Source organism: Chiloscyllium plagiosum, unplaced genomic scaffold, assembly GCF_037043375.1.
Source record: "Chiloscyllium plagiosum isolate Xiang-an unplaced genomic scaffold, Cpla_swu_hap1 HiC_scaffold_17, whole genome shotgun sequence".
NCBI classification, from domain to species: Eukaryota; Metazoa; Chordata; class Chondrichthyes; order Orectolobiformes; family Hemiscylliidae; genus Chiloscyllium; species Chiloscyllium plagiosum.
In genome coordinates, this window is record NW_028270155.1 from 25,641,171 (window position 1) to 25,929,528 (window position 288,358).

General features: G+C 40.0%; 2 protein-coding genes and 1 pseudogene across 3 annotated transcripts in view; all 3 read right to left on the reverse strand.

The window, feature by feature from the left end:
* Window positions 1-7,643: 7,643 nt before the first annotated feature.
* cmip (c-Maf inducing protein) lies at window positions 7,644-223,286 on the reverse strand. 2 transcript variants are annotated; one of them, XM_043706666.2, is made up of 21 exons: window positions 222,658-223,286; window positions 110,288-110,413; window positions 100,281-100,331; window positions 77,899-78,060; window positions 76,749-76,790; window positions 74,183-74,245; window positions 73,415-73,495; window positions 54,556-54,659; window positions 54,165-54,269; window positions 52,690-53,094; window positions 43,780-43,845; window positions 41,667-41,693; window positions 40,028-40,076; window positions 35,627-35,752; window positions 30,850-30,966; window positions 25,530-25,670; window positions 23,729-23,776; window positions 16,148-16,294; window positions 13,029-13,134; window positions 11,105-11,175; window positions 7,644-9,201 (listed from the first exon to the last, which is right to left on the reverse strand). In XM_043706666.2, the coding sequence occupies exons 1-21, from the start codon at window positions 222,958-222,960 to the stop codon at window positions 9,148-9,150; spliced, it is 2,394 nt and encodes a 797-aa protein (XP_043562601.1). In that variant the 5' UTR covers window positions 222,961-223,286; the 3' UTR covers window positions 7,644-9,147. The 2 variants fall into 2 exon arrangements, with proteins under 2 accessions (XP_043562601.1, XP_043562602.1); XM_043706667.2 differs by having other exon boundaries at window positions 35,645-35,752; window positions 222,658-223,285.
* A 4,751-nt stretch (window positions 223,287-228,037) lies between these two features.
* Window positions 228,038-229,342, reverse strand: LOC148147293 (uncharacterized; annotated as a pseudogene).
* A 47,912-nt stretch (window positions 229,343-277,254) lies between these two features.
* Window positions 277,255-288,358, reverse strand: part of gan (gigaxonin) — a 128,370-nt gene continuing 117,266 nt past the window's right edge. The window contains exon 11 of the mRNA XM_043706668.2: window positions 277,255-288,358. This exon is cut by the window's right edge and continues 4,081 nt beyond it. The gene's annotated coding sequence lies outside the window, so the exon portion shown is untranslated.

Consider the following 288,358-nt stretch of genomic DNA (forward strand, 5'->3'; position numbering starts at 1 on the left):
AGAAACATGGGAGAAGTAGACTTTACTGGTGTTTTCAGGTCTGAGCATCCTGTGATCTGACACCATCATAATACAGTTCTTTAGGTACATCCTCAGTAGTTGTTAGTAAAGTACTGCGTCCAGTTAACCTTTCATGCCACAGAGTGTGTACCGGAGGTGGATGGAAGTGTCCTACTGATCAATGGGAGGACTCCTGCAGAAAGAAGTTGAGTGAAGGTGACTAAAGAAATGCTTAATAGTAATCAGAGTCACTTATTGCATGCAGATTATGCAGCATCACTGAGGGATAAGTCAGAGGCATGACCTTCCCAGAAGAAGGAATGGGGTCAGAGGGAAGGAGATAAAGGATCTAGAGGGCATTGGTACCCAAAAATTATCTGCTGGTGGTCAAAGTAGGAGTCACTCTTTAGAGATAATCCAAGATGTTTTCTTTGTGAATATGTTTCGAGGGAAGCAGTGCAAAGTGATTTAATGCTGTGAAAAAGCAAAATGTAAATAACTGACAGAGAATGAAGCAGTTAGGAAATTATGGTGACATAGGCTATGCACATTACTAGGAATGGATGACGATCATGATTTCAATAAAAGGCTGCTGAACGCAAAGACAGATTTTCATGAATAGATAGGAGGTCTGGCTCAAATTAACTCAGTAGAAAGTTAGAAAATAGCACAGCAGTGGAAAATTTCCAATATTTGATGCACTAAGCACAAAATAAACATATTCATACATGTCAAAAAAGGAGATACATTAAAGCATAACATTTTTGGATAACAGGAAAAATTAAAACTATTAAAAAACTTGATAAGCAGCTTTTGATAAACCAGGAGTTAACAATAATGAAGGAAGTCAGGATTACTGAAAGTACAGTGGGGAAGTCGAGAGAAAGATTAAACAAGGTAACCAATAATACAAAGAAAACTAACAAAAAATATGAAAGGAAATAATGAGATTTAATAAACCAATTAAAAGGAGAGTTGAACTATAGTGATGATGGAGAAAATCAAATTGTGAAGACTGAAAATGTTCCACAGTTGTTAAGGAAAAATATATATCAGATTTTACAAATAATGTTGGAAATGAGAACAATGTCGAAAAAAATGACAGCTTTTGTACTGGTATTTAATTCACTGCCCCTTCACCTCTCAGAAGACCCCCTTGACAAAGCTCTGTTCTACTCTCCAACAGGATTTCCCTTCGTCTTTTCTGCCTTATTCATCTTCAATTTTTGCCTTGTAATTCTTTGGTGTATCTAACAAAACCTGCAGCCACATCCCCTTCCTTAAGACCTCCCAAACATTTTACATGAATTCCAATTGAAATTTCACCCATTGTATTTTGGTTTCACCCACCAAAATACTGATGAAGAGTCTTCATCAACCTGAAATACTGAGCTGGGGGTTTAATGTTCTCCTGCCACTGGATTTTAATGCAGAGAAGAATGTCAAATCCTGCAAGTGTTGTGCTGATTGTCTACCACACACATCCTTTACAACTTTACCAGTACAGCCACCCACCTGCCAATGTGCCAATTGATATCCTCCACTGGGCATTAAAGACCTCAGCCTCACGCTGCTGTGCAAAGACTAGAGCTCCCTCTGACCACAACAATGACCATATCAAGAAGCCAGCCAAACAGGTTTCCCTGACCAGGTTGATGCCAGGCAAGATTGGGTGCTCTTTCTCAAGGGCCTCCCCCAAGGTGTAACCTCCCCAGCTTCCCCTTCTACCATCACCTGTGACACTCTGCCCTAACGTCTCACAGACCCTTCCCTTCCCCTAGCCACTTAAGATTCCAATGTAATGCAAATGTAGCACCCATTGTGGCCACTGTTCACTGTGGTGCTACCAGACACTGATTGACCAGCATTTCTTGGAGGTGAGACGTTTTGACCTTGAGAATTATAGAATCTGTACTGGGTGGAAGCACACCATTCAGCTCTTTGAAGAGTATCCCATCCAGACCCACCCCAACCCTGTAAAACTGCATTTCCTTTGGCTAATCTACCTAGCCTGCACATCCTTGGACACCACAGATAGTTTAGCACTGCCAACCCACCTAAATTGCATATCTTTGGACTGTGGGAGGAAACCCATGCAGACATAAGAGAATGTGCAAACTCCCACACAGTCACTCTTGGGTGGAACTGAACCTGGGTCCCTGGCACTGTGAGATAGGAGTGCTAACCACTGAGCCATTGTGCCTCCCATTTCTGACCCATATCTAAGTTCACTGGGATATGGGAAATCAGATGTGTCACAAGTGTGATGGTTCATCTTAGATGTGAAGGCCAATCCCAAATGCAGTCCAGTTGCCCTCACAATAAAGTACACTTTATTCCATCTACTGTACCTGAATGTGATGCATGTTTCTGAGGAGCTCTTTGGGAGTTTTAATGTAAATTAAAAATAGACTGGAATTAGAAAATAAATACTGAAAGAAAGCAAATTGTAAATGAGAACTAACCACAATTTGTCAATAAATCCTAATACCAATGAAACACATAGAGCGAAAGGGGAAAGATGTTCATTTGATGTTTTATTAAAATCAAATTTTTCTCGATACACTGAGCCAAGAAATATTTAAGTAATATAAATCACCAATATTAAACCTTATTGTAACTCTGCACAAATATCATGTTTATGATCTACAAGGATGGGGACAGTCCTGCAGCAATAATTGCCTGTACAATTTTAGTACAATTTGGTCATAAATATCATGATCTTTTATATTACAACATTCTCTTGCTGCTATAAACAAGTCAAATAGAGTTCAACTTCTTTAATTATTGGGAAAATAAAAGAAAAAGCATTATTTGTTATGGCAAGAGGATACCACAAGTATAAAAGCAAATTACTGCGGATGCTGGGATCTGAAACCAAAAGAGAAAATGCTGGAAAATCTCAGCAGTTCTGGCAGCATCTGTAAGGAGAGAAAAGAGCTGACGTTTCGAATCTAACTGCAGGACTGTCCCCATCCTTTGACAAAGGGTCAGTTAGACTCAAAACGTCAGCTCTTTTCTCTCCTTACAGATGCTGCCAGAACTGCTGAGATTTTCCAGCATTTTCTCTTTTGGTACCACAAGTATTATCCTGGACTATTTCATCAACTTAAATAAACCAAATAGGAAACCCATAATTGTTTTACTTGATGTCACATCAGCAACGTACACACAATAAACAAGAAATTTAATCTCACAAAAGAATCAACTAATACACGAACTGTTCTGACAGCTGTATTAATTCTTGATCTAATGCAAATTATAGTGCATAGAAATTCAGTCACATGTGGAAAATACAGGTTTGTACAGGTTGTTTGCATTCATGAATATTAAACTAATTTTGGACAATGAGGAGTATGCATTGCAACTATGTTAGAACCATCTCAGACGCTATTAATTTTACTGTAATTTTCCTGTTGATTACAAATTGATGGTGCTGTGAAATCCAGGATACCCATGTGATATTGCTGGGAGACAAACGAATGGTGTGCTAACCATCCAGTAGGAAACCTCTGTCGATTCAGGCTTAACGAATGTAGCCTAGATCCACTCCTTATGTGCACCTTCATGTCCAAGTTTATTTCTTCAATGATTGCCTATTGGCTCAACTACTTACAGAAATGTGAAAGGTAGCGTAGTAGCTGCATGGAAATAAACCAATACTCCTTCTTATTATAGCATTAATATTTAATTCTTCCTTTTTTGTTTATGGAAATGGAATCTGGGTCAGAGACTAGTGACCACCAGAAAAGTATCTCTGGAGCAGAACCTCACACTTTACCTTGGGGGAAACTCTTCTCAACCATCAACAAATACCGGAAACAAGAAACAAGTGAGACAGGAGAAAATACAGATTAATACCCTTCTCTAACAATTCAGGAGAATGTGAACATTCATATTCTTCCTTTTATTGTTGGTGGACTGACTGCAGAAATCACCCAAGGGTAACTTTGGATTACTTTGAAGGAAACTTTGAATAACACTGGTGCACAGGCACAAGTACTCACACAAAAAAGATAGTCACAGTGAAGGAGAATTTTAGCACAAAACTAGGTGCATTGGGCTTGGGGGTCAGACTTTAAACTTTTTTCTGTCTGAACTCTGATTCCAACTCACCAACTTGTAGGTTTTAAAGAGGTGGGACAGAGGGTTTCAATTCTCTCTTTGGAGTTGGCTTGAAAATTTAAATTCTGTATATGCTTACATAAAAGTCAAATTCATAAAACTAAATATTTGGTAAAAATGTAAGAGGTCAACTTTTACATGAGTAACATTTTGGCAAGGTTACATCCACACTTCCTTGCTTTTGCAGAGTTGCCAGATAGGCGATTGTGTCGATTAATCTCGTCTGTAATAAAAGTGTAAAACATGCAAAAGACACAAGCACAAACATGAGGAGCTGAAAAGCCACCTTCAATGGTGTGCTTCTGTCAAGTAACTTTGACATCAGCTTAAAGTGGTTGGTAAGTCTAAAAAGTTTAGATATTTTGGTTAAAATTCCAGGAATGTTGACACAATGTGTTTAAAAGTTTTATTTTTGACTAATCATTGGGGTCAGCTTTTACACAAGCTGACCATTATGAATACACACGGTACTGAAATGAAGGCAGCCTCTGATTTAACCTGCATCTCAAGTCTGGGTATTCAGAATTGTCAGGCCTTGTGAAAGAAAGCAGCTTAAGTGAGCTGAGGCAGCTTCAGGAAGGGGACAAGTGCCTTTACAGCACTGTATGTGTGCCAGGAGGAGCAGGGTTACTTACCCATGCAAAGACCCCAGAGGGAATCAGGTATCACATTGCACTCTGTGATTAGAACACCCTTTCCACATCAGAATTAGGAGTCAGGATTGTGAATCAGATATGGTGATGTTTTTCAGAGTGCTCTTGTACAGCTTAAAGTCAAGTCCCTCACTTATGCTGACTATCATGTAGGGAAACTGTGACAAACAAGAGATGCAGGTAGCAGGGTTAAAGACGCATAGGATACAGGGTAATCCAACTCTCATGTGATATCTCATTCCACTTCTGTTTACACAACCAACCTTCAGTTACTGTCCACGCGAGTAATTCAGAAGGAAACTGGACGTCTTGTTCTTCTCCGAGACACTTAAGGAGATATACTTACATACATGTATAAAACTATGTTCCATCAAAAAGACCAACAAATGCCCTAAAATGCCAAAATACAGAACAGAAACATTTCCAAAATCCTGTACATTGATGCATTTTGCATCAAAAAAAGTCACCTTTCATTGCTTGTACTTATTCATTTTGGCTTTTGCTTGTGGAAAATTCTCCTTAAACTATTTTTGTGTTCTTCATACACGTTTTGATGGAAATAGTTATATCCCCAATAATGCAAGCTGAAATAGAACTCTCTCAACATTTTGTCCTCTCCAGTCAGAGGATCTTAAAATGTCTTGACAACACAGTTGTTAGCAGTAGCCATAGCAACAAGCTGTGCTAAAATGCCAAGAACATCAGGTGAAATGTCTCTGGGGGATCATTGCAATTGGGCACCAGCAAATGGGCACTGCTTTATCATCAAATCCGAAATTCTTATTGATTGCAGAGGAAAATAAATGATGTGTACCATAGGCTGCTAAATCATTGTAGTCTGGCTGTTGCTTAGGATCATTTTCACCCCTACTCTGAACATGGTCACATCAACATTGATTGCTCTCAGCTTTACCACGTTATCTGTGAACACCATTAAATTATTTAACACAATTTTGTTTAAATATTTTGAAAAAAAATCAATAAATCAAAAGAGAATGAAAACGTTTGGTTCTATAGAAAATAGCTTTTGTATTAATTCTAGTCAGTTAATATTGTTAGACATCTCATGATAAAGTAGACCAACAGACCATAACAGCACATCTGCTTGCTTTCAGATCTGATCCCTGGTAAGTTTAATTAAATATCAAAATGAAAAGACAAAGTGAAGTGGTGTTATTATTTAACCTATTAGGAAAAGAAAATATTTCTATAGCAAGTCAAATCCAAATATTTCAATTCAAAATCCTTTTAGATTTACCATTTTGAGTAAAAAGTCACATTAACTTTAAACGTTAAATTTATTTCTCCCTCCACATATGCTGCTGAGAATTTCCAATATTTCACGTTCTTAGTTTCTCACCAGTTGATAAATGGTGGCATTTTGTTTTGTTTCAAAGTTCAGAAGTGCATGCCTTTGCTGCAGTTATTAATCATTATTTTGGAATCCAATAGCAGCTTACATACATTTGTCCTGTAATAGCTGTCTATTAAGTGACACAACCAGTGGAAAAGCAACAGGGTCATTTATGATTTGAATGGCTCAACATTGAACTAACTTACCACCAACAACCTTTGGCAAGGCGGTATACACAGATCAAACTGATGAGACCCCATGCAAACCTAGTTGCACTGCACTATGCAATTGCCAAGCATATCTCATTTACCAAAAGCTAATCCTGGAGATTTCACTTTTTTGAGTTCAATTTTCAAAATAAGATGTTTAAAACCCACAAGAAAATGATTATAAGAGATTCTGGAATGTGGATGTAAGTAATAAAATATTCATCCATTTCTAATCACCATTTCAATGCTGGGACATTATCATGAGGTATTGCACCAATCTGTTGTTAGTAACATAGGTAATGTCATCATTTACACAATAACTAATCTGCTGTTCCTTGCAACTATTTTTTGCGAGTAAACACAAAGACCTCACCCGCCTTGTGTTGTGGTTAATTTCTGTCAATTCAAACTTGTGTTTTAGAGTCAAACAGCACAGAAACAGACCCTCCGATTTGAGTTATCCATGCCAAGTTTCCCAAACTAAATTAGTCCCATTTGCCTGCATTTGGCCCACATCCCTCTAAACCTTTCCTATTGATGTACTTGTACAAATGTCTTTTAAATATTGTAACTCTACCTGATCTACCACATCCTCTGGCAGTTCATTCCACATTTGAACCTGTGGTGAAAAAGTTCCCCTTAGGGTCTTTTTAAATCTTTCTCACCTTAAAATTATGTCCTTTAGTTTTAAACTCGCTAAAATTGGGAAAGAACTTTTGCTGATAATTTTATCTCTGCCCCTCATGATTATTTATAATTCTCTGCAGCCATTTCCATAAAACTGAAGAGATTTTTCATACACTACTTCAATTTGAAATTCCAAGCATGCTCATGTCCAAAGACATCCATTAAAATAAATATTTGAAATGAACTCAATAGGGTAAAAACTGAGACTTTATGTCATTGCTAACCTGTGTTGATTTTTGTATTGATGGAGTAGTGGATAACAATGCAAAATTTTTGGATGAGATGTTAAACCAAGTTTCAGTCTGCTGACTTGGATGGGCTTAAAGATTCCACTATACTACCCATTGGAGAGATGTCCTCTGGTATTGTTAGCCGACACTTACCTGTCAATCAATGCCACAAAACAAAATATAATTTTTGTTCATCTAGGTCATTGCTGTTCGTGAAAACTTGCTATGTTCTTATTGGCTCTATGCTTACCTCAAACAAAAATTAACGATGGAACAATGAAGCCATGCAGCGGTAAGTACTGTATATGGGAAGTCTATTGTCTTCATTTACCATTCACTTGGCCTGGATTCATGAGTACCAATTAAACGAAACCAACTACACAAGTGAAAGATATTCACTTACTGTTTATTTGCCTGAAATTATTTCACATCTCTTTGTACAACAGCTACAGAACAGTAGTAAACCATCTGATAAAAGCAACAGTGCTGATGATAAACAACGGCTGCATTTTTTTTCAATTTTATTTTCCACGTCTGCATCATCATGCAGTTTGAGACTCGATGCAGAACTCTGGCACACTAATCTGATTAAGACTTAACCAGTTCAAAACAAAAGGGAAAGTGAAAAAAAACCTACAAGGTATAAAACAAAGAAGCCTGGCCTCCATTCCTGGATAAGTTGCATACAAAACAAAATGAAAAGTACATGTTACAATTTTTTTTTTGTTTTTTTTCTGAGATGCTGTAAATTTTGCAATGCAGCAACCATGCTAAAAATGACAAAGATAACTTTGCTCTATACAACAAAGGCTCATATGAAATAAAGGCAACAGAACAGAAAATAATCAAGGTGTTCCATTACCTTATGGAACACTCATAGTGGTTGCTATCACAAAGTAAGTCAAGCTACAGGGTTTGACAAGAGGATTGCTACTAGGACCATGCAAATCACACATGCATGTTGGAACTATGCACAAATTCGGTAAAGAGGGAGGAAAGCAAATTTAAATTAGGCAAAACATTTAAGAAAAAAACAAAGATATAAAGTGATGTTTCTTTTAAAACGTTTGGACTCAGTTAACTTTGGTGGAACCTCACCACGACTTCAGAAAAAGATTGGCAATTTGGTCTTTGTAAATAAAAGTTCGCCTCTTAATTTCTTTCAAAGTTTCAGTCTCTTGGTCAGAGGTGAAGCAGAAAACCCAGCTGTTTTGTTGTTTTCTGTATCTTGTAAAAGTCGCAGTGATCCAACAGGACAGACAAAAGAAGTTCATAAAGGCAACATAAAATCACTTAAAGGAGAGCTTCCAGGCTACTAGACAGCTAAAATAACTAGTTTATACAGTACTATATGCAAAAACAGGTAAAAGAATTACAATCCATAAATAAGAATCAGGTCCCAGACCTGCTATGTGAACAATTTTTAAATATGTGTGTGATGTAAAACTTATGTACAAAAAACAAAATCACTTTGCATGTCACTGCAAGGATTTGGGATGGCAAAGGTAATGTATCCATCGAATAATTGATATCTTCAGCCAGAGAACTTCCAAATCAGTTTGACATTGGTCCGTTCAAGTAGATGAAGTGAACAAGAGAAAAAGATATCTTTTTACACACAGCATGAACACAAAGGCAATTAATGAGCAGGGAGTTTCCTTTTGTAGCTGGATTGTTGCTACACATTTTTTTTTCATCTTCAGAAATCAAAAAGCATTAAGAATGAAGCAGGGTCCATAATGAGCCCAGCAGTGTACAGGCCTCTGGTGAAAGAACCCGAGCTGGCGATCTCCGCAATCCCTGGCCCAAGGTAAAAATGCTGGAAAAAAGTTTCTTTTTCTGATTCTTCTACAAAAGAATGATTTATCACTGACCATCAAACAAGGAATTCACCAGGCTTCCGTGTAACGGACATCCACTTCTTTGAGGTTTGGCAGCTTTGCCTATTTGATTTTGAAATAAAAATACAGTTCGTGTTTGATTTCATGTTATGGAATACATCTCTCCAACTAGAAACAGGTTTCTATATATATAATAGGGACTTGGTCATCACCAACTTGTGTTACTATGGTATATTTCACAGAAACATATGTCCCAAAGTGGCATGGATAACTTAGCAGTAGATATTGGAATTGAAATACTAAATGAGAGGAACTGAAACTGAATGGACTAAACACAGATACTGCGACTGGAAAAACAGGTCAGAAGCTGGGAACCTTGCAGTGAGTAACTCACTTTCTGACTCCCCAAAGCCTGTCCACCATCTACAAAGCACAAGTCAGAAGTGTGATGGAATAGCTAGATGGCACAGCTCCAACAACACCCAAGAAGCTTGATACCATCCAGGACAAAGCAGTTCATTTACTTGGCACTACCTGCACAGACATTCACCCCTTCCACTACTGATGCTCAGGAGCAGCAGCCAAGATGCACTGAAGAAATTCACCAAGGTCTTTTTGGAACAATCCAATGATCAATACACCAATCTGACTTGGAAATATATTGTTGTTCCTTCAGTGATGCTGGGTCAAAATCCTGGTACTCCCTCCTTAATGATATTGTCAATCTATCTACTTTAAATGGACTGCAGGAAATCAAGAAGGCAGATCACCACCACCCCCTTAAAGATAGTCAAAAAAAACTGGCCATTTTTTGTTTAAATTGTTGTTTTTACACATCTTAATGCAAATATTCTGTTTGGTACTCTGGCCTGGTGTTATGGAACACAGGGACAGGAGGTGGCCATTCAGCCATTTGAACCATTCATGATTGATCTGTATCTAAACACTGTCTACTACCTTGATTCATTAACTCTCAACACCCTTGCCTAACAAAAATCCATCAGTTTCAGTTGAGATTTATGAGTGTGTCCAAACAGGAGTTCAATGCGATAAGGTGAAAGACAATATCATCCATTTCTTAAAAAAAAATCTATAATTTGGAGACCACATGACTCAGTTGAATAATTTGGCCATTCAAGATCATATACTCCATCCTGATCACTGTGATGAGGTTTGTGATACTTTAAATGACTTATAGAGTCACAGAGTCACGGCACAGAAACAGATCCTTTTGTTCAACTCGTCTATTAAAACCAGACATCCTAAACTGATCTAGTCCCATTTGCTCGCATTTGGTCCACATCTCTCTAACCCTTCCTATTCATGTACCCAACTAGATGCCTTTTAAATGTTATAACTATAGCCTCCTCCACCAATTCCTCTGGCAGCTCATTCCATATACACATTACGCTCTGTGTGAAAACATTGCCCCTTAGGTGCCTTTTAAATCTTTCCCTTATCACCTTAAACCTATGCCCTCTTCCCCAGGAAAAAGACCTTGACTATTCACTCTATCCATCCCTGTCATGACTTTATAAACTTCTAGAAGGTCACCCCTCAGCCTCTGGCGCTCTGGGGAAAATAGCCCCAGCCTATTCAGTCTCTCCCGAGATCTAAACCCTCCAATCCTGGCAACATTCTCATAAATCTTTTCTGAACTCTTAAGTTTAACAGCATCTTTCCTAAAGCAGGCCAACCAGAATTGAACACAGTATTCTAAAAGTGGCCTACCACAGAATAAATTAAAGAGCCTGAATGTGCAAAGGTAAGTCTAATTAGCAGCATGATTCTTTAACATGGCCTTTAACAGCAAATTATGGCCCATTGATTTCACATTTCCCATCTTTGGACAATAAACTCAATTCCCTCCCTGACACTCATTGAGAATTATCTACCAGTGCGGGGAAAGGTGCCAATTATAATCCTATATATTCTGTTTCCCAGTTGCTAAGTTCGTAATAATCATAAAACAAATTGAAGGTGCTGTTTTGAACAGGACATTTACCTTCAGATCTTCATATGTATCAGCTGACAGTTTGGTGCTGTTCATATTCAAGCTGCACAGACTTCTCATGGCTAAAAGATAAAATATACATATTTTCATCAGAATTCTCAACAACAAATCACAAATTTTAAGCTGCAGGCCCGTAGATTGAATTATTGACGTCAATGTGTTTTCAAGAAGCTTTCCGATCGTGAAACCTCTTCCCAAACAAACAATGCTAGAGTTTTTGAAGCCTTTTCCACCGTCACCAATTTAGTTTTACACCAAGGATCATCTTTCCTCTTTCTCTCAGGCATTATTACATCAGAGCAAAGGAGCTCCAATTTGCTTTGTCTTCACCAAGTTACACCTCCACAGAGGAGCAAGATTGGTCTCTGACCCTTAGTCAAAGCTGCTTTGAAAACAGACTCCGAGGAGTCTGAGAGAGTACCTATGAGTAAGTCAATCTCGTGTGGGGAATGCATGGATGGGGTGGGGTAGGGAAGGCAATGCCAGCTCAGAATGGCTTCTCCACAGGTCTTCCACCAGGAACTCTCCCACGGGCAAATGAGGTGGCTCTGTCTGCTCCACGGAAGTGAGGAACTACTGGAGATAGGAGCTGAAAATGTGTTGCTGGAAAAGCGCAGCAGGTCAGGCAGCATCCAAGGAGCACGAGAATCGACATTTTGGGCATGAGCCCTTCTTCAGGAAACTCCAACTACTGGAGATAGTTAAGGTTTTGATCAGGAGAGGTTTGAGGGGAAAGGTGTGTGGGGGGAGGGGTGCTGCCAAAATGATCCATTAGCAGGGTTTTCTGTCTGTTCCGAAGGACCTAATGGCTTTGTCATGTTGAATAGAAAGACATGCCTTCGGGACTCTGTGTACACAGAGCTTTCCAAAACTGCCTGGTCACTGACTGGACTATCGGCATCTCGCCTGAGGATACTAAATAGGTGACTGCCTCCAGGAAAGCTGTGTCAGAGGGACACAGCGACAGCAAATATAGGCTCGAGATCCAGCATTTGACCCTGAATCTGACCTTCTCAAGTCTGCAGAGGCCATAGTAAAATCCGCCTGTATGCTTCGGTAATTGAGAGATCAGGCAGTAAAAACCAAGCTTTCCAACAGTGTGGTGCTGGATATGATCCAAAGCAGTGTGAATGAAGAAAGCCAAAAACCAACTATGGCATATTGTCTACAATTATAACAGAGAGAAAGTCCTTGCTCCTGTCAAACCTTTTTCTTTGAAAGTAAAACATAAATAGGTTTGCCTGTGCAAAATGGATGAAAATAGGGTTAACTTGTCAAAATGAAAGAACAGGGATTGTTAGAGAAAAGGACTGAAATCAATTTTGTTCAGCTTTTAGCATCCTGGTGTTTGATGCAACGATAATGGTATTGTCAATGGATCATGGCATCAATTGCTAACAATTTATAAGTGAGACAGATATGACATAAGGAAAATCCCAATGATGGGAGAACTTTTAAGAGTTACAGATTGGAAGTCAACCTGGTTCTCCCAATCATGCTACCCTTGTTTCATATGGTAAATATTTAATAAGCACAATGTAATCAAGGAGCCTGCAGCTACCAAGCAAAGTGATATTGTGATGTTCTGCAATGGTTTTGTTATAGGTAATCAGACCCCACAGTATTGAACTGTCTGTTCAAATAGACCGTTGGGATGTTTTCTGCACCACTTGCAAGTGATCACTGCTCAATTTCTTAATAAACATAATTTGCTAATTCTTTTCTACTAGTGCAAGATTAACTAGTGTTCCCAGTGTCATGGAATGATGCAACCGCACTTTTTGTACCTTTGCATGTTCATGTTGCCTGGGTGCATGAGCTTTTGCTCTTGGTTCAGTTTGAAACCTGTCAATGGAGCGGTTTAACAAACATTGGTTATCCAATCCCATAGGATTGAGAATTGTCTTCCACTTACAGCTAAGTGCCAGGAGGCCTGCATCTGTGACTGGTGTCTCACAAAGGTTCAGAACTTGCAGCGACGTGAGGTGTTCTGAAAGAACCCGCAACCCTGCATCACCAAACTGTAAAGAAGACACAAATTCAGTTAATAAAACCAGATTGTAACAGCCTGACCACATCAAACTGCTGATTCACTTAACTTCTTCAGAATTTCCATTAACATAGATTTCTTCCTCTTCACAGTTATTTGAGTCTACAGCCATTTTAAAATTTACTTTGTTGCAGTGATATTAAACTTTTTCTCCAACACACTTCAAAAATGGGTCTGAGTTGTGACATGTCTCTGCCAGGCAGAACATATTATGTGTGTGAAACACAATATGTCTAACAATTTACATCGTATAACTTTTCCCCCATAAAAATATTTGTCTCCGACTGATTGAGAGGCAGATTGTTATGTTTTCACAGTGAGTAAGAGAATGTGGCTTGCTATAGATCTTGCATTTTGGATGTTTCACCTTAATAACGCATGGGTTTAGTATTCCTTGGAGTCCTGGTTAGTGATTGGTATGCTTATGTTCAATTTAAAAACTTAGTGGCAGCTGGCACCTGAACACTGTCTAGTACTGGACAATTTAATTGTGTTGGAGCTTTGGCGAGCACAATTTTAAAAATTATGGAGTGAGAATTGTCACAGGCTGTGAGCACATATTGCAAAACTGTTCATCCCTTTCCCATAATCTTCCACCCAGTGATTTTTAATGAACAGAAAACTACAGAATGCAAAGTTCTGCAATAAGCGTTCCCAGCATATGCCAAAAGTGCAGATGCGCAGTATTTAATGTTAAATGAACAAAAGTTAATGCCCTTCTGCTTTAAAGTTAAACGCTTTGTTTGCCTGTCTGATCATTTCCACAGGCCGGAGCATGAAGGTCATCATTGCTATTTTTGAACAAGATTATTGCATTTTGTTTGGATCTTTTGTTCGTAAAAAATCTTTTAAGTGTTGGAAACCAGGGCTGTTTCTTTCACTTCAGCATTTTCATAGGATGCTTCTTTTACCTCTCCTCATCAACTGTTTATAGCATTCACTTCATCCTTATATACATGGTTGTATGGGATAAGGGTATCCATTACAAATTCATATTATGATGTAAGGCAGTGTAAACACAATTTCTTCATTCTTCACTCCAGTGGTAGACACTGAGACTTGTACATTGCAGCCCAAAGTGTTGGAAGGTCACCTAAATGAGTTTTTTGCTTCAGTGTTCACTCGAGAGAGGGACTTTGTTGACAGTGAGAACACCATAGCCTTGAACAGATTGATATTAAGAAAGTGGATGGACTGGAAATTCTGGGAAGCATCAAGATAGATAAGTCCCCAGGACCAGACCAGATATATCCAAGGTTACTCCAGGGAGGGAGGAATGAAATTGCTGTGCCTCTGGCAATGATCTTTGCATCCTCACTCTCCACGGGAGTAGTATCAGATGATTGGAGGGAGTGAATGTTGTTCCTCTGTTCAAGAAAGGGAATAGGGAGATTCCTGGGAATTACAGAACAGCCTGTGGTAAGCAAGCTACTGAAAAGGATTCTGAGAGATAGGATTTATGACTATTTTAAAAAATTTAGTTTGATTAAAGATAGTCAGCATGGCTTTGTGAGGGGCAGGTCATGCCTCACAAGCCTCATTGAGTTTGTTGAGAATATGATGAGACAAGTTGACAGAGTTGAGCAGTGGATATGGTGTATATGGATTTCAGCAAAGCATTTGATAAGGTTGCCCACAGTAGGCTCATTCAGAAAGTTAGAAGGTATGGGATACAGGGAAATTTGGTTATCTGGATACAAAATTGGCTGGTCAACAGAAGACAGCGAGTGGTAGTGGGTGGAAAGTATTCTGACTGGAGATCAGTGATTAGTGGTGTCCTGTACTCTGGGGTGGAACAGGTTGACGAAACAAGTGGTAACATGGTCATGGGTATTATGAAAAAAGGCATATCAGTACAAACCCAGGAAGTTATTCAAAATTGACATAAAACAGTAGTTCAGCCCCAGCTAGAACAGTAAATGCAATTTCAGATGCAGAATGTGTTTCCCTCTCCCCCAGCTACACAACTATCAGCTTAAATGACTCTGCTGGCTTTTTTGTCTGATGGAAGAGGGTAGAAGGGAATATAACCGGGTTCGGAGGGATCTTTGGTTGTGATCTTATCAGGGCTTCCTGCCCACTCCCCATAACCTATTACTAATCAAATATCTGTCTCTCTCTTCTTAAATTCATTCATTGTCGCAGCATCGACTGCTGCCTCACAGCGCCGGGGGCCTGGGGTCGATCCCAGCCTTGGAGGACTGTTTGTGGGAATTTGCACATTCTCCCTGTGTCTGTGTGGGTTTCCTTTGGGTGCTCTGGTTTCCTCCCACAGTCCAAAATGTGCAGGTCAGGTAAATTGGCCATGCTAAATTGCCCATAGTATTAGGTGCATTTGTCAGAGGGAAATGGATCTGGGTGGGTTATTCTTCAGAGGGTCGGTGTGAGCTTGTTGGGTCAAAGGGCCTGTTTCCACACTGTAGGGAATCTAATCTAATGCATAACCTTTCTAGCTGGGACACAACTGTGAAGTAGTTGCTCCTCAACTGGGCATTCTGCGGCTGCCTCAAAGTCTGCCTCCAGCTTTAATTAATGCTGAACATCAAAAGCAGAGATGGGTGGCACAGTGGTTAGCATTGCTGCCTCACAGCGCCAGAGACCCGGGTTCAGTTCCCGCCTCAGGTGACTGACTGTGTGGAATTTGCACATTCTCCCAGTGTCTGTGTGGGTTTCCTCCGGGTGCTCCGGTTTCCTCCCACAGTCCAAAAATGTGCAGATTAGGTGAATTGGCCATGCTAAATTGCCCGTAGTGTTAGGGGTAGGGGAATGGGTCTGGGTGGGTTGCGGGTCGGTGTGGACTTGTTGGGCCTGTTTCCACACTGTAAGTAATTAAAAAAGAAATTAAAAAAAGATGAAAAGCAAGCAATACACTTGTTATATTACCGGGTGCATCCTACGGTGAGGAACAATTAATGAATCATTTGATTCTCCGTAACATGGCTATAACGGCAGATAAATAAATATGAGAAATACAAGCTCCTCACCTGGGTAGACCACAGGTTTAACTGTTTAAGAGATGGCAGTTTGATTAGTTGTTCTGCACAGGCACTCGTTACATTGGTGAAGGCCAGACTTAGATTTTCCAGATTTCCAAAAGATCCTGAGCTGAGAAGTCTGGCGAGGTCTGCATCCTGGAAATAACAAATTCGCAGAGAAGAATTGAAATGTATGGCCATTGCAGTAAGTAATAGAAGTTAACCTCCGCATATATTTTGAGTCATGCCTAACTAGATTTTAAAAGTTACTCTCAGTGTAAGTAATCTCGGTTTTTGCTTGGGTCTTGAGTTGAAATAAGTTACTCAGTGACTGGCTCCTGCAGATTTTCACAAAACACAGAGATAAGAGCCTTGTAAAGCAGGGCTAACCTGTGCAGCAGTTTATTCTGTGATTAAAGTCACAGACTAATGACTCTTAGTGAGTGTTTTCAGCACCTCTATTGGTATTCAGGACAAGGAATGGCACCAAATCATAGCTGGATGAATGGTTGTGAATGAGAAATAATGTTTCAAATTATTGTCCAAGTTCATCTTTTTCTCGAAGAGTTTTCATGCAAGATTTACACAAGTGCTCTGGAAATGTGTATAAGAGAGAATGGAAGAGACTTGTACCTATCTACCATCTTTCACCACATCGGGACACCCCAATTACAGCCAATCAAATATATTTTCTTTTCAAGTGCAGTCACCTCTGAAAGTATATGTAGCAGCCCATGTGGAAACGACAAGGTCCCACAAACAGCCACGAGACAAACATCCAGATTATTTGCTTTAGTGGTGTTGTTTAAGAGGTAACTATTGGTCAGGACACGAGGAAAATTTTCTTACTGTTTTAGGAATAGTGCTACAGGGTTTTGTGCCCACCTGCAACAGCAAGGGAACCTTGACTTTGTGTATCACTTGAAAGATCTCTGATTCCTTCGGTACGCACAATTTAGATTATGGCTCTAATCTTTGCACTGGGGCTCATTCCTAAAACCTGACATTAGAGATAAGAGCTCTACCAAAACTGACACCTCGGAATACCTCCTTTGAGGTACCTGTGCTTATAGTCAGACAGTGTTTGCAGAATCAATTCCAGCCTAATAGTGCCTGATTTATACTTAAATCAAACTCTCAGGTAGGAAGCAAGCTTTGCATTTTCTATCATCTGATTTTAATACCTGGACTGTTGTACTTTAAAAAGAAACAGGGGTAGCCCTGCAATGGCAGCAGAAATTAGCTGACCACTGATTGAGGCACATCCAGTACACCAATGTTGAACAAATGGAATCATCTGAACTAAAATAATTTATGTAAGGCAATGAAATCAACTATTGGAGTTACACTTTAAGTAACACGTATCTCCTGCTTTAATTTGTACTTGTCTGAGAAAGTGTACACATCAGACATGAAAGGGTTATTTATCTGCAACAATCCTGCTTGGAGAGACAATTGAGCTAGATTCAGAAATACATCAATAAATGATATTTTGTTAGCTGCTTGGCAAAGCAGCAGATGGAAGGAAAAAAAGTGGATAAGTAATAGCAGGGGCTGGAAAACTTTAGTCCTTCCTGTTTCTTTCTTATCATCTCAAAAGCCAGCATCAGTGATACAACAGAGCAGAGAAACATCCATGCACCAAGAACAAAAAGGGTCCCATAAATTTCATTACTGCTGAGGATACAAGACAGCTAAGGTCTCAGGTTCCACCAGAACAACTCAATAAATCCAAGAACTGCTTAAACTGCATATCCTTTTATCTTCCTATTGTACCAGCCACTTTTTCCCTTTTTAAACTTTATTTTAGTGCTTATGTGTGTGTTTGACATTATATTTTATTTTTGTTCAATGTTAATAGTTAATAGAATTCCTGTCTTTCACTCAATTGGCTTGTCTTGCAATTGGCTCCTTAAATTCAATAAGTGCTAGTTTTGAATGAAGTGTGATAATAGCTATGTGGTAAAAAGAATTAAAAACTTTGGTTATGGCTGACCAAGGATGTTGAAAAGAGGGGAGCCAATTCAACATTGTTTAACTGGTCATTCCAATATTCATAATTTTCCAAATGTACACAACTGCACTCTTTTCTGAGAAACATTAACAATCTTATGAGCAAAATAAGTGTTCAAGTGCTCATTTTCTGCTAAACACTGGTCTAAATGTCTCATAGGAACATACATTTTAAATAATACAATATTTCTTCCTTTTACAAAATGAGTTGAACTTTTCATTAGTACTGTCCATAGCATTATCTGACTCAGGTTTTGCTTCATGTAAGTGACTAGAAACTCCCCCGTGCCTTTATTAACTTTAAACTTGACCACATCAACATAATCCTTACCACTTTTCCAAGTTCATTCCATCCAAACTTAACATAATGCTATCCATGTCTGAACGCACATCAAGTCCTGTTTGCTCACCTATATTGTTTTCTGGTTAAGCATTGTAATCTCCACTTTAAAATCCTACATTTTGTTTTCAAATCAACCATGAGTTGACCGCTCCCTATCTCGATAATATCTTTCAAGCCCTCAATGCTTTGAGATAGTTCATTCTCTCTTCCTGAGCATCCCTGATTTTAATTAATCCACAATTGGTGGTGTTATCTTCAGCAGTGAAGGCTCTAATACTTTGGAACTTTATACCAAAATCTCTCAGCCTCTCTTCCCTCCTTTAAAAGACTCCTGAATATCTGTCCTGCTACCTCTCTATTTGGGTTGGTGTGAACTTTTGTCCCAATGTTTCTATGAAGTGTCTCAGGTCATTTCTCTATGCCAAAGGTGTTTCAATAAATACAAGTTGCTGTTATTGTAAAACTTCCTCGAAATTCTCAAATTAAGGTAGAAAGTGCTGAAAAGCTCATCAGGTGTGGTAGCAGAAAGAGACATAAAATTAATGTTTTGAGTCCAATATAATTATTCTTTGGAAACAAACGTGGAAATTATGAAATTATTTGTAAGTTCATCCATTGCTTTGCCCCTCCCGATCTCAATCATCTCTTCTAACCCTAAAACCTTTTTGAAATGTTGGTGTACCTTAAAATTATGAAAAATTGAACATATTCTCTCCAGATATTGTAAAATTGAAATGACAGGTATTTTGAGACAATCTACAAACACTTATTATTTGATATCTCTTTTGAGAAATTAGTGTGGAACAAGTTGAAAAATGATAGCTTCAATCTGGGGAATATTTGGCCCCATTGAAGTAAATGCAAACAACATCTCAGTGATACACACTGAACTCTATTGGACATGTAAATGCTCATCTGTTTAGCTGCAGCAAAATTTTAAAACTCCTTGCTAGATTTTGGGAGATGATAGATATTAAATCCTCAAACTGTAGCTCAGCTTGGATTTTGCTTTAGACAGAAGCTCTAGATTGAATGTGCTAGAGCTCTAATAGAGGATCAAAGGATGATCCTACCACATAGTCTAAAGAAGGATTTATTGCCATCCGATGACATTGTATGCTGTTTCAGTGGTTGCTATCCACATCAAAAGCTTCCAGAACTTGATCCAAAAGCATAAACTATAAATTAGTTTTACTCAGAATTCACCATATGCATGTTATTCTGACACAACTGCTCTGTCCATGCCCATAAACACATTTGCTAAGTTTTGACCCAACCAAACATAATCATTAAAAATTGTAGTAAGTAAATAAAATTACAGGGATCATCCTTCTCTCGGGATCTCTCCTATTGAATTATTAACTTCTTTAAAAATGGTTCAGTGTGGCACTGAATATTTTAACCGAGAAGATCCTAGATTTAATGTGTGGATTAAGTTTGTACTGACTTAAATCAGAGATGTGGAGGTGCCAATGTTGGACTTCGGTGGACAAACTTAAATATCACACAACATCAGGTTATAGTCCAACAGGTTTATTTGGAAGCACTAGCTTTCGGAGTGCTGCTCCTTCATCAAGTAGTTGTGAAGCAGGATTCACAGCTCCCTAGCTACCTGATGAAGGAGCAGCACTCCGAAAGCTAGTGCTTCCAAATAAACCTGTTGGACTATAACCTGATGTTGTGTGATGTTTTAACTTAAATCAGAAACGCAGTGAAAGTAGGGATTCTGTGACTGGATATTAAGTACGATCAAAGCGACCGCCACCCCCAACTGCTCTCTGATCTCTCAGCAGCTAATTTATACACAACCATTGCTGGGAGGGAATAAGTAGTCAGATGTTTGGCTTCTGATTGCTCCCCACTTTTAACAAGCAAACATCAAGTGAGCAAGATAGCCAGGCTCAGCTGCAATCATCACTGCAGCGAAACAATGTGTTAATAGCCACTGCTGACACTCACCCACGAAAGTTGACCATTTGAGGTAAATTACTAAAATGAGTAATCCAACACATATTCTACCTTCAGGAGAGGAGTGGGGACAAACACTTTCCTGATCTTTCATTCCTCAACCTCTTCAGTGGGCCTAACACTGTCAGCTGATAACTCAGCTGTTTTTTTTTAAACAACTTCCTGGAATGATAATGGCTGCAAGCACATTGGTTGTACAGTTAATTGTTGTGTGCATGTGTTCAAATCTCCATGACTGAAATGCATTTGGTACATCAATCAAAGCCATTTTTGGCATTGAAAAAATGTGCAGACGTATGAAAAATGCACCATTTACAGGGAGCCTATAATTCTCATATCTGTGGTGCAGATTACATTTAATGTCATTTTACATATGTATTTTATTTCCCAATTTGCCCCTCTTTGCTTACCCAATTGATTGCTCTCATTTATTGTGTGACTAATGGCACAAACACACAAATGACTTTTACATGGCAGTCATTGTAGGAACCAGTCATGCCTTGGGCATTTTTCGAATGAATGACCTTTAGAAGGTCAGGAGGATTTAGATCTTCTTGCACATCTCTCCTCAATGTCAGCGTGATCTGTCTGACAGCATAGTGCTTGTTTGCTACTGTCAACTCTGCTGTGATAAAATAAAGTCATCCATGGCTACAGCTTTTTAATGTATATTGCAGTCACTTCAAAATGTGAAAAACATGCAGCATCAAAACAAAAGGGAAACTGTTGTGGTTATCTCTCGTTTCTGAGTATCTACAAAGTACAGCTGATTCAAATTAAATCAAAAGTTAAGCAATCTTTTCAAGTATCCTATTGGGAACATTTCTATTTTTACTTATTTTAGCAGAAAAGCAAGCATTAGTAAAATTCATTCCTTGTGTGCAAATGTTTACTGTTGCTCTGTACTTCAAACTCTTTCAAAATTCAAATACTGTGGAAAAACAGGGGTAAATAAAGCCAACTGTTGATTACATTCATTAACTCCAGGTTAGACCTGGGATTAGAGAGCATAATCAATTTGTATTTCCATAAAACCATCTTTTCCTTATTACTTTAAACAAAAAAGGTTTTCTGCGGTTGTACACTTTAAAAATCCTTTTTTCCTTCTCAAACCCTTTGCAGTTTTGAACTTTTTTCTGGAAATAGCCTCAGTTCAATTGAGTAACTTCCTCTCATCAGCTTAAAGATTTCCTACTACGTCATATCCATGAATTTAAATGTAACAACTCAAAGCCAGGAAGTGACTGAATACATTTACAAAGTTTTATTTTCAGAGACAAGATTTACCAAAATCAATCCAGCAACCAGAGTTTTGGTTTGAACATGGATAATGTTTCTACTTAGTTTTGAACCAGAGACCTTACTCATTTGAAAAGAATCAGTACAGTACCTCAGATAATGCCCACCACCTGAATATAATTAAAAACCGACGATGTGCAATTAACAGTAACAGGCCTTTAAGTTTGTATTGCACACCAGCATTCATAAAACACTCCCTTTAATCAATTTGTCTTCCACATTAGAGTTCTTTTGTATGTTTGGAATATGTTTTGCATCACTGGCTTAAAGTTCATGTTCCGAAAGGAATAATGAAATTAGGGCTGTTTAATTAAAAACTGAGAAGAGTCTCAACAAAAGAAATTAGAAGCTGATGCAAGTTACTGAAATATACATCTCTGTATAGAAATGTTATGGAAAAGTTTTTCTAAGGAACTAAAATTGCTATGTTAGGAATTAAGTTTGAAATATACAAGGCATACAAAATTACGTATCTCCCAATAGAGTTATAATGACCTATGCAAACATCTTTATATTTTAATACACCGTGATTGACTTATTTCTGCAGGAAGCCTTTGGCTTTTCTGAGAAGCTTGTATAACCTGCCTCAGAAATCTGTGACTGTCAGCTGATATGAAGTTAGCAACACTTGTGCCTGCAATTTCTAACGCGTCACAGTCTGAGTCTGTGCAATGTTGAGTATGTCTCAGCATGCATCAGTCTGACTCAATGTGCAACTGTGCGAAAGGTCTCTCTGTCTCTCTCTCTCTCTCTTCCCTTAGGCCATCCCAATCATTGTACATCGGTTTTCCTGTCAGATTGGGAAATATACTTGAGCACAAGGTTTCACTTTCTTCTGAGAGCAGTTCTTTCTCGCAGAAAGACAATTTCAAAACGGTTGGCTTTGTTCAAAAGACCGGCTGAGAGAGAAGAACAAAACAAAAGATAGGCATTGGAGGAGGACTGCAGCAGTCATCTCAATGGAAATGAAATACGTCAGGGCCCTGATGAATCAACGTGCAATTATGTTGCAATGCTGAGTCACAGAGACCAAGAAGGTCCTAGACTGATCTCTGAATGATGTTGAATTAGCCAACCTCAGTAAGCAAACAGGGTTCTACTGCATGCCTCATTGTCTCCAAACTGGTTAGGAACATGAGGCAGGGGGTTCCCAAACTATTGCAGAGTAGAATGAAATCATTGGATGTTAGAACAGCAAAACTGGCTGGTATTTATTTTTACACGAGCAATTCATGGTATTGCCAGTCTGCTCCACATATTTAAATTTCCTTTGAAAGAGTTTCTGTTTTCTGCTTAAGCAGCATTTTCCGAGAACTTCACAAAGAAATGACTGTCTGCTGTATCCCCTCCTGGAGCACACTGACAGAATCGGATCATCCAACTCGTTTAAGGAAAATCATGAGATAAAGTGAATAGCAAAGGTCCTTTCCCTAGGGTTAGAAAGTTCAAAGGTAGAGGGCATTATTTTAAGGTGAAAAAGATTTAAAAGGGACCTGAAGTGGCAACTTTGTCACACACACAATGGTTCATGAGCTGCCAGAAGAAGTGGTAGATCCAGGTACAGTTACAAAATTGAAAAGTTATTTGGATGGGTACATGAATAGGAAAGGTTTAGAGGGATATGCTCCAAAAGGAGGCAAACAAAATTAATTTAGTTTGCAAAACTTGGTTGGCATGGATGAGTTAAACCAAAGGGTCTGTTTCCATGCTGTCTGACTCTATGATCTGTTTTATTCCCTGCCTAATTTTCCATGCTGCCAGGGCTGATCCTGCTAATTTCCAGGTTATGCCACAAAACTTCCAAGTGACTGGCTCCTCATGATTACAGAATTGAGAGCTCAAATTGAAGTCAACACAAACCTAGAAATGACTAAAGCAGAAAAGGGAAGGCTTATTCATGGTCGTATGATGGCACTCGGGTAAAAAATAGTTATTACTGGAAAATACCAGTTTAAATTACAACTTACTGTGGATTTGGATGGCAGTGTTAGGCGTGTGGGTCCACCCTTCCTTTGCTGCAATGAAGAAAAATAATCTCACATGAATAAAGAGATATTTCGTTCAGACATGACTGAAACACTTTGAACAGAGGTCACAAAGGCGGCGATGAGGGGCAAAAAAAACCCCAAAGAACTGCAGATGCTGGAAATCAGAAACAAAACACAAATTGGTGGAAAAACTCAACAGGTCTGGCAACATCTGTGGAGAGTAAGTGGAGTCAATGTTTTGGATCCAGTGATCCTTCTTTAGAACTAGCCAGCTCCATGAGGCTAAGAGCCTTCGGGTGGCAACCTCAAGTTGGGCAGGACTTTAGTGGGAAGGACCCTGGTCAGAGGAGAAGCTCATTAGTTAGCACCTATGTACCTACTTGATCTGGAGACCTCTTACTGGTGGAAGCAGGGAGTTAGTCACCCCTGAAGTCACTTGACTCAACATTTAGTGCACAGAGCACTAAAACCAAACTAAAAAGTATTTTATACACTCTGTTCTTTAGGGAGTGCCTCATTATTTGCTCAATATAACTTGAGTGGCATGACTTGAGTGAATGAAAGTGTACTTAAAGCTGGCTTTAATTAGGGTAATGTTAAATAGTTGCTGAGGAGGTCTTGTGGCACAATGGATATGTTATCTGTTGTATGAAGTCTAACTAGCTTTAGTCTCCCAAGTCCTACTTCTGAAGTACAAACTATTTTCCTTCAAACTCTATTTACAGCATAATAGGTACAAATATTCTCTAAGACTTTGGTAAAACCTCTGACTCCTTTCAGGTCTCAACATGATTGGGCCAAAGGCTTTGCTTCCACGTTGTATTACTCTATGGTCACGTGACACTGACACCACTTATTATACATTATGATGTCTCATTACCCTACGTTGGGTATTCTCTCTATCTCGGAGTCAGAACCTCGAGGTTTGGAGTTCCATGCTAGGGCTTACTGGCCAAGGAAGGTGTGATCATAATATCAGACAGGTTGAGCATCAATTTGTAAGTTTTTTCACATAGACCAATAGCAGGAGATCAGCCATGTGTTGTGCAGTTGGAACCTTTACCATCGTTATCCATAACTTCAGACTACAAGATGCTTGTAAAAATGCATGTTGACACAACAACTCAGATTATCAATGACTATTTGGCAAAACAAAAGCTCTTATCTGTGACATTGGTCATATCAATAAAGAATGACATTTTAACGCTGGAGATTCAACATCAGTTATTATTAATGTCAGAAATACAATAACACTTATTTTGCCCTGCCCCAAAATCTCTGAAGATTAAATCCAAAGTAACATTTCCATTTGCTTCATCAGTCAGATTTCTAGACCTTTCAGTCATCATTAAATATTGAATTATGGCAGACAGAACTCCTCAGAAAGGTTATTGGAGGGAACTACATATTTCCAAAGGAGAGGACAACAAGTTAAGAAAATTTTAAATAAAAACTGAAAGAATTGCGGACGCTGTAAACCAGGGGAAAAAAATTGCTGGAAAGGCTCAGCAGGTCTGGCAGCATCTGTGGAGAGAAATCATAGAGTTCATGTTTCAGGTTCTGAAGAGTCACTTGACCTTAAATGTTAATTCTGATTTCTCTCCACAGGTTCTGCCAGACTTGCAGAGCTTTTCCAAGAAAATTTTAAAGACTTCCCAGCTTCAAGTATTACTAGTCAAATCATCGGCTAGATAACTCAGGTTGAGGTTTGATCACAAGGACATGAGAAACAAACAGAGAAAACTGAGTCATGGTGAAATAAACTTGAAATGAAACCTACCAGCTCCTTTAGCTCCCTTTGTCGATCACAGAGCTGTTCATACATTTTCTTTCCAACATCTGTGCTCTCCAACGTGGAGATAATTTGAAGTTGTGTGTCATTGTTGTCTATAATGTTGTACTCGAGCATCAAACACAGGATCTAGAGTTTACAGAAATTGAAGAGTTTTTTTATTGAAATGTTACACCAATAAGTGACACCCCTCCCCAAATCTATCCCCCACTCCTTTTCCACACCTCCCTCCTCGCCAAAACCAAATGTGTCAGTGGCTTCACAATTCGTTTGCTCCTGCTCCTTTCCAAAAAAGCTAACCTTTCATTGTTTTGGGGCCTTTTTACAGCAGCACCTTTAAGGTTCCCTGCCAAGGCTGCTTAAGATCCAGCATAAACTGACAAATCTGCTGTAGTGAGAGTGAGGACTGCAGACGCTGGAGATCTAAGTTGGAAATGTGGTGTTGGTAAAGCACAGCAGGTCAAGCAGTATCCGAGGAGCAGGAGAACCGACATTGCGGGCATATGAAGGGCTTATGCCCAAAATGTCAACTCTCCTGCTCTTCAGATGCTGCCTGACCTGCTGTGCTTTTCCAGCACTACAAATCTGGTGTGGTTCCTCTCTGGTTAAACAATCAGCTCAACAGTTGGTTCAGATGGGTGACATTGGTAACTAAAAGTTGCCTGATTTAATATGGTGGCTGATGAATGACACTATTTCTTCTGTGGTCAAAACTGTGTGTTTCTAAAACCATTGAAATGTTACCTAACTTCACCCCTGCCTCAGCTCATCCGATGCTGGCATAATATGAGGAAACAAATTGTTCCAATTGGGTGACGACTTGGGGAAGTCGTCACCCAATTGGAACAATTTGTTTCCTCATATTATGCCAGTAATTTACTCACTCACCCATATTCACACCATTATATGCAGGGGAATATGAATACTTCATCCCATTAGGTCGTCAGTAGCATACTTTTTTGCTAAAATAGTAATTGATTCTTGCTGCCGCTCAGGGAATGTCACATGACAGGAGTTATGGAATGTGACAGAGAATGTATTGTTTGAAGGTACAGCTGTGTTCTACATCCACAAAGATTAGTTGATGTGAAGTGGTTCAGAGGTCAGAGTGCAGTGTACAATCATTGAAATATTCACTTTACACCAACAAGTTACATTTATATAGCAAGACTTCCCAAGTTGCTTCAGAGGAGTGCTATCAAACAAAATTCAATGCTGCCACATAAAGAAACATGAGATATTATAAGCATGGTCAAACCAGGAATATATAAGGAACATCTTAAAAGAGATGAATGAGGTCGAGAAGATAATAGGTTTAGGGAGTGGATTCCATAGATTAAGTCCTAGACAGCTGAAAGCACAGCCATCTATGGAGAAGCCTGGAATTTCCTGGAATCCCCTCCTTAATGGCACCTCTCCCACAGCAGGTGGAGTGTGGCAGTTCAAGCAGGCAGCTCACCAACACCTTCTCAAGGGCAACTAGGGATGGGCAATAAATGCTGGCCAGCCAGCGACACACACATCCCACAAATAAGTTAAAAAAAGCCATTAAATTCTGATCAGAAAATATCAGAATTGGAGGAGCATAGAGATGTTATTGGATTATAGGCCTACAGGGGTAACAGCATGAAGGGGTTTGAAAACAATGAGGAAGATATTAAAATTAACCTCGAGTGGAACCCAATGAAAACTATTGAACGCGGGATGATGGGTTAAGGAAATTAGTGACAGGTAGGATAATACAGAGCAGAATTTTGGATAGAAGAAGAAGAAGAAGAATTCGATTGGAAGAATCCCTATAGTGTGGAAACAGGCCCTTCTGCCCAACAAGTCCACACTGACACTCCGAAGAGAACCTGCCCAGACCTATTCCCTGACCCAAAAATACACCTGGCTAATGCACTAACACTATGGGCAATTCACCTGACCAGCACACCTTTGCATTGCAGGAGGAAACCCACACAGACGCGGGAGAATGTGCAAACTCCAGACTGACAGTCATTCAGAAGTGCTAACCACAGAGCCACTGTTGGGAACTGAAGTTGAGGTCATTGGAAGAGAGACATTAGGCTGCCCAGTCCAGCAATGGAATATGAAATCAAGGGGTGACAAAGGTATGGGTGAGGGTTTCAGCATCGGATGAGCTGAGGCAGGGGTGAAGTTAGGTAACATTTCAACGGTTTCAGAAACACGCAGTTTTGACCACAGAAGAAAAATGTGGTGACAACCTCTTTGTGGGGTCAAATATAACAGCAAGATTGCAAATTGCCTTGTTGAGTTTCAAAATGTTGCTAGGGAGGGGGATGAAGTCAATAGCTAAGAAATGAACTTTGCACGGGGGCCTGAAGACAATGGTTTCAGTCTTCCCAAAATTTAGCTGGAGGACATTTCTGGCAGAAAATCAAAACTCAGAATGAAACTGTTGGAATTCTCTCTCACTTGTTGTCTTTAAAGTATAGTTGCCCAGGATTACTTTTTAAAGCAGACATTCTGACTGCTGTGTTAATCTCTGGACTTGTTCCTCTTAATCTACAAATATTGCTTCTTTTCTCTTTTCAAAAGAAAATGTCAAGGTTATGAACTACATTTCACATGAGCCAATAACTTGCAAAATATTAGCCTAGAATAAACTTGTCTACAATTAAATAAAATGAAAATGTCACAATAAAATTAGAAATGCATGTTCATGTATCATTTTAATAGTAAGATTGATGAACAGACTGACAGATAGAGACATATTGGTGCGCCACAGCCTAGATTTTAAATATAGTGTTAATAAAAATGAACTACTTAATATAACTTTGGTACGACTGCCATTGTAACTTTTATCATCCTTCCATCTACTCCAATCAGATGCAGCCAATTCTTCATTCAAGTTTATTAATGGGTCTCCGCAGAGACTTTTTAAAATAGGATTTGACAGCAAGTAATTACAATGAGAGCAACTGCTAATGTCAGTTGTATGATCAACTTTCTCTTCAAATTGAAATTTTTCAATGACACACTCTTGAAATACCAACTCATGAAGAGACCAATGTTCATGGTACATTATATCATTACCCTTGCATGACCAGTAGGCAAATAATATTTTCAAAGAGGCTTTTGCAGTATTTTGGACGATACATATTACTCACAAAAAACAAACTCTTGGCAGTGAACTCATTGCTGTGATTCAGTCTCTGGGGCAAACTCTGCTTCACATGAATATCATCAGAAATCCTCAACTGAATTACAGAATTTGATTCACTGCCAGCTACCGATTACAATATATTTAATGACAGTCATTGGGGTACAAGACTGTAGCAGCTCAGATTTCAACAGAGTGACTTTTCTGCTGTTAGTACTCTTTTATCCCTCGAGTCTTAACAATAACACTCGATGCAATCTGCAAATATTTTCTATTATTTGCCTCTGATTATATGTTGCTTCCATGTTTGGATCCAGTAATCTGTGCATTGTCAAACTGTCTAAACAGCATACAAAGTAAATGTAAGATTTAACTGACACTCAGATCCTTGCAAACAACACTGTTGTTAGGGGTGATATTTCACTAGAGAATAGCTCTCAAGTCTAGAAAGTTTTACGTTGTAAACAGTCATTGAATCCCTTTCCCACTCCTATAAAACTAAATTAGAAAGTAAAAGAATGTTTGTGCTAGTCATGACAGGTGTATGTTGTCTGAACATTTTGGCCCTATTTAAAAACTGACGCTTTTCAAGTCAGTCATCAATATAACTTCACATTTGCACAGATTTACAACTCAGCAAAGAGCCTCTCTGTTCTTGTGAACATCCTGAAGAATCAGAAGAACTCTAAGTCAAGGAAGTCCGATTTAATGAAGTTCCTTTGGATAGCCGGGGAGACCTTTGGTGAAGTGTGTGGATGACCCCTCAGTGGGAGGGATAGATGTCTCAGAGAGGTTGGGGCAAGAGGTGTGGGATTGGGGCAGTGGTGTAGGTTGCAGGGTGGGATCGAGAGGAAAAAAATGAGGTTATGAAACCTACACAGGAATGAAACTATAAATGGACTGTCAAAATTATCAAGTAGTTGTCAAAGAATTTGAATACCAATTATGTTTTCATAAGAGATTACTTGCAGAAATTTGATCTTTTTTAACAACTGGAGTATTTTTTAAAATTATATAACCAATTGATACATCTATTAATTTCATGTCAAAAGAGTTTCTGGGGTTGCCTATTGTGGATATCAGATGAGTTGGCATAGGGCTAGATGGTGACATGCTTTGGTACTGTTAACAAAGGCTTGGTGATGAGACACGGGAGATGAGAGGGGCCAAGTGCCTACCAAGAGAGTCATTTGGTGGGAATAGAGAGATTGAAGAGTGACGGGGGCATAGGGAGAATGGAGGTATGAGATAGCATCAGGTTGGCCTGGGATGGAGGATGAGGTGTGTATGTTTGGGTGAGAGGATGGGGAGACAAGAGAGAGAAGAGAGGGAGAGAGAGAGAGAAGGGATGGGGAGGCGAGAGAGAGAGAGAGAGAGAGAGGATGGGGAGACGAGAGAGGGAGGACATTAGCAAGAAAAAGGTTTTTGGTTTTATTCTATTTTTAAAATCAAATTGTAGTATAGCGCCAGTGCATTGAGGCAGCCGTTGCACCCAACCCAAATTTGCAGCCAATAGTTTCTACTCTAGTTCGGGGGTCACCAAGCCTCACACCCATGCAGCCCTGCAGCCCTGAAATATAAAACCTTCCACGGCACTTGGCTGACATCTGGCTTGTGAAATTGAGAAATGTCCCACCTCTGCTTTCTGAGGGAAAACTGGGGCCTTGTGTCTCTTCCAGAGAACTCAACTCCTAAACTCAAGATTCAGATTTGGATGTCAACATCTGGGAGTGGGTTTCCCCTTCCACCAACTGGTCTGGAAGCAGATGGCATGAACTATCTCTTTCTGAAAGTTCAAAGCTACTCCCACTAGGCCGGAGCTGGATCCATGGATGATATCTTAAAAACTGAATCTCTGGCTCTCTCAAATAACAAAAGACAATAAAGACCATGTTGGGGAGGAAAAATAAAGTGAAGTATCAGTCTATAACACAAATCCAGTTTGCATGTGACTGCCTGATCAAAATAATCTATACTGGCTTGAAAGCAGAGATTTTATTTACTGGAAATGTACGGTTTATCTTCCTTTCTAACCATGTTATGAAACAAAGACTTACATATAAAATGCAATGTTGCTCATGACAACTGAAACAAAATATATTGATGCAATATGCAGTTAGGATACATGCAGGGTATGCTATTCATGAGGTTATATAATCCATTGCAATGTGGGAGTCTTACCTCTACCATTGTTTGATTTCCTCTCAAAGCCAGCAGCATACAAGGTCCCAGTTTGTTTTCAGCCAGCGACAGCAGGAACTTCTTTGTCTTATAGCAGGAACCCATTAAAATGTGCACCTGAGGAGAAATAAAAAAATGACTGTACTTGCATGACAAGCAAGGTATCACGATGCATACACAGACATTTGCAATTTTCCCATTTTTATCAGGACACCATTTGTGCAATGTGATATTGGTGATGTCCATCTCATCTATTGCTAGGAGAACCAGTACTGCCCACTTTTCAGAAAGTCATGAACTAAGTGCCAATTAGATGTTTTTCTACTCCCAAGAGTGGCTGGCCAATCAGTCAACTTCAGTGTATTACTGCTCAGTACTGCCACCAGGCAGAGCCTGGCAGCTGTCTGTATTGCACCCACCCAGGCCCAGAATACAAAGTGAGTCAGGCTGCATGTAGGTGATGGCAGAAGGACGGTTGCAGAGGAAGGCAAGAAAGGGAATCAGCTACAAGGGCAAGGCCATGCTCTCAGCAGTTCCCACTTCCTAATCCCTTGGTCAGGCTCTGAGAGAAACAGAATTTGCTTCTCAGATTTCCCTCCAGGTTACTCCCCCACCCAACATTAATTACCCAATGAAAAGGCCTCAGTGGTAGTAGGGGTTGGGATGGCTGGTCACTACAGGGCACTGCAAACGTAGAAAGACAGCATGGTCCCAACCGTGACCCTCTCACCCTGTACATTCTTCCAATGTCACCACTTCAGTGGGTGGGCCGGGTCATTCAATTCTGACCATATAATTCAGAGATAATTAAGTTGCACATGTGCCATGCACCAATAGTTACACATTTGCATTCCTTGCCCCCGCATGGTATGTTTTAAATCTCAAAAGGGCCCCTAAAGAGGGAGAGCAAAAGCACACAAAGATCTCTGCTACTCCCCCATGCCTGCCCTCCTGTGGACCCAACCTCCATTCCCCCAGCCTTGTCACTGGAGTGACAGAGAAAAGAAACTGTAAGGAGCAGCAAACTGGAATCCTTCACTGGCCGCATTTACTTTAATACTGGCAACAACCCAAGTATCGAATGCTGCGAGATTTCATAAACCTAAATGGGCAGGAAAATGCCTCACTGTGAAAGTGCATTTCAATGGTAATTTTCTTGCTAAATAAAGCCTTTACTATTTTGTTAATTCGAAGCATTTGCATCCTGTGCCATATTTGCCAGTAAACAAAAAAAATGTGAGGATGAAACAGGTCAATGTGGCTTGTTCTTGGCTTAAAGAAATGTTATTTTACTCTTTCTACCAGAGAGAACAGAAAGAGGATCATGCGGCAGTGTCCTCCCCTATCTCCTTCACCTGGTCAAATCAGGATTACAGGAATTCCAGCAAGAAAGCCTGAGCAGGCTCATTGGCTCTGCCAGAGATTGACTGTGGACTCCAAATGGTTCAACTAAAGTTCAGACAGAATGACGTTATGTGAAAGCAACCCTGGAACTTGCCTATGACAACAAACACAATGGCCCCATTTGTCCACTGTGTTTCAGTCCCTCAAGCTTTTCATATCGTAGCTGCAAATTTTAATTTGTGGTGAATTTTCAACTAGAGGACAAAGAGCAAGTCAGAATGTAAAGTTACTTACTCAAATTATCGGTCTAGTAATACTTCTCACTTTTAGTTATTTCCGTAAATCATGGCCATAAAGGCAGATATTTGTAACAGGCTGGTATAATACATCAGTCATCCAAGAAATTTAATACCTCCGAGCACAGAAACTAACTTGGAGCAGTGTCTAGGTAAAGCCTGGGGAATAATTAAATTATTTTATGCATTTGGAGTTAAACTCAGTGGAAGCTCCTGTGTTATTGAATCTGCTGCAATGGAACTAACAATAGCTCAATCTTTGCAGAGAGCTCAGTGAGAGGCATGGGATGGTAAGCATCACAGAGGATCAGGCAAGGGTGTGGTGTAAAATTCCAAGCAGTGGAATGTGGTAAAAATTATGTCCCAATACATGTGTGAATCTAACCGGAATGGAGGTGTTGCTTAGTCCCGTGTGAATCTTATTACACACCTCCCCGTGTGAATCTTCTTATCTGTATGTAACCAGAATGGAATGTGTTTTTTAGCCTTGCTCTGCTGTTCACATGAATGTTTATATCTGGAAAAGAGTATATCAGCTGGAAAAGTCTCCAGTTCGGTGAGTCTGCTCCGGGGTTACGTTTAACCGCCGAGCGTGGGTTGTTGGCAACCGCTCTACGAGAACTGACGGCTCCCAGTTCCGGTAACATGTAGAGTGAGTATAAGCCAGACCCGTTGTGGCGACGCTGCGGGGAATAAAATGCCCATATTCTAGCAGACTCGCCTCTTGGTCGTTTGTTCTGTGTCAGACTACTCTCCTACGAACCTGACCTTGAGAATTTTTTTAAAACATTTGGCGTAGTCGAGCAGGGTCAATCGCAATTGAGGAGAGATTTTGATACAGAACAATGTTTTGGAAAAAGACTAAGAAACCAGAAGAACAAACTGTGGAGGTCCCGACCGTCCCGGGATGGCATGGATGTGGGCATGTACGTGGCAGTTTGTTTGAGAGAGGATCCCAGTCCTGCCGAAGAACCCCTTGCCTGGGGTACAGCGGAGGATGTGGGCATGTAAGCGGAGTTAACAGAATTGAATGGGATTGAACTGAACTGAACTGAGTGGAACTGAAGTGAATCAAATTGAACGGAACAAAATGGAACTGAGCTAAATTGAATTGAAATGGACGGAACTGAATTGAACACAATTGAATTGAACTGAACAGACCTGAACTGAGCTGAATTGAACTACACTGAATTGACTGAACTGAAATTAACTGAAACGAATTGAACTGAATTAAGCATAATGTAACACATGTATTGGGCCAAGCAGTGGAATGTGGTTTAAAATTCCAAGCAGTGGAATGTGGTAAAAATTATGTCCCAATACATGTGTGAATCTAACCGGAATGGAGGTGTTGCTTAGTCCCGTGTGAATCTTATTACACACCTCCCCGTGTGAATCTTCTTATCTGTATGTAACCAGAATGGAATGTGTTTTTTAGCCTTGCTCTGCTGTTCACATGAATGTTTATATCTGGAAAAGAGTATATCAGCTGGAAAAGTCTCCAGTTCGGTGAGTCTGCTCCGGGGTTACGTTTAACCGCCGAGCGTGGGTTGTTGGCAACCTCTCTACGAGAACTGACGGCTCCCAGTTCCGGTAACATGTAGAGTGAGTATAAGCCAGACCCGTTGTGGCGACGCTGCGGGGAATAAAATGCCCATATTCTAGCAGACTCGCCTCTTGGTCGTTTGTTCTGTGTCAGACTACTCTCCTACGAACCTGACCTTGAGAATTTTTTTAAAACAAAGGGAACCGTGGTATAAGAAGAAGATAGAGCATAAGGCTGCTGCCAGGTAACTTCAACATAATTGTAACCTATACTCAAATGGGATTTGCAATGAGCTCTTGATAACTAAATAAATGCAAACCCTTTCCGTTCTCAGCCAGATTCCACTCAAAATTAGATTTTAATTGGTTTAAAAGGGGACTTAGCAGCACAAAAGTGGCTTACCATTTGTTGCAAATGTGGTTGGCACCACCTTTTAAGCATCCAATGTTTGGGTTACTAAACAGCCCAAATTGATTGAGATATATAATAACAATAATACACAAACTGGGTTCTTCTAGTGGGTACTAGTGGGTACTATCAATTTAGGATACCAATGTGCTAGAAAATTCATTTCTTTGGGGTTGGGGCCAGGATGAGCATTTGTGTTTCAAATAAAGTTGGGTTTCTGTCTCATCAGGGACCCCCAACCTGTTGATAGGTCAGGCTCTGGAATACCCAACAGTTGTTTCTCAGCCACCCCAGGGTTTTCCAATGAATGTGGTCTGGCCCTTAAAGTGGACTGGAGACTCCTTGACACCATCAGGTGAGAGGCACCCTGTGACCATTCTAACAGCCAAACTCCTTAGCTAGAGGGGTCAGCTGGGGTACTGGCTAAACTGATCCCAAAAATATGGCTGCAATAAGGATGTGGGAGAGAAGCAAATAGAGGGTTAAGATTATAAACATAGCTGAGAGAAGATAGAATCATAGAATCCTTACAGTGTAGAAGTAGGCCATTCAGCCCATCAAGTCCACAAAGAGCATCCCACGTAGACTCACCACCTTACCCTCTCCCTCTAAGCCTGCATTTCACATGGCCCATCCTCCTAACCTGCACATCTTTGGACTGTGAGAGGAAAAGCACTCAGAGGAAATCCATGCAGACATGGTGAGAACCTACAAACTCCACATCCACCGAGGGTGGAATCAAATCCAGGTCCTTGGTGCTATGAGGCAGCAATGCTAACCACTGAGTCACCATGCTGCCCCAATGGGATTCAAGTTGAACATAAACACTGGCACACTGGCATGGATTAGTTAGGTACACTGACCTGTTTCTATGCTGCCTACCCTATACAATCCGTATGTACAAGTACAGCTTGAAAAGTGCTTCACCTCCAGCTGAAATGACGCATAACAGTCAGTGTGCTGACAATAGATGACAATTTATCTGCTCACAATGGGATTGTTAGAAGGAAACATACTGGACAGAAAACTATCATTCATTTCCAATAGCTGAAACAGAATTCCAGCAGTAGAGAGCAAAGTTTTTGATTATTTACTAGATAGAATATTGCAATTTTAACTCAATTTAAGCAACAAATTGTTATCTTAGGTTTATTTGTAACATAAACAGAAGGTATTAACTCACATTATTGCAAACACGTACCATACTGGCAAAAAGCTCCCCATCATCATCACAAGCGACTCCTCCTGGACTGTAGAGTTGGAACCAACCATCTTTGCCAGCTCGAACACTCAACAAGCAGGAATGGACCTGCCAGAATACAATTAATCAGCTTGAGTGCCATGCCTTGTATTTAAAGTATGCTCAGTGACCCATATTACATCGGTACAGGATGACTTTGACTTATCCAGAGATCTATGTTTAAATCCAGGTCATTTTAAAATTTTCACAACCAGTGAATCAATCATTCTATGTACTGTGTCTCATTTAAAGCAAGGAGTTGTGGGCAAATGAATGACTTTACTTGAATGCAATTTTAATTTTAAAAAAGACATGAAATGAATAATTGCTTCGTGAAAACAAACAAACACATATAGATATATAGATACACACACATTATTGGCACATCATTTCGCTGAGGAGTTTTCTGAGTAAATTGCTAGCCTCAGTGCACAAAGGGACACTTGTGAAATCAGGTATTAATCTAACCATCTGAATTAACCAAAAAACATGGGAGCATTAAAAGGTCAAAAACTACAACAATAATCTACATGCTGAGAGTTAACAGCTTGATTTGTTATTGTGTTTTTATTTTGATGTTTTCATTATGGTCTACTTCTTGAATAATCAATCATCCCCATGTTGAAACCAACCCTCAAAGCAAAAGTTAATTTTCTATATTTATATCAAAGATAGCTATTCCATAATTCACCAAGGCTCCTCAGACAGCACCTCCAAAACCCACTACCATCTAGAAGGAAACATTACTGCCTGCAAGTTCACCTCGAAGCCACACACAATTCTGACCTGGAAATATAATGCTTTCATTGCTACTGGGTCAAAATTCTGGAACTCCTTCCCTCACAGCATTGTGGGTCTACCTGCATGAATTAGACTGCAATGGTTCAAGATTGCAGATCACCACCTACTCAAGGGTAGTTAGGGATGGGCAACAAATGATAGCTCAGCCAGTGATGTCCAGGTCCCATGAATGAACACAGAGACAAAACAAAATAAAAGTTAGTCCTTATGGTCAGTGTGACAAAAATGTGAGGTCAACTGCTCGCCACAATTTTCAGTTGTTGTGTAAATGTTGTAATGGGTTTGGTTGATTATCAAAGTCTGGCCCCACTTAATAGGTGAGCAATGGATAGTCTGCTTAATTTGTCCCCCTCCCTATCCCAGCAATATGAAAATAAATTGCAGCCTACCTGATGCCAATTAGCTAACTTAATCAAAGACTGAGATTGGATTTGGATGCATTCAAAAGATACTGAGCCAACATTTACTGCAAAGATAATATAAAGGTGAACAACACTTTGCTATTTCTGTGCAAATTGAAATAATATGGAGGTGAGCGGTCGATGCAAGGTTAAATCCTGGCCTGTAAGCTGGACGTGATCAGCGAGACATTCCTGAACTGATGTCATATATGCAGACTAAATTCAACTCAAATACATAAGGGAGTAACTATTTCCGTCTAAGCAAAACAACCCCTTTGTCAATGAAAACCAACTTTTACGAGATTGGAATCTGATTTCAGTTGTTGAAATGATTTGTATTTTTTTTTCCTTTTTTTGCTTATGTCTTCTCACTCTTCATTTAATATTTTCCTCTCTTCACGTCTTTCTGTGCCTGATTTGATGTTAAGCTCAGTTGTAAATGTCAGTTCTTTGTTTTGAGCCTGTGCTGTTCATGAATAATATTTCAAGCTGGTTGGATAAGGAGGGGCACAGTACTTTTTCCTGATCACACAAGTCCCAAATTTGCTCAGAGCACACTGAAAACTCGCCGTGCCTGTTTCTAGAGTTGGTAGAAATAGGAGAATGTGAAGTAGATCATAGGAGAGATATGGTGCAGGAGGAAGGACCTCATGATTTAACATTGTGAGGCCTGTTCCAAAGGCAAGTTTCTTCTTCATCAGACCTAGAAGCAGTATCATTCTGGAAAGGTAAACTAATGCGATGGAAGAGGGTATAAACTAATTTGTTAGGTGATTGGGTAAAGAGGTGTAGTATTTAAATATGGAAACTAGACACACTGATGGACACAGAATAAATGAACAAACTGAAAATACTAAGGGCTAAGTTAGGTTTGGAGTACATTTAGGTAAATACATGATATAGTTAATGCACCCAGGCAAGTCATGAAGATGACATATAAGAAATTCATTATGCTTTGTATACTTGGGTTAAAATATCATTCCTGTTAACAAAGTACTCAATGGTGCATTCCCTCTTTGAGGTCTCTTGTGGCACAGTGATAGTTGTCCTTACTTTGGGCCAGACGATCCGAATTTCAAATCCCACCTGCCAGCAAGTGTGCATAACATCCCTGAATAGGTTGATGTTAAAAAAATTGGATGACATCTTCCTGCTGCAAGCTTATCTCCATGATGGTGAGCAGCAGTGAAAACACCATCACTTTCTGCATGTATCATCGAGTCTTAAGAGTCATACAGCATGGAAGCAAACCTTTTGATCCAACCAGTCCATGCCAAACATAATCCCAAACTAAACTAGTCCTACCTACCTGCGCATCCCTCCAATCCTTTCCTATTTATGTACTGATCCAAAATGTCTTTTAATTGTACCCACATCCATCACTTCCTCAGGAAGCTCATTCCACACATGATTCACCTTCTGTATAAAAGCTTTGGCCTTCAGGTCTTTTTAAACTTTTCTCTTCTCACCCTAAAAATGTGCCCCCTCATCTTGAAATCCCCCATCCTCGGGAAAAGACAACTTCTATTAACTATCTATACTCCTCATTATTTTATAAACTTCTATAAAAGTCATTTCTCAATTTTCTATGTTCCAATGAACAAAGTGCCAACCTATCCAGCCTTTCTTTATAACTCAACCCTCCCATATCCAGCAATGTCCTAGTAAATCTCTTTTGAACCCTGTCGAGCTTAATAATATCCTTCTTATAACTGGGTACCAGAACTGGACACAGTACTCGCTTTATTTCAAGCGAGTTACTGCACTGTTAAAGAGGACAGTGTATTGTGACTTCAAGACATTGCTGAATCTAATTTGGGAAAAATCTGAAAGATGGGAAAGAGCAGTTGCGCAAGGTTTTCTAATATTGCCACAGCCTTTAGTGCAGAAACAGCAAAGACAAAAAGAAGTCCTGCATGCATAGGGGCCAGGAAGTCCTGTAAATACATGACAAAAGGGCAGGGGATGAAGTTGCTTTGAAGGTATAGCTAAGATCTAGAAAATCGAGAGTTGCAATGAATTTTTTTTAAGGTTGGGTGGCAATCGTCTCAGGACATTGGCAAATTGGGGCATATAGCTGATGAAGTTCAACCCAGAAGATTGAGGGGTGAAACACTGGTAGAAAAATTTAGAACAGATTATAAACATTAAGGTTTTGATGGATGTGTATATCCTTGAAGGTGGCAGATCCGTTTAACAAAATAACTAATAATATATAGGATACAATGTGTACAAATAAAGACTTAAGCTACAAAAACCAGGAATTCATCCTCATCTTAAATAAAACTCTAGCTTGGCCAAAGCTGGAATGTCCTACCCTAATCTGGGCATGAAGTCTTTGAATCTTTGAAAAGAATTTAAGAAGAAATTCACTGGGAATGCAGGAGCTGCAAGTTCCATGGACGTTCTGCAGGACCTGGCATTATTTCCCCTTGGAGAAGAGATGGCTGGGAGCAGATTAGATGGAAATGTTTAAAATTAGAATGAATTTAGCCAATTTAATAAACCATTTCCTATCTTTGAGGCATTGATTACAAATAAAAATGGAGTTAAGGCATTTGGTCGAAGAATTACAGGTATCATGAGGACAATCATTTTTTTAATGCCATGAGTGATTATGATTTAGGATATACTGCCTAATAAGGTAGTAGGTACAGAACCAACAGTAGTCTCAGAAACGGTATAAATGCTTGAAGCATATTGCAGGGATGTGGTGAAAGTAGTGGGTGGTGCAGAATGCACTAAATGCATTGCTCTTTGGAAAAGAAAACAGCATAAACTAAATGGATGAATGGACTCCTTTCATGTTGTACCATTCTGTGATTCTATGATGTACTAAATGCAAAGCGTGCTTAAATGTGGTTTAGAAAGATATGCCTAGATGTTATTATTGTTGGCTCACACAGACAAATACTTTATGTGTTTGTGCCTATCTGCTATGCTGAGGAGGCGCTATGCATTCTTGTGTTTCACTCCTGCTTTATATTCTATGGCAGATCTAAATCTTTACAGAGTACAAGAAAATGATTAACTCCTGCATTATAACAAAGAATGTAATGCATATTTGTCTGCTAATTTGATTACCTGTAACTTCTAGTTTATACCGAGATTTTTACCAAGGTATTTTGTGGATTTTACTCACTTCTTGCCTTGGATCTTCTGCAAATCTCTGTATGACGTATTTTAGTTCCCTGAAAAGAAGTACAAATAGGTAACTCGAAACCATCCAACTCCTACTGTCTTTACAAACAAAGTATACTAGGACGTTTGGTTAAAAAAAAGAATAGTTTCTATCCTAGCTCATTTTGCTGCTGTCAGTCAGTGAAATTGGAATGAGGAATCACAGCAGACTAAAAGACATTACACCATGGTTGGATATTTTTTCCTCTTGATAAAAGCTTGAAGAGATCCCAGTTATTGGAACTGCACCTGCCTGTTCTCTTGCCAAACTAAGGGCAAGACACAAGATATCTGAAGAGCTAAAATTCATCAAAATAGATTTATTCGGTACACAGATGTAAAAGGCTAGTTTTGAAACCTTTATCTGCTTTTGAGTGGGAAATTTCTACAAGTGCTGCTTGTGACTGATTAATGTAAAGTGGCACTTTGAACTCAGTCAATTCACTGCTATGTTCTCAGCAGATACTGACTGAAAGCCAGGTTAACATCACTAAAGCACTGCTTTTGTGAAGACTGTACTTAATTAAAACTTTTTAAGGTGATGGAGTGACTGAAGCAACATGAGCTCTGTTATTTTCATCACATCCAAGTGAGAAGATGACGTATTTCAACACATTTTTAAGCACTGTATTATTTGAAAACAAGATTTATCATCTGTTAAGTTGTGCATTTTAGAATAGAATTCTACATCATAGCTGACAAATTTGATTAATGTATTGCACTTACATTTAGGTATATTTTCCTCTGGTCATTAAGAGTGGAATGATTACTGGTGTGCATTACCTCATATTAATAACTGAGGAAAATATTACTGAAAATGTCCAGAAGGCAGTTTGGAAATGTGGACCTATAATCATTACTGCAGTTAAAAAATGTTGTACTAACCCACAAACCAATCACACAATTGCATTGAAGTTACTCAAGCATTAAGAACTAAATTGTTTAAAAAATACCTCAGGGTTGTAGATATGCATGGACTACATACACAGGCACTAAAGTATATATCCACAGCACACTAGTAGCCAACAGAGAAGGTATGATTTATACTGCTGACATAAATCTTAGGAGTTAGACCTTCTACACCAATCAATAACCAAATTTCTGAAGTATTCCATTTCAGTAGAATTCAATATGCACATAACATTGTTTATCATTTCATATTGTCCAGCTAAGGGAAAGGATTAATTTAATGTATTCAAAGATACATCCATTGTCAGAAACAGATTTTGTAAAATGAACATCAATGATTAAGGATTTTCCAAAAAAACAGGTCAATGGTTTAGGAATAAACAAGTTGAAAGAGGCAATTGGGTCAGATTTAACTGTGCACCTTATCTCTTGGTTAAGAAGTACATTTGTATTCCATATATTTTACAATGGTTTCTCATATTAATCAATGAAGAAGGTTTGCTTGCTGGAGTTGGGGATTGAGGGAACATCCAGTAAATGCTGTTTATGCTGTCTTTTCTTGGAAGACAGAACATAAAGAAATGTCTCACAGTTCGGTATGTTTTTGTCCATGTACTTCACTGTATTCAATATTACAAATAAAATTGGGCTGTACTCTTATCTTGGTAAAATATATAAAATGTGTTACTTACTTTGTGAACTTCACATGTGCAAGTGCCCTGTTGATAAAATGGACAAACATTTCATCCATTCATCCTTAATACATTTATCGTTAAATGTAGGTGGTTTCATAAATTTTAAAATATTTTCACAAATGTTCTTAAATTCCAATCTACACATTAGATTGTAATCTAAAATAACTGTTCACAATTTTTTATTATTTCCATTTTCAGTGCTAAAGAGAATAAATGGAAATTTACTTCAGCATACATGATTAGAATACAGTAGAAAATTATTAAAGATCATTCTTTTGGTTACATCAAATTAGCAGCTTATTTTGTTAACTCTAGGATCCGATCACTGGGTTGGTAGAAAAACAATATAAATTAGCAATATGTTAGTCATTGTTTTCTTTGCCTTGTTGATGAGCTTCAGTCAATGTTTGCTGTGCTAATTGAATGATGTGCATGTCAGGTCGGGGTGTTGGTGCTAACATGATCTTGAAAGCTTGATTAAAGCTAATTCTGACCCTTTGGGCTGTACTTTTGAAACTACTGTTCATGGAATGCCCTGCCAGTAGCAGTGGTGGACTCTCCCTCTTTATGGGCATTTAAGCGGGCATTGGATAGGTATATGGAGGATAGTGGGTTAGTATAGGTTAGGTGGGCTTGGATCGGCGCAACATCGAGGGCCAAAGGGCCTGTACTGCGCTGTATTCTTCTATGTTCTATGTACTGTACTGTTTACTCAAAGAAAAGTCCCAAAGAATACTACTGTACAGTAGAGGCTACATTTCATTTGATCCCCTAGCTAGGCAATGCAGTCTACATCAAGAAGGTTAACATAATGTTCTGCTTACAGGAAGAGAACATTTGAGAAGTTATTTATTTTAAGATACAGAACTAACTTTCAATTTTGGATAACTGACCACTGATGTCCCACTCAAAATCTTTTAAAAATTCTTTCATGGGACATCAGCGTCTCTAACTAGACCAGCATTTATCGTCCATCCATAATTGTTCTTGAGAAGATGGTGATGAGCTGCACTCCACGTGGTGAAGGTACAATGCAATGCTGTTGGGGAGGGAGTTTGACCCAGCAACAGGGAAGGAATGATAATATAGTTCCAAACTATAATGATGTGCATTTCAAACCATTTTTGATTTAAAGCCTTCCCCTGATCTGGTAGTATTTAGCCGATGTCAATAAATGTTTTGGCTTCCTTTGTGTTGTCATTCAGATCTATAGAATTCCTGGCATTAGGGATATGGTAGCAAAGTGATCATGTTAGTTGTCCAGTAAACCAGGTGTGAGAGTTCACATCTCAGCACAGCAACTGGGGAACTTAAATTCAGTAAATTAAATAAATCTGGAAGAAAAGCTTGAATCAGTAATAATAACATGAAACTACTGAATCGTTTGCTAATGTCCTTTAGAGATGCAAGTCTATCATTATCGCTTGTTTATGCTTATATTTGATTCCAGACCCTCAGCCACCTGATTAATTCTTAATTGGGTCCTTTTAAATGGCCTAGCAAGGTACACAAGAACAATTAGTAATAAAGAACTTCACCAGTTAACAAAGTAAAATACAATTTTAATTAAGTTCTATTTCACAAAGAAATTGCACTGTTTCTCATGTTTACATTTTTATATCTCAAGTTAATCTATTCTTCTGTATAGTCATGTATGTTTGTTCAGCTTTGTGACGATTGAGCAAAATGTCAGTTCTAATTGTTCTTCCACTGCTTCCCTCTCAAGGGCGGAGATCTGAATTCTCCATTTTAATCCTTAAACTTCCAACATTCAAAACATCTATTTCCATCTCTTTGTAGAGAGATGTGTTAAATTATTTTGTCATTATACTCCCCTGAATAGCACTCTCTTTCTGCTTTAGTTTCAAGATCTTGCACTTTTGAGTCTAGAACCGAAACGAATCAAACTTTATCTATATAATCTTAATTATTTCCTATGCCATTGATTTGTGTGAACCATAATTTCTGCAAAGGTTTCCATCTCAATTTATATTTTACCAACCATATTACATCCTTTATGTGGGCAACCAGGAGACAAAGCTATGATTTTCACATGAAAAGGAATACATTTTAGAAGCAATATTTGTGTTCTCCATCTTAACATACTTACTCTTTGGGAAAGGGAATAGGTTGAAGGAGACTAGCAAGTGCAGGTCTCCAGTCATCGTAATCTGACCTGCAGGAGAGACAGACAAATATCAATTCCTGCACCAGTTACACGTATGTTTAGAATTAACAAGCACATTTCCTAAAAATCAAAACAAATATCCAAAAGTCCAATACTTACTTCACTCTACCTAACAACTCAAAAATTTCTCCCAAAAAAGTAATTATACAATGAACTATTCAATTTTACGTGTGCTCAACCAATAAGGTTCCAAAAACTGTAGAAGAACATAAGAAATAGCTGGTCACATGCTCTGAGCTGGCTCAGTCATTTAATAAAACCGAGAGTGATCTTCCAATTAATTTCCACCTTCCTACCCTATCTCTATATCCATTATTCCCATAAGCATTTCTGATGGTTAGGGAGGTTCTGCAATTTTTCTGTGTAAAACAATTTATTTCTTGAGTAAATATTTCACATGCTAAAGCAAAAAATAAAATCGTTGACACATTGATGTGAATAACCTAGACATAACTCACAACTGCACACAGTGTTCTAGAATGGATTTAAAAGACACAATAAGATTCAAGGGGTCAGCGCCCTTACTAAATTATGCCGCCTAATGATAAATTATCAGTGGAAGAAAATTCTGGATGCTTTCCACTTATGTAACAGACCATAATAAAAAAAAAGTGACCTCACTCTCTTGCATGTAAATTACAGTCATTTTACACTTTCAAAACATCAGCAAATTTGTCAAATATGCCACATAGTCTACACTAATCAACAATAAGTCTGACCAGAACAGGTTTTATCTAATTTCATGTTTGGTCTACCTATGGACTTCCCTGCAGCGTGAAATTCAAATAATGATCAAAAGTCCTTTCAGAATTGTCTGGCTTAAGCTGTACTGATCCTGTGCGTCAAATGTGTAATTCAGCTGTTTAAGAAATGTTTTTTTGGTATGACCCTAACCTCAAAACAAGATGTCTTATTTAAATTCTTCCAGACAGCTTCACTAACTGATCCATTGTCTTTTCTGGAAAAGCTTTCAGTACTGTGTATGAAGAATTACAAAGTGAAGGATAATGAGTTTACAAGACACTGTAGAACAGTTATGCAATCATTGCCTTTGGCAGTGCTGGTTTGCCAAGTCCCCATTAGTTATTATTAAGCCCATAAGTTTAGAAACATAAAAGTTATGACATACTTGCAACTTTGTATTTATTTTCTATGGTACTATTTTTAAAGATGGAACAGCTTACTATGTTGATTTCTGATACTCTATTTGAAATGACGTAGACAGAGTTCTGGCTCTTCTAGGTGAGTTGTACAACTGATTACAATGGAAAAAAAGTGATGCAACATCAAAATCTCAGCAGAAAATCACAAGATTATCACCTTGCTTTATATAAAATTCTGAAATGTTGCTTTATTGATATCAATTTGACAAAACATTGTTAAAATATTACATTTTCCAGTCATACAAGTAATTAGGAAATTGATAGGATACCACTTTCTATTTTAACTGAGCCATTGATGTTTTAGACTGGATGGTAGGACTGTCATTAGTAAACCTGTCCTTTGTGATGGATTCTTCGAGTAGGATTCTGCTACTACATTAAATCCTTAAATAAGCCCATCCTGTTCCTTATCAGTTTAAATCAACCTAGTTATTCAATTCACCACCATATTGAGTTGCAACTTGCTCTACTGGAGTCTGTTCATTCAATGAAGTCTTCATAAGAGATTGTTAGCTCAAATTGCAGCTCATGGAACTGAAGGCAAGTGATTGACCTGCTTAGTAAATGGTTGAGCAGCATAAGAAAGAGAAATGGACTATAATTGGCAAGCTTTGACTACTCATGTCATACAAGGATCTGTGTCGTCGCCTCAAATATTTAATGACTCTGATTATAAGAGGAAGAGCTTCATATCCAAGTATGCCAATGACACAAAAAAATTGGCACAAAGTTAAGCAACAGAGATGAAAGCAATAAATTACAAACAAATATTGATTTAACAAAAGGGCAAAGATATGCCAAATGAAATAAAGAAAAAAAGCAAAATTATCAACGTTAGACCTGGAAAGGATCGAACATAATATGCTTTAAGTGTTGAAAACCTCAAAACAGCAGAGTTCCAATAGACTTAGGAGTTCATTAACAGAGATCGTTAAACTGTCATGGCCTGGTCGAAAATATATATTCAAAGGGTTAATGAAATGTTGGCCTTTGTACTAACAGGAGTGAAAAACAAGATGCTGGAAGTCATGTTACAGCTAAGCAAAGCTCTGATTTGACCACACCTGGAGTACTATATCCAGTGTTTATAGTGCACACATAATTTTTAAAATGAGGGCAGGTTGGGGGGGGGGGGCAGTAAACTACATGCTTCCAATATAATGGCTCATTAAGCTCAAAGAGTTAGTGAATAGCCTGGAGAGAACCAGAAAGAGATCTTCAAGGGATGAAGAGGAAGAATGGCCATTAGTGCACACCTGCCTGGAGTACAGCACAGGGCTGGACCTAATACAACCTCAGCAGTACATGTCTGCTCTTGTATTCTATCCCTCTTGAAATGAATGATAACATTGCATTTGCCTTCCCAACCACCAACTGAATCTACATGTTAACCTGAATAGAATTCTGAACTAGCACTCTTAATCCCTTTGTCCTTCAGATTTCCATAGCCTTTCCTATTTAGAAAAAAAATCAATGCCTCTTCTTCTAACCAAAATGCATAACCTTACACTTCCCCACATTGTATTCCATCTGCCAGTTCTTTGCCACTCTCCTAGCCTCAAGTCCTTGTGCAATCGCCCAATACTACATATCTCTTCACCTATCTTTGTGCCACCAGCTCTCCTTTGTCTAACATGCTCATTACCTTCTCAAAGAATTCTAACAGATTTGTCCAGCAATGACATCCCCTTTATGACTCAGCCCTATTTTACCATGTACTTCCAAGTAGTCTGCAATCTCTTCCTTCATAATGGTCCCAAAATCTTACCAACTACTACAGTCAGACCATCCAGCCCATAGTTTCCCATCTTCTGCTCCTTCCCATCTCAAGCAGGGGTGTTACATTAACCATTTCCAATCCGCTGGGACCCTCCCTGATTCCAGTGATTCTTGAAAAAAAAATCAATGTCTCTGCAATCTCCTTGTCTGTCTCCTTCAGAAGTTTGGGTTGTATTTCTTTTGGTCCAGGTGATTTATCCACCTTTAGACCTTTCAGCTTCCCCAGCACCTTCTCCTAAGTCATGGCCACTACACTCACCTCTGGCTCCAACTTTCTTGAGGTTCTGGTAAGTTGCTGGTGTCTCCTACTGTGAAATGTGATACAATCAATTTCTCCCACACCAATCTTTGAACCACACATTTTAATATCTAATCTTGTTGATCTTGTGCCAATTTCCTTGTTGGACAAGTAGTAATCCACAGATCGTTATCTTTTTGGTACTGCTTTTTAATTTAGCTGCCAGCTGTTCATACTCCCTCAGCAGAACCTCTTTCTACCTGTACCATTGGTACCCACGTGAACCATGATAACTGGATCTTGCCCCTCCCACTCCAAGATCCTTTGCATCCCAGATGAGATATCAGGACACTCAATCTTGACCACAGAGAATAGTGTCTATTCCCCTGATTATACGATCCACATTTACAACTGCATTTCTCTTTTCTCCCACTTCTTGAACGGCTTCCTGTACCACGATGGTAAGGTCAGTTTGTTTTGCCACCCTACAGCCCCCACTCTCATCCAGACAGGAATGATAAGCTCAAGATGAGGCTCCTTCAGCACTACCTCCCGGATCCCTTGACTTGACTCATTGTTAACATCCTCCTGTTCCTGTCCCCTGACTGAATTAGAGGTTATTAACCTAAGGCATATGACCTGCCTGCTGAAACACAGCATCCAGATAACTATCCCTGCTCCCTGATATGTCACAGTGTTCAAAGCTCAGACTCAGCTCAACTCTGAGCCGGAGTTCCTCAACCAACCAACACTATGAACCATAATACGTTCCAATAGCCCCACAATGTGCGGGTACAACACATCAGCTGGCTCACCATCTCAGTTTCACTTACACAGTTCATTTGATTTTTAGAAGTTTCGTGCTGGTCTTTTACTTGTTATATATAAATATGTCTGCTGTTTACTTTCAATGTGCAAGTAACCTATACTACAGTCAAATTTTAGTATTTCCAACCAATGAATTTAAGGTTCACCTGTGATGTCACTACAGGGGTTATCTTTACATTGCTGAATGATCCATAATTAAAGACAGCTTTGGCAGATGAGAATAGACTTAACAATGTTTTAGCGAGTTTTGGCAGATCTGGCAGTGAACAGCTAAAACCAAATATCTGCCAATTTGCTTCATGTTTCTGCCTCTTAGACTTAAGGGGTAGAGATGAGTGCAATGTGAGAGAGAACCAGTAAAAATTAGAAACAGCAAAATGGGTTTTAATAATAACTAGGACATTGTAGGTGGAAGTATTGATATTTGCTTACAACAAGGCTCCCACCAAATACCAACAGACAGCACGTGTTCTTCCTGTAGACTGTCACTGGTGAATAAGAATCTCAAAGGTTCTTAGAAATAAATGCAGAGCTCACATATTTCAGAATGTGATCAAACATAATAACCATCAATTCAAAATAACACCAACAGTTTCTTTATCAGTTATGATATTTTTAAGAAAATACAAAAGGTGAAGTTTGTGGTGTTTGTGGATTTGGGGGGGGAAGACGTGTGTCAAAAACATCATTTGCTCGCGAACATGGGTCGTGTCTGCATTTCATAAAAGGAAGCTGTGCAGTGGAAGTTGAACGTTTTAGAACCAATCACCAATGGTCAGTCAACAGGAGACAGACATGTGCAGATGATGCACTTGGAATCTTAGCGGAATACGTAGAAGGGAGTAGCAAATCCTATATCCATCCTCTAATCACACACTGAGGTGGCAGCAAGAACAGCTAGCCACAGTTTGACAACAGCAGTTTGGATTTGGGTGCAAAGCAGCGGAGAGTTAATGACCTCACACAAGTGGCCAAGATTACAGAATGCATTTTCAAGTGATATATCCCACCAACTGCAGCACTAGCATCATATTCAATGCACCACATACTCATCACTCACTGATCAGCAAACGCAATCAATTATGACTCATATGTGATCAGCTTGACCTCTCCATCACACTTAGCCATGCGAAAACATCAAACACATCACAGCTTATACACACTCCTAGCTATTCAACAATGACAACCATATCATCCAAACAGATTGCACATCATTCAGGGACACATATCTCTCTCTCTTTTTCTCTCTCTCTCCCTGCTTAAAAAGGGACAGCAGGAACTAATTGGAGAGGGACAGGCACGCCAGCATGACCAAATGTCAGGTGACACTGGCCACTATTGAAAGAGCCAAGAGTGTGTTGCTGGAAAAGCACAGCAGGTCAGGCAGTATCCAAGCATCCATTATTGAAACAGCCAATGATAAGGTGCAGCCAGGAGTGAAGCTGAAACCAACAGGTGTTGGTATTCTTCTCAGGTGCCACTTCCTATCATTCGATAATCTCTTCTCACTGAGAAGCTGCAAATAGTATTAGTGTGCCCAAACTCCTTTTATCCACGCTTTCCTCAACATAAACTGACCCTGTGCCTTTTTCTTTCGGGTATCCAAGAGGTGCAACCTGACCAAACAGTGGGTGCACATCAAAGATGAGAGTGATGATGAAGACACAGCACAGTCACTTGATGTTGCAATCGCAGTCATTGGTACAGGTAGCTCCAAACATCATGGGTGAATAGATCTGCATGCAGTCAGATTGAAATTCAACTGTGTGGCAACCAGGACAGTGGACAAGAGTAGTGCAGGTTCACTTGAAAGCAAGGTCGCAAAAGGAGTTCTGTTGCATAGCTTTTAAATTGATCTTCAAATGTTGCAAGCTAAGCTGGAAGGCTTATGAACATGCACAATAAAATATTTTGTGCTCAAGGAAGCCTTCCTGATTTACTTGGCAAAGACTGTGGAATGATCTAATGGAAACTGGGCATAGTTGATCAGACCTTGGAGCTTACATGGTGGCCATATCTGTCTTTGCATTCATGGATCCAATCACGATGCAGCACCTGATGCCCAAGTCCCAGCTTCCACTAGAACCCAAGTGCTGCTGCCATCATGGCTGTGAATACCAGTGTTCACAGCTATCCAGCAATCTGTCCTCCAAGCCATCCCTAGAGATGCTGAGGTGGCATCAGCAGTGTGGAACTGGCTATCCTCTCTTAAGAAGTCAGACTGCACCAATACCACTCGACCAGTGCCCTGTTTGGTGCCCATCGATGCCCATGCCGAGATAGAGCAGCTGCAACTAGACCTTCCTGGCATCAGAGCTGCTCAAGCACATCGCCCAAGGCCAAAGACTTCCTTCCACCATCCATGCTGCAGTCACCCAGGCAGGAAGACTACAGCACTAGGACCTCAAGGATTCCAAAATGGCAACCATGGTATACAAGTACAAGTCTGAAGACAGCAGGGTAAAGGAGTCCACGTTCACTTAACTTCCTCTGAATAACGTGAAGCACGCAGGTCATGGCATTGATCAGCATGCAACACTGATTTGAAACCAGCAGCTCTATTTTGGTGGCTCACATTTCAGGCTACACCTTTATTTTTTAAACCTGGTATAGCTGAACATACGTTAGGTAGCATGGAGGAAGCCACACCAGCGCTGTTTAAAGTGATCATCAACAACTTACAGATTAGTTGCTGGTTGATTACTTCTGGCTGTTGCTGCAATTCTGTATGTTTTTGATGCTTCCTACACTTGCTTCAAGTTTCATAAGTGATTGGTAAATGCTGATGTTACACCTTCTGCACAAACCAGTTGTTTTAAAAAATTCTCAAGGTCAGGTTCGTAGGAGAGTAGTCTGACACAGAACAAACGACCAAGAGGCGAGTCTGCTAGAATATGGGCATTTTATTCCCCGCAGCGTCGCCACAACCAACGGGTCTGGCTTATACTCACTCTACATGTTACCGGAACTGGGAGCCGTCCGTTCTCGTAGAGCGGTTGCCAACAACCCACGCTCGGCGGTTAAACGTAACCCCGGAGCAGACTCACCGAACTGGAGACTTTTCCAGCTGATATACTCTTTTCCAGATATAAACATTCATGTGAACAGCAGAGCAAGGCTAAAAAACACATTCCATTCTGGTTACATACAGATAAGAAGATTCACACGGGGAGGTGTGTAATAAGATTCACACGGGACTAAGCAACACCTCCATTCCGGTTAGATTCACACATGTATTGGGACATAATTTTTAACCGTTTCACCACATTCCACTGCTTGGCCCAATACATGTGTTACATTATGATTCACACATGTATTGGGACATAATTTTACACCACACCAGTTGCTGCCAGTAACGGATAGCAATCCTCTGAAAATCAAGCAGGATTGGGTGAGCAGAAGCCATGGAGACTACTAAAAGAGGGAAGAGGAACATCAGGAAGTGGCAGTGGCAAAAGAGGATGCCATTTTGGAACTCTACTGCTACTGTGCCCAATTTCATACCCACATTAAAAGATACTAATTATTAGAAAATATTACACAGAAACCTTGGGTAAACTGAGGGGATAAACATTAAACAATTCCCAAAATCACAGTATTTAAGTTGTAGCAATTTGTAGAATTATGCCAGAGTTTAAACATTTGCAACTGAATCAATTATTCCAGAGATGGTGAAGGGCACTTTTGTGATTTTTACCTCACTGGTACACAGCCATTATTTTACACTCTTCACTAAAACACTGGTGTACCATAAGCACATACTTGATTGTTAATGCCTCAGTCGCAAAAATATGTGCCAAATGAGTATGTGTCTAATCTTTGCAGACTTTCCACTAATAAACTATGCATCAACAGGTAAAACTTGTTCAGCAAAACCAAAGTAACATGTTCAGTTTTCTGTCAAACTGAGATGCTTGGAGAATTATTGCTGTCAGCATCTTGAGTGATATAGATTACAACAAGGAAAACAAGAATTCCATTGAAACAAGCAGCATACAATTAAACATCTTCTCATACACATTTCATTACACTGATAATTTTTATGCATCATGACCTTTCTGTTGTTGAAATTCTTCAGAACAAAAAGATGATGTTGGAAGAACCATATTTGTTGTTTCTTACAAACACGTTAAATAGAAAGCATTATAGAAATATGTACATGCAAAGACAACGCTGATCCTTAAAAATAAAGCAGACTTTCCTCTCTGGGATTCTCCTGTGCCTGACAGACATGGCATCCACAACAGGAAACAGCTGAATGTTTTGTGCTCCTGGTCATTGATCTGTCTTGGGTGTCAGATCAATTAGCAGTAAAGGTCGTTGCAGGACCTCATAGTCCTGCTTACTCCTGGTAAGAGAGATCAGGAAACTCTGGTGACAGTATCCACCAGAGGCTTCCAGAATGTGGAAACTTTCCTCAGAAGGAACTGGCTAAACAAGATTTCCACATTTATGGTCTGCCCAAAGGATGCTACGTGTAGGGAAAACCATCACTTCAAAGGTCATCAAGTGCTCATACTGATGGATCACTTAATGAGAATATCTGGGAAAGAAATGACCTGAGGGAAGCAATTTCATGTCAGCATATTGACAGTGCAGGGTGAATTCCCAAATGTAACTTGATAAAGCATCAGGAAATCCCAGGGCAGCACAACCTGAGCAGTGATTGTGTTTTTAAGCTACTTTTCACTCTCTTTGCAGCAGGAGCATCTCCCTTATCATGCTCCTCAAATCCTCTCAGCTAATGCCAATCCTTGACTTAGTGTGATTCAGAACAGGCAGCTTAGCATAATCCAGACATGCTTTTAGAATGGATCTACTTACAGCATTTTGAGAATTTCCACATAGCAGCTGAGGACCCGTTCAGCCTGCGAGCTCAGTTCAATGACCATGGTGCTACAGGTGGGGCTGACCAGCAAGCAGTCAATCAGGCTGGGTTCACTGTCACTGTTGCTGCTGCTACTACTGCTACTGCTGCTGCTGCTGCTGCTGTTGCTACTACTGCTGGTGCTTCCTTTCAGTTTTTGATTAACCATGTTGCTCCGTTCCAATTCCACGTGGATCTCGGTTGAGTTCACAATGATAGATTTCATCCTGGCGTCAGTAGTGACCTCCTGTGACACAAGGTCAGGGTTGCTATGCAGCAGCCGGAGGGGTAGATTCGGCTTTCGATCACACTGTTGCTGACAACCATTGCGTATTTCCTTCAGGCTGGGCGAGTTGTCACGACTACAGAAGAACACAAAGAAGTGTTTGGGCTATTAAATATATCATTATCTATTTGTTTATATCTTCAGCACAAATTACTGAACAGGTACCAGAGGCAGAAATGTGTGCAGATGTATTAATTTAAAGCATCACAAGATCATATTTTCAATCCAATCTTAGTTCTCTTCTGAGTTTCTCTAAAATTATTGGCAACAGTCCTTTCTGATCTACTGGACTTTGCTCAAAATCCACTTCACTTTCTGTACACTTCACAAACTTACAGAACAAAGACTTCAAACCATTTGGTTAGGAATCTTCTGACTTCAGAACAGATCTGCAGCCATAGCTTTTGCATTGTTGATGGAGCCCTACAAAACACCTGTCCTGGTATCTTCCTTGTGTCATAGCTTTCATCACGTTTTATGTACTCTTCAATACAAGCCTGCTTGGACCTTGCACTGATTCTCTGGCTTTTGGAATGTATGATCGGGTTGCAGATTCCTACTTAACTATAGAGAGGATTATATTTCTTTATGGATCAGTCACCCTGACCAGCAGACACACGCTTTAGATTTTCAATCTCTGATGCAAGCGCACATTCTGTCCTTCAGCTTTGAGGATTAAAGGGCATATGCTATACTTCAAAGCAGCACAGACTTCATCAAAAGACATCTGGCAAATAGTTTCTTGTTTGTGGAAGTCAAGTCATAGATTAATTTCATCATGAAGATGTAATTAAAAGCAAGGAAGATTTTTGAGATCATCTCGATCTCACTGCATTGCATGTTTGGTAACACCAAATAATTTTTATGAAGCCATTCACTTTTGCAATACATGAGATTGTTTGTATTGTGAATACCTAAGTGCTCGAAAAACTCAGCAGATCTGACAGTATCATCGGGAGAAAAATAGAGCGAACATTTTGTGTCCAATAACCTGTTCTTGCTTCAATTAGATAGGTATTCAATAGGTACTACTTGGAAGACTGGGGAGGCCAGAGATCCTAAACAGCCTAATGAGACAGTACTTCATTATTAAATCAATCCAATTCGGAGTTAAAACGTAAACAAATATCAGACATTTGTACAAACCTGTTTATAAATTCTTCATAACAAGAATATATGGCAGCTAAGCAAACAGCTACAAGGTTTGGTAGGACTCTTGGATGGGGACACTGGCCAGTTGGACCATGCATACTATAACATAAAAAGAAGGGAAACCATACTTAGCTCAAATCAGTTTATATACAGTATAAATTAAATATGTAACTAAAATAATTACATTTTTCTAGAAATATTCACTCTGAAATTTCATCAAAACAATAAATAAACAAACAAACAAACGTGATACCTGGTCAATTATTTAGATAGTTTAAGTTAAAATAAAACGGTCCTATGTTATTGTATTAGCTTATTCAACTAAGTTTAAGAATTTTTAAGTCATTTCAACAGTTAGTGAGGAAGAATGTAAAATTGTGGATACCTGTGAATGAATTTCTTCACGACTTCCATTCCGGCATTCAGTTCGTTTAAAGCAAGAATATACTCCTGAGTGAAAAGTCTCAAACGGGGACACTTGCCAAAATCCTGAGGAAAGGAGAATGTAATGTTGTTTGGTTCAATGTCTAGTATCATTTAAACAACGGTGCAGCTCCACTAAATACCTCATCAGAGTGCTGCAAACAAAAACCTAACAAAATGCAAAGTGCCAAGTCTGGAAAACATAAATGCTTTCATGTAGAAAAACAACAAATGCTGGAAATACTGAACAGGCCTTCCAAAATCTTTGGAGATCGAAAGAGTGTTTACATTCCAGGTTAATGACTCTTGTTCGTTTTTCAGCATTTTCTGCTTCTCTCAGTTTTCAGCATCACGGTATTTTGCTCTCTCACTTTACTTAATATTAAATCCCTGCTTGAATAACCTTTCTTGGACCTAATCTAAAAAACCAAACTTGACAAGTCTTTTTGAAATTTGGCTTTCTCGACCTGATCTCTTTGTAAAAGGGTCAAGACCACCAATTAGAATCAGAAAACAAAGCAGGTAAATATTCACTTAAGGTGATATTTTTCTAAAGTCTTGTTTTGTAGAGAATTATGAAAAATTGATGTTATAAATGAAAAGCATTAATGCCAGCCGTGTTTTCTGTTTAAAATTTGATACTATTCTTCTGCATCCTTGTTGATGATAATACATTGACTTGTGTTGCACTGAACTAGACAGACTGTGTTCCAAATCCTAGTCCCAACGAATATCTCACTCAGCTCAGAAGTGAGGATGCTGTAGTTGAGTTCAATGCCACTCAGAGAATGGAGGAAATTCTGCTTCTGATTTCGTGACCTAGTACTTACATGTTTTACATTAAATGGGAACAGGTTTTAGCTTGGTTGTGACATCTCCACAATTAGTCTGCTGCAAAGCATGTGCAGACTTGCACATGAAGGACAGCCACTTGTGAAATGCACCAGAGGATGCCAGGTGAGTAGGGAACCATACCTCAACACTTCAGTCCCTTCGGCAGAAGAGAGGTGGAACTGGAAGAACTATTCTTAGGTCACACAGTTGCTGCTGTTACACCAGGACAAAGAAAGGGTCAGAGCCAATTGTTAAGAGGTGAAAGTGGGGACTGCAGATGCAGTCAAGACTGGTGCTGGAAAAGCACAGCAGGTCAGGCAGCATCCGAGGAGCAGGAAAATCAATGTTTTGGACAGGAGCCCTTCATCAGGGATGAGGCTGGGAGCCTCCACCCCAGAGGCTCCCAGCATCATTCCTGATGAAGGGCTCCTGCCTGAAACGTTGATTTTCCTGCTCCTCGGATGCTGCCTGACCTGCTGTGCTATTCCAGCACCACTCTGATCTTGGCCAAATGTTAAGAACCCACCAAACACATTGTAAAGCAAGTCTAGCCTAAGAGTACAGACTGAAATCTCTTGGCTGGTGTAGCACCATTATCATTAACATCTTTTCAAAAGACATTCAGGGTTTGCCTGAATGCCATTCAAAAGTTACTGTTCTCAAATACTTTAAATAAACGTCTGCCCCAAAGGAATTCAAAATATATTAACCAGCGTTTGCTTTGGTTAACATAGAATCCTGTGCCACATAAGTCATGGGATATCAGTTGCTTTATTATTAAAAACATTGCAATAAAATTCAGCCAAAACCATCCTTAGTTTATTAATATTTAATAACTGTTTCTAATGGCTGTGAAATTCTAACATTACAGTCACTGGCCATTAATCAAATCAGTGTGCCACACAGTGGAATAACAAGTTAACCATTAAGTATCAGATCAACACATTAAAAATAAACCAATTTGCTTTTGCCTAGTCTTCCTGGAATTTGATCATTGAATTAACAATTTCTGTACTAATGATTTTCTAATCACTGGAGTTCCTTCTGGTGTTAAAATTACAGAAAATTCACAGAAGAGATTGAGACAAAAGTATGCACCAACTTTCAGCCCATATTGAAGTAAACTGCTCTTTGCATATTTTTTCCAAGCTGGAAAAAAAACTGCATTGAACAGTTAAATGAAACAATTTGTCCAATATCAATTTTAAAATGCCAATTACTGTTATTATGCAGGAACTCTTTTAACTCTTGAAACGTGTAATCATGTGTGACCATAACTTTCAGAATATAATTTACATGCCTTCTAGTACCACAGAAAAATATATTTTTAGCAAAATTGGAATATCAGTGAAATGATAACTGAAACTAAAATTGAACTGGCCAGCATCTTTTCGTCATATCAAAAAATAGGCAATAGTACAACCAGCACTACCATGTCCAGTGTTCACAGACAGACTGTGGCTGCAATCAATGGTGGAAAGGTACAAATTAAAATTCCACCTTCATTTAACATTAAAACTAACATAATCTGGTAAACTCTATTGTGGTTAAATACATGGAGTCTGACGGCCCTCAAGAGACAAAATAAAACTTATCGCCCATTGAAAACCAAAAGGAAAGTAAATAAGAATTAACCCAATCTTACTTTAGAGAAATGCACCTCCTAGGTTTTGCCAATCATAGAAGGTGATAAAGGAGAACTCAGAAATTTCCTCCAATCTTCCCTTTTAACTACAGGAAGAAGCCAGAGCGGGTACTGGGTACTTCAAGGTGAATTTGATTTTTTTCAGACTTGTATAGATTATTAGGGTTTAAATCAAAAGGATTTATCCACTAGGACCTTAAGCAAGTGTTTATCTCATCATGTCATTTTAAAATTGATTTAGTCCCATGTAATACAGAAGAGGCCCTTTAGCCCACTGAGTCTGCACAGACAAAAACTACCCTAAATCTACACTCGGCCCACTTTCCAGCAAATGCTATGACATTGTAAATGCTAATCCAAATACATTGCAAAGTGTTTTTTGAATGTTCTACCTCAACTATTTTTCCAAGCAATGCATTCCAAACTCCTCACCATCCTCTGGATGAAAACCGTTTTCCTCAAATCCGTTCTAAACCTACCTTTCACCTTAAAATTATGTCCCCCTCATCTCTGTCCCTTCAACTGGGAGGATCGGATGCTTTCCCTTCACCCTGTCCATGCCCCATATAATCATATACAGCCTGATCAGGTTACCTCGCAGCCTTCTCTGATCTGAAGCAAACAACCAGACTCTCTTCATAGCTAAATTGCTCCATCCCGGTGAATGTCCTAACAAATCTCCTCTGCACCCCCCAGCCCGTGCAAACACATCCAACTTATAGTGTGGTGACCCACACTGCACACTGTACTCCAGCTGTAGCCTGACCAAAGCTTTGTACAGATTTAACGTAACCTTCCTACTCTGATAATCTATGCCACTACTGATAAAGCTGTGTGTCCCGTATGCCTTAACTACGCTATTATTCTGTCTTGCTGCTTTCAGGGATCTGTGCTCAAGCATCCAAGTTTCAACTGTAAATGTCTGCTGTATTCAGTCCAAGAAATACGCCTCTCTAAACCCTTTACTCCAGAACTATCCCAATTAATGTTCGCGACGTTAAAATCTCCATATATAACTACACTATTATTGTTTTTATGCACTTCAATGAATTGACTGCATAACTGCTCTTCTATTGAACATCAATGGTTTAGGAATCTATAATTCTTCCTTCAGTGTGACAGCCATCTTTAATTTTAAGCTCCACCCACAGAACCTCGCCTGAATACACAAGATACTGTCCTTCCTTCATGCAGTAACTGACTGCTTAATTATGTGGCAGCACTGCTTCTTTTACACTCTCCCTCACTTGCCTGAAGATCCTATACCCTGGAATATCAAGTTCCCAGCTCTGCGCAAACCCCTCCTCCACCCACCCTGAAAAAGAACACCTATGTGTTACCACCAGCATCACAATTTCACCTGTCAATCCACACCCTCAACTTATTGGTCTTGCCTACAATACTCCTAGCATTAGAGGCTCATCCAGTCTCACCTTACTCCTTTGAAGTTCAACATTGCTGAACTCCCTCTTCCTTGGTTCCTTTGCTAAAGTCCCTATTGTACAAAAACATTGTGTCCCCTTTCCCCCTGCCAAATAGGTTAATCCTCCCCACAGCACTAGCAAACCCGCAAGGACGACAACACAATTCTAGCTCAGGTGCACTTTCCCAGAATTGATGCCAGTAATCTAAAACTCTTCCTCTGCCACCAACTCTCAAACCACACATTCATTTGCCCTTTTCTCTTGCTTCTGTACTCACTAGCATGTGGCACTGGGAATAATCCAGGGATTACAACTTTGAGGTCCCGCTCTTTGGTTTACTACCTACCTTAAATTCTTGAGGCAAGACCTCATCCATCATTCCATCTACATCATTTGAACCAATGTACATCAGGACCTCTGTCTCATTACCCTCTCCCTTCATGATGCCCTGCATACCTGGAGGCAACACACCATCCAGCAGTCATGTCTGCGACTGCAGAAGCACCTGTGTTATGGACCAGGCCAGACCCCCTTAAAACATTTCAAGAAGGTAGCCCAGACCCTACCTTTTCTAGTTGCTTTAAGCAGGTGTGAAGTGGATATTCCAGGAGTGATGCAGCTGGCCCAACCACTCAGTTTTGAACAAACCAGAATTTATTTATACACAAACACAGAAAACCAAATTGAGAATAAAGTAACTATTTGAAAACTTAAGTTGCATCTATCGCAACTTAATGATGCTGTTCCAAACAATTGCAACATCCCCATAACCATTCCCTTGGCAAAAGAAAAATAGAATCAAACATAGGGTCTTACAGGAGAGATGTCAGAGAGAGAGAGAGAGAGAGAGAGAGAGAGAGAGAGGATCAGCGTGGAGCTGTTTCTTTGGGTCCAGCAGCTTCTCTGATTTCCAAGCTGCTGCAAACAAACAGCTTGCTAAAACCAAACCAAACCAAACCCTGAACTGGGAGAACTGGCCGTCCCCTTTCATTGCACAAGTATTTTAAAAACACCTAAAACGTTTCTTCAAATACATAAACCCAGACATAGCAGAACCTCTGATTTTACAACCCCTCTGAAAAAAACCAAGGACAACATAATCTTGTTAAATGAGAAGCATCATCATCACACCTGTCTGCTCCTTTAACTAACGACTCTCCTATCACTACTAATAAATATATTTAGTACAAATTAACAGATAGGAGAATGAGAGCTCCATACTAAATCAATGCTCACTGCTGTATAAAATACATTTGTTCGAAGAGCTGCCATTTATTTTGATAACATTTTGTTTGCATATCACACTCATGCTTATAGCAATTTAGCAAAGTCACTTCTACTTCTCACAAGATAATAATACTTCTCACTGCAAAATAAAGTTGGCTTTGCTAGGGAAATCTAAGCTCGATTATGCTTGAATTAAGCAACAGAAAACTGAAATTCTTATGAAACTATGATCAAGACTGCAACGTTAAGTGATGTCAATCATACCTAGAATCAGCTTGAATTGACGTCATGTCTAATTTAAGTGGAATTCTTTGCAATAAGAAGCTACTCAAATAATCCTGATGAAGGGCTTATGCCCAAAACATCAACTCTCCTGCTCCTCATATGCTGCCTGACCTGCTGTGCTTTTCAGTGCCACACCTTCAGATTCTGATTCTCCAGCATCTGCAGTCCTCACTGTCTTCTACTCAAATAGCCTGTTGTAATAAGAAATTAGAGCTTTGAACTACCAATTAATCTGCCTATAATCTGATATAAACTGATTTAAGTGTCTTTTAATATATATTGTAAATTTGGATTTTGAATTATTGTTCAGTATCATGTGGCTTTTCTGAGTGAATGAAGTTAATAATTAACTTGCAAGTATTTCTCTACTCATGGTCAGTTACTTCCAAATATGGGCTACTTTAGCAGCTTAATCTTTTGATTTACTTCAGGATTTTAGAATGGAGCAAGAGAGACAATTGTATTTCAAGTTTTCAGTGGTATTTTTGGGACTGGGAGTATTTTTTAAGTTCAAGGGAAACACAGCTCAGGTGAAAAAGTAAATTCTTCGTTGTTTTAGTCTGAGTAGGCAATTCTGTCAATTCCTTGCATTGAGATGCTTGTATTGACCATTGCTCCGAAGAATGGGAGAACACAGTAAAACTATGTTACCTTAGAATAAGGACTTAGTGATAGCTCTGATGGCATACTGTATAAGGGGTTTGTTTTCCTTATAGCACTACATTTGTGTTAGTCAATTCTGTTACCACAATGTCAAAAAGGCATCATTGACCCATCAGTACATTAGCATCCAATTAATGGCTAACAATAATGGAAGTAAGTAACAGTTTAGCTAATGAGGTTGCAGTAGTTTATGCCATGTCAATGTCGCATTGTTGAAGGTCATGCTTTTTGTATGAGACGTTCAGCTAAGACTTTGTCATTTCAAGTGTTTGTGAAAGATCCCATTATGTTATTCCAAGATGGACAAGAGAGCTTTTTTGTTGTCTTGACTGCGGTTTATTTTAAATCAATACCGTCTTGTTGTGCTGCAGACAAGATGCTGCCTGTGTGTTTTTTTTTCACTGGTTTAGGGCATTTCTATGCTGGGGGTAGAAGGATGGGCTTGAGGGAAGTCCATCAATGGAAACACCAGCTCCTTTGTAGCCATTTAACAGCCATTAAGACAGCTGGGGGGATTTCTGCCTTTTTCAATTAGGAAGTCCCATTACAGACCGGCAGCTCTCTGGCACTTTGGGACAGAGGCACTAGATCAATATTTCAGTCAGTGTTTGTAGATCCCAACTGGTCCACTCTAGCAGGCCCAGAGGTGGTGAGATGGGGTGATGGGTGAGGGGTTGGGATCTGAGAGACTGCAGGGATCAATGGACGATTTTGTCAGTTTCAAGATGTGCTTTGTGTTTACACATCAAAAAAAAAACAAAGAGGAAACTTGGTTGGGCACTGTATTAAGTTAACAATTATGTTAACGTTAAAATAGATGTCACCCTCAAAGTTATTGGCATTCTATAGATTTATCCCAGGAGAAAAATGATAGTGCTCACCAATGCTTAGTTTTTGTCTATTTAGGCTTTTTGCTGATTCCAGAAGCGACGGGCACTTGTTTAATAATTATATTAAAATCCCGAGCTCCAGTTACATTAGCCAGACATTCATATAACTTCCCAGCATTTATATTGGCCCAGTACTCAGACATCAAGCTGCCTAGATAGAACAGGCATCCAGACTGGAAGGATGTGTGTTTACAAGGGATTTTTAATTTTCTTTCATAATAAAATACATAGCTACATCTTGAGGCAATTTCAGAAATGTTTTTCCTTGTTTTCATTGTGCTGCTCAGAAGGTTCTGAGCCAAGCTCACTGACATTTTCTAAAGGATATGTATCAATCTACTGGACCACAAGTTTCTAAACGAAAAGTCTCCTTTATAATGACTGGAGAAAGCAGGAGGAAGAACAATGGAGAGGTGGCAGGCAAGTGAAACTTCACCCAACACTGACTGAAACTTGCAAATTTACAAGCAGAGGAGCATTTATAGAGCTGTTTCTTCATTGTGCAGAGTTGTTACAGCATGGAAGGCTTTACCTCAGAAAATGGGCGAGATCTCAATCTTCCTTACAACAGGATTAATTTTGGACTACTGTAGTAAAGAGCCTACACAGCCCGATGAACACAAGACAATGCTTAAGGTTCCTATAGTTCCTGAAGGCTGCATGGGACTGTCACAGAGGTTCTGGTTCAGAAGCCAGAGCTCCGTCAGCTTCTCCAATATGGTTTGAGGCTAATACACACTGTAGGATTGGAATGGCAATGGCAGTAAAGTTCAATCACGTCCTCTTTCTCCACTCCCATTACACATGCTGAATGTTGTACCAAAAACAAGACTGGCAAACAAAACTATTCTCCTGGTTAATATCTCCACTTTACCAGTCATTAAACTGGACTATTGTGCCACCAAACTGGTAATTTAATGTTTAGAAGGGAAAACCTGCTGTTCTTTTCTGAATGGGTCCATATACACACAACACTGTAACACCAATGCTCTTGATGCTTAGCTTACTTCCGAAATAGCCTAGCAAGCCACTGATTATCAATCTAGTTACACAGGTTCAACAAGGTCTGCTGCCATCGCCACCTTTTTAGGTCAACTAATAAGATCAATAAAAGTTTGCCTTGTAAATGACACCCACATCCAGAAAATGGTCTTGGTTTCCTGCCTCGACAGATACTGCAGCGGCTATTTGGTTCTACCAGCAATTTTAGTCATCCAGCCAACATCTTGCTAGGTCTATATACATATGTTTAAAAAATTCTGGCAATCCTTGTAAAGCCTACCATTAATTGTGTACATAGCCAATCACCATTAATTGAACCTTGAAAAGTGCCTCTTGCCTTGTAAACAGCGCTGAAATATACTTCCATCAAGTATACCCCCTCCTCACTACCTCAAGTGGTGAACTTCTAATGTCAGGCTCCAAGTGGGCTCACAAGACAATTAAGGGATATGATATTGTATTGAAGATGTTTGGCTAGTACTAATGTTATATTATCTGATTAATAGCCCACTAGAAAATTTACATTTTCATTTGCATTTTAAAAAAAAATTTTGAATCGCTCAAGGCCATATTGGGTGGATCTGGAAGCTTGATAGTTTTCTGAAACTTTTGCCAAATCACCGCTATACTATCAGAGATCGGGTGTGAACCTGTCTGAACTCAAAGTGGCAACTGTTAAGGCCAGAGTCAAGTATTTGTCAATAATCCATGCCTCAAGGTAATTGAAATTGCAAATACAGCTTCACTGCTCATGCTTGATTGCAGTGACAGATGAAAGTCTGCTCATGCACAGCAAATCTTTGTAATACGTGAAGTAATTGCTTACTGGGGCTAGACTTTATAGTCACAGCCATGTATTTAGAGTTGTCAATTTATTAAGACATTGCAAAACAAATCTATTCATAAGTTACCCTTCCTGTATTATGTATTAAAAGGATCCAATAGATTACAATGCATTTTTTTAGTGGAAGTGAGGTGACCAAATGTACTATTTCTTATACCAATGGTTTTACATGATGACCCAACTATAATGTTACAAGCATTCACACTTTCTCCACATCTACTAATCTGCTTGGGTTGTTCTTTATTTCACTGAAATCCATAGGCTTTGCAGCATTGCTTTCTGTTGTCACATCAACCTGGAGTCAAAGTATTTTGATTGCTTTGGTATTGCAATTTGTAACATATTCAATTATGTAAGCTCATCAATTTTAATAAATAAAAATTATGGAGACCACACCTCTCTGTGTAGCCAACAGACAAGAGTCTATTTTGGTCATACCAATTCTTGAATTTATTCATCTATGCATAGTCCTATAATTTTCAAAGGCTGTGATGATCAAAAAGAACCAGAAATAGAACTAGTTACAGGCTGCAACTTCATCTATGGACCCACTTAAGGGAGATTCAGTTCTATGATGGATTTACGTTCCGAACAGGTTACACCTCTGTGTAGGCAGAATATTCCCAACACAGAAGATCATGGAAGGTTGGGAACATTTCCAGCTCCTAGCTCTGCCAGTGTCTACAATCCACATAATATTGCAATCTTACTGGAACTGGTCATATAAATGCTTCTGCAATTGCTAATTGTGGCCGGACGTTGGCACAGTGGTTCGCACTGCTGCCTCACAGCGCCAGAGACCCGGGTTCAATTCCCGCCTCAGGCGACTGACTGTATGGAGTTTGCACATTCTCCCCCTGTCTGCTCCAGTTTCCTCCCACAATCCAAAAATGTGCAGGTCAGGTGAATTGGCTATGCTAAATTGCCCGTAGTGTTAGGTGCAGGGGTAAACATAGGGGAATGGGTCTGGGTGGGTGTGCTTCAGCAGGTCGGTGTGGACTTGTTGGGCCGAAAGGCCTGTTTCTACACTAAGTAATCTAATCTAATCAATTAAGGATGGTTTAGTGCGACTGTGATGCAATAGGGGCCTGCAACACTGAACACCCCAACTACCCATCCCCCACCTCCACACACACATGACTCTGAAGAGGGGTTGACAATGTTAAAGGGGTAATCCAGCTTGAGGGCACTTCAAAATGGAGATGCTCTTCGATGGTCATGGCGAAAGGCCCAGAGATGTCGGGACCAGAACTGCTCCACAGAAGTGATTGTGGCTACAAATGCAGCTGTTGTGGCCTTATGAATGTGTTACTCAGAGTTTGGAAAGACCATATGGCAGCTATCCAACCTGCTGACTGTAGGCTACCCCAAAATAGTTGCTGGGCTCTGGTCTCAGAGAGGAACCTATCCATCATCAGGGAAGTTCTGACAGCTTGGGTTAATAGTCCTCAATTGTGGCAATATGTGGAGCCACTGGCTACCATCTCCATGGCATGGAGGAAGCGGCCAACTCACGTGGCAGATCATCTTCAGACATTTACCCAGAAGGAGGAGACCATCAGGGAAGCATCCTGACTGGGTATTGTGCTATTTTCCTCACATCCTTTGACTCCAAGGTACCAGGAAGATTCCATCCCATGACTATTCCACGGATCAAAGCAATGCTTGTTGGAACAAGTCAAAAAGAAATATCTCTTCCAAGAAGAGAAAGAATAATGAATCAGAAAAACAGTACCTTATTTCTGAATGTAGTATGCTAAGAGCAAAGGAACTGAAATATTTTCTAAAGTTAATGAGGAACAAGAGTATAGAAGGGATAAAATAAAATAACTGAATTTGTAGAGACAAAAGGTTAAAGTATGGGAAAAACAAGCACCATTTAACTATCAATTGTGCACTGTTTAATGGATCACACAGTTTGTAGTGACTGATTAACCAACCTAATCAATTTTTGGAGCAATATGCAATTTCCTGTTTGGAGTATTGTAAACCTCCTATTACTCCATTGCTGCTTTGGAAGAAAAAGGAATGGCCTTAAGCAAGCTGGCCTGGTGCGTTTGAATTCTTCTGTCCTCCCATTCCCACCCAGAAAAATTAAGAAGGCAAATCATGTCTTCCAAGCCAAACCACAACTTCAACTGACTTAAATCTGCTTCAGAAGTAAACACTGCTGCTCTCAGAAAAGCCAGCACTGACATGTATGAATTCTTCAGTGGTTAATCATCTAATATTTTACTAAACATTGAGTAAATTTGTAGAGTGAATTTAAAGCTGAAACTGATAGATCTTTGGGATCAAGGGATAAGGGAATCCAGCAGGAAAGTGGAGTCAAGTTAGAAGACAGGCTATGATCTTAGGAATAACAATGCAGGTTTGAGGGGCTAAATATACTCTATTCCTGCTCGTAATTCTTATGTCTTTCTTCCCACATCTTATGGTCCTATGGTAACTGGTCAACATCAGTACACAAAGTATGAGCATACAATGATGATATACTTATTTTCAGCTGTAGTAATAAAACTGTACTGGGTCACTGTTCTTAAATACATTAGGGATAACATTCTCAGTGAAAGGAGTGAGAGGGGGTAAAAAAAAAAACAGGCTTATGCCTTATCATTTTTTTTGGTGAAGCGTGAGTTGCATCGTATTTTTTGGAGAGATTCTTCCCATGAGGTTGGACAAGACTCCTCATTGTATTTTGCCAACTCATTAACTATATTCCCCGCCCCTCTGAATTCTCTTACGTCCAATTTTAGCCCCATCTCATCATGCACCATTCCCAGGACCACTGGCCACTCGTTGCATTCCCACTAAGAAGAGCAGCAACCCTGGTACCCACACCATATTTAAAAGACTGTTGTGTACGCAGACAAGCACTAGCATCCCTGCTCAGTCAAAGACAGAAACTAATGTTTGAGAAGGGGTAGGTGGTGGCATTATTCTTCATTAGGGACTTGGAGATGCTGGAGGAGAGCTTGGTGCAAAGGAGGGGCATCGTCTTCCCCAAGCAAAGGACAAGCCATTAAACCCTGGCAGCCTGGTCGGAGGTCACCCCATGGGTCAGTTCTGCCTGCGCAGTATGGAGGAATGGACAGCTGTGTCATAATGAGGTCACTGAGTGATGTACTCTTTTCCCTGCGACCTCACTCTCTCTGCTGTTGTACCCACCACCTACTAGTCTGTCATCCTCGCTATTGCCTGCAACACCTTCCCTCACTCAGTCGCGATTCCCCACTTCACTAACTCAGCATGGCCTCTGCATTGGGGAATCAGTTGCCCAGAGCATCTCATCATTTGATGACAACCTTCGCCAGCCGCAACAGCGGTGCCAACAACTTTCACCTCACTCAATCCCTCCCTATTTCTGTTTACAGAAGACAACAGGCCACAGGTGGGCAAAAGGTCGGGTTGCACTGTTAATAAAGGCATTTAACAAGTTATGCCGCCTCAACTGGCAAATCACTGCTGCCTGGTAAGAAATCCACTTCGCAGCTTGTCAAAAGATAAAGTGAGATGTTCAAGACAGGCCTCACTGGATGTCTCAATCAATTCTGCCACAAATCCTGGCATAGCCTGGGCACTTCAGACCCCTATAAGATTGCATTCATTGATGATGTATCAGTTTGTGATTTTCTGAATTTATTTCATTGAAACTTCTCATTCAATGCAAAATCAAATGTATTTTGGGTGCAATTTACTCTGCAACCATATGCTTTACTTCAGATGGGCCTGAAGTATTTGTATTTTTTAATTCATTCTTGCAATGTGCACATCACTGGTAATGCTAACACTTATTGACCATCACCTGATTGAGTGGCCATATAGCTAAACACACTGGTGAGCCATATTAGCATTTTTATTGATAATCTGGTAGTTTCAAGGCCATCATTACCAGTGGTAGCTTTTCATATCAGATTACTTAATCATTTAATTTAGTTTAAGACTCCTGGGTGCTTTTTTTGAGATCTGAACTCATCTTGATCATAATTTCAATCCTCTACATTACATGTCCAGCAGCATTATAACCATTTTAGCAATTCAGCCTGTCACTAACAATGGCATCAAATAGAGTTTGAGGTCCTATGCATTGGTACCCATATACCATGGCTTCTAGCACCAATCTTTAGCATTTCCTTTGCTATGAAATGCCTAATCAGTCATTGAAAGATATAGTTACAAATCAGGATGGTGTGTGGCTTTGAGGGAACTGTAGGTGATGGTGCTCCAATGCTCTTGTCCTTCTGGGTGCCAGAGGTCATGGATTTAACAGGTGCTGTCAGAGGAATGTTGGTGAGGTAATATAGTGCATCTCACAGATAGTCCACTCTGGAACAACCGTGCATTGATCGGGAAGGGAATGAATGTAAAGGTGGTGGATAGGGTGCCAAACAAGTGAGCTGCTTTGTCCGAGATGGTGTCAAGCTTCTTCAGTGTTGTTGAAGCTGCAATCATTGAGGTAAGTGGAGTGTAATCTACTACACTTCTGACTTCATTTTTTTTTTTAAAGTTTTACCATCAATATTACTTCATCAAACATGGCAAAGGCTAAATAAATAACAAAGAAAACCCCGGACTATGCAATGTTACATCTTACATCAATTCTCTGACGAGCAGTCATTCTTTAGATACTCTCCCCTGTGACTGCCAACATTGGGCCAAATTCTGATTTCCAAGATTTAGAAATTGTTAAATATCACTTGGGTTTTATATGGTCTTTTGAAACAGTGTTGTAGTACACTTTAATGAAACTTGTGCAAAGAAACTTAAAATAGCTTCCATGTAACATTCAAAATATAATCCATTTTTGAGCTGTTCTTCACACAGTTAACATTAGGTTTCTCTAATTCTGGAATTTAATACACTGTGGTCAAACTATATTCAATTATACAGGAAAGGGCAAATGAAACTCTTCCATTTTAATAAATATTCCTTCTTTTCAATGCCAAAGAAAATTCAACAGCAATTCCACCAGGACATATTTTACTTTGGTTGCCGGCAAACTATGAACCAACTGCACTACTACACTGCCAATAACAACAGAACCAAAAAAAATTGGAAAATATAATCCTTGGCCTCTGCAGCATTACTGTATTCTGTCTTGTCCACCTACGTATATTCCATTAAATCAACACGTTGACTTCACCTCTAGCATCGTTACCCTTGTTAAAGATTTAAGTACCCAGTTCACCATTATTTGATATTTGGTTATAGTATAAACTATTTAATTTATAACTATAAAACCTCAGAGAAAAACAAGAACCCCATCTATGGCTGTGTTTCTTCTTATGATTATTGTTGAACATATTGCTCTTTTGTGCGAACATATAAGCAGCTGTTGACAGCCCCCAAAAAACACGTTTTAAGTGCATCTGGTCTTCTTTTCACTATCCTAATGGGTAAATTATACAAATAATACTGGAGCTATCGATCAGTCATGGCAATCAATCTCTATCTATTAGAATTCGACAGTCCTGCTCACGTGGCAAGGAAAACCCAATGGTAGAAAACTTTGCAATCAAACATCTAAAATGACTCTGTTTTCTTAAGCATGCTACACACATCTTGTCTCAAACCACGAATTTATTGCATCCCAAATTCAGGTCTCCATGATTATATTTATGATTTGATATGATGGAAAAGTAATGAGCAATTCGAACACATTGCAAACACTGAACTGTGGCAGAAGGAATCATGACCAGGTTGTATCTGCACGATCCCCCTTTCCTTAAGGGCATTATTCTGTGTATGAATTAAGGCCTATAAAACAGAATATCTTCCGTTGGCATGAAACAAGAACAGAGGGTTCTGCTATGGTTTCCAATTTTCCCAATGTCCCTAGTTTCAACCATTGTTGCAGACATGATGCCTCTCTATTGTTAAAGTTCGCATATTGTTGCAATTTCTGACTGTTGTATGGGAACTGGCTCTTTTATTTTCCTTTGGGAGTGTCCCAAATCATTGCATTTTTGTTTTGCACATATGTATGACTCAGTGTATCTAATCTAGGCTCAGGGAGGCATGCTCAAACTTCCGAATATGACAGTGTCCCAGTTCAGCCAGAGCATTGAATTATAGTTTAAAAATAAAATTCTGAACCCTGCAATGTAACTACAAATTACATGACAAACAATTTAGATAGCAATTTCTTTTTCGAGAATTAGAAATTTTATAGGTTTGCATAATAGGTAACACTCAAGCAAGGTTTAAAGTGAACAAGTAAATTGCCCATGTCACTTCAGTTTTCCCCCCTGTTATGGATCAGGTCAGACCCGCGTCAAATTATGTTATTAGGGTAGTCCAGAACTTAACTCTTCTTATTTTAAGAGGCAGATGTGCAGTGGATATTCCAGGACTGATGCAGTTGGTCAAACCACTCAGCTTTAAGCAAAACAGAATTTATTTAAATGCAATATTTGAAACATGCACAAAAGAAAACAGAACTTAGAATAACAACTATTTGAAAACTCGACCGACTCAATAGAACAACTTAACTAAGGAGTTGTTCCAATTCCCATAACATCCCATAGACACACCCCTTGGCAAAAGGTAAATGCAAACACAGGTTCTTACAGGCAGAAGAGATTTCAGGCAAGAATCAGCATGGAACCTTTCTCTGAAGTACAACAGCTTCTCACTATTACAACTAAAACAAACTGGGAGAACTGACCACTCCTCTGCCATTGGTAAACTAGGCTCTTTCCCAGTCTTTTCAACACCTTTGCCGTTATGACCTCTCTTGGAAAAAAACAAGGACAAAATAACCTTATTAAAATGATCAGAGCAGGATTTGTACACTTAATGGTAAAGTCCTGGGGATTGCTGCTGAACAAAGATACCCCCTGGAGTGCAGATTCACAGTTCCTTGAAAGCAGAGTCGCAGGTAGATAGGATAGCGAAGGCAGCGTTTGGTATGCTTTTCTTTATTGATCAGAGTATTGGGTACAGGAGTTGGGAGGTCATGTTGTGGTTGTACAGGACATTGGTTAGGCCAGTTTTGGAATATTGCATGCAGTTCTGATCTCCTTCCTATTAGATAGGAACATGAATATGATAAATCAACAAGGTCTTTTCCCTGGGGTGGGGGAGTCCAGAACTAGAATGCAAAGGTTTAGGGTGAGAGGGGAAAGATATAAAAGGGACCTAAGGGGCAATGTTTTCACACAGAGGGTAGAATGAGCTACAAGAGGAAGTGGTGGAGGCTGGTCCAATCATAACATTTAAAAGGCTTCCGGATGGTTAGATGAATAGGAAGGGTTGAAGGGGATTTGGGCCAAATGCTGGCAAATAGAACAGGATTAATTTAGGATATCTGGTCAGCATATACAAGATGGACCAAAAGAGTTTGTTACTATGCTGCACATCTCTATTATTCTAAAATTACAGTGGCTCAGTGGTTAGCACCATTGCTTCACAGCGTTAGGGACCAGGTTCAATTCCAGCCTTGGGCAACTGCTTGTACGGAGTTTGCACATTCTCCCTGTGTCTGTGTGGGTTGCCTCAGGCTGTCCATAGTGTTCAGGGATGTGTAGGCTAGGAGCATTAGTCATGGGAAATGTTGAGTAATTGGGTAGAGGAATGGTTCTGGGTGGATTATTCTTCAGCGAGTCTGTGTGGACTTGTTGGACCAAATGGCTTGCTTCCACACTTTAGGGATTCTACGACTCCATGATAATAGGAAGGATTTAGAGGGATATGGACCAAGTAGAACACAGAACATTACAGCACAGTACAGGCTCTTCAGCCCTCGATATTGTGCCAACCTGTGAAACCAATCTGAAGCCCATCTATCCTACATTATTCCATTTTCATTCATATGTTTATCCAATGACCATTTAAATGCCCTTAAATTTTCTCTCAGCTCATCTACAATACCAAGAATCTACCAACCAACTGATGAAGGAGCAGCGCTCTGAAAGCTACTGCTTCCAAATAAACCTGTTGGACCATAAACTGGTGTTGTGTGATTTTTAACCAAGATTCTTGTTACTCCTTCCAAAGTGAATCACCTCACACTTTTCCACATTAAACTCCATTTGCCACCTCTCAGCCCAGCTCTACAACTCATCTATGTCCTTCTGTAACCTGCAACATCCTTCAGCACTATCCATCCACAACTCCACTGATCTTGGTATCATTCACAAATTTACTAACCCATTCTTCTGTACCCTCAGCTAGGTCATTTATAAAAATGACAAACAGCAGTGGCCCCAAAACAAATCCTTGGGGTACATCACTAGTAAGTAAACTCCAAGATGAACATTTCCCATCAACCACCACCCTCTGCCTTCTTTCAGCTAGCCAACTTCTGATCCAAACTGCTAAATCAGCCTCAATCCCATGCCTCCGTGTTTTGTGCAATAGCCTACCGGGGAAACCTATCAAACGCCTTTCTGAAATCCATATACACCACATCAACTGCTTTACCCTCATCCACCTGTTTGGTCACCTTCTCAAAGAACTCAATAAGATTTGTGAGGCATGACCCACCCTTCAAAAAAACCATACTGACTATCCCTAATCAACTTATTCAAATGGGACTGTGCTGACAAATGGGACTAGATTGGGTTAGGATATCTGGTCGGCATGGACTAGTTGGACCGAAGGGTCTGTATCCATGCTATGACTCTCTGACAGCATTGTCACACTCCAAGTTGTAGACAAAATAAATTCACTCAACAGAGCCACCTAAGGGTGAAAGCTTGCCATAAGTGACTGTGAAACTATGAATCCAGATTAAAAACCCAAACATGCCATCATATTTCATGGAAAAAAAACAGTCATCTTTATCCAATCTGATCCAGTAAGATTGCTGACCCAGATCAACACACTTGATTCTTGGGCCAGAATTTTCTTCGCCTGCAACGTAGAGTTGGAGGCAACGCTGCTGGGAGGCATAGAATCAAAGTGTTGCAGAGATGTCTGTTGGGTGAGCTCCCCAACAGACTTTTCTCAGATACAGATATTGAGGTGCGAGCACCAATCTGCACAGCTAAACACTTGTGTTGGTGATTAGATGGATTTTACTGCAGCGTTCCTGTTTGCCCAGTGCCAATTGGGGCTGCCCACAACATGACTGCTCAAAGGAGGCAAAAGGTACATGGCTGAACCCAATGGCTTGAGGATTACATTAGATCTGCAATTACTGTCACACAAGACAGATATTTGCCTTCACTCAAATATGTGCAGAGGTCTGGCTTTGGATCGCAATCTTGTGGAGCCTGCCACCAGTAAGCGTGCTGTGCCCCTTCCTCCTCAGGTCCCTCTGATTGTGCTGGTCAAATGACAACGAAATCAGCCATGATCTTATTGAGTTGTGGGGCAGGCTCAAAGGGCCAAATGTCCTGCTCCTAAGTCTTATGATCCTATGATGTCAAAAAGCCGCCTCAGAGCGCCAGGGTCCTAGGTTCAATTCCAGCCTTGGGCAACTCTCTGTGTGGAGTTTGCACATTCTCCCAGTGTCTGTGTTGGTTTCCTCCGGGTGCTCCGGTTTCCTCCTACAGTCCAAAGATGTGCAGGTCAGGTGAATTGGCCATGCTAAATTGCCTGTAGTGTTAGGTGCATTAGTCAGAGGGTGGGTTACTTTTCGGAGGGTCGGTGTGGACTGGTTGGGCCAAAGGGTCGGTTTCCACACTGTAGGGAGTCTAATCTAATCATAACTCTGAATTTAGTGAGCATGAGAACATCACTGGGATTCCTAAATGACACGGTGAGATCGAAGTGCTGACAAAGTCTAAGTCTCTCCATTAACACTATAATTTTATCTGTTGAAGCTTGAAGACACTATCTTTTCAAGCTACAAAATCTAACCAATCTGTTTCAGCCACAATTGAGCGATTAGTTCTGCGGTGTATTCTAAGGTGTATTTGCTCATTCGGGGGAATTGAGAAGTTTCATTTGCATTAACAGGTCAGACTAAGAAAGAATCCTTATAGTTCTCAACCAGGAGAGATACTTTTCAACCATGGAGGCTCTGAATATGTGTGATATGGATTGAGTACAAAACATACCATATTATGCTTGAGGATTCTCTGAACCACAGGTGTGAACACTTCTATGACAACCATCGATCGAGGCCGTTCCCTGCAATGCTGCAAAAGAAGAACACCTTTGAAACTCAATCTACGTGGAGCATACAATCATAGAACCATAAAGCAGAGGTGCAGGCTATTGGCTCTTTGTTCTTCACCGACCCTTTGTAAAACTATCCAATTTGTCCTATTCTGCTATCAAGATTTCGTTTGCAAGTATGCATCCAATTTATTATTCAAAGTTATTACTGAATCTGCTTCCATTGCCCTCACAGAGAGTATACTACTGACCATCAGACCTGGCTGTCTAAAATACTGTTTACTCATCTTACCTCTGTCTCTTTTACCAAATATTTTAAATCTATAAGCTCCAGTTACTGGCCCTTTGCCATCAAAGCTCTTCATTTTGAACATCTCCCCTTAATCTTCTTTACTCTAAGGTGAGCGATCCGAGAGTCCCTGCTTTATCCACTTCTGTACAACCAGACACCCCAAGGGAATCCTTTAGAGTGTACTTGTTTAATAATGTAGTGATGGTTACGGAGATTAAAATTTTGCATTTGCAAAATGATGTATATTTCCATGTAATTTGCTTCAATTAACAGTTAAGTCTAGTACAAAAAAAATTATGCCGCTTGCCTCAGTGATTGGCAGCAAATGCAAATTTGAATCAAATTGTATAGCAAAAGACCTGTTCTGGCCTCTATCCGAACAAGTATCGACAAACAAAGATGTATAAATAAGTACCTTGCAGAAAAACTCGCAGAGATCAGGAGGAGGATGGTTGTTTTCCAGCAAAGGTGCTATTGCCTAAGGGACAGAAATAAGGCATTCGAATTATTCTACAATCTTGCTTTGGGCAAATCAAACATTTAAGTCGGTTTGCTTTTGGTTTAAAAAGGCAATCACGTAGCAAAGTATTTTCAGTCTAATGCCATTTGCTCACCGGCTCACCTCGAAAATGACATCACAACAAAATATGTGAGTATAAATATCTTCAATGTGCTTCGTTCCATAACACAGGCTACAGCAGTAGTCCTCAAACATTTTATTTTGCCTTCCAGTGTGACCCCACAGCAAGGCAAATGTTAATTCTGAGTGACACACCTTCCCCAGCAGTATCCACTGCTGGACCAGGCAGGAGGTCCAAGTTCAAGTCCCACTCCAGAACCCAGTAAGCCATGGAAGAAATGTCCACAAAGTGGTTCAAACAGGTTGATACTCAGCCTGCTACTTCCACATCTTTCCCCAAATGAAAAGCACTAAGTGTGAAGATATAAAACATACAAGTGAACAAGCAATATGGATGTAATTGGCTTCAAGCGACTCAATGTAGACTGACTCCCCTCAATGTCACCTAATCATGATAGGCATCACCCTATCTCCACCTCCATGTCAGCTGATCTGCTGGTGAAACCTGTTATGGACTAGGCCAGACACCCCCTCCCGCCAAAACATTTTAAGAAGGCAGCCCAGACCCTAATTTTGCTAGTTGCTTTAAGCAGGTGTACAGTGGATATTCCAGGAGAGAATCAGCTGGTCACACCACTTAGATTTAAACAAAACAGAATCTATTTATAGGATCACCAAATGAAACACAAACAAAAGAGAACAGAATACAGTATATGTTGGCACAAAAGGTAAAATCAAACACAGGTTCTTATAGGAGAAAAGTCAGAGAGAGAGAGAGAGAGAGAGAGAGAGAGTACCAGCCTGGACCTACTTCTTTGGGTTCAGTAGCTTTTTCCACACTACTGTTAAAAAAACAAAGCTGAGCTGGGAGAACTGGTCACTCCACTTTCATTGTTTAAGTGTGTTTTTTTTAATCTTGAAAGCCTTCTGCCTGAGGCAGTATCTGTTAGCTATTATCAAATTGGTCCTAAAACCCCTCAACCTCCAGACTTGGAGTCTGTGTCATTTATGATCTCTCTGTAAAAAAACAAGAACATCATAACCTTGTTAAAGGAGCAGGTTTGTCACAAACCCTCAACAAATCCCTTGACACTTCCAGTCTTGACTGTTCTAATATTCTCCTTGATGGCATCACATGTCTCCTCATCACAAATATGAGCTCATTAAAAACTCTGCTTTGTCCTAATCTGTTCCAAATCCTGCTCACTCATTACCCCCATTGTCAATGAATGACACTGGACCACCGCCCACCAATTAAGTTTAAGGTCCTCCATGGCCTGGACTCTCCCCAATATAATAGTCTATGACATGCCACTTCTACAGCTCAACCTTTATGTTCCTCTAACTCGAACAAATTACCACCCACTCCACCATACTAATCAATCTCTCTGGCCTACCACTAGTGGCCATGAAAGTCCCATGGTCCTCTGTAAAAACCCTCTTTCCCCTGCATTCAGGGCCCTCTTCAAATGTTGTGCTTAGTTCCTTTCCCCTAATACTTCCTTTCTCCACTTAGAGTTAATTTTTGTTGGACTACACTCCTGCAAATCATATTACCCTGTTTTCCTGTGTTACAAAAATGTAAACGATGATAATGCACAGTTGGATGAATAAGGTGCCCTCCTTTGACACAAAACCATTCCAACAGGAATTGCATAATTTGGTGCTTTTAAAAGCATTTTCAACTTTCACTTGTGTACTTCTCACTATAAAATATTAGAAAAGTATTATTCAAATCAACACTGCCAGTATAGGAATCTCAGGCCAATGTCTAATTTTGTCAAAGCATAAGAAAATTGATAAAACCTCTAAATGTGGAGGAACAATTAAGATTACCTGCACATTTAATGACAACTGAGCAGCATGATGTATATGATGATAAGCAAATACCCAGGAGCAGCTTTGACACATTGGATCTTACAAAATGGTCAAACACATCATCAAGACTCCCACTTTCTCCCACTGCTCTGAAAGAGATGGTCCAATGCACTGCAAGTAGGTTACACTCATTGGTTTGGAGATAATTACTATGATTGGATGTCTGTAAACTTTGTTTTTATCTGACTTGTATTAGTTAAAAGGTAGAAAGGCTCAGGTAAAGGAGTCCAGCATGAAACATCATGAGAAGTAAGAAATTTGATTTAAAAAAACCTTGAGGTTCAGCGTATTGAACCAATAATCCCTAATGGCTTTCCCTTAATTGAAATAGAAACTAGAGAATTGAGAATTAGGTGCACTGAAGACCATGCCTAGACATCTAATCAGTTATTTAAGCAAGCAAGGAACCTTGCTACGAAGTGTTAACCTCTAAAGTTTGCACCAAACTTGTAGAAATATTCAAGGTTCTGCAGGTTCTATACTTACAAAATTCTCCGAACATCACTCTTACGTAAAGACTTACCACAATGATATTTTCATGCTCCTGGGTTGTTAGCTTGAGGTTCTGGAAGGATACACAAAAGGAAAATGAAACTTAAAACTAGCTGCTTATATTTTAAAAGTTACACTGGCTATAGTTAACAAAGGTGTTTAATTTAACTCAGCCAGCTTTCGATTCTGGACAACATAAGAATGCAGTAAAGGTATTGCAGGCTATTGTAAATGACATTCTGCACAACAATTATTTTAATAGAGATGTCAATATATTTTAGTTATTTGAGGGAAAGCTGTATATACTTTGATATGTTGGCAGGGCTGCAATGGCCACAGTAATCCAACAGAAGGGTTGTTCCTCTGGTCCCAGCTGTCGACCAGCTTCACCCCACTGAATGTATTATATCTCTGTACACCTTCTCTCACATTGACCACCTGTCCCAGCAGTGTCCATCTCTCTCTCAGTGGGCCCATCAAGTTTCTAGAGCGTGAGGAACCTAGAGACTGCAAGCTGATTCTGGGAAACTGCAGTGTTGGACTTGCTGACGCAGACTCATTTGGTCCCCACTTTGGGATTCTGAAACTTTCACAGAAATCATGCCCTTGTTTAATTGAACATCGGTACCCGGTGAGATGTGTATCAGGCAAGTAAGCTGGGAGACCAGGAACAGCCCTTGAAGGCCTGCCTTTTGTACAGGTTCAGGCCCAGTTCTAACTACATCCAAGGAAGCTGCATGGCCAACCTGAAATAACTCTTCAGAGGCCAATCGCCAAATTCTCCTTTAGTTAGATGTGAAAAGTCCTGGACACTCATCCAGCTCCCTCAGAACCAGCTGTCAGAATCAGCAGAATCGCTGACACTCCTGAGAAGATCCGTCAACCAGGTTCCCTGATTGGACTAGATTAGTATTTCTATGAGGTCCATCTGGCTGACCTTGTTATAATCATAACCAAAAAGGGACAGAGACCAAAAATAGGAATTTCCAATAGCGTTGTTTATCAAAATCTGTTCTTGAATGTTAGTAAGAGTTAACAAGATACAAGTTAATAAGTTAACCAGTGCTCTGTACCTTTTGTTCAAAACTACTGAGAATTGGTAGGTACTAAAAAAAGAGGCGCAGAAATGACGTTAATTTGATTAAAATAGTATTTGCCAAAATGGAACAGTTGGTCCATACCTCTGAGAGAAGCTTAGAGACTATCTCCAGTGGTGCCTGGTGAATGGAATCATCCTGAAGAGGTGAAAAAAGTGCCATATCCACCAGAGTCCGAATCTCCTTCAACACAACCTCCCAGCGACTTGGGTTACTCAGTACCTTTTTGTACTTGTAGATCTTTTTCTGAAAGGAGCGGAGGGGACATAATTAATAAATAAATTAGAAGACTTTGAAACTTGAGGTGACAGTCAAAAGTGAAATGTAGAGAATTCTACTTAATTTGACCCAATACAGATTTTCACATGAAAAGTATTAGACATGCTCATTGTTTTGACAAAAGGGTGAGGCAGGAAAAGCTAATATTTTTGTTACAACACAGTACTGCATTTTTAAGAAAGGAAAAAGTTGGTTGGCATGTCATTCTTTTCTCCAGTGTATTCACATTAGCAATTCAAATTTTCAACAATCTGAATGGGTGATGCCTACAATAAATAATCAAAGTGGTATTAGTCAGCAAGGTTCATAGAAATCATAGAGTCCCTATGGTGTGAAAGCAGGTCATTCGACCCATCTTCCACAATGACCCTCCAAAGAACATCCCATCCAAAACCCCCTGCCCCCGACTTCCCTATCTCTGTAACCCTGCATTTTCCATGGTTAATCCACCTAATCGGCACATCATTAGACTGTGGGAAGAAACCCCCACAGGCATGGGGAGAATGTGCACAGACAGAGACTGTAATAGAACCCGGATCCCTGATGCTGAGTAAAGATTACATGAGTAAAGTACTGACTTTGAGGATGCACTGTGTTGTTCAGTGCAGCATGAGGAACAGCTTAAACATGTTTAATGTATATGCTCAAGTTCTATTTGGAGTAATTGGCTATAATAGCTCACTACAGCTCTGCAATGACCAGGCTAATTTTAGTTAATTTTTGTTAAAGGGCAATCGCACTCCTTTTAAAAACACAATATTACGAGTAGTTTAGCAATGTACAGTGCTGCAGGATTGGGAAGAGGTTCAGTTACTAAAACTGCATTTGTTCACCAATTACCACTTTATCTCCTTCCAAGTGTGAACTCCGGGCAGAAAGACACTGCTCAGTTTACAACCTGTGCATAATTTTGCCCTTGGCTGTAATCTAGTATTTTACTTTCATATTGGATTATTTAGCAAAGTCATAAAGGAGGAGTTTAACTGAGTCTGCTTGGGAGTGAGAGTGACAGTGAGCGTGAGTGTGTGAGTGAGACAGTGAGCATGACAGCAACAGTGTGACCATGTTGGGGAGGATGGTGTTGATGAATTACTAAATGACAATATTCATTGTACACCTATTGTGGATGCTGTTGCAATACAATTAAAAATCTTCAGAATACTTCCAGCCTGTGAGAGAAATTAAACTTGGAAGGTGTTTATTAATACACGACTAGCTGGTTAATCCATCTTGCTCCGTCCACATTTCACACGCAGATATACCATACTAACTATTACAGATGGGAACTTTCCAAGCACCCGAATCAATATGTTACAAATGAATCAATTCTGCTACAAGTCCATTTTTTCACATTTTGATGCATAACAGTAAGATATCAATGGTAGGTTTATATCAAGTCATAGAGTCATATAGCACGGAAACAGATTTATCTGCACTGACCAGACATCACAATCTGATCTCGTTCCATTTGTCAGCATTTGGCCCATATCCCTTTAAACCCCTCCTAATCATATACCCAATAGCTGTCTTTTAAATGTTATAATTGTACCCACCTCCATGGAAGTGTACATGGTATAAATGCAAACATGTGTTGATACTACATTTTCAATGTGTTCTGAAATGCTTGGCAACATGTCTTCTCCAGTATATTTTTGCGCAGGATATGAAGAACATATTTATTCCTTTGAAGCTAAACCCAGTTTCTTGATTTGGTTACTGACCTTGTAAAAGTTGCTCTGTCGTAATAGTGCTATATCTGGAGTCAGGCTGTGCTACGTTACAGCTGTGCTGACAGTAACAAGCCAAACAACTAATGCCAATCAACGGCAGGATGTGGTCAAGGCTGGTGCTCCAACAATTCTTTTGTGATCGCTGCAGTTAGATCTGTTACCTAAACTGTCATAAACTGATCTAATCAGTTCATCCTTAATATTGTTTAACCAGAGCAAAAGTGCCCTGTGTTCACCAGGAGATCTTGAACTGCTGCTCTACAAAAAGAGGACAATTATGAAAATTTTCTAATCCAGTTTGAAAAAGACAAATGGTTAATTCCATGGGACCCATGGGTTGGAAAGAATGTTCGTAGTGGATGTCAAGTTATTCATTTGCAACGTCAGTGGGCAAAGTTGCTCACCATTAGTACAGACTTGCAAAATTATCCATATATATTCACTTGACCAAATCTTTCAAATGAACACGTTCTTGTCAGCTAAAGCAAAAAAAAAATTCCAGATGCTGGAGATTTGAAATACAAACAGGAAGTGCCGCAGAAGCTCAGCAGGTCTGGCAAGGTCTGGCAGCCTCTGTGGAGAGGGAAACAGAGTTAACTTTCAAATCCAATGCATCTTCTCATGGACTTGAGACGTCAAATCTATTTCTCTCTTTACAGATACTGCCAGACCTGCTGAGTTCTCCAGCACATTCTTTTCTTGATAGCTGTCTAGGTGATGCAATTAGGAGAGTCATATGGACCAGGAATGCACTAACACAGTAACGTGAATTGAATGAATAAAGCATGCCAGGTTTATCAATCTCAACAGAAATAATGATGGAATGCTCTAAACAACTTAGGGAAATTAAATATTTCAATGAAAGTCCAACCGCAAGAAGCAGCCCTGTTGCTAGTCATGGTTATGGGGGTGTTGCTGTGCTTTTCACATGTTGTTTAAATTTTATCAAATTTCCAAAGAATTTGCAAACCAATGCTGACAGTTAAGCAATATTTGTCAATCATTGCGAATAATATTAAGTGTATTTTGAGTGGCAAAGTACAAAGCATATGATTGAATCTCAATGTTCTAATTTAAGGATGTTTACTGCAATTTTGTATCTGTGCAATTGATACAAGAGAGATGATGACAAACAGCAACTAATAGTAGCATCATTATAAGTAGGCTTTTTGCCTACCACTCATTACTGCCCTCACCACTGACATCACCCTCCTCCACACCACCATTCCCCACCAAGGTTAACAACAGGAGGATAAAAGTTGTTTTGAAGTTCATTTCTCGATTATTGTAAAAATGACTAATTTTTGCTTTAATTCCTCTGCAGTACAGCTCTCTGGCCCTTGCTTTTCCACAACACCAATTTCAGCTCAATATTAAAGTGCCTCCACAGCTGCAAACTCTGCATTGGACATGCTGGTGACTTGGCTTCCTTTGACTCCTTTAATGCTGCTTTTATCTTACCTCCATGTTAATCTGGATACAAGAAGGCAAGTGAACAGGTTTCCAGGCTTATGTTGCCAAATTCAGCTACTTGATCTCTGCAGCAGTGGTGTGGAATTATAAAATATGGGCTTCAGGTCTGAGGCAGCCACAAGGAAGTTGGCAGAGTGAACGCCAGGAATCAGCTCACAGACACTGATCTTCTGGAAATGGTTCAAAGCAGTGCCAACATAAGTTAATGCAACACAAAGTGAGCTATTTTGACGGGCAGAGGAAGAGCGACTGAAATGTGATACTGTTTCTCTGCATCACTAACTGCAATCAGCAGTGCATATCGCCACAGAGTGTTGAGCAGCCGTGGACTGCTAATCCAATCTTCACCCACATGTATTTGTTTATTTTCTGATGCACATTGAGCCATGTTGAGTATTACTGAGATTGTAGACAATAACTGGGAGCAGGTCAGTTAACAAAAATACCTTTTGCATTATTATAATTTGGGGCTTAATCAAAAGGGGAGCTCTATATTGTTCGGGCAGCTTCCTTTAAATAAATCATATTACCATTTTAGTGTAAAGTAATTCAAACGTTTTGTAGACATACAATTACAAAGCACTCCTTTATCTTTCACACATGAAAAAACATACATTACAGAAGGAAGCCATTTGGCCCATCATATCTATACTAGCCTTTTGAAAGCAGTGAAGCAGAGTCCCTCATTCCTGTTAACTCTACTAAGTTCCTCTTAAAGTAAACTGTCTAACTGGCAGCATGGTGGCTCAGTGGTTAGCACTGCTGCCTCACAGCACCAGGAACCCAGGTTCATTTCCACCCTCGGGCGACTGTTTGTGTGGAGTTTGTACATACTTCCCATGTCTACGTGGGTTTGCTCCAGCGCTCTGGTTTCACCCCAGAGTCCAAAGATATGCGGTTTAGGTGTATTGACCATGCTAAATTGCCAGTAGCATCCAGGGATGTGTAGGCTAGATATATTAGCCATGGGAAATGTAAGGTTATAGGGAGAGGGCATGGGTGGGGTGAGAGTCAGGGTGGGATGTTCATCGGAGAATTAATGTGGACTTGTTGGGTTGAAGGCCTGCTTCCATACCATAGGGATTCTATTCTATGAACTCTTTATTTAAAATTGTATATGAAAGTCAACTTGCACCATCTTTGGCATTGAGTGTCCCAGAACCTGACAACTCAGTGGCAAAAGCATCCTAACGTTCTCACTAGATCTTTTTTCCGAATAATTTTGAATAAATAACTTGTCACTGACTAATCTCCACAGGGAATCTTCTTTTCCCCGTTTACTTTATCAAAACCTCCTATTAAATTTAAAACCTCAATCTTCATGCTTCTGGTGAAAACGATTGATAGGCACAACTGGAAAGCTTCCAACATGTTAGAAATGGATTAATGATGACTCCTGGTCATTAATTATGTCGAAGAAGATCATAATGTGTGTATTCATCAACAGAGAATTCACTGGGCACATAAAATGAAACTTAGAATGTAGTAGGGATGAAGTTGCTTTTGCAAAATTTCACAAATTGGATTTTTAAATTATCTGCAACTGTTTTAAAACAAAACAGTAGTCCAACAACAGTTCTGGTTAAGAGAATAGCCAGAAAACAGTGTACATTTGATGATAATTTTACCAGTTCACAATACTCTGAAGAATCAAATTTACATTCCATCTGAAATGGTTCTGACTGTTATGAGCATTTTTGTTCTTTCCATTAGTTTCCAAAGAATACTCTGTCAAAATGCACAGTTACATAATGCTTCGAACCAAAACATATACAAATTTCATACAGGTCATTTATTTCTGAAATCAAGTACTGGCTCCGTTATACATGGTTATTGTTATCTTACTGCTTATGAGACTTTGCTGCTTATAAACAGTTTGCCACATTCCCTACAATAGAACCATATTCGACACATTCTAAGCACTTCACTGTCAAGTAGTCTTGATTTGGAGATGCCGGTGTTGGACTGGGGTGTACAACGTTAAAAATCACACAACACCAGGTTATAGTCCAACAGGTTTAATTGGAAGCACACTAGTTTTCGGAGCGACGCTCCTTGACAATCACCTGATGAAGGAGCGTCGCTCCGAAAGCTAGTGTGCTTCCAATTAAACCTGTTGGACTATAACCTGGTGTTGTGTGATTTTTAACACTGTCAAGTATTTTGGGACATCTTACAGATACAAAAGGCACTAGATAAATAGAAAGATTTTCTTTCCTCCTTTCTCGATTCAGAAAATGCACCCCAAAAATCCTACTCTTGAGTGAACTTCCTTTCATAAAGGTTGTTCTTTGGGGGGGCGGTTTCATTGGACCTGAAACATTAACACTGCTTTCTCTCCACAGATGCCGCCAGACCACCTGAGCCTTTCTAGCAGTTTCCTTCTTGTTTCATGAAAGTGATCTTGGCTTTATTAACAGAAGAAAAATTTAAATATTTACTGTGGCAGCCCTTATCCCTAAAAAAGGACTGAACAATGAACCAGTGGTTGCTGTTTAGAGTTAGAACATAGAACATAGAACATAGAAGAATACAGCGCAGTACAGGCCCTTGGGCCCTCGATGTTGCGCCGATCCAAGCCCACCTAAACTACACTAACCCACTATCCTCCATATACCTATCCAATGCCCTCTTAAATGCCCATAAAGAGGGAGAGTCCACCACTGTTACTGGCAGGGCATTCCATGAACTAACGACTCGCTGAGTGAAGAACCTACCCCTAACATCAGTCCTATATCTACCCCCCCTTAATTTAAAGCTATGCCCCCTTGTAATACCCGACTCAATACGCGGGAAAAGGTTCATACTGTCGACCCTATCTAGGTTGCTGAGAGAATATTTGCTCAAGTTAATTCGAGTTCTGCCTCACTTTAGTAATTCAATATCAATTTGGAGAAATGAAAATAACAAAAGGAAGGGATGATCACTTTCAGCTTTGACCAATGTCGTAACCTTTGCTCCTGATGTAGAGCACGTCACCACATTTACGGATGAAATGATTTAATCCATAACCAAAGCTATGACTGTAACACAGAAAAAGTATCCTTAGTTAAACCACTCCTACATAGTCATTCATTTGTGTTGATTTTCATTACTCTCAAAATTATAATGCCATTGAAGGTGGAAAACAGCTGTGGAAACGTTCATTCTGCACTTAACGGGACTAAATCAAATGGCAAATGCATTGCCTCGGGGCTGGGAGAACCCAGTCATCATTCTTGTTGAATTTTGCTTTGCTGTATGTAGTGTGGTTCACAATAGTTGGCTTGACTACTACTTTCAGAGGGTAATATGTTTTATGTTCTGTTGAATAATTGCTGCAATTACAGGTCAACAGAGAACAGGGTGTGTGAACAGTCCAAACGGGGCTCATTGATCTCCTAAGTCTAACACACAAGATGATACTGTACAAAGGCCACTGCTGCAATTAGAAGGTCTGCAAATAGCCATTTATGCAACGTAATAATGTTAATGGCACCCACAAGTTAGTCATTACATTAAAGACACTGGCTCCAAATTTCCTGAAATAAAAGCATTTGAATAACTGTGTAGACTCGCTTCAAGAAAATTTGGACACAAGAAATTTTGCTCCATTTTTCTACCATAACTGAATTTCCTCGCACTAATTCAGGGAAAACATCACAAAAACCATTCGGTCACTCATTAAAATAACCCTGCCACCAGATAGAGGTTGAGAGAATGGGAGTTTCTAGCAATAATGCGTGTATATTTATGTTAAAACTGAAGTCACAGCAGGATCCAAGGGATACTTATAGTCATACAGCACAGAAACACACCCTTCAGTCCAATTTGTCTGCGCCGATCAGACATCTCAATCTGACCTAGTCCCATTTGCCAGCATTTGGCCCAAATCCCACGAAACTCTTTCTATTTATAAACCCATCCAGAAGTCTTTTAATTGTAATTGCAATCACATCCACCCGTTTTAAAATCTTTCTAGTTTTGGACTCCCTTCCCTTTGGAAAAGGACCTTGGCTATTCAGCCTATCCATGCTCATGATTGCATAAACCTCTCTAACCTCAGCCTCCGATGCTCTGGGAAGATAGTTCCAATCAATCAGCGTCTCCCTATAACTCAAACCCTCCAGTCCTGGGAACATCCTTGTAAATCTTTTCTGCAGCCTTTCAGGTTTCACAAGGGTTCACAGCATCCTTCCTATAGAAGAGCGACCAGAATTGTATGCCGCATTCTAGAAGTGGCCTCACAAGTCTCCTGTACAGCTGCAACATGATGCCCCAACTCCTGTACCCAAAGTTCTGACTAATGAAGGCAAATGTGCCAAACACCCTGTCTACCTGTGACTCCACTTTCAAGAAACAATTACCCTGCACCTTTAGGTCTCTTTGTTCGGCAACACTTCCCAGGGCCCTATCATTAACTATATAAGTCTAGCCCCAGTTTGTCTTACCAGAATGCAATATCTTACATTTATCTAAGTTAATCTCCATCTGCCACACCTTGGGCTATTGGCCCATTTGATTAAGGTCCTGTTGTACTCAAGGATAATTTCCACTACACCACCTTTTTTAGTATAATCTGCAAACTTAATAACCATGCCTCCTATATTCATAAACAAACCATTCATATAAATGAAAAAAAAAACTGATCTCTGTGGTACACTGCTGGTCACAGGCCTCCAGTCCAAACAGCATTTCTCCACCACAATCCTCTGTCTCCATATAAAAATAAATTTTTGCACTGTATGCAAAATTATGATAAAAAATACACAGAATTTACAGAACGTAAATGTGTTAGTTGTGCCAGTATTTTTCCTCATCCACCCCACTTCAGTTAACCCAACTGCACGTATTCAGTAAGGACTCCTACGTTCTCCTGCCATAAATCTTGTTCACTTCCAAGCTGAAGAGTTAAATATGCATATTATAATTAAAGAGATGGCTGCGGTGAAGCTACTCAGACATAAAATATTGCTTGTTCGGTGAATGGCAATGTGGTGACATTGGGCTTTTCATTTCATTGGGACAGGAAATAACAGTGATTGAATTGCAGACTGGAAAATGCAGCTAAAATGAGGCGCCTCAATCTACATAAAGAATACAACACAGCGTTCAAATAAAACAAAGAACTGCAAATGCTGGAAATTTGAAATAAAAGTAGAAAGTGCTGGAGAAACTCAGCAGGATCTGTGGAGAGAAAAACATAGTTAATATTACAAGTCCAATATGAACTTGACATTACTCAAAATATTAACTATTTTTCACCCCACAGATGCTGCCAAGACCTGCTGAGTTTCTCCAGCAGTTTGATTTTGTTGACACAGATATTCAAGTAGCTCTGAAAGTAGGTGATACACCAAACTGATGACTGGTTCCATCTCAATTCCCTGAAATAACACAGTGATTCTCCAGCTTTGAATATGTTCTATCTTATGATTTATAATCTTTCCGAGTGATCTTGTTTAAGTTCTGATTAGTTGGGTTATCCTGGACTTTGGAATGATTTAACAGAGCTGGTTCCAGGAAGTTTGGAACATCCCCAATAGCTTCCTTCCAAACAACAATTTCTAAAGATGACTTTGTGTCAAATAGGTAATATTGTTCTTTGCTTCAACACTTACAAATGAGAGCCAATTACAATATTGATGACCTTCCACAAACATACTAAAAGTGCAGATGTCTTATTGATTTTTTGTTGTTGTTGTATACTAGCAAATTAGAAAGACAACAGCCTATGAATGCTCTCTGGCCAACACTGTGAACTATTTTAAAGGGTAAAACACAAAATGAGAAACTACAGTGAAAAATGCACATAGGTTGTTGTGATAATTTGAAAATTATGTGGCTATGTGGATATAGAAATTGGATCCACAACATCTGCTTTCAAGGTAAAGGATGCACATTTTCAGTGCGTTTTGGATATGCAAACTATCATCTACAAAATGCCCCATAGTCACTCGTGGTATCTACCTGAAACTGGCATAAGACCAATTGACTGTGCTAATCCAAGGCCCTAAAGCCTAATTTACGCTCCTTTATAAAACCGGTTCCAGTTTCCTAAGCACACAAGTTAAACAAGCAGTATTAACAGAAATTAGGATCATTGTGTTTTACAATGTAGAAGAGGGCCATTTGACCCATCAAACTATACTAAAACTCAAAAAAGAAGTTACCCAGCTAGTCCCATTGTCCAGCCCTATCACAGTAACCCTCTAAACTCACTTTCAACTACATATCCAGCTCTCTTTTGAAATCTTGTATGAAATCCACCTGCCTCACTATGCCAGGCAATGCATTCCAAATCCTAACAATTCTCTGAGTAAAGAAGTTTCTCCTCATCTCACTCCCAGCTCTCTTGCTGACAATCTTGACATTGTGGCCCCTCATTACAGATGCTCCAACAAGTGGAGACAGAATATCCCTTTTTACCCTGTCAAAATTGTTCATAATTTGAACTCCTCAATAAGGTCACCTCTGCCCCATGGAGAACAGACCCATTTTCTCTAATCTTTCCTTGTATCTAAAATCCCTCATTCCTGGTATCATTCCAGTAAGTCTCTTTTGCACTCTCTCCAGGGTTTTAACACCCTTTCATAAATAAAGGTGCCCAGAATTGACCACAATACTCTCAATATGTTCTTACCAATGATTTGTAGAGATGCAGCATCACTTCCTTGCTTTTATTCTTGATGTCTCTATTTATAAACCTAAGGATCCTGTAAGCCTTAACTACTGTTCCAGTTTACCTAGCCACCTTCAGAAAATTATGGAGTTAAACTTGGAGGTCCCTCTGCTCCTGTACTCCCATAGTTACATCATTGAGTCTGTATTGCCTCCATGTTTTTTCTACCAATATGCTTTACCTCACATTTCCCTACATTGAAATTCCTCTGCCATGTGTCTGCCCATTTGGCCAAATTGCCAATGTCCCTCTGAAGTCACAGCATCACCCTCACAATTCACTATTCTTCCTAGTCTGGTATCATCCACAAATTTAGAGATTCTGCCCTCAACCCCCATCTCCAAAATCATGTATATAAATCAGAAAAAAAAACAAGGGTCCTAACACAGATTCCAGGGGAACTCCACTTTCAACTCGAGTCCAGACTGAGAAATGCCCATCTATATACGCCCTCTATTCCTTATCTTTAAGCCAACTTCTAGTCCATGCTGCCAAGGACTCATCTACTCCAAACATTTCTAATTTGCTAATCATTCTGCCCTGCCATATCAAATACTTCTGTAAGTCCAAATATACAACATCGTCAGCACTACCCTCAGCCACTGTCTATGCCATCTTGAAGAACTCAGAAATTTTCAGATGTGACCTGCCCTCGACAAAGTGATATTTCCTGTCTAGCATTAATGTATTTTTCTCTGAGTATATATTTATATTATTGTGTATTATGGCTTCTGTCAGTTTCCCCACTATTGATGTCAAGCTGACATATCTGTAGTTTCTTGGGTTATCCTTTGCCTCTTTCTTAAAGAACAGTGTCATATCATTTGCAATCCGCCAGTCCCCTGGACTAATCCTATCTTCATAGAGACCTAGAAAATTTCTAACAATAGTTCCACAATTTTCTCCCTTACCCCCTCTCTCAGCAATCGAGGATGCATCCCATCCGGGCCTGGCAACTTCTCTACCTGAAGTGCTGCTGGTCTTTTTATCAACTCTTCTTCATCTGTTACTACAATTCTTAATTGCTCAATACCTACCCATTTTAAACTGGGCTATTGTCACCGTTTTATAATTTGGTAAAGACGGGCAAAGTATTAATTTTGTACCTCCCCCATACCCTTTGCTTCAGTGAGCAGTTTACAACCCCTCTCCCCCCCACCTTGTTCCTTATGGGCCTCACTCTATCCTTTGTCAATCCTTACTATTAACACATTTGAATATCATCTTACTTTTTTGTTTGGCTCAATCTGCCATCCTTTCCTCATGCTTTCATGTGGCTTTCTTTATTCCAGCTTTAGCCTTATTTCTGCATTTGAGATACGCTTCCTGATTTCTATTGCTGTTATCACGTGCCTTTTTTTCACTTCTTTATTTTCTCATCAAAACTGTGGAAAGTTGTCATCAAGTTAAGTAACTTTCCAGAATGTAGACCCAGATGGAGTAAGACAGTTTATCCTGGCTCAGTATCTAAACTAAAGCCTCTGTTGTTCACTGCATGTCCTCCACTTTCCCACTTCCTTCCCTCTCACTGTCCCATAGGTCTAGAATCAGCACAGGCTGACCTGTCACCACTTCTCCTTTATCTTGGAGCATAAGTGGTTTTCACCAACACAATGATGCAATAGGAACAAGTTTGCATGGCCCTCTAGCACAGTGGATTCACTTTAATGGTACCTGATAACCCTTAGGTTTGTGCCTGAAATCGAACATGGCCCAGATCCTGGCTCTCAGTATTTTGAGAGGATTGCTCATCAACATCGACAGACCAAAAATCCCTTTGGACAAGTCTCCTTCTTTCACAATTCTGGTTCGGAGTTCTACCTTCTGCTGCTGTTTTGAGTGTACAACACAGCAGTGTGTTAACATGAAGACTTTACTGAAGTATACTCAGACATACTGTCTACTACAGCCTTGCGTTAGAGGTCACAGCAGGCTACACTGACATCTACATGATAGCATTTCAATCCAAACACCTTGCTATTGGTACAAAAAAAAGTTAAAACAGCATGCACATATACATTTTTAGTTACCCAAATGTCTGACTTTATACATGTACTATTTTCAAATGTTAGCAACTATTTGGTATTCTAGCTAGTCCCACTTTGTGCAGATATTTACACATAGGGCTTTAAAGTGTTTGTGTCTTGTAACATGGGGTTGTCTGTTTTTTCACCAATGTCTGCTGTTTGGAACAATGTGCTGTCAGGTTTTGATTCAAAATCTCCTTGGCTGACTCTTCCGACTTAGGCCGTTCTCTTCAATACCCTTTTGCTTTAGCATCATTGACTGCATCCAACAAGGCTATTTTCATTTGGGACTTCAGCATCAAGATACTTTTGTGCTTCTGCTGTAGGACCCACTTGTCTCATGTCATTGTTTGCCAATGGAAAAAAAAATCAGCTTGTCCAACCTTTCCTCAGAAGACAATCTGCTCATTCCAGTTCTCAATCTAGCAAACCTCCTCCAAATTATCTCCAAAGCATATACATCTTGCTTCAACAAGCAGTTCAAAACTGCACAGTGTAGAAGATGTGGTCTCACCAATGCCCTGTACAATTGAAGCATGACATCCTTACTTTTACATTCAATTCCTCTCGTAACAAAGGACAGCATTCCTTAGCTTTCTTGACTATATGCCTGCACACTACCTTTTGGTGACTCGTGCACCAGAACATCAAATGCCTCTGCACCTTGGAATTCTGCAGTCATTCTCCATTTAACTCTGCTTTTTTAATTCTTCCTTCCAAAAGTAAACAAGTTCACACCTTCCCATATTATACTCCATCTACCAGATTTTTGACCACTTATTCAAACTATCTATTTCTGTCCGCAGCTTCCCCATGGTTTCTTCATGGCATACTTCCCCGCCTATCTTGGTGTCATCTACAAATTTAGTCAGGATTCCTTTGCTCTGCTGATCTAAGACATTGATGTAAATTGTAAAAGGTTGCGGCCCCGGCATAGACCACATGTCGGACTCCACTCCACCACCAATCGAACATATGCCAATGTGTGAATGATGGAACTTTCCTTCATGCGATGTGAGCATTACCCTTAGGGCAAGTATTTGTCAGCCATCTCCAATGACTCTTGAAAAGCTTCCTTTTGAACTGCTGCAGTCCTGCTGGTTTATGTACACCCATAGGTACACCAATTCCAGGATTTTGACATAGGAGCAGTAAAGCAGCAGCAATATATTTTCATGTGGCTTGGAGGGAAACTTAAGAGGTGATAGCATTCTACGCCGTAACACCTATTATCCTTCTAGATGTTACAAATTATATATTTTTAATATACGGTTGAAAGAGGCTTGGAAATTTGCTGCATTGTACCTTGTAGATAGTACACACTACTACTATTGTGCACTGATGCAGATATTGAATCACTGATTAAATTCATCAGCATTAAGTTATTTCAATTAAATAATAGAGGTAATAAAATGATCAAATATAATGAGTGCATTATTATTCATTTACAGATGACCTCACATGACCACTCCCTGTCCCAAAGCCCCTATATATAAATAGATACCAGGCAAATTCTTTGCTCTGAACCCTGACTTCTGGATCAAATTATCCTGATAGATTTTGCCTGTTTTTGTTAACCTAAGAGCACTTTTTAAGCTCATTTTACTTATGAAAGAAATCAGTCCATGTCCAAATTGAAATCATTGCAAGATATAGAAGTGATTGATTTTAAATCCTGAATGGGAAAGTTTAGACACGCACACATTCACACATTGGTGCAAAAGTGATATTTACAGACTTTGATTTGACACAACACAGGTATTTGGGTGAAATAAAATGGTGAGCATTTCACAATTGGGCAATGCACAATGGAAGCACAATACAACAATGCAAATAAAGTTTTATCCTGAATGTTATATCTGAACTGTGGTGTCTGACATTGATGTGGAGAGCAACAGTGAGGCAAAAGTGCATGAATTCTATGGTATAATTACTGAGCCAGCGGAGTTCCACATCAAACTTATCTCTGAATGTTGCATTCTGTTTTCTTTTTGTAAAACAAATTGTCTTTGAAACACAGATAGTTTGGACTATATCTTTAAAGCATTTAAAGTCTTGCGTCAGATCAGAAGCCTAATGGTGTAGAAAATATCAACTTTAATCAGTACTCTCTAAGATTCATATATGGAAGCAATTGCAATTTTGTTAAACATAACTTAGAAAATTTGCAACTGTATATTATTGTGTGGTTTGATGATGTCAAACACACTGTTACAGAAAGTACCAAGTTTTAACAAAAAGTTCCAAGTGCAGGTATATCTCCTTATGCTGATAATATTCACATTCTGTGGCATTCCAATCTCTTTAGCCTTGAATCGGATTGTGTGGGCTGCAAAAACTTCTCAATGAAATACTGGATTTTGTAAGCTTTGCTCGAAAGCATACAATTTCAGATATTTTTAAGTATGCAATGTATGTGGCTTAAGTTCTGCAAAAAGGAGCTGGGCAAATTATCCTGATACAAAGCACAGCTATGGACAGCAGATTCTCTGGAGGAGACAAGGTGTACTTGCATAAGTTTGCATCAAATAACGGTAGCTTCAGTTTGCTTCATCCAAACTGCAAAGTAGTGTTTAACACCTCAAACTAGTTTGCCAAAGTTAAATGTGTTTTTCTATTTGTTTTGCATTTGACTTCTTTATAGTGAACTTTGTCCTTGTTAATATGAGGAACGGCAATGCTAAGATATTAAACCCCACCAGCATTAAGCACTCCCAAGATCAGATATAAGTTGTGAAGTAAGCCAAGATTTGTGCTTCTCCCGTGACCCAGCCTCAAAGAACTAGTCCCTTTTTGAATTACAATGACGTTCTTCTGCCTTCTGAACTAGCATTCAATGATAACACTGCAATTTAATGCTGAGTTGGCAACAATTCTGGGTTCTGGATCTACGCCCATGTGGGAATCCAAAGCTGATGGCGAAAGGTCTGCATAAGTTTCTGGAAGATTGGCATTAAATCTACGCAATCTTTTCCCCTTTTTATTCGAATTTGTCCATTAAAAGGGACAAAAGGGAAAAGAAATGTTCTCAGTGCCGCACACCTGTCCTTCAAGGATCCAAGAAAGGTTTGGATTCTAAGCACCATTTGATGTGCAAAGTTTGTCTTGTGGACATCTGTCATGGCCTACACATTATTAATCTGAAAATGACGATTACATTACATCAGACCTGACCCCATTGCCAAAGGTGAAAAATCAATGTGTAGTGTCCTATGAAAAATTTTTCCTTCCATCAAGTCTCCCCTTCTATTTATTTTGAACAGGCTGCCGCTTTTGTGGTTAATTTTGGCTACGTGCAGCTAATTTGCAAGAACATTCAAGCCTTTCTCAAGGAGCAGACAATTTGACTCATTTCACACACAGATTTACTCTGGTATTCAGAGACTACCTCGGTACATTGTGACAAACTCAAACTGTCAGAATGCTTGCCAGAAAATCTTCCAATTCAGAATGCAAGATTTTTACTTTCTGTTTAACTTTCTCTTGGGATATTTTCAAACAACCTTTTTGCTTCCCAACTCTCACATCTCATTAGCCGAAGGTCCGGAAACATTTCTATCAAGATTCGTAAAATAAACCATGCTTAATATTTCTTTCTCTTCTAATTATCAGTTGTAGCATGTCTTTCAAGGTATTTATGCTCTATGCTAGTCTATTATTCACTGTTACGGTCTTGTTTACAGTCCAGCCAAGGCATTCTTGGCTTTGTGCAGTAAAGGTACAAAGCAAAAATCATTCTTCCTCCATTCTTCAGCCAAATACTTGCTTGAATCTGGAAGAAAAGGGAGAACATGTTGGCTTTTCACCAGACCTTCTATGAAACAGCACTGCCTGTGTTACGACAGGAGCGCCTTTGAGCACTGTGCTGGCATGTATCTTGCAACTTGTCAACATTTTGCAGGAATACATATTTACTTGTCACAATAAATTATAAAACAAAAGCTGCCTCGACCAGTTTTCTCAACATACTTAAAACTTCAGATTCAAGTGCATAACTGCATGAATTAACAACAGTGCTGTACCTCACCAAAGTAGCAATTTTTCTCACAGAGGCATTGACTAGGCATGCCCGTGGACTAACTGAGCCCAGTATCCAAAGTTGAGCCTGATCCTATTTCCACTCAGCGTCTGTTTAAATACACTTTCCAGCAAGGGGTAACTGAATAATAAGAAGGAAACTTGTCACTGGGTGAGGGAAAGGAATCAATAAAAGTTACTGATTCCACCTGCACCATCCTAGCCACAGCCCACCCAAGTTAGAGCCACACAAGACAGGAGCACAAATTGGAGATACCGCTGATTCCGCAGCTAACAATCCAGTCTCAAATGTCTCCGCATTGGAAGGCTCATCTTATGAGCCAACAAGCATTCAGTAAATGGACTGTGCTTAGGAAAGCAGACAGGGAAATAAATGAAGAAATGCAATTAAATGCCTCAGACCTGATGTAGAGATGTAGGTATTTAAAATATTGCACCAGAAGGATGGTCCTAATCCTCTGTAGACTGTCTACAGGTTTCTTCATCATAATTCTTGCTGAAGACTAGCAGAATGCTCAGGGAGTCAGTGTAATGATGGAAAATTCCCAATTCAACAGTCCCATGGGGGTTTTGTTATGATCTGAAATAACTTTTTTAAAGAGCCTGTTAAAAATCATCAGGGCCAATTAGTTTCAAGGCATTCAGATACCAGGGTTGTGTTGGAATACTTACCTGGATAGGTGCAGTGCAACAATAACTCTCAGGATTAAGGATATAACAAGTAAAATCTGAGTATAAGGCTATATTTCAAAAGGAATAATATTGCGAAGTAGAGAACCAGTACTAAACTTAGACCAAATCTTGGAAGACCACAATTAGTGTGAGGTTCTGGTCACCATATCATAGAAAGGATATAGAGACACAGGAGAGTATGTAAAACAAAATGACAAAGAACTGTGAGATTATACACATTAGCCAAAGAGAATAGGATGAGTCTCTTTCTTATTGGAAAAAAGAGTTGTACAGCTGACCTAATAGAAGTCTCTAAAATGATGAATGGTTTTGTTCAAGTAGACACAGAGGGAGTGTTGGGAACAGCAAAACTAAAGACAATTTACAGGATAGTAACCCCAAACCAAATAAGGAATTCAGAAGAAATAATACTCTCTCATTAAAGATTAACAACTGATGGGCGTTTAACCCGAGGATCACCATGGCTCAGGTAAGGGGAGAGGTCGAGAAGGAAAGCCATTCACGGTACCTCAGCCGATGCGGGAATTGAACCCATGTTGGCATAAGTTTGCACCACAAAACAACTTACTGACCCCCTATCTCAAAGTTCTCAGGGTAGGACCAATGAGGCAAACTTACCAGGAAGATTGCCAGATATGGAAGATTAAAACCTGTGCTACATATTCCACTAATCTGTACAGGAGACAGTTAGTCTGACAGTAGCTCAGAATGAAGAAATCTTCATTGCTGGCAGAATGTCAAAAGTGCTTTACAGTCAGGAGTCCTTCAATGTCTGAAGGAGAATATCTGCACGTGCAATCAACATTACTCTCCTAACTCTTTTATTCCACATTTCTTAGGATTTTAGAGCCAGGAGTGCTTTGAATTCATGAGTCAAGAATCACTTAGCACTCTATCACCTCTTACCCCACATCATATGCAGAGCCTCTGATATATTTCAGAAATATGGATATAAAGTAAGAAAAAGGCATGGTCCAACTTTGTGTCCCAAACAACATTTTCAAATGCCTTTGAGCACTTGGTTCCTTTGACACTTAGAATAAGAATGGAAATTCTGTGTCAACTGCCTATCAAAAGCAGCGTGTAGACAGACCAAACAAAGAGGATAAGAGGTGTTTAATTTGCTCCTTAGGTACCTAGGATACACATTGCTCGGTATCTCTTGAGACAAGCCACATCAACAGGCTCAGGTGCAATACCCAAGCCTATTAATAAAATATGTCATGCACAACAAGGTAATTTATGAGATGCAAGGATGCAGTGTTTATTCATTGCTTTAAAAGCTGGTTGCTTTGATACTTGAAGAAACATCCTACAGCATATTTACTTGCACATCACCTAGAACACTGACAGTTCTATGAAAGGGGTGCCACACACTTAGACATGCCACAGAGAGAGTGCATTGTAAAATACACCTAACACAAAATTAGAGAAACTTGCTTTATGGATGGACAGAAATGTGAGATACATGCCTCAACCCCTCAGCTAGGACCCTAGTTCATACTTTTCCATCAAAAGGAATTGTTTTCATCAGTATGTGCAGCAACAATGTAAACATTATATTTTTGTTAATGTTCACAGCTTCACCACACATTGCAATCTCAATCTTAAGAGGCAATTATATGGCCGAAATTTAAAATAAACTGAGCGGCAGTTCGTGTGACTTTTGAAATTACAACCATTAGTGATTAGAAATGAAAACAAAAAGATAAAAATGTGAAAGTAAATGAGGGACGCTTTAAATGTAAGTGAGACAGTAATGTATCCTAATACATAATGTTTGAATTAAACACTTTCTGGTTTTAATGTTTTAATACTGATAAGTCCAGCAGCACAAATAGTGTAGTTGTGTGTGGGGCACGGGCAGGAGAAAGGCAGATGTATAAAGGGCCAAACGAGGACAGTTAATTCTGCTCCTCACCCCACATTTAAGGAAAACGAAGAAATCTAAATGTTCTTCAGCAGCCTCCAGTGATCCCTTCAAAAGCCAGGGGCTAGCAAATAGTTACGTGTATTTTCTGCTCAGGTTCTTGTATATTTGGCAAAAAGGCTTGAAGAAGCCACATTCAAGAGACCTTACACCTATTTTGGACAACTGTCTCCAGGACTCATAAGCCACTGATTTGGACACCAGTGCACATGTGTTAGTGAATGCACCAGTTCTACAGAGTTCATGTAGAACTCTGAGCTCAAAAACTGCATGAATTTATGTAAAACTCTGTTATCTCACTTTTTAGATTAGAATCAATCTAAACATCAGGTCATAGACAGAGAACACAGGGGGCTAACACCTTCAACATATTGTCTAGCTATCACCATTGTTAACAGCTAACCCGAGAACGCAACTTTAAAAAAAGGGTTTTGTGATTTACACATGAAAGAAGTGAAACTATCACTGTATTCTAACAGATGAAAGGCTTAACAGACAATCAATTCTTCAATGTATAATTTCAGTTACATCACACTGCAAATTTTTGCTATAAATTCTGTGTTACGATCGAGCCTTCCACAATCACCTGATGAAGGAGTGTCGCTCCGAAAGCTAGTGTGCTTCCAATTAAACCTGTTGGACTATAACCTGGTGTTGTGTGATTTTTAACTTTGTAAAATGGATGGTCTCAAGTCAGCAGCCCAGTTGTTAGTAAAATTTGAGAGTCCGTTATTAAGGATGAGATTGTGGAGTTCTTGGAAGTGCATGGTAAAATAGGGCAGAGTAAGCACAGCTTCATCAAGATAAGGTCATGCCTGACAAACCTATTAGAATTCTTTGAGGAGGCAATAAGCAAGTTATTGCCTAACTTGCTTATGTGATAAACTTGGATTTCCGGAAGCCTTTCAGGGGTTGCTAGTGAGACAAGAGCCGATAATGTTAGAGGCAAGGCACTGGCATGGATAGAGAATTGGCTGACTGGCAGAAGGCAGGGTGTGAGGCAGAAGGGGTCTTTATCAGGGTGGCAGCCAGTGACCAGTCAAGTTCCACAGGGGTCAGTGTTAGAACCACAACTTTTCACGTTATATATTAACAATCTGGATGAAGGAACCGAGAACATTGTTTCTAAGTTTGTAAATGACACGAAGATAGGTGGAGGGACAGGGAGTGATGAGGGAGCAGGAGGCTGCAGAAGGACTTAGACAGACTAAGAGATGAGGTAAAGAAGTTGCAGATGGAATACAATGTGGGAAAGTGTGAGGATATGCACTTTGATAGGAGAAATAGAGGCATAGACTATTTTCTGAAAGGACAAAAGCTTTGAAAATCTGAAGCACAAAGAGATTTAGGAACCCTAGTTCAGGATTCTCTTAAGGTTAACATGCAGATTCAGTTGGCAGTTGAGAAGGCAAATGCAAAGTTAGCATTCATTTCACAAAGGCGAGAATACACAAACAGAAATGTACTGCTGGGGATATGTAAAGATCTGATCAGACCACATTAGGAATACTGTGAGCAGTTTTGGACCTTGTATCTAAGAAAGGATATTGGAGTGCGTTAAGGTTCCAGAGGAGGTTCACAGGGATGAATGGCTTGTCATGAGGAGCAGTTGAGGATTCTGGGTGTCTGCTTGGTGGAGTTTGGAAGGATGAACAGGGATCTGATTGAAACTTCCAGAAACTGAAAGGCCCAGATAGGGTAGACATGGAGAAGATGTTTCCACAAGGAGAGACTAGGATCCAAAAGCACAGGCTCAAGATGATGGGATGAGAAGAAGAGGAATTCCCTCATTGCCCCAGAAGCTGTGACGGCCAAGTCATCGAGTGTAATTAAGACAGAGATAGATAGGTAATTGATTAGTAAGGGGATCAAGGGATTTGGAGAGAAGGCAGGAGAATGCATTTGAGAAACATATCAGCCATGACAAAATAGAAGAACAGACTCAATGGGCAGAATGACCTAATTCTGCTCCTATATCTTACCTTCTTATTTTCCATCTCTCCTAAGTTTTATTTCCATTTAAGTCAAGGGAATTGTTAAGAGTTTGAGGTGTAAACTGGGCTGTAGGCTGACTGTCATCCATTTTACTCTACCATACAAGGTCAAAATTAACTCTACAGGCTCAATCTCCTAAACCATATAGACCTCAGTGTTCCAAGAGTTCTACTCTAGTCCTTGCAAAGTTACCTGTCCTCAATTGAGGTAATTACTAATTTCACTGTAATTGACTTCTGAGTCTTTAAATTCAGAGAGAAAAATTTAACCAGAGTTCCCTGCCAGATGTCTTATCTACAACTCCTAATTTGAAGTGCATGTTGAGGGTTGGCTACAACTACATCCAATCCTGTTGAGGGCAGGATTGGATGTAGTTGTAGCCAATTGACCAATCTTCCATCAATCTTTCACTATCAAGATAAGTACTGGACACTTGCAGTATTTATGCAGACATTATAAAGCACCAATACTGTACTCAAAAGCTTTAATGCCACGAGGCCAACATGACAGGGAATATAAATACTACTTCTTGGGCTGTCCCTCAGCATTGAGGATGACTTTCTTAGCAGTTGTGAGCCCTGATGCTCACTGGTCTTGTATATCAGCCCCAGTAACAATGAATCTGAATTTGCAAAGCAACTGAAATGTAGAGATAATATTTTTGTTGTTAGTTCAAGGACAAGTAACAACTATGACAAAGAACACTCAAACAGGAAGAGCAGGACTTGATTTTCTTTTAAATGATGCTCAGTTAGAAAAAGATATATCAAATTTCCATCTATTTATATTTACGAGGAAGGTCATAATTAATAACAAATAAGTGTTAATATATTAGAACTACTATGTTAGTTAGCAAGTGTTTCACATGTCATTTTTTCTGTATTACAATCATTGGTTGCTGTATGGCCTTTATACTAATAGCAAAAGTCTAGCTTCTGTTGTGCATGGCTTATTTCATGTATTCTGGGTTAGAAAGCCCACATAACCATTGGAATGGCATTATTTGTCACCTTAGTTGAAATACAAAAATAAAGATCTTTTCGGCTCCCAATAACAATTTCATGTTTATTCCTGAGAATGATGTTCAAATCAAAATCAATGTCTCACATTTATCCATTCCAGGCTGCTGTCTTTAAACTGTCTTAGACAAAACTTTCACCTCTCTCAAACACACCCCCATCAGTTTGGTGTGTTTGATGATGACTAACTAATTGCCAAAACTGGGGAAGTCTGATTTGCATATTTGCATCAAAGCATTAGTGATTTTCACTTATCACTTTTGATCTTATCGAAGCAGCTGCCAAGTTGTCTGCTCCTGGGATAGTGCCAATGGTGCACTTTTTAACTAATCATCATTGCTGTGGTTTCTGGTCAATACACCAATCAACGTTTCCTCTGTTTTGAGAGTTATCATCTGTCAATGAATAACAACTTACTATACATAAGTTTGAGGGATTGAACCTGTTTCTCTCTCTTCTGTAGCACATTTCCAGAATGAATATGCAAAGCCTCAAAGTTTTGAGTGTTAAATACAGCTCACAACCTCTTACCAGATTGCCCTGTGCCATTCTGCTTTGAAAATTCAATTTTTACACAGATTTAGCTATCAGCAATTTTTGGACACTTGGCCATCTACATACCTTCCACTGCAACGAATGAAACCACTGATCTCGCAGATAACTGTTGGCTGCCTGAAAAGATGAAGAAAAGATGTTAAATCATGCAGTAAAATCAAATATATTATGAACATCTAATTACATTGACTAGTTAAATTTGAGTGATAGTACTCCATTACTCCAACACAATAACACTGTATCAAGACAATCGTATTCTAAAAACACATTAATGCGTCAAAGTTAATTATGTTATGAATCAAAGCTTTAATACAGTATGTACACTTGAGCTTTCCAGTCAAGAAAAAGAATGGGATCAAATACACTGATGAAAATCACCACATTAAGAAAAATATATCTCTGGGGAGCTTTCAAAGTTACAACTGGGAAAATGTCTGCAGAATTTCACATCTTGAGATCCCTGATTCCCAATTTCAGGGTTGACATATTATTGAGGATATGATGAAGGCTTCTATAAACTGATGGCTCAAACAGTGAGTTAGATGTATAAACCCATATGACTGCCACAGAACTATCCCATTCTGCATAAAAATAGAGGGAATCTGCCAGTAAGGAATTCAAATATGCAGCCCAACTACAACACTGGCTTCAAAATAAATAAGGAATAGTAATTCATTGCCATGGCTATATGGTCCCTCGGGGCCATTTCACAATGGGTACAATACTAAATTCTTTGAGGAATGTTTTTTTTAAAAACACAATCCCTGTTTCTAAGAAACACACACTATGGACTGAGTTTTCCATTGGTCAAGGGGGTGACTGCAGTTGGATGTGCACTTTGAAAGTAGCACCCTCAGTTGACACAGTCATCCCACATCTCCATTGCACACTTCAATTATCAAAAGAAAGTAAAGGCATGGAGAAAGGCAACTGACAATGCACATAACTCCAGTTAACCGCTTGGTAAGGTCATTGAAGAGCTTTTGGTGAATTGGTAAGAGACAGGGGGAAATCTTCAAAACTAAGAACGGGATGAGTGCAATCCCTGGGAAATACTTGCACAGCTAAATCAAGAACTCAGCATAAGCTACAATTTATTGTTGCTGAATTATGAACTTGGGGAAGAAAAGGAAAAGTGAAACAGTGGCGGCCGCTCGTGCCCTAAAGTTGTCATTACTCGAGAAAAGTGGATTAACTACCACTTCTCAAAGCATTTACTATTTGTTTAGTATACAAGGCTGTGGTCTTCCTGATCTCCTGCTTGCTCCATTCTGCAAGGCAGCAGCAAATGCAGTTATGGCTGCCATCTCCCAGTAGGAATTGCCCTCTTGAGAATGCGTATAGGGTATAAGCAGGCAGGGAAAGAGTTAAGCTCTGAGTTTTGTAAAACAGGAGGTTTAGCTGAGCATGACTCAGATCAGAGAAGAACTTACAGTTAACAATGGGGTGCTGGAGGCAAGGGTAATGGGTTAACAAGGTGGAGAAGCAGTCATTATGTAGAGCCATTTAACAATATTGGGAGCATTCAGTATGTAAGGTCAGCTGACAAGGGGAAAAAGTATCCACTATATGAATCCAGTTAACAAGGTTAAGAACATTCATTGTATAACTGTAAAAGGCTTGGTCTCTGCTATTGATACTCGTTGATTGTATTCACTCATTTAATATGTATGTTGCCCTATCTGGATGCTCCTCCCTGTAAAATGACTATGTTGTTGATTGAGAAACTGCTCTTCCAGAGAAGACCATGAACTTATGTCTCTGTGCACATGGGCGATTGTTGTCTCTCCCTCCAGGAATAAAGATTAAGGAGGTAATACCATACTGCATCTCTGAGCGTTTTGCTTCAAATGGGGGATGGGACGACACTCTGAAGGCCGCACCTATTTCCAGGCAGCATTCACAAATTGCTTCTGACCTAATAATGGTTGAGCAACTTTGAAATTCCCTTCCTCAAAGACAGTGGATACAGAATCTTAAAAAATTTCTAAGGCAGAGGGAGATAAACTCTTGATTACTAAGGGGATGAAAAGTTTTGGGGGATATGTAGGAATACAGTGTTGAGGATAATACCAGGGCAGCCACGATCTTATTGAATGGCGGTTGAGTGGCCTCCTCTTGTTTTTTTGTTATATGTTAAAAATGTTTATAATTAGGACTTCACTATCAAAATCATGAAGTCAGTGACAATAACATGGCCCAGGGTCAAGGAGTGATCCAGGTGTGGAACTCCTGACACCAAATTGAAAGTCTAAGCCCATAACTGACCAATGGATGGGTTGGCAAATTAGTCCCAAGTGCTGCTTCATCCCTATTTAGGGTCAGACAACAGGTGGTATGTTACGGACTGACTTGCCTCTCGAATTAACCTGGATAAAAGCAAATTACCGCGGATGCAGGAATCTGAAACCAAAAAAAGAGAAAATGCTGGAAAATCTCAGCAAGTCTGGCAGCATCTGTAAGGAGAGTAAAGAGCTGACGTTTCGAGTCTAACTGACCCTTTGTCAAAGCCATCTTTGACAAAGGGTCAGTTAGACTCGAAACGTCACCTCTTTTCTCTCCTTACAGATGCTGCCAGACTTGCTGAGATTTTCCAGCATTTTCTTTTTTTTGGTCTCGAATTAACCTTCTGCTTCCTGTGACTGAACAATTCAGATTGGAATTTTAATAAGTCGGAGTTTACCCAAGCACAAGTCCTGTTGCCCTGTATCATCAGAACAGAGAGGCTACATGAAATAGCCTTGTTCCAATGTTTCTCTATTGAAAAACGTTACATTTGCCTCAGTTCTTCATCTGACTGTCATTCACTAAGGAAAAGCATTTCGGGAAATAATCAAAACTAAACTAAATTTATTTGAAGACATTAAAAGAAAAAAGTCTACTCTTATTTTTGTCTCTTCACAGCAAATCATAATGAATAATGCCCTGTATCTGGGAAATGAGCCAATATCCATTTATTTTATTTTTTAAAATAGCATAAAGACACACATTCCAGATTTCCTTGGGGAAAGCTTAGTAATTATTACGGTAACTAATGCTAGGGGAGGACAGACAGAAAAGAACTGCAGTAAGCATTTCTTTTGAAAACGCTTTATGGCCATTTTAGGAAGTGATTCCAAATGATGAGAGTTTTTTAAAAAAATTAATAATTACTGAGGCCAAACTTATCACAGAGGAATCTTTTATGTATGACCTTAAGATAAATTAACGGAGTTCCACAAATAAAATACTTCCACAGTTTGAGTAGTGTTCTGAAAATGAAACTTTTTATTTAAAATGATTAAGACTGGTGATTAAACATGCAAACAACATGCGAATTAAGAGTTGGAGTAGGTCATTCAGCTTCTTCAGCCTGTTCCACCATTCAACTCGATAATGGCTGATTTGGTTATGGCTTCAACTCCACAATACCACTTGCCCCATAATAATCATGGCCTCCTTGTTACGTCAAAAATCTACTACCTCTGCCTTAAGAGTATTCAGTAAGCCTCCTCCACCATTCTCTGGTGAAAAGAAAGAGTTCCAAAGATACCTGAGTTCCAGAAAAAAAAATCCTCCTCATTTTCAATGGGAGACCTCTGTATCTCTTAGTTCTTGTCTCTCCAAGGGGAAACATCCTTTTCAGCTTCCACCCTCAGTTCTGAAGAAAAATCACACCAGCCTCAAAATGTGATCACTCCTTCCCTCTCCACAGCTGCTGCCAGACCTGCTAAATTTCTTATTTTGGGTCCAGTGACTCTTCTTCACAACAGTTTAAAAATTTACAGTTCTGAAGGGTCACTGGACCTGAAATGTTAACCCTGCTTTCTCTTTGTAGATGCTGCCATTGTTGCCGAGTTTTTCCAGAAATTTCTGTTTCTTTCTGATCCCCAACATTCGCAATTCACTAGGGGTTTTTTTTGCCAAGTTTCTCCTTGTTTAAAAAAAACACTTTGTGTTCTTCTAAACTCCGACAGACACAGGCTCATTTTGCTAAGTTTTCCTCACAAATCAACATCTTCCCTCCTCCTACAACAAACACACCACTTAGGTCTCAGTCAAGTCTGAAGGTTGCAAACAACCAAAGATTTATACATTAAAATAATCCAGCATTTGGCGCTATATCCATGTTTCCCAAATCAAAAGCAAATTTCCAAAAGTATCTTAAAACACCTGTAAAACAGTATTCGCACATTGTTTAGGTGAGAACAATAACTTTCTCTTGGATAAAAATTCACACTATATATACACTGCAAAATATACTTAGCTCAATGTTGATAGGCTTTGATCCAGCACATGACAAAGGTCACCTAAACTTACGAGTTTTAGAATGGTAGATTAATAGTGTTTAACATTCCAACCAGTGACTGGCCAGTGTTGTTTGCAATTGCTAATATTTAACAATGCTATCACTATCATCAATAAACACAGGGCTTTTAGCAAATGATGACTGTTGGCAAACAACTTACAAATTACTATCGTGAAGGTACTTTGTTTTGGAAATCCATGCTGTGAAAAAGTGTATTGTTGAGTGTAATCAACCAAGCTAAGTGCCAACCCTTCAGAAAATAATAAACAGCATATTGGTTCCATTCTATCCTATCATTGGAGTTCACTATTCGGTGAATAACAATTTGACTTGAGCCATCTTAGGTGGTATGTCACAAAGCAATTAATTGTGTGCAATATTACTAAGTATTTGTAAATCTCATGGCAGCCATCCTTTTGCAGTGCTTTTATTGGGACAATACATCATTGCTTTTATCATGCAAGTGCTCATGTCAACAGTTTATGGCGTCACTAGATTAACTTACTGGTGTTGCCTTAACCTGTGATGTACCTTCCTCCCCTCCAAACCAATAGACAGAAAACATTTCAATGGCTTATGCCATTGCCTTTGGAAACAAAGCATTTTGTATGCTTTAACAAAGCATCTGTCGTAATAAATAATCTAAAAGATAATATACTCAGTCATACAGCATGGAATCAGACCCTTTGGTACAACTAGTCCAAAGATGAACATAATCCCAAACTAAACTAGTCCCACCTGCCTGCTTTTGGCCTATAACACTCCATACCTTTCCTATTCAAGTACTCATCCAAATGTGTTTTAAATATTATAACTGTACTTGTATCCATCATTTCTTCTGGCAGTTCACTCCACACATGAATCACCAGCTGTGTAAAAAAAGTTTCCCCTCATGGGCTTTTTAAAATCTTTCTCCTCTCACCTTAAAAATACACCCCCTTCTTTTGAACTCCCCCACCATAGGGGAAAGACCCTTGCTATTCACCTTAAATATGCCCCTCACGAATTTATAAAGCTCTGTAAGGTCACCCCCTCAACCTCCTACACTCCAGTGAAAAAAGTTCCAGCCTAGCTTTATAAGTGAAACTCTCCATTGCCAGGAAAATCCTGGTAAATCTTTTTTGAACCCACTCCAATTCAATAATAATCTTTCCTATTGCAGGGTGACCAGAAATGCACACAGTACTCCAGAGGCCTTATCAATGTCCTATACAACCTCAACATGACATTCCAACTCCTGTACTCAGGAGGTCTGAATAATGAAGGCAAGCATGCTAAACGTCTTCTTGTCCACCCTGTCTACCTCTGATGCAAATTTCAAAAAAAATGTGCCTGAACCTGTAGGTCTCTCTACCCTACAACATGACCCAAGGCACTACCATTAATTGTATAAGTCCTGCCCTTGTTTGTTTTACCAAAGTACAGTACACCACATTTATCAAAATTAAACTCTATCTGCTATACCTCAGCCCACTGACCCAACTGATCAAGCTCTCTTTGTAATCTTAGCTAACCATCTTCACTATCTGTCCATCCAAAGATCTCCACAGAAACAATGCTCCAAATGATAACTCTCCACCATTTGGATCTAAAAGACAAATATCATGAATAGATTTTAAGAGTATGTATGCATACAATGTATCCTTCCATTATGGGATTACCAAAATAGTATGCAACATGTTTATTTCAACTGTGTCAGCACTGCTCAGTTGGCAACATAGAGTCATAGAGTAATATAGTACAGAAACAAACCCTTTGGTTTATCAACATGTGGATGCTCCTACTAGAGAAAGAGCAAAATTAGACCTTTTGGGCAATAAGTCAGAGCAGGTGACTGAAGTAAAAGTGGGGGAATACTTTGGCTCTAGCGATCATAATTCTATTAGCTTCAACTTGGTTTTGGAAAAGGATAAGCCTTCCATTAACACCCTTATTAGCTTCCTCTGCTTTATCTCAGCTTTTTAGGGTTATCAGGGTAGATGGAACTGGGATTTGAGGTAATAATCAAATCAGCCATGATCTTATTAAATGGGAGAGCAGGTTTGGGGGTGGGTTGAATGTTCTATTCCTGTAGCTATTTCGTAAGTACACATGTCAAAATCTTTGGTCATTTACTTGGTAAATTGTGATGCATGGAGAATGAATACCATAGTGTCCCATTGTAATTCACTTTCCCAATATTGGATAAAATATAAAAACATTCTTCATAAACAAGGTGAAACATGATTGTTTCACACATGGCCTGCAAGGAAATACAACTCCACTTGTAGCAAACAAAACTCTTTACAACTTTTGTTCAATCCAATTCTAATTTGAACTTAATTTTGATCAAAACTCAAAATAGACAAACTATATAAAGCTTAGAGTTCACAGAACCATAGAATCCCTACAGTGTGGAAGCAGGCCATTCAGCCCACCTTCCACAGCAACCCTCCGAAGAGGATCCCACCCAGTCCTACCTTATCCCTATAACCCTGCATTTCCCATGGCTCATCCACCTCGCCTTCTCATCCCTGGACACCATGGGCAACTTAATATGGCCAATCCATCTAACCTGCACATCTTTGGACTGTGGGAGGAAACCCATGCAGACACAGGGAGAATGTGCAAACTCCAAACACACAGTCATCCAAGGGTGGAATCGAACCCAGATCACCGATGCTGTGAGGCAGCATTGCTCACCACTGTGCCACTTGTTTATGACTGGAAAGCTTTAGTGGCAACAAATAAGTTAGAAGATGAGTTGATAAAAGATGCCAAAATAAAATGTTGGAAACAACTTGATATATACATTGGAGATAATCCCCCACATCAGACAGATGGAAACATACTCCCTGAAGAGACATACAAGGCTAAGGTCAGACAGTGGTCTGGAGTTTCAAAGAGAATTCTGGTGATGAAGCTGTTCGAGTGGATACCACTACTGCAGGAAAACTGATCTCGAAGATCCTTTTAGCTGTTAAAACAACATACCCCTCGCAATCTAAGACGATCACTACAAAAGATGCAGGATGAAAAATTTGAAAGGAAGATATTTTTGAGAAGCTACCAAAAGGAACAGTTGATATCAAAGGGAAGCAATGGAACTTCATTAAAAGGAAACAAGAAACTGAAGCTTTTGGTCTTGCATTTTCAACTTTTCGTATTGTTTTAGAAATAATTTAAGTTCTGTAGTACCAAGCATTTATAAAGATTTGGAAATGAAACAAATATATTTGTGCTGAATGATGTGGCAAGATATGCTGCTTCTCAATTAATTCTATCTTGCTGAAGGTAGGTTGCATTTAGCTTAAAGCGGATCCAGCAACGTTCTATTACAATCACAATGATAAACTGACAGCCATTGCTAAGACACACGCCAATAATTTACGTGGATGGGCTCCAAAACACATGAGCGACGCAAGATAAATAAAATAAAAATTGAATTTAAGATTGAAGTCAGGCTTTTGGAAGCATTATATATACAGGATTAAATAAGGCAGAATAAATTTGGAGTTACTTTACATCATAGTCGGCCTTGAAAAAATAAACTGAGACATGTCCTCACAGAAAGAAAATTGTGCATCCAGGAAAGAAACAGACCAGTTATGTAGTTTGATTTGACAGTGAAATCTGTTGCACACTTAGATAGTGGTGAAACGTACTCTTTTCATGGAAGTCTTGAGTCCAGAAACCTATTCAAATATGGCAAAATTTATTATATTCTTGGTGGGAAAGAATAACATGCTGTCTGGTATCCCAGGAAGTGACTAATACTTTTGTGCTGAAATTTCAGCATGATGATAGACACAGGGGTACACTTAATTTTCTCTAGGAATTCCTATACGAGGGCAATCTGAAAAGGTTTAATACATAGAATGTTACGAGGGTAACAGCTCTCCTTGGGATAACATAAGTGTGACAACGGATATTGCTGATTAATGTTTGAGAATAGGCCTTGTTGGTAGAAAGGAAATAATATTTTAAAACATGCCAAAATAAAGTGGGTTGATGCAAGACATCAGTTGTCAGATTGTTTCACAAAAAAAAGTGCTTGCTCCAATAAATAATTAGAGACCTTCAAAAAAAAATCAAAAGAATTTAAGACTATGAAAACGAATCAATTTTTGTTTGGATTGTTTAAAGAAATGAAAGAGGGAAATGGTAAATTTATTGTATTATGCAAAATATGAAAAAATGTTTCTGATTGGTTATAAGGGAAGATATAAAATACAAAAGAACATTTTTGTTTCATTTTCATTTGTTTTGGTTCGAGGATTGTTTATGTTGTCAAAACATTTATCTAAAGAGGGGAGTCTGTCAATGTTGTAAGTAGTTAAGTAGTGATTGGGTTTAATTTATTAATGAATTGCTCAGGCCGATTTAAAGCAACAGCAGGTGAGAATGGTGAGTGAAAGTAACTGTGGGACAGAGTAATCAAGACCCACCTGCTCCAGGGCGGGTAATAATAATCCTCTGAACAGGTTGATTAGAAAATATCGAAGACTTCTGTGGTTTCTGTTTCACCAATTCACTTGATCTGGTCTTAGATTATAGCTAGCACAATTTAAGATGGTTTTGTTTATTGGAGGTGAATGGTCTCAGTTTCAGGATACCACTGCAAGAGTTCCTCAGATTAGTATTCTAGACCTACCATCTTCCACTGCTTCATTAAGACACTCACTCTATCATAAAAGATCAAAAGTGGGGATGTTCATTGATAATTGCACAAAATTCATCACCAGTCTCAACTGCAGCTTGTGCCTATAACAGCAAGACTTGGACAGCATTTAGGCTTGGGCAGATAAGTTTAAATAGCATTCACACCACACAAGTGTTAAGCAATGACTATCTCAAATAAAAGAAATGATCTAACCATTTCTCTTGACACTCAATGACATTAACATCCTGGAATTCCCCCACCTTCTGGGCACTGTCATTGACCAGAAACTGAACTTGACCAGTCATATAGTGAGTGTCTAGGAATTCTATGGTACATAACTCTCTCCTGATGGTCTAATGTCTACAAGTTATAAGTCACTTGGCCAAAAGTTAATAGGAGAATTCTTATGAAATCCTAGGGATTAACTGGAACACTGAGGAATAATTAAAATGAATTTCAGAGAGCTGTGGCATTCTTGGTTTGGTCCCAGAAGGAGAAGCAAATGAACGCTGAAGATCTTTGTTCCACAAGATTCAATACTCGACAGCACACGAATTCACATGTCGTGCTGAAAACCTCCTCGACCCTGACAAAATAATTTCATATCTGTGATTATTTTTTCCATTATGATAAAAATCAAAGTTTATAAAATGCCTGTTCTTATTTCGAGTTGGCTCCCTAGAGCATTGATAGATGAAGAAAATCTATCAGATTTATTTCTTGGTTTGCACACTGTGAGAATTCTTCAATGTGATTTACTGTTTCCCTTTCATGGTAACATCACTGATCCTGAGTACCTAAAGATTCCCCCTATATCGAGCCAGATTCAACTTAATGTTTCAAAAGGGGAATCCACTTCTACCGGGATCAATACGTCTTTGTAGCAGTTTTGCTCGAGGTCAATGGTAAGTGTCACTTCATTTTTGATTGCAGAAACCATGTCCAGGTGTTGGGAGAAGCAAGTGGTAATTGCTCGCTTTAGCTAAATAATCCCTCTCAAATCCTTCAGACATTTCTGGCCATCCTTCCAAAATACCTGCCCACTTCTCTTCCATCCTCCCTACCAAAATGAAATAGTTGCAAATTGGCTCATGGTAAGATGTCTGTGGTTGAATATCTCAGAGGCAGTGTGCAAAACTTTACCTGAAGTAGAACAGTGCCTCCAGGGATGGTGAGCTGTAAACAGTATTTTGGTGCATTCTCCCACGACAGCAGCTGAACATCCTCAATAGCACTGTATGAAATGGCATCCTCCATGTAACCAGCAGGCTGTGAAGAAAGCACAAAATACTCTGCATTAAATGACCTGTACGAACAGCAAATAAGAAAATAAATCAGTTTGTACACTTTACTAGAAAATATTTGGTGGCATCAGAAGATGGCCTGTGAAAGTGTTGATTTTGTCTGAATCATGTAGCCCACTAGACTAGAACTCAGCTAAAAACGACTCAACAGGACAATTCAGGATCAATCTGATTGACTGTATGTCATGGAATTTTAAAATACGGGTGCAATTAGATTGATCTATGCCAAGAGGAATTGTGTCAGTTTTGGAACTTGATTTGTGGAAGAAATACTTGTGGGATCTAATACCATGCTTCAAGAATTATGTTCATATCATGTCAATTCCATAATATCCAACAAATCACGAAACATAAAACAAAAATTGCCGCCTAAAATGGGATTGGTTTTTAATCACTGTACTCTCCTGTGGCAGTAAACTCTGCAGGAACTTCACAAGCTGGAACTCCGGCTGCTATTGCATTTAGCACACACCCCTCCCACCCATTTCCTTTTTCCTGCTGTTGATAGCAGTACCTTCAGCTGAGCCCTACAGTTGGATATTTCCACACCAACTTTGCCTCAGCATCATCCTGTATGTGGCTAATCCTCCACAGCACCTACAGAGATGTTCCTATGTTAAAAGATGTTATATAAATGCAAGCCATTGTTGCTGATAATACACAAGCTCTGATAATCTGGCACGTCAATTCCATTCTTTTTGTCATTTGCTGATTGATCCTGGTTGAATTTTGTAGGCTTAGAGGCATTCAAGACACCATTCTGAAGCCTACTGCATCATTGCTGGTCAATGTTAAATCAGATCTGATGCTGCCTGACCTCTGCTGTATTTTTCCAGCGCCAGACTTTTCGACTCTGATCTCCAGCACCTGCAGTCCTCACTTTCTCCTCTGAGCTTAATAAATGCACAGTAATAGAAACATTGGTTTAAACTTTATATGTAGCCTGTGAAGCTACATAGCTCAGACTTTCATAAAATCAAAATCATGGGCATATCTGATGTAGACTATGAAGTAATAGACTGTTAGAATGAACATGAAGCAGTAATTCAATGCCTAGATTCTGATGGCATTCTTGGACAGAACAAGCTTTGTTCATGCAGTTTATGAAATTATTAAAACTGCTCAGTATATTTTCTGCTTTGTAATTATCAGTCATTAGTCAACCTTAATGGTTAGCTTTCTCACCTTCCCTCATGTAGGTGCTGACTGATGGAGTTATAGTTTCCTGGTATTGATGTCCCTTGAGATCGCCACCTAAATGGCCCAATGCCAGTCCAGACTACAAACAGGCTATTCACTCCTGAGATATATGGAGTCAGCTCAATTCTATTTTCCCTCAATGTTTAAACAAGAGAATATGTAGACAGCAATCACCAAGTGACAACCAAGAAGGGATCATCCATTTAAGACAGAGAAAAGGAGGAATTTCTTTTCTCAGGAAGTAGCCGGTCTTTGGAATTCTTTACCCAGAGAGCAGTGGATGCTGGGTCATTTGAATATATTCAAGGCTGAATTAGACAGATTATTAATTGACAATAGAATTATGGGAGCAGGCAAGAAAATGTAGTTACGGCCACAGTCAAATAAGCCATAATCTCATTGCATGATGGACTGGGCTTGATGGACTAAATGACTTATATCTGATCCAACTTCTTATGACCTTACGATAGTCATAGTTGACTGCTTTTCTCTTTTCAAGACTACGACTGTTGAAGCTAATTGTTTTACTCATTGCTAAACGACACCATCACTTACAACAGATTGGCTGTCAGTGCTGTATTCTTTTCATCTGTGCCTTATCTGTGACTCGAGTAATACACGAGGCTACATTAACTGTAGATACTAAAGGTGTGTTTTAGTACATTAGCGAGCTTAAAAAGAGAGCTAACATTCACCCAAAAGTAACTTGTTCAAACAATTTAATGTCGTGTGACCGGGTACACTGGGAATAGTTTTGTGAAATTTGGATTACAACACAATTTAAACTGCACTTTTTTTTACAGCATCCTGCTTTCATTTGTTCCAGCATGTTTAGTTTACAAGGCACTGTAAGGTAAGGGAAGGGCCAGAATACATACACCAGAATACAGCTCGTACATGAGTTGTATGTATTACAATCCTTAAGAACTTGTGCATAAAAAAGACTCGGTTCTTCTGAAGCAATTCTGCAGAAATTAGATTAGTATGTTGAAAGTTGCGTTCTCACAAAAAAATTGGACAAAAGCCTCGTATTAAAGATTAAATTAGCTTCAATTTTGTTAATAAGCCTACGGTTCCAGGGAGAAAATGAATTCCACTTGTATATTTCCAAGAAGTTAATTCTTCCCAATACACAAAATACGCAGAAACTGGATCACTCAAGAGCAAAAAATCGTGGGGCTATAAAAGAATATTAAAATTTACAAATATTGAAAGGCAAAGAACCAGATGCAAAGTATTCCTGGAAAATTACAGATGATGCAATGATGTTATTTTGCAGGCATAAAGTTGGCATAGCCCCAGTGACAGTATTGAAAAGATGATTCAAACACAATAATCTGCATCTGCATGTGACCAATCAAACAAAGAAAATCACAAATTTATAGATGCTAAGTGTGTAAAAAAGAAACGTTTCAATAAGTGACTAAGGAGTAGATTTTCATTTTCACCACCTGCAACACGATCTAGCAGAGTGAACATTTGAAAAGGGATAGGTACAATCTACTGAGCCAGATTATCACCCAGCTACTGAAGACATAGGTTAACCCCTCTCACACTTTGGCATTGGAAATAGTTAAGGAAGTAGTGGGCATTGTGGGTGAAAAACGTATTTATAAATCACAAGCTGCTTCAATGGGTTGAGGCTTACAACCGAGTCACTGAACTATGCCTTGATCAGATAAACATTACTTTCCAACAAACACAAGGAGCATTTGTCAAAAGTATTCTTGTGAAGAAAACACCTGTTTAACAAATTCCCGATGTTCAAATCCTGCTGAATTTCTTAAAGGACCAAAGTTACACAGCAATTATAAAGCTACACAAGATATCTCAATAAACATAAGCATATTGACATAAGGTGAGGAAAAAAGTGCCTCTTTGTGATGTGAAGCTGAGCAGACTCACTCTTACTTCCAACTTTCTGCATTTATAAGGTAAATGGTATAAAGTATTTTTACATCCCCTCCAGGTACACCATTAGTATCTAACTGGGAAAACTGTAAAATGATTAAAAGCACTGTTTTGTTTTAAAGTGGTTAAACCGTTGTTTAAATTAAAAGCAATTCTCTTTGATGCATACCATTGAAGTAAAGTGCTCAGTAAAATTACTGTTTATTCTTAACAATAATCAAACAATGCCTCAGCAGTCAACATCAAAGACATGTAAATTGTGCTTGTCAGATAAATTCAGCTCTCTACTTGTTTGAGAATTGAACAACACGTTTAGTTAGATGGTTTACTTTGCTATTATTTGTTTTTTTGACAGAATTCTCAGCACTATCTGCGTAGGCAAGTTTAAACCTGGAGGCAAGTAGTAAGTAGTAATTTGATAATAAGACAATAAACTCATACAAAAAAAAAGAAACTCATACATAGAAAATACAGTATCTATTTGTGACTGGTAATGCTTTTTAACCCTTTAAAGGTCAGAGGATATACCTGTACACTCACTTGACAAAAAAAAGAAAGAAAACTGAAATTTGTTCTACAAATGCTAGTACCTAACAAACTTCCGATGGAGTAATTAACAACACTCACAGCTTAGAGGTTGTTTCCTTCAAGCATCAAGTCTATTAAGCATTCTGCTTTTTGCACTCATCGAGTATTAGTGCTGGGGAATAAAACTCGCCTCATTCCATACCAAGATTCACAAGTCAGACAGAAAAAGTGTAAATTCCCCTGCACTCCGTTCAGATACTTATGTCTCAGCCCCAACCTCAGAAGAACAACCAGCATCTGCTGTGTCAGCGTAACCTTCCTTCAATTTCTCTCACAAGCTTCCACAGACTCTTCGAGCAGGGTTCCCAAGTAATCCTGAATGAGCATCAAATTTACACTGCAGATACAGTACTTATCCTGCCGGTATCAGATGATGCTAGGGCAAAGGATCAAAAGTATGGTCAAAGAAGTAAGTTTGAAATCGGGTCTGAAAGGAGAAAACTAAGGTAGTGAGGCAGAGAGATTTAGGGGGGGAATTCCATAATCTAGGACCTGTCCAGTTGAAAGCATAGTTAACATTTGAGGAAATATTAAAGTAGTGGTTGAGAAGATGTCAGAAAGAAGTTGCAGACTTCCTTATCACACTTCAGGCAAAACTCTTCATAATCATTGCTTGATGGATTGGCCTTGATAACCTATATTTGATCCTACCCCTTATGGCTAGGATATGATTCGAGATGAAAAATCATCAATGTGATGCCTCTACCCTCTTCCCATGGCCCTCAACATTTCCAAAGCCAGACTATGTACTGTTTATCCCCCACCATCACACTTATGGTCCATGCCCCTATACTAGGCTATCCAGTTGCACCCATAACCAGACCGTTTTAAATGGAGAGAGAGAGAGAGAGAGAGAGAGAGAGAGCTCAATACATCAAAATTTCAGGTATTTATGGCTCAGATAAATATATTGGATTAAACACAGAAACCACCAACAAATTTTAAGTTCTAAACGATAGGCATTACATCACAAAATACACTGCAAAGCCGCTACATATAACACTGTCAGGAAAAAATTCACATGAAATGCTCTGTTGAAGGCAGTTACTGTTTCATGTCTGCCTTCTACAGTGCAGCTCCACTTGAACAATCAGCCTTCCCATTCCCCCACAAAAGAGGTCTCCTGTGAAACGTCTGATGTTGATGACATTCTACATCCAACCTGGCAACACTAGGACCAACTTGTGAAATATCAAAATATTAAATTGATGCCCTAACCATCAGTGCTTGGGTCTGTATGGCAAACATCCTGTACTGCAAAGCTTCTATTCTGTACCTAAGGAGAGGACAACAAAAAACACATCTGTCATCCTTGTGCTTTCTGAGCTACATTGGCTCCTGATTAGCAACGTCACAGTTTTAAAACTTTCACCTTTACTTGCAAATCCCTCAAAGGCCATGCGCTTTGCCATCTCCACAACTTTTTTCTGACACCTTCTCAATCACTATTTTAATATTTCCTCTAATGGCTACCATGCTTTTGATGGAAAAGCTCCTTGGTTATAGAATTTCCTCCCTAAATCTCTCTGCTTCGCTACCTTGCTTTTCTCCTTTCAGACTCGATTTCAAATTTACTTCTTTGAACATACATTTGATCCTTTGCCCTAACATCATCTTGCATGGCTTGATGTCTCATTTTGTTTGACATGTTCCTGTTAAGCACTTGTATTTTATCGAGTTAAAGGTAGCACAACAGTGCAATCCTTTCTTCCTCTCTGTAATAACAGTACTTCAATCAAGTAGAGTTGCCCAGGCCAATAGTTAATGACAGTAACAAGAGTCTTGCCCACTGGCTGGTTGTCAAGTGAGTGAGCCATTTAACTTCTCTTTTGGGAGACTCAGTGAACTATACCAAATCACTTAACTGGTCAAAGGCGAGATCAAGAACAACAGGGGATAAAGTACCTCCTCCAAGAGCTGGCACCAGAGGTGGAGGTTCACCATTGCTCAGTAATGCTATAAGAGAGAACTTGTGGGTTCCCACGCACTATTAAAAAGCATCGGTAACAGTCCCTTAGATGGGCTTTAATTGTCTACCTCAAGGCCTCTGTTGGCCATGGAAAGGGACAACAGTCCATAGGACTTCCTGTCAAAGACTTCATTGAAGCACAGGCAAAAGAAAGTTGGGGTTCGCACCCCACACCCTCCCTCCCCATTGAATACCTGCTTCCCAGCCCCACACTACTGCTCACTACAGAGGAGGACATTAAATTCCTCCCTTGGCTACAGTGCTTTGTGCTGATGTCCAGCATTGTCTTACCATACCCAAGACTGTATGCTGCTGTAACTTGTGTCTAAACTATCATCAGGAGGCATGTTCAAGAGGCACATCACTGCACCCTTTTCATACCCAAACACTTCTCAAGGCATTCTGCAATCACAAACAGACTCCATTCAGCAGGAATTTAGAATAATTTATGCCAGTAACAATTGCAATCGTTTGGTGTTCTTCTGCATTAAACTGTGCCTAGAGTTTGAATCCTGTTCTGTGAATTTAATCAATAAGGCAGGACTAATCACATAAATGAAAAGGAAACTGCGTGGGAATGATATGATGTTCAGGATAATTTTACCTGATTTACAAACGAGATGCCAAGCCAAGCCCCACTTTTATACTGCAGAAAACAAACTTATAATCCCAAAGAAAAGCAGACCACTGTCCTCTGTTAAAAACAACTTGGCCTGTTTGATTGAATTTCAAAATCATTTAAAATTACAAGCGTGCACTGAATACAGTGTGAACAAAAGCATTTACCAATTATTTAAAAATCACTAGATTTCAGTCATATGCTCCCCACTCCTTTACTTGGCACACATAACCCTATACAGTTAATGAACCTTGTGATAGGTTGATGTTTGAAAGTGTAGAAAATGAATCCTACATTATACACACACACACTAACACACATTACGATGGACTGTCAAGTTGTAAATTATGCTTGCCCACAGATTGTTTTCCTTAATCTTCACACCTCTTCAGCAATATAATTCTGGATAGGTTATAGATATTGTGTAAATTTGCAGATCAAAAGATACTGAACACCCTAAGTATTTTATAATGAGTTTGCAGATCAAAAGATACTGAACACCCTAAGCATTTTTAAATGAATATTAACAGCAGATACCTAGGACCCCTGCTTAATATAAAAATGGAACTGAACCCCACAATCCCAATCAAACCATAACTCCAGATTTGGAACTCATAACTCTTTGTGTCTCTCTGCTGACTCTCCCTCAAATTATTGACATTGGGAAAGATTTCTCTTTCCAAGGGGCCTCAAGAATGAAGTTGCCCTACAGAGAAATTACAAACTCTTGTCTGAGCTTTGTTTGACACAAGCATGCCTTATCATCGGTATTTGGAGACAGAGGAAGTGAGACCTGGGTAAAAAAGGCATGCTCACAGGCAATGAATAGGAACCAGCAATGAATCAAAGCTTGGAATTAGACATTCTGGCGCTGAGAATACAGACTAAATGTCTGTATTTCATTGTTACCACACCTGACTGATTACATGGTGCAGTAATTTCATTCCAATTATATCTGCTACCAAATGTTTGCTTTTAGCAAGAGTTTGGTTACACAAAAGAAAACTCATTGCAAGCATTCATACGACAACTAAGGTGACAAGTACTTTTATGGAAACTAATCTCAAGGTCCATTGTGTTGAACTTCTTTCCAAAATAGACTTTTGATCCTGATGGAGCCAAAAATTCAATCTCCATCGTAATACTGTGACAATATTTCTTCGCATTTCCTTTACTTTCTGGAGATGTACAGGATCACACTTGCAGAACTCAGAGCCTATATGACTAAAAGGTATAGCCACCAGTGATGGAGAATTAGGACTGGGAAGGCATGTCAAACCAGAAGTAGAAGAGCAGAGATATCCCAGCAGGCTCTGAAGCTGGAGAATATTGCAGAAATTAGAAAGGGAAAGGCAATCGAAGAATTTGCACACAAAAGTGAGACCTTTAAAATCAAGCCATTGGTTGACTGGGAGCCAATGTAGGAATGATAGAGGAACAGGACTTGCTGCAAGTTATGACATGGGCAGCAGAGTATTAGATGATCAGTAGTTTACAAAGGGTAGAATGTGGGAGACCAGTCAGAATTACATAGGAATAATCAAGTCTAGAACCATTAAAGGCATGGATGAATGGATTATATACTTTATAGACTGATTTAACCAACCAATGTTACTTTCCAAATTTCCACAAGTATTTCAGCTTTGGCTGAAATTGATACTACAAACATGCCCAGATGTAATCCATAATTATACAGATGATCAATTTCCAAAATATTTCAAATACCGCTTGCAATGAACAATGTGAATTTATAAAGAACCTTTTTAAGCCCTCATCCTATCCCAAGACATTTGACTGACATTACATCACTTCTGAAATGAAAACACCAATCATGAAAACTGATGCCAACAGGTCAAATCAAAATTTCATTGTAACCAATATGCTGACTTTATCACACAGAAAATGACATGCAGGAGAGCTGAATTACATTTGACTGTTCCGAGTTACTACTGCTCATCTTTGGGGAACTGCCTGAAATAGCCAATCAAAATTAAATAAATTAGTTACCTATCCAGATTCGTTTGCAAGTGAGCAAGAGTGAACATTTTGTCAGTTTTATTGCTTGCCCTTGTAATATTAAAAATCAGAGCACCAAACAGTAAGATGTGATACAATATTTACAGAATGAATGAACCTGATATGCAAAGAGGCACAATAATAAACATGGATACATTACATCTATTTTTATTCCTTCTTAAAACCAAGACATCATGGATGGGGTACTTATTGCCTGCCCCTAGCTGCCTTGTGATGACAGTAATCCAGCTAGGTCGCTTGCTAAATTCAGAGTAGTTTTAAGTCAATTCCATTGGATTCATATGTTCCATAACTGTGAGGATTACACACACCATAATTTATTTTTATTGAGTTCTTTTGTTGAATGTATAAAATATTTCATACTTGAACACAAATTAATTTCTTCCAAGATTTAATGTTCCTTTAAGGTTATGTAACACATTTTGTTGTAGGTTAATGAAGAAATGAATTATATCTCAGTGGAAATGTTGAAATCTTATGTTCTTATGAAATTAAGTGCAAAAGAAAAATACGGTGATTTTATATGGTTAAGAAATAAGGGGAGAACAAATGATAAATAAATAAGATAATTTCTTTGGGTGAGGGTTGCTTTATTCACTTGTTTTACTTTTCAGGTGGGTGGTGCCATGTCTATACAGGAGCTAAAGACTGCAGGCTGTAGTTCTCAGAAATCCCTTCACACTCAATACTCATTTAGCTTTCCACTCTGCCATCTTTTTCCTTCAGCTTTCTGTCTTCCACTTCCAGCCATTCATCTGCCTTCACCTTGTTATATTGTCACTTGTCTCACCTTGGTTCTTAGTGAGAAAGAAAGTGATTGTGATTTTTGAGAACATAGTAGAACACCTAGTTGATGACTCATGCCACTCCATCCATCCACCCAAGAATTTCTGAACGTCAAAGACACTAATATAGAAGAGGACAAAGTCATGGTCTCCTTCAATGTAACGGCTTTATTCACATCAATTAACATCAGCTGGGCCAAAGAAACACTGATCTCACTACTTGACGAATCAAGGACACAAACACCAGACAGCAGCAACTCCATTAGCAAGGACAGCATCCTCAAGCTCGTAGATCTGTGCCTTACTACCCACTTCACCTTCAATGACAGGAACTACAAACAAATTGACGCGACACCCATGGGAATTACCAATATCAGGATTCTTAGCAGAAGCAGTGATGCAGAGACTAGAACAAACAGTCCTCCCCATAATCCAGCCCAAACTTTGGGTCCGCTATGTGGATGACATCTTTATCATCATGAAACGGAACAAACTAAAGGAACCCTATAATATCATTAACAAATCCTTACTGGCATACATTCACCAAAAGAGGAAGCAAACAACAACAAGACTCCCCTTCCTAGATGTCACAGTGGAAAGAACAGTCAATGGTGAACTGCAGACCAGCATCTCCAAGAAAGCAACACACACCAACCAGATACTCAACTACAGGAGCAATCATCCCAACACCCACAAATGGAGCTGTATCAGGACATTATATAAATGGGTCACAACATACTGCAGCACCCAGGAACTACAAGCATCAGAAGAAAAGTATTCAGTAACAATGGATACCCGACAAACACAGCCTGCTGATTCTTAAACAACAAAAGCAAACAAGAAGACACAACACGTTCAAACACTCCAGCCACACTAACATACATTAAAGACATATCGGAGGTAGCTACTAGGCTAAACAGAGACACACACAGGGATTTTTATAGGCCTGGCAATCAAACCAGAACTCCATCAGCAAACACATTGATTTGGATCCCATTTACCAACCTCTGAGAAAAAGAACTGGAAATGATATCACCCACCTCAACAGACCAAGCCATATAAATAGAAAGCGGGACAGAACACCAGTGCTTCACCGGAGGCTCACTGATGATGTTACCTAGCATGGTGACAAAATGTCTGAGAGCAAACCTACCAGCTCAGTGAGCAAACCTACAACCAAAAGAAAATGATGGATGAAATATTTTGTCCATTGGTTGACATGTGGGATAAACATTTAACGTAGGAAAAAAGACAGTAATGACAAAGAACTGTAGCAGGCAAGTTGTAAAATTAGCACTGAAGGTCCTATTGGAATTCTGCTTAGATGTTGCAATTGTAAAATGTAAGAATGGTAATTACTGTGCATTTGCATCTGGAGCAAACTTTAGTAATGGGCATTTGATGGAACGTAATATTATATAGAAGTAAGGATCAAATGTGTACCATTTGTTGTTTTGGAAAAATGATCAATTGTAGTAATTTGGGAAGGAAAGATGCCTGCAACATGAGAAATTGGCTCATCACTTGCTTGAAGCTTTCCAGCATCATCATAGTGTGTTAGGTTTTATTGGTAGAGTGATTGAGTTCCAGCGCTGTAATTTCATGCTGCACCTATACAAAGTGCTAGTGCGGCCGCACTTGGAATATGGTGTACAGTTCTGGTTGCCCCATTACAGGAAGGATGTGGAAGCATTGGAAAAGGTGCAGAGATTTACCAGGATGTTGCCTGGCTTTGGAGGGACGATCTTATGAGGAAAGGCTGAGAGACCTGGGTCTGTTCTCATTGGAAAGAAGAAGGATAAGAGGGGATTTGATAGAGATATACAAGATGATCAGAGGATTAGATAGGATAGACACTGAAAGTCTTTTTCCTAGGATGATGACACCAACTTGCACAGCATAGCTACAAATTGAGGGGTGATAGATTTAAGACAGATGTCAGAGGCCGGTTCTTTTTTTCAGAGAGTGGTAAGGGCGTGGAATGCTCTGCCTGCCAATGTAGTTAACTCAGCCACATTAGGGGCATTTAAACAGTCCTTGGATAGGCACATGGATGATGATGGGATAGTGTAGGGGTATGGGCTTAGATTAGTTCACAGGTCAGCGCAACATCAAGGGCCAAAGGGCCTGTTCTGTGCTGTATTGTTCTATGTTCTATGTTCTGTAGGCAGAAAAGAGTTGATAAGCATGCCTACCCTATATAACCATTGCCAATATAAATCTGTGAGAAATTTGAGCAAATGGAAGATATTTTTAACATAATACGAAAGTGAATAATTAGTGATTACAACATGTTCCTGTAAAATGGCTGTAAAGTCCATTCCAACATAACTGAAAAATAAGTCTTAGTGGGTTGGATTCTGAGTGAATACAATGCACTCAGTGCACAAATCCTTTGGTTAGGAGTTTCTTTTATTTTTGAGACCATTTGGGTGAATTAAAATGTTCACATCTACAAGTAAGCTGTGCTTCAATCTCCTCAGTTACTTCATTCTTCAGGAATGGTATTATTTTCACAGAGAAGCAGAGCTCACAGCAGTGAGGCATGTATGAGTAAGTTATCAGTTTCCAAATTTACAGCTTTCGAAGAATTAATTTCAAGGCATTGCTGAGATTCCAGGATGCAATTATTCATTACTTGTCAGAAAAGTTTCTTTGATCAAATGCACTGCCTGATATCAAAGCTGGAAATCAAACATCTCCTCCACTTTTTTCTGTCTGCAGAGACAGCAGTAGATAGTCTAGGTCAAATAAAGGTTATGCAGAATTTCTTTCCTCTCATTTTTTGAACCTGAAGATACTGCCATACTGTGGTATGGTTTCACACCAGAACCTGATCATTTCCGACCATTCCCCTATCTTCAAGTGCAACCATAGGCCAGGTTTAGCTTAAGTGCAAAGTGGACTTTGCTGAACTTGATGTCTAAATTCAGAGACTTGTCACTAAGACAGAACAGAGCAAGTGTTGGATGAACTATAAAGGCAATACACAATATCAGAGATCTAAGTAGTGAAAATTTGCATTTTGCATTTTTCAGTCTAATGGGAGGCTGAGAGTTAGTCTTACAGTGGTACACAAATAATTGTCTATAGAAAATGTTCCAGAACATTATTTCAAGTTAAATTACAAAGGTTTCAAGAAGAATCATGGATTCTAGTAACAGCTACATTTTGTACAGGGATCAAGGAAATTCTCCACACAGGGGTAATTTCTAAAGAGTGTGAGGTAAGATTTAGCAAGTCTCATGCTAAACATGAAAATAATGGCTTTCCTTTTCTGCAACTATCCTGTGATTCAAATCGACATTGGAACATAGCCATCAAGAAGTCTGTGTCCAGTAGAGTCCCACAGGGAATTGTGCTGGGACCCGTTTTGCTGTGGCTAATGTGAATGACTAGAACATGAATGTGGGAGTGTTGAGCAGTAAGTTTGCAGATAATACGAAAATTGGTGGGATGGCAAATAGTGAGGAAGATAGACTTAGACTGCAAGAAAATATAGATGGGCTGATCAGTGGCAAATGATATTAGATCCAGCCAAGTGTGAGGTGATGCACTTGGATAGGACAAACAAAGCAAGGGAATGCATGATGAATAGTCGGACCCCAAAAAGCACCAGAGACCAGAGGGACCTTAGTGTGCGTGCATATTGGTCCATTAATGTATCAAGGCTGCTGCTTATTGCAGTTAAGGCAGCATATGGTATACTTGCTTTTATTAGTTGAGGCATAGTGTTTACGAGCAGTGAGGTTATGCTGGTACTGTATAAAATTTTAATAGGGCCACAGCTACGGTATTGTGTGCAGTTCTGAAATCCACATTATAGGAGGGGTTGATAGCATTCGAGGGGGTGCAGACGATATAGGAGGGAGGTGATAGCACTGGATGGAGTGCAGAGGATATAGGAGGGGGTGTGATAGCATTGGAGAGGATGCAGAGCTTATAGGAGGGGGCTGATAGCACTGGACGGGCTGCAGTGGATATAGGAGTGGGGGTGATAGCACTGGAGGGGGTGCAGAGGAGATTTACCAGGATGTTGCCTGGGCTGGAGAATTTCACTTACAAAGAGAGATTGGACAGACTGGGGTTGTTTTCCTCAGAATAGAAGAGATCGAGGAGTATAAGATTATGAGAGGTGGAGGTAGGGTACACAGGGAGAAACTTTTCCCTTGGATGGGGGAATCAATGATGGTGGGGGAGGGGATGAGGGCACAGATTTAAGGTAACAGACTGAAGGTTCAGAGGAGATGTGAGGAAAAACGTATTCAACCAGAGGGTGGTGAGAATCTGGAACTCACTGCCTGTAAGGGTGGGAGAGGCAGAAACCCTCATTACATTCAAGAATTATTTAGATGTGATGCCAAAGCATACTGGGCTAAGAGCCAAGTGCTAGAAAATAGGATTAAAATAGTTAGGTGTTTGTTTTTGACTGTCGTGGACGCAATGAGCCAAAGAGCCTTTTTGTATGCTGTCGACCTCTGTGACTAGAAGAGTTTGTTCAGCAGGAAAGTCTCCCTTCAGCTCAGTACCATGGAGAATGCAATTCCAAAAAGGTGTCGGATCTAACTTATAAAGTTTACTTTCAGAATCAAGTGAACATTTTTCGTAGACCTTGTGGTAAATTGAAACGTTAGGTGTAGTGCTTCTGTCTTTCCCCAGTCTCCAAATGTTGAAATTTCTAACTGTTACTGCTGGCAGGAGAGAGAGGTACAAGAATGATAAATAATCCTTTATCCAGACATACACAGCACTTTCTCTGAAAACTAGGCAGGACAGCGATAAGTTTCAAACAGGGGACTGCCACTTGTCTGGATACTGAACTGCAATTACAACTTTAAAACTCAGGGTCAACTTTCTACAGGTTTCAGTTTAAGCCATGTTAACACATTCCTATCCAAATTGCATGGCATAAATATATGTTGTTTAAAAAGTGTGTGTTACCAGTTCATAAAAATAACAACTTTTAATAATTGTATTTTTTAAAAACCTTGTCTAGCTGTGCCACTAATCTAAATACGACTTAAATACATGCTGATTTGCAGATAGAAAGAGAATGGAAGCCTTGCTGGGTTATTATGTCTTTCCCCTGGTATTTCAGGGGTGTTACTGACCCTGCCAAAATGGTATCTCAGCCAAAGCATCTCGAAAGTGAAACTCCCCCAAATCTCTGCTGGATAAAGTCAATTATTTTACATACAGAGACCACCTAGCTGACCTGGTATTGATTTAACTTTCAACACTCTGGTGACACCAGTTCTAACATTTCCATAATGAGTTTATTGCCAGAAAGAATTCTTCATATAACCACAGACTCTGAGTGACGATAATAAAGAATAGAGCTTCCTGCAATATCTTTGACAAGCGCCTTGAGAACAATGGAGGTATCTAGCAGCAAACTTACGATATTAACCAATGCTGAGCATCTCAAACAGGTTAGTTACTGGAGACTCCAGTTCAATATGCGTATGGGAATGATTTAAAAAGAACATTTTCAATAGTCAATATTAATGGAGCCAAAACAAACCCCTTCTCAATATTAGTCTTTCTGTTAATTCCTCATAAAGGTCTGATGGCAATTATTAAACCAAGAATAAGTGTCCTTATATCTCAAAAGTTCCTCAAGCCCATCAAACAAATTGATCAGTGCATTGTGGATAGGAGTTGGGATGTCACATTGCAGCTATACAGGATATTGGTGAGGCCACTTTTAGAATACTGTATTCAGTGCTTGGCTCCCTGCTATAGGAAATATGCTGTTACACTTGAAAGGGTTCAGAAAAAATTAACAAGGACTTTGCTAGGATTGGAGGTTTTGGAGCTACAGGGAGAAGCTGTATAAGCTGGGACTTTTTTGCCTTGGAGTGGAGACTGAGGGGTGACCTTACAGAGGTTTATAAAATCATGAGGGGCATGGATAGGGTAAATAGACAAGGTCTTTTTCCCATGATAGAGGAGTCCAAACCTAGGAGAGCATAAGTTTAAGGTGAGAGGGGTAAGATTTAAAAATGACTTGAGGAGCAACATGTTCACACAGAGGGTGGTGTGTGTATGGAATGAGCTGTCAGAGGAAGTCAGGGAGGCTGGTACATCTACCACATTTAAAAGGCATCTGGATGGCTACATGAATAGGAAGGGTTTAGAGGGATACAGGCCAAATGCTGGCAAATGGGACTAGATCAGTTTAAGATATCTGGTCGGCATGGACAAGTTGGACCAAAGGGACTAGTTCTTTGTTGTATAACTCTATGACTATATCTTTGTGTACAAGATGATTAGGGGGTTAGATAGGGTTGACAGTGTGAACCTTTTCCTGCGTATGGAGTCGGTATTACAAGGGGGGATAGCTTTAAATTAAGGGGGGGTAGATATAGGACTGAAGTTAGGGGTAGGTTCTTCACTCAGCGAGTCGTAAGTTCATGGAATGCCCTGCCAGTAGCAGTGGTGGACTCTCCCTCATTATGGGCATTTAAGCGGGCATTGGATAGGTATATGGAGGATAGTGGGTTAGTATAGGTTAGGTGGGCTTGGATCGGCGCAACATCGAGGGCCAAAGGGCCTGTACTGCGCTGTATTCTTCTATGTTCTATGTTCTATCTCTGCATTCTACTAATTCTAGCGTACTTTTACATCTCACTTATAACCCCCATTAGCATCTGTGCTATCAGTTGCCTAACCTCCAATATTAGAATTTCTTTCTAAACCTCTCGTTGTTTATCCATATCCTCTTCCTTCAAAACACTCCTTCAAACCTAATCTTTTGACTGAATTTTTGGTTACGTCCCTAATATCTTCTTGTGTAGCCTAGCATCAAATTCTGTCTAATAAGACTACTGAGAGTTTCGGATGTTTTATTAAGTTATATAATTGCACTTTATTTTTGTGTTGTTGAAATGATCACCAACAAGAGAACTGCTGTAAGTTACTAGCAGAGTGTACACAACAGCAGAGTACTGCATTTCCTGAAAACGCTGGGGAAGTTTGGAAATCATCATGGTCTTGACTGAAGGAGCAAGAAAACCTTCAGCAGTTTCACTTCCTCTTTCATTCCCCAGTTTAACTGACAATTCCTTGCAAAGCAGTTGTGAAGACAAACCTTTGTTGATCAACTCACATGTTAGGTTGACTCATTACAAATAAACTGTCTGTCAGATGGTCTACTTTCAAAGTCTCTGATATCACAAAACTCAAATGTGAACAGGCTAGGCCATTAAAAATGATGCATAGAAAATTCCTTCATATGAATGTAATTTACATTGTTAGGATGAATTCATTTCTGAAGTTCTGATACTGCAAGTTTGTCGATATAATGTTAGGTGATATTGAATTTAGTTGAAACGGTTCCTCCTAACCTGTATTTATGTAGCATTTCCATAATCTTAGGGTGCCCTGGAATAACTTTACAATCAACAACTTGCAGGAATATTGACAGTTTAATGCAGGAAATATGGTTATGAGATATACACAGCATGACCTTACAAGCTACATTTTGACTAAGTTACTTGTGTTACTGAGAGCGGTTGTAGAGTAAATATTTGACAAAGCATCCAATAGGAAACTCCTAGAGTTCTCTGAAATAGTGAGATCGTTAATGGCATGTGAGAAAGTTGACAGGGCCTGAGTTTAAAATCTCACCCTAAAGATAATACCTTCAATAGGGCAGTACTTTCTCAGTGATACTGCAATGTATCAATGCAGATATTTTACTCATGCCTTGAATAGAGCTTGAACTCAAACTTTTAACGACTCGACTCATATCATGAATTAATAACAATACACATTTATCATTAATACTTCTCAATCTCAAAACAATTTAAAAAGAGATGAGTTGCATTCCCTGATGCACTTTTGCTGCTGGAGATCTTTCCCAGATTAGATTGGGAAGCGCATTAATTGCACTGATGCTTGTTGAGACACTTTTGCAGCACTGTTGTATTTCATCTGGCACTGGAATGGTCCTGTATCAGGTGTGAAGTCTGCCAACTCAATGATGAAGGCCTCACTATGGTATGTCAGAGGAATCATTAGAGCCAAAGGCTCCATTGACATAAAGAGAGACAGCTGAAATATGTGCAACTGCAGCTGAGTCCAATCTTGCATTTGCACTTCCACTATGACCCAATTCACATAGTGGTTGAGATGCCAGATATTTGATGATTAATGCACAGACCATTCAAGATGTCTAAATATTGAGGCACCCTCACTCTGGTCAACCTACTTCAGCAGCACAACTCTCTGACTGAGGTTCCAGAGTGGCTGGCCTTCTGAAACCCAAAGAGAAAATGCTGAAAAATCTCAGCAGGTCTGGCAGCATCTGTAAGGAGAGAAAAGAGCTGATGTTTCGAGTCTAACTGACCCTTTGTCAAAGCTAAAAAAAAGGAGAAATAGGGAGGTATTTATACGAGGCTGAGAGAAGGTGAGTCATAGCTCGAGAAGCAAAAGTAGCAATAAAGAGATGATAATGACAGTGCATAAAGAGATTATGGGGAGGTTAGGAACTGTGAATGACCAAGGCTGAAGCCAGTGCTGTGTGACAAAATATGTGGGGGATGGGGGATGGAGGATGGGGGGGGGAAGGGGTGAAGTAGAGGCAAAATGGAAAACCAGGGAGAAGGGTAGCAAAGGGGGAAGAGGAGAGAAAAAGGTGATGAGAGTGTGGGGAGCGAGAGAAAGAGAGACAGTCAAGAAATAAGAGGTACAGAACAGTGTAAAAAATATATTTAAAAAAAATGAAATAAGATTATCTGAAGTTGTTGAATTCAGTGTTGAGACCGGCAGGCTGTAACGTGCCTAGTCGGAAGATGAGATGCTGTTCCTCCAGTTTGTGTTGAGCTTCACTGGAACATTGCAGCAGGCCAAGGACAGACATGTGGGTATGGGAGCAGGATTGTGTGTTGAAGTGGCAAGCCACAGGAAGGTCCGGGACCTGATTGCGTACAGACCGAAGGTGCTCAGCAAACGAGATCACCCAGTCGGCGTTTTGTCTCTCCGATATAGAGACCACATTGGGAGCAATGAATGCAATAGACCAAATTGAAAGAGGTACAAGTGAAACGCTGCTTAATCTGAAATGAGTGTCTGGGGCTTTGGATGGTGAGCATGGAAGAGGTAAAGGAACAGGTGTTGCGCCTTCTGCGATTGCATGGGAAGGTGCCGTGTGTGATGGGAGAGGTGTTAGGTGTGATGGGAGAGGTGTTAGGTGTGATGGGAGAGGTGTTAGGTGTGATGGGAGAGGTGTTAGGTGTGATGGGAGAGGTGTTAGGTGTGATGGGAGAGGTGTTAGGTGTGATGGGAGAGGTGTTAGGTGTGATGGGAGAGGTGTTAGGTGTGATGGGAGAGGTGCCGTGTGTGATGGGAGAGGTGCCGTGTGTGATGGGGAGAGGTGCCGTGTGTGATGGGAAGGTGCCGTGTGTGATGGGAGATGTGTTAGGTGTGATGGAGGAGTGGACTAGGTTGTCCCGGAGGGAACGATCTCTGCGGAATGCAGAGAGGGAGAGGGAAGGGAAGATGTGTTTAGTGTTGGAGCTTCAACTTCTCATCCACACCCCTGCTCACCCTGCACCTTCCAACAGTCTCAATCCCTCGAATCCCATCTCTTCCAGCCTCAGCCCTTGCCGTGTGATCACCATACCCTCTGACCTTCCCCTCTCTGAGGTTGAGCGTGCTGTTCTCAGCAAAGAACTCAGCTTTGTACTCTTACATTCCCACCTCAATGAATTCCGGGCTCAACATGATGCTGAGCTCTTCTTCCATCACCTTCACCTTCGTGCTCATTTCTTCGGGCAAGAGTCCTCCCCCCCGGCCACAGATCCTTTCACATCCCTCCAACATTCCACCTCTAATTGACACCCCTGCCAGGACAATTTCCTGCCCTTGATCTTTCATTTACAATTGTCAATGGGACATTGGCCGCCTTAATTTCTCTGCCTCTCTTACCCATTCCAACCTTTCTCCATCCGAACTTTCTGCCCTTCGCTCCCTTAGGTCCAATCCCAATCTTGTCATCAAACCTGCTGACAAAGGGGGTGATGTTGTTGTCTGGCGCACTGACCTCTACCTCGCAGAGGCTGAGCGCCAACTCTCAGATTCCTCCTCCTACTTTCCCTTGGAGCATGACTACACCACTGAGCATCAAGCCATTGTCTCCAACACTGTGACTGATCTCATTTCCTCTGGATGCCTCCCCCCAACAGCTTCTAACCTCAGTCTCCCAACCCCGGACAGCCCGGTTCTACCTACTCCCCAAAATCCACAAGAAGGACTGTCCCGGCAGGCCCATTCTGTCAGCATGCTCCTGCCCCACTGAACTTATTTCCTCCTACCTCGGCTCCATCCTTACTCCTCTGGTTCACTCCATCCCCACTTACATCCGGGATTCCTCTGATGCCTTGCAACACATTGACAGCTTTCAATTCACAGGCCATAACTACCTTCTATTCACCACGGATGTGCAATCTCTTTACACCTCCATCCCACACCAAAACAGCTTAAAAGCTCTTCACTTCTTTCTCGAAAAGAGGCCCAAACAATCTCCATCCACCACCACTCTCTTCCGCCTGGCTGAACTTGTTCTCTCTCTCAGCAACTTGTCCTTCAACTCATCCCATTTTCTCCAAATCAAAAGGTGTAGTAATGGGTACCCACATGGGTCCTAGCTATGCCTGCCTTTTCATGGTGTATGTGGAACATTTCTTGTCCAGGCCTACCCCAGGTCCCCTCCCACAACTGCTTTATCAGTACATCGATGATTATTTCAGTGCGGCTTCATGCTCTCGTCCTGACCTGGAAAATTTCACCTTCACCTGGTCCATCTCCGACACTTGCCTTCCTTTCCTTGACCTTTCTGTCTCCACTTTCGGCAATAGTCTATCCACCAATATCCATTACAAGCCCACTAACTCCCACAGCTATCTGGACTACAGCTCTTCTCACCCTACGTCCTGTAAGGACTCTATCCCTTTCTCTCAGCTCCTTCGCCTCCGCCGCATTTGTTCCGATGAGGCCACTTTCCAAAGTGGTGCTCTTAATATGTGCTCCTTCTTCTCCAACCATGGCTTCCCACCTACAGTTGTTGACAGGGCTCTCAACAGCGTGCAGTCCATCTCCCGCACCACGACCCTCACCCCCTCCCTCCCCTCCCAGAACAATGATAGGGTCCCTCTTGTTCTCACCTTTCACCCCACCAGCCTTCACATGCAAAGAATAATACTCCGCCATTTTTGCCAACTCCAACACGACGCCACCACTAAACACATCTTCCCTTCCCTTCCCCTGTCTGCATTCCGCAGAGATTGTTCCCTCCAGGACAACCTAGTCCACTCCTCCATCACACCTAACACCTCTCCCATCACACACGGCACCTTCCCATCACATCTTCCCATGCAATCGCAGAGGTTCAACACCTGCTCCTTTACCTCTTCCATACTCACCACCCCAGACACTCATTTCAGATTAAGCAGCGTTTCACTTGTACCTCTTTCAATTTGGTCTATTGCATTCGTTGCTCCCAATGTTGTCTCCTCTATATTGGAGAGACAAAACGCCGACTGGGTGATCACTTTGCTGAACGCCTTCAGTCTGTGTGCAATCAGATCCAGGACCTTCCTGTGGCTTGCCACTTCAACACACAATCCTGCTCCCATGCCCACATGTCTGTCCTTGGCCTGCTGCAATGTTCCAGTGAAGCTAGTGGGCGGCACGGTGGCACAGTGGTTAGCAGTGCTGCCTCACAGCGCCAGAGACCTGTGTTCAATTCCCGCCTCAGGCGACTCTCTGTGTGGAGTTTGCACATTCTCCCCGTATCTGCGTGGGCTTCTTCCGGGTGCTCTGGTTTCCTCCCACAATCCAAAAATGTGCAGGTTAGGTGAATTGACCATACTAAATTGCCTGTAGTGTTAGGCAAAGGGGTAAATGTAGGGGAATGGTTCTGGGTGGGCTGCGGGTCAGTGTGGACTTGTTGGGCCGAAGGGCCTGTTTCCAAACTATAAGTAATCTAAACTCAAACGCAAACTGGAGGAACAGCATCTCATCTTCCGATTAGGCACGCTACAGCCTGCCGGTCTCAACACTGAATTCAACAACTTCAGATAATTTTATTTCATTTATTTTATTTATCTTTTTAATTTTTTTTTACTGTTCTCTACCTCTTATTTCTTGATTGTCTCTCTTTCTCTCGCTCCCCACTCTCTCATCACCTTTTTCTCTCCTCTTCCCCCTTTGCTACCCTTCTCCCCTGTTTTCCATTTTGCCTCTGCTTCACCCCTCCCCCCCCCCAATCCCCTACATATTTTGTCACATAGCACTGGCTTCAGCCTTGGTCATTCACAGCTCCTAACCTCCCTATAATCCCTCTATGCACTTGTCATTGTCACTTCTTTATTGCTACCTTTGCTTCTGGAGCCAAGACCCACCTTCTCTCAGCCTCATAAGTACCTCCCTATTTCTCCCCTTTTTTTAGTTTTGACAAAGGGTCAGTTAGACTCGAAACGTCAGCTCTTTTCTCTCCTTACAGATGCTGTCAGACCTGCTGAGATTTTCCAGCATTTTCTCTTTTGGTTTCAGATTCCAGCATCCGCAGTAATTTGCTTTTATCCAGTGGCTGGCCTTCTGATTGAGCTGGAAGCCTCCGAAGTCAATTAGAGGTTGTCTCCAGGAAGATTGTGGAGTCTGTTTTACTCACAATCATGAATTCTGAATGCCTTCATAGTCCCCAGATTAAAGTCCTTAGGCCCTCAGAAAAATCCAGTCTATTGTTCCTTCTGTCATATGAATTATTGTTTATAATTACAACCACACTTTCATGAAGCACCAATTCCTTATGTCTCCTACATTTCAAGCTACAGCATTCCTATTTATATGTTATGAACACTGCAGTATGCAATTTAAATTGTACATTTGAAAAGCACTCACCCTTTAACTCTCATGTTCCATAGCTGGTTAACGGTATACAATTTTCAGGGTTAAAAGATTGAAACTTTCTGTTCTTCAGACTGTTTTGTAAAAGCCTATCACAGAAGCTTGTCAAACTATTTTAGCTGACTACAGCAACGGCAGATTCCTACCCTTGGAGATAAACTGAACCCCCTGGAAATGACAACAGTTTCACAGCTAAGTTAGGAAGTTCAAGCAGGAAAACACCACCACTACGTTGCATTCCTGGAAGGATGCTTCCATTATTCTTCTTAAAATGGCTTTATTCCTTTTGCCAGTGTGTCATTTTCACCTCCACCTAGAATAGTTGGTGAGCCGAGAAAGTTTTTGTGGGCAAGTTATTCAACCATATAAGACGGTATGGCTCAGCCCAGACCTTCATTGACCTCACTCCTTCCAAGAGAGCTCACTGGACAGCTGTCAAATTCCAGCTAACATCCGTTATTCCATGTCAGATTGGGGATTGAATCCTTGACACCTTTTATCTGTGAGGATCATTCAGTCTTGAATTTTTTTAAAAATTCATTTCAGTTAAAACTTTATATTAAAAGATTTAAAGGATGAAGTGCAACAAGGAAATCTCACATTTAAAATTCCAACCAGAAGTCCCAAACATGATTGCAGATAAAGTTAAAGATCTCGAGCACCGTAGCAATGAATGAACTCAAACTTTGACAGGGTGTAAAGCAGGTGGTTGTGAACTGACCACCTCTTATAGGCTCTACCATAGAAACGGGCTGTCAATTCACCAGTGCTAACTCTGTACTCCCCCAGAGGTCCAAAGTCATTCAAGTTTCAATGCAACATTTAACATAGATAGAGGATGTAAGGAGCTGCCAGGAAGAATGCCATAAATTCTTAGTAACCTTGATATTAGGAGTGAGATTTTGCATCTGAGGATGGTGAACTTTCTAGTTAACCTACAAAATGTGCATCTCATTCTGAAATGAACCAACTGTTCTAATTTTAATGGGTGGTGATGCAGGCTGATCACATGTTAAGAGTATTGGTGAAAGTAAATAATCCAACTTTAGGTGGTCTGAACATTACACAGTTCGGAAACTAAACTGCTATACTCACAATAAGAAACCTTTTCCCTAAATTGTCGCAAAAAAACCTAATCATACACTTAGTAAAAACAGAAGTGCTCCCTTTTCTCCAAGTCATAAACAACCATGTCAGTTTCAGGTCAGTTTTTTTCTATTACAGATGGTTGCTTTCAGCAGGAGGACACAGTCCCTATATTAATATCTGCAATAAAATATGGCTTTAAGTATAAGCAACAAGAATATGGGAGAACAGTATTATTGGAAAGAAAGCTAGGATAATGAACTTTTATCCTCGTCAATTTCAGTACTGGCAGTAAAAAGACCCGGAGTAATGAGTGCTCCAGGTTTAAACCACAGTTGCTAGGAGGTGAATAATTTGTCCTGATGATGCAAGCCAAGGTACTGCACTCTCTCCAAACGTTTGTCAACACAATATAAAAAATGGTTGCATATTGTCTACTCATTTGTAAGATACGTAATTTACAATGCCACAGCCTCTAGTGGACTTTGCAACACAGCAAATTGTATGCACTAGTAGCTGCTTTTCGAACATAACGCGAATAACGTAAATGGTGTTGTTGGTGAATGAGTCATGGTTCAAACGCCACGGTATACTTCTAATACAGTCAGCAGGTTGGCAGCTCTTTTGGGACCCTCCCACCAGAATCTAACTGATAACACAAAAGCTAAGCTGCACTTCAGCAATTACTCCAAACTGCATTTAACTTATTACAGCAGTGTGACATTTCGTAAGTGTCTGCGCAAAGCACCTTTGACTTCTATTTGACCTGATCTATTGATCAATTGCTCATCACGGATTGACTTGATTCTATGGGTTAGTTTATTTAAAACAGTAAAATATATAATAAGTAATGAAGCAGGCATTATAACAAACCAACTGATTTCAGAGTATGCAGCTTGCAGTCTCACAGTAGGCACATAAAGTGACAACTCACACAGCAGAGTTGTTAAGTGTGAACTCTCTTAAAGGCAAAGTACACAAACGACGGCGTAGAGATATTTATGAGCCCGAAGACCAATTTCCATGTGTTCTCTTATATATGACTGCCAACATCAAGTAGCATCTATAATGTGGTAAATGTCCCACAATGATTCACAGGAGCATTGTCAAATACCTTGAGCCATATGAAAGAGATGTCAGGACAGATGACCAAATATCTGCTTGAGGAAGTAATGTTCAAGGAGTGCCTTAAAGAAGTTAAGTGAGGTGGACAGATTTAAGGAGGAAATTCCAGTGCTTAATGTTCAGGCATTGCCACCAGTGGTGAAATGTTTAAAATGAGAAATGTGTAAGAGATCAGAACTGGGGGAAGAATGCAGAGATCTCAAAGGAGTTGTTGGACTCACGAGGTTACAGAGCTTGGAAAGGGCAAAGCAAGGCTGGCATTTGGAAACAAAGATTTAAACTTTGATGGATCATTTACTATTATAAGTCCTTGAGACTGGGGCAATGGTTGAACAGGCCCTGACACAATTTAGGATACATGCAGCTGAGCATTGGATGGACCCAAGTTAGTGGAAGGTTGAAGATAGTACATCAATCAAAAAAAGTACCAGAACAGCTCGAGCTGGAGGTAATAAAGGCATGAGTCAGACTATTCAATCTGGACTGTACCAGAGCTGACCCATAATTTATTGATGGCTACACATAAACACGTGCAAACACAGATACACAACTGCCTGATGAAGGAACAGCGCTCCGAAAGTTTCCAAATAAACCTGTTGGACTATAACTTGGTGTTGTGTGATTTTTAACTTTGTACAGATACACTTCCCAGCCTGTGTTGCCAGCTTGAATCCATTAACCCACACTAATATTATACACTGTAATATAAAAACAAAGTGCTGGAGGTACGAGACAAGTCAGGCAGCAACTGTGAACAGAGAATTTTTGGACTTTAAAAAAATAAAGTTAGCAGCCTTTGTGAAACATTTGCATCTTTGCAATAGGCAAGTGATAGCCTCAAAAGGCTGCGTAATCCACACATTGGCAGGATTACAGAGAGGTAACTGATGTTGCTTCCAACCAATGCAATGCTTGATCGGAGAGATTGTAACTAGATCACCACACATTATCGATTCTGAAAAGGCCTACAACATAACCATTCTATAATTGGTAATGCAATGTTTGGATTCAATGTGCTTTAAACTTTTTTTTAAAGGAACACAACAAAATATAAAGTTTAACATTAACAAAGCATTGAGTTTACTAGACAACATCATGTCATTGCGAGGCAGGGGTGGACTGTCACAAGACTTGTAATTCCCAGTCTCAGGCTCTGTTCTGGCATCATGACAATTGGTGAAAATTGTATTCAATAAAAAGCTAGTCTAATGGCAACCATGTAAAACCCATCTGGTTCACTAATGTCCTTTAGGGAAGAAAATCTGCCATCCTTACCTGGTCTGGCCTACATGTAATTCTCGACCCATAGCAATGTGACTCTTAAGTGACCTTTGGAAAATTATGTCGGAACTATAAATCCTGGCCTTGCCAATGAAGATCCCATGAGCAAATTTTAAAAAATTTTAAGGGCATGGGAATCAAGGTAAACAAAGAATTAGCTATGATCTACTTGAATAATGGAGCAGGCTTGAAGAACTAAAATGGCCTCCTATTCCAATGATCATAAACACAATACATGATGGTAGCTTCTGTAGTACTTGATTTTTTTGTAAATTAAGAACACTCAGCAAAAGGATTCAGATTCTAATTGTTTAAACATGTGTGTTAGTAGAATTTTTTAAAAAAACTTTCCTGCAATAAAGTCTCCAAAGAGTCCTTCAAAATTCTGCTACATGGCAAGACCATTTTTAAAAATATTAAACAGTCCTGTTGTTTTTGGTCTTTGGCTCCCAAAAGCTTGCTTTTTTCCTTTGATGAAAATAACTAAGTGCTGCTTTAAAATAAAACTAAGTTGTTCAAAAATTGAAGGGTCCTTCCATGAAACCAGTTAATTCAGCAGAACGGATGCACAGGAAAGACCAGAATGGATCACTATGGAAATTCGACAAGTATCTTCCGAACACACAAACACTTCCATCCAGAAGGCCAAGGTCAGTAGATACATGTAACACCATCACCACATGTTCCCCTCCAAGCCACTCACCACAATGACTTGGAAATGTATCACTGTTCCTTCACTGTCACTGGAATCAAACCCTGGAATTCCCTTTCGAGTTGTAGGTCTACCTACACCATTTGGATCACAATAGTTCAAGAAGGCAGCTCACAAGCACCTTCTCAAAGACAAATAAATGGAATGAATGTTGACAAGGTAGCAATGCCCACATCCCATGAAGGTGGCAAGTAGAGATCAATTGCTTTAGAAATGGATCTTTTGTATCATCATCATTCATTTTCTGAAGTAATGGGTCACTATTTGCCACCCTAATACCCTGCCCCTTGATTTTATCCCTCCATCTTTGTCCCCTTTTCCCAGCTTCTGGATTTATTCAAAAATATATAAGTCTCCAGCTTTTGCCCAATTCTAATGAAAAGTCATTGCCCTGAAATACTGGAATTTTAACCTAAAGAAGCAGACATCTTTCGGTCAGGTGGAAGATAAAATCTCAAAGTTCTCCTTTCTGACTCAAACCCACCACCAAACCAGCCTTTTCTGGATTTAATGAAGACCAAACATTTCATAGATGACCAAACCACTCCAAGAAGAACACCACATCATTTCCACTGGCCAATCAGTTTGACCCCAAGAGGTCAGGTCAGTCAATTTCTGTTCATAACTCCACTAAGAAGCTGCTTAACCAGCTGAGTATTTCCAATATTTTCAAATTTTGTTTACTAAATTCAGTGCATTTGATCTGTGTACACATTCTTTGAAAGGAGAACTTCTTTATCCCTTCAACAGTCTCCAGTGAATTCTCGTTCATTTTCTTCCCCACAGTTCTATTAGCATCGGACTGATTTCTAAACTGAACAAGATGTGCCCAGTTACTCAAATTATAATGCCTCAGTTTCATCGAATGTGCAAATTTACATTTTGGGATCGTCTAGTACCAATTCAGCCTTGCCTAATGGTTTCTGAAAGGATCCAACTTCAATCGGTTTGGTCGCAAATGGGGGTAATGCCTGAGCTCAACCCGGAAACGAGTGAAGAAATCCTGATGTGAACTTCAATTCACAGACTGATGTCTTTAATTGTTGGTAATTTAATGATCCTTGCCCACCACATGCATATAAACACCAGCATTCTCCATTTGACGTAATACAAACTATAGAAAGTGCAACAACGACAATTCACTATTCATTGCCTGAAATGAACTTTTAATGATCCGGTATAAGTAAACAGTTGGTAATACAATCTAGCATTTAACCCCTGAGCAGAAAACAACTAACTGATCATATAGTTTACAGTTTAACAAATCAAATAATAGATTAAAGTTTACTATGTTAGATTTGCATTGAAAAGACAAGAGCACGCATTTGGTTCAGATTTTCTTTGGAGGGAAAGAAGTAAAAAAGGGTCACAGTGCATCTGTCTCCTTTAAAGGTGATAACAATTGTCATGTAGAAGCATTTGAAACCAACGTGGACTTTTTAAGGGATAAACAATTTGCCTGACGCATTTTGAGGAAAGTAATGCCCCTTTCATAATTAAATACTGGAATCCTATCTTGGACTTACAAAAAGACCTTGGTCATGTTAATAGTCAGTTGACAATCAAGGTAATTTGTCACTCAGGTTCATTTAGTAATGTTGATCACAGGAACAGAGCATGTGTTGATTATCTATCAGAGCAACAGTGAGTCAAATTTATGGCTTCGATAAAGGAGAACTATTCAAATAGAAAAAGCTGGTGTTCATTTAGTTCCCAAAGGCTTACATTGTTTACGTCAATGAGGCTAGAGCCACAGAGAATTCTGCCAAAAGAAATGAGAAACTGAAGCTGGTTTTGGCAGCACTCAAGCTTTTGTGCTCTAAAAATTATAGAATTATGGAAGCGTATACATTTACTGAATTTTTCTTAAAGGGGCTGTTTAACCCAAGGTTCAACAAATCCTTCAACTTTCCAATAGATAAAAGCATTTAAATGATCTCACAACAAAGTACTAGGCCTTTTCTTCATGACCATTATAGTGTACGGTACTTCAGGGTCCTTTTACAAAATATTTGCAAGATTTGGATTCTGCAAGTCGAGTTGCCTGTCTGCAACCACACATAACATTTCAATGAACGGAAAGGTGTCAACTGACTGCAAAGTGACCACAGCAGTATGTGAAAGCAGGGATGGTGATTCCTCAGTTGAATCTATGAAAGAGACTGTTCTATTCCAGGAAGCCGGGTGAAGCCAATCTTTTAATGCTTTTACATTTATTTACAGGTTCGTACATTATTAGCATTTACCTTCTAACCCAGCTGCCTCATTGATCATCTAAGTCTATTTAGAGGGCTATACTGTATCCCCAGTGGGTATTCATTATTTGCATACAATACAGCTTGTTAATAATACAATTAACAAGGACTAGAATTGAAGAGCTTTATTGATGGTAGATGACATTTTAAAAGATATCTGGATGGCTACCTGAATAGGAAGGGTTTAGAGCAATATGGGCCCAGTGCTGGCAAATAGGACAACATTAGGTAGGGTATCTGGTCGGCATGGACAAGTTGGACCAAAGGGTCTGTTCCTGTGCTGTACAAGTCTATGACATAAAAATGGGATCTTAGGAGATACATAAAATGTTAAGAAATCTTGTTTTTGATATTCCTGGATTTCAATACCTCGGCTCCAGTCACCTTGGTTTGTGGGTTCAGGTTGGTTGCATGGCCCTGACATCTCCCTTCCTGCCATCAATCACCACCCCCACCACCACCCTCCCTCCTCCTTCTACCACCACTGCACCACCACCCCCCACACTTTCCTCTCAGCACCCCCTTGTCAACCTTTCTCATGGCTATGCCTGCCTCCAGAGATCAGGATGGAATGCCAGGTAAACTGCAGCAGCAATGAGGGTCATTGGGAGTGTGGCTTCTTGCTACAAAGACAGAAACTAACACAAAAAGCTATTTACATTTCTGTGGTTTCAATTCTCTTCTTTTCCGCTCTTTTGCCTTTCTGATGGGGATCAGTGAAAAAGAAAACTAGGGACAGATGTATCAAGTGTCCCTAAGTTTCCAACAAATTTCCATAAACTTGGCAGAAGGACAGCAAACATTTGTTGTTTGCACAGGCACTACACTCTCCTTGGGTCAAAGGGGATTGTAGCACAAAGTCCCATAAAGTTTATATTTTAATGAAAGGATAGAGATCTGGTAGCCAAGGTCTTGGCTTTTTTTTCATCCAACTGAGCATTCCAAGAGGTTCAATTTATTCCCATTACCGTGGTTCTTATGATATCACGTTATCATCATTAGCAACTTAACTATTTGAAAATGTTGGTTTAGGGTAGGTTAGGTAGAGACAAAAGGAATGAGTGTTACTGGCTGGTTTTGTGCAAATCTGATTGTATGATTAACTGTGTTATGATGTTACTAGTACGACCTGCATGAAAGAACTCAGGCTGTCATTGGCAAGATGAGATTGGTAACAAGGGTTGAAAATATGTAAGGAATTAAGTATACTGATCAGTCAGTTTTGTGGCATTGGGTTCAGCACACAACTCATTGAAGATAACACTTGTTTGCTGTTCAAAAGAAAATCATTAAATGGGCATATGGTTTTCATTACAAAAGTGTCTGGCAAACCATCCTATAATTTATTTACAGACACACAATAAAATGAGTCATACTGAAATGCATCATTATGACAAATATGATCCAACTCTTTTCGCCTTTTCCAAACAAACACATTTTTCATGAAGACAGTACCATTTTAACAAAGCTGACAACCATTTTAGCCATAACATGAAGAGAGTTTTCAATGCTTTTAGACAAAACATTGCAAAATATAGCTTTTGAAAATAATTCCTGGAAAGGAATTCAAGCGTGTCACACAATCTTAGAACGTAGATCATGTTATCTGAACTTCACAATTTAAATTGTTGCAGTATAATTTCCATCCAATCTTATTTCATTTTGTAGAACCATTTTAACTTTGTTATATTTTGCAAGCAGCATAAATTGACACAGATATAAGGCAACTGGTAAAGAAATCAAAAGGTGACAAGAGGGAAAACAAATCATGTGCAAGGAATGATCAGGACTCAAAATGCTTGCTTTTGAGTCCTGTGACTTTCAAAAAGACATTGGATAATTTTCTCAAGAGAGAAAAACAGTTCAGAACTATGTGGGTAGGGCTGAGGAGTGGAACTAGCTAAGTGGATTTTGCAGAGACAGCATAGACAAAGGGCCAAAAGCTGTCTCCTCCTTCTGTGCAATAACTATTCTGTGATTTTACTAAACATCCATGTTCTGCAATTTAATCCAGAAGATACACCATGCTGAATTGTCCAACAACTTAAACAATACCAGGATGTCAAAATCTAGGCTAAAATCTGACTAACACTTAGAACTTGCTCATTTTGATTGATGATGTGTACAGCTTTCCCTATATAAAATCTGATAACACTCACAGCAAAATCTTTGCTGCTCTTCTCCACACAAGAGCATGAACAGAAATCAGTTGATTATAAATGGATTTTATTGTTGACCCCAACAGACTTGACCCACTGCCCTCCGATTCCTCATTTAAATGTTATGCAGTACATCACGTGAATGTCCGAAGCAGTTCTCTGTGCACCTCTCAATCTGAGCAATGCTGGCTTTTTTCATTCCCACTTAGTTGCAAACAGCACAGCTATATTCCAATTGAATTCAGTTTCAAAAATGTGATAGTCCATGGGACAAGGAAGATACACTTTAAAGACTTAAATGTTAAAAATAAATATTCCTCTTCAGAACATTCAATCAAATGGAAAGAGGAAATGCTGATTTTGTGATATTTTTCAGTGTTAGATAGAGCATGTTAAGATAAGATTAACGTGTCAAGCTCACTGGTGGGATAGCTCATCCCATCACAGCCCTTAACACTGGAGCCATGGGTCACCAGCTGCATCTGGCCATTATAAACAAGCGAACAGTCAACATATACTCCTCAGCTAGGATAGGTTTTCTTCTTTTCACAGGGACGGGGTTGTGAGTGGCTTGTAAAGGCCACACGTGCATATCTCTGGGCAGCAGATTGCCCTTTGATAGGGGTAATCAGAGACAAGATTAGAGTGGTGCTGGAAAAGCACAGCAGGTCAGGCAGCATCCGAGGAGCAGGAAAATCGATGTCTCGGGCAGGAGCCCTTCATCAGGAATGAGGTAATCAGAGACCCAACAACATCTCCCTCCAACTTGAAAGGTAGTCCAAAGTAAAATTCCATCTGTCATGGATCTGCTCATCGCAAATCTGTTTATGTCCTCCTATAACCTAGCACCTTCCTCCACATGGTCAACCACCAAGCCAATCTTTGTCGTCTGCAAACTTATTTTCACCACCCCCACATTCTCAACTACATCATTTTTAGATATCACATACAATAAGAGACCCAGCAATAATCCCTCTGTTACACCGTTGCACACCAGCCTCCAGGCACAAAAACAGCCTTCTACCACTACTCTGTCTCCTGATAGTCAGTCAATTTTGGATCCAAATTGCAAAGTTACCCTATATCCCATGAGTTTTTACCTTCTTTATGAATTTCCTATGTGGGACATTGTCAAACACCTTACTGAAATTCATTCAAACTCCATCAACTGTTCTACCCTCATCCACTTATTCCAACCTGCAGCACCTAGTCGACAGCTTGACAAAACTCAACTTCATTTTTAAAAATCACACAACACTAGGTTATAGTCCAACAGGTTTATATGGAAGCACTAGCTTTCGCGGCACTGCCTCTTCATGAGGTGGTTGTGGAACATGACCATATGACACAGAATTTACAGCAAAAGTGTTACAGTGTCATGAAGTTTAAATTTAAGAACTATAACCTAGTGTTTTGTGATTTTTACCTAAAGTTGTTTAATATATCATTACAACTCCATGACACTGTAACCATTTTGCTCTAAATTCTGTGTCATATGATCATGTTCCACAACCACCTGATGAAGAGACAGCGCCTCGAAAGCTAGTGCTTTCAAATAAACCTGTTGGACTACAACCTGGTATTGTGTGATTTTTTAACTTTGTCCACCCCAGTCCAACATTGGCACCTCCAAATCACAACTGTATTTTGCATACATCTTCTATTGTACACAGCTGCCTCAGTTCACTTATATGGATGGTGGAGGAAGAACATCTTTAAGATGGTGTATGAAATGCTGATCAAACAGGATCCTTTGACCTGGATTGTGCTTAACTTCTTGAATACTGTTGGAAGATACACTTATCTGGGTAAGTGTAGAATATTTCATTTCAATCCTAGGTTGTAAATGGTGGCAAATCAAGAAATGAGTGGTTGTAGAAGTCCCAAATTCAGGCCTGCTCTTGTAGTTAAGAGTATTTACATGGCTGGTCCCGTTAGATCTCTATTCATTGGCAATCCCTGGATGTTTGTGGTGGTGGATTTAGTGATAGGGTGCACAAGAGCTTCATAATTCATACATCTGTGAAATAAATACATGTATTTAAAGCACCAACAACCTGGCAGGTTAAATCAGATTGAATGACATAAACTGCAATAATAGTTGTAAAAAATTGAACTATTTTTGGTCTGTTGGAAGTAAAAATGGACATACGTCACATGTTAACCATAATGCCTGACAGTCACTCTTAAAGTGCGATATTTGGTAGATGATAATATAATGAGGCCTTTTACTGTTTTGGAGGAGCAAGTGTACTCTGGCCAGAAACAGGAAGTGTTAAAAGGAAGTATCATTGTTCTTTAACACTATATTTGAAAAAACATGTTTGTACAGCAAACAGGAAATAGTTTGAATTTATTTCAGCTAAAAGAGGCACAGCAAATGAACATGCAAAGATTCATTTGGTACAAATTACTGTAGTTCTGAGAGAATTATGCACTTAAAACAATTATTCTGATGCAATTTAACGAAGGCAAACAAAATATAATGCAATGGTTATCTTTTTCTAGGTCAGGACCCTGCTTTAGGGTCAAATGTGGTCCTGACCCCTCACCATATTGTAAATAAACAACTGATATTTTCTTGAAACAAAAACAGAAGCTGAGCTTTTCTAGCAACAGGTCTGGCAGCAGTTGTGAAGAGAAATCAAAGTTAATGTTTCATGTCTGGTGATCCTTCCTCAGAACTTGAAATCCCGTTGGTGAGGGCAGCAGAACTTTTTCAAGGTGGGCACGCACGGAAGAGATGTGGCTGTGAATTAAACACTAAAGAAAACCCAAAAGACCAGTGGATGCTGTAAATCATTCTCAGAAGGGTCATCGGACCTGAAATGTTAACTCTAAATTCTCTTCACAGTTGCTGCCAGACCTGCTAAGCTTCTCCAGCAACTTCTGATTTTGTTTGATTTACAGCATCTGCAGTTCTTTCAGTTTTTATTTGATATTTGCTTGAATTCCGTTAGTGGCCAGAGGATATTTTTATTGTCCAATTAGGGATGGCAATGCAGTCCCGAAAGGAAGCCATCCATTTTGTGTAAATTTGGGGTTTATAATATTACTGAAATCTCAATCCCAAAATAAATTGAAGAGAACTGTGTGAATGGTTCTGAAGTCTGCCCAAGAGCAAATCTGGGTAGTTTGGGATTGTTAGAGATTAAAATGGGATGCAGATTCTTTCACTGAAAGATGCAAGCTGTTTACATGTGGAGGCAATGGCAGCGGTCAGTGTGCTATCAGCAGATAAACAGACAGCCTCCAAAGTTTCAGAAAAATGCTTGCATTGTAAACAACTCTACTTTTAACTGTCATGTTAACAGTGTAATGAAAAAATTCCACACTTTCAAGGGTGAAAGAAATCAATTGTTTATCATGATCTGCAACTTAATAGTCAAGGAACACCTGATGAAAATTTTTAAAAAAAAGTATGTTACTACACCACATATAGCAACTCTCGTTTATATTTGATTAATAAGATTATTGTATTCTATGTCAGAAATGGGTCAAACAAATAGACACATTGCAATTTCTGCCTCCTTTGTACAAAATGCAAACTTGTACGCCAGTTTATTCTTTTGTGTGATAGGTGGGTTGTCGTGTGGCTAAACTTGGCTCATAATTTAAATAGAGAAAAGTAGAAGTAGAAGAAAGTCGGCTTCGACCCGAGAACACTGCCAAAACAAACGTGTACATCAATACACACCCAATCAGCTAAATATTCCCCATATATGCTGGAGGAACAATTCGGGAAAATGTTGAGTACCAATCATACCATGGCAGCTGGCTCTCCTAAAGGCAACCATTAACAAGGAGATTCAGCACTGGGTTAGCTTTACCTACTCTGCCTTCTACAAACTATGGCAGTATATGTTTGCCAACAAAGACCGCTGAAAGTCAAAAATGTCCTCATACAGAGTGTAATTGTTATCACCACACTCATGAGTGCAGTGAGATCTGGATTGCGTGTCAGCAACACAAGAGTACTAGAGAATCCCATTGGCAATGCCTCTATAACAATGTCCAGATTTATTGGGAAGACTGCTGAGAAAACACCATTTTTCTTCTTGAAGCCATTTCTGCAATAATCCAGGTAAAACCCTTGGAAAAATCAACTACAGACATCTGGACAGTATGTCTGGGAAGGCCCAGAAGCATCTCCCTCTCAAGGTCCTGTTTTCTCAAGTATAGTCAGCATCCAGAGCAAAACAAAGAAATGGGAACTGTGCACAAAAAGCAATCACTTAGACTCTTGGGAGGAGACAATTAGAAGTCATGTTGGTTAGGGGAATGTAAAAGCTAAATCAGGAATATTACAGCATTATTTCAATGTAACTTACTAGAGCACAACAAAGGAAACAGGTTCAAGACAGTAGAAAGTAAATTTCAGGCTGACCTTAAAGCAACTCAGAGGACCTCCTTGAAATGCAGCCATATGATGATAATAATTAGGAGGAGTCAGCCATGATTTGTTCAAAATGATGTCAACAAATTCATCAAACTGCAATATGTTTTATATCCAAATATTTGAATGATGAGGCAACACAGCAGCAAAGAAAACTAAGCAAATCCTACACTCTGCAATGCACGACCTAGGGGATGTCCTACTTGATAAAGATCTGATGTTCAAGAATCATGCTGCTCAGCCCCCATGAAGACCCATGCCATAAAGACCCATGACTAAACATCATCCTCAAATCAAAGAGCAGCCAATTTTGTAGTTTACATGTTGGGACTATTTGGAGTAGTCTTAGTTTATGACCTCTTCACCAGGATTTTCAGAAAAATTGCCATCTACTTTATACTCCATAGTCTTACTGAAATGGCCCCAACTTTAACCTTACCCACCTTCAAAAAGGAATAGGTTGGATTCTGACAACTCAAAATTACATCCAATCAAGTTCAGTGGAGTGGAAAATTAGAGGGTGGGGTTATCCTTCATGTCCACTCTGAGTTCTCCATTCTTGATGGAAGAGTTTGTTACGTTTTGGATAATAGAGGTCTCAACATGGATGTCACCAACCAGGACAGCAAATCCATAGTGGTCTGAGAAGATTACACAAGTAATTAGCAGTGACACCTACAATGCATCAAAGGGAGTGATGTATTGAGGACTAAATCCAAGTCCATTCCTAAGTCCCAGTATTTCTTAAAGTACCACAGGAAGTGGTGGAAGCTGTTACAATTACAACATTTAAAAGGCATCTGGATGGGTATATGAATAGAAAGGGTTTAGCGGAATACGGGCCAAATGCTAGCAAATGGAATGTGATTAATTTAGAATATATAGACGAGTTGGACCAAAGGGCCTGTTTTTGTGCTGTACCACATTACGACTCCAGTTGCTAAACAATGGTGCCGAAAACCCCTTGCCCATTTTTCAATTCTATCTATTGTCACTTTAAGCCGACTCCTATTGTGTTATAATCAGCAAGTCCGCAGCAGAATGTGCATGCAGTACAGCTATTTCCTTCATTATGTTTGCCTGAAAAGGTAACAGCTTGGTGCCTTCATTTCATATTTGTGGCTCCTAAACCCTTGTGGAAGGTTTAAGCATCCTGCTGGCAACCTGCTAGGATTCTGCTAGCCCTAAACTTTTAAACGATATGCATTCAGTTTAAGCTAATAAATTTTATACTGACTGCCCCACCTGTCAGTACACAATTTAAAAGGCCATGCAGTGGATATCCTCTGAACAGCACAATATCACTGACTCAATTCACTTAAAATGTGTCATGTTTTAAGTATTCACAAGCTGCTGTGATATGAAGTTGTTGATTTTTTATTAACAAAAGCAATCTTAGTAGTAGCTGCCTCGTCCATGACTGGGGCAGCAGGGGTTTGGATATGACTCTGTAGGGAGGTGGGGTGAGCTGTGAAAGGGGTTGGAATCTCATGCTTCTTTCTTTGACCTTCAGTAACAGGACATAAAGCCCGTGATCTGTACATTTGGTAATGCCAAATTCGACAGTAATTTTGGAGGATAAGCATCTAGTTTTGTACTCCCAGTACAATTACAGGTGTTTAACTGCCCCCTAATTGCAGTTTGCAAATGATTAAGATGATTAGTGCATCTACCCTTCCATTAGCTAGCTCACTGTGTGGGACGTTTGAACCACATTTTGCCCACAGACTGAAATGATTAGAATTGTGTATCAGTCAGTGGTTTCTCCTAAAAGGCTTCACATAGCCTACAGTTAACCTCTGATTAACATACAGACATGAATTTTTGGGCTTCCAGCTATTGCTATGATTTTTCTCTGGCCACCATAACATAGTTTTCTAGCAATTAACTCCATGAACTCCAAAGAGCGGCAATGAGAAAAACAACACATGCCAAGAGAATGCTTTTGACTCTGCCTCAAAAGAAATTGCCCATCCCTCTGTGAGCAAATCCTGTGACACATGCCTGGTTCAAAGAAATTGCCATTGAAAGTGTGAGCTGTAATTTCCTGTAATACTGCAGAAGTTCTCCATGTGTTTAAATGTGCTTCCTGTCCAAAATTTCTCATTCACTGTTATGATGACGATGGAAACTTTACCAGCTAACCCCTTCCCCACAACATCCTCATGACAAATGCATTGAGCAAACTCGCAGCTTAAACCATGAAACTGTTCTTCACATGTGTTCAGTCACTGCTATTATATTATTGAGAAGCAAGTCTAAAACATTAAATGGAGTTTAAGTTATGTGCTGACAGGTGGTTTGGTGAGTGCTAAATTGTTGCTAAGAAACATAAAAGATACTGTGGATACAGCTTTACAGCATCTTGCAGTGTATTTTCTATGTGTTTATATCACTGTGATATCTGTCACACTTGACAAATAAATGTTTGTTTCAGCTTTTAGGTGTAGACGGGCACTTGGATAAAGAAGAGTTCCCAAACAGTAATTCTGGATGACATTTTGCACATGTTAATGTCATATTAACAATACAAAATTTACATAGTAGGGAAATCTTTCCTCCCACACCAAACATTTTCACACCCATCATTCATTGCTTCAAAGTATTTGAATATGATGTTTTGTGTTATTACAGAGTTAATTTAATATTTACAAAATCCAGATGCTGAACTTGTGTTAAATGAGTTATATACAAAAAATAAATTGAATTTGGAGTGATTGTAAAATCCAGGCAGAAGCATTAGAGTGTTACCAAAAGCAAATTAATCAAATTAGGATTCTTTTCCCCCCAAAGTTTGTTAGCACATGGAATACCAGAAATGGAGATGAGTGCAAAATCTATAAAAGAGCTTAATGAAGAAGAAGCAAAAAGAAAATGGAAAGCGCAAACAAAAAGAACTCAGTAGTTAACAGCTTTGTCTGCAATTTTATGAGTGCTGACCTCACTTTCCTATTCTCGGTCTATGTGAAAGCTTCATTACAATTTGTTGCAATTGTAACTGATAAAGGAATGGTTTGGCTCTGGTGGCTGGTGGGATGGCTGGTTTGTGAAGCAGAATGACATCAACAGCATGGGTTCAACTCCCACACTGGCTAAGGTTACCTTGAAGAATTTGCCTTCTCAACCTCTCCCTGCAGCTGAGGCATGGTGACTCACAGGTGCTCCGGTTTCCTCCCACAATCCAAAAATGTGCAGGTCAGGTGAATTGGCCATGCTAAATTGCCCATAGAGTTCAGTGCATTAGTAAGAGGGAAATGGGTCTGGGTGGGCTACTCTTCGGAGGGCCAGTGTGGACTGGTTGGGCCGAAGGGCCCGTTTCCACACTGTAGGGAATCTAATCTAATCTGATACCTTCCTAACACGTGTTTCATAGAATAAAGCCTTTTTTTTAATATTATTGACAGGAAATGATCAAGTCAGATACATTGCAGCGAACTACAGATCTCAACAATATAAATAGATGGTAGCAGCAGCAGCATACAAACAGTGCAGTTCTTACATGTGGGAACATTATCAGGTCACATTATCAAGAACCAAACTCTTCCACTGACTATAATAAAGCTTCAGTTAAGATCAGGAGACAAATTGAATTTTCCATTCGTATGATCTCTTGATATTAATGAGAAAATTACCATTCCTGACCAAGAAAATGGCCTTGGATCATGTCAGCTTTTGGCAAATGATCAGGTTGGCATTAAAGCAGTCCTTCAATGCCAGAGTATGCTTTATTCTGAAAAATTCATCACTGATAGATGGAACTCAAATTAATTTGGTCTTCCAATCCATCACAGAGATTTCCACAGCAAGAATGGAAAGAACATTTTTTCACATGACTTATGGCAGTTCTTTGCTAAGAGAGAAATGAGCCATAACGTGCTTCCAGAAGTCTTTTTATTTACATTGAATGTATATTACTTTTAGTTATTTAATTTATTCAATGGATATGTTACTCCATGAGGTTTGGCACAAGAAAGAAAATCTGGGATCAATGTCTGCAGACCATATAATTCCATTTAAAAAACGCTTCACATGTGAACAAATACTTTGGATTTTCACTAAGTAACTATGCTGTTGTTGTCATTAAAAAAGTGACCAGCACATGAAAGTACAGACTATAATATATAGGATGTAATTGCATTGGAGGTGGTTCAGAGAAGGTTCAATAGATTAATTCCATAAAACAAGTTGAAAGGCTTGTTTTATGAGCAGAGACTGAGCAGTTTCAGCCTATATTTGCTGGAGTATAGTAGAATGAGAGGTGATCTAATTCAGGTATGCAAGATGCAAAACGGGGTTGACAAAGTAGACATAGGGCAGACATTTCCCCTTGTGGGGCATTCTGGAATTAGGAGCTCTTAGATTTAGACTATGGGTGGCAGAACTAAAACAAAGATGAAGAGGAATTACTTCATTCAAGGGGCTGTGAATCTGTGGAATCACTATACAGCAGAGGGTGGTGGATGCTGGGACTCACTAAATTTAAGGAGGCAGACAGACAGATTTTTAATTAGTAATGGATTAAAGGGTATATGGGCAAAGGGCAGGAACGTGGAGTCAGGTAGTGATGAGATTGGCCGTGATTGTAATGAATGGCCTATTCCTGTTCAGAGTTCTTATGTTCTTATATTAGTGATCTATTACAATGCATGCAATTAAGGAAATTATGAAAAAGAATTCCAAGCTGCCATAAAATATTGACTTCTACATCACTTGAAGTATACCATGGGTTTGGGAAGAATCTACTTTGATTGCCACTGCACACGGATGGATTGAAAGGGTCAGTTAGACTTGAAACGTCAGCTCTTTTCTCTCCTTACAGATGCTGCCAGACCTGCTGAGATTTTCCAGTATTTTCACTTTTGAACTAATCTGAAGTGACCGAGGAACAAAAATGCAGAGATTCAATGAAGCTTTGAAATGAGATCATTGCATCGAGCATGACTTTGCAATCACACATCATCCAACACTAATGTTGCTACCACATGTATATCCAAAAGATTTCAATAATGTAAAAAAATTAGCATTTCCAATAATAAGGTTCTACGATATTAATTCCTTACGATCATTTAACACTTCAAAAGCTGTTTCCGGACAATCAGCTTCTAATCTCGGCATGGATTAGATTTCTATTCCCTCGAGTATCCAAGAGTAACCAGCAATTGGGCTGTTCAAGATTATTAAAGCATTTGATAGGTTCAATAGAGAGATGCTATTTAGTCTGCTGGGGTAGTTCACAATAACGGAGATGTAACTTTAAATGTGGACCTATCCCATTCAGGGAATTTGTCAGGGGCCCTTCTTCACAGGAGGGACAGTGAAATGTAGGAACACTGTTACCCAAACAAACCTATCATCACCCCAACTGAAAATGTCCGTGCTGCTTTTGACAGATTTTATGTAACTAATATGGCACATGGAACTAAGGATAGTGGTTGGAATAACGATCATGAACTAACTCATGTTGGGACAGGCCCGAGGTGCTGAAGGCCTGTTCTTTGTTTCATTTTCCTATTATGAATTCCTTTTTAAATATTTTTGTGAAGAAAACATTATTTTACATGTCACTGCTGCTGAACAGGTTCCAAAATCTGAAATTTTGAAATGGTTTCAGATAACTGAAACAGGCTATGTTTTGAAGAAGATAGCAGTACATAAATGCCTTGGAGTGTTGGCGAAAATAAAGGGACAATGCAAATACAAGTTCTTATTGGGTAAAAAGGTGATCTTGGAAGAACAAATGCAAAATTGAAAATCTACACAACACCTGCCCCCTCATCAAAATTAGAAATGCCAATAAAAAGGCAACTGTACAATAGTAATAGCAGATAGGAGCCAGAGCTCAAATATCTTTCACTTTTAATTACTTTGAAATATTAGATTCTGCTCTTAAAATATATCGTTAGAAATTAGCCAAAGGCTTGTACATTTTAAAGATGAAAATCTTACATACAAGCCTTAGGCTTTAGATCCTTTTTGACTTTTCAATATTAGTCAAATTTATGAACAGTACAAAATTACTGATCAGCTGCAGCACCATTATGAAACAATCCTAAATGAAGTGTGTATTGACTGTGCATTAAAGCACTCTGCAATCTATTTGGTATAAGGCCAAGGGCTTTCATTATACAACTATATCAAAAACGAATGTCTACTGTGAAATGAAAGCTAAAACTGGCTCAGGTAAACAAAGGCACATTTCAGGAGATAAAATTTAAAACTTTCTTTAAATACTTAGGTATGTAGTTTAAAATTGAAACTGTGTAGAGAGACTGAAAGTTCAGTGCATGAAGTGACCAATTAGAACTTCCTCTTTGAGAACTCAGTTGTAGAGAGTTAATAGTTGTTTAGAGCAAGGGAACCACATTTTGTAGCAGTTATTCATGCAGGTATACATTTAACAAAAATACAAAGACTCAGTTTTCATTTTCATGCAGTCTGGATCTATCATTATCAATCTAAACACACAATCACAAGTGCACAAATTTAATTCAGTAAATCATTCTGTTTTTCAGGAATCATATGCAGACCAGAGATGACTTCAGCAACAGGCCAGAGCACAATCACATTCATGTCCATTATAAAAATGTAGTTTTCCAGCAGCTACAGATTTTGGCTTCAGTAATTAACCCCAGTTTATATTGGCATTAAACCATTCAATAATGAAAATGACTGCCAAAAACTGGAAGCACGTTAAGCCATTACCAACAAACCTCAATCAGTATTACACTTTAACGCAAGCCTTCATTAATCATTATTCTACTTTGCTTCCAAACCTGAATGCAATCTCCATTCCAGATTTCCTCGCTTCAGTTATAACATTCAAAGTTGCCTGCAAATGTGTTGGAGGCGCAATGTCAAAGTAAACATGAGAGGAACAGCTACTTCTTTCCCAAATTGCCATTCACTATTACAACCTTCCTCCTACGATACTGTACCATTACAATTTCAGCCATGATAGAGGGGAAAGAGGAGACAAACTTGAAACAGATTATTTGATTAGATTCCAAACACGTGGAAACAGGCCCTTCAGCCCAATCAGTCCACACTGACCCTCCGAAGAGTAACCCACCCAGACTCACTTCCCTCTGACTAATACACCTAACATTATGGGCAATTTAGTATGGCCAATTCACCTGACCTGCACATCTTTGGACTGTGGAAGGAAACTAGAGCACCCGGGGGAAACCCGCACAGACACGGAGAGAATGTGCAAGCTCTACACAGACAGTCACCCAAGGCTGGAATTGAACCTGGGACTCTAGTGCTGTGAGGCAGCAGTGCTAACCACTGAGCCACACATATTATCCAGCGTCTTTAGTACTTTCAATCATTTAGTTCTCTCAAATTTAAATAGCCTGACCAATTAGGATTAATTAATTTTTTTCTTCCTGATTTGTCATTTGTTAATTTGTGTTGATTTGTTTCCATTTTAGATAGAAGGCACTATATGTCAGATATCTGGAATTTTGAACAAGAGTTCCAATGAAAAGTCATTGATCTGAAATGTTAACTGTTTCTCTTTCCCAAGACTGAGCCATCGTGCTGCCCTTTCTTTTGAGCATTTCCTGAAGTTTGAAGACTCAGTTTTGCCTTTCAGCTGGGGAATTATGGGAAACTGACATTTTAAAAACACAAAATTCAAATTTTGTATACCATATTGGTGCAACACATATTTGTCAAACTGGAAACTTTCAATTTCATAGCAATGGCCTTTGGTGGTCCAAATATTGACAATCTATTGGAAATTTCTAGACAATACATTTAATAGAAGGAGCCTCAGGGATCTATTCTCTCATCCTTACCATCTCTCAAATAAAGTATTAACAATGGCAGTTGTAGAAATGATTCAAAAAGCAATCTCAATGGCAAATCTAAGTAAGGGTTAAAGGTACACAATCTGTACATTGAACAATTTTATAGGCCCAGGTTGAAGTCTAATGCACTGCCCTTGTGTTTTATTTTTATAGCTGTTTAATTTGGTCCCACTTTATGGAGAGGGCCTAATTATTGGTTGCTACGCTTCAACATTAGCTAAATAATTCAGATGTTAATGAAGCTTAGACATTAGTGAATATCTAAAATTGAGCTCAATTTAAGTGCAATATAGTACAACATATCAGGTCCTTGTTCAACCTTTTCTGCTCCAAAGAAAACCACCCAAGCTTATCTTCATAACGAAAGCGCTCTGTCCCAAGCAACATTCTGGTAGATCTCCTCTGCACCCCCTCAAGTACAATCAGTGACATCCTTCCTACAGCACAAGTGATCAGAATGTTTTGTGGACTGGTATGTCATGAAGGGAATGGAGATAACAGTAAAAGTACAATGACTGGAGAAGGGATTGTTGTAAGATAATGCCATTGTAAGCACACTTATACAAATCTCAGAAAAACCACAATACTTAAACTTTGAAGGCTCTTTCATCACCAATCCCTGACCTTGCCACAATATTGGTTAATTAACATACTATGCTTGTACTGGATTATAAAGGAAAAACTGACACGGATAGCTACCGGATTTGACACTCACTGAAAAGGTACTGAATGTGACACATTAACATTAATAGGTACTGCATGTAATACACTCTTCTTTCCTCAATACGCATTATATTGCCACAGAATGAATTGAACATAAACATTAAAGTCATTAGTACTATCTCTAGCTATTGACACGTAGGAAACTTTTGGCAGGACATAAAGTACCATGTGCGCAAATATAGTTTATTCTTTTGTGCATTTGCACGGCCAATTGGCTTAAAGCAACAGATTTTATTCACAGGATGTGGCATCGTTGGTCAGGACAACTTTAACTGCACAATTCTATTGCTCAAGATGACAGTGATGAATCACCTTCACCAACAGACTGGCTTGCTGGGCCATTTCAAAGGGCAATTAAAACTCAGCCATTGTGCTGGGGTTTGCAATCAGTATTGGCAGACCCCCACGTAAGGACGGAAGATTTATTTTGCTAAAGGACATTTGTGAACCAGATGGATTCAAGGATAGGATATTCACCAATTAATTCAAACTGGTTCACTCAAACCACTTGGCTTTGATTTTGATTACCATCTGGAAAGCATACAAGATTCTAGACACCCATTCAGTCTGTTACGGTGGAGTGGTAGTGTCCCTACTCTGGTTCAAAACTCACCTACTCCAGAAGTATGTAATAACATCATTAATCAGGTTGGATAAAAGTAACCCACACCCATTGAATGGAAGAGAATGGCATTCACTTTGTCAAGCAATCCATCAACCACCTTCAGTTCCTACTTCACCATTTTAGAAAACTATGAAAATAAGAATTGACCACATTTTTTGCACTCTTGGGACTGGTTGTGACTTGAACATCTTCCCTGGAGTGAGTTAATTTTTTATTCATCCATGGGATGTGGGCAGCACTGGCTGGGCCAGCAATTATTGTCCAAAGGGCAGTTGAGTCAACTACATTGCTGTGGGTCTGGAGTCATGTATAGGCCAGACCAGATAAGGATGTTAAATTTCCTTTTCGAGAGGACATTAGTGAACCAGTTAGGTTTATCCAGACAATTAACAATGGTTTCATGATCATTAGACTCATATTTCAAGACTATTGCTGCCCTGATGGGAGTCGAACCCATGTCCCCTGAACATTACCTGGGTCTCTCAATTAATAGTCTAGTGATAATACCACTAGCCCATCACCTTCCCAGTTCATCAGAACTTGACTGAATGCCTGAGGTCAATTCTGACATCAAAAATAAAAATGTTCGCAATTGAAAGCCAACAGATAAATGTTACTGTTGCAAAGTTGAAGAATGTGTCACTGAAAATTGAATGAAATTATCTTACTGTTTTGAAGGGATGATTATTCTGAAATAAATATTGGCTGGGCATAACGTTTCCCAGTTTGTAGCGTAAATTGGTGGCTCGGCTGTCAGAAATAGAAAGCTCTCAGAACAACCTCCACTCGGCTTAAGAGCAAACCAGCACACTCTTCAGTGAAATGCAGGCTTCCATTTTAAAGTCTTCCCTCATCAGAAGCTGCCATCCAATCAGAAGCCAGCAGTTTCTGCATTCTTCAGATCATTGTTGGAAGTCTAATCTTCAGGGCATCTAATTGGTGAGATGATCTTTTGGGCATTGTGGGAAGGGGCGAGTTCAAAGGGGCTTTCAGAAGCCAATCCCTTGCCTCTCATAGCTGATCCTGATTGGCCTAAGACTAGGGAAAATGGAGGAGCCACCTCTCCACTCCATCCAGTAGGCTGGTCACTGTAGTATCCCAGTCAGGAATCCAACTACATTTCTTCCATGATGGGAAGGCAAATAATCAGAGCAGCAACGAAGCAAGTCATTTAAGCAGATTCTGTTAACAGCTTTAAGGGCCTTAATTGGACAGGTCGAGAAGATCACCAGTGGACCTTCTCATCCAGCAGTTAATTGCAGAGGTAGCATGAAGGGAGGCAAGCATCTCCCCATAACCAACGTACCCATTCAAGTGTCTTCTCTGCCACCAGCAGGAAGGGGAAAGTTGTGCCCATAGAGAGTGTCAACTTTTGCCTCAATATTTTGGGGAGTTTATTCCTTCTCATTGCAAAAGAAAAATATTGCAGATCTTGGAAATCTGAAACAAAAACAGAAAATACTAGAAGTATTCATCAAGTCAGACAGTATCTGTGAAGAGAGAAACAGAGTTAACCAAAAATGTAAACCCTGTTTATTTTCCCCACAGATGCTGAGTGTTTCCAGCATTTTCTATTTTTGTTCTTTTTTTTTGACTGGCTTAAAAGGAACAAAAGTTGTTAATATACCATATAATGACATGTCTAATTTGATTAGTTATGGATTGGTATTTGTCTAAAATATAGTGGACAACTATCAGAGATATTTATGAAATGCAAATGTTCACATTTAAAATGGAAACCATCCTAATGGAAACCACAGACTGTAGCCTTGGAAATACAGAAAACTACCAGATACATTACAGTTTAATTTTTAGCATCAGAATAATCCCGTTGATTGATTTGTACAGTTCTAATTTTAAATTCTGAACTGTATAATGCTCCGAACTATTAATAGATGGCCAGGTTAAATTGTCAATAGTGAAATAGAGCCTTAGCCATCTGTAAGCTTTAGCAAAACTGGGGGAATTATTCAATATTACTTATAATGTCAAAAAAACAACCAAATTGAGGCAGAACTATTTTAAAAGCATGAAACACAGGCGATAAAAAATAAGCTCAACAAGGAGGCACTGTATATATTCATATGCATGCCCATAAGTTACTGAGAAGATTGTTACTTGTGACTCATTTGGCCTTTTCTCCTTTTTTGAGTTTTAGATGGCTCATCTCTCTCTCGACTGGCCATCATATCTTCTCCTGCATATTACACACTAAATAGATATGGATAACTGATATCTCTGATTTGTTACTCAATTCAAATGGTAAAAGGCCACCTCTATTGATACTGGAAGTAAAATCTGTGATGCCAGTTCCTCGGCCTGGCTTCCTGTGATTGCTAGGATACATCCCTCACAAGCTGCTGAAACCTTAACAATAAACAGAGACATTATTAATATCTGACACAAAATGAATGTTTGTTAACTGGGAGATACTGTGAAAGATGATCATTGTTATGCATGTATCACATACCTGTGAACATAAGATGATAATAAATATTTTTACTCTTAAAAAGCAGCGTGGAGTATGGTAGCGTACCTTGAAACAAGATGGAGTCCAGGAAGTCAGTTGATTTTTTTGTGCATTTTGTAAAGTTATGGACTGCCTCATATCTTTAAAGTCATTAAAATTAATGTGGGTGGTGGATTCTCTCAAAAAGATATTCACAATGCAAGATCATTCGTGGAATTTACAGTTTCCATTATTTGGATGTTTACAGAATTCCAAAAATGATGTTCACCCCAGACATGGGAACTGCAAACTCAAAAGTTAAAAAAAGGAGTTTGATGAAACCATTTAATCACAAGTAGGTGTGAACAGCTACTATTCATCCCTATTGTGTGTCAGTAGTTTATGACAAAACCAATTGTGGAAACAATGAAAGTTTGGATTCTGGGTACATTAACTAACCTAGCTGGAAATAGCAAATCTAAATCTACCAAGTACAGCCCAGGGCAAGGGAGTCTGGGTACAAATCACAATGGGATTACCACCAGGCAAGAAGAGAGGAATTCTGTCTAAAATATTGAATCATCTTAGGCAGTGAAAAAAGAGGTAATTGATTTTGAACTATCAGATTATATTTCTTCTCTATTGAAGCAGAGCTGCAATTTCCCATGAAAATCCAATAAACGTCAGACCTCCATTGATTTCAAAGAATGAAGAGAGAGGATCCTTTCAGGCCAACAATACTGTTTCATTTTAGAGATCTAGCTAAGAATATGTGACTTGTTTCTCGTTATGCTGTTAACTGATCCAAGTGCATGCTTCATCTCTAAAACTCATCCTTCCAAGGCAAAAGTCGCACAACACTCAAAGAGTTTCTCCTTATCGTGTCCTAAAAAAGGAAATCCCTTGGTTCTGTGCTCACCCCCGAACAGGAAAAATCCTCATTCACTTCCAATTCACATTCAATAACAAAACCTACAAACAAGGCAATGGAACAACCATGGGATCACCAATATCAGGGCTCATCGCGGAAGCAGTAATGCGGAGACTTGAACAAGCTGCCCTCCCACCTATCCAACCCAAATTTTGGGTCTGCTACGTAGATGACACCTTTGTCATCTCAAAACGGAACAAATTAGAAGAAACAACACCATCAACTATATCCTGGCAGGCAGAAAATTCATAAGAGGAGGAGACTGACAACAGACTTCTATCCTAGATGTGACAGTTAACAAAGAACTTCAAACCAGCGTCTACAGAAAACCAAACACAGACCAAATTCTTAACTTCAGAAGCAATCATCGCAACACCCACAAATGAAGCTGCATCAAGACACTATTTCAAACAAGCTACACCGCACTGCAGCACCCAAGAACAACAAAAAGCAGAAGATATCCATACAAGGTTTTCAAGAAAAACGGATACCCAATAAACACAATCCTTCGATTCCTCAGAAAGAAACCCAAACAAGCAGACTCAATGCAACCAAAAACTATAGCCACATTACCTTAATTCAAAGATATATCAGAAATGACTTCCAGACTACTTGATAGCCCATAAACCTACCAACACACTTAAACAGCGACTAATGAACCTAAAGCATCCAATAGATACCACCAGCAAAACTAGCATTATTTTACAATATACCATGCAAGAACTGTAAAAGAAACACTACAATCAAACAAACTGGCAGGAAACTTGCTACCAGGATACATGTACACCAACTGGCCACCAAAAACACAACCCACTATCACTAGTTTCTATTCATACAGACAAAGAAGGACACCACTTTGACTGGGACAACACACATATCCTAGGACAGGTGAAACAAAGACATGCACGAGAATTCTTAGAGGCATGGCATTCTAACCAGAATTCCATTGATAAACACATCAATTTAGACCCTATCTACTTTCTTTTGAAAAAAAGAACCGGAAAAGACATCACCCACCTTAAGAAACCAAGACCTATAAATAGAAAGGTGGGACATACCACCAGCACTTCATCGGAGACTCTCACTGATGATGTTACCTAGTATAGTAATGTCTAAAAACAAACCTTCAAGCTTAGCGAGCTAACTACATACTTATCATCAACCTGAGCTACAAATCTTCTCTAAAATCGCTCGGAAAATCCTTTCCATGTCCACCTGTTCACAACCAGCATACTGCGGTGTAACATTGAGGTACGCGAAGAATTGCAATCAAGACAAAACTAATGGAAGTTGATTAGAACATAGAACGCTACAGCGCAATACAGGCACTTCAGCCCTCGATGTTGCAACAACCTGTGAAACTAATCTGAAGTGCATCTAACCTACACTATTCCATTTTTGTCCATTTGTCTATTCAAAGACCATTTAAATGCCGGTAAAGTTGGCGAGTCTACTACTGTTGCAGGCGTGTGTTCCATGCCCATACTACTTGCTGAGTAAAGAAACTATCTCCCACATCTATCCTATATCTATCATCCCTCAATTTAAAGCTATGTCCCCTTGTGCTAGCCATCACTATCTGAGGAAAGAGGCTCTCACGGACCAGCCTATCTAACCCACTGATTATCTTCTATGTCTCAATTTAGTCACTTCTCAACCTTCTTCTCTCTAACCTGAGTTCCTATGAGAAAAAAGACAAATCCGGATATAATCATGAACAGACAAATCAGAAACTTAAAACTCAAAGGAAAAATAGAATGACTCAAATTGTCAAGGGAAAAGTCAAAAGAGTAGAGGGGAGACGAGATATGACACTGAATACTACAGTATGTGTGGTGTAAAAAGGGATTACACAAGTCAGTCAAATCTCTTAGAGAGGTGTTAACTTTCTGCTCAAACAAATAACAATAAACTACAGAATCTGGAATTCAGCAACAAAATCAAAGAATGCTGGAAACACACAGGTCAATCAACATCAGTGGACAGGACAGTTGAGTCTTGCGTTTCATTAACACAACTTTGCTGTAGTGCGATCGATGAATTGGAGACACTGTTTCTAAAATGTGAACTTTTAAAATATGTGTCAGCTGTAACATGATTACATTACCAACACTAAGCGCTGTTTTCTAAAGTGTGATTGCACAAGAATGCGACCATGGTGTTATAGAAGAACTACCTGTATAAGCAAACCTCTAGGTCTAAATCAATAAGAACATAAGAAATATGAACAGCAGTATGCCATCTGGCCCCTCAAGCCTGCCCTATGATTCAACAAGATCATGAATGATCTGCTCCAGGCCTCAACTCCTCTGTTGTGCCAGCTCAGCATAGCCAACAACTCCCTGATATTTCAAAAATCTACCTATTTAAATACTTTTAGTAATTTAGCCTCCATAACTCTATGGGATAGAGAATTCCAGAAACTCACGTCCATCTGAGAGAAGATTTGCACCTCAATTTTAAATGAATGGCCACTTCTCCAACCATGCCCCTTCATTCACGGCTCCCCTACCCATGGAAATATCTTCTCAAAATCTATTCTGTCAAGACCCCTCAGAGTCTCATGTTTCAATAAGATCATGCCTCATTCTTGTAAACTCTAATGAATAAAGACCTAATACGTTGGAATTGGTTAGCTCAGTTGGCTGGACAGCTTGTTTGCAATGCAGTTGATACCAAAAGCGTGGGTTCAATTCTTTCAACGGCTGAGGTTATCAAGGAGGACTTTGCTTCTCAACCTCTTCCCTCACCTGAGGCATGGTGACCCTCAGGTTAAACCACCAATCATCTCTCTCTTTCTCTAATGAGACAGAGCAGCCCTGTGATTTGATCAGAGTATGGTGATATTACCCTTATGTTTAGCCATTCTTGATAAGTCAAACCATCACTATGCAAATTCAACGAATGCTCAAGTTTTCCCTTACTCAGGAATATCCTTTTGAAAATAATCGTTGAGCAGGGGTGACAGTACAGTGGTTATGACACTGTCACCACAATCCAAAAATAATGAGCTCCTAAACTCTACACATAATACTGAAATTGTATTCCATAAATCTGCTCATTTGTGGGTTACAGAATGAGCATGAACTCAATTTGACTCTCAGCCCACAAACAAGATATGGGATGTTAGCTTTAGCTGTTTTAAAAGAAAAGTACCAGGTCTGATTTAAAAGACAAAGGTTGCGTGGAAATCAGTGTTTGTGCTTTAATATAAGAGTTCCATAGGTTTGAAATTCAAAAATAAATATGACTGCCAACGCGCAAAGTTCCACATCAATGCATTCACATGTAAGCCTTCCTCAAAATTCCTGATAACGAATAGATAAAAATGCTGCCAGATGCAGCACAGAATCATTGGTCCCAAGTAAAACTGGCCACGATATCGGATCTCAGATAGGATAACAGTTCGGAATGCTAGAGTTGGTCTCAGTGTGCTGTAGTCTTAGGAGCGAGGAACGTCAACCAATGCTTCTGTTTTTGATTGTTACCCAGTGTCTCTTGATACAAAACATGTATATGTGTGGAGATGAGGGGACTTGCTTATGACACATTCATAACTGAATAGTCTACCAACGCACATTACCTCGAGAAGGAAAACTGTACATTTTATAGCAAGCATGGATAGCAGTTTTGAATTGGAGGTCAACTTAAAAGAAAAAGATGGAGCAGAGCTCAGAAATGTTCTTCTTTGTGGACATATTAAATATAATGCTGATTATAGATTATCCCATGTCCTCTGTTAGTGCATAGATTAGATTAGATTACTTACAGTGTGGAAACAGGCCCTTCGGCCCAACAAGTCCACACCGCCCCGCCGAAGCGTAACCCACCCATACCCCTACATTTACCCCTTACCTAACACTACGGGCAATTTAGCATGGCCAATTCACCTGACGTGCACATCTTTGGACTGTGGGAGGAAACCGGAGCACCCGGAGGAAACCCATGCAGACACGGGGAGAATGTACAAACTCCACACAGTCAGTCGCCTGAGGCGGGAATTGAACCCGGGTCTCTGGCGCTGTGAGGCAGCAGTGCTAACCACTGTGCCGCCCGTGCATAGATCAAAACAGATGAGAACCATTTAGATGCTATAGCATGTGCTGTATTCACAAGTCTAATATCATCAGTCATTAAATGTAATTTATTTTAATCAAAATAATTATCTTATTAATAAAGTCAAAAAGGCTTGCGTGGGTTAGAATTGTAGTATGTCTGAAGCTGCGGACACGAGACCAACAGATGCCTTCTATCTTCGAATTGATTAGGTTCCCAGGTAGCACTGATAATGATCTTAAAGATTTATGTTTTGAAAAAGACCAAACTGGCCTCAAACAAAGACTGACTATGGCAGCTTGTAGCATCGAATTGTACTTGGCTAAATTTGGATTTTTCAAGGTTGGCTGATAAACTGATAACTTGACCATTGTTAAATCACCATTTCCTCTGAAAGTAGAGTACGGCTATCAATGCCCTCTTTAATGTCAACAGTGAACCATCAAACGCTACCTCAGACCAAGCAAGGAGATCTTCAGTGGTTGATGCAATGATACTAACTATTCACAAATTAGCAGAGCTCCACACAGGCTGCTGACAATGATGTCTCCGCTCAACGTCAAATATTTTCATTCCTCACTGCAAGTGGTTTCTTGAGCAGAATAGAAATTAATGCACAAAACCACTGAACATATTAACACTGTTCAACTGATTGTGCTGTTATTGCATTTATATGTATTTCTATCATTCAAATAGTGCTTTATGTTTTATGACATACATAAAGGTAGATTTACATAGATTTTAAGCAAATACAATGGAAAATATTTTATAGTTTCAGGCAACTAAGTACAAGACACAGAAAAATTCAGTGATGTGGATTAGATGTGATTGCAGAAAGTAGGTCTTTGCACATTTACAAGATCAACTCTTAGAGAGGCCTTCATCTGCTAGCACTCCAGGGAACTCACGATGCAGTTGGTATATCCAAACAATACTTGTGCAGCAATTTAGCACAAGATGACAGCACACGAGCTGCAATAACAAATAAGTTTACCAGAAAGCACTATGGTGCCAAAAAAACAATACAAAAAAACCTATTTGCCTTGACTTTGCAAAATACACATGGAAACCTTTGATGTAGCAAATTCCAGGATTTTCCTTCAGTACAAGTAAACATAAAGTCAACACACTTTTCTATTTCTAAATCCAATTCATCACAAATATAATTTTTGCATTTTACATGCATTATAAAAAATCATTCAACCAGGTTTATATAATAATTAAACTCAAAGGACTGATTAAGCGCTATACTTATGAGTTCCAGGAAAACATTATGTCAAGATGTTTAGTTAAGGAATTTATATTGTCAGTAATTAGTCAGTATTGTAAAATTTACCTGGAATGTATAACATATCAACAGCATAAGACAAATCTTTGACAAATTATTCAAAAATTATTCAATTATTTGTCATTATTCAAAAAATACTTAAGTCGCAAAAAAGATGGTATTGCTTCCCAGCTGCGTGTATATCTGAAGACACATCAACTTCTTGTTTTTACCCCTTGTATATTTCCCTCTGTTCTGGGCACTGTCAGGTGTACATTTCCTGCAGTTTGGAAGCTGGTCACCCATTCTCAACCCAAGTCCTTCTCAACTAGGTCTCTCCCAGCTTGGCGAACAGAACCACAACAATGAGCACCCGAGCTACAAATCTTCTCCCAAACTTTGAAGGCCTCTCCCAGTGGGGATCAGTTCTGAAGAGAACATTTTGCCTCTGAACATGAGTCAGTTCAGTTGAAAGGAAGCCAGTCACTGTGGTAGCAGTACTTCGTTCTAATTTGTGAAGCTCCCCAAGTTGGAAGAGCTTGGGATAGAAATATTGGTATTGTTAGCCTTAAAAGGTTTGCACCATCAGAACAGTAAAATGGTTGGTGCGATCAGACTTGGAGAAGAATCAAATTGCTTTCACAGTTTAAGAAAGAGACATTGAAAGGATTCAGTTCAGTAGAAACTTGGAGTTGAGATAGAGTATCTCTGAACTTGAGTCCCTGTTCATGGATGATGTTAGGAAGCAAGGTGAAACTTTGCTTTGATGTTTTTGTTAAGATTTTTTGAATGAAAATATGTATATATAGCTTGTTTTCTGTTTGTTTTCTTCCTTTTGTACTATAATATAAGTTGTGGGATGATTATATATTATTACCATTTATTTTAGAGTTTTGATTTCTAACTAATGGCATGTGGGTTATGGTCTGTCTCTGTGAAGGTGTTTAATGATTAACTTGTAAAACTTTCTGAAGCCTTTCTTTAAAAATAAAGTATGTAAATGGAGGCTAATGGGAATGTGTTTATATTGACAGTTTTTGCCAGAAAACAAAACAAACAATGTTGTATATTAGATTTAGTTAGAAAGATCTGGAATGTGTTTTGTTTTGGGTTGGGGGAGAAACCCAAAGCTTGAAGTAAACTTTGGTTTCAGATCAGTTTGCTGAAGTCCTGGTGAAACTGGATGCGTAGCATAGCTTCTCCTGAAGCAGAGATAGTTTAGAACTGTTACAAGATGGTAAGAAGCAAGTGTAAGGAGGTTAGTCGTAAAGTTCTACGCCAGAAGTATGTGGATTAAAATGCTGAAGAGGTTATTTGAAGCTGAGAAAGCCTCGCTTAGTTATTCTGAAGATTCAAGTAAGAGGCCATCAAATTCTCAAGACTGGCTCATGGGAGACGGGCATCCCTGGTGAGGCCAGCATTTATTGCCAATCCCTAATTTCTCAATGGGCAGTTAAGAGTCAACCTTATTGTTGTGGGTCTGAAGTCACATGTAGGCCAGACCAGGTAAGGATGGCAGTTTCCTTCCCTGAAGGACATAAGTGAACCAGATGTGTATCAAATGGCTGCTGTAAATCTAAACAGATTAAACTCCTTCATCTTTAGGTTACTTTTGACTTTCTTTGTTAGCTGTACACTGACGACAGTATTTATTATTTCTGTTTCACTTCCTTGATATCCCTTAAAAAGCACTTGAAAACATTTCAGTGTTCTATGTTCTACTTGTATTTCCACTTCCTCTAAATTATAACTCATAGAGTTCTAGTCATTGAGATGTACAGCACAGAAACAGACCCTTCAGTCGAACCCGTCCACGCTGACCAGATATCCCAATCTAGTCCCACTTGCCAGCACTTGGCCCATATTTTTCTAAACCCTTCCTATTCATTTACCCATCCAAATGCCTAAATACAACTATTGTCTCTTGAACTTAAAAATTTTATATAATTCAAAATAGAATATAGTTAAATGTTTTGTTTATTGTTCTAATTTTATTCATTTGTGTGACTGCCTTGGGTGGCTCAGCACCACATTCTGAAGGATAATTAGGGTTGGGCAACTAAGGGGGGGGCCTAGCCAGCAATGCCTACAACCCAGCTCCAACAATAGTCTTCTATTGGATAACGGTAGCTTGCCCAGAGAGAGAAAATTTTGTGAAAATACTAGTTTTCGTTCTGGAACCATGCAGGCCTTAAGAGTCTGTGAATGGTTCTAGCACAAATCTCACCACCAAATCTCTTTGAATATTCTTTTCTTGCTTGGGTATCTTGAAGGGAAAGGGAGAGGTAAGTGCAGATGATGTCTGTGATAGCCTGCTCAGGCTCTTCTTGTCATGATCATTTGAATGTAGAATTAAGAGCAAAAGAAGGCCATTTGCACTCTTCAATCCCAGCTGATTGGATTATGGTTTTAACTCCATTTTCCAACTTTACCTCCAGCCTGTCCAATCTTTCATACTATAATAGAATCATAGAGTCCCCAAAGTGCGGAAAGGGTCATTGAGACCGCCCCAACCCTCCAAAGAATATCCCATCCACACTCAAAATCCCATCCTATCCCCAGAACCCCACATTTCCCATGGTTAATCCACCTAGCCTGCATACCCCTGGAGACCATGGGGCAATTTTCCATGGCCAATCCACCTAACATGCGCATCTTTAGACTGTGGGAGAAAGTCAGACACGGGGCGAATGTGTAAATTCCACACAGACAGTTTCCCGAGGCTGGAATTGAACCCATGTCACTGCCAATGTAAGGCAGCAGTGCTAAACACTGAGTCACCCCCATCCCACCCATCCCAGGTATTAGTTAAATGAGCCTTTTCTGAACTGCTTCTAACACATTTACATCCTTACTTAAAGAAGGAGACCAAAACAGTACACAGTTCCCCAGATGTGGACTCAGTATCACTTTGTACAACTGAAGCAAAACATTTCTACATTTATATAACACAAAGAACTGCGGATGCTGAAGATGGGAAATCAAAACAGAAACAGCTGGAGAAAATTAGCAGGTCTGACAGCATCTGCAGAAAAGCAGAGTTAACATTTCAACTCCAGTGACCTTCATTTGTATTCCATTCACCTTGCAATAGATAACAACATTCTATTTGCCCTCCTAAGTACTTGCTATACCTGCAACCCAACCTTTTGTGATTAGTGAACTAGCACACCGAGATCACACTGTTCTTCATAGAGCTGCAATTTCTCTCCCAATAAAATAATATGCTGCTTTTGTTTTCTTCCTGCCAAATTGGATAAGTTCATATTTACCTATGTTTAATTCATTTGCCAAATTTTCACACACTTGCTTAAACCATCTATATCCGCTTGTAGCTTCCCATGTCATTTTCTCAATCTTTCCAACCATCTTTGATGCACTAAAAAATTTAGCAACTGTACATCTGGTCCCTTCATTCAAGGCATGAAATAAACTGTAAATGGTCAAGGTCCCAGTACTAATCCCTTTGGAAGTCCATTCTTCACATCCTGCCAACTCAAAATTGATACATACATGGCCTTCCTCTTTATTTCTTGTTAGCTAATCAATCCTCTCTCATATGGATCATTTGAATCCATGACCCTTTTATTTTGCATAGTAACTTGTGAAACGGCACCTTATCAAATGCTTTCAGGAAACTGAAGTAAAGTATATTCACCCACACACACCCTTATAGACACACACACTCTTTGCCCAAGCTGTTTGTTACTTCCTCAAAGAACTCCAATAACTCCAATAAATTAGCCAGATGTGGCTTAAATTTCAATGAAATCATGTTGACTCCGCTTGATTTAAAATCTCAATTGGAAGTACTCCACTGTAATCTTCTGGAGGTGGAGGCTTAATATGACAAATTTTCTGTAACTAACTAACTAACTAACTATCCTCACCACTACACTTGGGAACTGAGTGTACTTGGCTGAAAAAGATAGCACAGTCTCTCCTAACTTGTGAACATTGAATAAAGAGAGTTACATTGAAGCATTTTGACACAAACACAATTTTACCAACAGTACGGTTCCTGGAAGGACTTATTTTGACTATTACAGAAACTATTACAGGAAATTAAAAATAAAATAAATTCTCTACAATTCTGCAGATTTAAATTCAGTGGTTGCCGGGAGAGAGAGCATAAACGTGTGTGTGTGAAAGAGAGAGACTGGAATATCATGCTTGATGAGGTATCAAGAAAGTTTCAAAGGAATGGACTTAAATGGGGAGCAACACAAGTGGGAGTAAATCTACTAGGTGTTATTTTAGATAGTGGACATAATGGGAGAAAAGACAACAGACTGGGTGAGAGACATGCTTTGTACCTCACCCTTGCAAGAACACACTGGATCAGGCGTTAAAAGCAAGTTCAACCGGTTGGGTTAGTGGAAGAAAGTATGGTAATGAGCGGAAATGCTTTGTGAGCGCGCCATTGGGCTGAGGCACTCATGTCTAGGAGCCTGGGTTTGAGGTAGTGTACAGTGGAAGTCACTGTTAAAGAATCATCCACCGGTCTCATTCCAAGTGCTAGAAGTCAGCTAGCAAGCAAGCTAGTCAAAATGTCAAAATGATGGCTTTCTCATTCCAGATGCTGCCAAGAAACCACAGTCAAAAAGGACTGGACAAAAGAGTTTCAATTAATCTGCTAAGCCAAGAATCCTAAAAATTGACTGTTTAGCTATCAACATCCATTAACTTGTCTTTACAAATGGTCTCGAGGCAAATCTTGCAAGCCCAGAGGTGTGCTTCTTATTTCTCATTTGTGTGTATTGCGTAAATATTTCTTTATACATCCAGTTACAAATAAACACATTTTGTTAACTGAGAAAGCATGGTTAAATTGAGTCTTTTTTTAAAAAAAAAATCATTTAATTGGTAGGAAGGTATTCAGGTGCCATGGTGGCTCAGCGGTCAGCACTGCAGCTTCACAGCAACAGGGATCTGGGTTCTATTCCAGCCTCTGGCAACTGTGTGGAGTTTGCACATACTCCCCATGTCTGTGCGGGTTTCCTCCCACAGCCCAAATAGGCACAGGTTAGCTGCATTGGCCATGCTAAATTGCTCATTGTGTCCAGGGATGTGTAAATTAGGTGGATTAGCTGTGGGAAATACAGGGTTACAGGGATCGGGTAGGGGGGAGGTGGTGAGTCTGGGTGGAATGGTCTTCGGAGAGTCGGTGTGAATTTGTTGGGCCAAAAGCCCTGTTTCCACACCGTAGGGATTCTATGATGAGTCACTGTATCCACAAGGAAGGAGACTGCAACCAATTGATGAGGAGTAGGGAGGGCCTCAACCGGGACCTTGGGTTCATGTCACATTACAGGTGATCACCATTGCACTACACATACCCTCACATACACACAGACACAGGTACACACAGACGCGCACACAGACACCCACACACACCCTTATAGACACACATACTCCCACACATGCACCCTCTCACAGACTTACACACACACACACACACACACACACACACACACACACACACACACACACACACACACACACACACACACACACACACACACACACACACACACACAACCCCCACCCCGGACAGACACACACATAGACAGACAAAGACCCACATGCACACATATATTTTGTGTGGTGATTTTTTTTGTACTTGCAGAGTTACATTGCACTTTGCTCAAAAACTGCATACATTCATGTAGAACTCTGAGCTCAAAAACTGCATGAATTTATGCAAAACTCTGTTATCTCACTTTTTAGATTAGAATCAATCTAAACATCAGGTCATAGACAGAGAACACAGGGGGCTAACACCTTCAACATATTGTCTAGCTATCACCATTGTTAACATCTAACCCGAGAATGCAACTTTAAAAAAAGGGTTTTGTGATTTACACATGAAAGAAGTGAAACTATCACTGTATTCTAACAGATGAAAGGCTTAACAGACAATCAATTCTTCAATGTATAATTTCAGTTACATCAAACTGCAAATTTTTGCTATAAATTCTGTGTTACGATCGAGCCCTCCACAATCACCTGATGAAGGAATGTCGCTCCGAAAGCTAGTGTGCTTCCAATTAAACCTGTTGGACTATAACCTGGTGTTGTGTGATTTTTAATGATGAGGAGTGTGTGTATTTGTATGTAAGTATGGAGAAGAGGAGGTTGTATAAAGAAAGGCAACCAATTCATCTTTCCTTACCCAGATACTTGACAATTTGTGTATGCTGTCTGGAACTATCATCAATAGCTGAACCACACCGAGGATGCGATTTCAAAAAAGAAAACGAGGGAAGTTCACCTGGACTCCCCCACCCCAGGGAAGAGACTTTGTCTATTTATCCTATCCGTGCCCCACATGATTTTATATATCTCTATAAGGTCACCCCCTCAGCCTCCGATGCTCCAGGGAAAACAGCCCCAGCCTGTACAGCCTCTCCCTATAGCTCAAATCCTCCAACCCTGGCAACATCCTTGTAAATCTGTTCTGAACCCTTTCAAGTTTCACCACATCATTCCGATAGAAAGGAGACCAGAACTGCACACAGTATTCCAAAAGTGGACTAACTAATATCCTGTACAGCTGTAACATGACCTCCCAACACCTGTACTCAATACTCTGACCAATAAAGGAAAGCATACCAAACTCCTTCTTCACTATCCTATCTACCTGTGACTCCACTTTCAAGGAGCTATGAACCTGCACTCCAAGGTCTCTTTCTTCAGCAACACTCCCTAGGACCTTGCCATTAAGTGTATAAATCCTGCTAAGATTTGCTTTCCCAAAATGCAGCACCTCGCATTTATCTAAATTAAACTCCTCTGCCACTTCTCAGCCCATTGGCCCATTGTAATCAAGATCCCATTGTAATCTCAGGTAACCTTCTTCGCTGTCCATTACATCTCCAATTTTGGTGTCATCTGCAAACTTACTAACTATACCTCTTATGTTCGCATCCAAATCATTCATATAAACTCCGAAAAGGAGTGGACCCAGCACCGATCCTTGTGACACTCCACTGATCACAGGCCTCCAGTCTGAAAAACAAATGTCCACCACCCTCTGTCTTCTACCTTTGAGTCAGTTCTGTAACCAAATAGCTAGGTCTCCCTGTATTCCGTGAGATACAACCTTGTTAACCAGTCTCCCATGGGGAATCTTGTCAAGTCCCTTAATAGATCATGCCCACTGCTCTGCCCGCATCAATCCTCTTTGTTACCTCTTCAAAAAACTCAATCAAGTTTGTGAGACATGATTTCCCACGTACAAAGCCATGTTGACTATCCCGAATCAGTCCTTGCCTTTCCAAATACATGTACATCCTGTCCCTCAGAATTCCCTCCAACAACTTCCCCACCACCAACATCAGACTCACTGGTCTATAGTTCCCTAGTTTGTCCTTACCACCCTTCTTAAAACAGTGGCACCATGTTACTCAACCTCCAGTCTTGTGGCACTTCACCAGTGACTTTCGATGATACAAATATCCCAGCAAGAGGCCCAGTAATCACTTCCTTAGCTTCCTGCAGAATTCGAGGCTACACCTGATCAGGTCCTGGGGATTTATTCACTTTTATGTGTTTCAAGACATCCAGCACTTCCTCCTCTGTAATATGGACATTTTTTTCAAAATGTCACCATCTATTTCCCTACATTTTATATCTTCCATGTCCATTTCTACAGTAAACACTGACGCAAAATACTTGTTTAGTATCTCCCCCATTTTCTGCAGCTCCACACAAAGGCCACCTTGCTGATCTTTGAGGGGGCCTATTCTCTCCTTTTGTCTATAAGGTATTTGTAAAACCCCTTTGGATTCCCCTTAACTGTATTTGCCAAAGCTATCACATGTACCCTTTTTGCCCTCTTGATTTCTCTCTATTTCAGTATACTCCTACTGCCTTTATACTCTAAGGATTCATTCAATCTATCTTGAAAAGATATGAAAAAAGAGACCTAAGTGGCAACTTTTTCATGCAGAGGGTGTTACGTCTATGGACTGAGCTGCTAGACGAATTGGTGGAGGCTAGTATGTTTGCAACATTTAAAAGGCATTTGGATGGGTATATGAATAGGAAGGGTTTGGAGGGATATGGGCAGGATGCTGGCAGGTAGGACTAGATTGGATTGGGATATCTGGTTGGCATGGATGGATTGGACCGAAGGATCTGTTTCCATGCTGTATATCTCTATGATTCTATGGTTGTAAAGCTTGCTTCATCTTAAATCCATTGGAATGGAGATTCCCCTCAGTTGCCCCAAGTTGTTACTCGAGCACAGGGTCATAAAATCTTAAACCTAAATTATGTTCAATGCAAATACACAGTTTCCACAATCTTTTCCATTTGCTTAAAATATATTGAAATAAAAGCTGGCCTATACACAAGCTTCACCATATCTCCAACAATAGACAGGTTTGAAAAGCTCTGGATGTCACTGAAAAACAAAACAAAGAAACTGACTATTATCCCCATTAACAGGCATAAGTCTGCTTTTATAAAAGTCATCAGTTATTTAAACCTGGGTTATTCATAAGTGATAGGTTCAACCTGCTAAGAAAATGCTCAGATCCTGTGATCAAGTCATGCTTCAGTCATATTTATCAAATTTCTGCAATTTTTTGTGGGGATATATCAATGAATGTTTATAAGGCATTTTTTTAAAAATGTTCTGCTTTAACGTAATATCCAGTTGCCCTGTTTCATGGCATTCTGCATTCAGCAATACAAATGAGTTTGCTGGAAAATTGAGGGAAATAAAGCAAGTTTCAAGGCAGATATAATTCTGAGTACAATTTATAACTCCATTGTTGATTACATCCAAAAATGGAAATACTTTATTGTTAAAAATAACAGAGTAAGCTTCATGATGAAGTTACACCCATCTCGTGACTGGGATATGTTTTACTATGATTTGCTCAAGAAGGCAGGTTAACCTTAATTAACTATGTTTACTTAAAAATATTACAGTCTGAAGAAAGCTAGAAATTTTGCTAAAGGTATTCTAACAACACAAATTCTGACAGTGCAAATGCCTTTCTCTGTCAAAGATAGGCTCTTCATTCTATCTATCTGCACTCAATGAAATCAACTGTGGCTTTAGAATTGTGAAAGGGAAAAGCATAGGAATGTGCATTGTGATATCATGCTGCAGCAGGTAGCAGAAATGATTGAAGATAATCCACTGAACATGAATCTTGGGGGCTAGATAGAAATTAAGGACAAGGGGAATCCGAAGGTGATCCTGGGAGAAAAGGTACAGGTGTAAGAGTAGGCGTGCAGTAAATTGGACTTGCACAGTCTGAAGCCCTGTCAGTCACATTGGAAAAAAAGTCTTCATAAAAGGAAGACATTTTTGGTACCCACAGTTCTCTTGAGATTGAGCTGAAACATGAACTCCATTTCTCCATGTTTGCTGCCTGATCATTTCCCACATTTCTACTTTGTATTTCAGATGTCTAACATTTGAAAATTTTAGCTTCTGACTTTTGTGTATGACTTGTGATATTATCAGAATAGATACAACAGAAACAGAGAATATAATAGAATCCCTACAAGAAGCAAGAGGTAGCAATCAAGATACTGGTGGAAGGTGTGGATTTATAGTCATACAAATTATAGATATAAACGTCAAGGAAGTAAAAAGTTAGAGATGGATCACAGGACAGGAAACAACGTATTTTTGAAATTTTCCAGTCCAGAGCGAAGGCAGGAAGCATCATTGACAGTCACTGGAAAACAATTTTTTTAAAATTTAAATTTGTGCATGCATCATTGATGATATCTAAAAAGCCAGAAAGACTGTTGACAGAAGGGTTCATTTTACTTGTATGCAAATCTTAAATGCTCCTGTCTGTTGGTTGTTATATTTCTTCCATGTAGGCAAATTACCTAGTTAAAATTAACAGTATTAGCACAAAGCTGTAAATCAATTCCAGAGATCTGTATGGTTAGAAAAACATCATCAATCCAGTGGCTCCACAAAGGCTGATTGGAAATCTGAATTTTCAAAAAATTAGGCTCCTGTCTGTACAAATGTCCAGCATTCTCTTATTTGCTAGTTTTGACTTTTTAATTGACAGGTAAAGGACCCGACTGGTTATGAATGGATTACAAAATGCCACAAGCACAAATAACATCTAAAGCTCAATTTTAAAATGTCAACTAAAGCACCATGACTGAGGGAAATTAAAACAGATACTATAAAGTCAGACTTAATTATTTTATTCTAAGTAAGCTCAGCCTCTGTAAAAACAAAATCTTAACAGGAAGTCTTTTGGTCACTGCAATAGCAAATAAATGGGATATTAAAATTTCAACCATTGAAAGAAAAATTTGGTTCATAAAGCAAAAAAAAATCCAACATCAATGAACAGAAGAACAGAACTGTACTTGCATCTGTACAGCAGACTGTTAGTTTAATATACAGAAAAACACTAAGCTACGCATACCTGAACGGTTAACCCAGGTTTCTGTAACTTATCACAAAAGGAACAGCAGTTGAGTGTTACAACTGGGCTTCGTGTTCCCAGAGTAGGATGAGCAGAAAATACCAAAGTTCTTTTTTCTCCTGTTCATTATCTGTTGAATTTTATCAGGGACTTCACATCTAGTCTTCAATGAGAAGGTTCTGGTGTCACCCCATTTCCCTATCTCCGTATCAGTCAAAGCAAACACTCAAAGATGCAGTATGGCTTTACCTCCTTCATCTTTATTCAGGGCCCTGGAGGGAGAAAGAACAATCGCTCATGTGCACAGAAACACGAATTCTTGGTCTTCTCTCGAACAGCAGATTCTTAATTAATTATATAGTCACTTACAATGAGCAGCATCCAGATAAGGCAACATCTATATTGATTGAGTGGCCGTTACAATCAGTGAGGATCAACAGTAAAGATTAAGCCATCTGGCATTATTCAATGGATGTTCTTAACCTTGTTAACTGGCTTTGATACAGAACTGGCTCAAAGATAGAAGACAGAGGGTGGTGGAGGGTTGTTTATCAGACTGGAGTCCTGTGACCAGTGGAGTGCCACAAGGATCGGTGCTGGGCCCTCTACTTTTTGTCATTTACATAAATGATTTGGATGTGAGCATAAGAGGTACAGTTAGTAAGTTTGCAGATGACACCAAAATTGGAGGTGTAGTGGACAGCGAAGAGGATTACCTCAGATTACAATAGGATCTTGACCAGATGGGCCAATGGGCTGAGAAGTGGCAGGTGGAGTTTAATTCAGATAAATGCGAGGTGCTGCATTTTAGGAAAGCAAATCTTAGCAGGATTTATACATTTAATGGTAAGGTCCTAGGGAGCCTTGCTGAACAAAGAGACCTTGCAGTGCAGGTTCATAGGTCCTTGAAAGTGGAGTCGCAGGTAGATAGGATAGTGAAGAAGGCATTTGGTATGCTTTCCTTTATTGGTCATAGTATTGAGTACAGGAGTTAGGAGGTCATGTTATGGCCATACAGGACATTGGTTAGGCCACTGTTGGAATATTGTGTGCAATTCTGGTCTCCTTCCTATCGGAAAGATGTTGTGAAACTTGAAAGGATTCAGAAAAGATTTTCAAGGATGTTGCCAGGGTTGGAGGATCTGAGCTACAGGAAGAGGCTGAACAGGCTGGGGCTGTTTTCCTTGGAGCATCAGAGGCTGAGGGGGTGACCTTATAGAGGTTTACAAAATTATGAGGTGCATGGATAGGATAAATAGGCAAAGTCTTTTTCCTGGGGATGGGGAGTCCAGAACTAGAGGGCATAGGTTTAGGGTGAGAGGGGAAACGATATAAAAGAGATCTAAGGGGCAACTTTTTCACGCAGAGGGTGGTACTTGTATGGAATGAGCTGCCAGAGGATGTGGTGGAGTCTCGTACAATTGCAACATTTAAGAGGCATTTGGATAGGTATATGAATAGGAAGGGTTTGGAGGGATATGGGCCGGGTGCTGGCAGGTGGGACTAGATTGGCTTGGGATATCTGGTCGGCATGGACAGGTTGGACCGAAGGGTCTGTTTCCATGCTGTACATCTCTATGACTCTATGAATGCTTTTCACTTTGTTAACTGGCTTTACATAATGAATGCTTTTTCATCTTGTTAAATGCTTTACATAAGGAATACTTTTTCATCTCGTCAACCCCTACCCTTGCCTCTAGCACCTTATTGTTTACTGCAAGTTCTTATCTGATCCAAGCCATGCTAGCTGAGCCTTTGTCTCACACAACCCAAAATTTAACTCTTTCCCAAACTGCTCATACATTATACACTTTCTCACTGGGTCAACACTTGGTTTTCAAATAGCCTGCCATTACTCACTGTCTGATTCACACAAGAAGAATGGTGGCATGGCAAGATGTAGGTAGCACCCTTGAAATTATAGACTTACAGCAAAAAAAAGCCAATATGAAGTCTGCGTCAGAATTGATTTACTCATACACAATTCAACCTGAATCTTATATCCATCTCAGACCCAAGTATGATCATTAGTATTAAAAAGCAATTATTTTAAAGAAAAGGTCACATATTTCAATCTTCACACAGTCCTAAAGTTGATTTAATCATAACATAACAAGTGTGTTACTCCCTAAATAGTATATTCTCATTTTTAACATTGTTCACATATTTTTGATGACATTTTATCTGCATTTCAAGCAAAATTCCCCTTGTAAAGAAAATTTGGAGAAACACCACCATGGCAACATAGCCTTTTCATTAGCAAAATAAAATGTTAGAAAGTACCATGAAAAAAGCTGTGGAAATAAAGTGATTCTATAAAGGAAGTATACCTTTAATTGGAAGAACGGTTATCATAAGGTCACAATGAGCCAATACAGCAGAAAGGAAAATCCTCCTACTTTGAATGGATTCATTCTTTTCATACCTGGTCGGTGTTACCAAAGATATGGGCAGCACTTCAAAAATCTTACAAATCTTGGGCGTGATGCTTTATTTATCAAATAAACTTCCCTATTACTGCTCAGTGCGCCATTTACCACTTTCTTTTGTAAACGTAATTAGATTTTTCACTCAGTACTGTACATTTCCCTCAGAGGAAATTGTGGGAACTAAATTTCGTAGCCCCAAGTGCAGGCAGAGGGATCACATTGCAGAATTAACTACCACTGATTAATTGAAATACAGGCAGAAGACAACTTGGTTTGCCAGGTCATTTCAATGATAGTGTCCAGTCTGTGCTAGCTAGGTCTTTGATTGGAGGGCTGTGGGCCGTTTCTCCTCCTTAGTTGCTTACCTTATAATTGGTGTTGATGATTGTCTGCTCACGATGATGAGATTGTGCAGTATATAGTCATCCTGATATCAGCTCTGGCGTGTAGTAGAGAACTTAAGCTGAAGCATATTTTCAGTGCACTAATGCGCGGCTCTATCTCATTTGATGATGTTGTATATCATACACATCAAAGTGATTTGCCATATAGTCAGCTGCGTCACCTGGTAGCCATGCCTTGGTTTGATGCAGTGGCTCAAATATAGATGGCATATGGACTGTCACATATTAACATAGTTATTCCCAGGATACCAGGCATGATTCACTATCGTCATGTACTGGCTGGATGATGAGGGGGTGAAATCAACATTCCCTCTCATTTTCTCCTACCGCGTGGATTTCCCAAAACTGGAAATCAATGTGTCAGCTTTCCCCTGGATTGGGTACGTGGTTGTGCAACAGAGTGGGAACGGATAGAGTTGGCATGTTGTGCCCGCAAAATGATCTGTGTTATCAGTGATACTCAACATCCTGGAGAATCCCACAAACCGAGCTAAGCCATGTGCTCACTCTACAGCATGACAGTGCTGGTATAAGCATATTAAGTGGTTGGTGGCATGTCAATGCCTTCAGCACATGGGACCTGTGTGTTCCATCACAAAAAGAATGTGGTGCCCTTCCCAGGCACCATCCAAGAACACACACAGTTAATACAAAATTGCTGCAAATAATCTCAGTTTCTCATTAACTTTTGGTTCAGTATGGTTCCCTCAGATGAAATCAAGTTTTATGTGGATAGTTATACTTCTTGTTGCCTGTACCTAGCCTTTAAGAGAATTTGCCTTTAAAGAATGCCTCGTGCTGTGTGTGTACATTACGACAACTCTGCCTGGCTGTTTGCAGTTAGTCATTCTGCAAATACCACAGTCAGAAATCAGGTGTTTTGTCGTAATAACTGCTTTGAAATGTATTTGAACAAATTTACAAAGAGTTAATCCCTGATGAGCGAATGGTCATTAGACTATTTTCACTAACATGGCAACATTAGACCAGTAAATCCTTGCAAAATGGAGAAAACCATTGCATTATTGTCTTAGGAACATCCTGATCCAGCTCATACAGGTGAGACAGTATTTGCTCTTTTCTACTCCCAGCCTCCTGAGTGCAATTAAGCTCTGAACTTAAGCCCATTAGCAATGTAATGTTGAACAAAAGCATACTGGAAAAGCTTAGCGGATCTGGCAGCATCTGTGAAGAGACAGCAAAGCTAATGTTTCAGGTCCAGTGACCTTTCCTCAGTTCTGAATGCCAGACCTGCTGAACTTTTCCAGCAACTGAACTTTCTGATTTACAGCATCTACAATTCTTTTGATTTTTATTTGGCAACGTAACATTTCGCTGTCAATTTGACATTTTCCCTGCATCTAAAATAGACAGTGTAGCCTGACTGTACATGAACACACCATGAATGCTGGAGGATCTTACCAGCAGATCTGAACAAGAGTCTGAAAATTATAATTAATATTCAATTCTTACTTTTATGCTTTCCCAGATGTTTGTCATCAAGGGGATACAAATGAGAGTCAAGTAGGCAAGCTTGACAGTGTGACGTAGCAGAATTAACAGCTGCATTTTGAAATTATAAAATCATGAAAATTGCTTTGTAATGACAGTGAGGAATAGGGCATCCAGTAAAGTGAAATATCTCTATCCTGGGCATTGCTGGATGTACATCATTGGTAAACATAAAATTACACCAAAAGAGAGAAGGAGAAATACTTCTCTTAATTTTCTGTATCAACCAGTGTGTCCTTATTGGGCTAGCTATCCTGTATACTAGATATATATAATAGGGTACACTCTTATATACTCTAATTCAGGCGTTCAAATTCCTGTCAAACACATGTGCTTAAATGTTGCCTTTAACAGTTTAAGATCATGGAATCGTAGAATCCCTATAGTGTCGAAGCAGGCCTTTCAGCCCATCAACTCCACAGAACATCCCATCCAGATCCAGCCCCTGTCCCATTACTGTAACTCTGCATTTCCCATTGCTAATCTACCTAGCCTGAACATCCCAGCATACTGGGGCAACTTAGCACGGCCAATCCACCTAACCTGAACACCGATGGACTGAAGAAACCAAAGCATCTGGAGGAAACCCACGCAGACACGGGGAGAATGTGCAAACTCCACACAGACAGTCGCTCAAAGGTGGCATCAAACTCAGATCCCTGGCACTGTGTGGCAGCAGTGTTAACCACTTAGCCATCATGCCATTCAAATTAGATGGAACATCTAATTATTATAACAAAACAAGTATGCACAGAAGCTGGAAATCTGAAACAAAAAATAACAAACTGCTGAAGAAACTCAGCAGATCTGGCAGCATCTGTGGAGAGAAAGCAAAGTTAACATTTTCAAGTCGAATGATCCTTCATCAGAATTGATAACTCAGAACTAATAATGCCTGTCTACTGGAAAATATCAACATTAACCAAGCTCCCACTCCGTTGGAGATCAGCAACTTCATTTTCTCTACTAATTCCATTCAATAATCCAACTACACAACAAAAAGAAACTCAAGCAGACTGGAGAGAGTCAACCATAATCCAGCTTTATAAAAATACAAAACAAACATATACAGTGGCTTCCATTATACTCCAAGCATTACACACTAAGATGTCAAATACAGAAAAAAAAGAACGTGAATCAAAACTGCATCCTTCCAATAAATTTATAAGACCAGCTAGTCAACAGAACTACCTCATCGTAAGCCATTCAATTCTAGTTGATGTCAGAACTGACACAATCACAGCTCAGTAGCGTCAAGAGATTATATGCAGGACATCTTCACAGCAGAATAATGCATTGTGTGCTGCATGGTATAAATGCTGCTTGTCAGTACAAAGCTACACTTGACTAACAACCACATCTGACTTACAGTGAGCCATGTTCAGGAAAGTCCATTAGTTCTATTCAAAGTGCAGCAGAAACTGAGTAAAATGATCCTATGACCTGATGTAAAAGAGTCTCGCTAAAGACTCTCATTCTGTTGTGATCAACCAATTTCTACAACAGTTTCTTTGAAACAAAAATGCTCAAATAGGAAAAGTATTGGACAAATTTTGTGCATTACACATGCACATCAAACTGTGTGCATGTCAACCAACTCACAATACTGTTTACAAGACATGAGTAAACATCTCTAACCCTCTGAGGCAATATTAATCCGGGCGATGAGACAACTAATCCAAACTCTCCATCTGTGTGTAAAAAGGGACTTAAAGTCAGGAGCAGTGCCAACCAGGCAAGGCGAGGTGCTATATAAACAGTTGTCTGTGCAGCAATAATACATCAAGTAAATAATGAGATCTGGCACACCAATAATCAGCTATCTTATTAACACATCGGAGTTGTACATAATATGCAATGGACAAATTGATACAGTTTGGCCAAATTAACAAGATGGATACTAACCGTATTGCATGTGTCTGTACAAAACCTATCCCGATTAAAGGAATCCCCAATCAGGCTGTAGATGTAAACATATCAGAAAGTTATGTGAAATATGTAAATAACAGGCACCACAACACCAAGGCATGCTGAAGGGATAGACATTCATGCAGAGCTACGTTACATCCTGTGCCAATAGAAATGAATCAATTCCATAGGTCCGTGATCAAGATTGTTTTCCTGCATGAGTATTTTCTTCCAGTGAAACATGATTTCTTGCTTTTCTATTTAGCTAATGATCTCCTTACAATTATTATTTTTCTAATGTATTTGAACTACGCCTGTTTTCAAGATCTCTTCCTCCATCTCCAATCTCTCCCAAACACATACCAAAGCCAGAAAGTTCTGTTGAAATTCTTGCAGGGAGTGGGCTAGCAGGGGAGGGGAAGACGGTGGGTAAAATCTGGTAGTATGGTTTGGGGTTGGGGTCTGTTCCTATAACCATGGTCGAAGACTGTGATGTTGGAAAAGCACAGCCAGTCAGGCAGCATCTGAACAGCAGGAGAATCAACGTTTCGGGCATAAGCTCTTCATCGTCAGGAGTGAGGGGCTCAATCCTGACGGAAGGTCTTATGCCCAAAACATCAATTCTCTTGCTCCTCGGATGCTGCCTGACCTGCTGTGCTTTTCCAGCACCACACTCTTCGACTCTGATCTCCGCATCTGTAGTCCTCACTTTCTCCCTGTACCTGTCGCCATACCTGCTTCCACCAGTATTTTACCAGAGGCAGAGTGGTGTTGCACTGTTCACCATTGCCAGGGCAAACTAATGCAATCTATCTGATGGTGGCCTGATTGTGGTTTCAGGCCCTCATGATGTTTTGGCACCCTTGCTTGTTCCCACCCCCAGGCCTTGGGATTGAAGCACTCCTGACCCAATTTGACACGCTCACTGGATTTTGCGTCATTGGCTGCAGCAAGGCCGTTTAGACTCATCTCTGAATCTGACCTCCATACCTTTCACTTGGTGGATTGATTGCTCAAGCCCAAGATCCCATGAGTCTCACACCAGCGATATTTGCCTTATTGGCTGGGATTGCAATATGGTGCATCATCCAGTCTTCCTTCTCTCCTTCTGGGAAAGATATGCTTGACATCAAGGACTACTTGCATCAAAACATCACAGCAGTTTCACACTGCACACAGTGCCTCACGGTGCCAAGAAATTGAAATCATCAATCCTCACTTAGAGGGATGGGAACCTAACATGAAAATACCTCAGAAGGAAAATATTGAATGTTTTTCTGATGAAGTAATTCCGTCATAACTGTGCTCAAAGATAAACAAAGTGCCACCAAAAAATATTAAGTTATGGGAGCACGTTACACATTATGGCCATGAAAGCTATACATAATATTTGTTAGCATAGGAACATAGTAAAAGTGAAAAACTGAGTGATTTCAGTATTAAAATCTGAAAGTTATATCAAGCACCTAAATTATACTCCTGAGAAACATCTGAAAGTGCTTCCAACCTCATAAGTTGCTTTGACAGAGGATCATACAGCACAGACCCAGACCCTTCAGTCCAACTCAATGATGTGTGATTATATATACACAAGTTTGTCATCTATTTTGAAAATCTTATTTGCCAATCTCATTTTGGTGTTGACTGTTAAAGGAAACAAAAATATTTGCAAGGGTACAAACTGAGAGTATTCCCAGTTCTTTGTGTAGAGCTTAAAATGTGGATGCAGCCCTTCCTGCCCGTGTTACGTTTCCTTTCCACTTCAGCTCTGTTAATTTCTGCTCCCTGTTCCCAGAGTCCTCAAAACTTCCTTCATCCATCTAATCTAACTTTGAATGTTAACAAAATCTACTGCTTCAACTACTACTTCTGGAAAGAAATTTTGTTTAATATAACCCTCTATGCAAAGCAGCTTCTCCTGATTTCCACGAGATCTCTAAGATAGTCTTGTGTCTATTGTCCCTCGTTCTTGATGTTTCACCTACAGAAAACAGTCTGCTTCTGCATAACTTCCACCATCTTTGATATGCACCATGAAATCTTTAACATCAACTAAAAGTGGCAAACTCAAAATTGAATGTTGCAAATGAAGAATTTGATACACAATTTTAGTAGGTCACTAGAATGTGAACGAAGATCATAAAAGCAAAATTGCAAGGTTGACATTCTATGAGAACAGCATTTTCAATAAACTAAGGTCAAAAATGTAGTGAAACTTGACAATCAAAGTAAATCCCTTCTAATTGCAACAATCTAAACTAATAATATTTAAAAATTTAAGATAGGCACTAAATAAAAGCAAAAACAGAAACTGCTGGAGAAATCTGCGTTCTCCTACTGAATTTCTGCAACAATTTCTCGGTTTTTGAGGTCAAACCCAAAAGTCCCAAAAGGGGTTCCTGCATGGTACTAAATAAAAGCAAAAACAGAAATTGCTGCAGAAACTCAGTAGGAGAAAGCAGAGTCAACATTTTGGGTCCAGTGATTCTTCTTTGCTGTAGATGCTGCCAGACCAGCTGAGTTTCTCCAGCTAATTCTCTGTTTTTGAGGTCAAACCCAAAGGTCTCAAAAGAATTTCCTGCAAACCTTCGTTTTCGACCCTAAGGATGGCTATCTCCTTCCATTTCTCCCCCATCCCCTGACAGTTCCTGTGGTCAGTGAGAACAGCTGTGGACCACAGGAAAACATGGCAGCTAACCGGATTCTACATCTGCACCAACATATACTTAGAAAGGACAGAGAAGGAGCAGTCAGCAGCCAAGCAGTTGAAGAGCAATATAAATTTAGACCAGTGTAGAAGTGTAACAGTGCGCTTTGCTGCATTATTTTGCTCTTGTTTCAGGGTTGTGATAGTGGACCAAACTCCAGACTAGCAGGTGATCCCAATTATCTAAGCACCTGAACATCCAAACATCTCTTATTCTTTTCTGAGCAGTTTTATCCAGCATTTTGTTTATGTTTTAAATTACGTCGGGAAAACAGAATCTTCCTCATGCATTTGTCTTTTTCCATGTGGAGCTGCCTTTCCTATCATGCATTGCCATCTTTTTCTCCATAATTAATGGCCCAGTTACAAATTCTTGTGAACATGTTTAGCACACTTGCTTTCATTGCTCAGATCTTTGAATATTGGGGTTGGGACGTCATATTGAAGTTGAAGAGGACATTGATTAGACCACTTCTGCAGTACTGTGTCCAATTCTAGTTGCCCTGTTAGGATATTATCAAGCTGGAGAAAGTTCAGAAGAGACTTACCAGGATGTTGCCAGGAATGGAAGTTTTGAATTATAAGGAGAGGCTGGATTGGTCAAGACTAGGACATAGGAGGTTGAGATGTGACCTTATAGAGGTTTATAAAATCATGAAGAGTACAGGTAAAGTGAGTGGAAGGGGTACTTTCCCAAGAGTGGGAGATTTGAAGACTAGGGGCATATTTTTAAGGTTAGAGGAGAGTGATTTAACAAAGACACGAAGGGCAATTTTTGTTTTTGTTTGTACAGGGAGTGGTTTGTACGTGGAATGAACGTCCAAAGGAAGTGGTGGATGCAGGTACATTCACAATGTTTAAAAGTAATTTGGATATGTACAGGAATAGGAAATGTTTGGAGGGAATTGTGCCAAGTGCAGGCAGGTGGGATTAGATTAGTTTGGGATTATGGTCAGCATTGATTGGTTGGACCGAAGGGTTTCTTTCCATGCTGTATGACTCTGTCTGAATCCGGAACATAGCTTTTTTTAAAAAAAATTGATCCTCCTAGGGTGTTACTCAAAAGTTAAATTAACTTCAAATTGTGGTGCGATTTGGAATTCAACCTCACTTAAAATTCAACACATCTCAAACATATATCATGAAGCACTATTTTTGCTAAGTTTCAGCAAAGAGCTTTTGAAGAAAAAAAAAACTTCAGCAGCCAGCTCATTTCCTTCACAAATAAGGTTATCTTGAATGCTTGGCTTTGCATGAAGATCATCAAGATCCAGATAGTACACCTCAGTCACAGTCCCCTACAACTCATAACACTGCTCCTCTGTCCAGGTGACCAACTGATTGGTGCTGTGCAGTTCCTCTATTCCCTGGAAGAGTTAACACTACAAGTGGCATTCCTCTAGCTTTGCTCAAACCACATGATGATACAGCCAGCTATGCCCACCTCACCCATTATGTTGGGATGAAAACTCCTCTATGTGTTTAAGTTGCAACAACAGCACTGCACAGGTGTAGGTAACCTATCAACTTCTACAGTGTATTCTCACTCCGACTGCCAGATAAACAACATTATTTTCTTTATAAATTATCCACAGAAGAAAATGAACATCTTTCTTAACGCAGGATTTGATCAAGATCACCAGAACATTAATTATTACCAGCACGCAAAGCTGTGACTAAAGCTGAAATGAACTGCGGAAGTTACAGAAGTTATTCCCCCCATCGCATTCTCTCATTCATTAAACGTTTTGTACATAAGATAATATCCTTTTCTAGTTTGAGTGTAAAATTCACCCCTTATGATAAAGGGTGTGTGCTACTTAAAATTAGGCCTGTGGTATGCATCAGGGAGAACCTTTACAGGAACTGTGTCTGTAGTAGCAACAATTACTGGTCTTAGCTCATAGGAGGTGAACGGTGACAGGAAACACAGATGGCCTGAAGAGGCCCATGCACAGCTCAATGACCAAAAGAACAATAGATTAAACATTTCCAGCCACTAGGCTATAAAAGGTATGAGTAATGGAATTAAAGGGGACGAGTTCACATTAACGGTTAGAATAACTGGCTTTGAGATCTGCACCTTTAAGGCTACGATGTCGTAATATTACTTGACATTGACTCAGAACAAGGAGCCACTTGAGCTTCTATAACTAAAGGAATTTACAGTACAGTATTGTCTTTGTGGAGTATGTTGTGTTGGAAACGGCCCTTGATATTTATTTATAAACTTTATATCCACTGGTGACCGGTATTGCAGATTCCATTACATTAAAACCAAGATGAAAATATTAAAACATGAGCCGTTGCTGATGATTCACTGAGGAAATGATTGCCAAGCCATCCAGACCCGGACATTTTGTGTTTCATTCCCTGGACTATGATTAATTGGTGGACTGTAGCCAGGGTGGTGTTAGAGGCACCTCCCCCCCCCACCCCCACCACTCCATACTCCTGACTGAATGGTTCTTTCAGTACATCTTTGCAGAACAGTATTTGTGTAGGATCAGCTCAACCATGATACCTGGAGCCAAAATTGTCTGTTGCTATTTATGTATGTATGTTTTAGGCTCATGTGTGTAGAAAGATAACTTAGGCAGATTCATACAGGAAAACCTATTGCTATGGTATATACCTCAAGATGCAAGTGGGAAAAACGGGAAGGAAAATGTTTACTAATTAGTATTTTTTCCCATTGTCTACAGTAGTTGCTGTGGTTCTGTTCGCCGAGCTGGAAGTTTTTGTTGCAAACGTTTCGTCCCCTGTCGAGGTGACATCCTCAGTGCTTGGGAGCCTCCTGTGAAGCGCTTCTGTGGTGTTTCCTCCAGCATTTATAGTGGCCTGTCCCTGCCGCTTCCGGTTGTCAGTTTCAGCTGTCCGCTGTAGTGGCCGGTATATTGGGTCCAGGTCTATGTGTTTGTTGATGTTAATCAACTAGCCACGAAACGACACGACCAGCTATCCCTAGTAGCCACACACGCAGACGGCAAGCAACATGAATTTGACTGGGGCAACACTACCATTATAGGGCAAGCGAAACAAAGAACAGCCAGGGAATTCCTAGAAGCGTGGCACTCATCCACAAACTTCATCAACAAACACATAGACCTGGACCCAATATACCGGCCACTACAGCGGACAGCTGAAACTGACAACCGGAAGCGGCAGGGACAGGCCACTACAAATGCCGGAGGAAACACCACAGAAGCGCTTCACAGGAGGCTCCCAAGCACTGAGGATGTCACCTAGACAGGGGACGAAACGTTTGCAACAAAAACTTCCAGCTTGGCGAACAGAACCACAGCAACGAGCACCCGAGCTACAAATCTTCTCACAAACTTTGACTGTCTACATTAGTATTGAAGTAAATGTTATTAAGTATAGATTATGAATTTTGAGGAAGCAGTTGGATATGTGAATTGTGCGGTCTTATCGCTTGGTTTCTAAGTGGTTGAAAAATGCACATGACTAGAATTTGGATCTCCCCAGTAGATTTCCTCCTTGTGATACATAGTCAATTCACCTAAATAAGGAAATTTGTTCCATTAAACTGTACTTAAAAGTGTGAGCATGTGTGTTCAGAAGTCCTGTAGGATCTGAAGACTTCCAATGATAATTCTAGTTCTCCATGTAGCGTCTGAACCACCTCACTTGTCTGGAGCTGGAATGAATTCCAATGATACATCTAATCTCTCTAGGTCTGTCAAGGAGTCAGCTTAATTGGTCAAGAATCCATTGCTCCTTGGAGGATAGTAAGACAACTTCGCTTCAGTACCCAACTATCCACTCTGCTGTAGACTGTGGATCCAAACTCCATTGACATGTACAGGTCTCAAATTCAAAGAACCCCACACCCCATAGGTTAGTCTGAATGTTCATGAATAGCATTCTTGTTATTTGGTGACTAAGAATGATGTGAGCAGATGTATTTTCAAATTATGTACATGAGAAACCAATAACAGACAGTAATTCAGATGGTTAAATTATATCAAATCAAATTAATACATTATTAGTTAGTAAACAGAGAAAACAAAAAAGGTTATTAATTTGGCTGCAGCAATTAATAATTCAATCATTTGCATTGCTTCAAGTAACAGTTGATTTGCATTTTTTCTCTTTATTTCACGTATCCAAAGGTAGGTCTACACAGTGATTAGTGGAACAAAAAAAATGGTAACAGACTAGCTTACATTATCTAAGACACTGCCAAGCAGTCACCTTGGAAACAAAATCATGCTCAGTTACCGTGGAAACGACTTAATGCTTTCATCTTTAACTAATAACGGTCAGACAGGCAAATCACTTCACATCTATTCAAAGACCAAAATTCTATGAGAAAATACCAGTAAATATAAAATAGTATGAAATTAAGAGTTTCTATGTTAGCGCGTGCAGACACCCAAAAATTATAAAATCAGGTTTTGCAAGAGTGCTTTTACTTAACGGTTAGGCCTTCCCCAGAGTATGGAAAACAGAACAAGCAGATATTCGGATAAATAGTGATCACTCCAGTATTAAAATTACATAGTGCAAGCAGCACTTTTACTTTCTATTTTATAGGGGAATTAACCCATTTACATTAAAATAGGTCCGACAATGAATTCCAATGAAAGGCCACCAACTTCAAATGTTAACTCTTTGTATGTTGTCTTCAGCACTCTGTTCTTGCATTAAGCTGAGCAGAATAGCCAACACATAAATATTGCAATTTGAACACTGCAGTGAGCAATTTCAGATGAAGAAAATAATTAGCCCCTTTTCATTTTCTCTAACTAGTTTTGTTCTCAGGTTATAATAGTAGAGGGAATGTGGGGAGAAAAATCTATTTGATTGACAGTCAAAAGTTACCCGATCAGCTATAGAAAAATCTAGTTGCTCTCCAATTGGCAATGATCCACAAGGATGGACATGTTGAACATCCAATGACAGGGTAAGGCAGTTGCAGATCATGTAATGAAACCTCCAGGAATACATTCAGCTTGCCAACCTTTGGCTTTGAGCATTTTGCACAATTGTGTTAAGCGTAAACCTATTCCCATCCATCATAACTCCAAGGCCTCAGATTTTTTAATGTTAGCAAATATAACAGCCCCAAATAATCCAGGACTTTTTAAAACAAAGTAGAGGCTTTTTACTTTCTTGTCAGAATAATATAGCTGAAACATTCCAGCTACTAATATCAGAGGCAATGCTGAGCTATTCGACAAGATTAAACATGCATTGCTGCCTTCACTTAAACAAAATGGTTACTGCTGACTGGTCAAGAGTGGTGACATAATTCAACAAGTAATGTACTATAAATGCTCAATTTTTGGTCACTTTGAAATGCTACTAACGTCACAAATGTTAAGTGCATTCAGAACTTTGCTCAACTATATTATTATGTGTAAACATACGTAGATAATAATGCGTTAGCTCCTGAATTTCACCGCTGCGTACATTCTCTCACCCAGTCAATTCCTGTATTCTGACAGCTTAAACACTGTTGGGATTCAATGACCGTTAAAATGATAGCAATGACCTGGAAATTCTACGCAACATCAGCATGAGATTAGCACAAATACATTAATTTTGAGTTATTCATTTTAGTTTTAGGGCTTAAATAAAATTATTTAAACAACAATTAAATATCATGACAATAGCTGAAGGGCAGCCTGGTACTACTATAACAGCCTTTATACAGGGGGATTAACACATTAAATAGCAAGGAAAATACACACAAATGCAGACACCCGCATTCATACAGCACAATTTCTGTTGAGAGAAGTGTTGTCTGAATAGCATTTACCTCTCAACCAACATCATTAAAACCAGGTTAATTAATCGTTCAGTTCATTGCTGTTTGTGGAAATACTGTGCACAAAGTAGGTGTTGTTGCTCCCTACACTGCAATAGTGACTACACTTTAAAAGCTGTGACACACTTTGTGATTCCAGAGGATTCCTTGAAAAGATGCTACCAAGTTCAAGCTCAGTCATATTCATCTTTCTGATACATCAGGTAACTTTCAACCCTGGATGAGTGATAAGCAGAGTTAGTGAAAATTATTGACTAAATTAAAAGAACATGTGTATAATTCCAGATATATTGTCCAAATTAGTTAAGTCAAAGCTGTTTTCGTATTCTAACATATTTTCTTTGAACTTTGTTATTCAACTCTTCTGGCATTTTGAGTTACTGAGAGTGCATGACCTCAAACACAGGGAAAGTATTGTATTATAAATTGAGAAAAAGGAAGTTCTATTTCAGCTGGACGTCACAGCCTCTAAACTTCATCAACACATTCTTTGAATTGTGACCTGAGTGTGGGTTGGGTTAAAGGAGGATATAGTCTTTCTTTACAAGATACAGACAGTGCCTTCAGAGGCCAAGCATTATTGTGATGAACATTTATGAAGAAAAATTCTCATTTGGTACACTCTGAAACATACATGGGCACATTATGAGGTTCCCTTTAGACCTCTCCTTTCAAACCCACCTTCTTTTGATTGTCCCTTTGTAATGAAATGTCTCTTTCCCCATTGAGTGATAATAATTTTCCTTAAGGTCATTGGATGGCTGCTTTCAGACTTCCTTCTCCTAAGTTCTGTACTTCACTTTCCTCCTTTAAAGACTTTTCTTAAAATCTACCTCTTTGACCAAGCTTTTGGTTAGCTTCCCTTTATCTAGCCCAGGGTCATGTTGATTTAAGTGCCCCTGAAAAACATCTTGGGGAGTTTTGTGTTAAAGATGCCAAACAAATACTATTTGGTGTCAATTTCTATCAATCATTGTCACATAAAACAGCAAAAACAGGAGAATTGTTGACCCTGTGTTGAATTCCACTGTCATGTAAAAAACTCTTCATATAATAAAGGCTTTATTGATCCCTAGCAATAGGGTGTGTTAAGATTTCACCATGTCAAATATTCTGCTGGCACTACCTTCAGTAATGGGCAATACAAATAGCAAACATTTTCACAAGGTTAAGAGGAATAATCACAACCCTTCCCTTCCTATGTGACCGATTTTATACTTCTATCTTAAAATTTGTTGAAAATATGATTCCCCAGGTGATAAAAAATACAACAGATCTTGTTTGCTGATACTATCTGTGCCCATTTCCTAGATGATGTCCATCTTCTTGGTATGGATATCTTCTGAAATACGGAGTTATTATTTAATAACCATAATTACCAAAATTATATTGTTAATGTATTGGAAGCTAGTCAAAGAAGATTTACTAGACTAATACCTGGAATGAGTGGATTGTCTAATGAGGGAGAACTCAAAATGTTTGGTGTCTATCCTCGGGAGTTTAGAAGAGTCAGAGGTGACTTAATTGAAATGATCAGATCCTGATTGGACTTGACCAGGTGGATGTGGAAAGGATGTTTTCTTTTGTTGGACTATCCAGAACTAGGAGCCATCGATTAAAAATTAAGGGGTTGCCCATTTAAGACAGAGACAAGGAGAAATATTTTCTCTCAGCGAGTTGAGTGTCTTTGGAATTCCATTCCTCAATAGACAGGGTGGATGCAGAACTTTTAAATATTTTAGAGGCAGAGGTGGATAGATTTAAGACCATCAAGAGGACGAAGGATTATCGGGTATATGCAGCTATGTAGAGTTGAGATTAAGATCACATCAGCCATAAACTTATTGAATAGCAGAGCAAGCACCAAGAGTCAAGTGGCCTACTCTTGTTTCTCATTCATATGTCTGGATCAGCGATCTGGAGTCTTACTATGTCACAGAATTTAGAGTGAATCAGTTCTAAAGCCTGGCTTCCAAAAACAAGCTTGCTGTGCATAGATTGATACTGAAAGCTTCTATAATAAATATCTAGCATCTGCTTAATGCTTCCAGTGGGACATATTTGGTGGCATCTTGAGATCAGTGGTCTGTGAACACTTCAGTGTTAAACAAAAGCCAAATGGAACTTAAGCATTAGTTTTCTCAAGTAATCTGCCCTATTAAGTTGAGTGCCTAATAACACTGTTAGCTGGGGCTCTGATTTTCAAAGCGATTACTCAATCCCAGGATAAGCAAGAACTCTTTGTTACAGAACTTCTTGGAATACTCCATGATTGAAATAAGAACGTGGTCAATACAAGGCCTTTCAACAGAATAATTTTTCAATTTAATTGCCTTCATTCCTGTTCAGAAGGTTTTAAATCACATTCATTATTCACAGTCTAAGGTAAGACTTCGTATTTTGCAAATTCTCATGCTTTTTTTAAAAATACTGTCATTAATCTTCTATTCCAAAATACAGATGTATTCAAACTGGATATCTGAAGCTGAAAGTAATAACATATCGGGCAATAAGCCAAAGTAACATGAATAGTGCGAGATAAGGATTGTCTTTGCCAAAGGTTGGATTCAATAATTCCTTAATTTTTCAATCAAAATTAGAAGCCATAGAGATCTATAGTACAGAAAAAGCCTTTCAGCCCATCAAGTCAGTGCAGGTCGATAGTAGGGGTAGGTATTGAATCATTTTGTAATCATCAGGTCGACTAACACCATAATGATGAAAATTACATGTCAATTGTGATTAGAAGTTCTAAGTGTTCATCAGGATACAAATGTTGTAAGCTCAAGTATATTTGATTATCTGTGAAACTAGTTCTTCCTTTTGATTTACTTTATTATGTTACATTTTTGATATCAGTCATAAGACATCACCAGCATGCCACAGCACATTCCAAGCCATAGCAAACAACACCACGACAGTCAGGAGAAATCCTATTATGTTTGATGAATCACAGCATATATGAAAGACTCAATTGTTGCCTCTGTATTTGGGAATAGATGGAAGCTTTGTTCCAGAATCAGCCAGTTCCTAAACATGACAGAGAGCCCGGCGCATACTGTCTCTGCTACAATCCAAAGTCTAATTTGGTTTTTCCAATTTATGCATTATAACTCAAAATACAAGATAGATAAATACGTTATATTGGAAGACAGTTTCAGTCCTTCCAACGATAAAGTGTTCTGGACGATGATGTTTTAACAAGGCAATGCGATATCACAGTGACACTGGATCAAACTCCTGGAGCTCCATCTAACATCTGTAGCTATAAATAATTTCTATGAAGTACACCAGTTCAAATGGCAGCTCACCATCTTCTCAACACAATTTGGGATGGGCAATAAATGCTGGTCTAGCCAGTAAGGCCCACTTCCTGTCAACAAATAATTTTTAAAAATTATCTGTGATACACCTTTTTAGACAAATGGAAAATCTAACTAATTAATAAGCATGTTAACTTCTTCGATAACCAAAACAACAATCAATGCCTTCCACTAAAATTAAGGAACCTTCATAGAAGGCATCACTGAAAGCTACAGACATGATTAACTTGTGGCACAGAGTAGTCCCACCAGATTAATTCAATACTACCTCCTTAGCAATGAGCATGAAGGTATTGTGAGAAAGCTTTGAACTTTTAAAAGGTCAAAGTTATGCCAGTCATTCAGTGATACCTTTAAAATAGTTTCAAACCCACAACAGAAAGAAGCTGTGCTGTCAAAGTCAAGACACAAAGAGGAATAGCTAACCAAATTATATTCATGCTGTAAATTCCCTTTCTCAAGCTGTACAGAGTACTTTGTTTCGAATCAATCAAATGTAATATATGCTGGTAGGGAACAATTTTATTTTGGAAAATCATATCTCATTCAAGCAGTTAATTTAACCTAGATGTGATAGCAGCTGCATGCCTCAATCATGTTTTTTCAGGAACACTCTATGGCAATTATTCATACAGTGCCTCCTCATAACAAAGTCCACCCTCTGTACTGTTCCTTCTCCATAAAATATAGTTTCTACTTTTGATGCAGATCCAGCATTTAAATTCAATTTTAATGAATTTGGATACATTGGATGCTGCTCTACAGTGGAAAAAATGATAAATTTTCCAAATCAGAGTATATTTAAATGTGTGCTGAGCAATTTAACTGGTGTGACCTTGAGAGTGAATTCAGCCCTGTACTCTCTCAACCAAGTCAGCTTTTAAAGTCTAGAATGCAACCAATCTAAGTTTCTTTCATTCAGTTTCCCCTGTACAGGAATTTAACCAGACACAAGAGACCTGAAAGACACTTGCGTGGAAAAAGGAATCATATAAGTTGATGTGTAGGGAAAGACTAGTTTGTCTATCAAAGCTTCCCCAGTCTATGACAGTCACAGCATTACGACTAAACAATTCATCCATCTCTGCCCATATGATATACTTTGAAAGAGGAGATGCTGTTCAGTGCTGGGTTTTGCAGATTATGGTTTGTAAAAGACATTTTCTCCTGTGTTTAAACTCTCTGGGAGTGCCAGCATCAAGTGCAAACAAATAGATTTTCCAACATTGATTATTATGGACTTTGGCCGACACCAAATCTAACAACTAAATGAGAACAGTTAAATATGAGTGATTCACGAAAGCGAAAGGTGAATTTCCTCAATCACCTGTCAAACCATATTTCCTGGGTTTTTGTGTACCTTCCAAAAGAATGGCAGATGCACAGGTGGAGCCCAGAAGGTACAACACCCCCCACCCGCCCATTTCAAATAAAAAACACAGAACGCTGTGGTTGCTGGAAATCAGAAATAATCTAGTTCCAAAGGTAAGTCATAATGGACTCACAATATTAAATCTGTTTCTCTCTCCACAAAGTCTGACATGTAGCAGGCAAAGTAGTCCTCAGATTGAATTTGGACTGAGTGGAAGCTTTTTGTCTTTTGTGGGCACTCTGGACAAGAGCGAGGGAAGTATTGATGCCGTAAAATCATGGTTGCAGCTGTGAACGTGGAAACTGAGCATGGCTGACCAATGACGTGAAGAGGCAGCCTTGTAAAAGCTCATAGGAACAGGAGGAGGAAGCTGAACTACACAAGGAAACCACAGGGAACATCATTGGTGAAGTATGAAGAGTTGAAAGTAACAAGGTCAGGCCAAAGATTCGAGGGAGGTTCAAGGATGACAGATTGCAGGTTGAGGGTTATAGGGAGGGGTGGCAGCTCTGAAATGTCAGGGAGCTTAGTAATATCAACAGAGGAAACTCTAGGATATAAAGATTATATCTTTTTTTTGTATTTTTGACTGTAGATGAAAATGGTAAAGTTTTAAAACCAAAGATTGTGCAAGGAATTGCTGTACTTTTGAAAACAAGTTAGTTACTGAAACTGTTTGTGTGTGGGATTTACACTTTTACTTTGTTTAAGCATTTTGGGAGATATTTACAGGTGGCACTAAGACCAAAACTAGAGGGCATAGGTTTAAGGTGAGAGGGGAAAGGGACCTGAGGGGCGGTTTTTTCACACAAATGGTGGAGCTTAAATAGTACAAACTGCCGGAGGAAGCAGTAGAGGTGGGTACAATTGCAACAAGAGTTGGACCGAAGACACTGTTTCCATGCTGTATGAGTCTAAAGAAAAGCTGCACAGTTATTGAGTTTCCCAGCACTTTGTTTTATGATGTATGAAATTTCAAGTTGGCTTGAGGTCAATATTTGCCAAGTGTGTTTGTATAATCCCAAAAAGATGGATAAGTGACCACTCAGATCAATAAGTCATGCTCTTATTTGTACCATAAATTCTTTCAACTCCATCCTTGTCCTAAACAGAGCTCTAACGTATTGCCTCCACAGCTGAGTGGTCACTTTATAGCCAAGGACAATGGACCTGTAACATCAAAAGCACAAATATAAATCCTTAAATGGAACAAAAATGTCAAGTTTGTAACAGTGAAAATTTTCACATTTGGACACAAGACAACAAGCATTTTAATTTGGCTTCTTTCACTCAGACAACAGAGAGAAATTCTATAATATCTTACAACTTGAATGGGCACTGTTGCATCAAATCACAATATACTGAAGCATTTTCAAGTATCAAGTCTCAACAGGTTGTGAATTATATTGGAATGGAAAGTAAGCATAGATAGATCCTTAACAACAAATGATGCATTATTTTTGCTTTCCCCATTTCCAACAGTTGACATGGAAAATGGTTGTCCTGTTTCTCTGCATTAACAAGCAATAACTGGCTACTTTGTTTACTGCTAGACATAGACAAGATAGCATACAAATAGATTTATTTTAGCTAGATTGTTTTTCTAATTTAGGAATCACAAAATGATGCAAAATTTGGAACTAGGGAAGATAGGGACACAAAATTATATTTCAATTAAAAGCCAGGAAGGGAAAGAAAGGAACAAAATACAGCACATTTAGTTGAGTGAATGATCTATTACTTCTTTAATCTGTGAATTCCACTGAAGTAGAAAATGCTTACAAAAGGGAAGGTTTGTTCTCTTCAGAGACTAACTTTAAAGGAGATTGTAAACAGCCATATTTATTAATCAACAGGTAAATGTGCAGAAATCTTTCCTCCCCTACATTGATAATGAGAAAACTAAGAAGCAACATATCCATTAAAAGGAGTATGAGACTAATCTAGTGTTATCCTGCCTTACAATTTCTACAACTTGCACTGGGATGATAGGAGTTGAGAATTCTACTTCCTGCTGCAAAACTGCTTTTTGATCTCTGGTGCAAATGGTTATGGATGAACACAATCACCAGAGCAGAGCCATGGCTTGCTCCCTCACTCTTAATACGAACACCGCAGGAACAATGGTGTCCAATTTGTGAGATGGAAGCTCTTGCAGTCACTGTACTGGTGAAAGCTTAATCCACATGGAAGACCAGCTGAGGGGACTACTTTTGAAAGGCAGGGATCATTCTTCACTAAAAGGTCATGAGGGTAATACACATTTTTCAGCCTGAAAAATTCATAATATCAATTAACATGAACTTTATATTTGGATGAACTATTTGGTGGAATGTATACTCCAAGGAACAAGGCCCTGATAGTTACTACCAAATATTGAGGTAATAGAATGTTGAGCAATGTTAAAATGTGATGGTTTTGATTCTGTTGAGAAATCTGCAAGAATGTGAAGCTGTTTCAATATGGGACTGTCAGAGTGAATTAGGATACTTTGTCTGCTTTGGAGTTCAGGAGAAGTGGAAAACCAAATCTGCGTGATTTAGTTCTGGGGAATAATCGTTTATCATAATCTTTTTGGTCAAAAATGCAGTCAATTGAAAGGTATCAGCAAATTTAACAGATTTGATGCAAAGTTAAAAATCCTTAGAATGTATTTGGAGGATATTAATAGAGTTGATAGAGTCAGAGAGTCACACAGCACAGGAAATAGACCCTTCAGCCCAACCAATAATCTGCTTCTAAAAGTACAAATCCTCGAAAAATTACCAACCCAAACTTAAAGAAATTCTCAAACATATCTCAAGATACTACGTAGTTGGAAAGTAATGAAGTGTCAGGGCTTCTTTTTTATGACATTTGCTGTTGTCTACCTTTCCCCGAGACGCTCGACTAACAAACGTCAAGGAGAAGGGGAAGTGAGCACGTTGAGGATATCTCCTTGTACCTCACACTAGCCACACGAAAGACACCTACAAAGGGAACTAGAATTTAGGAAGTTTTTACTCCCCCCAAGAAAGAAAGATACAGTGGAAAGTGAGAGACAGGGAAAGAAAAATAGACCAATTAATTATTTATCTTTTTGTGGTTCATTGTTGTAAATAAAATTGAAATTGGGGTCATCAGAACCTCAATAATCACACAAAAGTTATCATCAACAAACTGATGGCATAATGGAATTGAAGTATCTAAAAAAAAACCTTTTTCCATAGAATGGCGATATTGTTTACAGTTACTGCAGATGAAATTTTGTCTCTCATAAACTTTACTTCCTTATGAAGATTACTTGTCTTATCTACATTTTACTAAATATGTACACCATGCACTTATATAGGAACGCTATGGCAGAAGCGGGTGGCTGATCCTTCTAGCCTACTCATTCAACCCGCAGAAGCACAGATGACAGAACAAACAAAAGGACATTCATCCCGCTGTTTTTGTGCCAGCTTTTTGCTGGAGCAATCTAAAACTAACATCACTTGCCTCCTCTCTTCCAATAAGTCTGCATATTTCCCCATGTCAAATATTGACTGAATTTCCTTTGAACAATGCAACACTCTCTGCATGAACACTCCTTGTGGCAAAGCATTTTGTACATCAAACCATGTCTAACGTCACATTCATGAGTAATACTGAACGAATGTATTATAAATATGTCCATTTTAGGCCTTTAAAATGCACAATTGCATACTTAAATTGATACTGAATATTTTTAACTCCTGTAACACTGTATCTAATCACCATCACCTCAAAGGCAATTAGAGATGGGTAATAAGTGGTGATCCAGCTCACATCTCATGAGTGAAAATAAACTTTCTATTGGATACCGAGGATTGATAGTCCAATCTGTTCATTGATTGAAGACCAAGATATTTTTAATTTAGAACTCAAGCAGTTGGGTTAACATTTTCTACCTGTTAGGATATCAGTAGGAAATTTTCCACTGTACAGGATCTACAGGGGATCACAATTAGCCCAGTTGGCTGGATGGCTGGTTATCATGAAAGACTCTCATAACAGGTCACCAATCAAGAATAGAAAGCATGACTAATTTCTAACATCGCCAACCATGCTCTCACCTTTTAATGCAAGAACTTGGGTGCTAAATAGTTACATCCTGGTGGAATGATGCAATATAAATTAAGTAATTTTTTTGAGAAAGAAAGAGATTTACCTGCACCAACCAACCCAACCGCCCCGTGGCTGAACACTTTAACTCCCCCTCCCACTCCGCCAAGGACATGCAAGTCCTTGGCCTCCTCCATCGCCAGACCCTGGCAACACGACGCCTGGAGGAAGAGCGCTTCATCTTCCGCCTAGGAACCCTCCAACCACAAGGGATGAATACAGATTTCTCCAGCTTTCTCATTTCCCCTCCCCCACCTTTTCTCAGTCCCAACCCTCAGACTCAGCACTGCCTTCTTGACCTGCAATCTTCTTCCCGACCTCTTCGCCCCCATCCCCTCACCGGCCCATCACCCTCACCTTAACCTCCTTCCACCTATTGTATTCCCAACGCCCCTCCCCCAAGTCCCTCCTCTCTACCTTTTATCTTAGCCTGCTTGGCACACCCTCCTCATTCCTGAAGAAGGGCTTATGCCCGAAACATCGATTTTCCTGCTCCTTTGATGCTGCCTGACCTGCTGCGCTTTTCTAGCAACACATTTTTAAGCTCTGATCTCCAGCACCTGCAGTCCTCACTTTCTCCTAAGAGATTTACTATGAATGGTACACAAATATTTCTCCTTATCCTGAGTATTAGTTCCATAAATTTGCAACATCAGACGGAACACCGAACAATAACAATTCGAACAGTAATCCAGTCTCTTCCTACTGAAACTCTCATTTGATGATTCTCCCAGGCACAGAGCAAAATATCACCATGGCAACCTCAACCTGGCAGAACAGAACTGGCTTAATAGATGTAACAATTCTGCCTAGTCCATTTTGTGCACTACCACTGTATAATCACCGTTTGCAGGACAAAATGACTGCACTTATTGCATGCTCCAAACTGCTCACTCTTCATTGATCATAAGAGCAGGGTCGTTACGTTGTCAACGTACAAAACTTTGGTTCGGCTGTAGCTGGAGTACAATGCACTGTCCTGGTCACTGTATTATCAGAAGGTTGTGGTTATCCTGGAACAAGGTTTGTGAGGAGATTAGCAGAATGCTTCCTTGGTTGACATTTAGCTACAAATCGAGACTGTACAGGCTTGGGTTGTTTTCTTTGGAGCAGAAAAGACAGAGGGGACTTGATTGAGGTGTATGTGTTATGAGGAGTATGAACAGGGCTGACAGAAAACAGTGGTCCCTCCTAGTTAAAGGGTCAACTTCAAGAGGGCATAATTTGATGGTGAAAGGTTGAGAGTGAATTTGAGGAAAAGCCTTTTCACCTAGAGGATGGTAATAATTTAGAATGCACTACGTGAATGGGTAGTTGAGGCGGAAAGCCTCACAGCCTTTAACACGTACTTGGATAAGCATTTGAAGGGTCATAGCTTTAAAAGGTCATGGACTAAGTGCTGGAAAGTGGGACTAGTGTAGATTCAGCTAGTTACTGTCAGTGCAGACTCAATGGGCTGAAGGCTTCTATACTGTAGGATTCTATGATTCAATGGCAACCAAATGAAACCAAGGCATTATTATGCAAAACAGATACGATGTGAACTGTTAAGTTCAAAACTGGAATCTCCCATCTCACAATATAGCTGACCTTGAAGAAGAAAGAGGAAGAGGAAGCCTTACGTCAACATCATTTACGACTGGGATTTTCAGTTAAAAGTCAACAGCTGGTGCATGCAAATAATATCTCAAATTTTGCACAGAGACTAATTGGAGAAATGACCTGTCATTTATTTAACTTTGTTGGAAAAGCATACTAGTGTTCTAACAAAGATTTAAAAATGATAAAAGTTGGAGAAAATAGAAAGGAAGGTTTTCAAATAAAAGAAATAAATGTGATGTGTCAAAATAAAGAACTGAGAGAAGGTTTGTGGAAATGCTGAATCTGTTGTAAAAGGTTTAGTCAAAGTTAAGAAGGAAGTTGGTCAAAAAAAATAGCTGTTATTATAAGAACATTCAATTGCCATTATAGAGTTGGTTTGCTGAAAACATTATTGCAGAAATAATCCCATGCTAAGTAAATTAAAGGATCAATTAACCTGATATTTTTCAGTCTTTCCATACCTTAGCAATTCACATTTCTGATAGTTAGAATATAATGCCATGTAGTACCTTGCTAGTGAGCCAATAAAATTGAACTTGTGAAGTGTGATCCAATTTTTAAATATAGTAAATGAGGCAGAATAAGTCTCTATAGCAGCAACTGCTAAAAATGAGCCATTATTAGACAAGTTCAAATCAACACTGGTGGAAAACCTACCATTTTGAGCTTAAAATGTGCATTGAAATGTGTTCTGCAAGTTATAACTGAAGGACAGGTCAAAAGTTACTAAAAAGTTGTAAGTATATTGTTACTGCAACATTAGTACTAAAGGTCTGCTATGTGGGCTTGAGATTAAGTATATCAAGTAAATGAGGTCATTATTGAGCATCTCATTTACAGTACATGGAAATGTATAGAAAATTAGCAGTTTCAGGCAACTGAACCACCCATTCACATGTCCAATTTAAATGGATTTTTTTATTCTGTATTTTTGTTGCAAGGGTCAGATTCAATGTTCCAATTATTAAGGCCCAAATGATCAATTTGGACAATTGCTTGCTGTTTGATTCTATGACTATTTTTATTGGACAAAAAAAAACCTGCAGCCATCAACAACAGGAGACCAGGTGTTCTAAAAACTTCATCTGAAAATTCACATTCCTACACTATCAGTAAGACAAATCTTTTTGGGAAGGGGCTTCGCATAAGGACAGTTATCAGAAACCGATTCTTTGGCGACAAGAGCAATTTGTTTTCGGCAGGTCAGCTGGCCAATGTTCAATACAGAAAATTCTGGGCTCAGGTGGCTCAGGGCTTAAACCTTTATTTCTTCATTTCTAACAAAGGAAAGCACCATCTCCAGATGGTTAGGCTAGCATTTATTGTCCATCCTCAATCAGATGATTGAGTCCATGAAGTGAGAGAAAAAAAAACATTGCAAAGGTAAATGAGTGAAGGGACAAACTGGGAAAATATGACAGGAAGTCAAAAAGAATCATGAACATTGTGGGCATATTGTCTTTTTCTAGTTTTGAGAGATCCAACGGGTATCTCATGAGAAAATCAAGAACTGATACTGTTGTGGGCAAAATTCTAACTCTCAAAACCCATCGATTTACACACAACTACAATTAGGCCCTGTAATTGGCAGGTTTAACAAAAGTGGTGTTCTGCAATTCGATTGTATTTTCACTCCTGATTAAGTTATTTTACAGTTAAATAAACTATTAACCAAAGGCAGTTGTATCATCCTACTGTCAAAGATAACTTCAGACTGTGTACAGAACATCAGGCGGAATCGTTTTATTATAAATTGCACCGAATTCAGTTGTCAACAGTGATGAGCTACTCTCTTACTGATAAAGTAGCCGTTGCCATCTATGTACCTCATAGAGTCATAGAGATGTACAGCATGGAAACAGACCCTTCAGTCCAACCTGTCCATGCTGACCAGATATCCCAACCCAATCTAGTCCCACCTGCCAGCACCTGGCCCATATCCCTCCAAACCCTTCCTATTCATATACCCATCCAAATGCCTCTTAAGCGTTGCAATTTAAGCCTCCACAACCTCTTCTGGCAGCTCATTCCATATCCGTACTACCCTCTGTGTGACCCCAGCAAAAGACTTTGCCTATTTACCCTATTCATGCCCCTCATAATATTGTATGAAAATTGCCTATACCTTCAACACAAATGGCTTAAAGAATCAACATACTTCAATGAATTCACTATAACTATCCCACATCATTTTCCAGAAATGGCTTCACATTTATATATATAGTTAGAAAAATCAGAAGTCATTCCCTCACTCGTCAACAGAGCAGAAGTTTTTATTTTGTTTTAAAACATCAGAAACATAAGAATCTTAAGAAAACACTATTTGCTTTCATTTGGTGGGTTCTACGGTTTCAAGTCCATTCAAGGAACCACCAGAATCTTCCTTCAATAGCAACTTAGCACGATACACGAACATCAGGGTCGGCATTACTTTAGAAATTTGATTTCTGATAGGAGCAGTCAAGAGCAGCTACTGTATAATTGAAAGATCTTGCTTTGTTTTTAAGGTAGTTTTCAGTTTGCATAGATTGTTGGGTTTTCTTTCTGCAAAAAAAAACTTGAAGTACCGGTGTGGGAGCTACCTAAGTGAACATTGGCATTACTTGGTCAAATGCCAGTCTAATTACCATTCTGTTGTCATTTCATGCATTAACTTTCATTTAAAAGTATTTCCATAATTTATTTAGCATTTTATCGTAACAATTCTACTAAAATTTAGTAAGTGCCTTTATAATCTTGTTATTATTTTCTCATTTAGATTCCTTCTCAAAAGGGTTAAAGCTAACCAACGTAAAGCTGTCCAGTGAGACATAAAAGGGAAGTATTGTGATGGAAAGATCCGGACATGGTGAAATGAAGATATGATGCACTTAAGTTTCAGGGTTGGGCAATTCAATGTTGTTTATACCAAACCAGAGACCAAATCCCTCTGCTCTCGTTTCGAGTTGACAAAAAATATTCCTGTAACAGTAAAAAGTTCTGCAGCGGTAAAACATCTTTGGTTGTCTTCTTAGTTCACCAAGAAAATATTTTGACTTTTTGTAACCTTTAAGTTTTAACATGTGCCATTTCTAGGCAGAAAACCACCCCTAACTGCAGTGAGCGAGAGAAAGAAAACAGTTTAAAGTTATCAGCCATTTTAGTACATTTGAGCTCCATGTCAAATCTGCAGGATGCAAGACTTCAGTTTTTATCAAGTGGTAGAACAGCATGACCTTGTGCTGCTCATCGTCTGCACATCATTGCAAAAAATGTTTTGAATCTTCCCACTTGAGTTAAAAAAAAATTCAAAGTCAAGTGATAATGGGCTGCTTCCAATATGTCGGCGGTGCCATTTTTGTTGAGTTTCATGATTGGCCCAGTGAGTTTTCTGACACTATCATCCATAACCTGCCTCATTAACTACCAACCAGGCCCCTGTGGACCCCTCCTGTCTGGTGCTAGTCTCACTCACGCTCACCACAGCTGGAAGTACACAGCACTGGCAGGGGGATGTTGGAATCCATGGCATCAGTGTCATCTTTAACAGGCCGTTGTGTATAGACATTTGCCCTGATGTGACAAAGAAGGGGAAATTCATGCTTCACTTTATGGACAGGGCCCTGGAAGTTCTGTTGAATGGGCAATACAGATGATGGATGTCCTGTTCCCTGAGGATCACCAGAAGGGACTACGATATGTAGTTAGCCTGGTATGATCCAACACACACCAAAACACAAATTCCTGCCTGATAACCAGTTTATTTCCAAACAAGCACGGAGCAATTCTGTCAGAATTTTGGATCGTCAACAAGCATTAAGAAAGTGACATCACCGAAAATCATGATATGCTGAACAGGTAACTGCAGACAGAATCCTCTAGCACCCCCACTCCCCTATCCACCACAATGATATAATTTAATCAATTAAAACAAATAACAGCAACAAAGCAAAAAACAAAATTCATTTCACACCAACAACTCGATAAATTATGATGGTTTACATTTTTATGTAATTTTGCAAATATCCATGGCCACCCTTATTCAGTACAGGACATTTATGATGTTTCTATTGGTGAGATGATTAGTGAAGCTTAAAGTGGAATGCATTGTGGAGCCTGTCGAAAGGTCTGCCAAAATATATAACCCACAGCAGCTGTGCTTTCAACAAGTAAAAACAGGTCATTACCATTATTAAAGTACTGCCCATCAACCTCAATCACATACAAAATACAGCAACACTCTTCGACAAACCTATGTGCCAGGTCACCATGGTCTGAATTTAAGAATTGTTGCCATAGGTAACCACTCTGCAAAGCTGCTTAGAAAACAAAATTAAAAACAGATTTGTGATAAAAAGATTTTACAGCAGTGTTTTCTGAAAGTCCCTTGTCAATGCAGTTAGAGAAAAGTTACAACCTACTGCACTTGTCCTTCAGTATCTACAATTGAAGATGGATTTGGAATGATGAATAGGTATATCTTCTACACTAGAATCGCCCAATGATCTAGAATCAATGCAGTATTATTGTGAAGTACACCTTTGGTCTCCCATTATCTGTTGATATTTTGAAGAGCAAAACAAGTATTCCCATTTCTTCATAAAAAGAATCAAGCAGTTAAACTTGTACTTAATCAATGATCCAAACAGCACAAATGGAATATCATTCTCAATCATCTTCATCACAGAAGATTGCACAGCTGACTATAAGCAAATATAATAGTAAAAAATTAAGCACATTTAAATGCCCGCATTGTTTTTGGTGAAATGTTATTGATTCAGCTTGGCTTAAGCAATTCCAGCGATTTCTGCTTTTATTTTGCAGTTTCAAACATCCACAATAGTTGGTTTGTGTGTCAGTATAGGTCACTTGAGTGACAATATTCTGATGTTAAAGAAAAATGGGAACAAAGTCAAAAATGCTTTTCAAAATACCAAGAAAACATTACCGAACAGAGGGATATTGAGCTGAATTTTCTGAGATTTGGCCACAGTTTTCCATGTAGAAAAATTAACAGCCTCTGAAAATTAGACCCAAATGTCCTTAATTGCCAGTTTGGTTTTGTTAGCTGTGCATTTTTGACACATTTGGGACATTTCTACAAAAAGCTCAGTATATTTTCACATTTTTTGGGTGACCCAAGTTCTTGCTGAATGATTACACAGATAGGTCAAATGACCTCCTTCTGTGCTGTAACCATTTCAGTATTATATAATTATTTTTTAAGCACAACCATAAGCATTTCAGCAAAATTCAAGCTCTGCACTTCTTTTTATCCTTACATGGAAAATGAGCATTTCTGGCACTTACTACCTATCTATAACTGCTGCTGTTGAACTGATTGCTTGGATGGCATTTCAGAGACTGTCACAATACTGTGGGTCAAGTTAAGTTTCACCAACAGGCATGGGAAGATTCCAACACTTGCTCCCAGAACATTAGTCTGTGTCTTTGTATTACTTGGAGAAAGTGAGGACTGCAGATGCTGGTGATCTGAGTCGAAAAGTGTGCCGCTGGAAAAGCACAGAAGGTCAGGCAGCATCCGAAGAGCAGGAGAGTCAATGTTTCAGGCATAAGGCCTTCATCAGGAATTCCTGTGTCATACATTTCGACTCTGTGTTATAATCTGGTGATAATACCACAAAGTTGCTGCCTTCCCAAATGACTCATTTGAGCATTACATTAAACCATAAATGTTAGCCTGTTCCACAGTAGTTTGGTACCAACAAAACGCTAGTAGTACTAGATAGATTGTGTTATAGAGGCTGATGACATCAGGATCATTTGTGCCAGTATCAACCAAATTTCCTGGTAGCAAACTTTTTGACTGCTTAGGTTCAGGTACAGCCAAGGAGCAGTGTTTTCAACAGTTTGCCTGCAACCTTGAGAGTCCAGGATCTTCATGAATAAATTGATAAAAGTATAGGTCTGAAGCTGTCTAGCCCCATGAATGAATCTACTGCCAGCTCCTATCTCACTATCAATATTTACTACGCTGTCCACATCACTCTAAATGCATCATATTTTCTAGTCACCAGATAAACAATAAACATGCTTTTCTCTTTTCCTAAAAAACAAAAGGTATTTGTTAAATCTTTTTAATTTCAATGTTACAAATGCTTGGCAGTGGTTTTACGGCTGTAATCCAAATTGAGTGGAAACACTGATGCCCATAAACTGCTCGAGCTGCATTCTCGAGGCTTATCAAAAGACAAATTTAATTGAATTACTACCTTGTAATACCACTGCCAACCATTTACTTTCCAAAACACATTGCCTGTTCAAACTGAAAACCACACAGAATGAGTCAATATACATATGCAACAATAAATAGTAAGGAAGAACATTTCCTTTTTGGACTACAAAACACCTGATTTTAGACAGACAAATAGATGCAAATGAGCCTCTTATGAATTTTTCAGCCTGATGTTTAAATAAGGTTGGAGTTTGGACTGAAACATACTGAATAATAATTGGACCAGATGCAACAATTCTGCTCCTTAAACAAAAGGTGCAGTCTCTTTCCTGGTTTACTATCAGATTAAACAGGGTCACCTGAGAAACAGGTGCCATTTTATGTAAGTGTTTAAAATGCACCAACGCTGGCCATATGGCATTTCATCATTCAAAAGAAACAAAAGATTAAATATTACTACATCCACTGCATCTTATTATCTGCTCTATACCAACAATAAACGCTAGGAATAAAAGCTTAAATTGAGCCATTTTGAATGGCAAAAATTATGGTCTGAATCTTAGTCTTTATGGCGAAGTATAAATTGAGTCAAGATTTTTGAAGAGGTTTTCACTGAGTTTTCTCATGATATCAAACTCACGTCACTATCTGCCTACCCAAACTCTTGGCATCCTTTTTTGAATGATTCAATCCCCATTTGATCACATGCCGTTCCCAGAAATGACTCTCCACTCTTGGGATAACCATGGGAATTGACCTGCATCCCTGGCACCAGCACCACCTTTACAAGCCTGATGTGCGCCCAGACAAGCCCAATTCATCCACATGGTTCCTGATATGTGCTCCCAAACATGGCAGACAAGAAAAATCTTGCACTCTGCTTTGCCGGCAGAGACCTGTAGGTTCTGTAAGTCAGGATCATGTAGAGACAGGACCTCCTCTTACTCCAAGACCAACAGAGGAAGCAACAAGATTAGACCATGCCAGTCTTTTCTATGGTTGCCACCTAAGTCAGTGCCATCGTAATCCTCTGGAGGAATACCCAATAGTGTCAGGAGAGGACCTCCATTCTGGCAGAGTAAAAGCCATCATCTTCTCTTCGATACCTCCCACCAGGGTTCATTCTGTACCAATGTTTAGTACTACTTTCAAACATTTTTATCACTTGTTCTCACTTACCCTAACTTCTTACACCACTACTGTCCTCTGTGCTGCCTCCTGTCTTGCTCAGGATACCCCGCTTCATGCACTGACAGTAACAGCTCTGCCACTTATTTTCACCTCCTTTATACCTGCCTGTCTCTCTCATTCCATGAGGACAGCAACCCATAATAGGCCAGTAGAGTCGACACAGTTGGTAGGCTGCCCAACATTCAGCTCCTCACCTCCCTTTTGTGGTGGGCATTCCGAGGTGCAGCACTGTAGAGCAAATCAGTGGATTGGAGATGTGCCATGAAGGTTCTTAGAGGCTGGCATGTGTTGGATATCAATATCCATGGGCATAGGATGGGTCCAACAGGGAGATCCTCTGGAGCAAACAGTGAACCAAAATCAACAGGTACAGGGTCTGACGTCCACCTCGTGATTTCTCAATATCTAGCTTGTTAAGATTGGAAGCTGAATATTAGTGAGCCGAGCAATTTAATCTTCACGATATTTAACAGGCTATAAAGCACCCTTAATTGATAACTTGCTGCTGCTTAGTGAAAAACTCCCTTTGATACCTGGCAGCAAGTTTCTCCCAAAGTTGAGTTTGGCCTTCTATGATTCTGCCAGAAATCTTGCCATAGCCCAAATCATTCAGGGCTCTATAGAATCCAATGGATGTATCTTTAAGATCAGTGACACAGAGAAGATTGATTAGAACATAATCCATTTCTATTTTTCCCTGTTGCGCATGAGTGATTAAGTAGGAACATGATAAAATGAATGTTGTTTAAAATTGGGAATAATTAACACTTCCGATCTAATTTCTGGGTAGTCAGGCGGCTTCTGAAGAGGCAGTGTCATTCATTCCCCTCTAGGTGACTGGTTGCCTGATGTAATAAATGAGTCAACTCTTAATGTGTTTAGCACCATCCCCCTACTAAAGGAGTGGTTGATGTGAGAAAGATGACCTATTTTTGAAATCCTGATCTGTACTCATGACTTGAGAGCTTTTTATTCAATGTCTTCCATTGGTCATTTTTTAATATCTCTACAAATACTTTAAAAACACACGACACCCCACCCATTGCCACTTGCTTATCACACCTATAGATTCAAAAGCGGCAATAACTTATCACCACAGCAACTAAAAATGCTTTGAAGACAAAGTTTCTTTTTGAAGGAATTGTGCATTGCTACTATGTCACCGGTTTCTTGGGCCAACAAATCAAAACAAAAAAAATAGTACCAGGAATCCCTGACTATACAAGCTGCCATATTTTGAGCCATACAGAAGGCAGCTGTGTTTGTGCAATGCAGAAAAACAATTAAAGTTGGGGCAATTTGTTTAATAAATTCAGCATTTGAAAGGAGAAGCAGCTAAACTGTGAGCTTTAAAAATATGTCAGAGGTGTTTCTCCTCCACATAAGATGTGAGTAAAAATGGGGGAAAGAAACAATACAAATGTGTACATTAAGGAAATTGAAAACTTGCAGCATGTTTTCTGCAGTAGATTACTAATTTATGAAAGCATGCCTCTTTGATCCTGCTCCATTGAAGATATATATGCCATTTCTATAGTGTCAGATGGCAAGTACATAAAAAATCATTGGATGGCTTAACAGTCTACCAGTCGGGAAGAAGCCAAATACAGAGTACAGATCTCTGTCCTTTCGGAATAATGGAATTTAGTGAGGTCAGAGAGTGTCAACAGCTGTCTTTCAGATTGGTGACATTTTTTTGTCTTTTTCCATATTGTTTCAACATACTTTCTGCATAATATATGTTGTATGATATTGAAAATAAAAGCTGAGATCATTACCCCTGCTCCTATTTCTTATTGTCTTATATAAACCATTTGGGATGCTTTTGTTATATTGTTCCAAAGCAGTTGTGTTTTCCAGGGACCATAAAATACACAATATTCCATACATGCTGCAGCTCATCATCAACTTCTCCAAAACAGTTAGGGTTGTCAATAAATGCAATGACACCCTCATCTCATGAGCAAACAAAAAAAAAAGACTTTACATTAAAAAGGAAGAGCCAAACCACTTACAATAGCAGTAGGAAAATCACCAGAGTAAGATAGGAATGTGTAATCTGAATAGGGAGAATCAGGATGGTTTTGCAAATTATAAGACAAAAAAAAAGACCTTACATTAAAAAGGAAGAGCCAAACCAATTTACAATAGCAGTAGGAAAATCACTGGAATAAGATAGGAATGTGTAATCTGAATAGGGAGAATCAGGATGGTTTTGCAAATTATAAGTTATGTGCAACAAATGAAATAGAATAATTTGAGTCACTAAGATGAACAGAGGGGGTTCAATGGATGTTCGACGCACACATTTTCGAAATTGTTGGAGAAAGGTTCCACATGTTGGCAACTGGAGGCTAGTGGTAGCGTCTATAAAAATGCTATCTCGGAACATATTAGATTTACAAATAACGAAAGGTTAGAGGTAAATTGAGAGGGAGCACAAATTTGCAAATTAATATTAATAGATTAAGTGACTAGGCAAAATTGTAAAGTACAGAGAAAGAAAGAATAGGAAATGCAAGTATAATCAAAACTGGGAAGCACAACACAACATATAAACGAAATTCTTCATGGATTCAGGTATATTCCTTTTAAAGAATAGCTCACAGGCCTGAAAAATAAGCAAAAGTCGAATAAATTCTCAGCTCCTTCAAGGGGTTTGAGAGAAATAAAACAAGGCTGTGATAGCAGTGTTATAATCAGACCTTGTTTAATAGATTGAGTTTAGCCTCCTGTGCCCCATCTTAGGAGTGATACACTGTTGTTGGACAAAGTCCAGCGACAATTCATCAGGATGATATCTGAGATGAAGGGATTAAGTTATGACACAAGACAAAGTAAAACTGGGCTGTGTTCCTGGAGGGGAGGTGAACAATCTTCTGATTCAGCACTGACAGGCCAGTAAGGATTGTCACATTCATCAGAAAATCCAGAGCTAAATGGACACAATTTCAGAATTTCAGCAAATGGCTAACAACCTATCCAGAGAAAACATTTTAAACAAAATGCTGTCAGTATATGACTATCACAACGACAATTTGATATTCATTAAGGTGATTAAAAGGATGATGTATACTTTGTTAGTTGTCATTCTGTTGACTGTAAATTAGACCTTCTCCAATTACGTTAATGGCTATGAAATGCAGGGAATTGAGTTTTAAATGATAGAATTGCTGTGGTTAACAATATACAAAGCAGACTCAATAGTTCAAGTGGACCACTTATGATCTTAAAGCAGATGCTGTATGGACATTCAATAAATAAATCTTAGTGGGGTGGAAATACACACACACACACATTCAGGTTGTGATTAATGCTAACAAAGAATTGAAACTGGACAGATCGCCTGGCATTGACCTTGGCCTTGGTAAAATCAACAGCAGAAACAACCCTATTGACCCTGCCAAGTCTTCCTCATTAACCTCTGGGGAATAGTGCCAAAATTGAGAGAGCTGGCTCACAGACTAGTCAAGCAACAGCCTGACATTGTCTATAAGCTATGATTCTGAGTATGATGATGTCCTAGACACCACTATAACCACCCTGGGCATGCTCCTCAGAGTAATGTCCTAGGCCCAATCATCTTTTGCTGCTTCATCAATTACCTTTCCTCCACCATGAGGATGAAGTGGGTATGTTCATCGATGATTGCACAATGTTCAGCACCATTCATGACTCTTCAGATAGTTAAGCAGTCCATGTTCAAATGCAAATCTGGACAATATCTAGGTTTGGGCTACAATGGCAAGTAACACTCTTGCCACATAAATGACAGGCAATGACTATCTCTTAAAAATAGACAAGGTAACCTCTAGCCTTTGACATTCAGTGGTGCCACCATCTCAGAATCTGCTACTACCAACCTGTTTGGGGTTACCATTAACCAGGAACTTATCTGGACTTGCTATATAAACACAGTGGCTACAACAGGAGAGGGGCTAGAAATGCTGTGTTGAGTAACTCACCTCCTGACTCCCCAAAAGCATGTCCATCATTTACAAAGCACAAGTCAGGAGTGTGATGGAATACTCCCCACTTTCCTGGATGAGTGTAGCTCCAACAACATTCAAGAAGCCTGGCACTAGCCTGGGCAAAGGTGCCCACTTGATTGGCATTACATCCACACCCTCCAACACCGACATTCAGTAGCTGCAGTGTGTACTATCTACAAGATGCACTGTAGAAATTCACTAAAGATCCTTAAGCCAGCACCTTTCAAGAACAGCAGCTACACCTGCAAGTTCCTCTCCTAACCATCCCAACTTGGAAATATATTGCCATTCCTTCACTGTAACTAGGTCAAAATCCTGGAATTCTCTCTCTAAGGGCACATTGGGTCTACCTACAGTATGTGGACAGCAGTGATTCAAGAAGGCAGCTCACCACCACCTTCTGAAAGACAAATAGAGGTAGACAATAAATTCTGGCCAACCAGCAATGCCACATGCACGCAAATTTAAAACAAAAGCTCCGATCAAGCTATAATCGATTGTAGTTTCTTGCAAACCATGCACATGACAACACTCTTGTGATAATACAAAAATATTTTTCAAACATATCAGTCATGTTACAACTTATTTTCAACAGCTTTCCAAGAAATTTCTGTTTAAACCTTGTTCCTGTTCAAAGTATGCCAACAGGACTTAGCAGGGCAAGTCATGTCATGTTTGATTATGCTTTGATGCTAAAACAATGACTTTCTAAGTGCTACTTGATCTCATTTGCTTGTATACCTTGGCTAAAAATCTTGCGTTTAGTTATGCATTTTGCAACAATTGTTCTTGTGAAAGAAGTGATAGATAATCACTTGGTTGGTTACTTTGAACAAGACAGATTAATAGTGGACTACAGATGGCATGAAAGGTTGCAGATCTGCCAAATTCATTGATCAAAACTATTAAGGTTATGTGAACCCTGTCTCAAGCATTCCCAATTAACTAGGTCAGTTAATGGTCATTCCTGTATAGCTTCCAATTCTTATAACAGCTTTATCGGTTCCAACAGTTATTCAGAAGAACTGGAAGGATTCCCCGTAGATGACAGCTATTAAAAAAAACGCATTGCTTTGATGAAAATAAACATTTGGCGACCTCTCTGTTCTTAGGTAGACAGGAGCTCCTTCTAGCAGTGTTGGTACAATGGCTAAACAGATAGAACATAGAACAATACAGCATAGAACAGACCCTTCGGCCCTCAATGTTGCGCCGACCTGTGAACTATTCTCAGCTCGTCCCCCTACACTTTCCCAAAATCATCCATGTGTTTATCTAAAGATTATTTAAATCTCGCTAATGTGGCTGAGTTGACTACATTAGCAGGTAGGGCGTTCCACGCCCTTACCACTCTCTGCGTAAAGAACCTGCCTCTGACATCTGCCTTAAACCTATCATACCTCAATTTGTAGTTATGCGCCTTTGTACACGCTGACATCACCATCCTAGGAAAAAGACTTTCACGGTCTACCTGATCTAATCCTCTGATCATCTTGTATGTCTCTATCAAATCCCCTCTTAGCCTTCTTCTTGCCAATGAGAACAGGTTCAAGTCTCTCAGCCTTTCCTCGATCTTCCCTCCAGGCCAGGCAACATCCTGGTAAATCTCATAAATCACATAAATGTGACCATCGTTGCTGCTAATTCATGTGGTAGGGAATTCGTTCATGAAAGGAGACCTTTTTTTTAAAAAAGGAAACATCCAATTAATGTTGAAAGTCAAATACAACTTACAGCAAATACGAGCTGTCCACTCAAAACACTGCCAAGTGTTTGATTATTTCTGTTCCAAATGCCAGCTGGGCATTGCTCAGAAAGCTAAATGTGTGTGCCCAGGATGGTAGGGGAAATCATGGGCCTGGTGCTTTTTCTGTTTCTGGTCCTCTTTATTTCTGCCCACACCCCATTCACTTCTAACCCTCCAGAGCTTATGTTAAGCAAATTTGTAATGTGTTTTGGATCCAACAATAAAACAGTGCGAGGCAGATGGAGGCCATTCAGTCCAGTACTTTCAAAGAGAAATCCAGTCAGTGTGATCAAACAAAGTGCCCCCTTTTGTTTCATTTCCTTTTGGTTCCTCCAAGCATTTTGAATAGTGTTATATTTCCAGGTCAGGAGGGTGGGTGGCTTGGAGGAGAACATGGTGTTCCTGTGTATCTGCAGCCCTTGTCCTTCTAGATGGAAGTGGTTGTTGGTTTGGAAGTGATCTTGGATGAATTCCTACAGTGCACCTTGCAGAGCGTACACACTGCTGCTGTTGAGCATCAGTGGTGGAGGGAGTGGAAGTTAACAACAAAAGGTTTTTTTGCAGTGCAACTGAGGAACACTCGTAAACAAAAATAAAACAGCTATTACCTTCCACAGGCCACTGAGGTCACAGCTAGCATGTTTCCATTGATTTCCAGTGATTTCAAGATTTCCCAGTTATCAAGTACTGCTTTGTCAACTATTTTAAAATTGTCCTCTCTCCCTTGCAGTCTCTTCCTCCACCTAACTCTTTCTAGCCTCCACCTTGCAGCCTCACTCCCCTCCCTCAGTAAGTTCCTCCTTTTCTCTGTCCCTTCCCTGCAGCAGGTCACACGCAGTACTGTAGATTTGGCGAACAGCAAGCCCCATAAAGCCCAGACCCAGGGTCAGCAATCCCAGAAGCCTAGGCCTAGGCTGATAGCAATTCCAGTGCGTCATTCACCACAACTACTTGCCTCACCGCTGCTCTTCCAATCAGAGGCTGGTTCTCTCCCCCATTCGTGGGAGACATGGGTGAGAACGAGCCGGTGATTGGAGGAATGGGAAGTCAAATAGAATTTTGGATTGGTCCTCACCTCTTACATTCAAGGACAACGTTGCTCTGATTGGTCACAGATAGGGCAATATTGCCCAAATCCGAGCAAGAGCCCTGCAAACATCTTCCCTCCCCGAGACAGGGGTCATGGCAAATAGCACCATCTGCACCCTCTGTCCCAGGCTGTGTGTATGCCTGCAAATTTCTTGTATCAAAGCAGGGAAGTCTGATACTCACTGACATTGGCAAAAAAGATGGTTGTCAGGTAAATGCTGAAAGAAGAGGCATGTTCAAAAGCAAAATGACTGGGAGACAGGATGGAAAACTGTGAGACAAACTGATCAGTCAACTGGAAACCTAATTTTGCACTAGTGGCCCAGAAAGATTTTAATCCAGTTAAATGCGGATGCAAAGGAAGTAGAATGGATGATTCAGACACGAGCTCAGATAAATATGTTGCTGTATCACATGGTGAATTCCGTACCAAAACAAGAATCTGATTGCTGCCTTCCATACTAGAAGTTTACTGACGACAAAACAGCAAAACTGCAAGCCACACTTTCAGAATATAAGCAGATTCGATCTTCAATTAGAAAACTGAAATCTATTTTGCATGATGAAAACAAAATTTCTGAAATAGAAATGTCAAAGTTGAAAGAAGATTTAAAACAAAAAGGTAAAATGGCATTGAAGATATCAAATTACTTCAGAAATAAATTGCAAAACATGCCAAACGTCTCCCTGTTGATGTCCCTTGATACAAAAAATCTTGCGTCGAGAATTTCCTGGAGACCTGAGAGTCTGAATTTCCACCCAAAATTATCGCTGGTGTACCACCCATTAAGCCAATGTAATACCAAAGTTTCCAGTCAGTCTCATTGGCATACGCTCAAACATAAATAAAACATGAGTGAACATAAACAATTGGGACCCAAGGAAAAACTGAAAGAACTGCAGATGCTGAAAATCAGAAACAAAAATAGAAGTTGCGGGAAAAGCTCAGGAGGTCTGGTAACTTTGATTTTTCTTCACAGAGGCTAAGTTCTGAGGAAGGGCTACCAGACCCAAAATGTTAGCTTCGATTTCTCTTCACAGATGCTGCCAGGCCTGCTGAGCTTTTCCAGCAATTTCTGTTTTAGTTTGGGTCCCAATGAAAGCTTGGAACTAACATTCATATTTTGCTGGTTTAAGTCTCAATATTGAAGTTTCAACTTCCTTCGCCATGATTCCTGCACAACAGGCATTGAAATGCTTTTATGTTTTCTGCTACAAACTTACAGATATCAATGTGACTTATACTGGTGTTATAAAATTGCAAAGAAAGATCAAGTATTATGCATGTCTCAGCTAGGATAATTCTTTTCAATTATAATGTTTTAAGTGTTTTTAAAAGATGGAAAAGTGAATTTGTTTTTTACTGCACATCAAAATCTGATTACAATCCTAAATGACTCTCTGAGCAAGACCAATTGCAAGAAAGGTCTTTACAAAGCTTGGGACTATAGCCAAAGTCTCAGATAAAATTTTGGTCTTTGTTTGGAAGGGATTATCAAGTCATTCTCAGAGGTTGAGGAGATTAGAGCATATTCAAAGTATCTGAATATTTCAAGGCACGTCATTCCTCTGAGACCAAAATTACATATATAGGTACAAATACTCAGTAAAATTATGAAAAATCTGTGTACCTACTCTGTGCAAAGCAATCTAAATTGAACCCTGTCTCCAACATAGTCCAGTTTTCTGACATACTTGGACACAATCCAAATCAATATATTAGCTCAAAAAAAGTTATGCATACGTGATACTGAGCTAATAACCAAGAAGTTGTGAACTCAAATTCTACTTTGAGAAATTGTGAAAATCTATTTAATAAATCTATTTACAAACAAAAAAGAAATTGCTGCTAAAACTGAGTTTGGAACGAGGGTCACTGAATCCACACGTTAATTCTGATTTTCTCTGCAGATCCTGCCAGAACTGCTGAGTTTTTCCAGCAATTTCTGTTTTTGTTTCTGATTTCCAGCATCCATGGTTATTTCATTTTTAAATAAATCCGCTACATGAGCACTGGCACCAAAGACAACCACAAAAACTGCTTGATCCTTGAAAAGTGTAACCGATCATTCACATCCTCCAAGGTAAGGAAGCTACCCATCTATATTCAAATTAACCTACATCTAACTCCCGTCACTGATTACAGGTATTTGCTGAATTCTTAATACTCACTGGCATCACTGAGAAAACCCCTCAGTTGGAAAAACAGTTACTACCCAAGTTAAAGTCCACCAGCACCTGAATATTTTATTAGAGATTGGTGATCACTGCTGCTAATGTGACCCACACCACAAAATCAAGAATTTCCACTATATTGCATCTTTAACATAGCAAACACTAAAAAGAAATAAATTTTAAAAGTCCTTGTTAATAGTTGATATACTACACTTTTCTACACACTCACATCAACACTGGCTCAAATATGATGAAAGAATTAAAATTGAAAAGACCAACCCATAACAGAAATGGAATTCACAATGATGGGTAGTAATTATTTTAAAGGGACCAATTCTAGGTTTTACATTGATTTTTGACAGTTTAAATTTAGCACACTTGATTTTTTTTTGTTTGTTATCAGGCTAGTTTTATTTTTAACTGTAATCACAGTATGTATTCCTTCAGGAATACAAATAGTGCAGACAGTTTAACTAATTATCAAAACAACCAGACCAGAATAAAATACAATGGATGGAATTCCACAACAAAACATTTTTGAAAAAAAATCGTGAGATTATGCACATAGTCATAATTGAATAAACTAAGATCACAGCTTTCCACAGTAGGCCAATGTTAAGTACAATGCGGTTATTTCTCAGGAAGAGAAAAGGAAAGTGTTGAACTAATATAAAGTTTGACTGTGGCTGCTGGAATTCTGGTGTGGTTAATAATACTAGTAAAAGGTACAAAAGGTAGCCAACAAAAATGTCAACTCATTGATTCACTTTAAATGATCCAAATATTAGATCGGAGGAATTGTGTTTAAAAAGGATTCAGCGTTTTGGGATTTCTAACGTGTTTATATAAACACATCTGAATGCCTGACTTGAGATTGCTGATGACAAGCTATAAACTAATAAAAGCCAAGACAATATTTAGTAAAACTGTTCCATTTAATTAAAGGGGATTTCAATATCATTGTTACTAGCTCTGGTGTGTAATAACCTGTCTAAACAAAAGCCCAGACACTGTTTATTAAAACCTGTCCACTCTAAACTCTATAGTAGTAACATTAGCATGCTAACATGCATGGATTCTCTGCAACTCCAGCTTTTTTGTCATATTTTTTTCATTAGTTTTCAAAACAGTACATTTTATTAATTAAAGGTCATAAGTAATTTGTATATTATATATTAATTGCTATATATTTGGTCACAACATGAAATTACACAGAAGCTCATCACTTCTAACAGTTATCCTTTAATTATAATTTGGCCTTCAGTTTACAATTTCAGATAGTGACTATTACATGTTTATTTCTCCCCTGCTGAAGATGCTCACATACTATTATCGAGCATTCTGCACATCAACTAAATGTCAGTTCTTCATGCTTGGAACTGAACAATAAACATCAATGGACTATTTCACCATGAACAGAATACAGCATCAAAATGTAATCTTGTCTTCAACAGGCATACACACACATGCACAAAGTTCAGCAAGTGTCAGGAATGCTCGGCGGGTGTTCTGGCTTGTGTTTGCTCCTTTCCAACAGCAACCTGCCATTTCAATTAAAATTGAGAGAATGCTCAGAGTAGAAACTGTACTCAAGACCTTCCTAGTCTGCACAATTCAGTCTCCACTGGGGAAAAAAAATGTGATTGATGTTGTTGCAACGATCTTTCAAAGATCTAACAAAGCCAGGATATTAAACAATATCCTTGAGTAATACATTTCAGACAATTTTATTCAGTAAATGTACATAAATCACAAGTTCTTTCCACAAGCTCTTTTTACAACAATGCGGGGTGTGTGATGCAGCTTGCAAACAGATTGTCGGACACTCACATGGGATCACAAGGAATTGGAAAACAGCTCCGATCTACAGATTTTTCTTTCCTTGGAATCATTTTTTCCAATTCTACAAATGAGCTAAATTTCAAGTAATGGTACTACAGGATACAGTAACTTAGCGTTTTGTGCTTTTGCCTCTAGGGAGTTGCGTGTAATCCAGCTCAGGATTATGATTTGAATGTCTTGACTGTAATATGTAAAATTGGCTTTGTTAATTGTAAATCCATTTCTAGTGGCTGTGAAGCTGTAGCTACAAAATAGACTTACCCTTAATTTCATGGAAATAAACAAACAAACTCCCTTGGCGGAAGGGGCCAAGGTACAATGTTGCTACAATCAGAAAGTTTTATCTATCTGGTCAATATTGGCACTAGATTTCTGAAATGACAAAGCATTCCTCCGCTAATGCTACCTTTTTTGCTTCTATTGTGGAAAAAGGCAAATTTCAAATGAGCAATTCTGCAATTGTTATAGCTTCAAAATCTTAATCACGATTTATTTTGAAGAGAGTATTCTCTTCCACCAGCAACCGGTATGGTTGGCACTAACAAATTAGCACTGATATTTCTCATACACCTATACAAGCTTGCTACACAATTACCACAAAAACATGCATGTTTTGTTTTAAATGACATTCTAAATTTAGATGTTGGTTGTTAAAAAAGGCAGCTAGGAAAAATAAAAATCACAGGTATCTCATACGCTTCAGTGACATTTTTTTATTATCACCCACCCTAGTATGTTCCATGTATACAAAGTACAAATGGAATGAAACATTTATTTCTGATTTTAAATTATTTTTGCCACATTGTAACTTCTGTTTAAAATTAGTGCATAAGGTGTCACATATTGCAAATAAAGCCTAAAACGAAGCTTACTTATAGCATGAATTGTAATTATAAATCACTTCTGGGATATGTATAATTTTCCAATTTACAATGCATTAAAAAAAGGATGCTGGCCAGCAGTTGGTTTATTTAATAACAACATGACATCTAACATACAGCACAGAAACAGGGTATTTCATCCAACAAGTTCTTGCTTGCATTTCTGCTCCCCCTGAACCTTCTCTTATTCGTATCAGCATTTCCTTATATCTCTTTCATGCTCAAGTTTTAGCTAGTGTCTCTTTACACATTCAGTTCACTTCAGCTACTCCCTGCATTGTGTGTTCTACATTCTAACCATTCTCTGGGTCTCTTGAAATGTCTTCTGAATTCCTATTGGATCCGAGTGATTATCTTTAATGAATGGGACTCTGTCTTTTCCAAATGTAGAAACATCTTTTCCAAATCTCCCTTATCAACATGTGCCTTAACTTAAATACCTCAAACATGTTACCCATTAGCCTTCACATTTCCAAAGAATCCCAGCCTCTTCAATCTTGCCTGATAACTGTAACCTTGCAGTTTTGCTATCATCCTTGTGATTTTTTTGGCACCTTCACAAGTAACTCTACATCTTTTTGATAAGATTGAAACCTGACCTGTGCACAATACTCCAAGTGTGGTCTAATAAAGGTTCTATGCACATTAACATTACTTCGGTTCCTGAATTACAGATCTCTGGAAAAGAACCTGAATACTTGGTCCCCTATTTTCTTATTAACTAATTCTAGTGATTTGGAAGCTCTGGGTTTCTTTGCTGCTTTAACCCATTTAAACACATTTTCTAAGCAGCATCTGTTCTTGTTATTCTTCCTATCAAAAAAGGGAAATGAAAGGTTGCACATTCTGAAAATTTGGAACTATTTGACAAATTATGTCTTAGACTCATGGAGTCTTAAGTTAATAATAGAAGCCTCCACCAGAATAAGCCAAAGAATGTTTGGTGTGTGAATTACAATGTGGTAAATCATGTTTACTGCAACCACTAGGACAAATTAAGAACTTACAATTATGCACTTTTCATTCGCCAATTACTATTAACTAGTAGTTAGTAAATAGGTTTGCGATATTTTGTGATATTTTGTTTGGTAGACTTTATTAAAAAGTTAAATCAAGATAAAAATTGACATCACAATAAGTCAGATTGCTTTGTCAAGATTTGTACAGCAACCAGAAACTAACAAAAGTGTATTTATGGGCCATAGCTTAATTTCACTTCACTTTTTCAAAAAATGTTTTTATTCAAGCCACTTAATTTTTTTCACAACTGCTAATGATTTTAATCTCTATTTAATTCAACTTTCCGCAAGAATGAAAACAACTCCAGACACATATGGTAAAGGGATTTGAGGTTAAGGTAACCCAAGAGACAGAAGATAGGTTAGAGCATTGTTACAAGCAATGTATATCCCATCTTAGCGCTAACTGATTTCAGAAATATTGAGAGTAAATTACAGAAAAGTGAAACAATACGTTCTAGTGTTTCATACAAGAACTTTTATTTTGTACTATAAATTCAATGTGTTTTATCACTCAGAATAAGGTCAGACACTAAGATAGGGCCCTATCCTGACAGCCAAATTCTAAATTGTTGATGAGATTTTTCCAGTCAATGACAACCTATATATACTAACATGATGAACCAATGGTTATGATGGAAATAGGATGAGTAGCTGTTACTTTGTGAGAGAACAGCAATGCCTGCAGAATTCCCTTATTGCCTCATAGATTTGAAGCTGTTTGAATACAATGATCAGTCCTGTATAGATACGTTTCATTGTCTGGTTAATGAGAATTATTTTCTGCTATTGTTCATCAAATCAAACTGGGGCGAGTTAGAAACTGTTTAAACCTATATCTAAAAATTGTTTATATATGCTTTTAGTTCAGGCACTGTTTGGTCAACTCTTTTGCATTAGATAAAAACAAAATAATGCTGGAAATATGAAATAAATACAAAGTGCTGGGAAAACTCAGCAGGTTTGGCATCATCTATGGAGAGATAAACAGTTAATTTTTCACTGGGATAAGAGTCTTCTAGGAACTGTGTCAAATGTGCAACGTCCATTACCACTCGTTTGATAAAAAAGACCTCGTCAACAATTCCATGAGACCACCAATAAAAATGAACCCGTGTCATAGTACAGAGTGTATAAAGCATCAATTGAAGCACCATTATGTCGAGATCTCCGGAAGCAACCCAATTGCTTATTTTATTCTTATTTAAATTCTAACTACTTATAATTGCTAATGGGGCTCAGTATAAAGATCATACGGTGAGCTAGGAATCAGGGATGAGATGTTAAAATGGCTTGAAGTCCAGTAGAGTTCAGCAAGTACCGAGACAGGGTTTTATTTCTGTCCCAGTATTAATCATTCGTTAAAATATCAATTTGACAGTAAATAAAAGTACGCACATGCCAATACAAATTTGAAACTGGGTAGTCAGTTTAGAAAAAGATTTCAATTTATAACAAGTGGTATTTGATTTGTCAAATTTGGTCTTTTAAAAATATATGTATGGGAGCAGATAGCGCTCTCGCTGGAGTGATACAATTCCTAATCGCAACCTTTATCTGATCCGAGTGAAGCATGTTGTTCACACGGCAAGCTGGGTGAAATCCCTTGACTGGTATATGGAGCTTCAACAGTGTCATTCTCGTTTTTATTTAATTAGCGGATTTGATCTGAGCGTTGATATTTGACCATCTTCGAGATTGTACTTCGAAGAAAACTGTGTGGGTTTGCAACAATAAATGTTTGGCTGTCATCTTGAAACCGGTGTAGATGATGTCCCGGTATTAAGTAACTCGTTTCACCTGGTACGGAACGTTTAATATTAAAAAGAAATACGCCAAACTGAAACGTTTCATGACCATGGAGTTATTTATCTTTATATTCCAAAACAAAAAGGAGTTGAAGGAAACGTGACTGAACGGAATAAACTGGACGTTTTGTGGAACTACTTTACTTCCTCTTCCCTTTGCCCCGTTCAATAGCTCTCTGTGTGTGTCTGTGTGTTAATTGTGGTGTATAAGTATCGGGCTCTTGGCAAGACTGGGAAAGCTACAGCAATGCGGCTGGAACATGATCGATCCGAAAAGGCAGCTGCAGGAACTGAATGTGTAATATTAACCACTGGGATTTACTTCAGGGTATGAACTGCACACTAATCTGCGTGCGCTTCCGAAAGCTCGAGAATCCACCCCCCCCCCCCAACCGTCACTAAAGCAGAAAGACCTGCTCCATCGGAAACAAACGCGTCAAAGAAAAACCCTTCATTTTGCCCAATAATTGCCACTGGCCGCTGTGCTGTCATGTCTATGCATGAAAGAACTGAAGCGAGGAATGACGGTAACAGCTTGAAATTACAAATTGTATCCTCTCTAGGTTTCTTGAGGCTTATTTTGGTTACAATGTGACCTGTTAGTATCAAGAATTCCATCGTTTTGCTTCCCAACACTAATCAGTTGGAGAAGGTAACGAAAGATGCTGGAAATGAGCCCCCTCATCTCTTCACAGGCTTGCCCGCTCACCCATCTGCTGAAATACAGCATGTTCACTTCCAAACGGTCCTAAACAACACTGGGAGATACATCCCCGAAATGTTTCCGAGCTGAAGGAGACTTGCTCAGAAAATGAGTTGGCCATCAATTACTCTCACAGCCCCTTAATAAAAACAAAACGCTAAATTTACAAATGTATCGTTCCAAACTAAAAATGAAACACAAAGACGCTCAGCCGAACGAGAGCGAGCAAGCGAGCGCGCTCCCGGATGTATCTATTGGAAATAACACCCACACTCCTTTCCCTTGCTCCCTCAAACCTGGATCCAATAAATACACAGCAAACAGCACTGCCCTCCACGCCAATTTCCCAGCTCATTGTCCATCAGTAACAACAGGAATCGCCTCCCTCTCCTGTGGTGGGCAAACTATTTTGGAGTGAGCTCACACGTTGCCATCAAATCACAACTTGGGTGTCAATGGGGGAAACAGCAACATTGAATTCGATACAGTAACACATTGGATTGCGTTAGACCATCTTCACGTTCAGATCGAAATACCCAGCTCAACATATTTACTTTCTCTTTTCATTTGTGAAGGATGGGGTGGGGAAACAGATTTAAATTGCATGCAATCTGTAACATTTTCGACACGACACTGGACCCGTCTTTTACCGCCACGGGTAGCGATCTGGAATCCCAGGTGTTTGATCCCAATATCAGAGGACAGCCATTTAACGTTTGGAAACTCGTGCTCGGATTTGAAATAGCTCAAATATTCGTTTTTAACAAAAAAAAAGTGAATGAAAGGAAAACCTGGACACAATCATCAAGGTTAAAACATATGAATGAAGCAAGGTCACGGACACCCAATGAAAATTGGTTTGGTTTTGCATTTTGTCATCACGAATGTCCTTGTGTTTCCTGCGCATTAATTGTACAACGTTGATTTTAATCAAATAACACTCATGGCTAATCTTCTTAACTAAGAATGTCACTGACAAGACAGAGTCCCCTTTGATTCTGCAGTTGGACACTTTCAATGTATTTGTCTTGTCAGCTGCCATCATCATAGGGAACAGTATACAGTATATGCTATCGACACTTACCGTGGCGGAAGCCAGGCTATTATCAGCCAGGGTCAGATGGTGGGGCTCCCATCTCCGCAAGAATTTGGATGTGAGGATTTTGCTGAGAAATGTCCTGGGATGCCTGATCACACACACCTGTATATCCCCTTCCTGCAGCAGTTTGTACCTCATGCCATTAGTACAGTAAGTAGCCCGCCTGCAGGGCGCTGCTCCCAGTCTGTTCAGATCCGAAGCGGAGGTCTCGGCTAGCAGGCAGGACCTCTCCTCGGAGCCCTGCGTGTGATCGCCTCCTCCTCCTCCGCCACTGCTGTTCAAATCCATAGCAGTCACCCCGAGCACTCCCAGTCGACCACCCCAACCACCGGGAGACCAAGCGAGAGGCGCCGTCCTCCACAGCCAACAACACGATCCCCCTCTTTTCAGTAGCTCCTTCCTCCTCTGGTCCTAGGTCTGGGTTCTGGGAAAGAAAGCCATGGTGTAACCTCCCCCCCCACCCCCAAACAAATGGTCAAGCAAAACCTCTCTGAACCGAAGCGGAGCAGATATTCCCAAAACAGAAAGAGAGACAAAGGCTGAAACGTCACGATTCTGGTGGTTAATTGAGTGGGGATAATGTAACTCCAAGAAGCAGAGCAATGAACATCGCAGAAACTCTTCCCCGTCTGGTTGGTTTCTGCCTGATCATGTGGCTCTTCACTGACGTCAATAGACTTGGTGAAACTGACCAGAGCGGATGCATTGCGTGGTTTTAAAGGGATAGATTCAGAGGCGACAAATACCACCATTTTAAGAAGCGCATTTCTTTCTCCTCCCCATCCCTTGTATTTTTTAAAAAATCTGTCGTTTTTGTTTTTTTTACACAGCAACTTAATCAATATAAACAGCTCCGTTCATATTGTCAGCGCCAGAGGGGGAAGAGAACAAAGCAAGTCGAGCTCCACCCTTGATATTAATGGGCAGTGATCCTTTTGTGAAGACTTCTTCTGATCGAAGCAGAATCGATATTTAACCTTCCTCCCAACGCACACATTTTAACGCCCTTTTCATCTGGCGTGACAATGACCCCTAGCACTAATGACTGGGACTGGTTGTTATCACACCCACACCTTCAGTGCACATGGTTATGAACAGTTGTCTCTTTTAAAGGCATTGAGTCCCACCATTTTTCCCCCCTCTGTTCATTTTTTTAAAATGCAGTGACATCTGCTTTGGCTCTTTGATTCAGCAGTGAAGTTTCAATAGCAGCCAACAGACGCTGTTTGCATTGTTACCGGATACTGTAGGCGTGCAAGTCCAATTGTTGCGAAAAATGAGCTTGCAACACAAAGCAGAGAAAATCCACCATTTTAAGGTGTTTCACCGTGGAAATCAAAAATGAATTTCTGCATCTTTTGAAATCACACTAGAGAGTGACTAACTGGAATGCCAACAACTCAGTGCCCCGAGGAAGGAGTAATGACATTTAAAACGACCGATGTCGCCATGACAATCAATTGTTAACGAGAAAAGCGTGCAACACGACTATCTACATATTGTATCCGAATAGATACAGGAAGCCTGAATGTCCCACTAGAGGGAGCTGTGCCGTCTTTGGATTCATATTAGTCTACCATTTGAAAATTTCTGCTTTATCAAAATGGGACTTTTGAAACCTTGTTATAAATAATTGGCAAATGATCAACATTAGATTTTTACACACAACTATCTGTTTGTTCTAATATAAAAATATACATAGCGCTGCTGCTGCACTTCAGCAGGTTTGGTAGCATCTGTGGAGAGAGCAACAGAATTAATGTTTCCAGGATTAATGTTTCCAATCCAGTACGAATTCTTCCGAGTCATTTTGGACTGAAAACGTTAACTCTGTTCCTCTCTCCACCGATGAGTTTCGCCAACATTTCCTTTTTTTTCAGATTTCAAAAATGTTTTGTAAGTATTTTGCCACTGCTCTTCCTCCTCTTCACAATAAGAGGAGCCGTCAAATCAATCCATATTTGTTAAAAACGTCAAACTTCACTTCTAACCATGAAGACAATGATGCTGTAAAATAAATAAATCAGTTGTCACATCTTGATTTTAATTTGATATGATTTATTGTTGTCACAAACTGAGACACAGTGAAAAGTATTATATTGCCTACTAACCAGACAATCATAGCTTACATAAGTACATCGGGGAATAGAACATCATTAAATCTTTCCAAGTGGTTGATCTTAAATTTAGTTATAGTTTTCCATTATTTCCACTTCTAGATTATAACTACTGATAGATTACAATTCGGTTTCTTTCCCTTTCTCGGAGGAATGAAAAGATGCTATCACTAATTCTCTTTCCTTTCAACAGGGTATTAACAAGACAGACTCATGTCTTAACAATTGGATTATAGTGATTAGAAACAAGTTTGTGCTGAGGTTCTCTGTGTCCCAGTTGCAAATGATGGGTTTAGCCATGGTACAGGTCATTTTGCGAGAATGCAACAGTTGTGTTCCTCTGCAACCTTTCGGTATAGAAAATCCTGCCATGGAAAACTGCTACAGAAAATGCTTTGTAGAAGATCACTAATACAAAATCACTATACCCTTTCACAAGAAAGTTTGCATTATCCGAACAATGACCACAAATTGTCAATCACATTATAACCAATTCGAGCTGACGAAACGCACGTTATAGCAGACGATATGTATTGTAGAACACTCCAAGAAGAAGTATGCTTGCCTTTACTGGTCAGAGTATTGAGTAAAGGAGTTGGGATGTCATGTTGCGGCTGTACAGGACATTGATTAGGCCACTGTTGGAAAACTGTGCAATTTTGGTTTCACTCCTATAGGAAAGATTTTGAAACTTGAAAGGGTTCAGAAAAGATTTACAAGGATGACAATAGACAATAGGTGCAGGAGTAGGCCATTCTGCCCTTTGAGCCAGCATCACCATTCATTACGATCATGGCTGATCATCCTCAGTCAGTATCCTGTTCCTGCCTTATCCCCATAACCCTTGATTCCACTATCCTAAAGAGCTCTATCCAACTCTTTCTTGAAAGTATCCAGAGACTTGGCCTCACAGCCTTCTGGGGCAGAGCATTCCATACACCCACCACTCTCTGGGTGAAGACGTTTCTCCTCAACTCTGTTCTACATGGCCTACCCCTTATTTTTAAACTGTGTCCTCTGGTTCGGGACTCACCCATCAGCGGAAACATGCTTCCTGCCTCCAGAGTGTCCAATCCTTTAATAATCTTATACGTCTCAATCAGATCCCCTCTCAGCCTTCTAAACTCAAGGGTATACAAGCCCAGTCGCTCCAATCTTTCAGCGTAAGATAGTCCTGCATTCCGGGAATTGACCTCGTGAACCTACGCTGCACTCCCTCAATAGCCAGAATGTCTTTCCTCAAATTTGGAGACCAAAACTGCGCACAATATTCCAGGTGCAGTCTCACCAGGGCCCTGTATAGCTGCAGAAGGACTCTTTGCTTCTATACTCAATTCCTCTTGTTATGAAGGCCAGCATGCTATTAGCTTTCTTCACTGCCTGCTGTACCTGCATGCATGGTTTCATTGACTGATGTACAAGAACACCTAGATTTCGTTGTACTGCCCCTTTACCTAACTTGACTCCATTTAGGTAGTAATCTGACTTCCTGTTCTTGCCACCAAAGTGGATAACCACACACTTATCCACATTAAACTGCATCTGCCATGCATCCGTCCACTCACCTAGCCTGTCCAGGTCACCCTGTATTCTCCTAACATCCTCCTCACATTTCACCCTGCCACCCAGCTTTGTGTCATCTGCAAATTTGCTAATATTACTTTTAATACCTTCATCTATATCATTAATGTACATTGTAAAAAGCTGCGGTCCCAGCACTGATCCCTGCGGCACACCACTGGTCACCACCTGCCATTCCGAAAGGGAGCCGTTTAGCACTACTCTTTGTTTCCTGTCAGCCAAACAATTTTCAATCCATGTCAGTATTTTGCCCCCAATACCATGTGCCCTAATTTTGCTCACTAACCTCCTATGTGGGACTTTATCAAAGGCTTTCTGAAAGTCCAGGTACACTACATCCACTGGATCTCCTTTGTCCATCTTCAGAGTTACATCCTCAAAACATTCCAGAAGATTAGTCAAGCATGATTTCCCCTTCGTAAATCCATGCTGACTCTGACCTATCCTGTTACTGCTATCCAGATGTGTCGTAATTTCATCCTTTATAATTAACTCCAGCATTTTTCCCACCACTGAGGTCAGACTAACCGGTCTATAATTCTGTTTTCTCTCTCCCTCCTTTCTTAAAAGGTGGGACAACATTAGCCACCCTCCAATCTGCAGGAACTGATCCTGAATCTATAGAACATTGGAAAATAATCACCAATGCGTCCACGATTTCTAGAGCCATCTCCTTCAGTACCCTGGGATGCAGACCATCAGGTCCCGGGGACTTATCAGCCTTCAGACCTAACAGTCTCTCCAACACCATTTCCTGCCTAATATAAATTCCCTTCAGTTCAGGTCCTTCAGCCACTATTACATCTGGGAGATTGCTTGTGTCTTCCCCAGTGAAGACAGATCTAAAGTACCAATTCAACTCTTCTGCCATTTCTTTGTTCCCCGTAATAAATTCACCCGTTTCTGTCTTCAAGGGCCCAATTTTAATCTTAACCATTTTTTTTCTTTTCACATACCTAAAAAAGCTTTTACTATCCTCCTTTATATTTTTGGCCAGTTTACCTTCACACATTATTTTTTCTCTGCGTATTTCCTTCTTAGTAATCCTCTGTTGTTCTTTAAAAGCTTCCCAGTCCTCCGTTTTCCCACTCACCTTTGCTATGTTATACTTTTTCCCTTTTGTCTTTATATGGTCCTTAACTTCCCTTGTCAGCCACGGCCACCCCTGCCTCCCCTTAGGATCTTTCTTCCTTTTTGGAATGAACTGATCCTGCATCTTCCTAATGGCTCCTTTACTTCGAGGTCCTTGATCAAATCCGGTTCGTTGCACAACACCAGATCCAGAATTGCTTTCTCCCTGGTAGACTCCAGCACAAGCTGTTCTAAGAATCTATCTCGGAGGCACTCCACAAAGTCCCTTTCTTTGGGTCCAGTACTATCCTGATTCTCCCAGACTACCTGCATGTTGAAATCCCCCATAACAACTGTAGTAATATCTTTTTTTATTTCAAAAATATACTTTATTCATAAAATATTTTGATGGTCTGCACAGTTCGTCATGCCATACATACGTAAGCATTCCATTTCTTTGCATACAGAGATCAGAATTTATCATTTGTATATACAGGTCTGTACGTTTATCAATCATATATCCATACACTTAGCTGAGGCATCAGCGGAGCTCAAATGACTGCGTGGGCCCCCTGTTCTTCTTAGGCAGGCAGATGTTACACGGTGGTCTTTCCCCACCGCGCCTTGGCGGCAGCTGCCCCAAGCTTCAGTGCGTCCCTCAATACGTAGTCCTGGACCTTGGAATGTGCCAGTTTGCAACACTCAGTCGGCGTCAACTCCTTCAGCTGGAAGATCAACGGGTTTCGGACCGCCCAGAGAGCGTCCTTCACCGAGTTGATGATCCTCCAGGCACAGTTGATGTTCGTCTCGGTGTGCGTCCTGGGGAACAGATGGTAGAGCACGGAATCCCACGTCATGGCGCTGCTCGGGACGAACCTCAACAAACACCACTACATTCCTCTCCAGACTTCTTCTGCGTAGGCACATTCCAGAAGGAGGTGTGTGACAGTCTCGTCGCCCCCGCAGCTGCTTCGAGGACAGCTGAGAGTCCGGGCGTGCATAAAGGATCTCACAGGCAGAGCCCTTCTCACCACCAGCCAAGCCATGTTTTGGTGCTTGTTGGAAAGTTCTGGCGATGAGGCATTTTGCCAAATGGCTTTGACAGTCCGCTCGATAGGATTGGCCCTCTCCTTTTCCCGAAGGCTCTCAAAGACACTACGTGCTGACCACTTCCTGATGGACTTGTGGTCAAAGATGTTTTTCTTCATAAACTTCTCCACGAAGGACAGGTGATACGGAACGGTCCAACTACTCGGAGCATTCCGCGGCAGCGAGGCCAGGCCCATCCTTCGCAACACCGGGGACAGGTAGAACTTCAGTTTGTAGTGACACTTGGTGATTGCGTACTGGGGATCCACGCACAGCTTGATGCAGCCACACACAAAGGTGGCCATCAGGGTGAGGGTGGCATTGGGTGTATTTTTTCCCCCGTTGCCCAGATCTTTATACATCGAGTCCCTTCGGATCCAACCCATCTTTGATCTCCATATAAGTTGGAAGATGGCCTGGGTGACTGCAGCGGTACAGGTTCTGGGAATAGGCCAGACCTGTGCCACATATAACAGCAATGACAATGCCTCACATCTGATGACCAGGTTTTTTCCCGCGATGGAGAGCAACCGTAGCTTCCATCTGCCCAGTTTCTGCCTCACTTTGCTGATATGCTCCTCCCAAGGCATGGTGCACGCCCCAGTCCCCCTGTACCAAATACCCAGCATCTTCAGGTGGTCAGTCCTGATGGTGAAGGGGATTGAGGATTGGTCAGTCCAGTTCCCAAAGAGCATGGCCTCGCTCTTGCCTCGGTTTACCTTGGCCCCTGAGGCCCGTTCGAACTGGTCACATATGCACATGTGTCTGTGCACGAACAGCAGATCTGAGCAGAAAATGGCGACGTCATCCATGTACAGGGAGGCCTTAACCTGCAGGTCCCCGCTGCCAGGAATAGTCACCCCTCTCAGACTCGCATCCTTCCTGATGGACTCGGCAAATGGCTCTATGCAGCACACAAACAAGGCAGGAGAGTGAGGGCAGCCCTGCCTGACTCCAGATCTGACTGGGAAGCTATCTGATTCCCACCCATTGACTGAGACTTCACTCACAATGTTGGTGTAGAGCAGTCTGATCCAATTGCAGATTCCCTCCCCAAAGCCCATTTGGGAGAGAACATCTCTCATATACGTGTGTGATATCCTGTAGTAATATCTTTGCGACAGGCCAATTTCAGCTCCTTATTCAACTTACACACTACATCCAGGCTACTGTTTGGGGGCCTGTAGATAACTCCCTTTAGGGTCTTTCTACCCTGAGAATTTCTCAGCTCTATCCATACTGACTCTATATCCCCTGATTCTAGGTCCCCCCGCGCAAGGGACTGAATATCATTCCTTACCAACAGGGCCACTCCACCCCCTCTGCCCGTCAGTCTGTCCTTTCGATAGCACGTATAGCCTTGAATATTCATTTCCCAGGCCCTGTCCATTTGAAGCCACGAGTCAGTTATCCCCACAACATCGTAACTGCCAATTTCCAACTGAGCCTCAAGCTCATCCACCTTATTTCTAATGCTTCGTGCATTCATATATAATATTTTTAATTTGTTACTCCCCTTACCCTTCCTATCAAACCCTATTTACTTGACCTTACGGCATGATCCCTTTTGAGTTTTCTGTTCCATTGATACCGTTGTCTTTCTTGACCTCTCTTGTTCTAACTTTCCCTTTAACTTCTTTCTTAAACTTCCAGTTTGTCCCCTCCCCCTCGCTATTTAGTTTAAACGTAGCTGTGTTGCAGTTACAAACCTGCCTGCCAGAATGCTGGTCCCCCACCTATTAAGGTGCAACCCATCCCTCTTGTATAATTTATCCTTACCGCTAAACATACCCCAGTGATCCAAGAATTTAAATCCTTGCTTCCTGCACCAGTTCCCAGCCACACATTCAAGTCCATTATCTCCCTGTTCCTGTCCTCACCAGCCCAAGGAACTGGAAGCAAACCGGAGATAACCACCCTGGATGTCCTGCTTTCCAGCCTTCTTCCGAGTTCTCCAAAGTCCCGCTGTAGAATGTCCCTCCTCTTCTTCCCGATATCATTTGTGCCGACATGCACCACCATGTCTGGCTCTTCACCTTTGCCCTTGAGGATTTCCTGCACTCTGTCTGCGATGTCCTTAATCCTGGCACCAGGAAGGTAACACACCATCCTCAAATCCCACCTGTTGCCACAGAAACCCCTTTCAGTCCCTTTCACTATGGAGTCCCCTATTACCACGGCTCTTTGTGACATCTGACTCCTCGGCTCTGCCTCCACACCAATTTCTGATGGCAGACCTGAACGCCTCTCGGACTGGCAGTGACGTCTGTCTCTACGGTTTCCAAGAGATTCAACCTGTTCCTGACAGGTACTTCCCCCGGGGTCTTTAGCACTTGTCTCATCTCTGCCTTCCTCATCATCCTCTCCCTTCTACTCTTTTCTGGTATGCTTGGAGTAATCACCTCGCTGAAGGTCCTGTCCAGAAAGATCTCGTTCTCTCGGATGAGCCTGAGGTCATCTAGTTCTTTCTTCAGTGCTGCAATATGCTCTATCTGAAGCTGAACATGTACACACTTTCCACAGTTATACGAGCCAGCTACACCAGAGTCCCTGATCTCCCACATCATGCACGCAGTACACTGAATCAGCTTGGCAGTCATGTCTTCACCCTCTTCAACTGCAGCGTAATCACTTCTCTCAACTTCTTTGTCGAAGACTCCTGAGCCAAAGACTCGCTCTTTTCTCAACAGAAACTACCCTCGACCCCCGTGTTTTGTTGCAAGTCTGTGGACTTTTAATTTAGGTTAGAGGAGGCCCTACTGTGTAGGATCTGGGGCCTAGAACACATCTACTTAAATAACACTCACCATCTTCCCAACAGCCTCTGCGCTCTGACTTCACTTCCGCCCAGCTCCCGCCGCTCTTTGCTGCAAAGATGTTGCCAGGGTTGGAGGATTTGAGCTATAGGGAGAGGCTGAATAGGCTGGGGCTGTTTTCCCTGGAGTGTTGGAAGCTGAGGGGTGACCTAATAGAGGTTTATAAAATTATGAGGGGCAGGAATAGGGTAAATAGACAAGATGGATGATTCCAAAACTAGAGGGCATAAATTTAAGGTGAGATGGGAAAGATTTGAAAGGGACCTAAGGGGCAACATTTTCATGCAAAGACTGGTGCATGTATGGAATGAGCTGCCAGAGGAAGTGGTGGAGGCTGGTACAACTATAACATTTAAAGGACATTTCGATAGGTATATGAATAGGAAGGGTTGAGAGGGATATGGGCCAAGTGCTGGCAAATGGGACTAGATTAATTTAGGTTTTCTGGTCGGCATGGACAAGTTGGACCAAAGGGTCTGTTTCCAAGCTGTATATCTCTATGACTCTATGACTGTAAATTGGACCCTTACACAATACCTATTCCTCATGGAAAAGTTTGTACAGGAGAATACTTTTGACCACAATTCCATTAAGGAATGTCCTCGAAGCCCTGTGGGAAAAGGGAAAGTTCAAACCTGTTGGATGCATCATGCAAAGACAGAAAATAGGAGCAGGAGTAGGCTATTCAGCCCTTTTAAATCTTACCTGCCATTCATTATGATTATGGCTGCTAATCCAAACCAGTACCCCATTCCCACTTTCTCCCCATACACTTTGATCCCTTTAACCCTAAGAATACATATAACTCCTTCTTGAAAGCATTCAATGTTTTGGCCTTGTGCTCTCTTCATCACAGGCTCCCCACTCTTTGGGCAATTAAATGTTCTCTCCTCTCAGTCCTAAATGGCTTACCCTATATGATTAGACTGTGAGCCCTGGCTCTTGAATCCCTACTGCTCTCTTCCTCCCTCTTGAATCCCTAGCCATCCTCAACATCCTTCCTGTCTACCTTGTCGAGTTCTGTTAGAACTCCTTGGGCTTCCTGAGAAACTTTCACATCCCATTTAGTAGAATGCCTCAATGCCAGAACATTCTGTAGTCTCCTGGTTGCTTATACACAACTAGGTTGCTAACCTGGCCAAACAGCAAGAGATGCTGGGTACAATGGCCACGTAAAACTCTGAAATCACAAAATCCACACACCAGACACAGTACAAACACAGCAGCCAGGTGCTAATGACATTAGCATAATGTAAAAGGCAATAGTTATCCTGGATAGACGGTCCCCCAACAACTTATCTACTAAACAAAAGAGGGTCCAGACAGAAAGGCACTAGGTCCTGCTACAAAAAGAAACTAACAGTCACATGCCATCTAAATGATTGACTCCGTTTCAAACTATTAAATGTATCTTCCTGATTGGCCACAACTATAGAAAGTTTCAGAAAACCATCTAAAAGATATAAAAACAGAGTTCACCTGCAGACCTCTCTTGGAATCTCTTGAATGCTCTTTGGCACATTCCAAGGTCCAGAACTACGTGCTGAGGGACACAGTAAAGCTTAGGGCAGCTGCTGCCAATGCGCAGTGGGGTAAGACAAAAGTGGTCTGAGGTCTAGACAAAAGTGAGGACTGCAGATTCTAGAGATTAGAGTCGAGAGTGTGGTGCTGGAAAAGCACAGCAGGTCAGGCAGAATCTGAGGAACAGGAGAATTGACGTTTTGGGCAAAAGCCCTTCATCAGGAATGAGGCTGTGAGGCAAGGGGGTGGAGAGATAAATGGGAAGGGGGTGGGGAAAGGTACGTGAGAGTGCAAAAGGTAGATAGATAGCAATATTACCCCCACCTCCATCTACCTGTTGCACTGCCTGAGGTCTTCCTCCTGAAGATAAATGAGGGTCTCTTCAGCTATCAGCCCCTCCTTGTCCCTCAAATATATGCATTTATAAGAGAGGTCTTTGTTTTTTTGGATGTCCAATGTTTTGTTTGCTTTCTTGATATGCAACTATGAAACGAACTGCATTTGTGGCTGTACCTATGCAAAGAGATTTTTGAATGAATAAAATATATTTTTGAAATTAAAAAATGTCTTCCAAGGAAACCAACATGGCAACAGGCAATGACCAGCTGACCAACCAGGCGAGAGGAAGAAAACAGCTTCACAGACCCAGAGACAGAGAGCGAGGGCAACTGTGTAACTCCACAAGAGACTCAGGAATAATTGTAACATTAAGAAATCAAATAGCATTAGAGGTAGCATTAAATGTTACTGTAACTTTCTTCCTGATAAAGTTGGGACTGTTTTGCATTGATATCAGCTTGTGTTTGTTTTGATTAGACCGCTCTGGTATTGTGGGATATCTGGGACAATTCATTCATAACATTCTGCTCGAAGGTCTCTAACTTGTTTAAGAAGGAACTGGACAACAATATCAGCAAGCACAAAGACACAGAGTTTTGCTTGTGGTGAGATCTGACTATCTGTGAGATTTTTCATGTGTCATGAGTTGGACTGAAGGGTCTGTTTCCGTGAACATGAACAACATATTCATGAACAACATCCCCCCAAAGGGATATCAAAAGATTAAAGCTTCTGTGTGTCATTGTGTGGTGTCCTTGAGCCAGCTGCACTGATGAAGAATCTGTCATACATCTCTTTCAGGATTGTGCCTTTAACAAAGAATGTCTGCAAAGAGAAGCAATGGTTCTTGTTGCCGTTCATCCTGAAACTCTTATGATGTAGGACTCTGTGGTTTAAGAGATATTCCCTGGGCTGCACACCAAGACAAATATTAACTGCACCTGGAAGACCAAATATTCTGTGGAAGACCCTCTACTTTTGCATAGGCTGAGAAAAGGAGAAAGTGAGGACTGCAGATGCTGCAGATTAGAGTCAAGATTAGAGTGGTGCTGGAAAAGCATAGCAGGTCAGGCAGCATCCAAGGAGCAGAATTGACATTTCAGGCAGGAGCCCTTCATCAGGAAATCATCAGGAAAGCTGAGGAACACCCATCTCCCACCACACCCCTGCCACCACATTCTACAGAGGGTTCATTTAGAGTACCCTGAGCTGCTATATCACTGCCTGGTTCAGACATTGCACCTTCTCAGATAGTAAGACCCTACAACTGATAGTGAGGACAGCTGAGAGGATCATCGGGGTCTCTCTTCCCTCCATTATAGACATTTACACCACACACGCTGCATTTGAAAGGCTAAGAGCATTGTGGAAGACCCGACACACCCTTCACTCAAACTCTTCTCCCTCCTGCCATCTGGCAGAAGATACTGGAGCATTCAGTCTCTCACGGCCAGACTGTGCAACAGTTTCTTCCCTCAAGCTATTTCAGGCTCCTTAACACAGTATGATCAGATTCTTTTCCTTCTGAAATTCCTTGCACAACTTCGAATTGCTGCTAGAAAAATGCCTATTATTTATCATTCTTCTATTACAATCTAACTTGCATGTTTTGCATTTATGCACTTTATGCTGTGTGCGAGTGTGTAGTTTGTGCTGTCCATGTAGCACCCTTGATCCTGGAGGAATGCTGTGTCATTTTTATTGTATCAGTTGTATATGGTAGAAATAATAATTCAAAACCTATTCTACTCTACTCTACTCTAATTTGGTCTGCCCAAAACCTATTGGTCTTCCAGTGCAAGTGCTGTCTGTGATGGAGTGTTGCAGACTGGTACATTCCAAGTTCCAGTACAATGTGCTGAGGGACACATTAAAGCTTGGGGCAGCTTCGCCAAGACACAGTGGAGAAAGGCCATTGTCTAAGTACCATGACACACTGTTGATCGTAGAGTCATAGAAATGTACAGCACAGAAACAGACCCTTCGGTCCAATTCGTCCATGCCGACCAGATATCCTAACCTAATCTCGTCTCACCTGCCAGCACCCGGCCCATATCCATCCACCCTTCCTATTCATATCCCCATCCAGATGCCTTTTAAATGTTGCAATTGTACCAGCCTCCACCACTTCCTTTGGCAGCTCATTCCATACACGTTCCACCCTCTGCATGAAAAAGATGCCCTTTATGTCTCTTTTATATTTTTCCCCTCTCACCCTAAATCTATGCCCTCTAGTTCTGGACTCCCCCACCCCAGGGAAGAGACTTTGTCTATTTATCTTATCCATGCCCTGCATGATTTTACAAACCATTATAAAGTCACCCCTCAACCTCCGACGCTCCAGGGAAAACAGCCTCAGCCTATTCAACCTCTCCCTGTAGCTCAAATCCTCTAACCCTGTCAACATCCTTGTAAATCTTTTCTGAACCCTTTCAGGTTTCACAATTTCCTTCTGATAGGAAGGAGACCAGAATTGCATGCAATACTCCAAACCAGTTAACTTATTGAAGGCCCCGACTCATATTGCAATGTAAATAGTTTCTTGTCATATTTAGTAAATATTCCAGTTTTATATTTGGATTGAAGCAGCAAAATGTGAAAATACCCAGATGGGAAATGTGATAGTCTCATTGTATTTACATTTAGTTTATGAATATAGTTTTGCAAAATATTGAGGAATTTGTCTTGGGGAATGTTGACCATAACCCTGATTTTGACCTTGCATGTAAACTCTCTCTCCACCAGAGAACCTTTAATCTTTTGAAGTCCTTTTTGGGGGATGTTGTTCATGCCATGCCAGATGATTGATTACTAACTTCTCTGAAGGATCTTTCATCTCCTGAAAGCCTTTTTGAAGGAACACTTCCCTGTTGAATCAGATAGTTACCCTAAAACAACATCTGATCCATTTTTAATCTCATGAATTGACTTCATAAAAGTCAGCTGCCTTGATGAAACAGCTTTTTGTTTTACCCGTTTCTGGTTTTCTGGACCAGTTAAGTTCTTCTTGATAGTATCCTGCATCTCTGTGCTGGGTAGGAGAAAGTGAAGTCTGCAGATGCTGGAGATCAGAGCTGAAAATGTGTTGCTGGAAAAGCACAGCAGGTCAGGCAGCATCCAGGGAACAGGAGAATCGACGTTTCGGGCATGAGTTTTATTCTTGACTGTGTCCTCAATGTGAGAATTTTGGCCAGGCTTCCATGGAATCACATAAAGAGTCATAAAGTTATACAGCATGGAAACAGACCCTTCGGTCCAACTCATCAGCGCCAACCAGATATCCTAAATTAACCCAGTTCCATTTGCCAGTATTTGGCCTATATCCCTCTAAACCCTTCCTATTCACATACCCATCCAGATGCCTTTTAAATGTTATAATTATACTGACTTCCATCACCTCTTCTGGTAGCTTGTCCTGTGTGAAAAAAATTGCCACTCAGGTCTCTTTTAATCTTTACACTCTCAACATAAACCCTCTAGTTTTGGACTCCCCTATCCTGGGAAAAAGTCCTTGGCTATTCACCTTATTCATGCCCCTCATGAGTTTATAAATCTCTATAAAGTCATGCCTCAGCCTCCAATGCTCCAGGGAAAAATGTCCCAGCCTATTCAGCCTCTCTCTATAGCTCAAACCCTCCAATCCTGGCAACATTCTTGTAAATCTTTTCTGGACCTTCCAAGTTTCAATGTATTTTTCCTATAGTAGGGATACCCGAACTGAAGACAGTATTCTAAAAGTGGCTTCGCCAATGTCCTGTAGAGTGCAACATGACATCCCAACTCCTATGCTCAATGTACTGACCAATGATGGCAGGCGTGCCTTCTTCACCATCCTGTCTACCTGTGACTTCATATTCAATGAACGTTGCACATGCATCCTGAGGTCTCTTTGTTCGCCAACACACCCCAGGCCTCTAAAGTTAACTGTAAGACCTGCCTTGGTTTGCCTTACAGCACCTCAAAATACAGCACCTCACATTATTGTAAATTAAACTCCATCTGACATTCCTTGACCCATTAGCCATCTGATAAAGGTCCCGTTGTACTCTGAGATAACCTTCTTCACTCTCCACTACATCACTTATTTTGGTGTCATCTGCAAAAGTATTAACATAGCTCCTATATTCACATTCAGATCATTTATATAAATAATGAAAATCAGTGGACCCAGCATCAGTCCTTGCAGCTCTCTGCTGGTCACAGGCCTCCAGTCTGAAAAACAATTCCTACCACCATTTACGCATCTGATCAAAGTTCAATTGCACTCTGACATAAACCTCATTGTCCACTACACCACTAATTTTAATGTAATCTGCAAACTTACTAACCATAGCTCCTATATTCACACCCAAAGTAGCTCATCTTCTTTTTGTGCAAGCAAATCTTTATTCTCAATCTGCCAATTGAGGTATGTAAACTCTTGACTGAAATGCATTGAGTAGGTTTGACATCATCATGCATCCTTTCTGGTTGTTGTATTGGTACAGCCGACATTTCCCATCCATTGCTGCTTACTCAAGATGATTTCTCTCACTGGTACACTAATACTGCTTTGGAAGATTAAGTGTTGCAATGTGCTACTTGAACATGTGTCATTTCATTATCTGTCATTAAATTCAACTTTAATGTAACAATTTCTTCTTGAGACAGTTTTGCTGCCTGAACAACTTATTGAAGATTTCTCAGTGCATTGTTGCACACAGTATTTACTACTTCTTGCAAACTTTGTCTTGATCTGTTTTCAACAATGATATGTTTTCCAGACCTGACAATCCTGTAGATTTTGAGGGTTAACAATGGGATCTTGAAGCTCTTTTGAGATCTCTGGTCAACACTGCTGACTAAGTATTTAATTGGGAGTTTTATCAGACTAGTGTTATAGAAGGGAAGTTAAAAGATAGGTTAGAGAAATAAATTAGTTTCTTTCTCTAGATTAGTTAATTAATCTCTGTTTTCCTTTAAGAAATAAATTTGTTAGTTTTTACTTTAAATAATTCTTGGCCACTCAATTTTTACAGATTACTGCACTGGATAAATCTTTTCTGTGTTGCTGGTTTTAGATTAAGCAGGAGGGTTTACCCATGTCGTAACAGTTTGGGGGCTATGTGCCTGGTGATGCCTATATCCCCAATGCATCCTTTCCAGACATCTTCCCAAAGGGAAGTTGGGATAATTGAACTTCTGTCATACACTAATAAGTTATTTGTGACAATATGATGCTCTTGGTGCTTAAAGTACCTACTCTTGGACAACTGAGTTTTTTGGATTAGTGGTGCTGGAAGAGCACAGCAGTTCAGGCAGCATCCAAAGAGCTTCGAAATCGACGTTTCAGGCAAAAGCCCTTCATCAGGAATAAAGGCAGTGAGCCTGGAGTGTGGAGAGATAAGCTAGAGGAGGGTGGGGGTGGGGAGAAAGTAGCATAGAGTACAATGGGTGAGTGGGGGAGGGATGAAGGTGATAGGTCAGGGAGGAGAGAGTGGAGTGGATAGGTGGAAAAGAAGATAGGCAGGTAGGACAAGTCCGGACAAGTCATGGGGACAGTGCTGAGCTGGAAGTTTAGAACAAGGGTGAGGTGGGGGAAGGGGAAATGAGGAAACTGTTGAAGTCCACATTGATACCCTGGGGTTGAAGTGTTCCGAGGCGGAATATTAGATTAGATTAGATTAGATTACTTACAGTGTGGAAACAGGCCCTTCGGCCCAACAAGTCCACACCGACCCGCCGAAGCGCAACCCACCCATACCCCTACATTTACCCCTTACCTAACACTATGGGGAATTTAGCATGGCCAATTCACCTGACCTGCACATCTTTGGACTGTGGGAGGAAACCGGAGCACCCCGAGGAAACCCACGCAGACACGGGAAGAATGTGCAAACTCCACACAGTCAAGATGAGGCGTTCTTCCTCCAGGTGTCTGGTGGTGAGGGAGCGGCAGTGAAGGAGGCCCAGGGCCTCCATGTCCTTGGTAGAGTGGGAGGGGGAGTTGAAATGTTGGGCCACGGGGCGGTGTGGTTGATTGGTGGAGGTGTCCCGGAGATGTTCCCTAAAGCGCTCTGCTAGGAGGCGCCCAGTCTTCCCAATGTAGAGGAGACCGCATCGGGAGCAACGGATACAATAAATGATATTAGTGGATGTGCAAGTAAAACTTTGATGGATGTGGAAGGCTCCTTTAGGGCCTTGGATAGAGGTGAGGGAGGAGATGTGGGCGCAGGTTTTACAGTTCTTGCGGTGGCAGGGGAACGTGCCAGGATGGGAGGGTGGGTTGTAGGGGGGCGTGGACCTGACCAGGTAGTCACGGAGGGAACAGTCTTTGCGGAAGGTGGAAAGGGGTGGGGAGGAAAATATATCCCTGGTGGTGGGGTCTGTTTGGAGGTGGCAGAAATGTCGGCGGATGATTTGGTTTATGCGATGGTCTGGCCATCCTTCAACACAATACAAATGACTGGTAGCCTACTCTTGCATCTTTTTGTTCTTGTTGAATTTATTTTAGTCTCTTGTGGCTACTTTATCTTCTTGGTCATATGAAATATTTATTTTAATCCATCATACATAATCTCAGACATTCTTTCTTCTTTTTGGATACTACCATGAGTCTAGGAAGCCCAATGAGTCTTCCACCAATTGTGCCCTCGCGATTTTGTTCTGATTGACATCCCTTTGAACAGTGTTGTCATAATTTAGTTTCTCTTGACCTTCTTGCTACTTATCGGAATTGATTGAACACTTTTTGCTACCTTTCTGATGTTGAGGTCAGAAAATGCTTGCAAAATCAAAAATAAGGAGCGTTCATTGGAAATCAGGTAAGACCTTCTCAATTCTCTTGTTCTATGTATGCTTTAGATAGGAATCTAGTGACAAGTAACTCACCCAATGTCTGGCTAGGAATGAGTAGTAAATGGTGGTCAGCCAGCAAGGCCCACGTCCTCAGGAGTGAATTAAACAGGAGGGTTTACATGTGTCATAACAGTTTGGGGGCTGTGTACCTGGTGATGCCTATATCCCCAGTGCATCATTTCCAGACATCTGTTAAAAACTGTTAAATCTTTAAGAATTTTACTTGATCTCAGATTAAAGTAATTGCAGGGAGAAGATGGTGTCATGATCATGTTACTCAAATAATAATCTAGAGCTCCAGGCTAATGTTCTGAGACATTTATTCAAATCCCACCATAGCAAAAAGTGAAATTTTGAATTCAAGAAAAATTGGAATTAACTCTAATGGGTCACCATGTAACATTTGACATTTTAAAAAGTCAAGTTTGGTAATGTCCTCTTTGCAAAGGAAATTTGCCAATCTACAAATAATTTCAAGCTCACAAGAGTGCACCAATAAGCAGGAAGGTGATTTGAAGTGTGTTTAATTCAATGGCAGGAGCATCTATAATGACGTGGGTGAACTTGTGGCATGGGTTGGTACCTGGGACTTTGATGTTGTGGCCTTTTCGGAGACATGGATAGAGCAGAGACAGGAATGGTTGTTGCAGGTTCCAGGATTTAGATGTTTCAGTCACACAGAGAAGATGGTAAAAGAGGAGCAGGCGTGGCATTGTTAGTCAAGGACAGTACTATGATGGCAGAAAGGACATTTGAGGATTCGTCTACTGAGGTAGTATGGGCTGAGGTTAGAAACAGGAAAGGAGAAGTCACCCTGTTGGGAGTTTTCTATAGGCCTCTGAATAGTTCCAGAGATGTAGAGTAAAGGTTAGCAAAGATGACTCTGGATAGGAGTGAGAGTAAAAGGGTAGATGTTATGGGGGACTTTAACTTTCCAAATATTGAATGGAAATACTATAGTTCAACTTTAGATGGGTCAGTTTTTGTTCAATGTGTGCAGGACGGTTTCCTGACACAGCATATAGACAAGCCAACAAGGAGTGAGGCCATATTGGATTTGGTACTGGGTAATGAACCTGGCAAGATGTAGGATTTGGAAGTCGGTGAGCACTTTGGTGATAGTGACCATAATTCGGTTCTGTTTATGTTAGCTTTGGAAAGGGATGGTATATACCGCAGGGCAAGAGTTATAGATGGGGGAAAGGCAATTATGATACGATTAGGCAAGATTTAGGATGCATAGGATGGGGAAGTAAATTGCATGGGATGGGCATTATTGAAATGTGGGGCTTATTCAAGAAACAGCTACACTGTGTCCTTGATAAGTATGTACCTGTCAGGCAGGGAGAAAGTGGTCGAGCGAGGGAGCCGTGGTTTAGTAAAGAAGTTGAATCTCTTGTCAAGAGGAAGAAGAAGGATTATGTTAGAATGAGACATGGAGGCTCAGTTAGGGCACTTGAGAGTTACAAATTAGGCAGTAAAGACCTAAAGAGAAAACTAAGAACAACCAGGATGGGACATGAGAAGTTGTTGGCAGATAGGATCAAGGAAAACCCTAAAGCTTTCTATAGGTATATCAGGAATAAAAGAATGACTACAGTAAAATTAGGGCCAATCAAGGACAATAGTGGGAAGTTGTGCGTGGAGTCCGAGGAGATAGGGGAAACGCTAAATGAATATTTTTCATCAATATTCACACTGGAAATTCAAGAAAATGCTGTCGAAGAGAATACGAGATGCAGGCTACTAGACTAGATGGGATTGAGGTTCACAAGGAGGAGGTGTTAGCAATTCTGGAAAGTGTGTAAATAGATAAATCCTTTGGGCCAGAAGGGATTTATCCTCGGATACTCTGGGAAGCCAGGGAGGAGATTGCAGAGTCTTTGGCTTTGATCTTTATGTCATCATTGTCTACAGGAATAGTGCCAGAAGTCTGGAGGATAGCAACTGTTGTTCCCTTGTTCAAGAATGGAGTAGAGACAACCCTGGTAATCAGTGAGCCTAAGTTCGGTTGTGGGTAAAGTGTTAGGAAACATTATGAGAGAAAGGATTTATAATCATCTAGAGAGGAATAAGTTGATTAGGGATAGTTGAAGGGTAGGTTGTGCCTCACAATCCTTATTGAGTTCTTTGAGAAGGTGACCAAACAGGTGGATGAGGGTAAAGTGGTTGATGTGGTGAATATGGATTTCAGTAAGGCATTTAATAAGGTTCCTCACGGTAGGCTATTGCTCAAAACATGGAGGCATGGGATTGAAAGTAATTTAGTGGTTTGGATCAGAAATTGGCTAGCTGAAAGAAGACTGAGGGTGGTGGTTGATGGGAAATGTTCATGCTGGTGTTCAGTTACTAGTGGGGTACCCCAAGAATCTGTTTTGGGGCAACTGATGTTTGTCATTTTTTATAAATGACCTGGTTGAGGGCAGAGAAGAATGGTCTAGTAAATTTGCAGATGACACTGAAGTCAATGGAGTTGTGGACAATGCGGAAGATGTTGCAGGTTACAGAGGGACATAGATAAGCTACAGAGCTGGGCTGAGAGGTGGCAAATGGATTTTAATGTAGAAAAGTATGAGGTGATTCACTTTGGAAGGAGCAACAGGAATGCAGAGTACTGGGTTAATGGTAAGATTCTTGGTGGTGTAGATGAGCAGGGATCTCGGTGTCCATGTACATAGATCCCTGGAAGTTGCCACCCAGGTTGATAGGGTTGTTAAGAAGGCATACAGTGTGTTATCTTTTATTGGTAGAGGGATTGAGTTTCGGAGCCATGGGGTCACGTTGCAGCTATACAAAACTCTGGTGTGGCCGCACTTGTGCATTGTGTACAGTTCTGATTACCACATTACAGGAAGAATGTGGAAGCTTTGGAAAGACTTTAGAGAAGATTTACCAGGATGTTGCCTGGTAAGGAAGGAAGGTCTTATGAGGAAAGGCTGAGGGGCTTGAGGCTGTTTTCGTTAGAGAGAAGGTTGAGAAGTGACTTAATTGAGAGAAAGTGAGGGCTGCAGATGCTGGAGATCAGAGCTGAAAATGTGTTGCTGGAAAAGCGCAGCAGGTCAGGCAGCATCCAAGGAACAGGAGAATCGACGTTTCAGGCATAAGCCCTTCTTCAGGTGACTTAATTGAGACATATAAAATAATTGGAAGGTTAGATAGGGCTGGCAGTGAGAGCTTTTTTTCCTCGGATGGTGATGGCTAGCATGAGGTGACATAGCTTTAAATTGAGGAGTGATAGATATAGGACAGATGTCAGAGTTAGTTTCTTTACTCAAAGAGTTGTATGGGCATGGAAAGCCCTGCCTGCAACAGTAGTAGACTCTCCAATTTCAAGGACATTAAAATGGTCTTTGGATAAACATATGGATGAAAATGGAATAGTGTAGGTTAGATGGGTTTCAGATTGGTTCCACAGATCAGCGCAACATCTGTAATGTTCTATGTTCTATGTTCTACCAATGTAGTTGATGCTTAACTAGTCCCTGAAGTGACCTAGCATTGTAGTCACTGCTACAATGTCTAAAGCAGTTCTTCTTAAATATTTGCCCCCTCTGACCCATTTTAAGACTTGACACTGTCACAGTCCCTTCGAACCCATGATACGAAAATTTCAGCCCGGAGGCAGTCATCAACAATTAAAAGAGCAAGAACAAGAAGGACCCTGTATGTCTGGAACAGAAGTTTCATCAAGAGGGTGACAGAGAATGGGGACAGCAGTTTTATAAACAAGGGGAGAGGGGGGAGTTAGCACCTTTCAAAGATGTGAGAGAGCACAGGTATAGCCGCTTCATAAAGAGAACAGCAGAACTGCATGGGAAAGGCGGTGATGGTCAGTGATAAAACCAATGAGAGTGAGCCTATTCAACTTATTTCTACCTGTCAGAACCAAAGTGTGACACCACAGGAAAACGTCGTAGATCGGTATTTCTTCCCTGTCTGTGCTGATCAGCCAAGTGGTTTAAATCAGGAGGTCGATTACAGCTGAAGAGTACAGTTAAGAAATACAACTTTTAAATATTTAGCATCCAAAATAGCTAATTAAATAAAATAGAGATGACTGGGTAGGCAATGTGTTGTAGCTTTAGTGTGAGAGTTGGTGATTACCAGTACAGTCCGTGGTTGTCATTTCTGTAGCAAGTGTTGGCTGCTTGGGGAAATTTGGCTTAGACTTGCTGAGCTGGACTCCATGTGCTGACATTGTGACACATCAGGGAGCAGGAGAAATATCTGGACACTCCTCTTAGATTAAATGGATCAAATTTAGTCCATGACGAGGAACAGGAGGGTATGACCATGAAAGAGGCAAGTCTGCGATCCAGAATTTAGCTTTGGAGGAGTCTCAGCAAGAGCCCTTGTCCAATGGATACAAGAATCTCGCCCCTGAAGGAGACAAGGGCACAAACTGCAAGGAGGAGGAGCAACCTGACTACAGCAAATTTGGGGAAGAAAAGAGACATGCAGTAGTACTGGGGATAGCAAAATTGCTGAAATAGATACTATTCTCATTAGCAAAGGAAGTGAGTCCTGAAGGTTCTGTTGCTTCCCTGTGCCAAGGTTCAGTACATTTCTGCTGAGCTGGAGGGGAACTTGGAGTGGAAGGGGAAGAATCTAACTGTTGTGGTCCACATAGATACCAATGACACAGCTCGCACTAGGAAAGACACTTTGCTGAGCATTAAAAGCAGGTCAGGGCTAAATTAAAAAGCAGAATCACTAGGTAATAATCTCTGGATTACTAACTAAGCAAATTGCCATAGGGCAAATACTATTAGAGAGGTAATTGTGTGATTTAAATGCACGTGGGAAAAATGCGTTCTGATTCATTAGACACTGGCACTGTACTGGGGAAAGAATGAGCAGTTTCTTTGAGATGGGATTTCATTCGAACCATATTGGTACTGAGCCATGCAAAATCAAATATCTCACGTTGCAGATAGGACTTTAAACTAATTAGTTTGGATTCATTTGAAAGGAAGCTTACAAATCAAAATGAAAGCAGAGGAATGGGTTGCCGGAAAGTAAAGTGGTGAATGATTAAGGTATTGTGACAAGAAATGATAGAAAATATATGCAGATGAATGCAATGAAGTTAGAACTAGAATAAGTAATAATGGTAAAAAGTCAAAACTTAAGTCTCTGTATTTGGATGCATGCAGCATTTGTAACAATACAGATGATTCACAGGTCCTTTTCAATAATTAATTTCAGTTGCATCACACTGTAAACTTTTGCTATAAATTTTATGTCTTACAATCTTATATTCCAAACTACTGGATGAAGGAGCAGCGCTCCAAAAGCTAGTGCTTCCAAATAAACTTGTTGGACTATAACCCGGTGTTGTGTGATTTTTAACTGTATACACCCCAGTCCAACACTGGCACATAAAAATCAGAAATAAATTAATGTGACTTGATAGCTATGATATAAATATGGGTTTAGGGTGAGTAAGACTGGGAACCCAATATTCAAAGGTATGTAACTAAGGCAAAAAGTGGTGGGGAAGCTTTTTTAATAAAGGAAAATATCGTCATGGTGGTGAGTAGTGTTATAGGTGCAATAGATCATAACGTGGAGTCAAATTGAATGGAAATAAGGAATAGCAAGGGAAATAAGTCACATGTGGGAATCATTCCAGAAGGCCAGTAATGAGTTGCCTTACTGCAGGACGAAGTAGAAAGTAGGAAACAATTGAGGCATGTAAGAAGAGCACGAAAACTATCACAGGTGATTTTAAACTGCATATTTACTAGACAAACTGTTTCATGGAAAACAAATTTGGAGAGTGCATTATTTCTTTGGAATACATTATAGAACAGACTGGAAACAAACTATTTTATATATAGTAACATGACATGAAGTAGGATTAGTAAGCCATCTCATGGTTAAGGATCCTTTCGGGGATAGTGATCACAACATTGGTGAATTTCAAATCAATTTGAGGGAGAGCAATGCAGGTCTCAAACCAATGTCCTCAATGTAAGTCAGGATACTTACAGAAGCATGAAGAAAGGGTTGTCTGAAATGAGCTGGGAAGGTTAATTGAGAAGCAGTGGGAGACATTTAAGCAGATATATTATAATGCTCAGCAATAACTTATTCAGATCAAAGAGAAGGACTTGCTGAGAAGGATGAACCACTAATAGTTAATAAAAGCAGTCAAGGAGAGTGTTCAATCAAAAACTAAGTCAAACAAAGCAGTGAAAACTAGTGGTAGGCAGAGGATTGAAAATTCTTTAGAAACCTGCGGATAATGAATAAAATGCTCATAAAGAAGGAGAACATAGATTGGGAAAGCTTCAAGTAAGAAGCTTGACACCATCTAGGGAAAAGCAGCCCACTTGATTGGCACCACATCCATAAGAATTCATTCCTTCCACCACCAACACTCAGCAGCAGCAGTGCGTACAGTCTACAAGATGCATGACAGAAATTCACCCAAGATCCATTTCCAACTAGAAGGATAAGGAAAGCAGTTATGTGGGAACACACCACCTACAAGTTCCCAACTCAGCCATTTGCTATCCTGCTTTGGAAACATACATCATATTCGTTCACTGTCAATGGATGAAAAACCTGGAATTGCCTCCCTAATAGCATTGTGGGTCAACCTATAGCACATGGACTGCAGTGGTTCAAGAAGGTAGCTCACTACCACCTTCTCAAGGGCAAAACCGGATGGGCAGTAAATGCTAGCCAGCCAGCAACACCTTCATCCCATGACAGAACAGAAAAAAAAATGTAAAAAGAGTACCTAAAGTAAATTTTGGACCATTGCAGCATGCAACTCGCAAATTAATAACAGGGAACAGGGAACTGGAAGGCAATTTAAAACATATTTTGCATTGATCTTTCTTGTGGGGGACACTATAGACATAGGAGCTGAAAATGTGTTGCTGGAAAGCGCAGCAGGTCAGGCAGCATCCAGGGAACAGGAGAATTGACGTTTCGGGCATAAGCCCTTCTTCAGAAAATTCCTGAAGAAGGGCTTATGCCCGAAACATCGATTCTCCTGTTCCCTGGATGCTGCCTGACCTGCTGCACTTTTCCAGCAACACATTTTCAACACTGTAAACATACCAAGATGACAGACAAGCGAGGAGCTAATGTGAGAATAGAGGGTTCTAACTTCATTGCATTCATCTGCATATATTTTCTATCATTTCTTGTCACAATACCTTAATCATTCACCACTTTTTATCACAAAGGACAAAGAATTTGACAAATTAGTGGATCTAAGGGCAGGTAGGTCACCAGGACCCATTGGCCTACATTGAAGAATTTTAATGGAAGTGGCTGCAGAGATGGTAGAGATTTTGGCTGAAATATTCCAGGACTCACTGGATTCTGGGAGGATTCCAGCAGTTTCAAAAACCAGTAATGTTATGCCCCTTTTCAAGAAGAAAGGGAGATAGGAAGCAAAAATTATAAGCCAGTTAGCATATCATCCATCATTAGGTAAATGCTAAAGTTCCATTAAAGAGAAAAAAATACTTAGAGAAGATTAATGTAATTAAACAGTATCAATATGGTTTTGTGAAAGGGAAGGAGAAAGTGAGGTCTGCAGATGCTGGAGATCAAAGTTGAAACTTTATTGCTGGAACAGCACAGCAGGTCAGGCAGCATCCAGGGAACAGGAGATTCGACGTTTCGGGCACAGGCCCTTCTTCAGGAATGAGCAGAGAGTGTTCAGCAGGAGAAGATAAAAGGTAGGGAGGAGGGACTTGGAGGAGGGGCGTTGGAAATGTGATAGGTGGAAAGAGGTCAAGGTGAGGGTGATAGGTCGGAGTAGGATGGAGGCGGAGAGGTCAAGAAGAAGACTGCAGGTCAGGAAGGCGGTGCCGGGCTGGAGGGATTCGGCTGAGACAAGGTGGGGGGAGGGGGGATGAAGAAACTGGTGAAGTCCAAGTTCATCCCCTGTGGTTGGAGGGTTCCCAGTCGGAAGATAAGACGCTCCTCCTCCGACCGTCGCGTTGTTGTGGTTTGGCGGTGGATGAGTCCAATGACCTGCATATCCTCGGTGGAGTGGGAGGGGGAGTTGAAATGCTGTGCTACAGGGTGGTTGGGTTGGTTCGTCCGGGTGGCCCAGAGGTGCTCTCTGAATCGCTCCGCAAGTAGGCGGCCTGTCTCCCCAATATAGAGGAGGCCACACCGGCTGCAGCGGATGCAGTAGATGATGTGGGTGGAGGTGCAGGTGAATCTGTGGTGGATATGGAAGCTTCCTTTGGGGCCTTGGAGAGAAGTGAGGGGGGAGGTGTGGGCGCAAGTGTTGCACCTCCTGCGGTTGCAAGGGAAGGTGCCGGGAGTGGAGGTTGGGTCGGTGGGGGGTGTGGATCTGACAAGGGAGTCGCGGAGGGAGTGGTCTCTACGGAAAGCTGATAGGGGAGGGGAGGGAAATATATCCTTGGTGCTGGGGTCTGTTTGGAGCTGGCGGAAGTGACGGCGGATGATGCGCTGTACATGGAGATTGGTGGGGTGGTAGGTGAGGACCAGTGGGGTTCTGTCCTGGTGGCGGTTGGAGGGGCGGGGCTCAAGGGCGGAGGAGCGGGAAGTGGAGGAGATGCGGTGGAGGGCACCGTCGACCACGTCGGGGGGGAAATTGCGGTCCTTGAAGAAGGAGGCCATCTGTGTTGTACGTATTTTGAACTGGTCCTCCTGGGAGCAGATGCGGCGGAGACGAAGGAATTGGGAGAATGGGATGGCATTTTTACAGGGGGCAGGATGGGAGGAGGTGTAGTCCAGGTAGCTGTGGGAGTCGGTTGGTTTGTAGTAGATATCCGTGTTGATTCGGTCGCCTGAGATAGAAACAGAAAGGTCTAGGAAGGGGAGGGAGGAGTCCAAGACTGTCCAGGTGAATTTGAGGTCGGGGTGGAAGATGTTAGTGTAATGGATGAACTGTTCAACCTCCTCGTGGGAGTACGAGGTAGCGCCGATACAGTCATCAATGTAGCGAAGGAAAAGATGGTGGGTGGGGCCAGTGTAGTTGCGGAAGATGGATTGTTCCACATACCCTACGAAGGGGCAGGCATAGCTGGGGCCCATGCGGGTGACCATGGCTACTCCTTTTGTTTGGAGAAAATGGGAGGATTGGAAAGAAAAGTTGTTCAGGGTGAGGACCAGTTCGGTCAGTCGAAGGAGGGTGTCGGTGGAAGGGTACTGGGTGGTACGGCGGGAAAGGAAGAAGCGGAGTGCTTTGAGTCCTTCGTGATGGGGGATGGAGGCGTACAGGGACTGGATGTCCATGGTGAAGATGAGGCGTTGGGAACTGGGGAAGCGGAAATCCTGGAGGAGGTGGAGGGCGTGGGTGGTGTCACGAACGTAGGTGGGGAGTTCTTGGACTAATGGGGACAGGAAATCATGAAATTGTGAAAGGGAAATCATGTTTCTTCTTAAGTGGTAAAGTTTATTGGATTCTAAGCTTTAATTAATGCAGTAACTGGTAGTGACAAGAGATAGTAATTTACTCTAATTAATTAATCAATCAATCATTTAGTTAATTATTTACTGAAGATACCATAACAGTGGAAGGTCAGGTGATGAGATGTGACTCCAGTATATGAGTATTCCTGGACACCAATATGATCCAACGCAAACACATCTGTACTACATATTTGCAGCTTTGGCTCACGGTGTATGATCAAGAGGACAAATGTCAGACACGACAACTGATCAGCGATGGGGAACCCGCCCTTACACTTTATTCCAGGAAGTGGTTGTATCCCTTAGGATTGAATCTTCTGATTTGACTTGTTCAGAGAAAGGAGCATGTGACTGCGAGTGAGTCAGATAAGGGGTGACAGAGGGCAGAAATGCAGGGGTATCTGCCTTTGTAATTGTCTAACAGGTTTTAGGTTCTTGAAAGTTCTTTGGTTTGGATGAAAGTGAAATGGATGACAAATTGTGATGGAGTAAGCAATTCTAGTTTGGAGTTAGGGGACCAAAAAGGAATATCATGGCATTAGGGGTAAGGGTAACACTCATTGTAAGGGTAATTGGCATTTATCTCTGAAAACAAGATTGAAGTTGTGTTGCCTACCCGGTGCCTGCACTCAAGTCATTTGCTCAGATGGAGAAGAATTTAGAGGGACGGGAGGATCCAGTTGCTGTAGTCCATGCCAACAGCTTAGGCAAGAAAAGGGATGACTGCTGAGGTTCATGTACTCTTTATCAGGAGCTAGGCACCAAATTAAGAAGCATGGCATCAAAGGTAATTCCGGTTTGAACTATTACTTGAGCCACATGCAAACTAATTATGGGCAAATAAGATGATAGAAATTAATGAGTGGCTCAAAGTGTATGTGGCGGTTGTATGTGTCATGTTTGGGTGGGGGTGGGTGCACAGACATTTTATTTTTCGGGGATAGATTGACAGAGATGCAATTGTAGATATTTAAGTGGGATATCTCAGAATTTACAGAACTGATACCTTCCAATGATAAAGAACAATCCCAAGGGAGGATCTACCAGCTGTGGGTAAGTAAAAAAATGTAAACAGAAAATCAAACTTAAAGAAAAAGCATTTAACTGTCAAAGATGGATGGCAGGCCAGATGACAACGTAAGGTAATACTAGCATAGTTTTTGTGCTCATGTCACTGCAGTGAGCCTGGATGCACAAATTTCTGGCTTGGAGATTGGAGCTCTCTCACTTACCTCAGACTTGCATTCTCTTATAGAATGAATTTATGAAGCTGGAGGAAAACATTCGAGAGGAAACTAGTTACTTCCTCCTCATGTCAATGTAAGAGTACAGTTTGCAGAAACTTGGGATGGAATCTTGAATTGATTAGGATGTTATCCATATCTTTCTTTGATTAGGAAATTGCATCAACTGCTGGCCAATTTTATGATATAGTATAAGTAAGGAATAGAACATTGGCATTCCTACAGCTTACCAATAGCAATGTAAAGTGACTACCAAGGAGAAAAAAAAATCCAGGACAATTGATTCAGAACTATTGAGTTCTTTGCAATTGTACATCTGAAATGTTTGCTATGTTTGGCTTATGCTGTGAATCAATATCATTTCCTGTCAGTAGAACTCAAGATTGCTTTGTTGGGAATAGATATTCACACAATTTAAATTAAAATGAGAAATGAGAAGGGAGTGGATGCTGAAAGAAGACTTTTCCACTCTATATCCTATGTCCTAAATATTATACTACATATTTTACATCATTGTTTTGCAATATCTTGCCACATTTTACAGAAGTTGTCAATGAATTCTGAATGCAGTCAGTACAGGCTTTTCTTATGCTCTAAACTTTAAAATTACCTGATATACCCTGCGGTGATACTTTTCCTTTCCAAGTGGAAAATCCCTCATATTTCCGTTATCAAATTTCTAAAAGATGAAATGATTTTACCGCACGTCAGAGACAAGTACTCATAGCTTTTGCACTTTCCCATTCAAGAGTGACATGAGACAAGATATTCTATCTGACCTGGAACTTTTGATTTTAAGCTTAAAAATGGTACTTCTGCATTTTCCAACACTCAGAGTATTCACCACAACAAACAACAAGAGAGATTTAAAAGGTTTGAACTCATATAATTTTACACTGAATTTATAAGATTCTGGAAAACACCAGATTTTCAGACTGTGATTGACTGTTTATTGATTGATATGAGCTAGGATAGACTGAGTTCATCTTCTACTCTTTCTTGCCTTTGAAGGGCGGCACCGTGGGCGGCACGGTGGCACAGTGGTTAGCACTGCTGCCTCACAGCGCCAGAGACCCGGGTTCAATTCCCGTCTCAGGCGACTGACTGTCTGGAGTTTGCACGTTCTCCCCGTGTCTGCGTGGGTTTCCTCCGGGTGCTCCGGTTTCCTCCCACAGTCCAAAGATGTGCAGGTCAGGTGAATTGGCCATGCTAAATTGCCCGTAGTGTTAGGTAAAGAGTAAATGTAGGGGTATGGGTGGGTTGTGCTTCGGCGGGGCGGTGTGGACGTGTTGGGCCGAAGGGCCTGTTTCCACACTGTAAGTAATCTAATCTAATCTAAAAAGGGACAAGGCCATTTTTTAGATAGTGGACATCGGCATTAGTAAATTAACTATTCCACTGGGACAAAGTGAACATAGACCATAGAACAATGCAGCACAGAACAGGCCCTTCGGTCCTAGATGTTGCAGCAACCTGTGAACTAATCTAAGCCCCTTCCCCTACTCTATCCCATCATCATCCATATGCTTATCGAAGGACTGTTTAAATGCTCCTAATGTGGCTGAGTTAACTACATTGGCAGGCAAGGCATTCCACACCCTTAGCATGCTGAGTAAAGAACCTGCCTCTAACATCTGTCACCACTCAATTTGCAGCTGTGTGTCCTCGTACAAGCTGATGTCATCATCCTAGGAAAAAGACTCTCACTGTCCACCTTATCTAATCCTCTGATCATCTTGTACGTCTCTACTAATCCCCTCTTAGCCTCTTCTCTCCAATGAGAACAGACCCAAGTCTCTCAGTCTTTCCTCATAATACCTTCCCTCCAGACCAGGCAACATCCTTGTAAATCTCCTCTGCACCTTTTCCGATGCTTCCATATCCTTCCTGTAATGGGGTGACCAGAACTGTACACAATATTCCAAGTGAGGCCGCAATAGCATTTTGTACAGTTGCAGCATGACATCACAGCTCCGGAACTCAATCCCTCTACCAATACTTCTGGCACACCACTAGTATCCAGATTCCAGGCTGAATATTTGCCATCAACCACCACTCATTGCCTCCCTACAGAAAGCCAGTTTCTAATCCAACCTGCTAAATCACCCTTAATCCCATGCCTCTGCATTTTCTCCAAAGTCTTACCACATGGAACCTTATCAAAGGCTTTACTGAAGTCCACGTACACCACATCGACTGCCCTACCCTCATCCACATGCTTGGTCACCTTCTCAAAAAACTCAATGAGATTTGTGAGACATGAACTGTCCTTGACAAAACCATGTTGACTATTTCTAATTAAATTGTTGCTTGCTAGATGATTACAAATCCTATCTCTTATAATCCTTTCCAAACCTTTTCCTACCACAGCAGTAAAGTTCATTAGTGTATAATTACCTGGGTCATCTCTATTGCCCTTCTTGAACAAGAGCACAACATTTGCAATCCTCCAGTCCTCTGGTACTAAACCTGTAGACAATGATGACTCAAAGATCAAGACCAAAGACTCCACCATCTCCTCCCTAGTTTCTCAGAATATCCTTGGATAAATCCCAACCAGCCCAGGAGACTTATCTACTTTCACACATTCTAGAAATGATAACACCTCCTCCTTACTAACCTCAATCCTTTCTAGTCTAATGGCCCATATCTCAGTCTTCTCCTCTACAATACTCTCCTTTTCCTGAGTGAAAACAGATGAGAAATTTTGGTTTATCACCTCATTGATCTCCACAGAGTCCACACACAACATCCTATTTCTGTCTTTGACTGGCCGTATTCCTACCCTTGTCATCCTTTTATTCCTCACATACCTATCGAAAGGTTTAGGGTTCTCATTTATTCTACCTGCTAAAGACTGCTCATATCCCCTCCTTGCTCTTCTTAACTCTTCCTTGAAATCCTTCCCAGCTTATCTGTAACTCTCCATCGCCTCATCTGAAACATCTCATCTCAATGTCACATAAGCCTCCCTCTTCCACTTAACAAGAGATACAACTTCTTTAGTAACCATGGTTCCCTTTCTCTGTGCTTGACAGGGACATACCTATCAAAGACATGCAATATCTGTCCTTAAACCAATTCCACACTTTGATTGTCCCCATCCCCTGCATTTTGCTACCCCATTCTATGCCTCCTAAGTCTTGCCTAATCGCATTATAATTGCCCTATAAATCTTGCCCTGTGGAATGTACCTATCCCTTTCCATTGCTAAACTAAATGTAACCGAATTATGGTCACTCTCTCCAAAGTGCTCACCTACCACTAAATCAAACACCTGTCATGGTTCTTTACCAAGTACCAGATCCAGTGGGGCTTCCCCTGTTGTTGGACCTTTGATACACTGTATCAGGAAACCCCACTGCACACATTGGACAAAAATTGATCCATCCAATGTACTAGAGTTATAGCATAGACAAAAGTTCCTGATGAAGGGCTTTTGCCCGAAACATCGATTTTCCTACTCCTCGGATGCTGCCTGACCTGCTGTGCTTTTCCAGCACCACTCTAATCTAAACACTAGAGTTATAGCTTTTCCAGTCAATTTTGGGGAAGTTCATTCCTACACAGAATTGTTTTGCCAATCCTCTCTTCCACATCCCTGGAACTTTGCGGAGGCCGATAAAAAACTCCCAGCAATGTGATCTCTCCCTCTCCAATATCTAACCTCAGCAGACGAGTCTTCGTCAAAAGTTTTTTCAGCCACCGTTATACTGTCCTTGACTAACAAAACCACACCTCCCCCTCTTATACCACCTTCCCTGATCTTAGTGAAAGATCTAAACCCTGGAACCTGCAACATCCATTCCTGACTCTGCTCTATCCATGTCTCTGAAATGGCCATAACATCGAAGTTCCAGGTACCTATCGATACTGCAAGCTCACCTACTTTACTCCAGATACTCCTGGCGTTGAAGTAGACACACTTCAAACTAGCTTGCTGTGTGCCAGCACACTCCTGTGACCATGAAATCCTGTCCATGTCCTCCCTACTCACATCCTCCTGTACACTAGAACCACACCACAGGTTCCCATCCCCAAGTGGAGGAGTATATAGGGAGCATACCTTAAGCTAAGGCTTTTTCTGACAATGGAATGTACTAAGTGCCTGATTTAAAAATATCACTTGCTAAAACCTAATGACGGCATTGATGGCTTTGGGCTGCTGTCAAGAGCTGATTAACAGAGCAATAAGTATCATTCTATAGTCAGTACCAAAGCATCGAGGTGCAAGTGAAAACAATGTGGCATTCCATTAAAGTAAATAGGGGGCTGGTGTGGCACAGTGGTCAGATCTCTACCACAGAATGATGAGGCCTGGGTTAAAAGTTCAAACAATGGCACTTTAAAAATGGAAGAAGAGAGAATAAGCAGACACCATGTGGGAGGTGAAAACAATAGAGTAGTGAACCTGCACAGCCGTCGGACCGGGAAGTGACCCTGCACAGCCGTCTGACCGGGCAGTGAACCTGCACAGCCGTCTGACCGGGCAGTGAACCTGCACAGCTGTCTGACCAGGCAGTGACCCTGCACAGCTGTCTGACCGGGCAGTGAACCTGCACAGCTGTCTGACCAGACAGTAACCCTGCACAGCTGTCTGACCAGGCAGTGAACCTGCACAGCTGTCTAACCAGGCAGTGACCCTACACAGCTGTCTGACCAGGCAGTGAACCTGCACAGCTGTCTGACCAGGCAGTGAACCTGCACAGCTGTCTGACCGGGCAGTGACCCTGCACAGCTGTCTTACCGGGCAGTGAACTTGCACAGCCGTCTAACCAGGTAGTGAACCTGCACAGCTGACTGACCAGGCAGTGACTCTGCACAGCTGTCTGACCAGGCAGTGACCCGCACAGCTGCATCATCGGGCAGCGAACTTTCACAGCTGTCTGACCAGGCAGCAAACCTGCACAGCTGTCTGACCAGGCAGTGACCCTGCAAATCTGTCTGACCAGGCAGTGACCCTGCACAGCAGCATCATCAGGCAGCGAACTTTCACAGTTGTCTGACCAGGCAGCGAACCTGCACAGCTGTCTGACCAGGCAGTGACCCTGCACAGCCATCTGACCGGGCAGTGAACCTGCACAGCTGTCTGACCAGGCAGTGAACCTGCACAGCTGTCTGACCAAGCAGTGACTCTGCACAGCTGTCTGACCAGGCAGTGACCCTGCAAATCTGTCTGATCAGGCAGTGACCCTGCACAGCTGTCTGATCAGGCAGTGACCCTGCACAGCAGTCTGACCAGGCAGTGAACCTGCACAGCTGTCTGGCCAGGCAGTGACCCTGCACAGCTGTCTGACCAGGCAGTGAAACTGCACAGCTGTCTAACCGGGCAGTGACCCTGCACAGCTGTCTAACCGCGCATTGACCCTGCACAGCTGTCTTACCGGGCAGTGAACCTGCACAGCCGTCTGACCAGGTAGTGAACCTGCATAGCTGTCTGACCAGGCAGTGACCCTGCACAGCTGTCTGACCAGGCAGTGACCCTGCACAGCTGTCCACACGGACAGTGACCCTGCACAGCTGTCTTACCGGGCAGTGAACCTGCACAGCCGTCTGACCAGGTACTGAACCTGCATAGCTGTCTGACCAGGCAGTTATTCTGCACAGCTGTCTGACCAGGCAGTGAACCTGCACAGCTGCCTCTTCGGGCAGCGAACTTTCACAGCTGTCTGACCAGGCAGTGACCCTGCACAGCTGTCTGACCAGGCAGTGACCCTGCACAGCTGTCTGACCAGGCAGTGAAGCTGCACAACCGTCTGACCAGGCAGTGAACCTGCACAGCTGTCTGACCGGGCAGTGACCCTGCACAGCCGTCTGACCAGGCAGTGAACCTGCACATCTGTCTGACCGGGCAGTGAACCTGCACAGCCGTCTGACCAGGCAGTGAACCTGCACAGCTGTCTGACCAGGCAGTGAACCTGCACAGCTCCCTCATCGGGCAGCGAACTTTCACTGCTGTCTGACCAGGCAGTGAACCTGCACATCTGTCTGACCAGGCAGTGACCCTGCACAGCTGTCTGACCAGGCAGTGACCCTGCACAGCTGTCTGGCCGGGCAGTGAACCTGCACAGCTGTCTGACCAGGCAGTGACCCTGCACAGCTGTCTGGCCGGGCAGTGAACCTGCACAGCTGTCTGACCAGGCAGTGAACCTGCACAGCTGTCTGACCAGGCAGTGACCATGCAAATCTGTCTGACCGGGCAGTGACCCTGCACAGCTGTCTGCTCAGGCAGTGACCCTGCACATCTGTCTTACCTGGCAGTGAAAACGCTCAGCTGTGTAACCAGTCAGTGACCCTGCACAGCTGTCTGACCAGGCAGTGAACCTGCACAGCTGTCTGACCAGTCAGCGACCCTGCACAGCTGTCTGACAGGACAGTGAACCTGCACAGCTGTCTGACCGGGCAGTGAACCTGCACATCTGTCTGACCAGGTAGTGAACCTGCACATCTATCTGACCTCTACTGTTTAGTTTCAAGTATCTATGGATATTGGAGGTCATTCCATGAAAATTAAACAAACTGTGAAATTCACAGTTGACCTTGGAGAAACCTGTGTGGAGAAGCATTTGTAAAGTGTTCTTCTCTGTTAATCTACAATAGTGAGTAGAGTGTTTTTTAAAATTCTTTGTTTTATTGAGATCTGTCTCTTGATTAAAAGACATCTGGATGGGTATATGAATAGGATGGGTTTAAAGGGATATGGGCCAAATGCTGGCAAATTGGACTAAATTAGGTTAAGCATGGACAGTTTGGACCGAAGCTGTACAGCTCTATGACTCTATGAACTCCCATCTGCTTTACGGATGTATCATGATATGTTTAAGATAACTGGATAAAGTTCATCAGTAAATTTGTTAGTTCAAAACAATGGGAGGGGTTTTTCTAGCCCTTCAACAACATGGGCAACAATGGGCAACAAGTTCAGAAGTGTAGCCAAGTTTTGAATGGTGAGATGTGAATCTCACCGATTAGAGGCCTGCGTCTATTTACATTCATTAGCCTTCCATCAGTACCCATTCTCACCTCACTGATCTGTAGTTTCCTATTCTATTACATACCAGATCAAAGTCAGACAGTGACAACTCCCAGTATGAAAGTCAGAGCAGGTACGTGGGGCTCCAGTTTGCCCTTTACCATCTTAGAAAGCAATGCCTAACAGCTCAGGTTATGCTCCATGACTGCCTGCATCCCATTTACCCCATCCATGGAGAGTGACACTGACCATGCACCAACCTCACCACATCATCCCTTATCCATTTACAATCTCGTCCTTCACCTCAATACTATTATTTGGAGTGTTCCAGCACCTTTTGCTATAATGCTGTTGCCAGGCAACTTTGCAGCTGCTGACCTGTCCTTGGGAGCAGTCAGAAGTTCACATGACAGGATCAGGATGGTACGAACAGCATTGGTGTGCTGCTCCAAGCTTCAAGTAAGTTTGTCAGTGCCATATTGGGGGTTGAGGGTGAGAGAGGGAAGACAAGCTGGCCAAAGTCAGACTGGTAAACCATGAACCTTGGCAGGATGTGGGGGCAGTAATAGAGGAAGAGGAAGTGTGAAGTAAAAAAGAGATGATGGCACTTACCCTCGCGGAGACAAGAGGGCCATTGGTGGACATTCCTTCAGACCATGGACACTGCACTGACTCAGGTGGCAATATCTGACCAGGATGATAGGGTCTGGTGCCATGGTCTTGTCTGACATGCCCTTCTCTGTGCTACAGAGCAGGAAACTAACTTCTCTTTCTTCATCATCTCTGAGGCAATTTTTCACAAACCAGAACTGTAAAGGACAGCTCCAGGCTGACAGCACTTGACCTTGTGCACAACTGCATTGGTGCCTGGAATCGCGGGAGGCCATTGCACAATGCACGATAGGGCAGAGCAGGGCATCATTGAGTTATCATGGATAGATAATGAGGTGAGAAGCTGAGAATTGTGTGGGACAACTTGCAAGAGCTCATGGAGAGAAACCCTCAATGAAACTCCCCAAAATTGACAGTCGGCCAATTTGTGGTAAAATTCAGCCAAAATCACTCAACACTAATCATTATACAATGGAAAAAAAATGATGCGTCTACAAAGAAGCAGCAATATTCCACTCCCTCCCACGCTAAAAATCATATTTTTCGCTTTGCTTGTCAACACTTCCGCCCTTGAACTGCAAAAGCTATACCACAATTACTTCACTATAATTTCCTGTCAGCTGTTTTATATGAATTTTCACAGCAAGTTTTTCAGTGCTGGGTCATCAATGTGAGAGATAGAAACTGAATCTTTACAGCCAGTTGGAAAACTAGTAGGGCATACTGAGAGCATCCCTATATGTGTTGAATTATAAGTTAGCCAATATTCTATACTCAACCTTCCCATTGAGTAAAAGCACAGGCAACTAACCAAATCCAGAGAGATACTGAAACACACTGGGAAACATTTTCAACTTGCTCCTGCCTCTTCATTAGGCTGGTAACAACATAAAAGTCTTAATTGAAAAGCATGGACAATGTGTTACAGGAAATCTAATTTATCTGGAATTTTTCAACTTATATAGCCCGCACTCAAGCCCTCCAAATGGCAAGATTGAAATGAAGATATACAAAGCAGGTTCAAATAACATTGTCTGAAATTTGGAATTTCTTTTTCTCTATCTTACATCTCTGTCTTACCTTCAACTGGTCAACAAATCGAGGCTGGTACCAATGGAAATGGTGATTATTTTTGGTGGTGGATAAATTTATGAGATGATCATGAGGCATTTGCTTCCATAGTTTGTAAAGTTTGATTACATAAATAATTTTAAAACGTTTTTGGTGCCATCAAAATATTCTGCATATTTAAAGGTTTTCTGGCAACATATTTGCATCATTTAGGTCCCTCTAGCATGTGTACACGAGAAAAATAACAGCAAAGGAGCACATAAAGGTGCATAAGGGGAGCTGATCTGGAAGGGTCTTATTCTTCCAATAAAGTGTGCAGACCCAGGAGAATGCACACATAATTCTCTGAGCAATGGTGTACAAGAAGCGGCCCTTCTTTAAGGATGTCATTACAGAAGTATCCTGGGGTAGGATCTGCCACCCATTGGCTCAGTATTGCCACAAGATCAGTGTGGTCCTTAGTTTCTTTGACTCTTCCACACAGCCACAGGAAATATCAGCAATGTCAGTCCATCTGCATTTGATGCTTGCAGCAATCAGGAGGAAGGAGCATAGTCAACCTGTTGGGTTTCTTCAGACTGCAGACCTCTTCCAAGTCCACGTGTCACTGACTGCATTCACTCTATAGACTACTTTACATTAATCCCACTATTTCATGAAATAGTGGGATTAATGTAAAGTAGTCTATAGAGTGAGTGCAGTCAATGACACGTGGACTTGGGAGAGGTCTGCAGTCTGAGTTGAGATTTCAAGTCACTAATGTGGCACTGATGTGTGCTTACCAACAACGCATCATGCAAATGTGTAAGGGGCAAATTACTGCAGACGCTGGAATCTGCACTAAAAACAAAAAATGCTGGAGGTAACAACGGGTCAGGCAGTGTTCATGCAATAGAGAGCAAGCTAACATTTCATCAGAACTGAAGATTGCAAGTGTGTGTCTGCTTTTTTGAACACCACCTTGATGCTTTTATATTTCATCAATCCTTCTCACTCCTCTCTGCAACACTCCATTTGTTAGCTTATAATTATTTTTAATCACCTTGTTTGTACTTGGCATAGCACACTTCTGTGGAGGGTGTGGCATGAAACCAAACCTCTAGCCCAGAGGGAAGGATTGTACCACAAGAGCCCTACCTGTTAGTTTTTACGGTCCCCTAATTGTAGACAATATTGTTGATAATGAGTATAATCAAACAGTGTTGACCACAATCATTAAGGTTGTTATATTAAGCTTGATATATTGATTTCAGTAAGGTGTTTGATAAGGTTCCCCATTGTAGGCTATTGCACAAAACATGGAGGCATGGGATTGAGGATGATTTAGCAGTTTGGATCAGAAATACGCTAGCTGAAACAAGACAGAAGATGGTGGTTAGTGAAAAATATTCATTCTGGAGTTCAGTTACTAGTGTGGTACCGCAAGGATCTGTTTTGAATCCACTGTTGTTTGTCATTTATATAAATGACCTGGATGAGGATGGGTTAGTAAATTATGGATGACACTAAGATCGGTGGAGTTGTGGATAATGATGAAGGATGTTGTAGGTTACAGAGATACATAGATAAGCTGCAGAGCTGGACTGAGAGGTGGCAAATGGAGTTTAATGTGGAAAAGTGTGAGGTGAGCAACAGGAATACAGAGTATTGGGATAATGGAAAGATTCTTGGTAGTATAGATGAGCAGAGAGATCTTGGCATCCAGGTACATAGATCCTTGAAAGTTGCCACCGAGGTTGATAGTGCTGTTAAGAAAGCAGTGTTAGGTTTTATTGATATAGGGATTGAGCCATCCCATATTCCCAATTCCTTCGTCTCTGCCGCATCTGCTCCCAGGAGGACCAGTTCCAAAACCGTACAACCCAGATGGCCTCCTTCTTCAAGAACCGCCATTTCCCGCCAGACGTAGTCGACGATGCCCTCCACCGCATCTCTTCCACTTCCCGCTCCTCCGCCCTTGAGCCCCGCACCTCCAACCGCCACCAGGGCAGAACCCCACTGGTCCTCACCTACCACCCCACCAACCTCCATGTACAACGTATCATCCGCTGTCATTTCCGCCACCTCCAAATGGACCCCATCACCAGGGATATATTTCCCTCCCCTCCCCTATCAGCGTTCTGAAAAGACCACTCCCTCCGTGACTCCCTCGTCAGGTCCACATCCCCCACCAACCCAACCTCCACTACCGGCACCTTCCCCTGCAACCGCAAGAAATGCAAAACTTGCACCCACACTTCCCCCCTTACTTCCCTCCAAAGCCCCAAGGGACACTTCCACATCCGCCACAAATTCACCTGCACCTCCACACACATCATCTATTGCATCCGCTGCACCCGATGTGGCCTCCTCTATATTGGGGAGACAGGCCGCCTACTTGCGGAACGTTTCAGAGAACACCTCTGGGACACCCGGACCAACCAACCCAACCACCCTGTGGCTCAACACTTCAACTCCCCCTCCCATTCCACCAAGGACATGCAGGTCCTTGGACTCCTCCATTGCCAGACCATGGCAACACGACGGTTAGAGGAAGAGCGCCTCATCTTCTGCCTGGGAACCCTCCAACCACAAGGGATGAACTCAGATTTCTCCAGTTTCCTCATTTCCCCTCCCCCCACCTTGTCTCAGTCAAATCCCTCGAACTCAGCACCGCCTTCCTAACCTGCAATCTTCTTCCTGACCTCTCCGCCCCCACCCCACTCTGGTCTATCACCCTCACCTTGACCTCCCTCCACCTATCGCATTTCCAATGCCCCTCCCCCAAGTCCCTTCTCCCTACCTTTTATCTTAGCCTGCTGGACACACTTTCCTCATTCCTGAAGAAGGGCTTACGCCCGAAACGTCAATTCTCCTGTTCCTTGGATGCTGCCTGACCTGCTGCGCCTTTCCAGCAACACATTTTCAGCAGATGTCAGAGTTTCTTTACTTCGAGAATAGTAGGGGCATGGAATGCACTGCCTGCAACAGTAGTAGACTCGCCAACTTTACTGGCATTTAAATTGGATAGGCATATGGACGAGAATGGAACAGTGTAGGTTAGGTGGGCTTCAGATTGGTTCCATAGGTCGGTGAAATATCGAAGGCCGTAGGGCCTGTACTGCGCTGTAACGTGTTATGTTCTTTGATTGGGTTTTAATATATTATTCAGAACAATATAATAATTATTATACAGCAAAACATACAACCATGATTAGTACCAAAACCCAGTCCAGATCAGATCGCACAACTGGTATGTACCAAACTTGTCATTTTCTCTTCTTTATCATTTCTGTGCCTTGTTCTTTTCTTGAAGCCTCAACTAACAACATAAGAGTATCAGAGCAAAGTCAACATGGATCCACCCTTGGTAGTTTCTCTCCAATGTCTACTGCATCAGTAGTGCATCAAGCTCTTTGTTTAAACCATAAAGTAAAAACTGACCCTTATTTTATCTTGCCTATTCCATGGATTTTGCAAACCATAAATGTACATTTTGTCCTCAAGACTGCTTTGCTTATTTCATTCTGTTATGTTTCCTATGATCACTCCATAACTTCCCTGAATATCATCCTTGACCCTTACCCTAACTTTCAATGGTTTTATTTTTGGTATTTGTTTGTATTTAGTTGTTCATAGTCAGAACTGTTCATAAAACCAGTCATCTGTTTCAGCTGTTTCAACTCCATTAACTTATATTTCACTTGTACATGCTAATTACATTTTGAAAGCATCTTCATTAGGCACATACAACTGAAAATCCTAGTCTAGTTTTGTAGCATGATCACCTACTCTTGCATTTACACCTAATTATGGCCTCTTCCCATACCAGATGTATGGCCTGAAAACAAACATGCCAGAAATGTATTTTTGGAGAAATGAAATATAAGCAAATGCATTATCGCGGCCGACATGTCACCTATTGTTAAAGTTCACTTGAAAGTGTAACTTTAAAAAAGTTCTGGGATTTACAATATGAAAGAACTTAAACCAACATTAACATTCTAAAAGATGAGAGACTTAGCAAACAATTCAGGTCTTTTTCAATACATAATTTCAGTTACATCACACTAAACTTTTGCTATACATTCTGTGTCTTACAATCTTATACTCCACAACCACCTGACGAAGGAGCAGCACTCTGAAAACTGGTCTTTCAAATAAACCTGTTGGACTATAACCTGGTTTGGTGTTTTTTTTTAACTTTGTACACCCAGTCCAACACCAGCATCTCCAAGTCATAAATTTCCCTGGAATTGATTGGTTGTATCCTTAGATATTAAAATAAGTAGCAACGGATAACTGGAAAACTATCAATATAACATTTGTATTCATACAGAAAGGGAAAAAAGAAGTGTAAATATGCACAAGTTAGCTTAACATCTGTAAGTGGGAAAATGTTTTAAAAGATGTAATAGCAGTACATTTTAGAAATAATATAGTCAAGGAGAATTAGCATAGCTTCATGAAGGGGAAATCATGCCTGACTAATTACTAACATTAAAGGCTATCTAAGTAGAGCTCCTGGTATGGGAGGTAATATATTAGCCTGGATGGAGGATTGCCCTTTCTTAACTTCATTCACGGCATGTGGTCATCACTGGCTGGGCCTGCTTTTTTGCCCATTTTTAGTTGGCCTTGAGAATGTGCTAGTGAACTGTCAGGATTTAATCACAATTACACTGAGGGAACTGAAAGAAATATATTTTGAAGTAAGGGCAGTGAGTGGTTTGAAGGGGAACCTTAAGGTGGTGGAGTTTTCATGTTTCTGCTGCCCTTGTCCTTCTAGATGGTATTGGATGTGGGTTTGAAAGGTGCTATTGGAGAGGGCTTGGTGAATTTGCTAAGTGCATCTCATAATGGTACACACTGTTTCTCCTGAACATAAGTGGTGAACGGTGCAAATGTTTGTGCATGTGGAACCAATTGAGTAGGCTGCTCTGTCCTGGATAGCATCAAGTTACTTGAATATTGTTGGAACTGCACTCATCCAGGTAAATGGGGAGTATTCCATCACATTCCTGACTTGTGCTTTTTAGATGGTGGAAGGGTTTGGGGAGTCAGGTGAGTAACTTGCTGCAGGATCCCTAGCCTCTGCCTGTCTTTGTAGCCATAGCATTTATATAGCTAACTAACAGGAGGCAGAGGGTTGGGATATATGGACATTTTTGGAATGGCAACTTATAATTAATGGACTCTCTCAGGGAGCAGTGCATGTATTGCAATTATTTGCAACATGTATTAATAACTTGGATGATGAAACTGAATAAACTATTGCTAAGTTTGGAGATGATACAAAAATAAATGGGAAGGCAAGTTGTGAGGATAACACAAAGTGTTTATTCACTGTGGCAGGAAGAATAGAGGAGTGCAATAGTATTTAATCAGAGAAAGACTGCAGAGATGTGCAGCACAGAGGAATTTGGTTGCCCTTGTACAAAGGTCAAAAAAGCTAACATATAAGTTCTGCAGATAATAGAGAAGGCAAATGGAATGTTGACCTTTATTTCAAAAGGAATGGAGTATAAAAGGTAGAGGAGACTTGCAAAATGTATACAAAATGTTACTTACAATAACCTAGGAAACCGTGAACAGTTTTGGCCTCCTATTTAAGGAAAGATATGACATTAAGCAGTCCTGAGAAGGCTCGCTAAGTTAATTTTAGGTATGGAAGGATTTTCTTATGAGTAGAAGTTGAATAGTTTGGGCCTGTACTCATTAGAGTTCTTAGGCCTTGACAGTGTAGAAATGAAGATGCAGTGCCCCCTTGTGGTAGAGTCTAGGATCAGAGGACACAATTCAAAATGAGAGGTTATACACCTAAGACAGAGATGGGGAGGAATTTCTTTTTTCAGAGGGTATTGAATTCTTTACCACAGAGAGGCTATGGAGGCTGGGTCATTAAGTATATTCAAGGCTGCAATAGACAGAATTTTAATCAGTAAGGCAATCAAGGATTATAAGGAAAAGGCAGGATAGAAGAATTGAGGATTATCAGATCAACCATTAAATGGCAGAAGGCATGATGGACTGAACAGTTTACTATTGCTCCTATGTCTTATGCTTAAATACTGTGCCCTACCCTTAAACAGAATTTCCCTCAAGCTTCTCTCGCATCTTGCTATGCTGTCCTGGAGCACAGCTTGCTCAGATGTTTACTTCCTGCTCAGCCAACCCTACTCCCACCAAAATGCTGCCCCTCCAAATGGCACCCTCCATGTTAAATGATATTGTCAATGGTTCATTTTCTTCAGATGTGGTCCTGTCACCTTCAAATCTGCTTTATCATCCCATTTTAAAAATCTGATCCTTGAACCCTCTCTACTTGCAAACTACAGAACTTGAATATGTTATTACCCCTCAGATCTAAACTCATTTTTATGGTCCATCCATGGTTAAATCCTTCCAATCTTTTTTCACACCCTACCACAGTACTGAAACAACTTTCATCAAAGTCAGAAATTATACCCATGTCACTGTGATTATGGAAAACTATTCTTTCTCGTTCCTTTCAGCCCATCTGTGGCCTTTTGCTTGATTACAACATTCTTTGCAACACTTCTTTGAGCTGGGTACCTACTCATTTGCTTCCATTTTAACCTCTCCAGATGAAGCCAGGAAATCATCTGCAACAATTGCTCTTTCAGTTCTCGCACCTATGACCTCAGGTGTTGCCCAAGGAATGATTTTTGGCCTTCTCTTTTTCATCTATATCCTGCACCTCAGTGACATCATCCAAAAACACAGCCCATTCCACATGTATTTTGGTGACACCCAGCTCCACCTCAACACTGCCTCCCTTGAACATTTCCTTGTCTTTAAATCGTCAGACTGCTCATCCAGAATCCCATGATGCATGAGCCAAAATTTGCTTCTAAGTATAGGTAGTCCAAATCAATTAGGTAAAAACAATGACTGCAGATGCTGGAAACCAGATTTTGGATTAGTGGTGCTGGAAGAGCACAGCAGTTCAGGCAGCATCCGAGGAGCAGCAGCAATCAATTGTCATAGGTCCCTTCCAAAGACATTTTCCCAGCCACTGACTCTATCCTTCTCTCTGACAATTTTTAAAGGCTGAACCAACTTGTTCACAACCTTGGTATTGTATTTGACCCCACACACCTCCTCCCCCCCCCCCCCCCCCCCGCAAGTAAACAATTTACCGCACAATATGCAATCACCAAAAACTAATTCCACCTCTGTACCATTGTATAAACTACACCTACTTCATTTCACCTTCTGTTATCACCCTCATGTCTTTGCTAGATCTAGCCTTGCCCATTGGATCCATAATGATGTTAACACGTTGGAAGTGATTCAAAGAGGGTTTACTAGACTAATGTTTAGAAAGAATGGATTGCCTTATGAGGAAAGGCTGGACAGGTTAGATGTATCCTTTGGAATTTAGAAAAGTCAGAAATGTAATCAAAACAAATAAAATTCTGAAGGGATTGACCGGATGTTGAAAGGATGTTTCTTCTCTGGAATGAGGGGTCAGAGTTTAAAAATAAGTGATCACCCATTTAAAATTGAGATAAGGAAACTTTTTTTCTCTGAAAGTAATTCTAGGAATGCCCTTCCTGAAGGAACGATGCAGAATCTTAAAATATTTTCAACACAGAGCTTGATTGATTCTTGATTACCAAGGAGATGAAAGAGTATTGTAGGAATGTAGAGTGAGGTGCTTCCAATGTCCTGTGGTGCCTCTCTGTCTGTCCTGGTCTTTATGTGGCTTGGTATTGCTGGGTTGTGAAAGTGCCCTTAGGGCTTTGAGATCTCTGTCATGTCAATGGGAGATTAAAGCATATTCCATTGTCCGTGTGCTACCTGACCCAGTTTGTGAGCTGCTCGGGAATTCTGGGTGTCCTGGGCTGATTTGCTTTTGTGGGCCTATCGTGGGTTAGCAAATCTTTTCCCACAATAGTCCAATAGTCTTTTGGGCAATCTTTCATTTTCCACTCTGCATAAACAAGAACTTATGCAAAACTCTATCCTTTGAGTTTCTACATTGTAAAACCAAGAACCAACACCACAATTCTAAAATTCTCAACCTTGTTTTAAAATTTAGTCATGGCTTCACCCCTTCCTATCCCTGAAATTTCCTCAAGATCTCCACACTTCCCCAATTATGACTTCTTGATAATTCCCTACTTCAGTCATTTCACTATTTTTTCATGTTTTCTGCTGCCTAAGCCCTAAACTCTACTATTCCCAACCTTGCTACACCTCCCATAACCCAGTTATCAACCTCTCTCTCTCATTGATGAAATATTCTCTTCATATCTGGTTTTAGAAATCCAAAACTAAGCAGCACAATCTTAAAATTAAATCTAGGCTATTTAGGAGTAAATTTCTATTCCTGTGCTCAGCAGTTGATGATAAGGAATTATTTTAAAAGCAATCATTAACAGGTGAGGAAAAAATTTAATGCTTGATGGTTGTTGGAACATTTTAATTACATTGATTGGAACTTCCTCAGTTTATGAGTGCAGGCCTTGAGGCATGCTGTTGAAATGTCTTCCTGAAATACTGCCAACTTATGGATATTGTGCTTCTGGTATCATCATGCTTCACTCTGTTCTTCACTGTAACAGCAACCTGACCCCACCTGAAGAAGTGGAAAAAAAGTCATAGAATCCCTTGTGGAGAAAGAGGCCATTCAGCCCAAAAGGTTTGCACTGACCCTCCAAAGACCACCCCACCTGATCCCAGCCCTCAACCTTGTCCTGATAACACTGCATTTACAATGGCCAATCCACCTAAGTTGCACATCTTTGGACTCTGGATGGAAATCAGGTCTTTACTCAGTGAGTCATGAGTTCATGGAATGCCATGCCAGTAGCAGTGGTGGACTCTCACTCTTTATGGGCATTTAAACGGGCATTGGATAGGCATATGGAGGATAGTGGGCTAGCGTCGGTTAGGTGGGCTTGGATCGGTGCAACATCGAGGGCCAAAGGGCCTGTACTGCGCTGTATTTTTCTATGTTCTACCCAACAGAAAGCCAGAGAGATAGGGAGAACATGTGAACTCCACACAATCACCTAAGACTAAAATCGGACCCAGGTTCCTGGTGCTCAGTCAGAATTACTAACCATTGAGCCACCGTGCAACCCCTGTGTATAGAGTTTATACTTTTCAGAAATAAAGGATGAGTTATTTAATTTCAACTCAATTCCAGTTTCACTTTTCTTTTGGTCAAACAGAAATTCATTTTGAGGAACATTGCTCATTTGTTAAAAAAACTATTCCACTGCATTAAAGATAGTCTGACAGTGACTCCTACCCTGTGTGCAAATCCTCATCCAGACATCAAATTCCTTTAAAAAGATCTTATACACAAGGACACAAATTGTGGAGATGTTCACAAACGTTGGGATATTATCACTGTCTCCAAATGAAAATAAAAAGGACAAAATCTATTGAACACGTAAAGCTGTGTGCTTGTCTTTTCTTTCTATGAAGTCAGAAGTGTAGAGTTCTCATCTTGGCATAAAATGGGTTGCTCATTTGGACATCTGAAGAGTTGGAAAATTGACCGTGTTTCTTCTTCCACAGGTGCTACTTGACCCGTGATTTTGTGCTTTTTCTCCACTTCTTTCTCATACTAAGTCTCTCCAATGTTATTAGCTCAATGCGTTCTCAAGGTTTTGAGAGGACTAGAAATAAGCATGATTCGGAGAAATCATAGAATGCCTACAGTGTGGAAGCAGGCCATTTGGCCCAGTGAGCTCCCCTTCTGAACAGCACCCACCCAGACCCATCCCCACACCTTATCCCTATAACCCTGCGCTCCCCCTGGCGAAACCACCCACCCTGCACATCTCTAGACCCTGTGGGCAATATAGCATAGCCAATCTTACCTGCAAATTTCCACAGGCAATCACCTGATGAAGGAGCGTCGCTCCGAAAGCTAGTGTACTTCCAATTAAACCTGTTGGACTATAACCTGGTGTTGTGTGATTTTTAACCTAGAAGTAAGCAGATTGCACTGCCTTAATGACTGTGGAAATTTGCAGGTAAGATTGGCTGTGCTATATTGCCCACAGGGTCTAGAGATGTGCAGGGTGGGTGGTTTCGCCAGGGGGAGGGCAGGGTTATAGGGATAAGGTGGGGGGATAGGTCTGGGTGGGTGCTGTTCAGAAGGGGTGCTCACTGGGCCAAATGGCCTGCTTCCACACTGTAGGCATTCTATGATTTCTTTATGTGATGTATGTAAACTTACATTATCAATTTTATATAGACAAACTTCTTTAAGGTGGATTTTTTTAGCATTCATACTTAATTCAAGGCAAAGTGGAGTGGTGAAGGGACAAATGTGACCAACCACTAATTTTCCCTGGTGATAACCGCACTGGACTTGGATGTCATGCATGTGAAGCCCTATTGAAACAAAGTTGCAAATTCTGAATGCCTGGAGATGAGCGTTCAAAAAATAACATGAGGTCAACAGGCAGGTTTGCCCCAAATTCCCCAAAACACGAAAGGAAAACTTGACTACTAGGTGAATAATGAGTTAGTGAGTAATTGCTCCTCTAATTATTCAACAAAGGTCGTATGAGAGATACCGTGGGAGTGGGGGAAGCTGGAGAAAGAAGAAAGCTGCAACGGGGATGGTGTTTAAAACTTGTAAACAAAGGAATACTCAGCCAATTGGGAACCAGAAAAATCACTTTGGTCATGAATTCCTTGCACGTGGAATCTCAAGTATTACACTATTTGTGCAAGAACTAAAATATTGGGCAAATATTCTGATGCTCTTGTAATGAAGTCTGTTAGTTTTTAAATTTGAATTTGAAATTGCGATCTTAGGGTAGGAAAGTGTGCAACAAATGGCAAGTTAAAACTTTCTAGTTTAATGCACATGTAATAGAAATATATTAGCTTTGACCTCACCAGACTGTGGGAGGTATGTTTGGGGTGGATTTTTTATTTGTGTTAAAACATGCGCCAGTTATTTTGAAAGAAATATTTGTTGCTGACTTATGCCTGTTGTCTTGTTCAAATTTAAAAACTGTGGCGTCTAAAAAATTAAAATCCACAATGTACACAGGAAAGCATTATGTTTAACAAATTCAAATATAGCCCTCATGTAAATCTCAAGAAAAGCCCCTAAAAAGAATATTTTGTGCCCTGTAAGAAAAGGCACCAGGTCTTACTACTGCCAAAAACTTACTGACTTATGAATCCTCGGCAAATTTAGTGTCCTATGACATAGAGTCATAGTGTTGTACAACACAGAAATAGACCCTTTGGTCCAACTCATCTGTGCCAACCATATGTCCTAAAGTAATCTAGACCCATCTGCAAGAATTTGGCCCATATCCCACTAAACCCTTCCTATTCAAAAACCCATCCAGATGCCTTTTAAATGGTATAATTGTACTAGCCTCCACCACTTCCTCTGGCAGCTCATTCCATACACACACCATCCTCTGTGTGAAAAAGTTTCCCCTTAGGTCCCTTTTAAATCTTTCACCACTCACCTTAAACCTATGCCCTGTAAGTTTTGGATTCCCCTAGCACAGAAAAAAGACCTTGGCTATTCCCCTATCCATGCCAGTCATAATCATATAAACCCTAAGCAGTATCTAGCTGAAGTTGATTTTAGATTACTACCGTTAAATTCCAAAACATGAAATTTTACGAGATCTTCTGAGTCAGTCAGTTTGAATTACAATTTCTTTCCAAAAGAGGTGTCTGTAGTGTAGTTTTAGAACATTTTTATGCAATATTTGCTCCCTTGCACTGTGAATGCATTACCAGTAAAAGATTAGAAAGGCGTCAATTAAAATATCAACAACTTCAACAACAAGTGAACTTGCAAGGAAACAATGAATCATAGAATCCCTACAGTGTGGAAACAGGCTCTTCAGCCCAACAAGTCCACACCGACCCTCAGAAGAGTAACCCATCGAGAATAATTTGGGTTTAATACTACAAACTTTGCAAATACTTACCATGTGAATGGATCTCTCGAGTCTACTGGTATGAGGGGAGGAATGTGATTCTGGTAATAATTATTTTCCCTAACCTGTAAAAGAATGAGTAAAAAGCAGAAGAAACATTTGGAGAGGTTGGTCCAGTAAGCTCTCGTGTCCAATTGAAGATGAAATTCAACTACAACACGGGACTTGCAGGTTTATCAAATAATGTTTGAAGGATCTCAGGAATTTCAAATAACACCTTGGCGTTTAGTTAGGCAATTCTCAAATTATAATTCTTCCAGTTTATGTCAAGGATTTTCAGCAGAAATCAAGTTAGTTATCAGAAGGTTTATTGACATGAAAACAATTCTTGAGATTCTTAAGACATTTCCTTTCCACAGTGCCATCTTCAGGCCTTTAAGAACCACCATTCAACAAGACTTGACAAACTGATTTGCGGGTCTCAAGTTGAGAGTTATACAAACAGTTTCAGACAACTTCTGCAATGAAAGATCTGCAGCAACCTGTTTAAATTGTTATTGAGGGAGAGTTAGATTCAGATATTGAGTTGGAAAGTTTCCAGTGTTGCTATCTTAAACCACGTAACTTCCCAAAAAATTAGTGCATTAGTGTATGTGCATAGATAGAGAATTCGCTAACAGGCAGGAAACAGTGAGAGGAGATCAGGGTTTTGTTTTCAGGTTGACAATAGGTAGCCAGTGGGATTCCACAGGAATTAGTGCTGGGACTGCAATGGGTTTTACAGTATATATTGATGACATCGAGGAAGGAAGTGAATGTACTGTCATCAAATTTGTAGACAACACAATAATAAGTGGAAAGGCATGTTGTATGATAGATATTGGTAGGTTAAGTAAGTGGGCAAAAAGTCAGCAAATGGATTACAATGTGGGAAAATCTGAAGTTGTTCATTTTGGAAGGGAGAACAAAGAAAGAAAAACTAAATAAGTTGCAACACAAAGGATTTTGGGGGTCCTTGTGCATAGAACACAGAAAGCCACCACACAGGTGCAGCACAGGTGCAAATGGATTGTTGGTGCAGAGGCCCTCTTGTGGCACAGTGGTAATGTCCCTACCCCTTGACCAGGAGGCTCAAATTAAAGTACCACTTGCTCCAGAGGTGCGTAATAACATCTCTGAACAAATTGATTAGAAAAATAGGTAAAATGTTGGGCCTTATACTCCAATCCCTTTAAGTAAGTGTAAGGAAGTCTGACTGCAACTGTACAAAGTGTTGGTGAGACCACATCTGGAGTAATGTGGGCAGTTTTCGTCTACTTATTTAAGGTAACCTTTTACTGGAGGCAGTGAAGAGCAGATTTGCAAGGATGATCCCTGACATGGAAGGATTGTCTAATGACCAAAGGTTGAACAGGTTGGGACTCTACTCACTGGACTTTAGAAGATTGAGAGGTGATCTTGTTGAAACATATAGGATCCTTAAAGGGCATGACATGGTAAATGCTGAAAGGATTCTTCCCTTCATGGGAGAGTCTGCTACCAGACTGCTTTGTCTCAGAATAAAGGAACACCATTAAGACAGAAATGAGGAGAAATTTCTTCCCTCAGAAGGTTGAGCAACTTTGGAACTCCTTGCCACAAAGCTGTGAGGTAGATAGATTCCTAACGATAAGGGGGGTATCAAGCATTATGGAGAAAGGTCAGGAAGATGGGCATGAGGAACATTGAATCTGTCATCCTGTTGAATGGCAGTGCAGGCTCAAATGGCCAAACAATCTACTCCTGTTCCTCATTCTTCCTATTCCTCTTCCTCTCTATTGTTTCTCAGAATATATCTAATGATAAAGAATGTCAAATTGTCACATGAACATAATCTGTGTGTTCGCAAATTTACACCCCATCTCTACTGAAGATGCTAATTCTTACAGGAATACAATAGAAAACTGTATCCATGATGTATAATACCTGATTTGTTTTGAAGAGTCATCACTTGACTTGAAATGTTAACAATGCTTTCTTGCCCAGATGCTGCCAGACATGTTGAGTTTCTCCAGCATCCTTAGTTCTTTGTTTTAGTATATCCACAAAACAACAACGTCCAAATAGTCATTGTTAACATGTGAAGGAGGATAGTGATGACTAGCAGTATATTCAACAATGAAAAGCAATTGAGCTCCAATCTTGTTCCCATCAATATCCACTTTAATGTTTTTTCTCACAGAAGTTACTGGAAAGCCATCAAGAGAAGAAACTCATCTGATTTTGACCTCCTTAATAAAAAGAAACTGAGGCAAACAATAACTAGCCTGGCTAAGATCAGGCAAAAATGACTGAAAATACGAACATGGACCCTAGTGTTCTGTTCAATGTGGGATGAAAATCAATTGGTTTTGAACTTTAATATGAACTCTACAAATCTCTGCATTTTTTTCAATACATTTGTTACCCCGAAGTATATAGGTCTTCCACCCAACAAGGTACTGAAGGAAGACTAACACCTACAGAACTGTGCCCATTTCATATCCACTAGCTACTGATTAGTAATGTATTTCGAATACACTAGGCATGGCATGTGCTTAAGTGATACATGCATTGATGAATGATTGTAGAACAACTTAAAGACACTCATAAATAGTTTCAATAAATGTGATTTTAGAGTTCAACATTCATGTTATGATATTACCTGTAAATTCATTTAAATTTCTTAACACATTCCCAGTTACAGTGAATGTTCTCCTTTGTGGGTGCATGTTTTCCCATTTACACTTAGTTATCTAAAGAAAAACAATATTAGTGTTATTAGATTTAACTCTGAGCACTGAAACAGCTGCATAGTTTATAAAATGTATTTGGAATAATCTAACAGTGCAGATTCTACATTTAGTTGTGATGGAAGAAAGATTCTTTTGTTATTCTTTCAAATCAAAACCAGAATAAATTAATTGTGAGCTAAAAGCAGTAACTACCAGGAGAAAATACTATTTTTAGTTGAATGATATTCTTTAGACACCAGTTTACTTACACCAGTTTTATTAATGTTGTGTTTGTCAAAGTTACATAATAGGTTTTAACCATCATAACCCTATTTCTGGTAAAATAGTTTTTATTGTCAAGTTTTAATACACCCTAATACATAAAGGCAAGCAGAACCCAACCATTTTTGTTAACATGACAAGATAAATTAGATAACATTTAATCACATGAATAAAAATTAAATTTGTACAAACCGAATGCAAATTGCAGTCATTTCATCAGTTTTTCATGTTCAGAACTATTTCATATTCATAATCTTCAGAAAAAGACAATTTTCAACACCTTTAAATCTATCATTTATACGGCCACTTGAAAAAAATTGTACTTTTTGTCGTGCTTCATTTGATAGGTTGCATCAAGATTGCCAGTATGAAAAGTAACACCAATTTTAACTTAGTCAATTTGGAAATTTGCTCAATTAAAACAACTGCTGCTTTTGTCAGGTGTAATACAACAATGGAGAACATGTTTTAATGAGGAATCCAATAAGAGTACGGTCTATTCAAGGGCAGTTACCAGTAAGAAGTAATAATTACAAGCAACCATTGTATACCTGCCATATAGAGACAAATTATAAAGATATACTAGTTTATTTTGCTCAAAAGCACAGGACTGAAATCAGCAAACTTCTCTCCAATTCAAATATTAGTGTTCAGGCGAAAACAAAGCATTATGGATGCTGGGCATCTAAAAGCAGAAACTGTTGGAGAAGGTCAGCAGTTCTGGCAACATCTTTGGAGAGAAAAATAGTGTTGAGATTAATATGGCTTTTCTTCACAATTCTGAGGAATTCCCAAGGAAGTCACATTGACTTTGAAACATTCAGTCTATTTCTCTCTCTACAGATGCTGCCAGATCTGCTGAGTTCCTCTGGCACTTCAATTTTATTTCAGACACTGGTATATTCAATATTGAAACCAAGTTTTATGTAAAACAAAATGTGTTCATGCAATACATTTTTCTGAACTGTAATCAAAAAGCAGAAGTGCATCAGTTATATAGATAATCTAGACAATGATTTGTATCAATATATAGCAGTTGTACTGGTTGCACATTAGCCTTAAAGTTCAAATAGATCTCTCAATTAAATTTTAGGCAGCTATGTTCCTCAAATTCCTGGATAGCAATAAAAGCTGCGACTTGTATAATTTAAAGCATTTGTTAACACCAAAAAAAAGATTATATTCAAGTAAGGCAATATGGTAACATTATTACACAAAATCCTTTCTGAAACACGAGTGTTTAATTCTAGCCCCAAATTTCAACAAAGCATGTTAAAGTTCAAACATTATTAAAAGGAGTCTGTAACCATCGGTCTTTTGCTTTTTGGTGGGTGTGGGCCAAAAAAGAATGACTAAATTCTCTTTAAAATGTTGTTTCATTTTTAACTTACACAGCCATCTAAGTGACAATTTATCTGCTCCTTCACCCCAACAAATGTCAAACAGAGATCAGCTTCAATAAAAATTTGAGATGTTTCAGAGACGATAGTTCTCTATTTTTGTCCCTGCGGATAACATCCTTCTTAGTAGCAACAGAATTCATATCAATTGATACACTGAATTGCAAATGCTAATCTGAATTCCCACAATTTACATTACATAGCAACTGGAAAGAAAAAAATTGCTAGGAGCAGCAATATAAATACTGTGGGGCTACAGGAGTACACCAGAAGCTGGGAATTCTTCAGTGAGTCACTCATCCACTTTTTCAGGCTTGTCCAGAATTTATAATGGATAACTCAGGAGTGTGATGGAATACTCTCCAATTGCCTGGATGGATGCAGTCTCAACAATACTCAAGGCCATCAACATCATCATAGTGTTGCCGGTATTGGACTGGGGTGGACAAAGTCAGCAGTCACACGACACCAGGTTATAGTCCAACAGATTTATTTGAAATTATAAGCTTTCGGAGGTTCTGCTCCTTCCTTAGGTGAAGTGGACTGTAACCTGGTATTGTGTGATTTCTGACATTAACATTATCCAGGAAGCAGCAGCTTACTTGATTGACACCCCAGTCACAATCTTTAGCATTATGCAGCATCTCCAGAATGCACTGCAATAGCTCATTAAGGTGCCTTTGACATAATCTTTGGCAATCTACAAAGGCAAGGGCAGCAGATGCATGGGAATACCATTACCTGCAAGTTCGCCTCCAAGCCCCATATCATCTCAACTTGGAACTATCACCATTTCTTTAAGGTCATTGGCTCAAAATCATGGAACTCTTTCAAATTGCACTCAGGGTGTACTACATCCCAAGGACTGTACCAGTTCAAGATGATGGCTCACCAACATTTTCTCCAGAGCAATAAGTGCTGGTTTAGCCAGTGATCTGCACATCCCATGAATGAGTAAAATGAAATAGAAAGTTCACAGAGGTGAAACAAATCTGAGCATCAGTTGGAGATTAATGGAAGCTGACAGAAATAAATTAAATCCAAAGAGTACAACTGAGATAAAACCCAATATGCAGTTGTGAATAGGGCAAGAGGGAATGGCACCTGCAGAGAAGCCTGGAATCTAATGGCTGAAGGTCATATATCTGAATAAATATTTGGAGGTTATAGAACAAAAAAAAAGTTATAGTGATATTTTTACGTGAGCACACGGAGTTTGTGATCTCTGTTCTCTCCATATCTTGTATTGTTTGGCATCTGAAATACAAGGACAGGGGCAATGGGATCTTGAAATTTAAGCTGGGCGATACTTCAGACTTTTCAACATTTGCTCATTCCAACAAGGCTGAGTACCAGGTTTTCATTTCACATGTTGAAGACAGGAGATTATTTAAGGGTGTGAGACTAATCACTGGCATTCTTCCTGCCAGAAAATGTTATGTCACACAACAAAAAGTACAATGAAAACAGTAAGAAAAGGAAATGTGATAAAGGTCCCAAATGTTATATTATTTGGTTGAATAAAACTATACATATGGAAAATTAGTTAATTTATTTGCCTCCATTTTTAGTTGCCTTCCTCAAAATATAAAATATGCACTGTTTTAAAATCCTGGTGTTAAATAATATAATAGTCAGCACTACTGCTTGTGTACACATCTTGTTTAAATTTCTATTTCAGCATTAAAGATTCTAACCACACTTTAGAAAGGAACACATGTCCAGCAGAGGTCCTTTTCAGCACTATAACTGGCTTTGCATTGAAACATGCCAGAAGAGGCAGAATAGGGGCACAGTGATTAAACATTGCATTACAGTTGACGTTTTGGTTAAAACTCAAGAAAAATACACAAAGGTATCAGTATAAACGTCACCACCATAAAAATCTCAAACATTTTTCAAACAATTCAAACACAAAGTTGTACGGTCTATACAATACCACAAAACAGCAATATTGAACCCCACCTTTTATCTTTTATTACAATGATACTGATGATCAGAAGAAAATAGAGACGGAACATGCACAGTCAAATTTAAACATTAAAACCTTATTTGGATATGTCAATTGCAAAACTGGTGCATACAAATAAACACTGGTGATCGACTGACCACTATACAATAGAAGGTATAAAACACAAATGAATGATTTTCTTTTTATTTAAGTTACACATTACATTCACAAAGTTCCTGATTGTCAGAATGATTATGAATGATGTCAGAATGAAGTCAAGTTATCAACAAGCTAAAATGTAAAATAATCCTTGTTACCCTGTTTGATATGAAAGAACATTAATGGTCACTTTACATTGGCTGCCCAGTCTACTTTGAGTAAATACTAAGTGGAAAATTAAAAGTAGCTACTTGATAGTACATATTTCAAGTACAATTACTGATGAAACATAATTCTTTGCAAGGTAAAAACATGCAGATGTTTGTGACTTTATTGTTTCATAGGAATGAGTGGAAACATATTATGTACAAGGAATGTCATCAGTGAATAGATTAGATATTTTGACAGGCTATCAAAATTTGTTGGCTAGCTGAACAGACTACAAGAAACTTTTATTTGGCCCCTGTGTTATTTAAAGGTGATTTTGTGTGATTTTCCTCTTCATTACACACAATAATTGTTCCATAAGTTCTTTGTGTTATTTGAACTAGAATCAACTCTTCACATTTCTGAAGTAATGTTGGCTGGCTGCCAAAATTGGGGAAATTCATGACCAAGTGTAAGACAAGAAGATGGTCCAATATATTGCAAGCAGCTTCATATAACAAAAACAGTGGATTTGATACTGGATTCATTTTACTCAATGCTGATTAACTCTTAAAATTGTGCAGAGTTACTTCCTAAAAATCCACTCTGGATTAAATTCTGGTAACCTTAAACTGATTACATCACATGTTTAATCTCAGGTGAGGATAGCATCACCATTCATCCAAAGAAATGGTTGCTACAATACCAGCTACTTAAAGAAAACAACACCTTTCACACAGCACAACAGATTATTTTATATTTTAGCTTTAAATGTAAAGCTATATTTAGTATAAAGCATTATTCATGTATTGAATAATCACAATGCAAACCTGAAGTGATTCACAGGAGCTGAGGTTGTTCTGTAACTTAATAGATTTTAAATCCTTCTACCCTTTCCCTTCCATTTACTCCATTTTAATACTATACTAAGCAATACTTATCACTTAATCTCAAGTGGTTGACTGCTGCTAAAGGGATATAAATGCAACTAGTTATAGATAAACAGATAGGACTTTTTCTACCATTTACTTCAGCTTGCATTCCAATTGTCTATGCGATTTTAAAGTTGTTTTATTTTCAACTTTGTATGAAGTTAACTCTAAAACTATTGAATTGAAACACAAATGGTTGATTGCACAAGGTGAGATGCAGTTTCTCACACCACTCTATTGCTTTCACTCATTTATATCCATTAACTATTATTCTGTTGTGCATGGGAATTCCAATAAAGTGTGAGCAAATGCAATATGACAAATTTACAGTTTATTTTAAAACACCACAATGCACTAGGAGAACTCTTGTATTCACAAGCTCATTATTTTTGTCTCCAGTGCTTCCAATTTCTTTTAAATGGAATACAATAACTTAATATGCTCTGAGAAACTGTTGCTAGTGTCACATGTGAAATACTTAGAATGGTTAGCCCCTCTGCCATTTTGCTTTTACGGCTTCATTATAACACATTGTGTTATCAAAGATTTGTAGATATTCTGAAGTTCAGTATTGCTTCAGCAAAATATTGGTACTTTTCATAAAATTCTGACTATATTAGGTAACTATATTTGAGGACTACTTCCATTAGACATGTTAACAAGTCATACTGAACACTGAATTAGTGTGCTGTTTTCTTCCATACAGAATGTAGTTCTGCTTTAAATAATTCAGCAGCATTGTTTTATAATTTATATTAACATTCAGAATTTTAATTACTACCACATCAAAAATGTGAATGAAATGACTAAACATCACATTATTAAAAGTTAACACTGGTCATTTGTGCACAATTAGACTGCCATGCCTTGCCCTGTGCAGATAATTGTCAATTATTCAACACAGCCTGTGCAGATACATGCATAGATGGAAATATAGCAAAGTACATTATAGCTCAACCACCAGTTATTTTCCTATTCAGTGGTTTCCAATATAAGTGCTGGATATGCAATATTAAATTGATATGGAGACAAAATAGTGTTTAAGTTCACAGATGTATTTAGGGAATGAGTGTGAAAAAGATCCTTAGGCAGCTGACAATTTTGGAGAGGGTTGCTGAATCAACAGAATCTAGGTAAGTCTCATGATTCTGTACTCTCTCAAATGATATACTTCGCACCAATGGCTTCAATGTACAGAATTGCTTCTATATTCTTAAAGGCTGGCTAAAGAACATTACTGACGAAGGCTTGTGTGAAGTCACTTGTTTTATTTCCCACCCTATATCATCTTAGCTGAGAATGAGATAATGATAGCTATAATAAAGATGACCTACAGGTGCAGCAAGCTATTAGGTAGGCAAATGGAAGATGAGCCTTTGTTGGAAGAGGATTTAAGTTCTGGAATAGTAAAGCCTTCCCTCTCTTCTGAGGGGCTTGGTTAGATCACACGTAACAGTGCTGTGTGCAATTTTGGTCCCTTTCTCAGGAAAGGTATTATTGCACAACGGGAGTAAGGAAGGAAGTTTGTCTGAATAGGACTGTCTTGTGAAAGATGTGGAGCAGACTAGGTCAGTATTCTCTCAAGTTTTAAGGAATGATAAGTGTTCTTTTTGAACATACAAAACATTTAAAGGGTAGACAGGGCAGGTGCAGGTGAAACGTTTCCCCTGGATGGTGAGTCGAGAACCAAGAACACAATTTAAAATTAAGGGATGTGTCCTTAAGGACCAGATGAGGAGATTTTTTTTTACTCAAGGGTGGTGAACCTTTGGAGCTCTCTACTCCAGAGGTCTGTGAAAGCTCAGTCTTTGACTATATTTAAAGGTAACGTTACCAAATGTTTGATTACCAATGGCATAAAGGGTGATGGGGATAGTGAGCATATGAGGCGTTGAAGTTTTTGTTCAGCATGATTGTATTAAATGGTCAAGCAGACTCGATTGGCTGAATAGCCTGTTTCAGCCTTTGTTTCTATGATACAAGGGAAGAAAAACAGTTTAAAGAGAAACTGGGAGTGTGCAAACTAAAGATGAACTATGTAATGTTAACTAACTGCAATCTAGTTCAATTAAAATTAAAACAATATTTTTGTACAAGGCATTTACTTCAAAATTAAACTGTTATGAATTTGGACACAGATCAAAGAAGTAGCTCATACTGCTGTCCAATGATGGTGAAATGTTACATATAATGTGTTTATGGCTATAGGTATTGTGTTGTAGATTTGCACCTCTCTGGAGATTATTGCATGACTTTTGGGTGGAGTAGATTTTCTTTTATTGTGATACAAGATGCATCATAATTCAACAGGCTAGTTAGGTCAGAGGACCATTTCTTGTTCCATGATTGATTATGTGAGCAAATCAATATGGGAAGTGACTGTCCCACTCACATCACCTTTATTGGTCACTGTGACATCTCTTTGCTGTTGCTCGCTGCCTGCTGACACCACCTTCTCGAGGTGCCATGTACAAGCACCCCTCGCCCTCTCCATTCCCTGTCCACTGTTACCTGCAGCCCTTAGGCTCAGCTTGCTTTCTTTCTGAATGTGGCACTCACTGCACTATCTAGTGGTGGTCTCAGCAATAAATGCAGTTAAATGTGTAAAAGATAGATAGATTACTTAGATAGATTATTTAGTGTGGAAACAGGCCCTTCGGCCCAACAAGTCCACACCGACCCGCCGAAGCGCAACCCACCCATACCCCTACATTTACTCTTTCACCTAACACTATGGCCAATTTACCTGAACTGCACATCTTTGGACTGTGGGAGGAAACCGGAGCACCCGGAGGAAACCCACGCAGACACGTGGGAGAATGTGCAAACTCCACACAGTCAGTCGCCTGAGGCGGGAATTGAACCCGGCTCTCTGGCGCTGTAAAAGTATGCAAAGGTACACACTTCTGTCTTTGGAAAATTTGCAACTTACTATTTTCAATTTGTTCCCAAAAAGACACTTTGTTGAAGCTTTTTATCTTGCTTTTCTCAGCACAGTTAGGAAGAACTAGCAAAACAAAGGAAACAAACACAAGCTGTATGAGAAGAGTGTGCTGATTGATTGGCAAGTGGAGTCCACTGGAGACACCAGTTACTTATGGCTATAACTGACAGACAGTCATGTCTCCACCACAGCATACCTGCCAATAATTCAGCACTCTCCATACAATGTAAGTGTTGCCTGTCTTTCCTATAGCTTTGTTGGAAATTGTGCTGAGTTAAAGATGAAAAGTTCAAATAAAATGGGTCTTTTTCAGCAATATGTAAATTCTATACGACCAAATGACCATTTTAAAAGTACTGCTGCAGAGATTTGATATTCTGATGATTTAATGATATGAAAAGTATGTTTTTTTAATCTCATCTAAATCTTGTAGAGGTAGAAGTTAGAATAAGTGTGCTTGTGAGATGTGACAGGTAAATCATTTTATAAATATTGTATTTCAGCCAGGGATTTAGCTTACAGAGAATGAAGCCCAGGAGGTAAAATTCTAATATTATTCTGCACAGATTTTATGAGATCTAACCATTGGCAAGTTGCAGAAATGTTGGGTTTCACATTATTAATTGTGATGACAAGGCTTGGAGTGAGAGTTTGGGGTAAGGACATAGAAGGAGCTCAGGTCCTAAAATTAGTGAACTTGATATTGAGTCCTGGAGGCTGCAAAGTCCCTAAGCGGAAAACGAGATGGTATTTTTCCAGATTGCACTGAACGTCTCTGGAGCAACACAGCAAGCTGGAGACAGAGATGTTGGACAGGGAACATGGTGGTCTATTGAAGTGACAGGCAACAGGAAGTTCAGGGTCATTTTTGCAGACAGAATATAGATGCTGTGCAACGCAGTTGACCAGTCTGCTTATCATCTCCCACAATATTGAGAAAACCATATTCTGAACAGCAAATACAGTAGACTGAATGGAGTGAAGTGCAGGTAAATAGATGCTTTACCTGGAAGATGTAATTAGGGCCTTGGATAGTGAGGAGGGAGGAAGTAAACAAGCAGGTGTTACACCTTCTGTGATGGTATCGGAAGGTGCTGTGGATGGGTGGGAAGGTGGTTGGAGTGGACCAATGTATCCCAGAGGGAATGGTCCCTGGAGAAGCTGATTTGGGTTGGGGCAGAGGGGAGCCTGCTGGCATGGCAGCTAATGATTCTTTGGATGTGGATACTGGTGGAGTGGTAAGTGAGGACCAGGATCCAAAGTGGGAAACCTGGCTAATTTCTTCTTGCTAACCTAGGGGTACAAAGGCTAACTAGTACTGCTGACCTAAGGTCAGATAACATGGTACATACCATGGTTTGAAGCAAGGATATTCATTGCCTGAGTAGTTCAGTCAGAGATTGAATAAATTCACAAGATAGAGGATATGATTTGTGATCTATTCTGCCCAGTGTCTGCATTTTGTTTTGGTGTTCTACAAAAGATGGGGTGAAACAGTACGTGACATCTGAGACACAAACTCAAGTCAAGTTTGCCCATTTAAATGAGCCTCTGGAGAATATTTACTTTTATTGCAACAGGATATATCGCAAAGTGCTGAAGAATTAACTTAGTAAGCCCAAGGAAGTGAGGCCAAAACTGCTTCAATGCATCTGTAAGGGTGGACTAAATGAACCATAAGATATATCTGATTGTTCCATATAAAGTGGTTTGGGTTCTTAGCAAGCTTTGTGTTGAATACAAAGCAGGCATCAGAAACACATGGAGAAAGCAACAAGGGATTGTTTAAGATAATACATGAAAGCAAGTTATTCTGGTGATAAAGACTGTCTTTTCCAAACTATCAGTACGTTAATGGCCTGGAGAATTTACCATGGGTTTGGATGAGTCTCGATTCAAGTTTGAAACATACCCTGTGCCATTTTGCAATCAGGCATGCACAATAAATTAGCATAGATGCCAGGGTTCTACCAAATAAAAATCTTGTCGATCATTACTTCCCTCATGTTAACATAGAACTTCAGATGTCAAACACACTCTTACCCAAATGTTTTGAATGAGAGGAAAGCTGTGCCAATTTCATTCATGACGACCCTTCCACTTTCCTTTGTGATAATTTTATTAAAACCTAGTTGCCAAACCTTACAAAATCAAACCAATGAGCTCACTAGGCTAGATTTTCCAAGGAATGGCAATCACACAAAAATGGGCACTTTGCTCCTTAATTTCAATCTAACAAAAGAGGCATAGGCTGCCAGGTGGGTAGGGGATAGAGTGCCAAATATTGGTGTTCAGGGTGTTAGGGTCCAAGGCAGGCAGGGTAAGATCAGGTCCTGATGATGGTCAAGATCTGGGGAGGTGAAGTTGGTGGGGTGGGGGATTGGGGGGCAGTTGAATATATACTCAGGAGGTACACTAGGTTTTTAAGTTGTTTAATTTTTCCCAAGTAAATATTTACTTTACTGCAATGGAACTCTCTCCATTTTCTGATTTAAATTGATACTTTTAGAACGTTCCAATTAACAGGAAACAGCCCAGTGGAACCTTCAATTTCTCAGGCAATTGTCTCAGACTCTGCTATGCTGGGATCCCATAGGATCCCATCTATGCCACAGAAATTACTTGCCCAAATTTTCCAATGGTCAAGCAACATTTTATATATGGGTACTGTTACATATCAATTCCTGGATATTTATCAAATCGACTTTTGCTCAAGATAGTCTTAGCTTTTGGTCACAAACCTTTAAGGCAACCAACACATGAAATCCGACAAGTACAGTCAAATGTGAAACAGCACAAAACACTTGCTGCAAGATTCACTTGATAGATTGATGGTTTTATGAATTGTTCTGTTGTATTTATAAACAAGGAAAAACTGCTTTGTGATTAATGCAGGAGTACATTTATAAATGGTCAAAATGAACCACGTAGGAGAACACATTACAACTCCAGTTATGGCCTTTGCAAAAACATATTTATTGAAATACCTATAGGCTTCACTTCACTGGAACCTAATCCTAATCGTAAGATTCACCAAAGCAAGCAGTGGCTTTTAAAATCACAATTGAACTACTTTCCAAATAATAGTAATTCACAAAGCCAAATGCAACTGATGATCTTGATTTTGTAATCTTGTGCAATGAATATTAATAGTTCAAATTACAGGGAAAGGCAATATACACTTTGCCTGTATCCTATAGCTCAAAATCTGAACTTTTCCAAATTAAGGTCATCATCTCCCTAATCTATATGCAATTAGAGTAACAGCTTTGTGGTTGTATTGCAATTTTGATTACAGTTATTGTCTGTTGCTACCTTTCCCACCAGCACCTCCCCTACTCACCCAAGGAAGCAAGGTTTTATGAATAGCCACACAGTTTTTCTAGACCTGGTGTGTCCAGAGTTATACACTTCATTAATTCTGGTTTAACTGGTCAAAGTGGAAGTATGAGTGGTCTAATGACACACTTTCTTGTTACTACCATTGCCACGTTGGACATTGTAAGTAGTTTTAGGCAATACTAAGTAAGTTGGCAGTACATATGTAGGGATAACGAAGAACATGATAATATAAAAGATAGGCTCAATCTCGAATGCAAGGAGACAGTGAGGTCTGCAGATGATGGAGATCAGAGTTGAGAATGTGTTGATGGAAAAGCACAGCAGGTCAGGCAGCATCCGAGGAGCAGGAAAATCGACGTTTCAATCCGGAGCTTGATGAAGGGTGCGGCTGACCCACTGTGCTTTTCCAGCAACACACACTCAACTCAATCTAGAATGCATGCAACTTAAAATAAGGGATGCAAAATGTTATGTCCATCAACAGAAATCAAGGAGCATACATCTCACAACAGAATATCGCCTTCTGCACAAAAATATATTTGAATTTCTCATATTGTTTTGTCTTAGGAGTTCCTTTTCATATGCTTGTGACATTTTATTCATTTTTTAAAAGATGGCAAAACTTATTTTCAATAAAAGAGGACTTCTGTTTAGGAAAACCTCTCTATTTAGGTAACCAAAAATAAGATTACTGTATTTTAATAGCAGACACGTAATGATCCGTAATGCTGTTAAAAGAGATACCAACCAATTTTATCTCTGTCTAAAATTGCAGAGTTATATCAATAGTGGTTAAGCATAGTACAGGAGATGTTGACACATCAGTAACACATTAACTTTCAGTAATTTAGAAATCTGTCAGAGCAAGTAGCTTTACACTCCATTCATTTCCCAAACTTCGGCAGAGAATATCATAATTTGAAAGTTGTACTGTACTATTGAATTTTGGAAAAGGATTGTATTCATTTATAATTTTAAGAGATGATGTCCTTAAATAGGTTTGTTGGACAAAGCAGGGTGTTGAGCCCCTTTTCTATTAAGAACCAGCTACTTTATGGTGATTGTAAGATTACTTTGTTTAAAAAAGTCAAGAATCATCTCTGAGCCCCACGGGTTGAGAATTATTTCTTCATGGAAAATAGAAAAACATAATTCATGAACAGAGATATTTTTCAGCATGTAAATCCCTGTCGTGTGCGTTATATCCACCAAAATAGTTCAGCAAGTATAGTGAAGTTTGAAAGAGGTAAATGACCTGCTTTTCATTGTTCAGCTATCGTTGCAATCAATAATTTATCTTTCGTGTGTGGCACAGTTACCAATAAGCACCTAGCAACACCACATTGAGGTAACCAGTTTAACAATCAAACGATCATCTGTTATTTAACATGTCTGTGCTGGAAGAGATAGCAAGGAACTATACATTTTCCAATTCCCAATTCAATGAAGCATGGCTCGGATTGCTGAGCTGAAGATAGTTAACTGGCAGTTCAATGACTTATTACATGTGTTATCTCTCTAAAAACAGAAAGCAAATTTCAAGACTGGTTCCATTCTCCAACGAACCTCAATGCGGTACATTTCACATATTTACCTTTATACAAGAAATTCATTTATAACCAAGTCTGATGCTACAGTACTAGACGCTTGGAAGGGTTCTTTTGGTCCAATGTTAGTTCTTAAAGTCTATCAGGAGTCATAATAATTATGCAAAGCCCTGCGCTGAAGAGAGTTATAAAGCTTGAACACATCTCACTTTAGAAGACATGAAACTATTATAGTGAGGGTCAAGCCATTTGTAAAAGTTATATATTCTGTCCATAAACACTCCAATATTTTGCACATCCTAGAAACTAATTTTTATTATTTATGAACGTTTGGGAACTTAAATGTTGGCTTGATTTTGGGAGAAAAATGTGAATGCTCATCTATAGGGAATGTTGCTGAACAGAGAGACCTTGGAGTGCAGGTTCATAGCTCCTTGAAAGTGGAGTTGCAGGTAGATAGGATAGTGAAGGCGGCGTTTGGTATGCTTTCCTTTATTGATCAGAATATTGAGTACAGGAGTTGGGAGGTCATGTTGCGGCTCTACAGGACATTGGTTAGGCCACTGTTGGGATATTGCGTGCAATTCTGGTCTCCTTCCTATCGAAAGATGTTGTGAAACTTGAAAGGGTTCAGAAAAGATTTACAAGCATGTTGCCAGGGTTGGAGGATCTGAGCTACAGGGAGAGGCTGAACAAGCTGGGGCTGTTTTCCCTGCAGCGTTGGAGGCTGAGGGGTGACCTTATAGAGGTTTACAAAATTATGAGGAGCATGGATAGGATAAATAGACAAAGTCTTTTCCCTGGGATTGGGGAGTCCAGAACTAGAGGGCATAGGTTTAGGGTGAGAGGGGAAAGATATAAAAGAGACTTAAGGGGCAACTTTTTCACGCAGAGGGTGGTACGTGTATGGAATGAGCTGCCAGAGGATGTGGTGGAGGCTGGTACAATTGCAACATTTAAAAAGCATTTGGATGGGTATATGAATAGGAAGGGTTTGGAGGGATGTGGGCAAGATACTGGCAGGTGGGACTAGATTGGATTGGGATATCTAGTCGGCATGGATGGGTTGGACTGAAGGGTCTGTTTCCATGCTGTACATCTCTATGACTCTATAATGGCAATTGCTATAAATGTTTTTTGCCTTTCACTGGACTGAGGGCTTACAAACAACAAGACTCACAATGCACTATTCTACAGGATACTGCGCAAGCTGATAAAAATTATTTTGTTGGTATGTTACTAGAAATTGATGCATTCAGCTAAAGTAAAGCAAAGAACTACAAATGGGGACGATCTGAAACAAAAACAAATTTACAGGGAGATTCAGCAAGTCTGACAGAATCTGTGGAGAGAATGCAATGCTAACATTTCAAGTCCAGTGGCCCTTCTTCAGAACTCCTTCAGTTCTGAAAAGGAGTCGCTGGATTTGAAACATTAACTCTGTTTTCACTCCACAGATGCTGCCAGACCTATTGAATTTTGCTGGATATTTCTGTTCCTGTTTCAATTCATTCAGATATCTCATTACATAAAACAATGAAAATCCTAAATCTATGAAAAGATAGCAAACGTTAACTAAATTTTGTAATTTTGACTGAAACTGTAGTTCACCTGTTACATTGATGAAGGGAGGGAAACTTCAGTAAAGAAGTA

Coding starts and splice junctions, on each gene's coding strand:
- cmip (XM_043706666.2), bottom strand. CDS start 222,960: ATGGATTTGAACAGCAGTGGCGGAGGAGGAGGAGGCGATCACACGCAG. Junction 73,496..74,182: donor TCTGCGAGTTTTTCTGCAAG/GTACTTATTTAT, acceptor CTTCTTTTGCAG/CATTGCAGGGAACGGCCTCG. Junction 30,967..35,626: donor TGGTACGTGTTTGCAATAAT/GTGAGTTAATAC, acceptor ATTTCTCCTCAG/GTGCACATTTTAATGGGTTC.